This window comes from Manis javanica, chromosome 1 (genome assembly GCF_040802235.1).
Source record: "Manis javanica isolate MJ-LG chromosome 1, MJ_LKY, whole genome shotgun sequence".
NCBI lineage: Eukaryota > Metazoa > Chordata > Mammalia > Pholidota > Manidae > Manis > Manis javanica.
This window is the reverse complement of record NC_133156.1, coordinates 234,449,495-234,737,852: the sequence shown is the minus strand read 5'-3', so window position 1 is coordinate 234,737,852 and position 288,358 is coordinate 234,449,495. Positions and strand designations below refer to the sequence as shown.

The 288,358-nt window shown below is 40.8% G+C and overlaps 3 protein-coding genes and 4 long non-coding RNA genes across 23 annotated transcripts in view; 3 read left to right on the top strand and 4 right to left on the bottom strand.

Moving 5' to 3' along the window:
• Positions 1 to 1,645, bottom strand: part of LOC140850500 (uncharacterized) — a 6,639-nt gene extending 4,994 nt beyond the window's left edge. Inside the window, exons 1-2 of the long non-coding RNA XR_012133415.1 lie at positions 1,390 to 1,645; positions 1,085 to 1,227 (exon numbers count right to left, since the gene is read on the bottom strand). This is a non-coding gene — a long non-coding RNA (uncharacterized lncRNA). The remainder of the gene's footprint in view (positions 1 to 1,084; positions 1,228 to 1,389) is intronic.
• Positions 1,646 to 37,634: 35,989 nt separating this feature from the next.
• On the bottom strand, positions 37,635 to 41,845 carry LOC140850492 (uncharacterized). The gene is made up of 3 exons (XR_012133405.1): positions 41,342 to 41,845; positions 40,307 to 40,433; positions 37,635 to 39,083 (listed from the first exon to the last, which is right to left on the bottom strand). It is a non-coding gene; the product is annotated as an uncharacterized lncRNA (long non-coding RNA).
• A 25,733-nt stretch (positions 41,846 to 67,578) lies between these two features.
• On the top strand, positions 67,579 to 72,529 carry CIMIP5 (ciliary microtubule inner protein 5). 4 transcript variants are annotated; one of them, XR_012122702.1, is made up of 4 exons: positions 67,579 to 68,396; positions 69,694 to 69,733; positions 69,943 to 70,051; positions 71,836 to 71,948. XR_012122702.1 is itself a non-coding variant. In XM_017679504.3 (4 exons), the coding sequence occupies exons 1-3, from the start codon at positions 67,654 to 67,656 to the stop codon at positions 72,025 to 72,027; spliced, it is 897 nt and encodes a 298-aa protein (XP_017534993.3). In that variant the 5' UTR covers positions 67,579 to 67,653; the 3' UTR covers positions 72,028 to 72,051; positions 72,408 to 72,529. The 4 variants fall into 4 exon arrangements, 2 of the variants coding, with proteins under 2 accessions (XP_017534993.3, XP_017534990.3); XR_012122703.1 differs by lacking the exon at positions 71,836 to 71,948 and adding an exon at positions 71,090 to 71,493; XM_017679504.3 differs by lacking the exon at positions 69,943 to 70,051 and adding an exon at positions 72,408 to 72,529 and having other exon boundaries at positions 71,914 to 72,051.
• Positions 72,530 to 77,234: 4,705 nt separating this feature from the next.
• On the top strand, positions 77,235 to 90,610 carry SLC66A3 (solute carrier family 66 member 3). Of its 5 annotated transcripts, XM_037026554.2 has the most exons (7): positions 77,652 to 77,912; positions 80,623 to 80,705; positions 80,783 to 80,852; positions 83,272 to 83,329; positions 85,725 to 85,845; positions 87,815 to 87,856; positions 89,276 to 90,610. In XM_037026554.2, the coding sequence occupies exons 1-7, from the start codon at positions 77,770 to 77,772 to the stop codon at positions 89,365 to 89,367; spliced, it is 609 nt and encodes a 202-aa protein (XP_036882449.2). In that variant the 5' UTR covers positions 77,652 to 77,769; the 3' UTR covers positions 89,368 to 90,610. The 5 variants fall into 5 exon arrangements, with proteins under 5 accessions (XP_073072662.1, XP_073072645.1, XP_036882452.2 ...); XM_073216544.1 differs by lacking the exons at positions 77,652 to 77,912; positions 80,783 to 80,852; positions 83,272 to 83,329 and adding exons at positions 77,247 to 77,520; positions 80,079 to 80,330; XM_037026557.2 differs by lacking the exons at positions 77,652 to 77,912; positions 80,783 to 80,852; positions 83,272 to 83,329 and adding an exon at positions 77,257 to 77,520.
• On the bottom strand, positions 88,623 to 259,808 carry ROCK2 (Rho associated coiled-coil containing protein kinase 2). Of its 10 annotated transcripts, none has more exons than XR_012122700.1 (36): positions 259,179 to 259,807; positions 190,307 to 190,388; positions 189,172 to 189,272; positions 157,574 to 157,711; positions 146,915 to 147,175; positions 138,833 to 138,977; positions 135,971 to 136,109; positions 133,815 to 133,906; positions 132,889 to 133,048; positions 131,267 to 131,327; positions 130,644 to 130,655; positions 129,236 to 129,315; positions 129,042 to 129,090; positions 128,562 to 128,697; positions 128,337 to 128,428; positions 127,856 to 128,102; positions 127,379 to 127,485; positions 124,897 to 125,056; positions 116,750 to 116,910; positions 116,196 to 116,380; positions 111,624 to 111,693; positions 110,800 to 110,903; positions 110,460 to 110,646; positions 108,489 to 108,582; positions 108,303 to 108,397; positions 107,317 to 107,496; positions 106,960 to 107,128; positions 106,437 to 106,613; positions 104,728 to 104,798; positions 103,666 to 103,754; positions 103,166 to 103,244; positions 101,907 to 102,168; positions 101,610 to 101,823; positions 100,046 to 100,107; positions 94,594 to 94,628; positions 88,623 to 88,879 (listed from the first exon to the last, which is right to left on the bottom strand). XR_012122700.1 is itself a non-coding variant. In XM_073216509.1 (36 exons), exons 1-34 carry the CDS (start codon positions 259,317 to 259,319, stop codon positions 95,866 to 95,868), a joined length of 4,428 nt encoding a protein of 1,475 aa, XP_073072610.1. In that variant the 5' UTR covers positions 259,320 to 259,808; the 3' UTR covers positions 88,623 to 88,879; positions 94,594 to 94,628; positions 95,853 to 95,865. The 10 variants fall into 10 exon arrangements, 7 of the variants coding, with proteins under 7 accessions (XP_073072610.1, XP_073072637.1, XP_073072605.1 ...); XM_073216509.1 differs by lacking the exon at positions 100,046 to 100,107 and adding an exon at positions 95,853 to 95,953 and having other exon boundaries at positions 259,179 to 259,808; XR_012122701.1 differs by lacking the exons at positions 88,623 to 88,879; positions 100,046 to 100,107 and adding exons at positions 95,853 to 95,953; positions 100,647 to 100,822 and having other exon boundaries at positions 91,222 to 94,628.
• A 4,946-nt stretch (positions 259,809 to 264,754) lies between these two features.
• Positions 264,755 to 267,466, bottom strand: LOC140850490 (uncharacterized). The gene is made up of 3 exons (XR_012133399.1): positions 267,239 to 267,466; positions 265,124 to 265,209; positions 264,755 to 264,832 (listed from the first exon to the last, which is right to left on the bottom strand). It is a non-coding gene; the product is annotated as an uncharacterized lncRNA (long non-coding RNA).
• A 12,861-nt stretch (positions 267,467 to 280,327) lies between these two features.
• On the top strand, positions 280,328 to 285,078 carry LOC140850484 (uncharacterized). The gene is made up of 3 exons (XR_012133393.1): positions 280,328 to 280,475; positions 283,263 to 283,289; positions 283,542 to 285,078. It is a non-coding gene; the product is annotated as an uncharacterized lncRNA (long non-coding RNA).
• The last annotated feature ends 3,280 nt before the right edge of the window (positions 285,079 to 288,358 follow it).

Sequence of the window (288,358 nt, the reverse complement as noted above, 5' to 3'; positions counted from 1 at the left end):
GCCCCGTTCATATACCTTCACATTTCAAGAGGCCAAGTTTTGAAGAGAACAGCTGCTTTACTTTTTAATATCCCAGAATGTTTGGATATATGAGAGAAAGAGTTAGAAAGGGAGAGAGAGACAGACAGGAAAAATATGTATTCACATGCGGTTAGAAGAGTTAAACAATCAAGAATGACAGTAAAAAAATCCCATGTTCCCATCCCTCCCTGTCACCAAGTCCTGGCCCCCAGGGATCTGTGAATTCCTCTGCTTTGTACTTGGACTCCTGCCTTCTAGACAAACTCTCTGCTCACACTATCTCTTACCTCTGCTATCTGCTTTTCAGAATTTTCTTAGTCCTACAATAGTTTTGTTTAGTTATTTTAATGTGCTTAGCTCTAAATATATATGGAAACCTCTCTCTTGTTCCAGCTACTATATGCAGTGCTTCTTAATTTTCTGTTATATAAGATGAAGGTCAAACCTCTCCCAGACCCTGACACACCCCCTCTCCAAGGTCTCCAAATCCCAGTTTGGCCAGCTCCACCATTACTTTTAACTTACTGGGACTTCTAATATTAATGTTTTGTTCTGTATCTAAAATTAACTCCTGAGTTAACAACCTCATCACTTATAGGTTAATTCTAAAAATGAATGTCAATCGAATTTATAGTATTATATTATACAAATATAATTTTCAGTGCAGTCATGTGATTGATCCATACAGAAGAAGACAGGATTCCATGTCATTAGGAGCTTCCTGCAAACAGGGGGGTGACACCTCTGGGAACCTGCATCCTGGGATCCTCCCCCCTCCCACACTTCGGGTCACTGTCACCTTATTCTTTGTGGCCACCGCCACTGTCTTCTGAAAGGAATCAAGGAGGCTTACAATATGGGTTGAATCAGATACTTAAAATGATTAGTATGCCACAGCACCAAAAAAAAAAAAAGTTAATAAATTGATCAATGATCTTTAATTACTAAAAAAAAACAAGCCATAGGATTCAATAAAATCTATCTTTATAGGGAAAAAAAAAAACAAAAAAAAAAAAACAAAGCCACAGCAGCCAACTGCAATCGGTTTGTTCCATATTAATACCTGAAATCAACTGGATCCAAAGCCTCCATCACGGTGCTGGGATGTCTGCGTTGTCAGGCACAAATGCTGGGTATGAGTTTGTGTTGTCAGGTGACTTGCCCTGCAGAGCATTTCCTGCCACATTCTGGCAGGAGATTCCTGAGCTGTTGATGCAAAACAGGCCATAAAATGTTCATTTTATTTTTCTAATTTTAATTCATCTAATTAATAAAAGTTGACGACTGTCCTGTACACAGCCTGGAATTTGTAAAATGAAGCATGGAAGAATTTCTGTTTGTAAATGAGGATCCTTGTCTATAACTTACCCATGATCAAGAAGGAGAGCTTTCCAGGCACACAGATCAAGCGGATTCTCTTTTCTCATGCTAGATTGACTGCTCAGTGTCACGTCTTATTTTGGGTCACACATGGTTGAGCCATGATCCTTTTCCTTGTCCGGATTCACTCACAAATAACAGAAGCCATTGTAGCTAATGGAAGCAGAGAGTGGTTTAATATGTGGAATTCTAGGCTCACAAAATAGCCTGGAGGTTGGAGGACCAGGTTCAAGGCTGAGCTATTAGAAATGACCCTCAGAAGAATATGGCGAAGCTAGACCTTCAAGGAAGCTGCGCCAGGAAGCAGGGGAATCAGGGACAAGAGAACCAGAAAGCTACTTCCTCAACTCGTGGCCTCAGAGCCACACTGTCTTCCCTTCCCACTAGGGATCAGAGGCCATGCCTCAGGGGCCACGAGTTCTGTCTCCTGTGCAATCTATGCCAGCATGACAGATGCCCTGTGCCACAGAGTAGAGGTCAGACCCTGGGCCACCTGCTGCTCCCTGTTGCAGGCACATCAAGGCATCTCTGACCCACTGGCAGCAGAAACAGCAGAAACCAGCCTCTCTCAGACATCCATGCTGCGCCTGCTGGGCAGCAGCTTGGCCATGGGATGAGCCCAGGCTGTAAGGGAGCCTCAAATGTGGCCTGTAGCTCTCCTGCCTCCAGCACACAGTCAGGCAGTGGCTCCCAAATTTGAGCAGCATTGAAACCCTGGAGGGCTTGTCCCAGAGTTTTCTGATTCAGTAGATCTGGGGTGGGGCCGGAAAATGAGCATTTCTAACAATTTCCCAGGTGACACTGGTTTAGCTGGTCCAAGCGCCACCCTTTGAGAATAACTGCCTTCAAATGGACCACAAGGGGTTGAAATGGCCCTGGGTAGGCCAGTGTGCAGTGTCTGCCACAACATTCCTGCGCAGTTTTTTGTTTTTCTTGGGTTTCTAATTTTTGGTTGTTGAAAGAAAAATACATGTTTTGTTACCACATCATTAGGATCTTCCTCGTTCTTGATCAGAGAACTGGTTGATCAGACACTGTTTGGTTCCTGAAGTTATTCTTCTTCAATCTCTTACTTTCTTTCCTGCTTTCTGGGCTTGTTACATTATCCTGACGTTCACTTCCTGTCACACCTGAAGCAGTTCCAGTTTCCCAAACACGCTTTCTTTTTAATAGACTCCTTTCAAATTTTGCTTGAGTTTATCCTTCTGTAAGGGGGTAATCTGTGAGTCTGTGGCTGTGTGCATCTTTTTCTGCATATGAGATAAATATTTCTATTCCCTTCAAGTAGGGAAATATCTTTATTTTCCTTTAAGCTTCATGATAGTTTGGCTGGATATAGAATTCTGGTTTCAAAATGATTAAATAATTTTAAATTAAAGTTCAGACTGAGACCCAAAGAAAACAGAGACCAAATTACAAAGGGGAGGGGGATCAGACCATTGTGCGAGTTTCCTATTGCTGTTGTAATAAATTACCACAAATTTGTCAATCTGAGATGGAGGTTTCAGCTGGGCCGTGTTCCTTGTGAAGGTCCGGGGAGAATCCATGTCCTTGCCTTCCCAGCTTCTGAAGGGCACTTGCACTCCTTGGCTCATGGCTCCTTTTATCTTCAAAGCCAGCAATGACATCCCTCTGACCTCTCCTTCCTTCCTCGCATCTTCTCTGACCATCCAGCCTCCTTCTTTCTCTTATAAGGATTCCTGTGATTATATTGGGCCCACTTGGATAATCCAAGACCATCTCCCCATTTCAAGACCCTTAACTTGACCTACCTTCCAAGTCCCTTTTGCTGTGGGAGGTGACATACGCACAGTTCTGGGAATTGGGACATGGCCATCTTTGGTGGGTGCGTGGGTGGAGGCTGCATTATTCTGCCTACCATGATCACATACAGGACTTCAAAAGGGCATAGAAAAATATGGTTTTGTGGTAAGTCTTAAACCCCTCACCCATATGTACCCACAGTGAGAAAACAGAAAGGTCAGAGGTTGGAGACGGAGGAGACTAGGTATGGTGTTCTTGGTGTGATGGGAGTGCCCTTTCCACCTAAAGTAAGGAGTGAGAATAAACTCAGAGAGTTTGTCTTCTGCAATCTGGGGGACACAGTGACCCCCCACTTGAAAACCAAAAGGTCAAGAGGCTGACTGCTGTGACAGCAGAGCTGAGGATAACTGACATTGGATGGCCTTTGCCCTTGGAGGTTTGGGACGCAAAGTGTATGCCCACTGGGCCAGAGGGGGGCATGCCCAAGAGAGCACATGTGGGATCATCACCGGTCCTGCCCATGAGACCCTTTGTGGGGGTGGACAGAGGGCTTGGATCTGAGGGAGGTTGAGAGACCAGCAGGCTAAAGGCGTGCTCACCCTCCTCGAGGGAATTGCAGGTCAGAGATCCTAGTGGCAGCGTTTCCACAGAACTCACAGAAATGATCTCTAGGGAAAGACATATCTTTAAACTCCTGCCCAAACCAAACTAGAACCAGAACCGTCCACCCAGGTAAGACCTTCCTGACTTCTTGGGTCTTCTCCTCCCCACCCCAGCTCTGTCCTGGCAGGTGGGAAACTGTGATGGGCCAGAAGGAAGGAAGAGCCGAAGTGGGGATGGCGATGCAGAAAGAAGCGCTGGCGCCTCCTTCTCCCACCCAGGGGTCACCCATGCAGGCCTGAGCTAGCAAGGGGGGAGACTAGACAAAGGGGTTCCGGGGTCAAGACCTTTTATCCCTGAAAAAGACGAGAAAAACCACAGGATTTGCACTGAATTTCATTCAGAGACAAGAACAGGTGCAACCAAACCAAGAACCCTGCCAAATCAATCCGAGGGAAATGTGAGCCTCTGGTCACACCGGAGGAGCCCTGGTCGCTCAGTCTAATAGGACATCGGAGGCATCTTCCAGCATCTGGTGTTTTATGGTGAAATCTGATACCAATCTTGATTCTTATTCGTTTCTACATGTAAACATTTGAATGTTTTTAACCTTTGAACATTTTAAAGATCTTTCCTTTTTCTGTGATGCTCCAATTTCCACAAAGATGTATCTGGATACGGGTATTTTTGCAGAATGGTGTTAAAGAGCACAGCATACAGAATCTAAATGAGTAACAAAATGAGGAACCTGGTCCTGACTCTCAGGAAGAACTAATACATTCACACCTTCATCAGTACCTTTAAGGCGTCCTGTGTGCCCTCCGCTGATCCCACGCCCTGTCTCCCTCCCACTGGACACTCCCTGCCTCTGCCCCTATCCTAAATTTTCTGTTATCCTTCCCTATTCTTTATTGTTTTACTATGTGATGTTTCTGTACATTTTTAGATTTGCATGTCTTTGAACTTTATAAAAACGATGTCCTACTCTGTGTATGCTCCTGTGGCTGACATATTCTGCCCCAAACTGAACCAGATTCATTCTGATGGGTGCCTGCAGCTACAGTTTGTTCATTTTCACTGCAAATGGCATTCCACAGCATAAAAACACTACAATTGATTTATTTTTTTCTCTTGTCAATGGATGTTTGAATTTTCTGCAGAGATTATTTTTTTTTAGTAATCCATGTCACTCTGGATATTCTTGTGCATTTCCTGGTGCTCATGTATAAGGGTCTTTCTCTGAGATATACTTAGGAGTTGAAATGCTAGATTTTCAGGTTTGTGTATACTCAACATTTTTAACAGAGTCAATATTTTTTTCCCCAAATGATTGTACCATTTTTAGCCCTTTACTGGCTATAGAAAAGTTGTTCTACATCTGTGCTAACACTTTATCTTATCAGGCTTCAGTTTTTGGCAATCTTGGTGGTGGTGTTAAACGATACCCTCCAAGAGTTTGTTCACATTCCTTTATTTACTAATATGGCCGAGCTTCTTCTCACACCTTGCTGGCTATCTGTGTTTCTTCTTACAAGAAATACTTTTCTTTTGTACTTTTTGGTTTGGGTAGTTTCATTTTGTCTTATTAGAAATATTTATATATGATAGGTCTTTTGTCGGTTATGTGTTGAAAATACCTTCTGCCAGCATGGCTTATTTTTTTTATTTCTTTATAGTGTTTGGATGAACGATAGTCCTTTAATCCCACCAAATTTTTGGATCTTCTCCTTCAGGATTGGTTTAAGCAATCCCTCCATACCCTGAGACAACGAAGACAGACTCCTACATCATCTTCTCCAAGTTTTGACTTTGACCTGTAAGTCTTTAAACCCATTCGAAGTTGATTTTTGTAAAAGGGATGAAATTGATGTCTGGTTTCATTATTTGCCATATGGCAACCCAGTTACTCCAACTGCATTCGTGAAACAGTCTGTCTGGTTTCCACTGACCTCCAGGGCCGGTATCGTGTTCTCACATGTGCGAGACGTTTGAGAGCCTCTCCATTCTGTTCTCTCCCTTCTGTTTGTCCATTTCTGAGTCAACAGAAAACTGCCTTACTTACCATTGCCGCACGATAGGCTTCAAGACCCAGAAGGCACGCCTCCTCCCTCCCGGTGAGGTTTCCCTTCAGAGAGTTCTGGACTGTTTTTAGTCCATCATTCTTCCGTATAGATTTTAGAATAGTCTTGTTGGGTTTAATTAAAAATCCTATTGGAGTTTTAAAGTTAGAGTTATATTAAATCTATGTATCCATTTTGAGAGGATGAACATTTTCATGATTTTGAATCTATCAATGAACATGATGCAAATCTACATTTTCCTCAGTGTCACTCCATAAATTTCATTCTTTTCTCCATACAACTCATGCATATCTTTGTTAGATTTGTTTCTAGGTGGCTGGGTTTATTTTTGTTTTGTTTTGTTTTATAGCTATCATAAAAGGTGTTTTGTTTAAATGACATTTTGTATCTATCTGACGGTGCTGTATGGAAATACAATTTTTAATTCAAAAATTAATATGTTGCTGAACTTTCTTATTTATTCTAATTGTCTAACCTCTTGGTTTTTCTACCTAACAGTCAGTCAAATTATCTGTGAAAAAAGGACAGTTTGCTTTCTTCCTTTCCAATCTTCAAAACTTCCACTTCTAATTCATATTCCTCTGGCTAGAACTTCTTGTTACACGTTAAATTATATTGTGGGGTGGGTATCAATGGCCTTTTTCCTGGGTTTTACCAGCAATTACTTTAAGACTTCACCATTAAGTAAGATGATGCCTACAGGTTTTTGTGGAAATTTTTTATTAGGTTAAAGAATTTTCCTTCTAATTCTTATGTGCTGAGTTTTCTTTCCTTTGTAAAAAAGTAATACATGAATGTTAAAGTTTATCAAATGCTTTTAGTACATTTATTAAAATAACTATATTCTTTTACTCTGTTGATGCACTGGATTACATTAATAGAATCTTTGGGGGCAGGAGAAATTAAGTGGGGCTCAGTTAACAGTAATGTACCAATGTCAAATTCTTAGTTTTGACAAACAGATCGTGGTCATGTAAGATACTAAGGGGGAGAAACTGGGGAGTAGGGGTACACAGAATTCCCTGGACTATATCTCTGTAATTTTTCTGTAAATCCCCAAATTATTCCAAAATACATTTTAAAAAAAATAAAAAACAGGTATCTAAATCCTCAGCTCTGCACAGATCAACACACCTCTGTGCAGGTGTGCCCTGTAGGGAAGGAAAGTGCCCTGTAGGGAAACCCCAATATCACCCCTGCTTCCAAAGATGAGGGAACCAGAAAACCTGACGTTGTTCCTTGGCTTCTATTAAAAGAGTTGGAGCGGGGCTAGCAGCCTGGCCAGGCCTTGTTATCTGAGTCTTTCTGAGTCTTGTCTGCTCAACCAGGAAACAGACAGCTGCCCAGAAGCTGTGAGATTAGGTGTGACACTCACAGCACCCCCCCTGCAGATGCACCACCAGAGATTTCATCATCCCGATGGATAAACTCAGGGCAATTACCAGGATGTTTGCAGATAATGTTTCAACAGCGAGGGTGCAGAAGGGAGTCAAGAAATGATAGTAGTAGCTCACTGCTCAGCGAAGCCTAAAATTAAAGCCCTTCAGGAAATGGGCACTTCAGGCGAACTGGCAAGGAGGTGCCAATCACAAGGCTGAGCTACAGCAAGCAGGGCCTCTCAGGGCGGCTCCAGACCTGCAACAGGACAGGGGTGGCTCTGAAACACGTTGATGCCCTTAGTTACTACTTACTGGTCAGGGGTACTTTACATACATAACTGTACTCAGCCCTCCCCAAGCCTTGTGAAATGGGGTTCTCGATTCTCATCTTCCTTCTGAAGAGGAGGCGCAGGTCGGAAGGGCAGGGGGCATGCGTGGTGGGCCAGCTGGCTGGCGGCGGGGACAGGCCAGAGAAGAAGGCCCGCTGGACCCTCAACTCCCTTTGCTGACCAAGCTGCTACATGTGAGAAAGGCCCCCCACACCCTAACCTCCACCTGCTGGGAATGGGGGATGGAGGGTGACAGCGCCAAGTCCAGCTGTTTGGAAGGAGAAGGGGCTTTGTTATCCATGCACGGCGGGAAGTATTCCCACCTGAGGCAGGAAAGGCACCAGGGCCGGAGGACTGAGCCAGACCAGGGGCGTGTGTCCACGCTGAACCCTGACCCCAGAGACCAGGCAGGGCCTGCGGTCAAGACGGTGAGCGCTACGGGAAAGGCATGGGTGCTGCTAAGGAGTTAGTCCCCGAAGCAGAGGAGTCTCAGGAGCCGACACCGTGGGCTGATCTGTGTCCCTCCCAAACTCATATGTTGAAGCCCCAAATCCCAGTGTGACTGTATTTGAAGGTAGGGCTTTAATTAAAGTTACATGAGGTCATAAGGGTGGGATCCTGATTGGATGGGACTGGTGGCCTCATAAGAAGAGGAAAGGAGAGAGTTCTCTGTGTGTGGGGGCACCGGCAAGGCCATGTGAAGGCCCTGGAAGAAGATGGCCACTTGCTGGCCTGGTGGACGGTACCCACTAGGCACAGAATCAACCAGCTCCTTTATGTCAGACCTCCAGCCTCCAGAACTGTGAGAAGTGAATGGATGTTGGGTGAACCCCCAGTCTGTGCTGTTTTGTATGGCAGCCCGAGCTGACTAAGACAGGGATGGAGATGGAGAGTGCTGCCTGGATTCACACACCCCGTCCCCTGGGCTGCTGGCTGGGCAGCCAGGGAAAGCTTCCTGGAGGAGGAGAGCCTTGGCCGAGAGGGGCAGGGGGAGGCTTGGTGAGGAGCGCTCCCTGGAAAATGGTGGTGGCAAAGGCCAAGCCACCTTCTGAAAATAGGTGCTGGGAACCTGCCATGCTCTTTCCTGTGGTTCAAATGCCATGTCATGTCAAGGAGATTCATATATCCGCCTTAAAAAAGGAATCATCCAGGCATTTTAAAAACCTCTTAAAAATAGAAAATGAGAAACACGTGGCTGGAAAAGTAAAACTGTGAAACTGGTGTGCATAATGCTTTAAAACAGAAAAAGTTGGGGGTAAGATCTTGGGTCTCCCCTTCTTCCTGCCCCAAATCCACACACCGAAGGCACGTGCTCGCACCTGCTACAAAGAAAACCCACCCGGAGCACCACAGACTGCCCAGAAAGCCCATCTCCTCGTGTTTGGGACGCACCTATTGCTGGGGGGAGACGGCCATCAAAGAAGGGGCCTAAGAGAACAGCTGCATTTCCTACATTTTTCCCCAAAGTAACTACTCTCAGATCTGGTTGTACCGAGAGGGATACAGTCTGGTTTTGTAGGAGACATTCAGAGTTGTGACCAAGTACAGTCAAGAGGCCAAGGTCTGAGCAAAACCCGGAAGATACGTGGGATCCCTGAGCAAGGGAGGCTGGGGGTACCACCCCTGCCGCAGAGGATGATGCAGCCACAGCGGCCCTGCAGGGAGGGACGGTCCCCAGGAAGCAGGGTTCAAGCAAGCGTGAAAGGAGCAGAACAGCGAGAGCAATGGAGCCCGTCCATGCGGAGAGAGGACAGTCAGCAGCTGTGTGGGGCACTGATGAAGAACCAGCGGGCTGGCAGACAGAGGGCAGGCATCCGTGTGGACACATCGGAGCACTACATGCTGGACCTGGCACCAGCCCCATGGGACCTAGATGCTTCCCAGGGAGAAAGAGGAGACCCTAAATGGGCCAAAATTGTTTCTGCCACCCCAGGAGAATGGCCACATTAAATATAAATGATGAATAACAGGAAAAAAGGAAGCTTTTTATTTCATGAATACCATTATCTGCCAGGCTTCATTTCATGCAACAGATTTCCACTCTAAGTTCTGACTGTGAAAAGGAGTACATTTGGGAAGGACGGTGAGGTGGGTACTTGTCTCCTGCAGAATTGAGAATTGAGGCTAGAGTCAGAGAACCAGAAGCAAAGGGTAGAAATGTGCACACTGGGTGGGAGGGCCACTAGGGACATAGAGCCAAGGGCTCTGCAGGACGTCCAGACTTCCTCCTGGCTGCCTGGCGAGTGCCACCCTGTCATCGCCTGCCTGCATCACCCACTAGACCTTTGGGGGAGAGGCGGGGCTTGCTCACCTCCTCGCACTTGGCACAAAGTCAGACTGCATTAAATGAGTGACAGTGACTCTGCTTGGGGAGAGGGAAGAAACGGAGCCAAACAGCAGAAAACAGCACCACAACTGCTTCACAGGGGAGAGAAAAATCAAGCGAGTGCTTCTTGAATGCCATGTGCCATTGGTATTTAAATATGTTAATCCTTTAAATTCATGCAACCCCTCAAGGTAGAAACGTTACTTGCATTTTGTAGAGGAGGAAACACATCCAGTAGGTTAAGTCGTTTTCCCATAGTCACTCAGCTGGTAAATGGAGGAGAAATTATTTGAACCCAGCTAGGTCTTACTCTAAAACTTAGGCTTTTTTCACTAAATTGACTTCTGTGACAGCTGTAAATGAATGCCTGTGAGGTTGAAGAATCACATTTCCTGTTTGGAAAATCACATTCCCTTTTACAGGCTTTACTCGTGAAACGCATACTTTCTGAGCGCCTTCCTGTGTAAGGTGCCAGGGCTGCAGTGGTACAATGGACGAGGCAGAGCCCCTGCCGTCCACTCTTCTCATGCCCCAAATCAATCAACAAGTCTTAGAATTTGACATAAAAACTGTCAAATAGGATCCAGTTAAATTAGCATAAAAGTGATTTAGCAATTACCAAGCTGTCAAGTCACAGCAGAGGCCCAGGAATTTCAACAACTATCAAGACATCATTTAAAAATATTTAGTTCCACTTAGATCATTCCAGGTGGGGGATCAGATTGCTTCTTCTTGGCTAGAGGTGTTCTTTGGGGGAAAGTATTAAAAGTGTCAAAGATATTTTTTTTTCAACATAATGAGCAAACACATGGAGAGCTGTGTAGACGTGGTATATTCTTGAGCAATTGGGTTTTGTAACATTTGCTTAGTAACCTGGAAAAGTATTATTGATTCTTAATGTGTGGGTTCTAAGTTTTTCAGTGTGCATTAGAGATTTAGATGGAATAATGAAGCATTTTTACCTAGCCATCCAAAGACAATTACATTAAAAGTCCATCACTCTAAATTTCTGAGATAATTAGTAACATATGCTGTCTGTAGCTTTCAATTCCACAGGGCCTTCCCTTTTCACACTGAAGCTTCTGAAAAAGGACTCCAAGAGCAGGTAGTAACTGGTCCAGGTCTCCAAGGGCAGCACCTCTCTCTGAGAGTGCTCCCAGCATCCCCAATCTGAAGGCATGTTCCCAGCATCCCTCACTCTGAGGGTGCTTGCCTTGCCTAAGGGTTTCAGCCCCAGGCAAATTCATTATGGATTCAGTGAGACCAAGGAATAGCAATGGAATGTTCTTGGGATAAAAGGGTTTATACCTGGCTTTATTCTCCCAGCGGAAGGTCGTGCACTGGAATCATGTCCGCTTTGAGCAGCCTGCAGGTCGGTAATCCTCCTTCGTCTCTGCCTCCACCCAGAGCCCTGGGCAGAGTTCTATATAGTGACTCAGTCAATAATAGCTTATTGCCTACAGGTGTGGAAGCACAGCCTCGCGGTAGACCAATTCCATCAAGTAGTTCAGGGCCAGGTGAGGACCCAGGCCACAGGAACTTCCATTTTCCCCACAGTGCTCCTGGCACCCCTCCCTCTGGCAGGTGTTCTCAGCAGCCCTCTCTGAAGTCATGTTCCCAGTGTCCCTCTCTTTAAGGGTGTGCTTCCAGCATCCCTCTTGAATGAATGTTCCTCATCCCGTCTCTCTGACAGGTGTTCCTAGGGTCCCTCTTTCTGATAACATATTTGCAATTTCCATATAGGCCTGACATGGCCAGCCCCATACTGGTACTACCGTCTTCTAAAGGCAATCAACTTCCCAGATCAAAGGGTTTTTTCCAGTCCAACCCTGCCTCTGGTGTCCAGAAAAAATGACTGTGAAGACTGCAATGGCCAGTCCTCTATGAGGGGCTGTAGCAGGAAGGTGCAAGAGGTTCCAGGGAACAATACCAATGCAGAAAGAACTTGTCTTTGCAACAGACAATACCCCAAGCCACAGACAACCACCTCATGAAGCAGACATGATTATACCTACACCACAGGTGAGGACACTGAGGCATGGGCTGTCTAAGTAACCTGACCAGGTGTTAAAAGCAGCACTCAATCGTAATGACAGAAGATCTAAAAAGTGCTCAGATAAGAAAGCCCATCTCAAAAGGTTACCATAATATAACATTCTTGAAAGGGCAAAATTATAGAATAGAAAACAGACCAGTGGTTGCCAGGGGTCAAGGATGGGGCAGGGAGGTATGGCAGGAGGGAGGTGGGATTCATTATAAAAGGGCAGCAGGAGGGGCACTGTGGTGACAAACTATTCTGACTGTGGTATTGGAGGGGTGAACATACACGTGTGATAAAGTTGCATGGAAGTAAATAAACTCACATGCAAATGAGTACGAGTAAAAACCAAAGCTTCTGAATAAGATGCATGGATTGTATGTCAATATCCTGGCTGCGATTTTGTGCCCTAGTTCTGCAAGATGGGACTATAGGAGGAAAATGGGCAGAGGGAACATGAAATCTCTCTGTTATTTCTTAGAATAACTTGTAAATCTACAATTACTTCAAAATAAAAACTGCGATTTTAAAATAGAGTATTTGTAAAATATGTGCATGTAAAATACTATCAAATAGTCTTTTTGTGCATGTAAAATACTATCAAACAATACTATCAAATACAGTATTTATGTAAGAGGACACTGAATATGCTGTAATACAATGTATGTAATTTATTGTTTCAACTAATCTAGTGACTTTTATAAATTGTATTTTAAGGTTTATACATGCTGTGAACTTCAACTGAAAAGTAAAATAAGAATAATAATGAAAGTAAGTGCATTGTTAGCTTTAAAAATAAAGTGCTCAGAAATTTGAAAGGACAATTCTCTTCCTGCTGAAAGATTAAGACAGGTCATCTGACATTCACATCAGATGTTTGATGTTTGAGTTTGGTCTTGAAGGATAAGGTGTGTTTTGTCAGATAAGATGAAAAGGAGTTGTATTCCGTGTTGAAAGAAGAGGAGCAAAGTTCAGGCAATGCAGCACATGTACCGGAAGGTTGTGTCTTTGAGAACTATGTCCATCACACTTTGTTTTTCCTTTTAAGTTTTTTTTCTACTTCTTTAAAACTTGTGTATGTGTCTGTGGATAAAGCGAAGGTTCCTATGGCCAGGATTCTCACCTGGCCCTGGCCAGCTAGCGAGCTACACACGTGTGGGCAATGCATTGTTATTGATGCTATATAAAGAGCTCTGCCCAGTGCTCTGGGCAACATGGTGGCATGGCTGCAAGGCTGCAGGAGAGCAGAGACTGGAGTGCTGGCAGCACTAAGGACTGAGACGGCTGCAGGGGCCGAGAGGCCCAGAGGCAGAGACTGGCTTGCTGGATGCAGACTTGCTATGAATGGATGGGATTCTAGTGATTGACCTGCCACTGTGGTTATAAAGTTGGGTATGAACCCTTTCACCCCAAGAACATTCCACTGTCATTTCATTGGTCTCATTGAGTCCATAGTGAATTTGTCCAGGACTAAGACCCATTGGCAAGACAGTGTCCCCATATCCTTGTTTCCGCAGTGCCCTGCTCTCAGCTAGGGGTCAAGAAGGTCCTGTGGTGGTGGAAAGACCATGGGCTTGGCAACTGGAAGCTGAGCTCAAATCACTGTCCCCTCACTCATTAGCTAGATGTCATCAAACAAATCTCTGGACTCGGATTTCTTCTTTTGTAGGTTGGAGGTATTAACACCTGTGTAGAATTGTTACAAGCACCAAGTAGCATAGTATTATTCATCAAAGTGCTTTGTGAATTGCAAAGTGCTTAAGAGATGTGAATGGCTAATATTAACAATTCACCCTCAAGTGTACATAACTGATAATGGCTTCGTGTTCTGTTCTTTGAGCACAGTCACTTGTGGGAGAGAGGATGAGAGGCAGGTAAGAGAAGAGGCTTGGAAAAAGGCGGATGATGCAGATCCTGGATCTGCCACTGCCTTAAGAGGACCTGTGCAAGCTGTCTCGCCTTTTCCGGGCTGGAACAACAGAGGAGGTGTCTGGGAGAAGGAGTCAGGCAGTCCCGCCGTGCGGGATACCAGCGTCCCCTCTATCAAGCGCCTGCGCGCCTGCGCGGATTGCACATCGTGGGTACATGAAGTGTCGGTAGCTTAGGACCGGGAGCGCCAAGCTCGGCGCTGGCGCCCATGGGGTCTGAAGCTTCCCAGCTCCATCCGGCCCTCCCACTGTTCCTCCCCCCTGCTCGCTGCTTGCACTGTGACTCCCAAACTAGCCATCAAACCTGCTGCCGAGCACCTACTGCTGTAAGGCGAGGACGCGGAGCTTCTTCTTAAGTGAGAGGAGTAATCGCTCCGTTTAGTCACTCCAGTTCCAAAGCTACAGCTCTTCCACCCGGTCCTCACCTGGGCTTGAGTCACAGATCTCCACCTGCAAGTATTCAAGTGCTCACATCGGCATTTTGCAGTTTTCTCAGTTACCTCCGGGTTAACGAAGCTCACTCTCTAGCAGATTCTCCTAGAGGAGCTGATGGGTGGGGTGTTCCCTAAATTCTTGTATGTTGAAAACTGTTTTCCCTAAGCCTTGATGCTGAAGAATAGCTTGGCTAGAAAGAAAATCCTTGGCTTACTTTTTTTTTTATTATTCATTTTTTGAAGTGCTGCTTCATTGTGGCTTGGCTTTGTATGTTATTTTTGAAAAGTAGAATGCCAGTCTTATCTGTTTGCTTTCGTTTTCTTTGCCTGGAGGCCTTGAGGATCGTTTATCTTTTAAAATCTAATAGTGTTACTAGATAGGTCTTGGACTTGATGGCTCTGGGTTAGTTTTTCCAGGTACCCCCTGAGTCCTTTGAATTTGTACATTATGGATCGTTGGATTTTTTCTGGGAAATTTTCTCAGACTGTACTTTTAAGTATTAGCTCCACCTCATTTTAAAAGGAATTCATTTGCTGCCTGTCACTTCCACTACCTTCCCTCTTCCTGCTTACATTTATCTTTATCTCATTTTCTTTCTTTTGGTTATTTTTCTGCCTTTCTTCAATGTCTTTTATTAAATTTTCATTAGCGGATACTCTCCCTTGGGAATCTTATAACTTATCCTTTATTTCTGAAATCTTTTTGGGTTTTCTCGCACCTTTTTCCTGAACGCCATCAACTCTTTCTACATTTCTTTTACATCTCTCTTCTTAGTTTTTGAACTTCCTATTCAAAGTGATTTCTTTATATTCTCAAATGCACATTTGAGTATATTTAATTCCGTTTGCAGGGTTGTCTTACAGTTTTTCTGGGGGAAATTTTTCTCAGACACAAGGGTCTACACAGATAACGACGGGGCTCAATCCACACGGTTTGCCGTATCAGCTGATACGATGGGAGTTGTCTTCTGGTCTGGGGTGTTACAAACTGAATGGCTCTGTTGGTCATTTTTCATATTCCTTTTTGTGGTATCAGTGTGTTCTGTCAGACTCCTAGCTTAGTGGCACCCTATTCAGTCTGTGTAGTGAAGCCCAGACACTTGAATCTGATAAAGACAGTACAAAATATAGGGAAACCACAAACAGATATCACTAATGAAAACTGATGTGAACATGCAAATTAAAATATTAGCCAGGAGAATCGAACACCACACTAAGAAAATATTCAAGAAATGAACAAGTGGACTTTGTTCCAGTAACACAGTATTTATAACCCATGGGTCTACACAGGTTAATTACAGGGTTCAGTCCACAGGGGTTGCCAAGGTGTCATGAATAGAGTGGAAAATGAGCTTGTCGAATGAATGGGTGACTATGAATTATACACTCCAAGACCCACCCAGACAGGATGTAAAGCTTTTAGAAGAAGACATTTGTTAAAATTTAATTTAAGGAAATACATAATCAAAGCATATTTAAAGCAAGACTTTGACTCTTACTGGATAAGTTTCAAACCTCTTTGTGCCCCATATGAACATTGTCCGCTTCTCTGAACCAGTGTTCAGATACAGAGATGGTGGTGGTGTTTTCCCGCAAGAGCAGGGTCTGCCTGTCCTAAAGTGTGCTCCCCACAGCTGCTCTCCCCAGGCCCTGCCTTCTGTCCTGAGCCACATCCGTTTGTAGACTGAGCCCCCCCACTAGGTTTGGTCCATCCCCTGTCCCTCCTACCACCCCCTCTCAACCAGCTCACCCTGGTTTCAAACGGAAACAGCATTAGGAGGCAGAATACAGAGCCTAGAGGGTTAGATTCTACCTGGGCCCAGCTGACCCAGAAAGAGCACCCAAGACCTCAGACATACATCCGGGGCACAGGTGGACTCCCTCTACCCTCGGCAGTCCTGTATCAGGCAAGTTCTGCATCGGGCAAGCCTTCCCGAGTCCTGGTGATTGACTAGATGACAACAAAATCTTTTCAACCACTTTCTCATTCATTCAGAAAAAAGTGCTGAGCTCTGATAATGTGCCAGGTGCTGAGCTGGGTGCCAGTAGCCCAGGGCAGAACACACGGATGGGGTCGCTGCCTTCAGGGCTCTGACCGTCCATCCTGATGGACTCAGACATTAATCAAGTAATCACACAAACTCATTATGCAAACTGTGCTGAAGTCAGGGAAGGCAAAGGCCAGGATGGGCTCTATTCCGGCATGATGGTGTCACAGAAGGCTTCACAGGCCTGGGCCTGGCACATAATAAGTGCTCAATAACTGCATAATAAGTGCTCATAATAACTGCACTGAACATTTGTTCCCCCCGCCTGCCCTCCAATTGATAGGAAATCCTAGCCCCCAATATGATGGCATTAAGAAGGGGGCCTTTGAGGGCTCTACCCTCATGACTGGGATTAGTGTCCTTATAAAAGGGATCCAGAGAGCTCCCTCTACCCACTTTTCCACCAAGTGAGGGCACAGCAGGAAGATGGCCATCTATGAATCAGGGAACAGATTCTCACCAGGCACCAAATCTGCTGATGCCTGGATCTGGGACTTCCCAGCCTCCAGAAATGTTTGGAATAAATGTTTGTTGTTTAAGCCATACAGTCTCTGGTACTTTGTTATAGCAGCCCGAACTGAGCAAGATAGTAAACATGAAATAGATGGATGCTCAATCTGAGTCCTGCAGGATGAGTGGAGTTCACCAGGCAGGGGGCAGGGCAGGGAGAAGCCAAGGCTTCTGCAAAGGTCCTGAGGCATGAAGGAGAGTGGCCGTTTGAGCTAAGGAAGAAAGTGCAGCACGGCTGGTAGGCTCAGCAGGGGTACATGGGGCTGAGAAACGAGGGGAGGAAATCATCAGGGGCCACCAAACTCTCTTCTCATTTCCAGAACTGAGATTTGATTGTGAACCCTCTCAGTGCCCCTTGTTTGGATCAGGTCTAAGAAGATAAGTTTAATTCTTAAGGTACTGGGGCCGATAGAGAGATCAGTGAGACCCAGGCCTGCCCTCGAGGGTTCTGCCACCTTGTGAAACATGCCTTTCTTCAAAATGTACAGCAAGTAGAAAATTGCTGTGCAAAGGTACTGAGCATATTATTTACAGAGATAACCAACACCTACAGGAAAATTCATGATGTTTGAGCCCCCGCCCATACACACTTGCCATTATTTATGTGGTAGCATCCTTGACATAACGGCCTGGTCCTACACTTCTCAGGCCTGCTCAGTTTCTCAGGTCAGTGTTACCCCAAACTCCTGAATGGTCACTCATCAAAATTCCCGGGGAAGAATCTCATTAGGATTTAATCCAGGTCCAGATATTCTAGGCCACATACCTGCATTTATGCAGAAATACATAGAGGGGAGAAATCTCCCTTGTTGGAGAGGGGTGCAGGCAATGCTGGTAGACCCCTGGATAGCACAAGTAGGGCAGAGATCTAGAATCACCTACTGCAAGATCTGGGGGGACCCCAAAGACAGTGTTATTGAAACATTTCTTCCTACTGATAAAATACTGAGGCCCAGAGAAAGCAAAATGCCCTTTACAAGCTCACAGAGTTAGTGAAAGCAGAACCTAGAACATAGGTTTGGGACTCACAGTCCAGTGCTCCTCCACCACCCCAGCTCCTGGGACAGAGAGTGCAGGTATGCATGTAGATAATAACTTATCATGTTAGAGATCAGATCGCTGAGCTGACCCCTCTGGCTGTTTTGTGTTGTCATTAAGTACAGATTTCCCTTGCTCCTCTCTAAGTCAAAGATGTCACCAATCTGCAGAAGACCCCACCAGAATTTCCAAGGTCACTTTATGACATTACTACATGCATAAAGATCCAGGAAAAAGGGGTGTGGAGGGTTTGGAATAAAGTCATTTCCCTCTCTACTGATGAGGATGCTGTTAGTAGCAGGAAGAAAATACAGTATCTTACCTAATAAAACTTTCCAAGATAAAATGCGTCCAGGATTGGTTAAGCCAGTGACTCAGTAACATCTTCAAAGGTCCCAGTTCTTTCCACCTTCCCCCTGTGACACACTCAGCAGGTGGACTTATCTTTAGGCTAGCTCTCCTCATGGCTGCAAGATGGCTGCAGCTGTCTAGGCATCACATCCACACCGAAGAAGGGCCAGAAAAGGTTCTCACTGGCCAGAGCTGTTTCTTATACCCATACCTAACCTGACTATGGAAAAGGAAAATGAGACCTCAGTGCCTGGATCTGACCTTCCCTCAATTCCATGGTGGCAGAGTAAACATCTAGACAAAACCAGCCGAGAGATGGATTTGGAATGAGGACCCCGCTGCCAGCTTTCCTTTACTGGGTCCAAGCACTTCTCTCCCTGTACCATTTCATTTTTAGTCACTATAAGCAAGGAGTTTGAATGCCAACAGCACAGTCATTATAAAGGAATTTTGTCATACCAAGACAATAGGTGTGCCCTGTGGAGTTTATTATAATGGATTTAAATTTCATTTCATTTTGTTTGGTAGAGAAGTCATATTCAAAACTCACATTTTCCTTCCCCCCAGGAGCCTCCACTGTTCAGATTCATACCCCCAATAAGCACTCCTAAAAGCCTGTCAGACAATATAAATGAAAATGAGAACAAGAAAGGTTTCTGTGCTATTTGTCCTTAATATCCTGGGGCAGGACTTGGGTTTGTTTATTTGGAACAATACCGCAGCTTGCAAAGCCCATGAAAACACCCAGTGCTATAAAAACATCTAATAAATGCAACTCTTAAAAACAGAATTCTTATAGGAACTGTGTTTGCTATTCTGTATCTTAATAAAAACAATAACAAAAATAAATTAAGGTGCTATCTCTAACTTTAAAGCATCCAATGTTTTTAGTATCTATGCTACAATATAAGATGCTGTTTCACAGAAGTTGCAAACAACTGTTTATAAGAGCACTTTTTGTGTGTTAGAATACACATTATCCAAGGATGCTATGACCTCTCCTCCTGTTTATAAAGTGTCACCTTTAAGTTACTGATGAACACGCCTCACTGGTTCCCCTCCCCTTGTGATGATGTGCACAAGGGCCTAGGCGACCTCCCACCTGACCGCTCATCACCCATCCATCCCAGGCCCCCACCCCATGCACACACCTTGTCCTCAAGAATCCGATGTGGTTTCTCTGGACATGGCATGTGTTCCCCACCTCTGCTCCTGTGCATGTAAAATATGCTCCCCACCACCACTCCCTTCTTTGCCTGGATAATTTGGATTCGTCTTTGAAGCCCTCTTTCAAATCCTGCATCTTGGCTGCCCAGAACACCTCCCTAACTCCCACCCGCACTGCCCCCGTATGAGGACTCGGCGACTCCTCCGTGCCCTGATGACCCCTCATCACGCCTGCTGCTCTGGTAATGCCTGCTTTGCATAGGGGCGCTGCCCTGGGTCCCCCACAGGAGAGACGCTGCTTTGACCTTCCCCAACAGCTCCTCTCCTCATGGGCCAAGTCCAAGGAGCGTCCCCACCTGGAGAGCAAGCCCCTCCCGATTCTAGACCATGCTCTCAGAATGCCCACTCAGATGTTCTCAAAGCTGTCTGAGGTCCACATGGGGCCGGCAGTCATTGTGCAGCCGCCTTACCACATGAAACCCAGAACCGCTCAAGAACTCTAAAAGCAATTCGTGCCTTTCAGGTACACGCATCAAGAGAGAAGAGAGTGTGTTTCATTTAACGATTCATACCAGGTGGATGGACCGGGGGCATCTGCTTGTGCTTGTGCCCGTGCCCCGGCTCCGCACACGTTAGGGGCAGGTCTGGGCACAGCGCTCACATGGTGCTGGGAGTGGTTGCTCCCGGGAGCATTGGCAGTGTGGGTCACCCTCCAGACGTTGGGGGATTGCCTGGTGTGACCGTTACCTCAGAGCAGCCAGGTCCCCTTTCCCAGCGGATGCCGAAGCCCTGGGGAGCCTTGTCTTCAGCTTTTTACAGTGTTGATCAAGTACTACAAAAACTAGGTGTGAGCTCCAACCAGGTTAGTGTTCAATAGAAATTGTTTCTGCTTGAAATTCACTTCCTGGTAATAGTGATGCTTCAGTTTTTAAGATTTTATTTAATTTTGAGGAAAATTTATTCTTCGACGATAAATTTAAAGCAAGATTTTCTTGCAGCGCCCTGGTGGTGGGATAGGACCGGCTACCTTCCTAGCACTGACGCTGGGGTCGCACAGTTAGAGACCCTTCCGGTGGCCACGCATTTGTTAACTTCAAACACTCTGGCTTTGTGGCCCCCAAATGTTGATGCAGAGTGTGTAGAACCATAAAAATTGGTCTGCGGCAGACACAGGGATCCGTGTTGGCCAGGTTTTTATGTGTTTGGGGTTTTGTTTTAATCTCAGATGACTCCAAGGGACTTTGGGGGTGAGTGCACTGCTCCAAACCAGAGACAGGCACAGTCTCCAGCTCAGCAGACCCTTCTCTCATGCCACACACTGCACTGTTTGACTCCACATGAGATGTTTTGTTTTTAACCTTCCCAGCAGTCCTGCGAGATAGGAATGCCTGTTTTCCTCTCCACCATATGAGAAAACTGGGCTATGAAAAGGTTGGGTGATTCACTTAAGCTCACAGAGTAAGTTAATGGTGAACCTACGGCTTAATTAAAGACTTCTGGCTCTGAGCCCACGGGAGCACTGGCAAATGGCAGCCTTGAGAAATGACTTCAGCCCTCACGGTGTTAGCAAAAGGGCTGTGGCTCAGCTTACTCTTCAAAGATGTCAGTTGGTCAGGATAATTCCAAGCGGCTGCGCATTTTCCACATTTAAGAAAAGGTCTGGCAATAGCACTTAGAGATTCAAGTGGCTCCATCAGTGACCAAATCCGGTTGGCCAAGAGAGCCACAGCATTTCTAAAGATGTCGGCTTCTGAAGCAGTAACAGACCATTACTGGAAGGAGAGGCTCTCGTTCCATTAGCAATGCTGTTTAATGCAAGAGTGTAGAAAAGCCTTTAAAGCTTCAAGAGCAAACACATGTATTTTCTCTTTAACAAAAAGAAGTTCCCAAACAAATCTCTGCCCTTAGAACCGTCCTCAAGTGATGATTTTTGCCATTCGTTCCAGTCATAAATGCACCGGCTTGATTTCCCCAGCTCCTGCATGAATAGTGTCTGTTCAGAGACAACTTGAGAACCGAAATCTGCTTTTAGGGATTGCCACGGTCCATCCCCCAAACTGCCTCTCCTTTCGGCAGAAAGAACTGCTCTGCATTCCGAGCACAAGGCCCTCCCTTTCCTTCTTCTTGAAAATGAACTTTTTTCTTGGACCTCTTTTCTTCCTAGATACCTTGATTTCCTAGTCACCCTGATATTTCTGTGGAGCAAAGGGAAGGGTCACCATTATTCAATTGTAGCTCTGAACCTCTGGATATCTCTGGACCCCTCTCTTCCCCTGAAAGCAGACACTGCAATCCCTTCTCAGGTTTCCCTCCAGAGAGGATCTTTGCACAGATAAACATCTCTGGGCAGATACACAGTTACTATGCACAAATGTTTACAAGCTATGTAACGAGTCCTACACTATGCTTCTATTTTTTCACATGTCTATGTAAAGAGTATTTATTTATATATACTAATTTTTTTTTACACAGTCACATTCCTGAATTACCTGTAACAGGTAGACAGATTTTTTTGTTGGTTCTTTTTGGTTTTCCAGCTAAACAATGATACCATCTGACAATAATGTTGTACCTCTCCCATTCTAATGTGTGTGCCTCATTCCGTCTTCCCATCTAAACGGCATCGGCTTTTTTAACAATGCTAAATAATCGAGCTCAGTGAAATGCTCCTAAAAACAAAGCAAAAACTGAAGAAACCAAACAGCAGCAGACTCACAGAACCCAAGAATGGACTAACAGTTACCAAAGGGAAAGGGACTGGGGAGGAAGGGTGGGAAGGGAAGGAGAAGGGGAATAAGGGGCATTACGATTAGCACACATAACGTAGTGGGGAGGCACGGGGAAGGCAGTACAGCACAGAGAAGACAAGTAGTGACTCTACAGCATCTTACTATGCTGATGGACAGTGACTGTAATGGGGTGTGTGGGGGGGAACTTGTTAATGGGGGGGAATCTAGTAATCACAATGTTGCCCATGCAATTTTATATTAATGATAGCAAATTAAAAATTAAAAATTAAAAAAAAAGCAAGGTGGAGAAAAATATGTATGGTATGCTACCATTTATCTAAGAAAGGGGGCAATGTGTGTGTGTATGTTTTTTTGAAATAAAAGCATAAACAATAAAATATGAAAAATTGTGATTTATAGGAGGAGAGAAGGAATAGAGAGACTAGGGTTGGATGTCATCTTTCTTGAACATGTCTGTTTTATAGATTTGATATAAATATTTTACTTACTTTTAAACAATATTAAACTTTAAAAAGCAATCCTTTAAAGCCAAAAGCAAAATAAGACAAATGAATCTCACAGGGCTCCTGGGCGTGGCCCATCCCTGTCGGGAGGCGCTATTCCAAGCAACTTTAAGCGCAATAATTTGATTTTACCAGCATACTGGGATGTAACCTCCCAGTAAAAGAATCACCAAAAAAAAAAAAAAAAGAGGCTTAAATTGTTATTTGCTATTCATATTTTTGGTCATAGTTTTTGTAGCAATTTTTTTTTGTATTTTTATAGCATATATCTTGTAGCGTTATTCTGAAATGATCGTGCATGTTCTGTGGGGTAAAGAAAATAAGCAATTATGTGGGAGTCAGTGAAACTGGAATTTTTGCAGTGGGAGGAAGAACTAGAGTGTAAAATCAGTAAGCTTAGCCAAAACTGTGTAGGTCTATCATCTGCTAGTGCTGACCACAGAAAAGATTGGAAAGCAAGAACTAATCCACAAGCAATAAGCACTCCTAACACCCGATTGTGGCCATTAATACCATTTCCCATGAATGCCTGGGCCTGGGGTGCCCATGCTCACAGGGTCTCTGGGGGCACCATCTGGCTGCAACCTCCTAAGCAGAAAGTCCTCATTTGAAGCAGGTTCAAGGGGTAAACTCCCTCTCTGTTCTTTGCTCGGAACACTAAAAAAACATCCATGTTTCTTTTAGTGTTCCTAGTTTCTCAGAGGAATTTTATAAGTAGTACATGTTCTAGCTCTGGGAAATGTATAATTTATCTTCTAGAGACAAAATCTTACTACCTGCCACTTAGTGACAGCATATGGCACACTTCCTTCCTACAGGGAAAAGGAAAGTAAGTCATGAACTGAGTGTTGGGGGTCCTCAGTCCTATGAAGGGGGTCCCTGCCCTGGCCCTGCCCAGGGCAGAGCCTCCTATAACCACATTCTGGGCAACCAGCCCTCCTGCCTCCCCAGGGGCTAGAGTGATTGAGAAAGGAATCTTTTTCTGTTTTATCTTCTAAGAGTTTCTGTTGATTTATGAGAGCTACTGATATGTGCACTTTTTATGTGTATGGACATTCTAACAAATTCCCTTACTACATAGTTTTTTTTTGTATTTTTGTAGCATATATCTTCTAGCATTATTCAAATGATCATGCATGTTCTGTGGGGTAAAGAAAATAAGCAATTATGTGGGAGTCAGTGAAACTGGGATTTTTGGAGTGGGAGAAAGAACTATAGTGTAAAATCAACAAGCTTCCTGCGCCAGCAGCTTTTTAGCTGATTCTCTTGAGGAGTTTGTGTGTATCCACCCATTAGTAAATAATGATAATGTCATTTTCTCTTTGTCAGTGTTATTTATCTTAATCCTGTTTTCTGCTTTTCAACAATGACTACCATAGAGATTGCCTGAGTTATTTGGAATGATGAAAACAGCGCTGAGCAGCTAGGGGAGGATGGGTTTGGAGGGAGCAGTGAGGCAGGAGCCATCATTGTGCATGTGATATGTTGCTGGCCTGGGACAGGATGGAAATAGCTGACAACATTTGAGGTAAATTGTCTACAGCTCCTCTTCCTTCTCCCCATGCTGAATTATTCAGCCCTAAGCCAAGGCAGGTGTCTGTGTGGACCCTCTGTCCTCCACTGAAAAGGATGTCAGAGTCCAATATGGGAGGAAAGGGTATTATTTAAGTTCATGAGGAGCAGCCTGGCATGGGTGTCAGAACCCAAGAAGGTTAACAGGACATCTAGGAGAGAAGGTGGTCTGCTACAGCTGTTAGAGTCAGGGCAGAATAAGGGGGCACCCACCTGATAGGGTGTCAGAGCTCAAGGGAGCTCAGGAAGGCATCGTCATGGAAGGAGGGGCAGGAGGCAAGCCACCTTAATGGTTTGGAGCCTTACCAAGATGCAGAGGGGGTCTGTGTAGGCAAAGCCTGGGTGAGTGCCCAGCACGATGACGAGATCCCCCAGGTGAGGTCCCCTGGCCCAGCAGAGGGTGGCAGAGGTGGGCATCTGCTTAGGGCAGGAGGCAGAGCCAGTCATGGAGACTGGCTACAGACCCGACATTGATCTAATAAGTGAACACAAAAAGATAATAGGAAGAGGCTTCCCAGTGTCAAAGAAGTGACTTATGTATTTGGAAAGAAGGAAACTTAGAGCCGTATGGAATTAAAAGTATTTGTGTGAACCTGGGGTTTGGAGATAGATGACAGATAAATAGAAAGGTAGATGATAGCTAGAACAATGGGTGACAGGTAATGAATAGACATATTCTCTACTTCTGCCCACATAAGAGCCTGGGATCAGCAACACCCCAAAAGCAATGAGCACACCCAGCGTCTGGATTTTGGCTTTTAAATTTCATTCTCCAGAGAAAAGAACCCAAATTCTCTAGAGAAAAAACTGATTCCAGGGCTGGGATGGAAGATGTATAAAAGCAGCCAGCAGTCCCCACAGCAAAGGGATTCATGGTTTACCATGAGTAATCAATTGAAGATCGTGGTGACCACTAAAATTGCAGGGTTAGAAGAACACTGCTCTTACAGTTTTAAAGCAATTCACTTGATTAATTTAAAATTGATATTTTATTATTGTAATAAATCAAATAATATACAGAGAAAAAGGAATAAGCTCTCCCTAATGCCCCTGTTCCCACTACTACCTGCACCCCTGCCAATGGGGTGAAGCTATCATTTGACTCTATGCTTTCCCTTCTTCCTCTGTGTTCATACTGACTCATATGTGTATGTGGTTTTTGAGTCTGCATGTTGTTTTTTTAAAAAAAACTGGGGGGAGGCGGAGCCAAGATGGCGGCATGAGTAGAGCAGTGGAAATCTCCTCCCAAAAACACATAGAGCTATGAAAATATAACAAACAAAACTCTTATTAAAATAGAGACCAGAGACACAGGACAACATCCAGACCACATCCACACATGCAAGAACCCAGCACCTTGTGAAGGGGGTAAGATACAAGCCCCAGCCCGGCGGGACCCGAGCGCCCCTCCCCCCGGCTCCTGGTGGGAGGAAAGAAACCGGAGAGGTTTTTTTTTTCCTTTTTTTGGCGAGTGCTTTTTGGAAGCCTTAAAGGGACAGGGACCCCGGTGCTAGGGAGGCAGGGCAGCGGGACTGGTGAGTGGGTGCCTGGGACCGGTGCCTGAGGACAAAGACTATCCCATGTTTTTCCCTGCAGGACCGGAGGGCGGGTGCATGAGACCAGCGCCTGAGGACGGAGGAAATCGTGCTTTTTCCCCCTTTTTTTTTCTCTTCTTGGCGAGTGCTTTTTGGAAGCCTTAAAGGGACAGGGACCCTGGTGCTAGGGAGGCAGAGCAGCAGGACCGGTGAGCGGGTGCCTGGGACCAGCACCTGAGGACAAAGAATATTGCGCGTTTTTCCCTGCGGGACCGGTGGACGGGTGCCTGAGACCGGTGCCTGAGGACGGAGGAAATTGCGCGTTTTTCCCCCTTTTTTTCTCTCTCTCTTTTTGGCGAGTGCTTTTTGGAAGCCTTAAAGGGGCAGGGACCCCGGTGCTAGGGAGGCAGAGCAGAGGACCGGTGAGAGGGTGCCTGGGACCGGCGCCTGAAGACAAAGAATATCGCGCGTTTTTCCCTGCAAGACTGGTGGGCGGGTGCTTTTTGGAAGCCTTGAAAGGACAGGGACCCTGGTGCTAGGGAGGCAGGGAAGCAGGACCAGTGAGCTGGTGCCTGGGACCGGCGCCTGAGGGGAAAAAAAAAAATCGCGTGTTTTTTCCTTTTTTTTTTTTTTTTTCTGTTCCCTCTCTCATTGTTGCTGTTGTTGTTTTGGTTTGGAGAGTGCTTTTTGGAAGTCTTAAAGGGGCAGGACAGGACACTTAGACCAGAGGCAGGGAATCCGGGGATCTCTGGGCACTCTAACCCCCTGGGCAGCAGGGAGCACACAGGCCCCTTACAGAGATAAATAGCCTCCCGGCCGCTCCCCCTCCAACAGGGCTCCACCACTTTGGAGGAGCAGCCCCAGCCAGGCCACGCCCACAGCAACAGCGGAGATAAACTCCATAGCAAACGGGCAGGTAGCAGAAGCCCTGTCTGCACACAGCTGACAAGCATAAGCCACTAGAGGTCGCTATTCTCCCAGGAGAGAAAGGCCACAAACCAACAAGAAGGGAAGCTCTTCCAGCTGTCACTCGTACCAGGTCTGCAAACTATCTTTATCACCATGAAAAGGCAAAACTACAGGCAGACAAAGATCACAGAGACAACACCTGAGAAGGAGACAGACCTAACCAGTCCTCCTGAAAAAGAATTCAAAATAAAAATCATGAACATGCTGACAGAGATGCAGAGAAAAATGCAAGAGCAATGGGATGAGATGCAGAGAAAAATGCAAGAGCAATGGGATGAGGTCCGGAGGGAGATCACAGATGTCAGGAAGGAGATCACAGAGGTGAAACAATCCCTGGAAGGATTTATAAGCAGAATGGATAAGACACAAGAGGCCATTGAAGGAATAGAAGCCAGAGAACAGGAACGTATAGAAGCTGACAGAGAGAGAGATAAAAGGATCTCCAGGAATGAAACAACACTAAGAGAACTATGTGACCAAGCCAAAAGGAATAATATTCGTATTATAGGGGTACCAGAAGAAGAAGAAAGAGGAAAAGGGATAGAAAGTCTCTTTGAAGAAATAATTGCTGAAAACTTCCCCAAACTGGGGGAGGAAATAATCGAACAGACCATGGAATTACACAGAACCCCCAACAGAAAGGATCCAAGGAGGACAACACCAAGACACATAATAATTAAAATGGCAAGGATCAAGGACAAGGAAAGAGTTTTAAAGGCAGCTAGAGAGAAAAAGGTCACCTATAAAGGAAAACCCATCAGGCTAACATCAGACTTCTCGACAGAAACCCTACAGGCCAGAAGAGAATGCCATGATATACTTAATGCAATGAAACAGAAGGGCCTTGAACCAAGGATACTGTATCATTTAAATATGATGGTGGGATTAAACAATTCCCAGACAAGCAAAAGCTGAGGGATTTTGCTTCCCACAAACCACCTCTACAGGGCATCTTACAGGGACTGCTCTAGATGGGAGCACTCTTAAAAAGAGCACAGAACAAAACACACAACATATGAAGAATGGAGGAGGAGGAATAAGAAGGGAGAGAAGAAAAGAATCTCCAGACAGTGTATATAACAGCTCAATAAGCGAGCTAAGTTAGGCAGTAAGATACTAAAGAAGCTAACCTTGAACCTTTGGTAACCATGAATCTAAAGCCTGCAATGGCAATAAGTACATATCTCTCAATAGTCACCCTAAATGTAAATGGACTTAATGCACCAATCAAAAGACACAGAGTAATAGAATGGATAAAAAAGCAAGACCCATCTATATGCTGCTTACAAGAAACTCACCTTAAACCCAAAGACAAGCATAGACTAAAAGCCAAGGGATGGAAAAACATATTTCAGGCAAACAACAGTGAGAAGAAAGCAGGGGTTGCAGTACTAATATCAGACAAAATAGACTTCAAAACAAAGAAAGTAACAAGAGATAAAGAAGGACACTACATAATGATAAAGGGCTCAGTCCAACAAGAGGATATAACCATTCTAAATATATATGCACCCAACACAGGAGCACCAGCATATGTGAAATAAATACTAACAGAACTAAAGAGGGAAATAGATTGCAATGCATTCATTTTAGGAGACTTCAACACACCACTCACCCCAAAGGATAGATCCACCGGGCAGAAAATAAGTAAGGACACACAGGCACCGAACAACACACTAGAACAGATGGACCTAATAGACATCTACAGAACTCTACATCCAAAAGCAACAGGATATACATTCTTCTCAAGTGCACATGGAACATTCTCCAGAATAGACCACATACTAGCTCACAAGAAGAGCCTCAGTAAATTCCAAAATATTGAAATTCTACCAACCAATTTTTCAGACCACAAAGGTATAAAACTAGAAATAAATTCTACAAAGAAAACAAAAAGGCTCACAAACACATGGAGGCTTAACAACATGCTACTAAATAATCAATGGATCAATGAACAAATCAAAATAGAGATCAAGGAATATATAGAAACAAATGACAAAACAACACTAAGCCCCAACTTCTGTGGGACGCAGCGAAAGCAGTCTTAAGAGGAAAGTATATAGCAATCCAGGCACACTTGAAGAAGGAAGAAAAATCTCAAATGAATAGTCTAACATCACAATTATCAAAACTGGAAAAAGAAGAACAAATGAGGCCTAAAGTCAGCAGAAGGAGGGACATAATAAAGATCAGAGAAGAAATAAACAAAATTGAGAAGAATAAAACAATAGCAAAAATCAATGAAACCAAGAGCTGGTTCTTTGAGAGAATAAACAAAATAGATAAGCCTCTAGCCCAACTTATTAAGAGAAAAAGAGAATCAACACAAATCAACATAATCAGAAATGAGAATGGAAAAATCACGACAGACTCCACAGAAATACAAAGAATTATTAAAGACTACTATGAAAACCTATATGCCAACAAGCTGGAAAACCTAGAAGAAATGGACAACTTCCTAGAAAAATACAACCTCCCAAGACTGACCAAGGAAGAAACACAAAAGTTAAACAAACCAATTATGAGCAAAGAAATTGAAACAGTAATCAAAAAACTACCCAAGAACAAAACCCCGGGGCTGGACGGATTTACCTCGGAATTTTATCAGACACACAGAGAAGACATAATACCCATTTTCCTTAAAGTGTTTCAAAAAATAGAAGAAGAGGGAATACTCCCAAACTCATTCTATGAAGCCAACATCACCCTAATACCAAAACCAGGCAAAGACCCCACCAAAAAAAAGAAAATTACAGACCAATATCCCTGATGAATGTAGATGCAAAAATACTCAATAAAATATTAGCAAACAGAATTCAACAGTGTATCAAAAGGATCATACACCATGACCAAGTGGGATTCATCCCAGGGATGCAAGGATGGTACAACATTCGAAAATCCATCAACATCATCCACCACATCAACAAAAAGAAAGACAAAAACCACATGATCATCTCCATAGATGCTGAAAAAGCATTTGACAAAATTCAACATCCGTTCATGATAAAAACTCTCAGCAAAATGGGAATAGAGGGCAAGTACGTCAACATAATAAAGGCCATATATGATAAACCCACAGCCAGCATTATACTGAACAGCGAGAAGCTGAAAGCAATTCCTCTGAAATCGGGAACAAGACAGGGATGCCCACTCTCCCAACCGTTATTTAACATAGTACTGGAGGTCCTAGCCACGGCAATCAGACAAAACAAAGAAATACAAGGAATCCAGATTGGTAAACAAGAAGTTAAACTGTCAATATTTGCAGATGATATGATACTGTACATAAAAAACCCTAAAGACTCCACTCCAAAACTACTAGAACTGATATCAGAATACAGCAAAGTTGCAGGATACAAAATTAACACACAGAAATATGTAGCTTTCCTATACACTAACAATGAATCAATAGAAAGAGAAATCAGGAAAACAATTCCATTCACCATTGCATCAAAAAGAATAAAATACCTAGGAATAAACCTAACCAAAGAAGTGAAAGACTTATACTCTGAAAACTACAAGTCACTCTTAAGAGAAATTAAAGGGGACACTAATAAATGGAAACTCATCCCATGCTCATGGCTAGGAAGAATTAATATGGTCAAAATGGCCATCCTGCCCAAAGCAATTACAGATTTGATGCAATCCCTCTCAAATTACCAGCAACATTCTTCAATGAATTGGAACAAATAATTCAAAAATTCATATGGAAACACCAAAGACCCCGAATAGCCAAAGCAATCCTGAAAAAGAAGAATAAAGTAGGGGGGATCTCACTCCCCAACTTCAAGCTCTACTACAAAGCCATAGTAATCAAGACAATTTGGTACTGGCACAAGAACAGAGCCACAGACCAGTGGAACAGATTAGAGACTCCAGACATTAACCCAAACAAATATGGTCAATTAATATTTGATAAAGGAGCCATGGACATGCAATGGCAAAATGACAGTCTCTTCAACAGATGGTGCTGGCAAAACTGGACAGCTACATGTAGGAGAATGAAACTGGACCATTGTCTAACCCCATATACAAAGGTAAACTCAAAATGGATCAAAGACCTGAATGTAAGTCATGAAACCATTAAACTCTTGGAAAAAAACATAGGCAAAAACCTCTTAGACATTAACATGAGTGACCTCTTCTTGAACATATCTCCCCGGGCAAGGAAAACAACAGCAAAAATGAGCAAGTGGGACTACATTAAGCTGAAAAGCTTCTGTAGAGCGAAAGACACCATCAATAGAACAAAAAGGAACCCTACAGTATGGGAGAATATATTTGAAAATGACAGATCCGATAAAGGCTTGACGTCCAGAATATATAAAGAGCTCATATGCCTCAACAAACAAAAAACAAATAACCCAATTAAAAAATGGGCAGAGGAACTGAACAGACAGTTCTCTAAAAAAGAAATACAGATGGCCAAGAGACACATGAAAAGATGCTCCACATCGCTAATTATCAGAGAAATGCAAATTAAAACTACAATGAGGTATCACCTCACACCAGTAAGGATGGCTGCCATCCAAAAGACAAACAACAACAAATGTTGGCGAGGTTGTGGAGAAAGGGGAACCCTCCTACACTGCTGGTGGGAATGTAAATTAGTTCAACCATTGTGGAAAGCAGTTTGGAGGTTCATCAAAATGCTCAAAACAGACCTACCATTTGACCCAGGAATTCCACTCCTAGGAATTTACCCTAAGAATGCAGCAATCAAGTTTGAGAAAGACAGATGCACCCCTATGTTTATCGCAGCACTATTTACAATAGCCAAGAATTGGAAGCAACCTAAATGTCCATTGGTAGATGAATGGATAAAGAAGATGTGGTACATATACACAATGGAATACTACTCAGCCATAAGAAGTGGAAAAATTCAACCATTTGCAGCAACATGGATGGAGCTGGAGAGTATTATGCTCAGTGAAATAAGCCAAGCGGAGAAAGAGAAATACCAAATGATTTCACTCATCTGAGGAGTATAAGAACAAAGGAAAAACTGAAGGAACAAAACAGCAGCGGAATTACAGAACCCAAAAATGGACTAACAGGTACCAAAGGGAAAGGAACTGGGGAGGATGGGTGGGCAGGGAGGGATAAGGGGGGGGAAGAAGAAGGGGGCTATTAAGATTAGCATGCATGGAGGGGGAGGGAGAAAGGGGAGGGTGGGCTGCACAACACAGAGAGGACAAGTAGAGATTCTACAACATTTGCTAAGCTGATGGACAGTAACCGTAATGTGGTTGTTAGGGGGGACCTGATATAGGGGAGAGCATAATAAACATAGTATTCTTCATCTAAGTGTAGATTAAAGATTAAAAAAAAAAAAAAGAAAGAAAGAAAAGGGGGATTACTCCTTGATAGGATAAAACTATTGGTAAATCAAAGATCAACGCATGCTTTAAATATCCTTAATGTTGATCACTTAAAGGGTGTCAGATGATCAGCTATGGAGGTACTCTTTTCTGATAATATTCCTTTCTCTTAATAAAAAAAAATAAAATAAAATAAAGCAGTCCCTGTGTGCTGACCTCCAATGAGTTCTGCACAGTGGTATAGAGGGCATGTCAAAGTGTGGGCAAAGGGTCTGTTTGTTTTTATGCAGAAGATCAAGGCCTAGCTTGGATACCCAGAAAATGAACTAAGATACGATATGAGGAGGAGCTTCCGGCATCAGCACTCTCTGGAGGACTCGTGCCGGGGGATGATCATCAAAAAGCCTCCACAGGGATCTGGGCGATGCTGCGGTCGTGGCTGCGTCCACCCCACCATTTCCTGGACTTGCCGTAGGAATGAGGAGGGAGATGTCTAGGCTGGCATGTGCATACAGTGAGACAATGAATTTGACCGGATCTGTACTGTTGGAACTCAACCAGGAGTTGGGAGGGGTGCAAGGTGTAGCACTCCAAAATCTTATGACTATAGACTATGTACGGTTAAAAGGACATATGGGAGGTGAACAGATCCCAGAAATGGGCTGCTTTAATTTGTCTGATTTCTCTCAGACTGTTCAAGTACAGTTGGACAATATCCATCATATCATAGACAAATTTTCACAAATGCCTAGGGTGCCTAAATGGTTTTCTTGGCTTCACTGGAGATGGATGGTAATTATAGATTTGCTTTGTTTATGTCACCGTATTCCTATTATGTTAATATGTGTGTACAAATTAGTTAGTAGTTTAAAACCTATACATACTTAAGGTACTCTACAAGAAGATATGTCAAAGAAATAATCAATCCTCCCAAGTTTCCTTCCATATGCTACATCTATAGCTTTTCTTCTTCCTTCCTAATTACAACCCTTAAATAGAATTCTTGCCTCATATCGAAGTTACCGAGTATCATAATTCCTCCAGGTGGTAAAGATACCTCGAGACAAGTGCTGGGCATAGAAGCCACAGGGCATAAATCTGCAAAGAAGTAAAAAGCTAACCTTTTCAAACAATATGGCTTCTCTCTCACTTACCAACTTTACATTTCCCTGTATGGCCCCGGAAGATGACTGGTTAGCCAGAGACGGGTAAGATTCCTCAAGGGAGGAACAACCTAAGACAGGCACAGTCGCAGGGGGGCCATCAGGTGAGAATTTGGGGACCAATAGAGGTGAGGCTCAGAACCTCACCCCCCCCTGCTTTGAGAGAAATCTTCTGCGTCCGTGGATGTTTTATTGCCCTTGTCTAGCTCGGATTAGCACATAGTCTACAGGCACACACCTGATCATCTACAATTGCTCTCCTACAACACTCAACTATGTTTTCTACCTTTATCTTGCATCTACCTACCACTTCAGCATTTTATTAAAAATAATAATAATAATAATAATAATAAAGGGAGAAATGTGGGATCAACATATAAATCAAGTATAAAAATCAAACGAATATTCATATTTGACCTGATTGTTTATAGTTCATAATGCGTGATCAGAACCGAAAGTTTCTGTGATGAATGCCCTTGTACTGTTCACCATGTAAGAACTTATTCACTATGTAAGAATTCGTTCACCATGTAAGAACTTGTTCGTTATGCTTCAGAAGATTGGAGACTGATGAGAGTTAGGCTTGGGGTGAATTAATGATTGTACATTGAGCATTGACCCCCTATACTGAATTTTATTGTTGTTAACAACCATTTGATCAATAAATATGAGAAATGCCCTCTCAAAAAAAAAATATTACTATATTAATGATAAGATAGTAAGAGCAGATTTAGCATTATTATATGAAAGATTCAAAAGGACTGCAAGGCCTGGTGCCTGTGGATGCAGGAGGAAAGGTATAAACATGTAAAATTGTGGAATGAATGTTAAGAAAGAATAAGGTATTCCTATTGTATTCATAAGAATGATGAAGAATGTCAAAACTTATGGGTAATAGGAGTACCATCCCTAGACTTTAGATGTAAGCCTAAAGCCACATGTGTAGGATAAGATTTAATTAATAATATAATATTGCATTTAACAATCAAAAGACATATAGCTTGAATTTTATATAACCCGTTTAAACTTTCTGTAGCCTTAGACACATATCTTAAACTCTATGCTTAAAAGCAGACATTATGCTTAAAAGCAGACATAATAACCACATGCTGCCACATGCCATTTTCCTGTCTAGCACCTAGCTTGTAACCTGAATCTCTGGCCAAAAAGGTTAGAGAAAGTAAAACATTAAATGTTACAAGAAAGCTGTTCAAAGAAATGATAACATCTGTAATTTTGTATAATCCGGAATTATACAAAAACTGAAAGGAAAAAACATTGTACCATCCATGATTAAAGAAAATGTGTAACATCATGTAAACCTTAAAAAGATATAAAAATAAAAAGACCCTGCCGCTTGATGTCGGGAGATGTTTCAACCTTGAAAAAAAAAAAACTGGGTAATATCACATAATCTTGTTTAGAACTAGCTCTTCCCAGACTATCTCGGAGTCAACCATCCAGGTCAATGGGAACAAATCTAAGTTCTTTCTACAAGAGGTACAGTATCTCACAGCAACACAAACCATTGTTTGTCTAAACGTTCCATTTGAAGGGCTCTCAAAGAGTTCTAGTTTTTCACCATAAACATCATTTTACATTTAAAAAAAGAGTTAGGAAGACCCAAAAGAACTCAGGTTGGAAGTGGGCCCTGTGAGGAAATGTATTCAAATGTTTCATATCCTTAAGGAAGAACCACTCACTTAAGGGTCTGAAATCCATGGAAGGTTATATGTCAATAAATAGCTGTCCTCGTATCCCGAAGGAGAGAAGCAGGCCATTCTTTTTCAGCTGCAGAAAGCAAGCCTCCAGTCAAGGACAAACCCTCAATGATGGGACACCAGAACCGAGTCATGTGCAGGGGGGCCTGCTGTTGCCATTCGGCCATGTTCAGCCCCTTCCCACCAACACTCCTTCTCGAAAGGAGAAATAAAGGAGAAGCCAGGGCAGAGAAGAGCTCACACGGATGCACGCAGGTGATGAGGGTGCAATGACGTCACCACTGTGTTCTTCCTGCCAGAGAAGATGCGTGCTGCCGCTTGTTTTTATTCAAAGAGGCACCACTCTGGGCTGTTGTCCACGGTTGGCACACTCTCTTTTCTAACAAAGAGCTCAGCTGTTTTCCTCTTCCTTTCTCTCATTCTGACCCAGTGTAAAATTTAAGATGGCACAAATAAGGGTGATTGGGCACCCAGAAGGGTAGTTTTGAAGGTGGCAACATAGAATTTGGAGAGGATCCAGCCCTGGCATTGAAGAGCAGAAGTGGGTGGTCCCGCTCGGCCTCAAGCCGACCGAGGCCCCGTGGGGTCAGCCACCTGCTCAGGGCCTCAGCCTTCTCACTGGCGTGGGGCTGATCGCGGTCCGAGTCAGGACTCCCTGCGTGGTTGCTAAGGGGATGTGGGGAGAATGTCTGGTGGCTCCATCTCCCTTCTCCATGGGCCTGAGACGGAGTGGGCAGGGCAGGAGTGCAGCCAGAAGGGGAAAGGGCGTGCAGGCAGAGGAGAGGTTGCCTCCCAGAAGGTGAGCTCCAGGGGAGCACAGCAGCAGACAAGTCTCGGGCCTCGTACACCTGAAAATAAACTGGTCAGCTATTTCATCAGCAAAATGAGTTTATTCCGGAAAAGCATAGAATTGCAACTTGGGACAAGCCAGCCATAGCAAAACCATAGGCAAGTGAGGAGGACAAAGGAGAGGAAGCTGTTTTACAGAGAGGATGGAGAGGAGATGGCTGTTCTAAACCAAAACTCCGCTGGAGGAAACTGGGAGCTTCAAGAATCATGGCTTCTCATTGGCTGCGTTGTGACAGCCTCTCACCGGCTGGGCCGTTGCCAGGGGAGAAGGAAACCTCCCTCCTCCTTGTGGGGGAGTAAAGTAGCAGCTAAAGCAGTAGACTTGCAAGGTCGGCCCCTTCCTATTGGATCTGCAATTAGCCACCAGTGGTGGGCATGAGAAACCCCCTTTCTGGCTTCCCAATTTCTGTTTAAATGAGGTTTACTTTTATTAATTTTCACAGGCCAAGTTGGGAGGCAGAGAAAGGGGGAATTACTGAACAGAAAGCCTGAGCAGGTGGGGACAGGTAGTGGACAGGAGTGCCTAGAGCGGGCTGCCTGGTGCAGCTGGCCAAAGGCAAAAACACAAAGCCATGGGGTCACCCTGCCAGACTCCTTCACGGGGCCAGGGCACCGTACCCCACAGCCTGGGTGTGGCTGCTCAGGGACACAGCCCTGGGGCACACAGACAAGCTCTTGGCCTATGAGAAGCACCTCATCCAGAAATACCTACAGGTTGCCCCTGCCCAGCAGGCTTCACCAGTGTCTGTCCTGTAAGGAGCACAAAGCCTGGCCCCTTGCCCCAGGGTGGGCCAGCTGGGGTCCCATTCATACTCCAGAGCTCTGGTGGGATCAGGCCTGGTTTGGCTGGAGGATCTTCTCTGTCTGGCTATGCGTCCCTCCCTCCCTTTCGGTTCTCACCCAAGGGCACTCCCTCAAGAAGCCCTTCCTCGGACTCTGCTTCTAGGGGACTCAGCCAGAGGAAGCCGCGTTGGTCAGAAAGGATTGTGAACAACACAAACTGAAATATAAGTGAAAGCATTTCTATTTCCATCGAATCTGTGCAAGAAACAGCCATCTGAATAACCAGAACCAGGATCAAACAACTTCATGAAGTACACCAGCATGTGGAGGCATGCCTAGCAGTGACTGCCTCCACCAAGGCCACTACTGGCACCAAATGGCCAGCAGCCCTCAGCACAAGCTGGACAGCTGACCGATGCATGACTGCTCTAGGTCGTCAGACCCGCCTCACGTCACTGACTTACGTGTGTGGCAGAGATCACAGTTCCCTCCCTGTAGTCAGTGTCCTCTTCTTCCTTAGCTCCAGATCCCTAATTTTTAGCAGGGCACATTGCCACTAAGAATAAAGACTACCTTTCCCAACCTCCTTTGCAATGAGGTATGGCCATGGGACTGAGTTCTGGCCAGTGAGATATAAGCAGAAGTGTTGTGTTGGACTTTCTAGAGTGCTTCTTAAACAGTTGAGAGAACCCTTCTTCCCTTTCTCCTTTCTGCTGCTTTAACTGTGGACATAATGGCTGGAGCTCCAACAGCTCTTTTAGACTATGAGGTTGGCTTGAGATTTGGAAGTGACACACAGCAAAGCAGAAGACCGAAGGAATACCAGCGCCAGCGCTGGGTTACCTATTACCTACTGTCTTAGCCTGTTAGTACTGCTATAACAGAACACCACAGACTAAATGACTTATAAACAACAGAAATTTATTTCTCACAGTTCTGAAGGCTGGGGACTCCCAAGAATTATTGGGGGGTGCCCCCATGAATAATTCCTTCGAAGCTCCATGTGGCTCATGAAACCAGAGTCAAAGAGGAAGGAACAAAGAAGTCCACCACGTCTTCGGGGAAGTGGCGGCATAGAAGCCTGGCCTTCAGACCCAGGAGGGCGGCTGCTCCCCAGGTCCCTACAGGGACCAGGTCTGAGAGGCGGCCAATGCCACTGGGCAGCGCTGTCCGGGCCCCTCCCAACCCCAGCCTAGTGGTCTGTGCAGAGCACAATGGGACCTCACACAGCTGAAAAAGCCGTGGAACTTTGCGCATGCTACTGGCCTTCGAAACATGGTTAAGTGAAATAAGCAGACACAGAAGAAAAATACTGTATGATTGCACTTACCTGAGGTACTTAGAGAAGGCAAATTCAGAGACAGAATGTAGACTGGAGGGTGCAGGGCGCTGGGAGAAGCGGGGAGGAGAGTCATTGTTTAATGGGCACAGTTTGTATTAGAATGATAAAATGTTTTCAGTATAGATCATGATGGTTGTGCAACAATGTGAATGTATTTAATGCCATCAAGTCATGCACTTATAAATAGTTATATTGATAAATATGATGTTAGGTATATTTTACCACATACACACAAAACCATAACAGGCCAGGAATGGGCGCTTGGTCACCAGAAATGAGGAAAGGGGTGAGCAGGAAGGGAGGTTTGTGGGGTGTGGGGTCCCGGAGTGGGAAGGTCAGGTCCAGGCTCATCACACAGCAGGTGTGGCCAGGGTGTGCAGGAGACCTCGGGGAGCCACACCCTGGCTTTGCCGGTTACCAAACTGAGCCTCCTGGTGCTCTGAGCATATTCTCAGGAGCGCAGAGCTCACCCTGATGGAGGCATCCTCAGTGGATTAGGCAAATGAGCGGCCCCAGCCTGTTCCTCTGCCACCAGCAGGTGACAAATTGTTATTGTTAAGGAGGAAAGCGTGGCCTATTTGTCATTTTTGACACTAGAAATCCAGAAGGTCTTGCTGACGGCGGAGTTCCCTTCCTACAGGATGTGACAGGCCATTTCCGAGCCAGCGCTGCAATCTTTTATAGTCATTCAGTTTACATGAGGCAAGCACAGCCTGGGGGATTGGAGCAATAGGATTTTAACACTTAATTACTTTGCTTCTTCACTGACAAGACAGCTGCATGCAATGCAATTTGTCATTTCATTAGGCACTAAATATTGAAAACAGCAAACAAGCCAGAGTGTGCAATCATAGTTCCAGCCCAGGAGAGGCTCACAGAACCATGGCAAAGGGCAGGATGGCTGCTGGGCCACCATCTCCATCCCTCCCTTCTTCCTTGAAATCAGGTGAAACCAGGTGTTCATGTTGCATCAGCCACCACCATCATCTCCAGTCACAGGCACACTGCACTGGGCCATTCTGACAGCAGATTGTTGGTCCTTTATTATAAAGACAAGGAGCCATCTTTCTCAGGTCCCTGGCAGGAAACCCATTCAGAAGGCAGACTTGATTCCCTGCCTCCCTGTGGCAGGCCTGCGGCCATCTTCACCTGGGGCATGACTTTGTGATGCTCAGCATCTCCTGTAACACATGGAGGGCAGGACAGAGCTGAGTGCAGAGGGCCTGGGGTCCCGGGCATGGGGGCAGGGTGAGGTCGGTGCAGGTGAGGAAGCCCGGCTGGAAGGTGGCGGGACTGGAGGGGCGGTGGCAGGGGGCGGATGGCCATTCCAGAGCAGGGGAATGGTGCACAAAGCCAGGAGGACCAAGGCCTGGCAGGCGGACAGTGAGATGACTTGCTGACCAGGGCAGAGAGACTGCAGGGGGCCAGGCGCTGGGACCAAGTGGGCTGCTTGCACAGGGTCTTGAAGCTCTGCAGGGGTTGAGGACCAGGCCTGCCTGCAGAGGAAGCCTGCGGGACACCTCTCCAGACAGGTGGTCAGAGAAAGGGGTGAGTAAAAATGCACCCGCCACTCAGGGGCCCTTGCACTGTCATCGTTATGATCACCACTTAACACCCACTGGGTACCTGCCGTGTGCCAAGCACTGTGGTGAGGGCTCTGCAAGCACCCTCTCTCTCTCTCCCCCCTTCACTCACACACACTCCTATACTCAGCTCTGATCATTCTCTTGCAGATATTTGGGGTGACTGAGGAAGAAACAGCCTGATGGCCCCCGACAGGTTCCTGTGGGCTGAGGAAAGTGAGGCCAGCAAAGGGTAAGATCCGCCGGTAAACACCTGCTCTGACTGTGGGCTTGTCTGCCAAGGGAAGCAGGGAGCCTGCAGTCCACTCTCTGGGCAGCCTGGACAGGAGGAAAACAAGAACTGCCTGCACGACCCCCGCCTACGCTGTGCTGGGCGTGAATAGGTCATCCTGTCCAAGGCTGAAAGAGCCAGGAGATAGGAAACTTACCTCCAGGAGGTCAAGTCACCTGCCGAGGCTCCTCAGGCAATAAGTGCTGCAGTTGAAACTTGAACCCAAATATGTGCTTTTTTTCCTTATTCTACAGCTGCCTCCCTTAGCAGGGCCAGCAGAGCTTCTGTATAACCCATCCTCTTAGTCCTCAACCCACTGAGTGATAGATTATTTTCTAAGTCTTTTCGACTGTTCTCCTTCCACTCCCCCACCCAAGTCAGTTCACACATCGGTAGTGGTCACTTACACTCTAGTGTGAATTTAAGTCCGTATGCTACTCGCCCAGCGAGTAATTTGCATGTTGCACCTCTACTCAAATGGGGTTTGGCTTAGTCTGCTTGGGCTGCTGTAACAAACTTGGGACTTAAAAAACAAACATTTATTTCTCACAGTTATGGAGGCTGGATGTCCAAGGTCAGGTGGTCAGGACATTCAGGGATGTCCAAGCCAGGATGGTCAGGCTCTGGCGAGGTCTCTTCCTTGCTTGTAGATTGCTGCCTTCGTGCTAAGTCCTTACCTGGGATAAGAGAGAGGGCACTGTGGTCCCTTCCTCTTCTTATAGGGGACCTGATCCCATCATGAGGGTCCCACCCTCATGACCTTATCCAAATCTAACCACCTCCCACAGGCCCCAGCTCCTAATATATATCACTTAGGGAGTTAGGGCCTCAATTTATAAATATGGGTCACAAACATGCAGTCCATCATTGGAATGGAATTTGTTAGAGAAGCCCCAGGTGCAAACGAGGAGACAGAGGAACGCTTACACTGCCCTCTTCCACTCCCACCATCCAGACAGCCTGTTAGCCATTTCTAGTCTTTTTCATCCCATTGCCCATTTGTCTGAGCAATGATGTAAATTATTCACAGGATGATGAGTGCTCCCAGTATCCTTTGAAACCTGTTTTTCTTTTTTCACATTTTTTCTTTTACATAAACACACCTACATTTTTACAATTTACACTTAGGTGGGAACATACCAATCACAGCAATTGCACCGTTGTTTCATTGGCTTTTTTCTTTCCTTTTGGCCCCCTCCCCCCTTTTTTTCCCACAGCACTTCTTATCCTATTGGTTCTGTTTCTCTGGAAAACTAGGCCTAATACAGATTTGAAAACCCAGACTAATTTACACACGAAGCCCAAGTTAAGAATTTAGCATGTCCGCAGGTTCCTTCATGCCCATACAATCCTTTACAGACCAACAGATACATGATGGTTAGCACCTTTACTAAAGGCAAATTATAGATTTCTAAGAAAAGGGCTATAAAAATCCTACAAATTCTACCCCTGCTCCTTCCCTTCTTTCCAATCCCACTGTGTCTGTCCAGGCAAAGCCCCGGCCCCACACCCACGCCCCTTTCCACAGCCTCTCTTGGCTGCAGCCTCTTCACTCCCCAAAGCTCCCACCAAGCCCTTAACACACCTTCTCTGTGCTCCAAGGGAAATCTCTGTTCTTCAAACACCAAATCATACTGAATCATAACTGCTTTTGTAATGTTTTTTACAGCAAAATGTAAGTTTCACAAGGGTGGGAACCATGCTTCTGTCAGTCACCACGGTGAGTAACCACCTGGGACTTGGCTTATCTCATAGCAGGTGCTCCCTAAATCTTTGCTGAACTGAAACCTGACTGGGTTAGAATAACAGCTGTCTTGCAGGGGAGGAGACAAACTGCTGGGTCTGCGCAAGGGAGTCAGAGGCCAGGACAATGACTTCAATCTGGGAGCTTCAGCCGGGTTATTCAGTCCTCCCTGCACTTGGGGGCTGTGGAAGGGGGCCTCTACTTACCACTTAGAATGTCTACAGAAATGCTAAGTTCAATTTTAAGCCACTTTAAAGACATATGTAATTCACGACTTTCATTAGAGGCAGTATGGACATAAGGTTGCAAGTTTTTGCAAAACTAAATCTATGATTCAGTATCATATCAAGCAAGAATCTGGAAATCACTGACATGGGTATTTACTTGAAAGTACTAGAAATGGAAATGATTAGTCTATCACTAAAAAAGGCATCCAAGGCAGAACACGGTAGCCAAGCAGATACCCTTCTTTAATCCAAAACATCTTGCCCCCCAAGAAACAAGGGCTGACTGTTCATCAGGAGTGATTTACAGCCCTTGCTTATAAAACTCAGGTCCTGGAGTGCAACAGCGCTTAAAAGAGGTAGTCCCACTTTCTTGGACACCATGAGCCATAAAAAGATAAAACATGGAACGGCCTGGTAAGTAACCAAAGTCATCATTGCTTTCAGACTAAGGCAAAGGGCTGGAGAACAAGTGTAATATGTCTTTTAGGTTGGACAGGTATAACTCTTAGGAGAAAAACTTTTAAATAGACCAAAATGGTTACTGGGTATCTTCAAGGGAAAACTAGGCATTGTCTTATCCTGGATTCTCCCAACCTGTGGGGTTTATACCTTTCACTTTATTTATGCTTTTACAACTCTTTAAATTGCATCTAACACTACAATGCAAATGACTCTTGTCCATAGATGTGGCAATTAATTCTATCCAGTAGGACAATTGATTTCCTTCCTTCTCTTCCCAAGGTAAAAAGCAAGTTTGGGTCTATCTACAAGTTCTTTCTTAGCATTCTTTATTTACCATCTGTGTTTGCCTCTTGGAATTTTTCTTTGAACTATTGTAACATCTTATTGGTTCCCTCATTCATTAACTAGTTAAATAAAGTCCGTGACATATGCTCATTTTAGTCTAAAATGGTCATTATCATATCCTCTTTTGAACATATTAGGGAGGATTTGATATGAGTAACAGAAAACCCTGACTCTGTTGGCTTAAACAGGAGGGAAGATTTATGACCTGGCATAATAAGTACAGAGTCAGCGGCTCTAGATCGGCTGATCTGGGTTTTCCCCATCTTCCTGCTCTGCTCTGTGCGGACCATCATGTTGGTTTGGCTGCCTTTGTGTAACAAGACTGATGAACTTCTGGCACCTCCAGGAGATATGACAACATTCAGCAGAGCAGGGCAGGAAAAGCATGTGTTTCTGCACATTTCTTCTGAAGAGCAGGACTTGCACAGAAGCCCTAGGAGACATCCTCTCCCACAGCTCACTGGGAAGAACTGCATCACAGGCCCCTTCCTAACCCATGGCCGTGATGCGGTGGGAGCAGAGCGCTGACCTCTGAGGCCTGGGTCCGTGCAGCAAAGGCTGGGATTGTCTTCATCAAGTCCTACATCGGCTGGAAAGCCAAACAGACAGTATGGCTGTTTAGTAAGTCTGCTTCTACTCCGGCCCTACAGGACCCCACCCCCACCCCTACACACACCTGTGACGCAGGGTGTGGGACTGTCCCAGCTCCGGTGCCAGAGCTGAACCCCCTCTGACCTTCCCACGTGACATCCTGGGATTGGAAAGCCCAAGAGAGACCGAGCTCTCAGGTCCCTGGTTCTCTCCACTCTCACAAAAACCCAAACAGTGGCTCAAGCAAAATACTCTTTTCTTTTCCTTTTGTGAAGAATCCAGTGGCAGGCAGCCCGGCTGAGAGAGGGAGGGCCACCCACTCCACCCCACGACTGCCCACGATCAGTGCCTCGGCTGCCGACCCCGGAGCCTCCGGGTTGGTTAGCCTCCAGCCCTCGTCAAGGGACCTCCTGGCAGGATAGTTGTCGCAACTTAAGCATCTTGTTGTATTGTAAGTGGAAAAGGGAAGGAACAGATGACAAGTGGCATCTGCCAGCACAGTTAATTTTGGGAGTCCCACCCAAAACTTCTGCTTACAGGCCACATACAGCAGCACCCCATCTACAGATGAGTCTGCGAAGTGGCCTTTTTCAGCTGGGCCCGATACTGCCTCACCCACCTTATGCCCTGAAATAAATCTTCAAATATTAAGGAAGAAGGGGGAGAGGTTGGAAGGGGCGACCAGGAGTCTCTGCCACATACCACAGCTTCCTCCCCCTACATCCCAGCACCTGTGTCCTAGCTTCATACCCCAACCCTGCTCCACAGAGCAGAGGCTGGGCTGACCTCACCCCGCCTCCAGAGCCCCCTGCCAGGAGCCAGGGGCACACGGGCGCGCCTGAGTGAGGAGTCAAGGTCTAGCCCCTGGACACCCGGGAAATTCTCTCTCAGCCTCTCTTCTTGTCTGTCCCTGCCACCTCCCCTCCTCCACTTACTCTGGGAGAGTGAGGCCACCAAGATGGTGACACAGGTCGTTCCTGACTTTGCTCCCCCAAGAAGAACAACCAGCACAGAGAGAACAAGACAGCACAGAGGGAATCCTAGACCCGGGGCCAAGACTGAAGCGCCCCCTGCATCGCAGAGACCAAGCCCGCCTGCAGGAGGCTCAGGGAAGGGCCTGCCCGGGGCAGCAGTGCCTCCCCACGCCTGCGCAGCACCATGTTCCTCCAGGGGGAACGAGAACCCGACAGGGACAACCAGGCCCCCAGCATCGTGCAGGAGCCCCGCCTCTGACCCGGCACCTTGGGGGCCGCAGGGGGACCCTCAGGGCTTCCCAGGGAGGGTGACTGTGCCAGAGGAGCTGGCTGGCCGGCACTAACCAGCGCCGAGATCTCGGCAGGCAAGCTCGCACCTGCAGAGATCTCAACCGGCAGGTCTGCTCCTGCCTAGAACCAAGTCAGGGTGCGCCCTGACCAGGGAACTCGGCCAGGCGCCGATCGGCCCTACTCATATCTTCAAATGAGGAGTTTGCCAGCCCTTGAACCCCATTTGTCCCTTTACTCTGGCATGCAAACTGGCAGTTTCCGGTAAGACAGTCAATTCTGGAACCTCAACAGAAGGATGTGGGCTGCTGAACTGAAAGCACATGGCCACCAAAATACTGCTGCTGCTGACAGACACAGCTGGGGAGGCGCCCAGGGGTGTGGGCAAGAGAGAGCACAGATCTGGAATGACGGGGCGAGACTCGGGATCCCCGCTCTGTGCCCGAGGAAACGGTACGGACACCGTGGGAGAGCATGGATGGCGGTCACAGCAAAGAAGACTGGGCCCGTGACATGATCCTTGGAGCTTTTTCAGCAAAGTGAACTCAGACACAAAGAAAACAGCATTATCGAGTCCATTATTCTGATGGAGACAGGAATGGAAATAAATCTCAGAGAGATCCGCACTTCCTCAGTGTTTTTGCGTGTGTGACGCTTCATGCATTTCAGCATCTCAGACTCAGGCAGTCTTAAACACACCTCAGATTAAACACACCCCAATAAACTGTTCAAAGCACGTTTGACAAATTCAAGAGATCACCATCATGTTCTATCCATGAATAAATACTACATGAATAGCCTCTATGCCAATGTTGGCAGTCGTTAAAGCACTGCAATTTCTTTGATTGCTAAGCAAGATGGGGACTGAATATCTATTGAGCACCTACTGAGTTCCAGGCATGATGCCATGAATTTATATTTCTCATTGCATTTAATCCTTACAGCAACAGTAGGAAGCACATTTAAATTTATTTTTATTTTAACTGAGAAGGAAACAGACTCAGAAAGTTTGTAATTGTCCAAGTCATATGGCTGGCATGTGGTAGCATTTAAGCATAGGCGTGTGGAATTGTGACACTGGGTTCCTTCCACACCACCCACTGCCATTGCTGCAATATTTCCCGGCACCCTCTAGGAACTTTTCTGACTCCATCCATCTTTCAAAAACCCAGCCTGAGTTTTACAGAAGTGTATGTTAGCACCCATAGAAAAATGGTAGCCTTACATACTTACACACACTTCACTGATAGTCCCCTGAGATTCCTAAGATGTGATCATTTGTGGATGGGAGAAGTACAAGTGGGTTTTGGGTTATTACCTTTCCACTTGACTCAAAAATTTACTTAATTGGCAGTAATTGTGACAAGCAGCAATTTTCTCTACCTGCACACACGTCGCATCACATACTAACCTTAACTCAGATTCGTTTTCTGTATTTCCTTCAGGTTTCTTTCTACGCTTGTGGACCCCTTTGCAATAATTCTCTTAGTCCATTTAGGCTGCTATAAGCCAAATACCAGAGCCGGGGTGACTTATTAAACAGAAATCTATTTCTCAGAGTCCTGGAGGCTGGGAAGTCCAAGATGAAGGCCAGATTCCTGGTTCCCAGCCATGTGCTTTTCCCTGTGTGAGGAGCGTGCTGGAAGGAGCTGGCAGTTCTTTGGGTCTCTTTCTTTAAGGACACAAATCCTATTAATGAAAGCTCCACCCTCATGACCTAATCCCCTCCCAAAGCCCCAAGTCCCAACATCACCACACTGCAGTTTAGGGTTTCAAAATATGAATTAGGGGGTGCTGCAAACATTCAGTCTGCAGCAGTGATTAACGCCACCGGGCTTTTGAACCTTGTTTGCTGAATGTTTACTCTCATGTTTAAGTTGGATCTTCTTTTAATTCTAAAAATTTCCCCAAGTTATCTGAGATCTGTCATAATGTGCCTAAAGAACATTGTCTAAATGTATCAATGGCAATTTCAGTTCCTTTCCTCAGAGACCCTTTTCAAAACTCACTAATGAAGCTACAAAATGTTTACACCAATTTCAGTTAGCCTGCTTAAAATCCAGAACTTTGTGCAAGAAAGAGTGCTCAATGTTTAAGAAAAAAAGTGTAATTATCAAAGTAGATTGTCTTTCTCTCTGCAACTCGAAATTTACAATGAATGGAGAGGCATTTTGCCAGTGACAAACCCTAAAGGTGCCTTTCTTTTTCTCTTTTTTCTATTGCTCTACAGAGATTAATGGATTTCACAATCTTAAAAATACATCCTAGAACAAAATGGGCTCCAAAAAATGGGCTGGATGAACATAAACTATTACACTGATGGCCCTGCCATGTTCGTTTACTTCCCCCTTATTACCGCTCCTATTTGTTGCTAGATCATTGTAACTTGCCTTAGTCAGCACGTCTGGCATGTCTCCTACCATTACCCTCTGGCACGTGTCTTACCATTACCCTAGCAGTATTTTTTTTAAGCTGTCCAGGCATAGAAGAACTTCTCAGATGGATAATAAGGAAATTAGAAGCTTGTGTGTTTTCAGTAATGGTTTTTCAGATCTGTAGAAGTGTAAGGCAGCACCATAATAAATTCAACATTCCCAGGGTATCACTTCAACGATTACCAAACAAATGAATCCAGTTTACCACGGCACTCTTTGGAGGCGGATATATAAGAAGGACTCAGCTGCCCTGTTTCAAACCACTCAGAATCCCTGGTACAGGAGCACTAGGCGTGCCGGAGCAAAGAGAATGCTCGCTTTAGAAGGGAGCAAGAGAATTTGCAAATTCTGGCAAGTTCAATGTCAATATAGTATTTTATGTCCTTTTATGTCTGGCTTCTTTCACTTAGCATAATGTTCTCAACATCTACCCATGTTGCACCATTTTGCAGGATTTCTTTTTTTTTTTAAGGCTGAATAATATTCCCTTGTATGGGTGGATCACATTTTGTGTTTCTACTCATCTCTCAATGGACACTTGAATCCCATCCATGTTTCAGCCATCGCGGACAGTGCTGCTATAAACATGGGCGCGTATCCATGTAACAGGAAATTTTCACCCGTAGAAGGAAAGAACTACAGACACATGCTACAATATGGATGAACGTTGAAAATGTTATGCTAAGAGAAAGAGACCAAAACAAAAAGAAAGCCACATACTGTATGATCCCACGTACATGAAATGTTCAAAAGCACAGACACAAAGATGGGTGGTTGCTGGGGGCAGGCGGGGGGTAAGAATGGCGAATGATCACTGATTGGTACAGGGTCACTGTGCAGGGTGAAGAAAGTGCTCCCAAATTAGGAGGTGGAGATGGCAGCCCGACCTTATGAATGTATCCCAAACCACCGAACTATACATTAAAACAGGTGAATCTTATGGCCTATATGTCACAGCCCAACTCAAAAACACAAAAGTAGCATTTCTGCCTCCCTCAGCTCGACGCCTGCTTGCACAGGCTGGGGAGAGCTCTCTGCAAGGAGTGGAGCCCAGGGAAAACAGAATGGGGATGTGGCGAGCTGCAGACTGCAGGCAAACAAGGACACCCTGCCTTAAATCTGTGTGGCCAGGAGACAGGATCAAACATGAGAGGGGTCCAAGCAGGCAAGGTCAGGGGCCCAAGAGGCCAGTCTGGCTGTGAGGATGACACGCGGGCAGAGCTGCAGCGGGAGGAGGTGGATCGAGGGTCCTGACATGTGACCGACACTGCGCCACAGAGCTGACAACCCCATGCCTGGAGGAGGCCGGGAGGCTGTCCTGAGCCCGGGAAGGTGCACTCACACTGTACGCTGAGCGGATTCCTAAACTCTGAGAAATCAATGAAGTCCTGCTCGAAATGTACTTAGAAGAGCTGACTCCTTAAAGGGAATCATAGAATCAAAGAGATACATTATAATCAGAGCCGCCCAGTGATCTTCCTGTTGGGTAAAGCTGCGTTTAGTACAGGATTCATGGTGTACACGGTTCTTGCTGGCTTAGTCATTTGTAGGAACGAACACACTGAGCACTGGGCATCGTGTTTGCTCCTTGTCTCCTCCATACCCGGCACCAGAGGGGCAGACGTTTCAGACAGGCCCTGCCCTCCAAGAGCGCACGCCCAAGCGGGAATAGCCACCAGGCTGTGAGAAGCACCTGGCACGCTGAGGCTCATCTCCAAGCAGGGCTCCAGACCCACAGTGTCAGCATCACTGAGAGTTTGGCAGACATGCAGAGTCCCAAGGCCACCTGAGACCTGCTGAGTCAGAATCTGAAACTCGGCAAGATCCCCGCGCGGCTCCCAGGGATGCCAGAGTCAGAGCAGCGCTGGCCCACGCCACGAGGATCCTGTGGTTTAAAAACAAGCTTTCATTCCCCACTTATTCTAACAAATAGTGTTGTATTTCCACAAGCAGTGCTTCTGGGTGAAAAGCACACTAGTATGTGCACACGCACACGCACGCACATGCACGCCTTCACGGGTGAAAACCTAGCATCGGTTCTGCCCACTACAGTGAAGAGTGGATCTCAAATGAATAGCCATTCATGATGAATAGTTTGTGAAGACCTAATGTTTATTGAGTACTTATTAAGTGCCAGGTCCCGGGCTAGGGGCTTTCACACATGCTATTGCCCTTCATCCTCATACAAACCCTCTGAGCAGGGCCGGGAAATCTGTTGTACCAGATTTCGAAATGGGAGCAAATCTATGAATAAATAGTAGCACTTAGTGGTTCTACTGGCACACAGAGCAACTGAGGAAAGAAAATTCAATTAAACTAACAAGTGAATATCCTTCATAACTGAAATATTTCTTTTAAAACCCACCTATTTGGAATTTATCAATTGCATGTTGCAGCTGGAGCCACTGGCTGCAAACTTCCTCCAGCTCATAATTAGGGTACACGTAGCTGTTATTTCCCACGAGGCCAAGAAGTGACTTTTCTTCATTGTCTTCAGTGACTGAAGTGAATAAAGTTCAGCCTTATTTTCTCACCCAATGGATGAACTAACATTTACAAGGGTAATTTTTTCAGGTGCCCACACACCACCTCCCCAGTCCAAGAGCTGGGCAAAGCTGACGGAATAATCCAGAAACAGAAACCTATTCTCTCCAGCAGTTTCGTTAGCAAGCTGACTTTCAGATCGCAGTCCTTCTTGGTTACTGAGTCAGAGAAAGTGTCCCTGTCAGATGAACGTTCCTGGCATCAGCCAGTGCTCGGTGCTCATTGTGACAGCTGCCGAGGACCAGCCCTGTGCCAGGCACTGCAGTAAGTAAGCTTGTAAACCCCAGAACCTCCGTGAGGAATGTCAGGCATCAGGGCCCACCAAAACCACCTGTAGGGTCTCTTAAAATACAGATTGCCGGGCCCCACCCCAGACATGGCTGCCAGACTTAGCAAATGGAAATACAGGACACCCAGTTACATTTGAATTTCAGAGAAATCACAAATACTTTTAAAATAAATAACAAATATTAAAAAAATAAAAGTATGACCCAAATATTGCCTGGATAGTATTCATCATCTGTCTGGAATTCATATTCACCTGGATGTCTTGTAACTCATCCGGCAGCAGCACCCCAGGGGTTCTGAGCAGCAGGTCTGGGGTGGGGCTGGAGAATTTGCATTTCCAGTAAGTTCCCTGGAGATGTTGGTCTTGATGGCCACCCTTTGAGAAGCACTGAGGAAGGTAATGTTATTGCCTATTTCACAGGTGAGTAACACCGGGCACAAAGGGACTCCTCAGCTTGTCTGGGACCTCAGGGCCGTGACTGGGGCCCCGCAGCCAGGCTCTGGGCCTGCTCATGAGCCACCGCACTATGCCACCCCACAAAAAGCAATTGTTGGAAGAGGTGTGGCAGCCTCTCCTAGCTGGCTGCGTCCTTCCATGCTTGCCCTCTACATCTGTTCTCTACACAAAGCCAAAAGGCTTCTTTTAAAACTGAAGTTGAACCACATCCCTCCTCTGCTCAAAACCATGCAGTGCCTCCCATCTTCCTCAGAGTGAAATCCGCACCCCTGCCGTGGCCCCCAAGCTATCCGACCTGGCCCTGCCTGTCTCTCTTGTCTGATTTCCTTGCCACCTCCCTTGGGTCACTCCTCTCCAGGCACACTGGCCTTCTATCTGGTCTCCAGGCATGCTCCTGCCTCAGGGCCTTTGCACTCATTCCCCTGCTTGAACACTCTCTCTGCGCATCCCCATCGCTCCCTCATTTCACTCAGGCCTCTGCTGTGAGTCACTTCACCAGAATCTTCCCCGTCACCCTACCCAAGGCAGCACCCTCCCCCAGCCCTTTCCAGGCCTTGTCCTGACATGTTCCTTTACAACTCTTATCACTGACATTTTTCGTGTGCTATGTACTTTGGTATATTCCTGTTTGCTGTTTACCTTGTCTCCATTCACTGAAAAGGGAGCTCCACTAAAGCGAATCATTTGTATCATTCCCTGCCTAGAGCAGTGCCCAGACTAGAGTGGGTCCTGGAGAGAAGAACAGGGAGAGGACGGAAGGACTGTGGACATCTATCCCGGCCCAGCCCCGCAGGTCATCATTCTACCCACTGTTGCCAACAACGATGCCGACCAGTTACACAGAGTTAGATATTTTATACAAAATTATCATTCAAAGTTGCTGTCAGAAATGTCTGAAAAATATTCATTGTCATGTTAACTTGGCTTTGGGAAATAAACAGGGAATTGAGGTACATAGTGGCATACAGAGTACATCCCAGCCCCTTACAAACACTGTCCTGTCGGCATGGTACCGGTTACTCAGAACTTAATGTGTTAACACACATGGGCTGTTCCTAGCAGCAGTTCAACATTCAAGCAGAGGCCTAGAATTAAAACGTCTCTACTTTTCTTTAGCCAAATGGTAGTTCTAATTATAGCATTCAGACTGGCATGAATATTTATTTACGCATCCCTAGTCTTGGCCTATAATTAAGAGTTAGTGCATTCTACCTTGGAAAATGGGTGACAAAGTATTACCACGGGTTCTGGGGCTGTCTACGATTACAGCAGGGTGGCAGAGGAAGCTTGGGGTGTTACCCATCTCTATAATTATGCCATCGTATTACCTCTCGTGGGCACGGCCAGGACCATGGTGCGCACGCGGGAAATGAACCTGCTAGTCTAGATCCTGTGGGAAGAAAAAGCAGATCCATCTGTGGAAGCAGAGGGCAGAGCAGGTCCCAGTTCTGGGTCTCACCCTGCCCTAACTGTTGGGCGACCCCTGAGAAGCCATTTAGCATATGTTGAGGGGCTCCAGACACCTCCTTTGTTAGCCTTTATCTGGCCCCCTTCTACAGTAAACAGGTGCTCAACAAATATTTGTAAAATGAATTCATGTGAGTAAATGAATGAATAAATGGAAAGCACTCAGCCCCACCTGGAATTGCCATTGTGGACAGCGTGTCTCTTACTTACACACTCCACAGTGACGTTCTCCCTGCTACAGAGGTGTAGGATTGAAATCCAGCTGCATTTAAGGTCTAGCTTTGCCATTTCAGGCACATCACTAAATCTCTCTGAGCCTCAGCTTGCCTCCCTGTCAAGCGGGATGTCATATCGTTCACTTCACATGGCTGCCAGGGGAATTAAATGGGGTGATGCAGGTAGAGCAGATGGTATCAGTAGGTGCTCAGTGGATGGTGGGTCCCTGGATTCATCTGGTGTCCTCCCCTTCCTCCTCTGGCCAGTCAGTTGGTGAGCCCACTAAAAGCCATCAGAGGACAACCCCGAGCCTGGCCGGGACCCTTCTGCTCCTTCCGATCGCGCTGAGGGCCTACCAGCCTGGCCCTACTGACTGTCCTTGTTTCGCCCTCACAGTTGCCCACTGTCTCCAGGCCACAGCTCAGCCAGGAGCGGTGGCTCTCACTGGCCCAGTGCAGCCTTGTGTTTTGTCTCCCACAGCCTTTCTCCCACCTGCTCAGTGGCATACCTGCTCTCCGCAAGGGGGCTTCAAGCAGGAATCCAGAAAGCCTCCCGGCAGAAACTCAGGAGAAATTCTCCTGCCTCCAGGAAGGCCCAACAACGCCCAGAATCACGACTCCTGCTGCATTATTCACAACAGCCAAGACACCCAAACAGCCCAAGTGTATGTATGCTGAGGATGAACGGATAAGGAAACGGGCATCCAGACAATGGAGTGTCATCCACTGCAGAAGAAAGGAAGGAAACCCTGCCATCTGGGACAACATGGATGGACCTCGAGGGCATTATTAAGCGACACAGCCAGACAGAACAAACAGATACTGCGTGTATCACTAAGACATGGACTCTACAAAACCAAAACCGAACAAACATAAAACATCAAATCTGTAGAAGCAGAGAGCAGACTGGTGGGTATGGGGGTGGGGGAAATGGGGACATGCTGGTCACAGGGTACAAACTTGCAGTGATAAGATGACTAGGCTCTGGGGATGTAACGTACAGCCTGGTGACCAGAGCTAACAACATGGAGCATGTGCTTGCGGTGGGGACAGAGCTTTAATGCCATCAGCACCACCACAGCACCATGCAATCATGTGAGGGGAAGGACATGTTAACTGACCTCACCATGGTAAACATTTCACATCATACACACATATCATATCATTGCATTGTGCACCTTCAACCTGCACGATGTCATATGTCAATCTCATCTCAGTAAAGCTGGGGGAATCACATACTTCCCCTTTCCAAGGGATGAAGTGTTGCACCTGTGGAAAGCCCGCGGCCCACTGGTCTTCACAGGACCTCTTTCTGCTGGAGCATGTGTGTGTTGCTCTGTTTTTATGGTTTGACGCTGCCCTGTGGTAAGGACACTGCTGGCCAGCACCCCCAAGGCCACAGCCCCTAAGGACAGAGTTCCCTGTGGCCATGGTCTGACCAACCTGCCACACTGTGCTAGAAGCACAGGTGGGCATGAGGACCAGGGCAGAATGGCCAGAGCCCAGCTATCTACCCTCACGTCTGTCCTTTCCTAAGGTAACTTCAGACACACCTTAGGGAATGACATAAACGTGCCCTGCCGAGTGTGAAGGAAGTGTTTTCACTCAGACCATCCACTGTTGTGTAACTCCCACAACTTATGTTTCCAAACCAACAGAAAGCCCTCTGCTCTTTAAAGGAGTTGCTGAGATGAGATCTAAATGCTATTTTTTGTGGCAGCCTTTTTTCATATTCACGGGTATGGGGCATTAGGACTTCAGCACATCTTTTTGGAGGGACACAGCTGAACCCATAACATGCCCCCTTCTGGGGGAGCCTCCATCCTGTGGTAGGCCTGGCCCCTTGCTCCAGCCAAGACAACTAAGGGCTGCAGAGCTTCCTCGGGGTTAGCTGCAACCTCCAGCGTCGCAGCCCACTTGTCCCTCCCAGGGCGGGGCCGCCGGCTCCTCCCACGGACGTTGGTCTCAGGGCGCTGCCCCCACGCAGTTTCCTGACAGTCATTCTCTGCCCCCAGCTGAGCTTCCTAGAGACCAGCCTGCAGCAGGGACCCACTCTGTGGCCCACCCACTGGGCCCCCCTCACAGCCAAGAACTGAAAGAGCAGGCTTGTTCCAAGGATAATGAATGCCCTTGCCCTGGGCTGGCCACCTCCAGAACCCATTTTCGAGCGGATGTGGGCACATCCTCCTGCAACAGAGCAGCCCACCCCAGTGCGCTGATCCGGCATATAAACCTTGGCCTAGTGATTTTCAGTTATTCTCTGTTATTTATTCACTTCTTCATCCAAGAGAGATTTGGTGGGGCCCTGCTGCCCGCCAGGCTCCTGTTCCCAGGAAGGACACCCAGGCCCTCAGGATCGCAGCTCCCTGCCCGCAGGCAGCTCAAGCTCAGGAGGGGAGAAAGAGAGAAGCAGACCCTGCCACACAGACTGACACTGTGACAGAGGGGGTCCCAGGCTGCAGTGGGTGGGAGTCCAGAGAAGAGGGGGCCAACCTGGACTGCAAGGTGGGGGCAGGGGGGGCCAGGAAGACCCCTTGGTGACGGTGACAGCCCCGACCAGGCTTGTTTGGGGAAGACGACACTGCAGGCACTCCGACACACCGTGGGAATGACAGGCCGCTGGAGGGAAGGGAGGGCAGGAGCCCAATCAGGAAGGAGAGTGAAGTGCCAGCCAGGGGAGTGGGAGCCTGGCGCTGGGGTGGCTGCAGAGGGTGCTGAGTGCCACTGCGCAGGTTGGCGACAGGAGGGCTCACTAGGCGCGGTGTCAGGAGGTGGACAACTGGCACATGGAGAGTGATGAAGAGTTGGGGCCACGAAAGGAGACGAGCCCCCAAATCTGACCCAGCCTCTGAAGATGGTCCAGAAAGCAGCCGTTCATGTCCGACACTGTGAAGCCACCCTCAGGAACAGCAGGGAGATGAGAGCCCGGAGGACCACACTGCCACGGGGACCCTCTGACACACCACACGTCCTCAGCCAGAGCAGCTCCATCCTCGGACAGGGAAGGGAAATGCCTTGTCCGGCACGTGCCGCAGGTTGTCAGTCACTCTGCCTTACTCTGGGAATTCAGCAGCAGACCCGCACTCCCAGCTGGAATATTAAAAGAAATATTTTTGTGCTCAGAATGTCTCTGCTTTGCCAGAATTGTGTTGCACATTTGTAACTATTTTCTGGGCTCTTTGGAAGGCTAAGGAGTAAACCCAGAAGGAGAGTTTACAGGAGGACTGGGCAGCATCCTTGATTTATGCAGCAACAGCCAAGCTACGGCTGTGAATCTGTGGCTGCCTCCTGTCCTCACAACTCTACCATCTTCCTGGTTTAAGAGAAAAAGTGCCCGTGAGCCCGATGCTGAGGTACAAATGCTGGGGCAAATCCGCACAGTGCCTGCCCTGCCCCGCCGACAGCCCCTACACGAGGATGGGGTTCAGATCTCTCGGACCTGGGCCTCCCTGCTGTCCAGCCTCAGCTGTGCAATGTCACTGCAGCCGGAATTTTAACTCAGGGTTAGAAAGTCCCTGAGGTGCCATTTAGTCCAATCCCTCACCTCATTTTACAGATGAGAAAACCAAACCAGAAGAGGCAGTTACCTTGTATGTAGCAAGCAATAAAAATAAATATTGAATATTTTATATTTAATATATAAATAAATATTAAAAGATTGATGAGTGTGTAGATGAATGTAAAGAGAATAAATAATTAAATTCCACCAGCTGCAAAATTAGTTGGAGGCAGCTCTCCCCAGCCCTCCTCAAGCCACACTACAGCATCTGATGCCTCTGGTGACCGTGGGACTTGTGAAAGTGGCACGTGGCCTGGGATGGGAAGGAGTTCAGTAACTGTCAGTCCCTTACCCTGAACCCTATTCATCCCACATGGGGGGCTTATTTTTAAAATTAGCTCAGTCCTTAATCTTCTCTTGGTGACTTCACTGGCCTATTCGATGGAACTTTAACTCTGATCCATACCTTCTATACCAGACTTCCAGGACCATAGGAATTGCAATCTCCAGATAAGAGAGAGAGATGGTCAAAAAGTTTCTGGGCATTTTACATTTACATAACTAATTTTACATTTTCAGAACTAGGCAGTTCATAGCCCAGGAAAGTGAAAAAATTCAAAGCCTCATCACAGATCAAATGCAAGAACACACAAGAAATCAGGAGAAGAAGAAATGGGTCAGTAGACAAAAGATAGGAAAATGCCACCCAGTTTTCAAGAATGGGGACGAAAAGGATTCAAGCAAGACTGACAGATTTTAAGCAAAATTCCAGTATGGAATAATTTTAAATGACTAGTGAAAAAAGAGAGCTAATTGCTGGAAGCTGGTGCATGGTTGACTGATCTCTTTTCACTTTGATAAGGTCGTTAGGTGGACAGCCCTGGGGAAGGCATTTTAGCCAGAGAATTGTCTGCAACTTTCCACAACTTTTTATAAAAATAAGAATAGCAACAGTAACATCTAGAGCTGGACAAAGAGGTCTGGCAACTGGTGCCTTCACATGACAATAAGGGAGGCAAAGAGAGGGAGGAAATATGAAAGAAAAGTTAGGGAAAGATGAGAGGGACCAACATACATACACCTAATAGTTTCTGGAAGGAAAAACATACAGGAAACGAAGGAGAGCGATGTGTAATCTGATGATGAAGAATCCCCGACCCTGGGAGCAGTCTCAAGCAGGATCTCACATCTATACTCACCACAGGAAGTGACAGCAGACCAAAGACAAAGAGAAGGTTGGAAAAGCAACAAGAAAGAAAGAGCGGAACCCTTCAGAGCACTGAGTGTTAGAGGACAACTCACATCCCACAGCCACCAGAAACTAGAATACAATGGAATGCTACTTTCAAAATGCTAAGGAATGATTACCATCAGAATAGGACCATATACCTAGTGAAATCATCATTTGAGAGTGATGGAAAAAATAAAGATATTGACAGACAAATAGAAATGAATGAATTTACCAATAGATCTTCAGTAAAAGAAACTCTAAAGGGAATGTTTCCAAAAGAAGAAAATTGGACCCAAAAGGAAGGACTGAAATGTACAAAGAAAGTAGTAAATATGCCAGGAAAGCAGAACAAGAACTGACTAAGTAAGAGTTATAACTAATTTGAGGGAAAATAAAACTAAAGTTGAAGTAAAATATTGGGCAGAAAATAATGTAAAATGGGATGAGTGATTATAAGAAAGCATTCTAAAATTTTTGTATTTTATCCAAAATGTCTGGGAGAAGGATAGAAAAATTGCAGGACTTCAGAAACTGAGTTGAGTATGTACATTAGAATTTTAAGGACAACCACTAAAACAACATAGGCATTTTCAAAGAGCTGAAGACAAAGGGTTTTTTCAAAATAGCAAAGGAAATGGACATTTCAAAAAGCAGGTTAAAAGAAAGAATGAAATAAGATTGTAGAAAAAATGTTAAATATCAGTAATTATAATAAATATAAATGAACTAAACCTGCTAGAAAAGACAGAAGTTGTCAGACTGGAGTTTTTACTTAAAACAGCCTTACGCAATTTACAAAAGACACACCTAACACAGAAGAACTGATGTTTAAAATAAATGAATGGGGAAAGAAATAGGTAAATAGAAAGTCAAAAGCAAGTGTCGCTATGTTAACAGAAAACAAAAAACAAAACAAAATTGTGTGCTTCATAAGAGAGCAAATTCACTGCCTGAGGATGATGAACGCACCAGAAAGGTACGCAGTGTCAAGTCTGATACAGATACTAACACAGCCTCAAAATAACAGGGCCCTGTTATTTCATTCACAGAAAGAGAATTAAACACACACTGAAAAAGCAGCATTGTGAGGACTCAGGGAAGTAGTGAAAGGGAGTCATTAAAACAAAGTACAACCTAGAGTGGGGAGAGGGTCACATCTAGCGTGGGGAGCCATTGTTAAGGAGAAGCACACCCACTGTGTACTAGGGAAAGACACATCTAGATGCAGCATGGCTTCTGGAACCTTCTGGAACCTTCTGGACCACTCTGAGGTTAAGGATCCTTCAGAGGCTGCTGGAGCCTAAAGATCCCCTCCCCACCCCAAAACTCACACCTGCAGAGAATGTCACCAACAATATCAGGAGTTTCACCCCTGAGGCACGCCCTGCAATTCCAGGTCTCTGACAGAAAGGGATGAAGGTGAGGCACTGAGAAGCCGTATCATGGGAGGAATGTCTAGAGACTTGGGGGCTTGTCTGGGGAAAAGCGGACTCCTTGGAGGTCTGAGAGACTCCCAGTTACTTAAAGGGCCACCATGAGTCTTGTTCTCTGCAGTTCTGGAGGGCGGAAGTGAGGCCAGTGAGTGAAGCTCAGACCCTCTCTCAGACAGGCATTCTAATGTCCTGAGGCTGGAGCTCCGTGCAGTGCTAACGTCCCACAGAGGCAAGGTGGGGGTGCCACCCAGGGACCTCTGTCTCCTGAGCGATGCTGGACCCCAGGACCCCCCTTCCTGCCTCTCAGAATCCAGTGGTCACACAGGGAAAGATCACGTGGGGGGTGTTCCTGCCTCCTTCCTTCTGCACCTGTTTACAGAGCACGCACTGCACACCAGGCCCCGCTCTCGCTGGAGGTGCATCTGTGGCATTTTGCTCTCGTGAGGGAAACAGTGATGAAAGTAATCTGACAGTGAAAATGCCAAGAAGAAAACAGAGTGAGGAGCCAGAGAGCAGGATGGGGGCTCATTCTTAGGAGGTCATGAAACGGACGGATTTTGAGCTGAGACCTGAATAACGGGTAAGAGCTAAGCGCAGGTGACAGAGCTCCTGGTACAAGCACAGAGATGGGACACAGGCTGCCTGGCAGGGCTGGGGCCCAGCTGCAGCGGTAAGGCGGGCGGGCGGGAGGGGGGAGTTTTATTTCACTTTCTACTGGAAGGAATGATCATGTGTTGGCTTTAATGAGACCCTAGGCTCTGATGGCTAAGATCTGTGGCATCATTGAGAAAGCACAAATCAGCCCTGCTGGCAGCAAACTGAGATAAACAAGGTGAACAGCAGGACGCAGAGGAGGCCAACAGAGCAGAGGAACTAAGAAACCCAGGGAAGGGCGCGCTGCAGCTGCACAGATGACTAAGTCTCCCCCTTGAACGGCCCACGCCGGGCTACTCATGAGGCTTCTCTCCAAGACAGCCCTGGGTCCCTGGCAGGGGAAGCCGCTTCAGACCCAGCACTGGGGCATACAGGAATGTTCCGGGGGAGTGCCAGCTGGGGGGCTGCAATGTAATCACAACAATATTAGCCAGCGTTATTCTTGCCAGATGCCTGGCAGTTTGCTAAGAACTTTTCACAGAATCTGTGACACTTCATGTGGCCGTAACTCACGAGGTGACAGCTATTATCACCACCTTCTTCCCAGGAGTAGGACTGAGACAGACAGGAAAACTACAAAGTAGCGGCAGGGGGGTTAGACCAGGCCCACCCCACAGAGGAGCTGTTCTCAGTGCTATCCGCAAACCAGGGCCCTCGCAGGCCAGGCTGCTGTCAACATTTCGGGTGCTAGTGAGGGCATGAGCTAACACTCCCAAACAGTCTCACCCCTAAGTGCTTGCCCTTTGTTACCATATTTTACCACCTTTCTGCATAGAGAGTCACTAAATGAATTTCAGCCCTAATGCAAAATGCAAGAGGCATCCCATTCTAGTGCACATGTTCCCAGAAAATTTGCAAGATGCAAATGCAAACACATGCTCATTCCCCACAGGCACTAATCACTCCAGCGGGAGAGGGGCCCACAATTCAAACACACCATTAGAGGTGACAACCTGAAGCAAGCACCCTTCTTCCACTGTGCAACCATGACATTTTAAGAGACGTCCTCTGGGCCCCTCCTGATTTACAGATTCCCCACCAGTTTGTAGAGCCAATGTGTCTGAGGCAGCTGCTGGCCTTGGCAATAATCAAAACAAGGCTAATATTGGCAAAATAATAAGCAGGAAATTGTGATAGTTCCATCAGTAAACAAAATATTCTTCCACCCGATTTGGTTTTGCAGCCTTAAAGCTACCTCTCATTTTCCCCACCACTTGCTTCAAATATTACTTCCTCCTCCAAACACTGTCAGATATTTTTCTTTAACAAAACTTCCCTGCCTTCCTTGTTTAGAAAAGAACAGAAGATTCCCACTTGGAAAGGGAGCAAAGAATGGTGGGGAAAACACGGGCCCTGTGAGGATTTAAAGTGGGCTCATTCCCTAGCTGCACAGCTTTCCAGCTTTGAGAGAGCAGGCAAGCTCTCTGAGCCTGTTTCTTCGTCCATAGGTGAAGACAGATGAGACAACCGAGCAGTGCTGACACACAGGCCTAGAAGGGTTGTGTCCCCTGTGGCCAAGCAGGCTGCATCTGCCCTGGCCTCGCCACCTGCCAGGCCTGAGAACACAGACATCTAACCTCCTATCTATTTCCTGGATGAAATACCAAGGATGGGGGTTCCTTTGAGTCCTGTCCTCTTCCCCAGCCCCCAGCCCTAGTCCTCAGAAGTGACAGCTTACTGTGGCCCTCAGGCACCTGCGCCTCATGCTTCCAACTCACAGGGGTCAGGCACTCTGCCAGGAGGCCGCAGAGGCAGTGTGCAGACCCAGACACAGTGGCCGAGAGCCAGGTGGTCAGCTCCGTGCAGATCCCAGTCTGCGTTCCCCCTCCCCCACCTACCCTCTCAGGACTTTAGTCTCCTCATCTGTAAAATAGGGGCAATATGACCCATCCATATCAGTCAGGGTTCCCTAGAGAAACAGAAACAACAGGATGTATGGCTATAGATGGTAGAGATACAGATAATTTATGGCTATCTATAGAGAGTGAGATTCGTTATAAGCAATTGGCTGATGTGATTACAGAGGCTAGGAGCCCCGAGGTCCACAGCCGGCCAGCTGGACATCCAGGAGAGGCGATGCTCTAAGCTCTGGTCCCGAAGCCAGTAGGCTCAGACCCAAGAAGAGCCGACTTTTCCCTCAAGCGCAAAGGCAAGGAAAGACCACTGTGCCAGCTCGGCAGTCAAGCAGAAGAGCGTCCTCTTCCTCAGCCTCTTACTCAGCCCAGGTCTTCGGTTAACTGGATGGGCCTGTTGGGAGGGCCGTCCACTTTGCTCAGTCAGTTGATTAAATGCAAATCTCTCCCGGAGACACCCCAGGGCAGCTCAGAGTCCTGGGTGCCCTGTGACCCAGCCAGTGCACGTAAAACCCACCATCCTTGTAGGGTGAGCCGATGGTGTTCAGTCCTCGGAGGTGCACCCACAGTGCCCGCCAAGCACCCCCACCATCGCCAGAATAGTGGGAACGCGGGAACTTCTGGCCACCAGCATTGCCAAAATCAGGACGCGGTGGTGATCTGAATGAGCCTAAAGTGATTATCTTCTGTGAGTTGAAGAGGAATAAGGGGTGAGGGGAGGGACAGCTCCCTGGTCACATCAACGTGCCACCTCATCCAGGAAGCCCTGCCCCATGCCAGCCCGCCCGCCACTTCCCAAAGCCCTCTCCTGCCCCAGGCCTGGAGCATAGCGATCCCTGAGTCATGGTGTAAATTCCCACACAGCCCTATCCTGGCTCTAGGATCTAGGACACCCCATCCAGGCTGAGCGGCTCCCAGGGGGCACCCACATCGACCTGTTCATGCCACCCCACCCCACCCCACCACCGAGTGCTGACCATTCTCCCGTCCTTCCATGCAAGCTCCTGCCAGCTGCCCTAAGATGGAGAGCACCGTCTCACTGGCCCTTTACCAGTGGCCTCCAGGTGCCAGCTCTGGGTTGGGAGTGTCACCACCTGTGTGACTTGGTTTACTTCTCATGATGGATAGGTTATTCGGGCAGTCTGTTGCAGGGAGGGCACTAGTGCAGAAAATGCTTTTCTGTGCTTCATATGGGATAGTGAGGGCCTGGGAGTAGGTTTGTGAGAACCAAGATGATAAGCTACTCGCATGAGAAATGGGCAGGAATCAGGGGGTGGGTTGAGGGGGCAGGGACAGACCCTACAGAGAAAGGAGGCAGGTGGCCTTCCCTGGACTCAGATGTAGCACAGGAGGCCGGAGCAGGTGCGGTGAGGGAGACCTCAGGTGCTGTGCTCCCGAGGACCCAGTCACCTGGGAGGCTGGGTGGGACCCTGGGATCTGCCTCTTAGCAAGCTTCCAGTGTCAGGTTTGGGACCCACTGCCCCACTGACTGCTTCTGGAGGCGGGGGGGTCTCTCTGAAATGTGGCGGCCACTCCCTCCCAAAGGACACTGGAAGCAACCTGCTCCCAGGCTCTTCCATTCTTCCAAGTCCATGAGCCTTACAGGAAACCGAGGCAGGGCAGAGTCCATCTTTGCCCCAGGCTCTGTGAGTTCTTCTCTTGGGTGTGAGGATTTCCCAGAAACCCCAGGTCAGAGCTGGGGTTCACTCCACTGTGTGGCCTTGGGCAGCTCACGCACCCTCTCTGAGGCCCTCTTGCCCTGCCTGTCTGAAGGCAATATTATCTACCTCGTGAGCAGACGTGAGGGTTGAACAGCTTAACAAAAAAACGAGGTTCTGCTGCAGTCCTGCCTGCTTCTGGATTCTCAGGAAGGCTCTGGCCCCGCCCCTTTCCCCAGGTGTCTCCCTCCCCGAGCTTCAGGCGCCCACGGCCTCCCTGGCCCCGCAGCTCTTAGCAGACAGGTGCTCAAACCTTCAAGACGCCTGGCTTCTTTCCAGCAGCCCAGGATAACTGAAGGAGAGGTAACACCGGGGGATTCAAGCTGAAGAAATTTTACTTTGTTGGGATTTAGTCCTCTGTGGCTCCCCCTCCCCAGGCACTTGGCATCTGAGAACTGACCCTCCCTGGACAGGACCGCAGCCTCACTGGGCACAGACCACCTCAGCATCATGCACAGTGCACTTCAAAGCGTGCAGGGCCCCTCGAGTCCACCTTCTCACCCTGTCCTCACCAGCAGGGACAGGCCGCCGATACCACCCATTCTAGGGGGGAGGGAGGCAGGTGAAGGAGCCTGGGGTCACAGAGGGGTTGAGGCTGGAGCGAGGATGAGGGGCTGCCTGACACAAATCCCGCGCTCAGCACCTGGCCGGGTGCTCTCCACGGCCCAGGCCGACTGCCCTGGCTCCAGCACAGCCTGGGAGACGGCCCCTGCCACGGCCTCTGGGGTGGGGTGAGGCTGACGGGCCGGCTCCTGGGGGCACGGACCTGCATGGGTCGGTGGGAGCTGGCGAGCCACGGGGGTGCAGATGGGGCCTCAGAAGGTCACAGGCAGCACTGTTACAGTGTTCCATGTCCCCTCGACTCGGGGACAGCCCACATTCTCATACTCATTCATCCTGTGAGCCAGGAAGCCACAGCATCGGGCTGGAAGGGATCCCGGCACCGACAGACGTCTCCAGGCTAACACCTGTGAATACTGGTTCAGTTGAAGTACTGATATCCCTCCACACCAGCTGGTAAATGGCTTTCCCCAACCCCCATCCTCCCCTATGCCACCTCTCACCTCCACACACCTGCACAGCGGGCAGCCTCCAGTCCTTTCCAATTGGCAGGTGCTCCGGCCCTGCCCATTGGTAAACATTTTGAGTATCACCCCTGCCCTGTTCGGCTGTTAACTGAGGGCTCTTTGTGGGGCACCTGTTCCCGTAGGCCTGCTGCTGAGTGCCCTCGTGGACACCTTTTCTGGACATTACACTCATTTTCATAGTGCCTCAAACCTGAAGGAGAGGTAACAACGGAGGATTCGAGACCAATTGAAGGATGCAAAGCTACAGGCTGCCCCCTGCTGCCCTAAATGTGCATTGCAACCATCCCCGGTTGGACTTCCACTTTCTGCTAAAATGCATTCAGCTGTCCTTCAGCGGGAAGTTACAGAATAAAGGAAATAAAATGATGCCCAGAATTTCTTCCAATTCTTAAAATGCCCCCAACTTCCAGGAATCCAGAGCCTTCATAACATAAACTACTTAGCTTATATTTTGAATAGTCAAAGTAAAACTCTTTATGTGGGATGCTTTTCCTCCATAAATAATATTTTAAGAAGAGACCAGGAATGGCAGTCAGCAAGCAGGGCTTCTGATCTTGGCACCACATTTCCTGCCCATGTAATCACTGAGGGTCATAATTTTCCTGAGCCCCGAGGCCTGCACCCAAATCCAGATGTGATCAGCCTTCCCTTGCAAGGCTGTCATATTTCAAAGAGAAATGCAAGTGAGCATGCTCTCAAAGCTAACATGCTATGCAAGTACTATTTTTAATGTAATTTTCTATCAGGGAATATTTAAATTATTTCCCAGAGCCTAGATTGGTATTGGAAATGTAGAGTGCCTAGTTGCTGAAAATTATCAAGGATGCTCCTGGGGAAAATGGGGAGAAGTTGGGTGTTAGCTGAGTCGCACAGGGTGAGAGAGTTAATACAGCAGGACTGAGACTGCTGTGCTGAGGCAGGCCTGCTCCTGACACTGGCCCTTCCTTCACTGGAGTCTGGGAACTTAGATTTTGGGGGGCTTCCCTCACTGCCCTGCTCAGAACGGCTCTCTGTGCCGCAGCTGTTGGTGCTACAGTATTGCTGCTACTGAGCACTGCTTTCCTTCAGGAGTCTGGGCTCTGGGGCTGTGCTGTGCTGTGCAGAAGGTGCCTGCAGAAGCAGCTCCCCTACTGCTAAAAGCCCTGGGCACTGAGTCTTAAAGGAGCCTCTCTGGCCCTTCACACGAGTTTGCCACAACTCATTGCTGGGGAATCAGCTCATCCTGTGTGACTCCCCAGGATGAGGGCTCCGGAAGCAGGTGCCTGGCTTCCTCTGCACTTCCCTTCGCATGCCTATTCCCTTTGCTGGTTTCGCTTCGCTTCCTTTTGCCATAATAAACCAGAGCCATGAGCATCACCATAAGCAGTCCTGCAAGGCCTGCTCGTGAATCATCGACCTGGAGGTGGTCTCGGAGACCCCCCTACACCACACAGCAACCAGTTCTGGCCAGACTGGTAAAGCTGACGTGCTTGAGCTTTGCTGGGATCAACACTCCTGACGAAGAACCCAATGGAAAGAAACAGAGGTTCAAAGACATCCATCACAGCTAATGGTAAATCTGAAAAAAAAGCACATAAAATTCAGGCTAGGATGGAGAACAAGGGGAGGAGTTTTATTCCTACATAAATTACCTTTAATGTTGCAGTTTTAATAAACTAGGGAACTTTTGGGGGACTTGGTAGGAGCAGCTGGAAAGGTGTGAACGGTGGCCCTGAACCCTTCCCTTGACTTACACCTTTATAAAGCCTTCAAGGTGTGTGCCCAGTGGGAAGACGGGGTTGGTGTTAAGCCAAAACTTTTACCCAAGAAAGGGAGGTTTAGGGGAGAAGGGGGACGCCTAAAATTTGCAGACAAATATTTCCCCCATGGAGTCCCTGCCTTCCCAGAGCCCCACCTCTTCCTGAACCCCTTCTGTGCCCTCTCCTCTCCTGATCATTTCTGTTCCTTCTTGACACTTGCTCAGCTCTTTAAGCTGGCTCCGTGGGCTCCTCCCACCTTTCTGACTCCTCTGCCCTGCCCTGCAGTGGGCAGCTCCAGCTAAGGACCCCTCCTTTGCCAGCAGAGGCTAAAAGAAGTGGCTGTGGCCCTGGGGCAGCAAGGCCCAATCTGCCCCACCCCCAGATGCTACTCCCACCTGGCCTAGTGGGGCCACACCTGCTACTGCCCACAGGACCCTAGCTATAAAGTTCTACCAGAACTTACCTAAAGGTCCTTATTGGAGTTGAGAAAAACCCACTAAAAATACAGCTCCAGAAACACCACCCCGCCCCTCGTCCAGGGATTTTTGTCCTCTCCTGGAAAACTGTATATAAAGTTACTTCTCAAGATGTGGGGTGTGGAAGGGGCAATGACTTGCTCCAGGAGCCCTAGCAAGTCACTGGCAGAGGCGGGCCAGGAACCCGGGGTTCTGATTGCCCCTGGGATGTGTGGGGGCTCCTCCAGCCTGGCACTTAGTCAGACCCCCTTTTCCTCCAGAGTGAATCTAGATATGTTTCTAGATGTACTGGAAAGAGAATGTGTTCAACCCAGACTGGCAGGTGAGATCTTTTCCTCCTCAACATTTATTTTGAACATTTTCAAATAATAGAAAAGTTGAAAGAATGGTACAGCGAACACCCATATGCCCATAGTTAGACTCTACAATTAGCTTTCTATTGTATTTGTCACATAAACTAAGATAAATTTTAATTTTTGAAAACTAACCCCCATGGAAATATTTAGCCTCTGCAAACATCAGGCATGAGGTCATTCCGGACGCCCTGCTGGCCTTGATAGTCCTGTTCACTGTGTCTGGAGCCTGTGGCCAGGGGACTGGGCCCAGGGATCTGGGCAAACTGCAGTGCTGTTCCAGGCTGTCCCAAGCACCAGTCTGCAGTCAGCCTTACAGGTGGCCTCCCACACAGCAGGCGCTGCCCTCTGTAAATGCACCCATGGGGCCCCTTCCAGAGGCCGGAGGAGGTCAGAGCTGCCACTCCCTGGGCACAGCAGAGGCCCGTCCTGGCTGTGCTGGGGACACAGCACCTGGGAGAGAATGGGCCCTGGGGATGCCTCACAGTTCATCTCCACTAGGCAGACTTCAAGGTCACTGAATGCCAGCCTGTCTCCTCCCAGCTCAGGGGGCAGAACAGAGGAGAGAGGAGAGGCCAAGCCCTGGCCCCACTTTGAGACTGGTTGTCCCAGGAGGCCACACTCAGCCCCCCTCAGGCAAGTGCTGGTGGCTCTTTGGGGCCCCATGCCTCTCACCTGATCTCCTCCAGCCCAGTCCTCTGCCCGAGCCAGGTGTGGACTCCACCACCTTCTCTCACCTGGCCCATGGCAGTGGCCACCACCTGCTCTTGTCATTTCCAGATGCTTCTTTGCCCTGCAACACCCTGTGGCTTCAGGCCAGCAGTGTCGGCCCACTGTGTGCAGACTCCCCCGCGCAGCTCAGCGCAGCCCTGTGGCCTCCCCTCCCCTCCCCGTCCCTGCGTCCCCCCCAGCTTCGCCCCCTCAGGTACTGAGCTGTCTCTTGCATCCTGGCTTTTCCTCCTGGCAGACCCTTTTCACCTGTGAAGTCCTAGCTCCGTGGGACCCCTTTCACGAAAGCAGAATCGAGAGGAGGCGCCCAGGCAGGAGCACGATGCCAGCTCTGGTGCCTTGGCTGAGCTGGTCCCCAGGGCTGAACCCCGGGTGCCTCATGCCTGCCTGTGTAGCACGGTTTTGTCTGCCCTTGACTGTGTGTCTATTTCCCAGCTCTGCAGAGAGGGGAACACCATGCCCAGCTGGACCAGCTCACAGATAAGTTTCACGGAAAGAACCAGAATCTTCCAACACATACCGGGCACAACGAGAAGCCGAGGGATCCAGAAACATGGAGTGTGGGGGGCAGAAGCCATGAGGGGTGTCCGAGGAGGTCAGCTGAGAGAGGCCTGGGGCCACAGAGCGAACTCAGGCTGCTGAGTCAGAGCCAAGACTGGGCTGAAGGCCCAGAATGGGAACCCCCGCCCTCAGGGTCATGACCTCAAGGCCAGGCCTCAGTCCTGTAATTAAACGTGCTTGGTGAGGGCCTCAATTTCCTCATCTGTCCAATTGGGTTGGAAATCCCTGCCTTGAATGATTGGGAGGGGTCAGCAAGATAAAGACGGCACTTTGTGAACCCTCTGTGCAGATTGAACAGGTATTGACATTAACAGAACGGTACCCCTCATTTCCCGGAGCCCAGCACACGCTCGGAACCTCTTCCATGATCGGCAGAGACACGGGAGCCACATACCGCTGTCCGCTCTGGAGTCACAAAGCACCTTCCCACCCACTTCTCAGGTGAGCCTCACAGCATCCTTGACGGGGCAGAACAGGATTATTGCCCCTGCACAGGCCTGGAAAGGGCAGGGGTGGCCCCCAGCACATGGCAGTCTGGGAGGCTGGGCCCAAACCCCCTGGCCCATCGAGGAGCCCTGGTCTTTTCTTGCTGCCACGGAAGTCAGAACTTGGGTCCCTCCCTCCCCCATGCTGTTTGGAGGCCTCCAGCAGGGGCCTCAGGAGGCAGACCAGGGGGGCAGCTGAGCTGGGCATGGCTCAGTTCAGGGGCGCACTCTCCCCCACCCCGGGGCTTAGATCACACACACACACACACACACACATGCACACACACGGCCCGCCCCTTCCTGGGCACACTCGGGAGCTGCCCATCGCCAGAGCAACAGTCAACACAGACAGAAGCTCCAAACACAGCTGGGCTCAAATGCTCTCCTCAGCCTGCAGGGCCCCAGTGCCTGTCGGCCACTCTGGGCTCAGGGTCCAGAGGCGCAGTGAGGGAGACCCTGAAAGGCTGTCTTGGGGTCAGGAGGGGAGAGGACGTCCCGGGAGTGGTCCGCGCTCGGGCAGGAGCCTCTGTCTCCCTCTCTGTCTTACACACACACTTGCACGCATGGGAAGCCACCCCACCCCTGGGCTCCAGAAAACCACGCCAGCTGGATGTCAGCTGCCTTCAGACAGGCCGCCAGCCTCAGTCTCCTCCACTGCCCGGGGTGGCCCTGTGGTGGGCAGGGCCCTCGCTGGCGGTCGCCAGGGCCCCCGAGCCCTGGAAGCACAGCGGGATCAGCTGTGGGGAGAACTGCTGGAGGCCGAGAGGCGCAGCCAGCGGCGCTGGTGAGTGCCCCCCGCAACCTGCCCAGCCAGCCCCTCCTGGCCCAGGCCTAGGAACCATCTGGGGAAGAGAGGTGGGTGAGAGGGAGCCGGTTAGGCAAAGGGAGCAGTGCCCATGGGCGCAGGGCAGAGGCCAGGGCCCAGGAGGGAGCCCGCCCGGCCGTGGGCAGACGGGGGCCTGGAGAGCAGGGGAGGTAGGCAAGGGCCGGGTAAGGGGGCCAGTGCAGCCCCACCTCTTCACTCAGGGTCCCATCAGCCCTTCGGCATCATCTCTACTGCTGGAGGTCCAGGAGAGCCTGCAGGGCCGGCAGCAGTCAGGGAGAGACGCTGGCCTCTGACCCGGGAAAGGACTTCCCTTCACGCTTCCGTTCCAAAGGAGGGCAGAGGGGAGGTGGGTGCCTGCCTTCTGCAGGGAGCTGCTCACCAGGGCCTCTGAGGAGGCGACATTCCAACTGAGACCTGAAATAGGGGCCAAGAAAGTTTGGTGTGTTTTTTGCACAAAACAAAACAAAGACAGTCCATGTGTCTGAGGCCATCAGTGAGGGGATAGGAGCCACAGGAAGAAAAGTGGGGGTGAACCAACGGCCCACGCGCTTGTAGGAGTCTGGCTGGCTTTCCAAATGTCATGAGAGGCCATCAGGGTTCACATCCGTGCGATGGGCTTTAGCCAGAGATCCGTGGAAGAATTCCTGGAATGTTTGGCGGTAGAATTTGAAGAACTGCTGATGGACGGGAGTGTGAGAGTGTGCTTAGCTTGTGTGTGGGGCATGGGGGGTTGTTGGGGTATGTGGGTGGTGTGTGGGGGATTGTGTTTTGGGGTGTTTACAAAGATAGGGAGTCTGGTGTAGGGAAACTGAACAGCATCTGCGTATTTCTGAGAAAGCCCTGAGAACTGGTGAGGCTGAGCAGAGGTGGTCAGGGGTGAGGACGGGGGTGAGGGCGGAGAGCTCTCCAGCCTGGATAATTCATGGGAGGAGCCGCTAAGAGGTGAAAAGATGCTGAGATCTGGTTGAGTTTAAAATGCCTGAACTGCATCCAGATGGATGCACGCTGCTACATCCTCTGGTATAAGAGTTTCCACCCTTGGGAAAAGCAGTGATTATTGAAATGTTTGTTCATTTTATAGGACACACCATAAATACTTAGCTAATATGTGGCATCTGTTTCACTTAATAGTTTTGGTGCCTCCGTGATGGGCTAAGGGCACCAGTGGCCTTGACTCATTCACTTGATGTAGTGAAAGTACTTTGAATAAGCGTCACAGGAAGATCTTAGGCTGCCAACACGTCTTCCTTTCCAGGGCCGAGAACTGGAGTTTCCTGAAAGACTACGACCCCATGGTAAGGCAAAGCCTGCTCCCGCCCCGCACATCGTGCGGACATACTTGCTTACTCGGCGCATACGCGCCCAGGATGCTCTGCTGGATGCTGGGGGGAGAGGCAAGAAAATGCCTTCTTGTTCCAAGAAATTCGGGGTCTGGTGGGGAAGAAAATACGTATGGAGAGCACTTAGAAATTAAGCTTTCCCCATGTTTCGTGAATTTATTAAGATGAAACACCTGGAAGTGACGGGCATCTGCTGGTGAAAATTTCCCCCAGTGTGAGGATGTCAGCAGGGTGTAGCAGTGTGTCGTGTGCCCATATGCAGAATGGGTCCAGGTGAACATACTTTGTGAACTAATTCCCTGCCTCTAAAGTCACCACCTCCAATCCCATCCTCCACACTGCTACCAGAGTAATTTTCCCGAACTGCAAAACTGAGCCTATCTCTCTCCCGCTTAAAAGCTTTCAATAAATGTGCATTTTCAGGGTGCCTCAGATCGCTTCTAGGACCTGACCCTGCCTGCCTCCCCACCCTCCTTGCTCACCCCACACTGACATACATGCTCTCTTTTATCCATATCTTTGTGCCTGATGTTCCCGTGTCTGAAATGCTCTTCCCACCTTGTCAACCTGATGGACTCCTATTTATCCTTCAAGACCCCGCTCAAAGACCTCCATCTGAGAAGTCTCCTCTTCTTGAGCAAATGTGACCAGGTCACTCTGCTCTTTACTCACCTGCAAACCTAAACCTTTCCTCTGACATAGCAAGTAATAGTGCAGTGATCAATTTCCCCAGGCTCTGGGCTCCCCAAGGAAAGGACAGAGATGGTTTCCTTACTGCAGCCCACTCCCCAGCTGTGCTGCACCCCTCAATCAATATTTAACACTCAGTTCATGTTGGATGAACGAGAAAATAGGAGAATGGGTCTTGCTGTAGGAAGAATGGTCGGAGAACCAACCTGGAAAATGAACAGGGTAACAAGTCCGCCTAGGCAGTAGCCATACTGATGTGGACCTTTTGAGGTTTAGGGAAGGTTTAACATCTGCATCCTGGCCTTGTGGGCTTGCTGTCTGCCCTGGAATAGAAAATTTAGTTCACGAGACCTGAAATCCTACACTGAGCTCCTGGGGCGGCTTTCAGCCCACACGGGGTGCCCCTGCCAAGGGCTCTGTGTCAGCAATCTGACGCTGAGACCTGTATCGCACCCAGTGGGGCCACGTCGGCACGGACTTACCCAGGTGAAAGCCAGGATCCTATTACTTAACTGGTTCTGGCACTCCTCTTTGACACAGGGCAGCGCAGGAACCCTGAACAAGGGCAGGGAGGGCTCATCAGATTATGCTCAGTTCACACATTCACTCACTCCTCCTCAGTCACAGCCGTCACCGGACAGCACGCACACGAGTGTTCGCAGCAGCCCTCCTCATGAGCCCCCAAACCGGAAACAAACCCAAATGCTATCTATGGCCAAACAGAGCAACACTATGGCATATTCATGCGGGCCACACAGTGGATGCTGAGGGGCAAAGAGAGTGAACGAGCTACAAGCACACAGGGAAGCTGGGCGAATCATACGCATGTGTTCCTGACGGAAAGGAGCCAGACAAGGACCCCGCGCCATCAGGATAAAGTTCAAAACCAGACGAAACTCCCTGCTGGTGTTAGAGGCCAAGGCTGGTGGCCTTGGGGTGGAGACGGGTTAATGAGGCGAGGCGTGGGCTCCTGCTCTGTTTCCTGGTCCAGGTGCCGCTGAGCAGGCGGCTCCCCCGAGGGGGGGGGGGGGGCGGGGGGAGGTCTGTTGAGCTGCTCAGGTGTGACTGACGGGCCAGAAACCACACCCTACGGCTGTTCCCCCGTGTGCCCCCCTGAGGCAGCACCCTAGGTCCTGGGGACAGAGAGCAGAACAAGGCTCTGGCCCTCCTTGGTCACGGGAGGTCAGGCACCAGGTCAGCGGGTGGGAACATGCCCGGGGGAGGATCCCCAGGCCAGGAGGACAGCCTGCCTCCCCTCCAGTGCCCAGGGCCCAGCTCCCCACTGGGCGCGGTCCCCGCTGAGGGTCCTGGTGTGCAGGCCTCCCTGGGTCCACGCGGCTGGTGACGGAGCTGTGCCCCCTCCTCAGGGCCGCAGGAAGGAGCCCGTGCAGCTGCCAGAGTGTGTGTCCCGCTTCTCTGACACGGTCCCCAATTCCACGAACCAGGTTGTGGGCAGCAGGCTGGACACGGCCCTGGGGAAAACCCTCATCGACATGGACTTCTTCTTTGTGGAAGGAGCCCGGAAGAAGAAGCTGGAGGAGGAGCTGCAGCCCGTGTAGACGGCGCGGCTGCCGGCTGCCCAGGTGGGTGCTGGAGCCCCCACTTATCAGTGGGCTCACAGTCCCCAAGCCCTGCACAGCTTTTGCAAGGCTCCACTGGCACACCTGCACCTATGGGACTTGGGGAACTCCCCTCAGGCCATGGGACACCCCCGTGGTGGGGACACCCTCTGGGGGCCCCAGGAGAGGGAGCCCTGCATGTGTCAGGAACACTGATGATGCGGTTCAAACCCTGCTCCTGGCTCTGAGCAACTGTGCACCCTTGGGCAGGTTGTTCAGACCCTTTGTGCTTCCATTTCCCCATCTGCAATGTGGTGTATTGCTGTTCTAACAAATGACCACAAAGGGAGGCTTCAAACATCTGTGTGTTACCTGAACAGGTCCGGAGGCCAGAAAGCCAAAGGAGGTCTCACTGAAGTCCAGGTGTTGGCAGGACAGTGTTCCTTGCTGGAGACCGGAGGAGTCTGGTCCTCATCTTCTCCAGCTTTGAGAGGCGGCCGACATTCCTCGGGCCCCCGGGCCCCTTCATCTTCCAGGGCAGCATGAAGGCATCTCCCTCCTCCATCTTTAAAGGACCCTTGTGATTGAGGACATTGGCCCACCCTGGCTGTCTAGGATCATCTCTCCACCTCACAGTCCTTTACTTAATCACATCTGCAAAGTCCTGTTGCGTGTAAGGTCACACATGCAGGTCCCGGGGATTCGGTCACAGATGTCTCTGCCTGCCTCGTAGAGGAATGATAATTGCACCAGTTATGTACGGTTGTTGTGAGGATCAAAGGAGCTACCATGTGTAATCGTTTAGAGCAGTGACTGGGACTCAGAATGAGGACGTATTTTTGCAGAGGACGCCGCTCTCTCAGGAGGGACATCCCTGCCCTGACGCAGGTACCCAGGGCAGGCGTGGGTCCCTTGGCCAAGGCGCCGAGGGGCTCTGCTCTCCCATCAGTGTCTCCATCTCTCGCACTCCCTGTGTGATGGTCAGGGTGGTCAGCGACAGGCTGGGGCTGAGCAGGGAGGAGCCTGTCTCCAAGGAACCTGTGATCTGTTTCTGTCCCAGGTCCTCTGTGCGGCGAGTGGACAGGGAGGTTTTGGGGCCTGGGCTCTGGCGGCAGCAGGGCACCTGGCATCTACGTGACACCTACGTGGGCAGTGCTGGCCCAGGGACTGGCAGGAAAGGGACGCGTGCTAAGTGTTGGTCTCCTGCCCCACCCCAAGGGTCATGCTGGTAGCTCATAAAACTTTACGGAGGACAGTCTGGCCCTTGTTGCCAAGCAAAAATGGCAACGAAGGCTTCTTCCTGTTTGCTGGTTAAAAAACAATGGGTCAGTTCTCTTCTTCCTGGGCACAGAGCTAGGCTGGGTTTCCCCTGTGATGTAGGCACAGGTGGGTGACCAGGCTGCGGCCAGTGGGCCAGGAGCACAGTAGTGCTCCCCACCCCCAGGCCTGGCCACAGACCTCCTGTCCTCTTCTCTCCACCAGCGAGGACTTGCAGGGCAAGGGGGGACGGAGCACATGGGGAAGCAGTCAGGGACCAGAGGGGGTCCCGACTGAGACAGTGGAGCAGAGTTCTCCACAAGTCACACCGGCGCCAATGGGGGCCCGAGACAGACACTGCTGTGTTGAGGGAATTAACCGAACCCGAAGCAGCCACCTGCATTTCTGGCACGAAGCGTGTGCAGACAGGGGCAGTGCGTCCACACGGCACCAGCGACAGCAGAGGCTCCGAGTGCACACAAGCCTGAAGTACGAAGTGTAGTCAGCACTGAGCTGGGTCCTTGGTGGGACCCCAGCTGCAGCCTCCTGAAGAGACAGGAAATGGCCCCGGGAGCTGGCTGCTTTTTCTGACACCTGCTTAGGTTTTATTCTGCTTTTCAACTAAGCCTATGTCATCGTGATGCGTATAAACCCCTTTAATCCTCTCAGGAACCTTAGAGATGGGTATTATCATGCCCTACAGTTGAAGCAACTGAGGCACAAAGAGGTTAAATCACTTGCCCTATGTCACACAGCTGGAAGTGGAAAAGCTGCTTACTTCCAGAGACTATATGGCTCCTGAGATTATGCTCAAATATTATGCTTTATTGGACCCCTCCAATCCTCAGAAAATTAGGTCCCAAATATTGAGCAAATTACAGGGTTCTTCTGCTTAAAGAATCTGTGTCCTCGGGAAAGGAGAAACCAGTTTTTCCCAACTCCTGGATCCACCCCCACCAAGAGTAATTATTTCCTCCCAACAGAGCCCGCCTGAGGTCCCTACTAACCCTGGGCCCCTGCCTTGTGTGATGGATCAAACCGGGCCTGCTTGTGACCCAGCTGGGTAGAGGCGAGGGCACGCACCGTGGGCCACAGCCCTTCATACCTGGATCTGGAGGCAGTGGCACTCTTCTTCAGAGTCTAAGTTGGAAGCTTGGCTCCCTGTCCCTCCTGAGATCGTGTGCCTGGGCCAAAGTCAGTTGTCAGTACAGCCAGGGTCAAAATCACATCTCGGAGGCATCACAGGCAGGCCTACCCTTGGACTGGGTTGGTACAAAGACATCTGCTGATGGCTCCTTAAAGACTCGATCTATGTTTTTGACATGAGCATGGCCCATTTTATTTTTACCCCAAGAAAAATAAGTTATCTCCATTTGAGTGGGAGGGGGAAGCAGGAGGTATGCTGGGAACTCCCAGGGAGTAGGAGCGGTCAAGGTCAAACGTGCGTGCAGGAGGCCAAGCCCAAGCAGCCTGGAGGGAATCACCCAGAGCTCAGAGGCAGCCCACACCTCTGCCACGCTCCCTGCAGCCTTGGTCCTCGCTGCCGGCTCTTGGCCCTGCATCTGGACACCCCTTCTCCCCCAGGCCCAATGCTCTCCAGCAATTCCGTCTCCTTTCTGGCTGCTCCTGAGCACCGGGCGTCGGAGTGACAGAGCTCTCAGAGCTGACGGAAGTGCAACAGGAAACCAGGGCTGAGCTAGCACCAATTTCAGACAAAACTCCCACGGAACCTGCGGCAATGGCCTCAGTCTTTGACCTCCAGCCCTGACACAAAACACATCTGAGTGACTGCTCTTTGACTAGACTCATCCTGCGTGATTTCTGCTACCCTCAACCATCAGGAGTAACAGAAATGGCGCCTTCTGCCCAAAGCACCTGGGGCCTGGCGGGCAGTGCTGTGTGCTGAGGGTGTGACTGTGTGAAGCCCCTGGTCTTGCCTGTTGGCCAACAGTGAGCATGAGGGCAGCGGATGCCCAGGCAGTCAGGCTTCTCATGTGACCCAGCTCCTGCCAAGCAGAAGTGACCCTGGAGAAGGCAGAAGGCATAACCCCAGGACCCTCCTGGAAGCACAGAGACACAGCAGCTGGTCCTTCTGGGCCTGCTGGGCCAGTGCCGTGTGGGGTTCCCCAGCTCCAAGAGCAGGGCCACAGCTCCCCTCCTGGCAGATCTTCAGCCAGGCTCTGTGAGGTGTCCCACAGAGACCCCTCCTAACACTGGCTCCCCTGTCCTTCCAGTGATGGGGCACAGTGCCCAATGCCTCACAATAATAATGATGCTAACTGAAGAGGAAGGTTCTGTGGGTTGTGATGGAACACTCACTGGCAGAGAACTTCCACACCCCTCAGAGTTCCAGAACATTCTGCTGTCTCCTGGGACCCTGTCTGGGAGGCTCACCCAGGACTCACTTTGAGTTTCATAGAGAGCGACCTCCCAAGCATGCAGATCTGTGATCCAAAGAGCGATGTTGACTCTTTCATTCCCAAGGGCTGGGGTGAAAGTTGGGGGGCCCACTCTTGAGGCCACTTGATTTTTATAAGATGATGCAGCAGGCTCTTCAGTGCAGCCAGTTATATGGAAAACGCTCCTGAGCTGAGTCACGACGCCGTCTTTGTAGAGTAGCTGCCCTTTAAATTGGTTTCAGGGAATGGTATTTCAAACTGACTGTGGTCCATTATGCAGGTAGCAAGAATTTGGCCCAATCAGTACTTATGAAGGAGCCCCACCAGGCAACAGAGGCGTTTCCCTGGGTCCTCCGGCCAGTGCTTCCAGCTTAGTGTGTGCGCAATCCAGGGTTTTGTGAAAAGGAAGATTTTGGTTCAGCATGTGCATGTGTGATATATGTAATGTATACTGGTGTGTGTATATGTGACACACACATATATGAATATGTATATATGTATATGCACATGAGTGTGTGTGTGTGTATATAGGTATGAAAATAAATCAATAAATGTACATATAGGACAGAGCAGTGTCTCCCCAAATTCACATGTTGAAGCTCTAACCCCCAATGTGACTATATTTGGAGGTAGGGCCTTTAAAGAGGTAATTATGGTTAAATGAGTCACAATTACGGGGCCCCAATCCAATAGGGCTGATGTCCTTATAAGAAGAGGGAGAGCCACCAGGAATGTGTGCCCACAGAGAAAAGGCCACGTGAGGGCACAGGTTGAAGGCCACCGTCTATAAGCCAAGGAGAGTGGTCTCGTCAGAAACCAACCCTGCTGGCACTCTGGGCTTCTAGCTTCCAGAACTGGGTGAGAAAATAAATTTCTATTGTTTAAGGGGCCAGTGTGGTATTTTGTTAAAGCAGCCCAAGCAGATTAATACACACACACACACACACACACACACACACACACACACACACACACACACACACACACTCTCTCTCTCTCTCTCTCTCTCTCTCTCTCTCTCTCTCTCTCTCTCTCTCTAAAGGTTTCCTCCTGAACATCCTGTTCTCCTTTAGCCTTGAAGGGGAAGGCGTCATACCTTCCCGGCTTTTCCAGAGGAAGAGGACGGCGGCCCGGTGAGGGTTGGAGGAGCACAGGAGGGAGGACGAAGCAGCAGAAGGAAAGCCTCTACTGTCCGGCTGAGGGTCACAGCGCAGAACCTGCCGTTCTGAACGCTCGCACTGCACTGTTGTGTCTGCCTGCTTCGTAATCTGGATTTAGTACCTGTACGATTTGGGGAGCTTGGAAAATGCGCCCAACCCCTCATTTTGTGCCTCCTTTAAATTACTTTGTTTTAGCAACAGAAATCTGTTTTACCTCAAGAAAATAGTTCATTCTTCAGTGCTGAAGCGGGGTTAAGGCCCCAGCCCCCAGGAAGCGAGCTTCCGGCGTTGGCAAGGAGCACCCCGCTCAGCCGGGGGAGAGGGCAGGAAACGAGAGGACCCTGGCGTTCGGGCTTGTTTCCCCGTGTGCACAAGGAGGACGCGGGTAAACCAAGTTGGGTTGTTGAGGCCGTTATGTTTCAATCTCTGAAATGCTTAATGAGAAAAACAAACCAAGAAAAACACTTATAGGGATTGAAAAATCCCAACAATGTTCCATTGCCCCGCGAGGGGTGCCCTCCCAGGGTTTAGTCTGTACCCACCCAACCTGGACGAGAACGGGACTGTCTGTGCGTCTCCCGGCGACTCAGAACTGCACGCGTGGGTTCAACACAGGAAAGTGAATCAGCAGCGAGGGTCCAGGCTGCTCGGGCTGGGCGGCCCCAGCTTGGGACCAGGTCGGACCTGGGGCAGGGCAGGGCGGGGCGGCCTGAGATGGGGAGCCGACCCCGGCCGGCGGGCGGGACGCGTCCGGGGCGGGGACCCGGGCGGAGAGCGGACTCCGACAGGGCGGACCCCGGGGGCGGGCCCGGGCGGGGCGGGCCGGGAAGGCGGAAGGCCTCGGCCGGCGCGAAGGCCGACCGCTGCGTGGCTGCTCCGGCGCCGCTGTGGGATCCACCGGCCCCGCGACCCCAGCCCGCGGCGCCATGGCTTCGCAGCTGCTGTGGATCTGCAACTGGAGCACGCTGGGCGTGTGCGCGGCGCTCAAGCTGCCGCAGATCTCCTCCGTGCTGGCGGCGCGCAGCGCGCGGGGCATCAGCCTCCCGAGCTTGCTGCTGGAGCTGGCGGGGTAAGGCCGTGCGGCGGGCAGCCCTCTCCCCCCGGCCTCTGCGGCCTGAGGGGTCTGGGAGCCCCCGGAGAGCCCCGGCTCTCCCCACCGAGGGGCGGGGAGCCGAGCAGACTGCGCTGGGAGCGGCGCCCGCCTCCCCCGCGCTCTGCGGCTCCCCGAGCGTGTGTGGTTACGGAGTGACCGCGCACGCCCATTCTACAGATAAGGAAAGCGACCCCCAGAGACCCCCATCAGCCGGTTGGTGACACAACCCGCCATCCGGCTTCGAGGAGGCCCCCTGCACCTGCCGCTCTCGTGCACATCCGGCATGAGGCCGCCCCCGCCGTCACCGCCTCTCTCAGGGCTCGGTGTCCTCACCTGCAAGATGACGGCTTGGACTTGAATTCTCAGGACCCTCTGTCTTGAAAGCTGCGCGTTTGTGGGGTGGAGAGGTTGCTCAGCTAGGGGAGCTCTTTGTGGGGCGGGGGTGGTGCTTGAATCTGCGCAGGGAAAAGGGGCCGGGGTCGGACAGGCAGGGAGGAGCCAGGCTGCTCCAAGAGTGCGCTTATCCACTGGAAACCCCGAGTGGTGCCCCGACGCAGTATTTAAAGATCTAAACGCGGAAGGCAGAGTTGTATAACTTAGTAGGGAAGACTCGAATTCCTGGGAAAACAGAGGACACGGGAAACCGAGCGCCCCGCCAGCCGGGCCCCCGTTGTCACCGGCAGCTCCGAGGGCCGCTCCTCTGCAGAGGCACCGCCGGCAGGGGCAGCTCAGTTGGCTCACCCCGGGATCGGGGGTAGCAGGGAGCCGGGGTGAGGGCTGGGGGTGGGGGTAGTGTGAGACCTCGGCCGGGTGGGGTGGGGTGCTCCCGGGTGCGCGCAGCTGAGAAGCGTCGTCGGGAAGGCTCGCCCCTCCGTCCCCGGGGTGTGTGAGCCCCGCGGGCTGTGTCTGGCCCTGCGCAGTGGGGCCGCCCGCTGGATGGCGAGGTTTGAGAGTTAGGAACGGGCCCCGCCCCGGGATGAGGGAGGCCGACAGCTCCGGCAGCGGTGCTTGCTCGAGCTGGGGAGAGGATGAGTTGGCCGGGGCGGGGGTGTGGGGGGGTGCTGCGGAAGGCCGCGCAAAGGGGGCTGAGCTGGAAGGGGCCGCGCGCAGGGTGAGCGCAGGTGCCTGTAGAGTCGCGGCGCCCACCTCGTGCAACTTGTCGGCAGGCTGTGCCCGCGTCCGCTCACTCTAATAGCCCACCTTAGCAAAGCCAGCCCTCCGCAGGGCGGGGGAGGCGGCCTAGGGGTCCTGCAGGGGTCACAGTGCGGGCAGAGGCCGCCGGTCGGCCGGCCCCCTGCCCCCAGCGCCGCGGAGAGCCAGAGCCAGGTCCACGCCCTACTGCCGCCACCCTCTCCCGGAAGCCCCCTGGAAGTGGGCACGGCACCCTCCACTGGACTCCTATGCCTTCTGGGCCCACCTCGGGCAGTAGTTTATCACAGGGTTTCTCATGAGCTCGCTCTGTGTTGCCCCTGTGCCGTCTAAGCATCATCTCATGCACTCCTGACAGCCCGAGAGAACCGCTTTTCTCTCCAGACAGTAGGAACCTTAGGCCAGGGAGGTGAGCGCCTTGCCCAAGTTCACGCAGCGGCACCACTCCTGGCTGCCCACCCTCCCTGGGTCTTGCAGTTTTCTAGGCTCATCTACAATATTGTGGGTGGGGGAGGGGTTGGCGGGTACCTTACCCTGTTCCCCTTCTCCCTCCTCCAGCCTACTCTGGTGAGGGCCAGCCGGCTGGGGACGCTGGCCCCCCACCTCCCATCCATCCTGTGACCCTCCTCCCCGCAGCCCAGTTCAGCGGGGCCAGGAGCGGATGGGGCACGGCCCCTGGCCGCATCGGCACACGCCCTCCTAGCTTGGGCCAGGAGGGCTGTTAGGTCCGGATGAAGGGCGGGCACTCTGACCCACCCCTGGGAGGACCGGAGGTGCGGGGGCCTCACAGCCGGCGCGAGGAGACAGCGGGTGGTTCAGGTCTGAGCCGCTGACGGGCTGGGGTGTGTGCGCCGGGAAGCCAGGAAGCTTGGCCTCTTCTCCCGAGAAGGGTGGGATCCTGAGGTCTTTACCCACCCCCTGCCCCCATCCCCATCCTCTTCAGGGCTGGAATTTCCTTAAAGGAACTGAAGGTTGCTCTTCATGCCTTCCCAGCACTGCCCCCTCCTCAGCTGGGCGGCACTCCGGAAGGCCACCGGGATCGTCCGGGTGATGTCCTCCCTCCTCAGAGCCCGGGCTCGGCTCACTGCGGTGCCCAGACAGGCCCAGCCGTAGGAGCCCCGCCTCCGACCCCCGCCGGGGGTGGCACACAGCTCCTCGATGTCTCTGCTGGCTGTGCAGTTCTGGTGTGTGACCTTCCAAGGCGGCTGCTGGTGCCACTGCCTGAGACCCAGGCTTCAGGGGCAGGTGCACGTGGGTGCAGAAGCCCTTTCTCTTCTAATCCTGGTGGTGTGGTTTGTCCCCCAAAAAAGTCGTTTATAAGTGACCACCATAAGGGACTTGTATATATGTCCAGCCAGTACTGGTTGCTCCAAAAATCCTGGAGATAATTAGATGAACGTTGCATCCTTTTTGGTCTGAATCCCCTTCCTTGACGTTTGCACGCTCCAACGACAAGTTCCGGGCTTCACTGATGAGCCTGTGCTCCCGGGTGCTGGCCGGCCTCCCCGCTCTGTGCTCAGCGCGCTTCTCTCTGCAGGTTCCTGGTGTTCCTCCGGTACCAGTGTTACTATGAGTACCCGCTGCTCACCTACCTGGAGTTCCCCATTCTCATTGCACAAGGTAAGCAGGCCACCCCTCTGAGCCCTCTGCCCAAGGGCGGCCCTCGGCTTCCCTCACCCCGGGCCTTTCCCTTTCAGACATCATTCTCCTGCTGTGTGTCTTCCATTTCAACGGGAACGTGAAGCGGGCAGCTCCATACATAGCCCTGTATCCTTACAGCATCTACGAATCAGAGAGGGACTGGGTGCCCCTTGCTAATAGTATGCATCATCAAGAAGAGTCTTTTACCAGATATGTGGTCCTTTGTTAAACTTAAAAAGAAACCGAAATGCAAGACTCCGTGTGAGCAAATACATCTTCTCAACCCAGTGCACCCAGTGCAGTGCAGTCCCTGCCTGGTGGCCTCCCCTGAAAGACTAGGGCATCCCGGTGTGCCCACAGACCAAGCGGGACTGAGATTAGCACATCCCTGCTGAGCGTGCTCAGCTACAGAAGCACCCCTGCTAAAAGTGACATCCATCCACCTTGATTCTTGAACCAAAGGGAGACATTTCTTTCTTCCCCAAAGATGTCCCCAAAGTATAAACACAATGCCACTAACACCGCTGGCCAGTGGGCTTGCCGCCGCGGGGTGGGGGGTGGGGCGGGCCCCGGATGGCTTGTTCAGAGTGAAGACACCGGGCGGATCACAGTGGTCGTCAACACAGAGATAGCCCCACTTACCCGGCACCTTCTGTGAACCAGGGCAAGCTTTCATTTCAGTTCTCTTTGTAAAAACTGTTATTCTCTTGTTGAACTTCACACTCCTTAAAAGGCTAGGAAATTCTTTTGTGTGGCTGTTGGTTAATCCACCCACTCGTGTGAACTGATCTGAGCTGTTTACTTACACATTCTCAGGGTGGAGGAAAGAAGGACGCCAGAGGCCGCCTGCCCCAGTGCTGTGGGGATATGGGGCGTGGGAAGCAGCCGCAGCCCCACTACTTGGGCAGGCCTTGCACATGGGCCATGAACTCTCCGAGCTCTGTCTGTGAAATGGGATAGAATGCCTACCTTTTAGAGTAGTTGCAAGAACTGAAGTCCCAGGAGCCCAGGAGAAGATGAGCAAGTGGCCGAGTGCAGAGTCATCGTGGCTGTCACTAGAAGCCTGTCTGGGAACTTGTGGATTCAGTCCTGACCCTCTGCTGTTTGATTGAGTTATAAGCCCCCTGACTCAGGTTCCATCTAGAAAAAGAGGGATTGCATGGGTCTGCTTTCCTTCCCACATCCAGGTTAGTCCCAGCTGGTTACAGAGTGCTTGAGGGATGAAAAGCATTGTGTGATTCACTTTGTAAATAAAATGCAACAACTTATCTGCAGATGGTGAGGCTGTAGGTTAGGAAATGCTGGTGTTGGTGGCACCTCTGTGGCATCAGCCAGATGTTTCTGACTCGCTCCTGTCAGTTGTGATGTGGGAGAGCAAAAAAGTAGGGTGCCGTATTACCATTGAATTTTTCTTTTAGCAGAGTATTTCCTAAATATTGCACAGGACATTCTTCTATTAAAGAATTATTTGTTAATTCACCTGAATCTATAAGTGGGTGTCCTGTATTTTTATTTGCTAAATATGGCAACCCTACCAAAAAAGTCATCTCTAGGACTTCAGAAGCTGCTACTACTGGTCAAGTTTTATAAAATGTGTATTTGGAATGAATAGAGTGAGGTACAGTGGTACAAAAGTGGGTATAATTAATTTTGAAAATTGAATTAGGGAGTTCTAAAAACAAGCTTTCATCTACCTAGATTCAGGCTGCCTCTCTAATGTTGACCAGGTTGCTGGTATTTAGTTCTGACTTTGAGTACAGGGCTTATCTATATCAATCCTTCATTTAAATACTGTCATTAACTAGTGGGTTAGGTCCCTACAATGTGCCACAAGGCCTTGAGGAAGTAGAAAGGGCCAAGGTCCATTTAAATCCATACTAAAAGGTCCAGAGTAAGTCCACTTTGCAGATAAGCAAACCAAGGGCAAGAGAAGAAAAGTTACTTTCCCAAGGTCACAGCAGAGGCTCCTAGCTGTCCCCTCACTGACCTGGCCACCCCCTCTCCTGAGTTTGTCTCAGCTTCTCCAGCTGGGCTTTCTATTCTCGCAACATCGCTGAGCTTGATGAAAATCAAGTATCATTCCTCCTGTCCCCTAGCAGTGCTCACGCCAGCTGTAGCATTTTCACACCGTAGTGGGAAAGGGACAAATCAGTAAACAGTGTCATGTGACACTGGCTTTGCAGAACACACCTACTCTGTAATGTGGGACCTCTCTCTGAAGAGCTTTGACATTGCATTTGAGATGTCTGTAAGGTCAGGAATAGTTAAAATCATCCGCACTTTTCCCAACTCTAGGAAGAGTCCACAGACACAGGGCTTTTTGTAATTTCTTCCATAATCTGCTTCTGTTTTTTTGGGCTCCTAGCAGGTGTTCACTTAAACTGTTTTGGTCTTTTCCTAATCTGACAAGTTCTGGCAGAGCCATTCCCAAGCTGACTTACATGTGTAACCTCTGCGGTCTCGGTGTGTTTCCAGAAGTTCGGGGCTGGGGTGGGGAGGATGGGGTGTTGCTGACAGCCGAGCCACTCCCTTAGCACTTGGTAAGATTGGTGTCTTCGTGGTTTGTGCTCACCCTGCAGAAGTGGATCATAGATCTGGCCCTGGTAAGTAAATTACCCCTTGAAAAGAAAATGTGTGTAACAGCAGTCTGTCTGTCCCCCTTCTCCATGCCACCTGCCCTGCAAAGAACTTTATAGATCAAATGCTTAACCTGCTAACTTTTCAGCTGTACCAAAGGACCGTGGCATGAAAGTGAGTGCTATCCAAATAGCAAAAGACATCATTCTCACTTAAATGTATGGGTTTTTTTCCTTACTTCCTTTTTTGGGGGCCCATAGAGACTAGATTGGGGAAGTGGTCAGTAGCTGAATGCAGAACTGAGTGTAAGTTCAAGAGCTTCTTATCAGGTATGTAATTACATACTGGCCACCACATACTCCCTCTTTTTCTAACTTTGCCCACCAACATTTATCCCTCCTTGGAAAAGGCTTAGCTCTATACTTTTTTCTTTCCTTGGGTAAGGGCCAGAAATTCCCGAGCCGTGAGAAGAGGATTCTGATGGTGGGTCAGGAAGCGTGTGACCACAGATTTTCTCTCCAAGGTGGCAAAGTAAACGCCAACCAGTGGAAAAAGAGCTGACTGCGATTCACCAGGCACTGCCTACTACCCAAACTCATGACTTTTGCCCCTTCTGGGCACCCTCCCCAGTGTCTCGTCTGTGACCCTTTTTTGGAAAGTGGACTTAACTCCTAGTTACCTTTCAACCTTGTGATGTGCAGAGCAAATAAGCCGTATTGCCATAATAACAAGTAATTCTTTAGAATAACCATGTCCCCAACATTTCACAGGACATACTTACGCCAAAAAATTATTTGTTGCTGATCTGAAATTTACTTTTGTCTGGGTGTACTGTATTTTTATTTGCTAAATCTGGTAACCCTACAAAGAAGTCACCTCTCGGATCTCAGCAGCAGCAGCTGCTGCTGGTCGAATCGGTACGGTTCTGGTTAGTTGGGGTGCTGAGGCCATCGTGAGCCTCCCCCTGAGGAACTCCATCCCAGGACTCCGGGGTTCCAGGCTTATCAGGAATAGGGTGCAGGGTCAAAGGCTGCAGGGTTTTTGTCTCTTTCGTGTCCACCTTCTCAGTGAATGCTCTAGTCTAACCCACACTGATACTCCAATGGATCATAAAGTATAGCTTGTTTCCCTCACGAACCACAGCCTGCATGCCGGGCTCTGGGCTGTCGCTGTCCGCAATGTGTGTCCTGGTGCCTATCTGTAGTGGGCACTGGGGCCTCAGCGACAAGGTGGCTGGCTGAACGATCACAAAGCTGCAGAGAGAATGTTTGGGCCTCAGAGCTCACAAGGGGGCAGAAAACCCTAGGGTCATCTTGGGGAGGGGTGCTGTTTCAGTTCATGAAAAACTCACATTATTGGAGGTGTACAGGTCTGTCACTTTCAAAAGCAAGTGCCAGTTGAGATGGATGAAGCGTTTCCATGCAACTGGTAATTCACATACTCATATAGTTTATTCACAAAAAGATAGGCTTAAAGTACTTTAAAGTGATTCCTGGGACAGTCTAAGCTCCCTTCTTCTTTCCGGTCCTGTTCTGTGCTTTGGAAAAATCTAACAGTCTGCAGTTGAATGGGTATAATGAGATTGCCCAGGCCTTGATTATGCCCCCAAAGAAAACTCCTTCCTGATTCCAGAGATGGCATTTTCTCCCAGAAGCCAGATTGGGTGGAGAACTTAGCGGGCACTGTTAGGATAACCATTCAGCCAAGCCTACCACAGCGCAGGCTGTGCCCAGGGCACGTGTGAGCAGAGCCCTGCCTAAACCCCTGTGTGCAGACTTTCTGACCTCCAATTCCTGTGCCCCTTGGTCCTGACCCACTCCCACTGGCGGTGCCGCCCTGGGTCCGGTGGCCCTCAGAAGCTGTTTCCCCTGAGTCTGCCCCGCCTCAGTCACCCAGGTCACCTGAACTGCACAAGAGCCTTTTCGCTCACAGGCCTCCTGGCTGGCGGCTGGCGGGGCCCTGCACAGGGTGGAGGGCGCTGCAGAGCAGCGGACTAACTCGACAAGGCTTCTGACCTTGCAGGGCAGCAGAGGGCCTGAGTGCCTCAGCAAGGGACACAGGAGAATGGCCAAAGGTTCAGGGCTGAACCTCTGGGGGCTGCTTTGAGTTGTGGCTTTCCCCACACGCTGACACTGCACCTGTGTATTTCTCCCTTTTGGCAGGTGGGGGAGCTAGGCCTGACCAGGCAGTCATTCTTACTCTCAACCTCAAACTAGCTGCTGCCGTGCTATCTCTAACAGTGGAATCGGTGGGTTATAAACGTCTCACTGTTGCATTCTTTTTCACTAAACTTGGGTTTTGACCTTGTACGAATTGGTTATTACTTGACCTGAATATTTGGCTTCAAGGCGCTTTCACTATCTGGTGCTCTTTTGTTTTAACTGAGAGATTCTAACTTTCTTCTGTTGTGTGTGCAAACAGCATTTATGTACTTTCATCAGTGCGGCCAGTAAGTTCGCTCAGCTCCAGTACTTGTGGAGGACCGCGGACTCGGGAGCTGTGAGCGCACTGACGTGGAGCCTCGCTTCCTACACCTGTGCGGGTAAGAACTTGACCCTAGTGGCCGGGTGTCCTTTGTGGGCTTCAGGTGTCTATCCAGAAGTGTGCTAACTTGGAGTCCAGGTGTGAGTCCCTTGAGCTTTACTCCTTTGCAAATAGCTCTTCAGATAGACTCTCCTAGTGGATCCATATTTACAAGGCTGATGTAATAGACCACTCTCCATGCAAGATCCATATTCCAGTTGCTAAAAAAAGTGAAAGCTCCAAAATCTGGCCTAGTAAGTCTTCCTTGTTCTTTGAAAAAGCATCAAGAACTTGATTACACTGAACCCACTAACTTGTTTTGAAAATATGAACCTTTATGATGTAATGGATTGAGATGAAAATCACACATTGACTTTGAGAATGAATATAACTTATAATAGTGGAGTTTTCTGAAGCCATATTATTTGGTCTTAAGAATTCCCATTGTTCATTTGGGACTATCTAAAATACATATATGCCATATTAGGTAGAAACATTAAAAAAATTCAGAGCCAATCACATTAGATTTTCTAGTTTTAGGTATTAGAATTACACCTCTTCATGTTCCTTCTACATCTTAAGGGACCAATTTCTCCACTCAGGGTTGCTGGTAGGGGTCTTTATGTCCAAAGTTATTTAAAAGTGAGATTTCTTGTGTTTATTTTTAGCTTTAAAATGTTTAAGTGTTTTTGGGTAATATGATTTCTGGAATTGCTGATCAGATAAAATTTACTTATTAGCACCTTAATTTTATCTTCTGGTAATTTCATCCTTAAATGATGCTTATTAAATTTTCTTTTAGGAAATCTTAAGAACTTGTAACTGCAGGGACCGTGTATTACATTTCAATCTATTTTGCATGCTGTGCACATGAGTATTTGTTGAATGGATGATAAACTGAGATTTGTAATTTTATGGGAAACAATGTACATCTGGCTTCCCTTTTTGATAGACGAGTCAACAACTTCAGTACTGACTTAGAAATGAATGAAGTGTGCATTTGTAGCACTTACCCTAATTTCCTTCGGTCTCTACTGCCCAGTTCACTTTGGAACTGAGCACTACCATGTAGCATTTATTAAGCCTTTTTAAGAATTTGAGCATCCCTTAGCTACCTTCCTAAATGGATGGAGTCTTCTCTCCATCTACTTAAGACCCAACACTTCCATTTATTTGCTAATCAGGTATTCACATGTGTGTTTAAAGCCTTGGTATCAAAATTGGAAATGGAATATTTCCAATTTGGTCTCTGCCTTTGAGGGTTTAGTTTACTTGGAAGGGAAAATCAAAAAGCTACCATGCCAATACACACTAAGCGCAGTGTTAGGCAGAGGGAGCTTCCCATGGGCGGTTCGGGCAAGAGAGGCAGGCTTGTTTAAAGGGAGGGGTGCCCTCCAGCCGTCCGCACCTGCACTGTGTCAGCCCTACGGGTACCCTGGCTTCTTAAGAGTTTGCCAAGTGAAATGCTATACGAGAAAAATTGAACTGAACAGTACTAGTTAGACCCTGGGAAACTTTGCCTTCTGGGCCTGGGTTTTATCAGTATAATATCTATAAAACAAAGAGGTAGAGTTGAGTGATTTAAAAACATTGTTGTTTTACATTTAATTGTTGTAGTGGGAGACTTACTTCAAATGAAACCTTACCAGAAGCTCCATACGGAAATGAGATTTTCACAAGTTGCTTTTTGGGGTGGCGGACTTGTGACTTGTGGGTAGGCCTGTCAGTGGAAGGGGCCCTGCCCTCACTGGGCAGCACTGAAATACCTTCTAGGAAGAAGTTCATTTATGAGCAGCTTCAAAACCCCTGGGCTAGGTAGGCCGCATGGCTGGATTTCAGATGTTTTATGAGATGCAGAACAATTTAGTATCCTCTACTACCAAAATCTTTCAAGAACGGCCGGCATATATTCCTATATTTAACATGGAGAGACATTAGCTAAGTACTGTCTGAGAAGTTGACATTTATTGCTGAATTTTTTCTTACAGCAAGAATAGTAACGACTTTAATGACCACCAGTGATCTTACAAGTAAGCAAAATATTTTTGTGCTCACTTCCCTCTGAATTTTATGCCATTTGTGTCCTTCATCTGTAAGTTGTCTTGCGGTTTAACAGATCAATTTGGCTCTACTGGGTTCTAAATTTAGAGGCCAGCAACAATACATTCCTGGTCTTCATCTATCACCATTCACTAGGAAGCATCTACTTCATGTAGTACCTGGGATGAAATATGCACAAGATAGTATATTCCTCTTTGTAGAGCTTCTACTCCAGTAGTGGGAATGGACAGTTATCACACAATTAACTACTGGAAAATATTGTGAAAGATTTTGAAAGAGTAGGACAGGATGGGCAACTAACAGGGAAAGAGGGGCTAGCTGGAGGAACTAAGATAAATTTGAGGAAGAGTGAGATTTGGAGGTGGCGAAGAGACTGCTGAAAGGAGCATAGGTATAAAGGTCATAAGCAGAGAGGAGGCGTGGCTTCACAGCAGAGAGTACCCATGGGGCTGGAGGGAGAGTGGGGAGTCAGTCTAATGAGAGGGGAGGCAGTGGCAGTGGCCAAAGTGGTCCAGAGCCTTAAAACTGCCCATAAGTGGTAGAGGGGCTTTTTTAAGTAGGGGAGTAACATAGTAATTTGACTCCATGTCTTGTTCTATTTTTTCAAGAAGAGATACTATGATGGAGAAAATACATGGGTAAACCTAAAAGGAATTTAGCAATTCCTTAGGCTGAATTTTCAACTCCCAAATCAAGCATGCACATTGGAAAATGATTAGAACAGGCAGTGTCACCTATTCTTTGAACACTCTGAGTATGTCCCTGGTGCACAGACCCTTTAAAATAAGCTGTTACTTGAGAAATAAACACTGCTACAGAACACTGGGATGCATTTATTAGTCCCTTCGCAGACTGTATCTCCGGCTCAAATACTCCCCGTCAGCTCTGCGAGAAGGATTAAGTGCTCTTTGGTCACAGCATCAACTTGGGTCAGGTGGGGAAAGGGAAAGGAAACAGGCCTGGGTCTTCTCTGTAATACTTGGAAGAATTCTCTGCATAGAAAGAAGAGTCGAACTGTAATTAAGCACAATAATCCTGCATATTAAAGATTAAGTTTAATAGATGGAGAATGTTCTGTGATTTGCCTTGTATCCAAGGTGACAGCTGATCCTTTAGCTAAACATAAATGTCTTAGAAGTTGTTCTACAACCACACAGATACATTTAATCTCCCAAGTCTTCTTTATCAGGAGAGTATCAACTTATTCTAAGCTACCTTTTCTGCTCCCAGATATGTATGGAACCAAAGTTGTTCAGAAGTTCTTGTGACGCAAAGTTCTAAGTTTCATTTTTAGGGGTGACGTTGTATTTAGGCCTCTACAGAGCAGTTGATTTTGTTTTATAACATGGTAACTTTAATAGGTACCTTTTCTTTTTGACTGATTTCAGTGCTTACACGTTTTGTGATTATGCTGGCTTTAAATATATGGATAACAGCTACAGTACTTCGCTACCGGGTGACTGCTGAAAAGGCTGAATGATGGATATATTACACCTATATACACAGTGGATTTCAAATAACTGGACCAAAGGGAAAAAAAGCTCATTACTAAATCATGGTCTTTAATAAATTTTGTTGTCTCAGAAACTTTGAAGCCAAAGGTATTTTAGACATGAAAGAGCCACTTAAACACTCGTTTAAAATGTCCATTTCCCTACCTCTCCATCCACTTCATTAGGCTAAGGTAGGGCTCAAGCACCTGCAGTTTTGAAGACTGATGATCGATGGAAGTCGTCCAAGAAGCCCATTTTGAGATGATCAAGTTCTCTCTAAAAAGCTAACTACATGTTTTTCAGTGTTTGGAATCAAAGTCATCCTTTCCACAGCATAAGTGAACATGGGGTGGGATTCTGCTTAAAGTCAGAAGTGGAACTGCATTGAACTACTAGGGTTCACTTTGTGGGACTGTTTAATTGTAACACAGAACAGGATGGCCTTTTTCTATCATAATACAGCATAATATAATCCTTAGGCTATAGCAAGGCTTTCCAGGCAAGCCAAAATGTAACTTGAGTTCCTTCACCAGAGCAGTCCTTTAACTTCATACTGTGCTTTTAATTCCTAACAAAAGGTACTTCTACCTGCAGTCTCTACTTACCATAAGGCAATGCCAGTGAACTTCCTGATTCAGGCATGCTGCCATTTAAAAAGGGCTACACCTACTCAAAAAAAACAGGTTTTGAAAATATAAGCAGTAAAAGGTATTATTGCTGGATTTTTGCCCAGTTTTTATGCATTTTATTTACTATACTATCATATTCTAAACATGTTTAGATGATTGTATACTGTATTTTCCTATAAAAGTTTATAAACCTTAACATTTAAAAACTTTCAACTTCTTATTGAATGGCATTGTTATACAAAGTAAATGAGGTTTACTAGAAAGGTTTTAGCTTCCTATGTAAAAATTTTCATATTTTGAACTCTGCTGAATCTTAAAACTGTCAGTTGTTTCAATGTGATTAGTTTTAAGTTATGTAAAGTAGTTTTTAAAATATCAACTGTGCTCAATCCTTTGAGAACTACTGCTTGGGACCAGCAGGAAAAGAAACATGGATCTAAAAATAAATAATAAATCATTCATTCTATAGTTTTAAAAATCATAGTTGTCATTTAAAAAAAACCCAAGTGAATCTTTTCATATGCAGTTATAAATGTAACTATTAGTAAAAATATAAATTATGTGAAGATTTTTAGTCCAATAAATATTTTCTTTAAGAACACTTTTTGTATTACTACTTCTCATTGCCTGAAGCAACTCCATTAAGAAAAAACTATCTTAGGTGAAGAGTTCTCCATTTTTTTCTCCTTGGGAGGGAAGGGAATAAACATTTAAGCTATGCCATATACTTTATCTACCGTATTTAATCCCACAACAATCCTGTATGTAAATAATTTCCATTTTACAATTAAGAACACTGAGGCTCAGAGTGAATAACCTGTCCCAGATCAGACAGCCAGTAGGTTTCCTAGAAAAGAGCCCACTGATTACCAAAGAAATGCTTTTTAGAAAACCACCTGTCAGCACATTACTCCTGACAAATAGCCAGCTGGCCGCTTTTCTTACCCTCCACACTCAAATGGGATTGTTAGGTCTACATGCTCCTCAAAACACTAAGTCAAACCAGAGACAGACTCCTAGTTGAAATTCTGTTTTGTAGTTTTCCAGGTTAGACTACATGCCAGGACCGAAGACTCACAAGTCTGAAACTTTAGCTAAGACCTGTTTGCTATGCCCATTCTTTGTGTCCATCTTCTGGGAAGGCAAGATTTTTTTTGTAAATTTTAGAAAGTTGCAGCATTCCACGATTATTTCACAGGAAAAGTATGAAAATGCTTATGTCTTAATTTATTTTATTTATTTTTTAATATAAAAAGCAGGCATAAGATACAATTACATTACTACAAAGATGCAACAAAATTTAAAAAAAATTAGGGGGGTTATGATTTTTGTTCAAAGGGGACAACTGACCAAATATTTATGATTATCTAAACCATGCAGTTCATAACTTATTACAATTCCTAACAAAACTCATTATTATAAGGGGAAGGGAATCAAGGAGAGGCCCCCCAAGCATAAGATTCAACACTGTCAGACAGTGCATATCTTCAAAGTGCTTTACAAATCAACCATGGTATCTTCACAACATAGGGAAACTGAAGCCTTATTCCAGGGAGGAGAGGTGAGTCAGTAGCAGTGTCAACATAGGCAGAGAAACTCAGAGGCGACTTGCTCTCATCAGATTTTAAACATGCTATTTAAAGCATGTTTCAATAAAGTAATATAGTGTCTTTAAGTTTCTCTATTTTATCACCAGAATCCTGTAAGAATAGGTTAACAGCAGCATAACTGTGGTTTGGCAACCTAGAGTATTCCTTCTTGAGGGTCTACAGACACACTGATACACAAGGAGATCCTTCAGAGCCAGATTCATCTAGCAGAGGTTAGTTTTAGAAAACACTAACCTTTATTTTAGATTTATTGGTGTAGATTTTTAAAAATTTTGCTTCAAGATAGCATGTTTTTTAAAAAAATGAATACATTTCAGGAATTCACCATACATATATTTTATTTTCAACAGTAATACCGGCACCAGTTTTCCTTCTACTTTTGCCTTGCTACCCCACTAACCAAAAGCAAACAACCCCACTAAGAAAATCTCGCTATTCATTATTTACTTCTTAGTTCTCAATAGGAGGTATTTATGGCTCTAGGAGAAATCAGGTGTGAGGAAATAAGCAACTTTCGGTCTTATATTTATCTTGGAAGTTTTGGAGCCTCAAGAAAAAGACGAGCTGATACAAAATTAGGTAGGTTGTGAAACCAAGCCAGTATCTTACTAATGACTGCTGCAAACAGGACACTTGGTGAAGGGCATGCACGCGTGTTAGGTACATGAAACCGGCAATGGGTGAAAAGCAAATTCTTACCCAAGGTCAGAATTTTTTATTAAGCACATTTCCATTAGTTGGACAAACAACCTTATACACCCTTATGTCAAACCATATAATGTGAAGAATCTCCATGGGAGAGATATTTTTCACCCCTTAAAATATCTTTTCCCCCCCAAAACTTCACATTAATTTTCCTTATATAGTTGCATCACACCATGATTCTCCATATTCTCTAATATATACAGCATTCAAAATTTAAACTTGCCATTTTTACTCAAATATTTCAATTACTCATGTGTAAACTTCAAATTATTTCACCTTAATAAAGTTTATTAAAAATATATATATATATATACTCTCCAATTCAGAATACTATGATAGAACCTCCCATAGTGTAACAAAATCTTTATATAAAATATTAATTCAGTCTCCTTTTAATAAGTCTAATGAATGGAAATATTTATTCTATATAAATTTTATATATTTTTCATTTTTTAATCTTACTTAAAAAAAAAAAAGCTGTGCCCCAAACCAGAACTGCAGAACATGTCCTGCGAGGGAAATGGCATGCAAATCTAGTCTCAGCCCAGGCAGCATGAAGGAGTGCAGGATGGGTAGTGTAAGAGCAACAAGATTCAGTTTCAGTCCACCAGTAGGCCCAAAGCCCCTCTTCAATTTCCACAATAGTATTTACAATTGGTAATCTAACTCTCTAAACATCTCTACACTGACTCTAAAGGGAATCAATGAAAAATGTCTACTTCCTTCATTGAAATACTAGATGATATATTTCAATATCATGCCAAACTCTGCATGTATGTGTGTACGAAGAGAGATTGATAAAAGACTATGTAATTTTTTTTTCACTTGCTGCTTATCATTGATGCATATTGTAGCAGTATAAAACATACATTTTTCTGGGATAATGAGAAATAGAGCAGGAATGATCCTACATAAACTGTAACTTTAATAGCATTTAAAAAATATAAATCAATGTAAGTTCCTTTGAGGCTACTCCTTCCCAGTCACCAGTTTTCTTAACCCAATACTGAAATATTGCTATACACAGTTGTGTATTTAAGGGATTACATTTAAATATTTAAAAATATATCTACAGGATGTCTTAGGTCTTCTTCTACTTGACATATTTTTTGAACTTTGAGTCTGAAAATGTAAAAATAATCACAAATGTCTTTATCAGAAATAAAAACACACCTAGAGTAGCCAGCAAATTCAAAACAAAGAAAATGTTTCATAGTCACACACTAATACTGAGGTCTGTATAAAGGGTTGGATGAATAATAGATATACATACAAGATATATTAGTTCCAATACTATCCATTATTGTTTCTATCACCAATACTTTAAAAAAATGCTGTTATACAATCAAAATAGGCTGACATTGATAACCATTATGTGTAAAAATAGTGTACTATTTTTCTTCTGCAAAGCAAATTTGCATTCTAAGAGCTGGTAAACACTTGTTCTTTTTTTAAAAATATAGTAAAGGATTGAGACTTTGAAAAAAATTAAATTAAGGCATTCAAAATGGATAAAGTTGCCTATCATAAAGCATTAGGAAACTGACAATTAACTTCAAACTTTTTGTTATAGTAACTGCTTAAACAGGAGCATGCAGCTTCCCTCAAGTACACAAATGAGTGATATAAACTCCAATATTATGGCTTTATACAAGTGCATAGTTACAACTGCAGTAAGTAATGATATCTGATTAATGTGTATAAAAAAAATAAAGTGGGAAATTAAAAAAACCCTCTTGCAGTATTACAGTACTATGTGTGTATTTGTTAATGGTCATTTCTTAAAGATGTAGTCTGTATCACTGTAGTGGAATCCATTCCGAGATTTGTCTGCTAAATATGCTGGTGATATCTCTCTGTTGAAGCTGAAAAGATGATTTTTTGAAGTTTAATTCTTTTCAATCCTTTTGTGCAGTGTAGTGTGAGTGACTGCCAAAGAGAGCTTTATGGAACAAGTTTAAAGGAGCTGCATATGATATTCTTACTCTATTAACCAGTCACTGTTGGTTCAACTTGTTGCTCCAAAGGAGCCCAGAAAAATCTCTTCGAAGATTTATAATTTATATTGCAGGAATAAAGGGAACATATATATACACGTATATATATATATACACACATATATATATACACATACATATATATGCGTGTGTGTGTATATATATGTATGTATGTATGGGTGAGTTTATCAGTCACTCAGAAAAATACAGCTTTTTAATAAATTTTGGGCCATCATATTTCAGTCTTGTTTTAACTGGGAGAACATGATCACCTTGAATAATGACTGCATTCACAGAAGGCAGTTAGCTGGAAAACAAGGAAAAATGAAGTTAGTTAATACAGTGAAATAATTTAAGAAATTAAATTTTTTGAGAAGGCATTCCATTTATGTCAACTATATAGTCTTCCAACTATGATACTTTTAACACCTAACACAAAACATGTTCACTGTATTACTCTTGTTATGTTTAGGTACATGCAATTATATTCTTATATTTCCCATATTGGCTACAAACATGACACTCAAGTTTAATATGGTTAACTAGCTATCAGGGTTAGAAAATACATCACTGAATAACTCATGAGAATCTAGATATGACTTGGGGATTAACTGTAGCTGTCTCATGTAGCTGAAAGAACAGTGGGCTTATGGACCAGGACCATTTGACTCTTAGACACATTTTTAAAAACTGTAAAATGGGAACAAACACCCTGTTGTAGTAAATATATACAAAATACTCTGCAAATCCTGGTTATAAACAGATCTCAATGTTACATGATTTAAGTCTATGTTTTGCAACATGCTTACTTGTGTTAAGATATCACTTCTCTTAAATCCATTCCATGTAAAAGGTCTGACTCATGGGGTTCAAATTTCATTCAAATCTCCTTTAGCTACTTTTAACCAAACTATTTTGCACTTTCTAAAAGCACAAGAACTTTCACAGCATATCACTGGTAGTCCTCAGCAAGAGTTAACATTGAATTTTCAAAAAGCAAACATTTCACAGCATTACAAAGCAAGCCAAATCAGAAACAGCTATTTCACAGCATTTACTAAACTGACAGTCCATGGTTTGAATTCTTGCAGGTAGAAAGAAGGAAAGAGGAGGGAAGGATGGAGGAACGGAGGGAGGAAGGAATCCAATGTTATGTTCACAAACTGATAAAGTTGTAAGAAGTTGAAAAGATTGTAAATTTTACTTCTCTTAATACGGTTTCTTTGTAATAAACAGGAAGTACCAGAATTAGTTCCTTTTGTTATTTCTGCATGTTTCAGCCAAGATAAAAAATGGTAACTCTAATTGTATTCAAAATATAGCCAATTAAGAATGTGAACATAGCACTTGACTCTTAAACTTAACATGGAAATTTCTGTTAGAAACTTTTCTGTAAACTACTTTTCAAATATATGCTATTAAAAACAACTTAATAAAACTTCAAAGCTAGTCAAATCATGAAAACCCAAGTGCAAATCACATGCACTACTTGGAAGTACTAAAGAAACTCATTTTTCATTTTCTGATTTACCCCATTTATTTCTTCAGAAATCAAATACATCGTCATCATCATCACCACCATCAACATCATCAAATGACCAATCCCAGTCTTTAAATGTCAAATCAAGCAATCTGCAATAGGAGGTTGGCAAATTTATACTCTAACACTCTTTAGAAATGGCAGTTTAATATGCGATGATCTAGAAATCACACTTTGAATGTGCCGTAAGCATAAGCTTTCCCTTCATGAATAACATGATTAAAATTAAGATGGAAGCATACAGGGAAATCTTTATTTATCAATGCACTATAATCACATTGACCAGGTATGCTCTCCAAAATAACAGGGAACTGAGGACAGAGATAATATTTGGGGGTAAGATACCATCTCTCTACCCGGCCCAGATGAAGATGTAACCATCCTAATGGCCAGTTTGATTTGAGAACTAGTAATGCTCAAAATTGGTCAACATTCCCTTCACAAAAGTGCCCAGTTTCTTAGCTCACATTTTCCCAGAATAGTACCATAAACCCTAGTTTAAAAGGGGAGTAATATTAAGAACACAGCTTTCTCCATCTAAGCAGGATCCTACTTGCTCAATGGGTCATCAACATTTATGCTTTCCATGAAAAACAGACAAGGGAAAAACTGTAAGTATATCAAGAGCATTAGCAAGTTATCTTGGCTAAATAAACTGGACTTAGAGCAGGGGAATATGTAGTCTTTTTCTTTTCAACACAATCCAATAAACTATTATTGCAGTCATTTTTATTTTAAAAAATAAGAGTAACTTTTTCATTGTTTATACTGTGACGTTCATGAATCAACTTGAACCAAGGAACTTATGTGGTTTCCAAAGTTTCACCTGTGGCTTCAACTTTAAACTTAAAGTTGGTTCTTGAACTTTAGTGAGTATGATTTACCCAATGCTATTTGTAATGCATATTCCCAGACCTTATCCCAAGAGACTCTGATAAACTTGGCATGAAGAGGGGTGGAGAGTATTTGTATTTTTAAATTAAAAAAGAAAACCCAACTGAGATGATTTCTAATGTAGCTGGTTGACTGAAAATCAGAGTAGGTTTATGCATGATTACTTAAATTTAAAAGTAAACAAACCAACTCACATTATTTCAAAATGTGCTGAATGCAGAACAATGTGAAAACACACAACCGTAGATATAACTATGTATTCACTTAACACATACCACAGCCTATTATCTATTAACTTTTCTAGGCTTACATATAAAGTAACTTTTATCTGTGGTTTCAACTTTACTGCTTGGGAGATTGAGATCTGTAGGCCTTCCTGGGTGTCCAAGCCCAGTTCTAGTATGCTTTATTAAAAAATCTGCATTTCACACCCTTTCAAAACTTTTGAATTGTGTACAAAGTACATGCTGTATCACAATCTTCAAATTGCAAAACTCTAACCCCGGGGCTCTTAGTGCAATGCATGATGAAATGTCCCTTAAAACCTCTCCCTCAGCCCCTGTCAATCATCTAATTCTTGCCATTTCAACTTCAGTCTTTCTTTAGCTTGGTTTCTTCTCTGCATTTTCACCATCAGTATTTTAGTTCAGGATCTCATTAAGTCAAAACATACCAATCTCTTGTGGAACTTCTATTTATAGAACAAAATAAAAAACCCTATAGTGTACACAGTCCTTTTCAGTGTGGCTCAAAGTATTCTCTCCAGTGTAATCTCCTACACTCACTATCATTACCATCTCCTCACCCAACATAACAAAAACAAGTATTTCTGACAGCTTGGTACCTCTGCATGTAACACTTTGTCTAGAATTGGCCTTTCCTTTTTTCTTTGCCTGGAAAATTATTGATTCTCCATTTTTTAGATCTTCTTGATGCCTTTAGGCACAATTCTCCATGCTTTCCTTTGTTTCCCCTAAAAACTCATTCATGCCTGTATGACAAACATTTCAAATAGTACTGTAAGCATCCGTGTGATTGTCTTATCTCTTCCATTTGATTCATTAATGGCTATATACTTTAGTCTATGAAACTTACTGCCAAAAACTGCTTTAGAAGGGTGTGTTTAATTCTGAGTTCTTCAAGCAGTACATGAGAATTCCCATTCTTTACATCTTGCCAATACAAGTTTCTTAATCCTTACCAGTTTCTTAGGTGAAAACTGTTTTATATTGTATTTGTAATTTTATTTTCTTTGCTTAATAATCAGGTTGACCATTTTTTCTTAGTTATGGTAACGCCTGCATCTTCCTCACTACTTTTTATATTAGAAGAGGCACACTTGTTTTCCTTAACGATTCATGTAAGAATGCTGTATACAAAGATACTAACCCACCTGTCTTACATATATATAATTTACAGGCTTTAACTTTTGGTTTAACTTTTCCAATCCAGTATCAGATACATATTCACGTATTTTCCTCTAGTTTACTTATGGATTTATTTTTGATATTTCAAGTTGTACATACTTTTTATTTTTTCCCAAATGATTAGTCTGTTGTTAACTTTCTAATATTTAGAAGTGGAAAAGAATAAAGATAAGGTAATAAGGACATGGTTCCCCTTACTCTTAAGTTTTAATTGTGTTGGCAATGCTTTATTTCTTATAATGGGATAAATGAGCATTTACTGTATTTCTGCTCTATACTTTTCTGTGTAGCTTAAATACTATATTAAAAAAATCTTTAAAAGAACAATAATAAAGAAGAAATGCCCTCAGCAGAGACCAGTGTTTTGAGTCTTACATTGTAATAAACTGGAATCTCTCCAAACTGTCTTCATCAAAAGTAGGCATTTTATTCACAAATTTTCTACTTTTCCAGCATAGTATTTTAATTCAAAATTACCAAGAAACCATTCCTTTACAATAGCACTTCTACACATTATGTTTTATAAACTGTCAATCAATTCATTGCTACTTGTATCCCTGTGAGGCAGTGGAGTATTACAGTTTTACAGAATACACAGGGCTTAGAACTAGACTATCTGGATCTGAACTTATGACCCGCTACCTATCATCTATGGGACTTTGGGCGCACAGTGTTTCCGTGCTTTCATCTCCTCACCTGTTAAATGGAGACATTAAGAGCTAAATAAATCACAGGCTGGTTATGAGGACACTAAATTAGTATAGGTAAAGCTCTCAGAAGAATACCTGGCATACATTATGACCTTGAAGGTGTTATTTTATATAATAATAATAGCTAACACTTATTATCTATTACTTTAAAACACTCATGACAGAAAAAGGAAGTGCAGTTAAGAGAGTTAGAAGCACAATCAAAACCAGGAATGTCACAGAAGCTGAAGGAAAAAAATGTAATGGTGCAGTTATTAACAAAGACAGACACTGAGGTTAAAAAAGAAAAATAGCTAGATATTAAATTACTGCTGATATATACCAGAAATTCTGTTCCTAAGGTTTTCTTGGATGATCCTGTAACAGCTCTATCCATTTGTCTATAGGAATATGTTATACATAAGCAGAATATTAAAGGCCATCTAGCTAATGCTTGACTCTCCTCTAAAACCATGCTACCCAATGTTAGATGGCTGCATATGACAGATTGAGGAGGCTGCTTCTTAACAGTTTTGCCAAGCAGTAGCTAGATCAGGTAAAACCTGTGATGACAGGGCACTCGCTATTCCAGAGCAAGCCAATTTTTCCAATTTTTGAAATCTTTGATTGTCTGATAGTTTCCCTTGCTAAGTTAAAGATATGCCTCTGTACTTGGTTCTTGTTCTAATCCATCTTTGAAGGAAAAGTACTTTAAATCTGTCTTGCTATTTATGATCCCCCATCCTTTCAAATCATTTCTTCAGAAAACTAATATCCTTAGTTCCATCACTCAACGTGTATAACACTTTTGAATGACCTACACTACTACCTCAGTTATTTTCTTCTGCATATTCTCCAATTTATGTATGCCACTCTTGAAGTGATATCCAAAATGGAATGCATACTGTAGGGTGATCCATGTAAGACAGACACATATACAATTTTTTGAATTAATGAAACAGTAGAGGCACACATGTTAAAAACAATGGAAATATGCTGCAGAGGCATAATAAAATATAAAATTATCTTTTAAATGTGCCCATCTTTATGTTTAAAATTTCAAAGAGTATATTAAACGATTTTCACAAAAACACCCTATACATTTTACAGTCAGTTTCTATATTAGTTTTATCTACATGCACAGTTGTGAGAGAAAGAAATCCCTATTACTTACTGTTGCTATGCAAAATGTGTTAAAAAAATCAATGAAGAATGATGCGAAGGGCAGGGCCAGAACTAAAACAAAACAAAAAGTAACAAAAAATCAAAAGTAAATGTGCTTTCCAATAGACAATTATGCTGAGCTGGGGGGACAAAGGAGCAAGGAAAGTACTTCTAAATCAGCGAACATGAAAAATGTCACATAATTCAAAATATGCCTAACTTGGTCTATAAACCAATTCTTGGTCATAAACTAATTATATGTGTTATCATATGTAGTGAAAACAGCAACTTGCCAAAAGCACAAAAGAATAAACCCTATCAAAAGGACTAGAGTTTCTATAGTCCTGCATCTAAAATTATTTGCCCCTCTACTCCAAGGAGTATTTTAAACATCAAATGAGAGAATATATAGGAAGTTAAATGAGAACAGAATATGTACAGAAGCAGCATTTGTGCTTTAATAGTTCTACAATATTAATAGAAATATAATTTTTAGATGTTTTGCACATGGCACACAGAATGACCTTCAGTGTCTCTGAATTCTTTGAGTTTTTTTCAGCTTAATTATTATCGTATAATCACTAACTATATAATATTTAGTTTTATCATACCTCACAGAAAAAGTCAACTTTTTCACTGCTGAGACACCAATTCTACCTTTTTCATTCTAAATTATTTCCTTGAGATATTAGTTTCAAGAAAAGTTTCATATAAGATGTTTGTGGTTAGAATGAAAAGATTTCTGATAATACAGCCAATGCACATCATTATTCATATACTGAAGGTCCTGTGTTAGGGAACAAAAAGGATACCTGAGATTAGATACCTGATCTCAGTATATACTTTATCCTTTAGCTAATGAAATCTTCATTTCAATGAGCAACAATATTTATAAATGCTATAGCAGCTAGTACGCCAATAAATGGTTATTCTGAATCAATAATTAGATTATAATGTAGCCATATGAAAATGGCTTCATCAAAACATTTTTGTGCATTCACAATCATCTCTAAACTTACTCCATATTCCCAACTCCACCTTAATTACAAGGAATGCCCATTTTTCCCATTAGCTAATATCTGCACTTTCAAAGCTGATCTATATTGCTCTTTAAACCTGAGAAGTTATCTTAAACTTACAGATGTGATTTTAAGACTTAAGATTTTAGTCCTGCCTCCCAAGTCATCTAATATAAAATAAGTTTAAGAGGTTTGCAATATTAAACACAATGTGTATACCTAACACTTTAGGTCTATGTGTGCACCCTGTCTACTAAATCACTAGTGAATGTGCTTATAAAATCCTGACATATTATGATTATATACATAAATATAACAAAAATGAGCCCTTCATATGTTTTTGGTTTAATATATGTGTATGATTTATTAACTAAACTTATAGTACATTCATCCAAATCAATGAATGATACACACTAACATAGTTTCAAACATTTGGTATACATGGTTCATTCTAAGCAAAGGAAAACCGTAATTAGAAAAAACTTAGTTTAAATATAAATAGGAAAACTAAATTTTAAAAAACACTTTAATTTTTACCACATTTTTACTTATTACCTTGGCTTGTTTGGGGCAAGCTGTCGACTTGGCCGTCTAATTGACTGGTTTTGTTGTATCTTCATTGAAGTTCTAGGAGATGACCGTGCAAAAGGGTCTGGAGCTGGAGGCTTTTTTGGTATCTTTTTCACCAACCGAGTAACCCATTTTTGCTGCTCTTCTGTAGAATTTGCTAATAACAACAGATTCTTTGCCGTTGAAATATCATAATACACTGTAAAGAAATGTTTGTAAAAAATTAATGTGTTTAAAATGATCCAAACATAAATAATATTGATAGAGAAAATAACTATTTACCTTTGCAAGGTGCTATAATCTCCTCCTTTTTGTCCATATGATCTTTATGACATTTAATATGGCAGCGACGGCACTCTAAAGCAGGGGGAGGTTTAAACATATGCCACAATGGCTTCATACAAGCCTCACAGTTGGTTGGGAAATGATAGAGAGTAGGAATAAATTCATGTCCCTTGTGGCAAATATAATTTGACTTTTCCCCCACTGGCTCCACTGGAAATTCCTGTTCCTTCTTACTTTCTCCTTCATTGGCATACAGAATCTAGACACCAAAAAGAAAAATGAATGATTCCCAAACACACGTTATTTTTATGTAGAAACAATTCTTATTATAGTGTAAAAAGAAGCCTAGATTATTCAATGAGAAGAAAATGCATTTGACATTCAAACATTCTGTCCAATCAAGAACTCGTATGAGAAAAGCCATGAGACAATCACTTAGGTTCTCATTTCAAAACAATCAATCCTGTTTGAATGGTGGCTAGAGCTCCTTAGTTTCTCCGTGATATCTTACTATGTTTTAGCAGTCTTATCAGAACAGGCCAGCAAGAGGTAAATTTCCACTTGATGGATGTTATAAAGTTTTTCTAGAAGGGAGTATTCAAAACATCACCTGAAGAGATGTGGCAAATATATGAATTGATGCTTTATGATTCTCAGAAACAGACATCTGAGTGGTAATTGAAAACATAGCTTTAACTGAAAAATATGTATTTGGAGAGTTAAGGGAGAAAGAACAAGAAGTAAGGATGTGTGACAGACTCCAAATAACATTGTACACATCTGCAAAACAAGCTGCCAATTCCCCCTACAGTATACCAAGCACAACAGCTTTTACATAGAAGGAACTCAGTAACTAATTACTGGTTTGACTCATTTTTGACTAAAATGGTAGTAAAGGGAAAACTTGAATTCACTTTAAATTGGAAGTAAAAGGGCTACTGGGTGCACAATTTAACTTCACAAGCAATTTTTTACCCCACTTTTTAAAGAGCTGAGCATAAAACCAAAAACAGGAAAAAGTTTATGCTTAAAAACTGTCATACCCAACCTTGAACAAAAGAATAGGAATGAAAATATACCCAAACAGAATAAACAAGAAAGTCACCAAAGAAGGAACCACCTTTAAACAGGACTAAAATTTAAAGATAATCTGAAGGCCAAATAAAAAAAATTTGATATGACATACTGAGAACTTCTAAGGGTAAAACAAAACAAAACCAACCAACAAAGCAGTAACAATATAAAACAATGTTTACCTGGAATATCCTCGGAATTTCTTTAGCATCTGCTCTATAAACATCTGTCTGTGTAACTGGTCGGACATGAAATAGCTTGCTATAAAATATTTTTAATAAAGGAATAAAATATTACCAAAGGTTCAAATTACATTAGTTATCCTATAGTTATGTCAGAGGCTAAAACTGACAAGTTTGACGCCTTTTAGGTCTGAGAATACCTTACTTGATGAATTCAATCATTCCTTGAGACTGAGAAATTTCCAGTAAGTCAGAAATTTTCTCATTAGTTTCAGAAAGCAACATATTAAAGACCCATTAAATAAAGGTGTTTTGGTTAACTCTATATATATTCCAGACTTGCATTTGCATGAAGCAAACATTAGGTAACAACAGTATTATACTACAGGAGTGTGTATATATATATCTATACACTATATGACTAATAAGTTGCACTAACAAAAAAGGTATCTTACACTTTAAATGATGAAGCTTCTAAATATTCTAATAAAAATACTTACTCTATATCTAAAACCATGTAAGGATTAGATTGTTCTTTATCTTGTTCACTGTCATAGAAAAGAATCTTCTTACTGCTTACAACCACATACTGTGAAAAAAAGAAGGGAAGGAACTCAATAATGACTAAAGTTAATATGTATCTCTTAATTTCCTTGAAAATAAAGTCTATACTAGCAAGAAAAATCATATGAAATACCAAAGTTAAATAACTAAAAAGTTCTTACTATATCTTTAGAAAAGTCCTCCTTAAAATGATAATAAATTTTATTTGTATATGTTTTAAATAAGCAAACTGTGAGGAAATGATTCAAATCATTTTTGGACTGATTTAGCTTCAAGATATCAATAAGTATAGGTATTGCTATGATTTAAATGTTTTATGTTCTCCCCAAATTACTATGTTAAATCCTCACACCTAATAAGATGGTGTTAAGAGGGGCCTTTGGAAGGTAGGTAGGTCATGAGAGCAGAGCCTTCCTGAGTGGGATCAGTGCCTTCATATAAGGAGTTCCAGAGAGATTCCCAGCCCCTTCCATTATGTGAGAACACAGTAAGCATCTTCAACCTGGAAAAGGGCCTCACCAGAATTCAACCTTACTGGCACCCTACGACTTGGACTTGCAGCCTCCACAACGTGAGAAATTAATTTGTTGTTATTCATAAGCTACCCAGTCTGTACTATTTTGTTATAGCAGCCTGAATGGACTAAGACATTTATTAAAACTGAGCACACCACTAATAATTATAGGAGCAGAAGGAAAGAAATAAATGAGTATTAATGTCATACCCAAAGCTGTTTTCCCACTAAAACTGCTAAAGTAGCAAAGTCAACAGGTGTCTCTTTTCCCAACATTAAAACCTGACTTACTAACATGTTAATAATAAAAGGTTTTTTTAAAAAAACAAAGATACAAATAATCTCATCATTCTAAATCAGAAAGTACAAACAAGTTTTATGTGTCTAAAGTTCTAGCTATATATGTCTTACAACTATACAAGTGAAATGGCTACAGCTAAACCAAAAGCAAAAGAGAAGAACCCTATTAAAAAATACCAATTACCTTTTTAACCCATCCAAATTTCTTAGTATTGTTTCGTACAGGCAATGAAAGCCATCCCTCTAGTCTTGATTCTATAAATAAGCAACAGATATATGGATAAATGTAACAATTCTGTTAATGAGGAATTTAATAAAATTCTAATATAAAGGTCACAAAACAAATAAAATGTACCCATTAGAATTTATCATTACACATATCTAGGATATAATAATGCATGATAAGTATAAGCAAGTTACACAATCCAAAACAAAACCCAGATTAACATCACAATGGAAATATATGTTCTATAACTTATAAAAGTCAAATACCCTGTGTTAAATTCATGCATTTGCAAAGTTCAGCAGATAAGTTGCAAATAGGAAAAGCAGATCTCTGCTGCTTCACTGGTACATCTCTAAAAGGCCAACTATAAATACAGTACACATCTTCTTTGAAAAGAAAGCATTTAAAATGAATAACTACATGTTCAGAGAGAATGGACTTTTAGAATGGCTATAATAAAATGAAACGAAATTGTGTAAATTACAGGTCAAATTTGGTTAATGAGTAGCAGTACAAATATGCAAAAAAAATTTAAGTTCCAAAATAGCAAAATCAATAAAATTCTAGTTCAATGAAGAAAGCTTAGTGTATATATCCTTGGAATCTGTTCTAATGGCACTTGATCAGTATCTTTTATTGAAATAATTAAATGAAGTAAGCACATTTGGAGGTTACTCTAATAATAAAAGTAGCTATCACTTATTAAACACCTGTTTCTGAACTGTGCTACATGCTCCACCTGTTTTCTTTCATCCTCACAACCCCACAAGAAGGTCGCAAAGGGCTGTGTCTGACTCCAGCACATATAACCCTTTCTCATCTCACATCAACAACCTTCCAGATTCTACGAACAGAAACTGCCATTAAAAGCAGTCCATGTACTACTCAACTGTCTGGACATGATCCTACACCAGTTTAAGGGACTCAATCAGATGACCTCTAACAACATGGGTAAGACCAAGATAATGTTATTGCTAAGATCTAAAACGCCAATACAATTAGCACATAAGCTACATTATATACTGACATATACCTTGGAAATGTGACAATGTGAGTAACAACAGCTCTTTTACTTTCAATTCAATTCATCAGAGACTAAAATTTACCTTCAACTGCTCATATACTAATTTCCTGTGGCATTTATATTAAACATTTTTTATGTGTACTTGTACTAACTTTGTGTTAAACACAATTTTGGGTTTTCCATCTGGTTTCTTCACTGAAACTCTGGTCCTCTCAGGGCAAGGATTAGGTCAAATTGTCTTATACTCTCTTTTCAGGCCTAACCCAATGTTGGCTACCTAAGTGCTCAGTGAAAACTTAACCACATCCTCTAAAACAGCCTACATGCTTTTTCTACACTATCACTCTTGACATGAAACTTGAGAATTCTTCTTAAGTTGAAAATGGTCAGTGAAGCTGTACATTCTTAAATTATATAAATTACTTTAAGTTGACAAAATAAATCTATCAACTGTAAAAGCAATGCAATGTGAAAATATCTTGAAAACAAATTCTTTGTTCATGCAGCAGTTTCTTCTGAATTGAGGCCAGAGCAACTTGTTAAAGTTAGTGAATATTAGTTAATGTTATAAAAATTTTTCAAAAGGGCTGATATTAAGGGTAGTGGGAAAAACTCCAAAGGTGAAAGATTTTCAGGGTATCACCTGTACCATTAGGTTCCGATGAAATAGGTAAGTTAGGCAAAGATTCTTCTTCTGAGTCAGAATCAGAGTCAAGAAGCATATGAGAACTGGAAGGCTTAGTGGCAATATTGAGAGAAGTAGAGGAACGTTGGTAGGTGAATGACATGGATTCCATAGTGTGTGACTGAGTGATATGAACTAAACACCCAAAATAAAAGGAAGTAAGAATGCAGAAAAAGTTAAGAAAATAAAATAAAAGTTTAAAGAGACCTACCTATAATATATAAAGAGCCAATTCAAGTAATTAAGCATGAGGAATTTCTTTTTGCATTTTTTAATGAAAAAAATTTGTCAAAAATCAGTAAATTGTTTAAAGTATCATTTGAATCTCCACTCTTAGGAGTAGGTTCTTCCTTAATGAAATGACAAGCATTTTTCCTCAAGAGTAAAGCCAGTCAGAGGGCTTTAAATAATCAGCTGATCGATATTTAAGACAAAAAGCTTTTAATGAAAATAAACATAAGAGCTGAAAACAAATCCATACCTGGAAACCCATCATCTGCCTCAGCATCCCCTGGTCCACTGCCTATACTGGAACTATCTAGACCGATATGCAAGGCTTGGAGCTGTGACCGCAGCTGTTCAATGTCACTGTCTTTACTGTCCAGTGTCATCTGCAGTTCAATTCGAATCTGGCTCTCTTCAGCTATTTGCTACAAGAAATTAAATTACATTAAATTAATTGAAAGCCATGGATCTCATGATTTTGATTTAGTTCAATAATAATTGTTAAGTAACAGACATATTCTATGACCAGTAAAATATATATATTCTACTTCTTAAAAAGAAAAAAATTCTACTTCTTAAAAAGAGGTCTTTAGAGTCCAAAAAACATTCTTACAGCCTGCATTTCATTCAGTTCTTTCTGATACTTGATCATCTGCTGGGTCAACTTTTCACGTTCAGATTTAAGCTCCATATGTAGCTTTCTATTCTCTTTCTCTTTTCTCCGCACGTCTGTGTCATTACCACGCTTGACAGGTTCTTTTCGATTCATGATCTCAGCCAACTTATTCACAGCCTTAAAATATACAAAATAAGTATATACATAAATAAATAATGTTTACAGTTTTTTGGTAACTCACCAATAGCAAATTATACAACCACTAAACCTCTCCTTTCCTATACACAGGGCCACAAAGAAACACTTTCTATGTTAAATAATGTACTTCTTCATTACTCATTATCCTTAATTATCCCTCATTACTCATCATCCTTTATGCTCTATCAGTTTTGCACTCTTATGTTTTCTGAGAACTATAATTTAAAATATTTATAGGTTTGATCTGATGTCACTTTCTATACAGAATTGAGTTTTTAATTCCAAGAGAGCATTTTACTAGGCAGATCTTTTATCCTCGAGGAAGAGAATGTTGAATTGGCATCACATTAATAAAATTTGTCCAACCACAGAAGAGAGCACCTAGGACCCACAAATATTCGTGCCATATATACAACCATGGAAGTTAGCAGCAGAATGGTCAATAATCACAGATGCCTTTTCAGATTAACTGACCTTTTACAGGCTGTCAGCAAAAATTCTCCAGTTTTTTAAAAGCAGGAAAACTTACCAGATTATAATAACAAATCAGGAGAGAATATGATAATATGATTCCATATAGAAAAATAATGAAAAACTTTATTGAATTGGACAATGTTAATCAAAACTAGCTTCTCCAACATGGCAAAAATCAGATAATTGTGACTATTTACAAATACTGATACATTCAATGACAGCTACTGCCAATCTGTAAGCTAGAAGTAAATGTAAAAGAGAGAATCTAGAAAAACTCAAAATCATTATTTATGGGAGTTCATTATACATACTTGAGTTTTGAGTGTCCTCTCTGTTAACAGCTGCTTCTCAAATTGTGCTTTAATAGCTGCTGCACTTATCTCCTCATCTTTCAACCTTGATAGCTCTGAAATAGGAAAAAGGTACAAAGCATATTGGTAATTATGGCAACTGACAAACATAAGGTATATTTAAAATAATTGTTTGTCAATACATACGCTCTTGGGCATCTTTCAATTTGTTATTTAATTCTTCTTTCTCATTTGCAAGATTGGCAACATCACTAGTTAGTGTCCTATTAGTTTCTTCTAGCTATAAAATGAAAGTAGAAAAGAAATAACATTCCAAGTTACAAAACTAGAGTAATAATTAAAAATGAAAATATCCTAGAATGTCGCTTTTCTAAGTACATCTGTCTCTACACTTTTGTGCTACCTTACCAAATTTCATCCTTGATGACATTTTGCTAACCATAGTAGACTTTACATGACGCCTAAGAAGCCAAAAAATTGTCCTTGTCTCCAAAATCCTTAGCAGTATTTTTAATGAGAAAAATATTTAATAAACTAACAAAAGCAAATACTGTAACATAACTCTGCAATCCATCATGCAGAATAAACAAATTTTAAAACTAGTATTTCTTTCAGAATGTTATTTTGAAAAACAAAACTTTACTACAGATGTTGATATCCTTCTATATTCTCTTCAAATCCTATTCCTATTTTCCTTTCCTGAAGGATATTTTATTGTGAATTACATGTCATCCTTCCCATCCAGGATTGTGTACTTTTATTAACAAACACATAAACAATACATAGTGTGGTTTTATGTGATTTTAAATTGTCCATAAATAGCATCATACCTTATTTATCTTTCTGTAATTGCTTTCACTCAACATTATATTAAGAATTAAATTGTTGATATATATGAAGAGCTAATTCATTTAAACTGATAAAGTAGCTCCATCTTCTACCACGTTTATTTATTCCTCTATGGTAAGACACTTGAATTTTTACTTTTACATTTATTTGAATTCCTGCATTTATGCAGCTGTGCATGAATTTCTCAAACATATTTATATTACCATGGACTTTCTTTGGATTATATGAATATTATAATTTACTAGAAGTTTCCATACTATTTATTATACTACACTATACCCTACTAAATTTCAATCCCCAGACTAGTAAATAAGAATGTCATTTTCCAGAGATCCTTTGAACACTTGAAATTAGTCAGAAATTGCATTTTGCCCATGTGCTGGATATGAAATGGCATTTCAAAGATAATTTATCTAGCCTTTTCTTAAAGAGTAGTTAGGTTAAATGCTTATATTTAAAATGTTCTCTTTTGGCCAATTTTTCTTTTGGATTGTTTAACTTTTTCTTATCTAACTGTAGTAGCTCCACATATATTCTAGATACTAATTTCTTCTTCCTGTCATTTATTATCTTCTGCTATAAGTAAGTTGTGGGCTCTGTTCTGGTAATTTAAATTCTTTTAAATTCTTTATTTTTCATATTTAGGTCAAGATAGCCAGATTTTTACTTTTTGGGTTTTTTTGTATGTGGTAAAACGATCTAAATTTTATTCCTATCTTAAAAATATAGTTATCCCAAAATCACGTATTAAATCTGTATCCTTTCCCATTAATTTTTATGTTACCACTTCCATCATATACCAAGTTCCTATATATACACAAATCTATCTGGGGCCTCTCTACTCATTTTCACTGAACAGAATTAAATATCTGTGTTCTAATAGCACACTTTTCGATTACTATATTATTTGTAATAGATCTGGATAACTGATAAGACAAACTATTTGATATTTTACTGCTCTTTGAAATTTGTATTGCAATTGTTTTTAACCTGCATACCACTGTCTTCATGGTAGTTTCATGATTCTTCTGAACTAAGCTTTGTTTAACAAGAAACAATGTCTTAAAACTTCCCTTTCATGTAAGTCCTCTAATTGAATTTATCAAACAGTGAAGCCATTATTAGTTTCTTTTCTGAGCTGCTCTCTGTCAAACAACAGAAATGCTGTAGTTAAGTGGATCAAAAATCTCATAGCCAGCATATACAATTTCTCTTTTAGATCTGTTATTACTTTCCTAGTGCTTCTAAGTAAGACTTATGACATAGTAATTTAATTATAATAAAAAAAGAACCAAGGATTTTACTTACAGATGCAATTGTAGCATCTTTTTCAGTGAGTTCCTGTTTATGTCTTGCCATCATCTCTTTGATCTCCAGCTCTTTCATGATTTTCTCTTTTTCCAAGTCAGAATATTGTTCTTCAGCAATTGAACGAGCCAGCTGTTCCGAATCTGCTTTGGTCAAGGTGATCTCTAGTTGAGCAGCCAAAGAGTCCCTAAATTTTAGATATATCATGTTCAACTTCCACTATGAGGTCAAAATTTTTATCTAATTTACTTCAACAAATTTTTATCTGTAGAATAGCAGGCAATGTTCTAAGGACACAGTATGTGGCTATGAACAAAAGAGACAAGGATCTTGTCCTTACCTTTCATCCTGTAATTCCTGTTTCTTCTGCTGTAATTCTTTACAAAGTTTGGTCTTTTCTTCACATTCTTCTTTAAGTTCCCTCACCTGTGTTTTATAAAGGGTCTAAATATAAAAATATAACAGAAACATTTATCATCATCATCATTAGGAATATTATTACCACCTTCAAAATCTAGAGAAAAAGTCAACTGAGCACATACAAATATGTTCATAACACTGAGTAATGTTAAACCCCAGAGCAAATTTAAAATTCACTGAGCTCTTCATTTTCTGATAATCAGTCAACTTAAAAAAATTCACCTAGTAATTCAGGAGCATGGTTTTCAACTGGGTATCATAGCTGGTATTTCTCATTAAGTGAAACAGATTAGAGTATGGAAAAGACGCAAAGAAAAATATTACCAATTTAGACAAGAAAATTTTGTTGGCCAAACTCAATGAAACAGAGGTAACAGTTACTACTTCATATTTTAAATCTGACCTCAAAAAAGTGTAAATGTTAAAATGACAATTTTATCTCTTTCATCAAGAAAACATTCTTCGCCAAAAAGTAATGCATTTAATCAACTTCCAAGGGTATGGTTATGTGCTTAGAACTGTTTTCTAATGAAAATAGATGTCTGGTACACTACAGACCTGTTATCTTGCCCACTTGCTCTTTTATGAGTAGTACAATATAAAACATCCCACCCAAAATCCTGTCTGGTGTTTGCTTTAAGAATGTATTCTAAAGACAAGAATCATTCTTCTTGTTTCACAGCAAAAAATATTTTTAAATTCTAAAAATACAACAATTTTCAAATTAATGTGTCTGGAACTTACTGAGAAATACTGTTCTGCTTCAAGTTGATCTTGGAGTTCTTTCATTTGCCCATCTGCATCCTGACGTTCTCTGTGGGGAAATTGAATCAAAGATTTAAATGACTTATACACATATTAAACCAGCAACTCTTGAAACGTGGTATGGGGAACCCCTGGGAGTCCCTGTGACCACTTCAGAGAATCCATGAGGTCAAATTATTTTCATAATACTTGGCATAATTGTAGGGTTTTTTGTTTTAGTTTTAAACTCATTCTCTCACTAGTATATATGGACTTGGATCTATATGACATATGATGATGCTATACTCCATCAGTTAATGAAATATCTGCTTGTATGTTCTTATGTTTTTAAGATTTTCTCAGTTTTAATTTTTAAAACAAAAAATGTCATTAGATAGGACTCACATAAACAAAAACTGGGGCTCTTGGTAATTAATAAGAGTATAAGGGTCCTAAGACCAAATAGTGTTATATGAAACCAATAACACAAAATTACATGTTCTCATACATGCACTGTGATCAGTCATTTATATCAACCAACTAGTAAAATAAAAGAGCACCTGTAAACCAATTATCTTAGGATGAGTGAAGAAATGACTGAGGGGAGCTAAGGAGTGTAGGTTTTTATATCTAAATGTGGATGCTAACTACACAGATTTGTACACTTTGTAAAAATTCATTGAGCTCTACAGTTTCCATCTATGTACTTTTTCTATATGAATGTTAACTTCTAATAAAGAAATAAAATTAAGTTAAAAAAATAACAAGCAAGCCTAAGAATCCATTTTAGGTGGAGAAAAATTACATTCTAGGCATAGAAAAAATCTGGAAGGATAAATACAAACTGCTAAGGTATGGCCCTTCAGCCTCTGGAGAAAAAAGAAGTTATCACTCAATGTTACTTATCTGTGTTATTTCTGTATTTTATTATGATGAGTGTACTGTTAAGATATGTTCTTTTTTCTCTGAGTCAAAAATGTAAACGATGCTTATTAATAATATATGAAAGGTCAAGTTTTAAAATTGTCTCATCATTACCAGTTAAGCCCATTTGTGTCAAGCCCCAGTGTAACTGCGATATCATGACCTTCTTAAAGAGCTGCTAGCATTCAGCTACATGTAACTCTGAAAACCTAACATTTACTAGGTATTTAAGAAAAGTATTTTTCAGAAAGTAACTACATAACATGCACATAGTTACAATTAAATAGAGAACAGCACAGAAGAGATTATAATGAAAGACAGCAGTCTCCTTATCCACATCTCCCTACCCACTAATCCTACTCCCTTATAGGAAATCACTTTGCTTCATTTCTGTGTTTTGTTCTTTTGGCAGTTACCTTCACATCTCGGCTTATTGCCTGATACAAATTTTAAATACTATTTACCAAATATTGCCACCTGTGAGAATTTAGCTCCTACTATCCCTTACCTCTTACTAGCTCCCAATATGGTAGCTGCACCACTGTCCTAAGTGACATAACCAAATCTCCATTTCATAGTGCATCTACTACCAATCACAACCTTCTCAGTTTGAGATGAGAACTGTAACACTTCCCTCCTTTCTTTTGTTTTTGAAATGTCCTAAAAACACATCTAAATGTTGGTCTTTTTCATTTATTTTTGCTGGGTCCTTTCAATCTAAAGACTTCTCTTTCAGCTATGGGAAATTCTTTTCTATTATTTCTTTAATCATTTCCTCCTCTTGGCTTCTCTGGAATCCTTATTTGTCTGATGCTAGAACTCCTAGAAGGTCTCTGTGTGTCATACCTATTTCTCTTGTTTTCCATGTCATTCCCCTTGCTCTATATTTTGCAAAATTTCTTAAGACTTTTTCTTCGACGCTTTCTAATAAATTTATACTGGCAATAATTTTTAATCTTCAAGGGTTCTTTTCTATTTTGACTTTCCTTTCTGCATTACACCTGGTTCTTGCTTAATAGAAGTAGTATCTCCTGGAATCTTTGATCTGTACTGATTATTACCAGTGAGGTTTTTTTGTTTGTCCTCTCTTTTTAAGTTCTTTTCTATTCCTGACATATATTTCACCTTGGGATGCTTTTTGCTTTCTTTTATCATAGTCTTTCTCTTTAGTATTGCAGGCATTTCTCAAATATCAATGATAGTTTATCTACAAAAGAGGAAACTTTAATCTCTATGCTTATGGAAGGGGTTTTCTAACTGGCAAACTTTAACTTAAGATGAACAGTCTTAAAAAGTCAGCATTAAGCAGGGGCACCCCTAACTGCCAGAATAAGAAAGGCTTTTCTATGAGCTGCTGACCCCATACTGCTGTTCTAATTATCCACAGCACGTGTGTGCAATTTCTTTAGAGGTGGTGAGAGTTATATGATCAGCAGATTGTTCCATTTATAGCATCACATCTTACTCCAGCCCTTCAAGATATCTGCTTTGAATAATGAAACATTTCTTTTTTCACTTATATCCCTCTTCATACATTCTCCTGCTGTGGCTTCCTTTGCTCTACTTCATGAGTCATAAGGTTTCTATCCACTTGTCACTACCTCATTAATTAAAGGAACTTCCTGTCCTCCAATTCATTGTAATTCTTGATGTGGGTTTATTCATTTAAAAAATTCCTTTATTAGAGTTTAACTGGCATCTTGGAAGGAAGAAAAGATGTTCAAATGAAAGCCTGTGCAGCACTTCATATGTAAATTCCCATCACATGGCTTTTTTTTTTTTACCTTATATTCCTATTATTTATGTCCCCATTTTACCTCCCCCTAAGGAATGATTTCTGATAAAATGCTAGCATGGTTCTTAAAGGTCAGAAGTGTACCTGATTCATTTTTGAATCCCCCACCAGTGACTACTGGTGCCTTACACAGAACAGATATGCATTCATGCAACATTTATTGAGGACATACTATGTGAAAGACATTACTCAGGAGCTAAGAGCACAATATAAACCAAGGATTCCTGCCATTCAATGAACTTACAATGCATTAGGTGGTTAAGATAGCAAATGTGGGTGTATTTGGGGAGGAGGGTTAGGAACTGAGGGATTAGTAAACAACAGATCTGTGTGCCCTCATAATGAAAATAAAAAGCATATATATGGAATGCCATAAATTTAGGCATAAACAAAGTATAATTAGAACAAGAGAAGAAACACAATCGAGATGTTTAACTAGCTCTTGCATTCATATAAACATTCTTATTAGAACAGACACAATGGAGAAAATCTGTTCAGTCAAGTGGACTTAAAACTATTCCCTAGAACCTAGAATTCATAGCTTATGCTCTTGACCAAAGCTGGGCCCATGACTTCCATTCCAGGACTGGGGGTACTTTCTCAACTTGGGATCCAGGAAAGTCAAATCAGGGTCTCTCCAAATAAATGATGCTATAGGATTTATCTCTAGAGTTTGTCCTTAAAGGATTAAGTTTTCTGATACATGGAAAATGCTAGCCTAAAATGAGAGAGAATAATAAAGCTAATTAATATACAGGAAAAAAAGCCAAACACCACACATAAAAACATGAAAAAGACAAAAATGTCTGAATATTGTTTAAGTTTCTAATTTCAACTTTTAAAAGTTGAAATCTCATGAGGTTTAAAAGTATAGACTTCACCCAGGCAACAGATCAGCAAAAAGAACAAAACCATTTTGACCATCCTTTCCTAGATAGCATCAATCCTAATGGCTTGTCACAGGTTTGTAAAAAGCAGACAATTAGCAATAAAAGGAGAACAGTCACAGTAGCAGTAGTAGTAACAGCAATAGTTGTAGTAGTAATAGTCCCTATGTTTTACTGGGAGCTAGGTGGTATGAATATATCATTGTTATCCTTTACAAGATCCCTAACAAAGAAGCTATTATTGCCCTCTTTCATAGGTGTGATAAAAGACAGATACATTAAATATTCTGCCCAATGTTGGTCAGCTAGTAAGTAGTGGAACTGGGATTCACACCTTGATCTCTCCGGTTCTGAAGCCTATATTCTTTCCATTCCACTGTACTGCCTCTCATCAAATAGCTGGGATCCAGTATGACACTTGGTCATGACCGGGAAGAAGTAATTATACTACTAATGACTGAATGAGACAAACTTTTACAGTATATTTATGTATACTTTAAAATTACTTTAACATGTTTTCTGTTTTCTAAGTAAATTAGAGTACCAGAGTATATCCTAAAAAATGATTTAGAAATTTATATAGTACTTGCTTAATTAAACATTTCCAAGTCCCAGAAACTAAAGGAACAAACAAGTCCCAGAAACTAAAGGCAATACACTTAAGAGACAGTTGTGTGGAAGAAATCTGAAGAGCATGGAGTGAAAAATCCAAGACATGTTCTTCTGCTCCAACACCAACACTCTATTAATGAATAATAATAAGGTTGGTGTAGTTAAAACTGTTGGGGAAGCAAATATAATCTTCCTGAAGAATAACAGTGGCACTAAACATATTATTTGTATAGGAAGAAAGAGAAAATATAGTCAAGAAAATAAAAGTCAAAAGCAAATCCTCAGATAAAACAAAACTAAGATAATTTACATGTGGATAGCAGTATTTATTAGTAAAACTTTGTCTGAACTTACTTTCGAAGTTCAGCATTCTGTTTTTCCAGGCTCATTTTCATTTCCATGAGATGATTGTTCTCTTGCTTTAACTGTTTTTCTGACATTTTTAGTGTGTTAACTTGCTGTGTTTGCATCTTCAGGTCATTTTGGGTAAGGCAGCGCTTCTGAGTTTCTTGCTCTATTTTTAATGTCAAGTTTCTAACCTAAAAAAATAAATTGAGTACTTAGTATATATATAAATTAATTTGATTTTCTTATCAATGAAACTGGCAACAAATATGATCATATAAAACAGACTTTTGACTTCAGGTAGCTAATTCATTTCACAATAAAGTATTTTTGTGGTTTTGATAATATCTTTAAAATAAAATATATTTTAAAGTAAAAATAAATTAAAAAATTTTTTAATTATCATTCATTTAGTCCATCATCCAAATTCAGTAAAATTAAATGTCTGAACATTATTTTACAAGAAAAAATTTTTAATTCTGAAAACATAATTGAACCTTTACAAATAAACATTTACTATTAATTAAAGTTTATCATTATTTATTAGTAAACTTCATGCTTACATCTTCATTTAGCACATCCTTCTGCTTCAGGAGTTCATTTATTTTCTGCTGGGACTGTTTGAGATCACAATCAAATATAGAGCATCTTTTTTCAGCTTCCAGCAACAGGTTTTCCACTTTCTGTTTTAAAGTCCTTTCCTCCAACAGCTTTTTCTCCATTTCTATTGCCACAAAAATAGACAATCATGAATTTACAAACAAAAGAATTACATCAAATACATGAGAGTACTAATAAAAATTACAGTAAATAATGCTACCTTAAAAATAGTTTTTTAATTCCCAGTATTTTTACCACTTCTCAATGTATTTGAAATACCAACCATTTTGAGATTAAAAATTAGGTTTTTCATGCGCAAGGTACAAAAATCTACTATGCCCTGCAGTATTATATCTATTCTAATGGAAGTAAAATAATTCTGCATTTACTTACAGTTCTAGCATACATCTTTTAAATAAAGACTTCACCTTTTAAATAATGATTTCTTTTAACTACCTGCTACTCTGTGCCTCCCAGTGTTATTATTCTTACCTTAAAACATTCCAGGAAGATTCTATGACTTTTATAGCTCCTTCCATATTAGCATATTACTATGCAGAGGATGAAAATTATGTGTTAAGGAGATGGTAAAGGGCATGACTCTGGAATCAAACTTCCTCAGTTTAAACTCTGGCTCTGACACTTTCTGATTATTTGAATGGACAAGGTAGTTAACCTCTCTGAAGTCCAGTTTCCTTCTCTAGAATGGTGATAATAGCACTTACTCTATTAATGATGTTATTAAGGCTTTGAGTCAATGTATATGTAGCACTTAAATGCAGCCTGACATATGGCAAGCACTTGATAATTGCTCACTATTTAAAGAGAATTCTTAATAACCTAAGAAAATGTTCACAACAGTCTTTAACAGAAAGAAAGCAAAATAGTACAGACAACTGAAGAAGTATATAAAAGACCATGCTGATTTAGGAGTCCGGGCAATTTTTATTTACTTCTTTATATTTTCCTGTATTTTTTAAATGATTTGAAAATTTTTAATTTGGTTTATTAAGAAAAGCAGGCACGTAATATCTAATAAAAACTAAATGTAGAGAAGGAGTCAAGATGGCAGCATGAGTAGAGCAGCGGAAATCTCCTCCCAAAACCGTATATATTTTTTTGAAAATACAACGAATACAACTATCCCTAAAAGAGAGACCAGAAGATACAGGACAACAGCCAGGCTACATCTACACCTGTGAGAACCCAGCACCTCACGAAGGGGGTAAGATACAAGCCGTGGCCCGGCAGGACCCGAGCACCCCTTGCCCCAGCTTCCGGTGGGAGGAGAGGAGTCAGAGTGGGGAGGGAGAGGGAGCCCAGGACTGCTAAATACCCAGCCCTAGCCATCCGCACCAGAGTGCAGACACACAGTGCGTGGTGTGCTGGATACTACGGAAACAGGACAGTAAGACCTGTGAGCGGGTCCCTGCAGCTGGTGCCCCTGGGACAAAAGAAAAGCAAGTGCATTTTGAAGGTCTTAAAGGGACAGGGGCCTCACAGCTGGACAGAAGCATCCCGGAGCACTGAGCCCAGCAGCTGGGAATCCCAGGGAACTCTGGGCGCCCTAACCCCCTGGACGACAGCACAGCTTGGAGGCCCCTCATGGAGATAAACAGCCTCCTGCCCATTCCCCCTCCAGCGTGGCCCTGCCATAGTGGAGCAGCAGCCTGAGGCCAGCCACACCCACAGCAGCCGTGCAGAGCTCAACAGCAGCCCAGGCCAGAATCAGAGACCCCGTCTGCACACAGCTGCCCAGCACAAGCCACTAGGGGTCGCTGTTCTCACAGGAGAGGAGGGCCACAAACTAGCAAGGGACATTCTCTCAGATGACACACGTGCCAACTCCCCACAACTACCTCTATCACCATGAAAAGGCAGAATTTGATCCAGACCAGACTAACAGAGACAACCCCTGAGAAGGAGCTTGGGGAGACAGACCTAACCAATCTTCCTGAAAAAGAATTCAAAATAATGGTCATAAGCATGTTGATGAAGATGCAGAGAAAAATGCAAGAGTTAACGGACAAAGTAGGGAGGGTCACTATAGAAATAAAATAATCTCTGGAAGGACTTAAAAGCAGAATGGACGAGATCCAAGAGGCCGTTAATGGAATAGAAACCAGAGAACAGGAACGCAGAGAAGCTGATGCAGAGAGAGATAAGAGAATCTCCAGAAATGAAACAATATTAAGAGAACTGTGTAACCAATCCAAAAGGAACAATATCTGCATTATAGGGGTACCAGAAGAAGAGAGAGAAAAAGGGATAGAAAGTGTATTTGAAGAAATAATTGCTGAAACTTCCCCAAACTGGGGGAGGAAATAGTCATTCAGACCAAGGAAGCAAACAGAACTCCCAACAGAATGGACCCAAGAAGGACAACACCAAGACACATAATAATTAAAATGGCAAAGATCAAGGACAAGGACAGTTTTAAAGGCAGCTAGACAGAGGAAAAGGGTCACCTACAAAGGAAAACCCATCAGGCTCTCATCAGACTTCACAACAGAAACCTTACAGGCCAGAAGAGAATGGCATGATATATTTAATGCAATGAAACAGAAGGGCCTAGTACCAAGGGTACTGTATCCAGCACGATTATCATTTAAATATGAAGGAGGGATTAAACAATTCCAAAACAAGCAAAAGTTGAGGGAATTTGCTCCCACAAAACACCACTACAGGGTATTTTAGAGGGACTGCTCTAGATGGAAGCACTCCTAAGGCTAACTAGATGTCACCAGAGAAAATAAAATCACAGCAAAGAAAGCAGACCAACCAAATACTAACTAAAGGTAAAAAATAAAATCAACTACCCACAAAAGCAGGCAAAGGAAACATATAAGAGCACAGAATAAAACACCCAACATATAAAGAATGGAGGAGGAGGAATAAGGAGGGAGAGAAATAAAGAATCATCAGACAGTGTTTATAATAGCCCAATAAGTGAGTTAAGTTAGACAGTAAGGTAGTAAAGAAGCTAACCTTGAACCTTTGGTAACCACAAATCTAAACCCTGCAATGGCAATAAGTACATATCTTTTAATAATCACCCTAAATGTAAATGGACTGAATGCACCAATCAAAAGACACAGAGTAATAGAACGGATAAAAAAGCAAGACCCATCTATATGCTGCTTACAAGAAACTCACCTTAAACCCAAAGACAAGCATAAACTAAAAGCCAAGGGATGGAAAAAGATATTTCATGCAAACAACAGGAAGAAAAAAGCAGGTGTTACAGTACTAGTATCAGACAAAATAGATTTCAAAACAAAGACAGTCACAAGAGATAAAGAAGGCCATTATATAATGATAAAGGGGCCAATCCAACAAGAGGATATAACCATTATAAATATATATGCACCCAATACAGGAGCACCGACATATGTGAAACAAATACTAACAGAATTAAAGGAGGAAATAGAATGCTATACATTCATTTTAGGAGACTTCAACACACCACTCACTCCAAAGGACAGATCCACCAGACAGAAAATAAGTAAGGACACAGAGGCACTGAACAACACACTAGAACAGATGGACCTAATAGACATCTATAGAAATCTACATCCAAAAGCAACAGGATACACATTCTTCTCAAGTGCACATGGAACATTCTCCAGAATAGACCACATACTAGGCCACAAAAAGAGCCTCAGTAAATTCAAAAAGACTGAAATTCTACCAACCAACTTTTCAGACCACAAAGGCATAAAACTAGAAATCAATTGTACAAAGGAAGCAAAAAGACTCACAAACACATGGAGGCTTAACAACATGCTCCCAAATAATCAATGGATCAACGACCAAATCAAAATAGCAATCAAGCAATATATGGAAACAAATGACAACACAAAGCCCCAACTTATGTGGGACGCAGCATAAGCAGTCTTAAGAGGAAGGTATATAGCAATACAGGCATATTTAAAGAAGGAGGAACAATCCCAAATGAATAGTCTAAAGTCACAATTATCAAAATTGTAAAAAGAAGAACAAATGAGGCCTAAAGTCAGCAGAAGGAGGGACATAATAAAGATCAGAGAAGAAATAAATAAAATTGAGAAGAATAAAACAATAGAAAAAAACCAATGAAACCAAGAGCTGGTTCTTTGAGAAAATAAACAAAATAGATAAGCCTCTAGCCAGACTTATTAAAAGAAAATCAATACACATCAACAGAATCAGAAACGAGAAAGAAAAAATCACGACGGACCCCACAGAAATACAAAGAATTATTAGAGACTACTATGAAAACCTATATGCTAACAAGCTAGAAAACCTAGAAGAAATGGACAATTTCCTAGGAAAACTCAACATTCCAAGACCAACCAAGGAAAAAACAGAAAATCTAAACAGACCAATTACCAGCAATGATATTGAAGCAGTAATCAAAAAACTACCCAAGAACAAAACCCCCGGGCCAGATGGATTTACCTCGCAATTTTATCAGACATACAGAGAAGACATAATACCCATTCTCCTTAAAGTTTTCCAAAAAAATAGAAGAGGAGGGAATACTCCCAAACTCAATCTATAAAGCCAACATCACCCTAACACCAAAACTAGGCAAAGACCCCACCAAAAAAGAAAATTACAGACCAATATCCCTGATGAACGTAGATGCAAAATTAGCAAACCGAATTCAAAAATACATCAAAAGGATCATACACCATAACCAAGTGGGATTCATCCCAGGGATGCAAGGATGGTACAACACTGGAAAATCCATCAACATCATCCACCACATCAACAAAAAGGACAAAAACCACATGATCATCTCCATAGACGCTGAAAAAGCATTCGACAAAATTCAACATCCATTCATGATAAAAACTCTCAACAAAATGAGTATAGAGGGCAAGTACCTCAACATAACAAAGGCCATATATGATAAGCCCACAGCCTACATCATACTGAACAGTGAGAAGCTGAAAGCTTTTCCTCTGAGATCGGGAACAAGACAGGGATGCCCGCTCTCCCACTGTTATTCAACATAGTACTGGAGGTCCTAGCCACGGCAATCAGACAAAACAAAGAAATACAAGGAATCCAGATTGGTAAAGAAGTCAAACTGTCACTATTTGCAGATGACATGATACTATATATAAAAAACCCTAAAGACTCCACTCCAAAACTACTAGAACTAATATCTGAATTCAGCAAAGTTGCAGGATACAAAAATAATACACAGAAATCTGTGGCTTTCCTGTACACTAACAATGAACTAATAGAAAGAGAAATCAGGAAAACAATTCCATTCACAATTGCATCAAAAGGAATAAAATACCGAGGAATAAACCTAACCAAGGAAGTGAAAGACCTATACCCTGAAAACTACAAGACACTCTTAAAAATTAAAAAGGACACTAACAAATGGAAACTCATCCCATGTTCTTAGCTAGGAAGAATTAATATCATCAAAATGGCCATCCTGCCCAAAGCAATATACAGATTCGATGCAATCCCTATCAGATTACCAACAGCATTCTTCAATGAACTGGAACAAATAGTTCAAAAATTCACATGGAAACATAAAAGATCCCGAATAGCCAAAGCAACCCTGAGAAGGAAGAATAAAGTAGGGGGGGGGGATCTCGCTCCCCAACTTCAAGCTCTACTTCAAAGCCACAGTAATCAAGACAATTTGGTACTGCACAAAAACAGACCCACAGACCAGTGGAACAGAATAGAGACTCCAGACATTAACCCAAACATATATGGTCAATTAATATATGATAAAGGAGCCATGCACATACATTGGGAAATGACTGTCTCTTCAACAGTTGGTGCTGGCAAAACTGGACAGCTACATGTAAGAGAATGAAACTGGATCACTGTCTAACCCAATACACAAAAGGAAATTCAAAATGGATCAAAGACCTGAATGTACGTCATGAAACCATAAAACTCTTAGAAAAAAACATAGGCAAAAATCTCTTAGACATAAACACTAGCAACTTCTTCATGAACATATCTCCCCAGGCAAGGGAAACAAAAGCAAAAATGAACAAGTGGGACTATATCATGCTAAAAAGCTTCTGTACAGCAAAGGACACCATCAATAGAACAAAAAGGTACCCTACAGTATGGGAGAATGCATTCATAAATGAAACATCCGATAAAGGGTTGACATCCAAAATATATAAAGAGCTCACGCACCTCAACAAACATAAAGTAAATGATCCAATAAAAAAATGGGCAAAGGAACTGAACAGTTCTCCAAAGAAGAAATTCAGATGGCCAACAGACACATGAAAAGATGCTCCACATCGCTAGTCATCAGAGAAATGCAAATTAAAACCACAATGAGATATCACCTCACACCAGTAAGGATTGCCACCATCCAAAAGACAAACAATGTTATGTTGGTGAGGTTGTGGAGAAAGGGGAACCCTCCTACACTGCTGGTGGGAATGTAAATTAGTTCAACCATTGTGGAAAGCAATATGGAGGTTCCTCAAAGAGCTCAAAATAGAAATACCATTTGACCTAGGAATTCCACTTCTAGGAATTTACCCTGAGAATGCAGTAGCCCAGTTTGAAAAAGACAGATGCACCCCTATGTTTCTTGCAGCACTATTTACAATAGCCAAGAAATGGAAGAAACCTAAGTGTCCATCAGTAGATGAATGGATAAAGAAGATGTGGTACATATACACAATGGAATATTATTCAGCCATAAGAAGAAAACAAATCCTACCATTTGCAACAACATGGATGGAGCTAGATGGTATTATGCTCAGTGAAATAAGCCAGGCGGAGAAAGACAAGTACCAAATGATTTCACTCATATGTGGAGTATAAGAACAAAGGAAAACTGAAGGAACAAAACAGCAGCAGACTCACAGAACCCAAGAATAGACTAACAGTTATCAAAGGGAAAGGGACTGGGGAGGATGGGTGGGAAGGGAGGGACAAGGGTGGGGAAAAAGAAAGGGGGCCTTACAATTAGTATGAATAATGGGGGAGGGGGATACGGGGAGAGCTGTGCAACACAGAGAAGACAAGTAGTGATTCTACAGCATCTTACTATGCTGATGGACAGTAACTGTAATGGGGTTTGTTAGGAGGACTTGGTGAAGGGGGGAGCCTAGTAAACATAATGTTCTTCATGTAATTGTAGATTAATGATACCAAAATTAAAAATTAAGTGTAATTCAAACTTTAAAAAAAAAGCAGGCAAAATTTGTCTAATCAAATGATTTCAATTTATATTTTAAGTATTACAGTTAAAGAACTGTCTTTGATATACTGTTTAGAAATCTGTTCAAAACCAGTTAAGTTCCTCTGCTCTTTTAAACTTAATGCTCACCATCTAGTAACATTTATTATAAAGTTACATTAGGTAAGAGTTTTCAGATTTTAATGAATTGTCTTCAAAAGTTGAAAAATGGCACTATTTTTCAAACACTAGCTAATAATAAATAGCATTTCTAGGTACCTTTCATGTATCATTGAACATAGTTTTCACAAAAAACTAATACTGTAATTGTCCTTTTACAGGAAACAAGACACAGAAAGTTTAAGCCATGGTCACAGGAAATAAGGCATATAAACTTTCTGTTACTAGGTCATGTAACTAGTAATTCATTGGTAGGCCATACTGCATGGCTTTGATCAAATCTATCTAGTTTCTTCATCATGCCAGAGTACAAAATATTCACTGAACTTATATTCCAGTTATGTCAGCTATTATTTTTAAATCATAGTATCTTGCATAACTGGTATGAATTTTATAAAACAAGCTGGTGAAATGTCAAACTTAATACTGCAGAAAGAGCACATCCCTCAAATCTGAGATCTATCTAGAAATTCACACTGTATATCTGTTACTGTTGATAAAACTGAAATATTAATTTCTCTGAAAAATTTGGTTGAACAATTTTGTGTTTGGGTCTAACTATCTTAGAAATGATTCTTGCCATAAAAGGGAAAAAAATATACACACACACATACACACACACGTAAAGTTTCCCTGATGGTCTTTCTCTTTTAGTTTCCAACATGTGGCAATAAAACACAAGTCTTTTTCAAAATCAGAGTTGAATACAGACTCAATTCTTAGTAAAATGCTGCTGGAAAACCCTCTTACAAAAATGTCTACCTTTCATGGCTTCTGATTTAGCTTCTTCAATGGATTCATAAATCTTATTTTTATCTGCCAGCCGTGCTTTTGTAGCCTTGTGTTCAGCTTCTTCTTGTTCCAAGCTCTGCTGCATAACTTTTAGTTGGTATGTCATATCTATTTCCATGTTGTTTTTTTCCTATTAAAGATTTAAAATGGCAGCTATCAACAAAAAAGACTGGCTCGTAATCTCAAAAACTTAGTTGTTTTTTATAGACTAAGAATGTTTAATATTTTCCTTCCCTTCTTCATTCAAACTTCTTATCACAGTAATCTACGTATCTACCTGCCCATTTCCCACTGTACACACACACCTCTCACACCTCAACCGTTTTGAGACCTGGACATCATTTGATCTCAATCAAAAGACCAACGGCATCTCAAACTAAACAGACACTTTTCAGTCTTCTTCTCATTTGAACTGTTTCCTTGAAACTACTTCTTTGACATACCTGACACGAAACGCATCTGGCATTCCCCATCCTGCTTCTCATCTTTTCTGTCAGCTGCCCCTTCAAAGCTGGTGTTCTCTGGGGGTAGCATTCTTTAGCCACCATGCTTCTCTTTCTATCATTATTTCTCAAACTTTCAAAATATACCTAACATTTTTGGCTGCTGTTCATCTAAAAAAACACATCTCAGTATCCTCTACCATTCACTCTATTTTCCACATAGACTTGTTTTAAATTGAGAATTGTTAACAATCATAAATAATAGTCAACCTATTTTCTGTATATCCTCTATTTTCTAAGTCCTTGTTTTCCACAGCTTGTATCATATATAAATATTTCTTTTGTTTTTCAAATAATATCTTTAATACCAAAAACAATCTTTTCAAGTGATATAATCCCCTAAAAGAATAATCTACTCAGCCCTGAAATACCACTTCTCTAAACAATTTCTTCCCTGAATGGGCCCTTCCATCCAGATAGTTTTAGCTACCTGCATGCTGATCACTCTCAAGTATTTCTAGTTTTCACTTCCATAGCTTATTGCTTATGTCTTGTAGACATCCTGATTCAGCTGATTCACAGACATCTTAAATTTAGGATTAAGATGGATTTATCACTGCTTCCTCTAAAAGAGCTATTTTTCCTTTATTCTTTATTAATTAATAACACCACTATATATCTTCTCATGAATTAGGAACGTGGGACTCATCTTTGAGTACTACTCACATGCCACATCCAATTAATCACTAAGTGCTGCCAAATATTTCTCAGATTCATCCCTATTTTCTATCCTTTCAGTCCCTGTAGCACTATCTGAATTGTCTCCATTATTTGAATTACTGAAAAAGACTGACAAATCTCCCTACCTCTTGTCTTTCCTCCTCAAATCTATTCTCCACATGGTACACAGTTGATCTTAAATGTACCTCTAATAAGATCATTCAATTTAAAGCCCTTTAGTGGCTAATTCATTACTTAGAGAAACTAAGTTTCTTAACAGAGTATTCAGAGTCTTAGATGACCTAGCTGATGCTTAGCCTGTAGCCTCACTCTGTCCACTGAATTCCTTATACTCTCATGTGAGGACCATATTCCAGATTGCAGGCCAGTTTTGGCCTGATGCCTATTTTGGTAAAATTTCACTGGACCACTGCCATTTCCATTTTTTACATACTGTAGCAGAGCTGCATAGTTGCAAAAGAGATCACATGGCTTGCAAAGCCTGAAATATTTACTGTCTTTCCCTTAGACAATTAAAATCTGTTGATCCCTACTTTATACTCTAGAAATACTGAACGGTTTCTACTTAAATAAACAAACATGCCTTTTTTATTTTCCATCCTCTGTGCTTTTGCTTATGCCATCATCCCCAATTCCAAATGTACCTTTATGCTATCATCCGACTCTGCACTGCCAAGTAAGGGTTCATCCTGTGCACCCCACATACCTTGTCTATACCTCTACCATTCTATGTACCACTCTGCAAAGAATTATCTGTGTGCTTTATATTACTTCAGGAATTACCCATTAGACTATGAGACTGTTAAAAACAAGGACTGCATCCTGATATTTCTACAACAGATGACACACTAAATATTAAAATGAATAAACAGTGAATGAAAATAACATACTAACTGCACAGAACCTAGAAATTATCCCTGGCTTACAGTATTTTTTTCAAGAAAACCTTCTAAATAAGTCATGACAATTTTATCATTTTTAAAACTTAAGTCTAAATTAAGAGTTTTCCTTGGATCCCTAGGGAGGGATCCTTATTGTGCACACTTCAGGAGAGTCTCTCCCTTCATAAGCGTCTAACATACTAAGGGCTGCTTGTGCCATAGTAAGCTTTAAAATATATCTATCCCTAATCTATACAATCAAGTCTAAATATAAGACTCTAAGCATGTGGAAATATTTCAGTTACTGATTTCTCTTTAGAGTAAGCTTTCTAATCTGAAACTCTACAGTCATTTTCTCAGACAAATGTAAAGCTTAACATGTTTTACCTTTTCCAAATCAGTAAATCTCTCCTGTAGCTGTCTCTTCTCCATCTCTACTTTTGCTAGTAAGATTTTGCCATTCTTTAAATCTTCTTCTAGGCCAGATACTCTACCTAGAATTACAACATTTTTAAAAACAGTAAATCTACTAAGCATGTATATTAAGAGTAAAAAACTTGAAAGTCACCTCATTGGGAGGTATTATTTATGAGCAGAAGTTTTATAATTGTTCGTACAGTGCTTTACAGTTAATTCAACTGGAACCCAATCTATCACCTTTCAGAGTTGGTTCAATACTTAAAACACTTCATACTAGCTTGTAAGTTGTTGATTCATAAAATTTTGTATCTATGTATTTCTAATACCCTGATTTACATAACAGAGCAATATATTCAGAAATAGACCACTCCATCATATTATCCATCACCTAATGTTATTTCCAAAATATGAAATCAAGATGAATTGAAGTGCAGTCTACAATACCTTGTAAATCATTAATTATCTCTGATCCATGGGTTCGGTCCCTTCTTTCAGATTCTAGAATGGACTGAAGATTGATAAATTCCTTTTCAAGTTTTAACTTGGCAGTCTCCAGCAGGCAATTTTTATCTTGCAGATCTCTGTTGTTTGATTCCAGCTGCTGAATCTGTTTTGAACTTTCTGCCTGGGTTTTTCTTAACCGGGCTGCAGTATCAGATTCTGTTCGCAGCAGAGCATTGGTTTCATCCAGCTGTTATTCAATTCATAAGTAAACAGTAACATACACACACAGATATACATATACAATGAAAATACTTCAATTTGTTACCCCATTATAAATCAAACAAAAAAGAAGCATTATCCTAATGATTTCCCTTTAAAATTAGAGGCAAAGGCCTTTTGTAACATTCTCAATTAAAACTAATGTTAATAGGTAGTCATAAATAAAATGTAATACCCTTATTACAAATTGGGATCTACCTACTTGTCTCTGGAGTTGATTCACTTTCTCAGTGGATATTTGAGAGTTCTGGTTTCTTTTTTTCAAATCTTCAAGTTGATCTTTCAAACTGTTAACTATGATAAAAAGCATTTCAGTGGCAAGATTCAACACAACACACAGACGCATACATACACACGCATTATTTCGTATATTACTACTTGGTAGAATTTTTTTCTCAGTAAGTTTTTAATATTCTACACCACAAACCATCATTTTCCAAATTCCGTTTCTTGTCTGCTTCATGATCAGCTTTCCGCTGGTATTCTGCATTTTTGTGCTGAAGAAGTGCCTTTTCTCTTTCTAATTGTCTTAATGCTGATTCCACATTTTTCCTTAAGGTAATCTGAAATAATGCTTGAAGTTATTATCAAAGTAAAGTATGTACAAAAACCAAATGAAACCATTTGTTATTTCAAGCAGATAAAAAAAGACCTTAAAACAAAACAAAAAAAGGCTCTGCTGTTTTGTTAAAGCTACATTTGCAATATTTTTAAAACAGCATTCTACTCAAATAATTAGAACCTATGTGCTTTGTTTACTAAAACAAAGTCCACTGATGCTGTAAGATTTTACAATATATCAAGATATGCATTAATATGTATTAATACATTAAGGGACTCTGTAGGTAAGTCAGGCATCAAAATTTTTTATGAACAAAAATGTCAGTGAAAGTGTAGATAACTTTACCTCTTCTTCTAGTTCCTTTGCTATTTTCTCTAGGCGAGTATTAACAGATCTAAAGAATTTCAAAAGGAACAGTAAATTCACAATAAAAAACATTTACCATAAATGTTCAAATAATCAGATAATTACTTTGTAGACTTTTTTTAGTGAAATGTTTAAACTTAAACTTTAAAATATTTAATTATCCATAAACATACCTGCACTTTTGCTCTAGTTCCTCCTTGGCTTGTATCTCAGTGCTGAGGTGTTCTTCTAATGTGTATAGTTTTTTCTGAATCTGTCAGAAAATAAGAAACTATAATTATTAAGTTTGGTTACATTTAAAAGATGAGAGGCTTAAAGAAAACTGATAAAACTTCTCTTTTCTTTCAACTTAATGTAATCTCGTCTATAATGGTACATACAATATTTGTACCTTCTTACTGTGACTTTTATTGACAGGAAAAACATCCTCCATTTCTTACTTTCTGTCAGAGTGCACATGTATATATGAACATACTATATAAACATATGAATGACAAGGTCTAATCTTGGTAGAATTCTCCTGTAACACAGTTTCTCATTCTTTATGAATACAGGATATCCTCTGATTATCCTCTACCATTCTTCTGCAGATTATTTGAAAATATTGTCACTACTTATGTTTATAAAATAAACACAAAAGGTCTATATCTGAAACACGTATTTGGAATATCTGACTCAACACTCCCAAAATATACTACTGTTCTTAAAAAGAAGAATATAAGCACATCTTAATATCTTTATACACAGTGCTGGGCATACTAGTACAGTGAAGAATTGTGATCAATAACTCTTTTGGATAAATGATAGCTAATTAATTACAAGTCATCTCCTTGCCATTCTTTCAATCTTCTTGTAGCCAGATATGTTGGTATTTAAACCAACTAAAATTATAGAAAGTATTAAATAATCCATCTTGGGAATGTTATTACCTTTATAAAAGATTTCCTTTAAGTTTTTTACTTTCTTTTGTGCCTTAGGTACAGGGGCAGGCTCTTTACAAGTGATGTCTCATAAATCCTAACAAAAACCCTAAGAAGATAGTAGTGTTCTATCTACTCAATAAAGAAACAGAAATCCAAAAAAGTAAAGAAATGGGCCAAGATAACATAGCTAATAAGTGGCAATGCCAAAAATCAAGCCAAGTCTATTAGATCCTAAGGCCAAGGTTCTTTCCTCGATTCTTTCTACTGGTTAGGTTCCCATGGTTTCTTAAGTATTTCATATATCTTAAGTAAAATTATAGTTTTCCCTAACAAAAATATAAAGGCCAATGAACTAGTTAAATTCAACTGCTTTTTGGCTGCTATTCGTTAGTATAATTTGATCACACTAGTTACCACATGCTAATCAGAAGTTCTTACTGCCAGTTATATATCCTTGATAAATAAAAATACAATTATATAATATATATTTTAAACAACAGATCCATAGGAGCCATAATAAAAGGGATACTTGGTAGAAAAAAGGTTGGGAACTTCTCTCTTGGGTAGATGTAGTACTCCAAACGCTAGGTGGAACATGGCTATATCACAACATTGCTACAGGGATGAGTTTTTCTCAAGTTTGCTGTGTTCAACATACCTCTTGACTTTCCTATTTAAAACAAAACACAGAACATTAATGTGCTTGTTAACGCTTTGCAAAATTCCTAAAACATAAATCAAACCAAGTTTATCCAACCCAACCTTTTTAGTTTTTGTTTAGAGAAAAAATGTTTAGCATCTTCACTTATGTTCATGTGTATATGTGTATGATTCAGCTTTGTATGCAGTTACAAATCGTTACAAAACACTATAACAGTTTGATAAAATTATCATTTATATGAATTCATCCCTAAATACTCAAATTTTGAATTCCTCCACTATTTCTATAACTTTATGTCTTATTATCTGTACTTTTTTATAGTACTAAGATAATAAAAGTTTCTAACTAGTATACTAGTTGTTTATAAACCTGTTCTATCACTTTTGCTACTAAAACTAAGCCGAGATCCATGTATAATTCATCTTTTTACTAGCTATTGTATCTTGCACAGTGATACTTGTCAAACAAATCAATCACTTAATGTTATGCTGAACTTTACTGCAACAAGGAATATGTCCAATGATTTAAAAAGTAGCATCAAATGAATTTTTAAGACACATGGATATTACTAAAATATTAGAACATGTGACTGGAATACAGTAGTAAAAATATATACATACTTCATTTTTCCTTGATTGCATTGAATCATTATCTCTACGAGATGGAGAGTCACCTAATAACCTAGAAGAAAAGACAGGAAATAAATTTTTTTTGTCCCTCTTCCCAGTCCCAGGAAATAAATTCTGTGTCAATTTATTCCATTTTTTAATACCAAGTTATTCTCAGAATTAAATTCCATCCACAAAGATTTCTCTTTTAATTTGCTTCAACATTTTAAACAAGGTAACATTTTCCCCTCTAGACATTATACCATTTTCAAGAATTTAAAATACCGAACTTTTCTTGTCTCTCTCTCTCTTATTAGATGCTCCGGCCTTTAAAAGACCAGTCTGGCCTTTGAGATTGGTCACTAAAAGGGACTACACTTTCCTTCTCTTCATCTCACTTTTGAGTTCCTAGACTATTTTATTCTTCTTTTCTAGAAACCTTCTAGGAGACATCTCCTTTTCAAAGATAATATCTCTTACCTCCAGGTGTTAATACATAAATCTTCACTTCTGTTTATCAATTATCTTTCTTAACTAGGTCCGTCCTTACTGTCTATAAACATGCTTCAATTTCTCCTGGCACTGACATCCTCATTTCAGCAAGCACTACAATGGTTTTTAGAACACCACTGTTAGTAGGGTGACCAGCTCATTCTGGTTTGTCTGGGATTTTCCTGGTTTTAGCATGAAAGGTCTAGGAAAACCACTAGTCCATGCAAACCATTATGACTGGTCACCCTGACCATTACATACATGGCAGTACCAAGTTTCTCAAATTTTAGAGATGTCTTTAATGCTTCACTCAACTATTTGACAGTTTCAGTGGCTCTTCACTGCTTGTCAAAGTCAGAAGTCCTTTAGCACAGCACATAACAATCACCTTCTGCATTATTCTTCTAAATTCCAACTCATTCTATTTCCTAATCATATGCCCAATACTCACTTCAGTCAACCAGGATTTAATGACCTTGTGCCAGGCCCTTTGCTACATGAAAGGATTACAGACAAAATCCCAGTCTCATCAAGTTCTCCAAGTGGTCCTAGTAGAGTAATCCATACCTATGTTTGAGCCTTACTGGACTCTATTAATCTGCTCCCAATGTATGCTTACATTCCAAACTTTTGCTTCCACTATTCATCTCCCCACAACTTTCACCTAACCTCCCCACATTTTCAGCCACTCAAAACTTGTAAGAAAGGTACTTTCTTATCTTTAGACTAGCTAAAATGTTACCTCTTCTCTGATTTCTCCCTAATTCACCCCAAAGAGATGTGACTTTTATTTTTCTTCCAAACTATTTCAGATTTTTTGGGTACCTTACTTAAAGGCAAGTATCACATTCTACCCTTTATTACGACTATATAATTTTCTTTTATCTCAGTTGACAAGGTCCTTCAAAAGCAGGTATTTGGTCTTACTCTATATCCTCATAAAAATATAGAACACGGCCTTACATTCACTCGTAAGTATCATATAACATTCAGAAATAATGAAATTAAATGGAAAATAATTGTCTTTTTGAAAAAACTCAAATTTAAAACAAACTAACACTTTATCTTCTATAATCCAGAAACTCAAAGACAACTCTTTATAGCTAAATTCTAAAAACAGTAAAAATTTACAAATCACATACAAATTTTCTCTATAGTAGGTAAATCCTATAAAAGGCAGCTGGTTTCCCACAAAAGCTTTAGGAATTGGGAAGGTTTCTACATCTCCTTTATCATCTTCAATGTCATCAAAATTGCTGCTGTCTATGTCACTGCTGAGTTCAGGTACTACAGGAGCCGCGGCTATTGAAGGAAAAGAAATGAATTATTTCATTTATAATAAAAAAACATAGAGACCACCCCTATTTTATGTTAACTACATATTATTAATGTATTAATACTAACATATTACATATTAACCATATGTATTATTATGATTTACTATAGGTAATTTCAGTAACAATTTTCTACTTATCATTTCAAATAATTAAAATGTTTTAAGTATTTTATTACTACATTAGACCAATTTTAAATACAGATAAATCAATTAAACAAGGAAAACAATATTATTTTAGGTATTAAAATTACAAGCAGCAGTAACTTGCACATACACTCTTTTGTCTTCAGTTTTACATTCTTGAAGTAGACATATTTCTACTCTTAAAATGAATTAATGTCAAGTATACATAAACTTAGAATGAATTACCATGCTTACCCTACTTTTCATCACAGTATTGTCTCCATAAGTAATTATGGCTTTATTAATTCAAAAACATTCAAATTAAAGGATTATATTTCCCCCATTCTGAAAATTACTGAGTTCCATAAAACTTGACAAGGTAAGAAATCTGTAACATTTATTATAAAAGTATTGGGAAATAGGCTGAGATATTGAAATAATATTAATTTAGTTATAAATACTGCCACAGAACAAATTTGAAATGAAACCTCTCAATTTAAAAATTAGTTAGCATTAAGGGTATCAAACATGCTCATTGATTCAAAAGAGGGATCAATTTATGAGATTTAAAATGCGACAAAATGGAAATATTTAAATTTATTGACTTACTCTCTCTTATGTTACCCCAATTCCACTGGTCATTCTTAAAGAAAGGATGTTGTTTGATTTCTTCTACCCCATTTCTCCCAAGTCGTACCTCCCTAAACAATGCAGAGATTTTATTATAAAAAGATCATGAAAAACAAAAATATTAACTCTTATCTCAACAAGGATCACAGATCGGCTTGAGGTATTTTTATTAAAAGTTTCAGCTTAAATTTTTCTCAAAAATAAGCAAACTCAATTGTATAGCATATGATCTCTCTAGAAAAACTGAGAAGACTGTAATTTATAGTAAATACCATGGACAGTGAAGTATGTTTCCATCTGTAGTTTGTGTTGAATGAAAGTATACATGAAGCTTTCAAATAAAAAAATTCACCTGTGAGTGCTAAAACCACATGACCAAATGAGATGAAAGTTTAACTTTGGGTACATAAACGAGTTATTCAAAACCTCTCTAATAATTAAAGAATATATTTAAAAATCTCCCCCTTCTTAAAAAAAACTCACATATCATTTGAAGCTACCCATATTTACTCTGATAAATTATATCTATATTTATATTAAAATTATCACTCTACCTCAAGAAATTTGTTACTATAATTTCGTTCTTTGACCGTTGGGGTCTTCAATGAGGACTGTATAGAAATAAAAAGTGTCTTTTTTTAATATGTTCTTGGAGCTATGCTTAAAGAAAAACCATAAACTTTTTAGAGGGAAGCACTCCTAGACATACTGATGGTATTAAATTTGTTTCAAAATATCTTTTCTCCACGTATAATCATTCCTTTAGACTGCAGTCCTCCCTGCCCCATAAATTTGCTAAAGCAAATCTTTACTGAATGGTACTCCTTTGATAAGATATGCTGTAGCCTGTTCCTCATTTTTATCTTTCAGTTCACATTATGGTCATCCCCATCAACCCTATCTGGTCCTTAAATCAAACATTATACAGGATTTGTTTTGAATTTATTTGTATGCATTGTTTGTTAATCATATAATTAACAAATCTTAAAATTCTGTTCAACAAATGATTGATGGACATATAAAAATGATTAACCCCTGTAATAAGGAAAAATAAAAATAAGTTTTCTTGCTTCAGATGGAAAAAGAAAAAAATTCATAATGTTCAGTTTGATAAGAATGAAGAAAACAATTCTTAATTCTTAAGAATGAAGAAACCCTGGTGTGACTTCTGGAGGAGGTCAATTTTTGCTCAATTTTAAAATGCATATCCCAGAATTCCACCTTTAAGATTTTATCCTATAAAAAGTATGCAAGATGTATGCATGTGCATAATCACTGCAGTACTGCTTCTAACAGCAGCAGTGTATGGGCTAACAATAGGTCTGCTGAGAAATCACAGCACTTTAGAACTAGAAATGCCCTAAGTTATCATCTAATCTGATCCCATTGTTTTATGGATGAGTGAAATTATTTCCCCAAAAAAGTAAAATAATTTCCCTAAGATCATAAAGCCAGTGAGTAAAGTTTGGACTATGGTGTAAGCACTCTCTAGTATGTTTTGGTCCTTTGACAGGATGACTGCTATCACAAATACAAAATGCAAAACCAGAAAAGAATTGGATAGATAGGTCAAGGAGCAAACTCCAAATAGCTTTCTAGCTTCTTTTTTTGAAGCAGGTTTTTACAATGTTGTTCATCTATTTTGTCTTAAGAAATACAGAGTTTCCAGGACAGACTTGCTCATATTCAAATGCAAGTAATAAAAGGTTGGGAAGGAGACGCTCCCAAGTCAAATACAAATAGTTTGCAGGATTATAACCTGTTCAGTACTTATCTGTGCAAAATGTTCTTCTCAAAAGCTATATTATCAGGAGTAATGTGGCTTAATCACCTTAAAGAATAAAATGTTTGAATAATACAAAAATTTTATTTCTCTCAAATACACTATTTTACCAACTTCATTTTTTTTTTAGACATGAAAGTTAAGGTTAGAGTTAGATTACAATTGGACTGCACACATAAAATGACAAGAGTAACCGAACACCAGGCTTAGCAGTAGGAAAAGGCTAACCCAGAATTAAATGCAATCTGGATGAAGAGAGAGATTGATTTCACATGTAAGAGTTAGATATACTTTCATTTCTACAAATTTAAAAGTTAAACAACTTTCTATAAAGAAATTTAATGTATATTACCTATCTGTTAAAAAGGCACATATGAGATTCTTCGCATGTTTAGAAATTTCTGCATCTTCAGGGAAACATAGTGAGTTTTTGTGATCCATAATTTTGCTGTATGTTCCTACAAGTGAATCTGCATAAAATGGAGTATCCCCTAAAATTCCAAGAAAGAAGACACCAAGTGTAATAGAGAATGCAAATTAAACATTTTTAATCTAGTATTTAATGTTAGTTCAAATTTGCTACATGTATGAAAGAACAGTCAGTCAGTCTATCTACTAAGAAACTCAGTCAAAACAAACAGGCACACACCAGAATACATTTAAAAGTTTAACCAATGAACCATCAACTCTTAAGAGCAATATAAAATCAATGTTAACTCTAGAATTTGTTGGCTTTTTTTTTTATAATGGGAAAGGAAGCAATTTACTAGATAATTAAAGAAAAACATTACTAAATGGGGCCAGCTCAGTCAGAGTCCTCTAATGCTTAAGCTGACTGACTTTGGAAATTAGTCTCTAGAGCTGTGTTACAGAATATAGTAGCCACTAGCCATATGAGGCAATTTAAAAGTTAAATAAATTAAAATTAAATAAAATGAAAAATTCAGTTCCCTAACACCCTAGCCACATTCTAAGTGCTTGATAAGGCCAATGCCTACTAGCATACTGGACAGTGCAGACAGAAGCCATTTTCATCATGACAGACTGGACAGTGCAGCTCTAGGAGTTAGAGCAGCCCTATTATTTTACATGTGAGGAAGTGAAGCCCAGATAAATGACATGTGACTTGCCTAAGAGGACATAGTTAAGAGTTGAAAATGGCAGAAATGGTCTCCAAAGCAGTGTTCCTGCTGAATAATGACTATGATACAGAGGCACTGAAGCAAGTGTAAACACAGAAAAGGCTGAAGACATAATTCTAGTCCATTCTCACCTAAAGCCACAAGGGTTGAAGGCCCTGCCAGTATGCCTCAACTACTTGTCACCTTAGTACAAACCAGACTTTACCAAATCAGCCAATCCAAATCTTCAAAAGAGGTTTTGGGTATCCAGGTTGTTTTTGTTTGTTTTCAAAGAGGGGCAAAGGAGAGCTTTGAATTCAAGATTTTTCCAGTGCCATTTTTAACTGCAGTACATAGAGTCCTGTATGAAGTTCAGTGCCAACCAACCACAGCAAGCACTGGAACAAGGCTCAGAATACTGCAAATCAGTGCCATCCGAACTCATTAAATTCAGCTCTCAGAATTGGAAACAGTAACAGGAATTTAAATGATCTCTTCTGATTAGCCATGTGACTTCCTCCAAGTATTTTATTTTCAAAATCTCTACAAGAGTCTAGGCAAATGATAGACTATATCCCACTTTCAAAAGATTGCAAGACACACTTAAGGCATTACCAGATGGGCCAGAGGTAGCAAGAATGGACAGCTACCTGGGGATATATTGTCTGTGCAGAGACCTACTAAAAAGACCAAGTCCCCAAAGTAGGTCATAATACTATGACATGTGACTGAGCATAGCAAGATCAATACTACTTACACAGGATGGTCATCAAGAGAAGGCAATTTATGCCACAAAAAAAAACCCATGACTAATATCACTTACATTTGGGAATTACCAAAATATTCTGATTTTTTTAAAAAACCAATAACCATAACTCAATTATCATATAGATTTTACAGGTTTTCCACTACCAATTTCTTTTTTTTTCTATTAAGGTATTATTTATATACACTCTTTTAAAGGTTTCACATAAAAAACAATGTGGTTACTACATTCACGCATATTATCGAGTCCCCCCCCATACCCCACTGCAGTTACTGTCCATCAGTGTTCCACTACCAATTTCTTCTAGGGTCATCTTCTAGAAAATAAATTCTCCAATTTCTAAAACTATTATTTTCAACTCTAAAGTTGTTTCTTATGTTATTAGCCTTATTATCACACTTGCCTCACAAAGCAGATTAAACTACATCTCCCCTCATCCCCAAGCCAGGTGATTTAGTCATTGGCTTCCTTAACTGTAAGATATTTTTGTGACCCTAGTACTTAGGAATGAGAAATCTTAAGGATGAAATCTATGATGGAAAGAAAAGTTTTGAAATACTTGAGACTTTCACATTGTAATTTGGTCAAAGTAAAACAAATTATTAAATTTGCCGCTGAGTTTTCTGAGACTGAAATATTATTATAAAATACATTTACCTTGATAGTCAAGTGGTTGATAACTGTATCATTTGTTTTACTGGAATTACAAACCAAATATATATACAAGTAATAAACAGATGAAATACACAAACCAAATGTATATATAAGTAATAAATAGATGAAATACAGTTCATAAAAATCAATTACATTCACATAATTACATAAACAAAATAAAGAGTACTTTCAGTTCTCTATATTATTGGAACAAATATTAATAGCCTTATATTTAAAATATTTACAACAAATACTATTGATCAAGAAAATCTTAGAATGGAGGAATATTGCAGCTATAAACTTGCTTCTTGTTCTAATATTTACTTAATACAAAAAGGTCTACTGTCCATCAGTGTTCCACTACCAATTTCTTCTAGGGTCATCTTCTAGAAAATAAATTCTCCAATCTCTAAAACTGTATTTTCAACTCTAAAGTTGTTTCTTATGTTCAATTCCTTTCATATTCCACTTAATTACTGTGCCAGTATGATGCTTGGCTGCCTCTGTTCAGTTAACAATGTTATATCAGATACTATTAATTCAGTTTTCAGATATTTCACTTCTTCCCTAGGACACAGGCAATTAATTTCCTTTTATTCTCAAATTCCTGACTTAAAACTAAAGTGTTATGAGATGGGTCTTGAAAAAAGAACAAATTAAAATATTTACTTACCTACTAGCATCTCAAAAAGGAAAACACCCACAGACCACCAATCACATTCTCGCCCATAGTAACCATCACCCCCTTGTGATTTCAGAACCTCAGGTGATATATAATCAGGTGTTCCAACTGCTGTATCACAATGTACCATGCCTGTCTGGATAAACAGGAGAGATAAGAAAACCAGATGTGCATAAAATGTGTGTAAACATACATAAATACACATAATTCATTTATTATTACAGATGCAGTGGCTATAAACTGCTCCCAACTGAAGTTCATTACTGCCATGGCTTTGGGGAAAAATGCATTATGAAATACATAAAAATGTCTCAATTATGGTATATGAGAGATCAGGTATAATTTTCCAACTCTAAAATACAGACGCCTTTATTACTGAAAAAAGAAAAAGGTAGTAAACTCCATGGGAATTGTATGCAAATCAACAATTTTGTTTCTTCTTATGCTACAAAGTAGTTAGAAGAGAAGTAATAAAATGTGATCTTAAGGTACCTGACCTGGGGAAACAAAAGTTTTGTTAGAGAAAGGAAGCTTTGATATTTCTAAAAGAAATGGCAGTGATTAAGATTACAAAGGGCCCAGCTTAGAGGATGAATAAAAAAATGGTTCTTATTATATTAAGAAAAAAATGGGGCAAATAGGTCAATGTTAAAATTAAAAGACCTTAATAGTTTGAAAGTTACACCTCCAAGTTGCATATTTAAAATATGGAATGTGGCAGTAAGACATATAGCAAAATGATAAACACACCCTTATCTGTGTTTAGTTTCAGTGAGTAATAAGAAATCTGATATCCCTATCTGATGTCTTTTTGATAAGGACAAGAGAATCATTGTAGATATATGCACGGGTGTGTACATTTTGTGGCATGTATGTGTGTATGTATGCTTGTATATGCGTGTATGTTATGAAATTAAATCATTATAATAATAGTGGTAAATAATACTCATTCACCTCTAGCTCTGTCCAAACTTGCAAAGATTTTATAAGTGAATTTAAATGCCCTTCATTTCCTTTACCTACCCATCAAAGGGTGCATCACCCACATTCTTCATAAGGAAGCTACACAAACTACCAAAATACAAAGTATCTGACCACCTTGGGAAAAGGAAGTTCAATGTAGTTTGTAAATATGATTTACGTAAATGTTTTCATTTAAGTGCAATAATATATATGTTAAACATGGGAAATTAATTTCAAAAGCAATTTTTTCATTCCTCAAATTAGCAACAATACTCAATGTTTTCATTTTCCTAAGTATATAGCGAATAGAGAATACAAGTCATTTTAGCTTGAATATAAATTAATAAAATAAAACTTTTCAAAATAATTGAATAAATTATGAGGGTAACACTTTGTATGGATTACTACTTAGGATTAAAAATGAAGAAGACAGTGCCTGACTTCAAAAGGCAGGGTATATAATTAATTTTTATCACGGACTATCTTACACTTTAAGACTTTTGTTAGAGAAAAAATTAATAGAGACTCATTAGGATAAACAAAATCTCTTCATTTTACACATACCCATAGAAATCAAACTTTAAAAAACATGAAATCTTGTGAGACATAGGAGCTAAAACCTGACTGGACACACACAAACAAATGCCATTAAAAGGAAAATTATTTAGCATTCAATGGTCCAGAGGAAGGAGAGGAAAGGGTAAGACACTAAAAAGAACTGGCATAAAGTTAGGCTATAAGGGATGGACAAGCTAGGCTTTAAAGGAGTGAGGGTGGTATGGTAGCTTAGACAGAAAAAAGAGCAATAAAAAAAGGATTAAGAATGACTTCATATAAACCATGTTCAAGAAATGCAGTTGAGTCCAAATCAGTTAAATGTGAGGTTTTACATGATGAGGACGGAAAAGGCAAGTTGGAGTTCAGTTTGAATAACCATTTGCAGAATAAATACTTCGGTAGGACTAAAGAATTTCTAGTAGGTAATCTACATGAATAGCACTCTGCTTTTGGAAAATTTAATATTCCAACCACATTTTTTGGCCAATATATTGGTGGTTAAATTTAAAAAAAAGCTTTTGAAGATACTTTAAAATTGTCTCACAGGTAGATTCTCAAACTATTTGAATACAGAATCTACATTTATGACAAGTCTGATCCTATTCTAAAGAACTACAGAAAGGACGAACAAACCAAAGAGACGAGTTTACCTACAAGGGGTGTATGGGAAAAAGGTGGCAAGAAAGAAGCATGGGATTGGGGTGGTAGGGATAAGGAGGAAGGGATCCCCTTCACTGAGCAAACAATTTGCACAATTATGACTCTTAAAATCAGAGGAATGTTCCACAATCCAAAAAATAAACAATTAAAATCACAGTGGATGTGGGGGAAACTGAACAGAATACAAACAGTAAAAAATGAACCTGTTTTATAAATTAATAACATAACTATGCCAATAGGGATAGGGAAGAACTGACCTAAGTAACTTTGGAAAACACTATCTTAAATGGATACTATAAGGCTAAACACACAAAGAAAAGCTGCACAAAATAATACATTCCAGTTAGTAGATCTGTTTGTCATAGGGGAAGGCACTGGCAATTCTGAAGTAATTTTTTTGTGTATACTAGGGTTGAACAAGTAAGTAAAAAAACTTAGATATTGAGAGTCAGGTTTCTCACTGTCCAAAAGAAATTACCAAAAAAAAGAAGTAGAATGAATCCTGTAGTATCTGACTAGAATCAGAAGTACTGGTGTGAACTCATGACTTTTGATATATTATATATAAAGGCAGGTAAGTATAGGACTAAATATGAACACATGTGCATGATAATTAGTACATACAGTATGTACAATACACATGTGTCTGCTGATGGGGACTAGAAATACTGACACTCTAGGAGCAGGAGAGTAAAACTTGTGTCCAAATAGTTATGTCTAAATACCATTCTTGAATAAAAGAAATCAGAGGTCCTTGGAGAAGTGGCTGATTCCATGGCTGGGGAAGAGAAAATACAAATCTTCAACAACTTTTAATGCCAAAGGAAAATGATCCAAAAAGGGGGCATATCAAAAGGACATAGGAGCCACACTAAGGAGCTTACACAAGATAAGCAAAGTTTGGACTGAGTTTCAAAGTACAAGAAGCAATTTGCCAAGTATACTGGATTAATAGCATATACAAAGGCCAGAAATCCTAAAATGGCATGGTACAAAAAGAGCTACATGTAATTTAAGACCTCTGAACCATAAGGTAAAAAAGGTCGAATGATAGAGAATGACGGTGGAAAAACAGGCACGGATCACATCATCTTAAGAGGCTTCATATGACAAGCTAAGTTGTTTGAACTTTATTCAGTAGGTGACAGCAATCTACAGAAGGGTTTTAAGGTAGAGAGCAACATAAACAGGTATGTATTTTCAAAAGCTTTTGCAAACATTCTATATCTGGTGTTTTATAATTGCCAAAATATCATAAATTGAAAAGATTTACTGAAAACATAAAATAGGTCAATCACAAATCTTGAGTTGGCCCACGAAACTATTCAAAATGCTTCCTGTAAAGGTGGAAAAGAAAAACTATAAATGGAATTCTTTATCATCAGAAGCATTAAAAGCCTCAGCTTGACTGCTACATAGGGAGGAGACTATTCAGTCCATTTTAGTAATTAAAAATGAACACTAGCACCAGGGGCCCCCTTCCTCAGAGAGGAATATTCCTTGCCTTGTAATATTTTTGGATAGTAGAAAATCCGTTCTATCTAAAAAACAGCCGAACTGATTAAGTTTTATTTCCATTCGCATTGTGCAGTGCCCACAGGCACACAAAGTGTCTATTATTCTGGTTATCCCCCCGTGGTACTAATTATCATTTTCATTAGGGCTTTGGCTACAAATCTGCAGAACTTTTGAATGGTCTGTCCCTATTGTTTCCATAAACCTGTCCTTTTAAATGTGTAATTTTTCAGAAAATTGGGTTTTCCAGAAACATTAGTAACACCTTCATTTTAAAAATTGGTATCACTTGCAGAAGGGTTAAAGACATTAATGACTTAACAACCAGCTTTTTGAAAAGTTATAGTCTCTATTTGATATACACTAGAATATTAAGGGATAAAATATTATATTATTTTCAGGTACGAAGGTAAATTGTGCCTTAAAGGGTGGTGAACATTGCTATGAAATTCATAGATAGGCAAAGAGGGAACTCAACTTGTCTATCAGTGCAAGTAATTTTAAATAGCAGTACTTCTGTCACTGAGACACATCTACATGTAAATATACCATACTGTCACTGTCACTCACATTGATATTTTTTTCAGAGAAAAAGAGTAATAGCATCCAAAAAATTGTGTAATACACAGTCCATCAATGGCAAAATTTAATGAGACACCATTATTCTTTATCATGATTTTAAACAAACCATTTTAGTCCTGTGAGCTATAATTTTATGGTTGTATTTTATTTTTGCTTTTATCTATGGCATAATGTTTTATATGAAGCCAGAGGAACTCAAAAATAATTCAAGCATTTGTCTATAGGCAAACTTTTCTTGTAAAGGGCCAAATAGTAAATATCTAAGGCTTTGTAGGCTACTAGGATCTCTACTGCATATCTTCTTTTTATAAACAATCTTTTAAAAATGAAAAAAACATGTTTAGCACAAGAGCTGTACAAAACCAAGTCACAGCCAGATTTGGCCCTGTGCTCTAGTTTGCTGATACCTTCTATAGATGTGTAGATGAATGAAAATGAAAACATGAAGGCTTCTTAGGGTTCTGAGACCATAACAATAATCAAACAGAGACAAGAAAGTGAGGAAACTATAACCTGGAATAACACTATTCACATTAACAACTGAACAAAATTATAAATTCTATGTACAATTTTTAATTAAGAACACATTTATTCTTCAATATTATATAACTTCTCATTATTAATATTACTTGAGGAATGGAGATTTGGTATAAAGCAAGCAACATTTTTAAAGCTCAGTACTTAAAAAAATATTTGACTACATCAAAATTTTCAGATTTTTGTTCAAAAACACAGATGGGTAACAGACTAGAAAATGGTATCAGCAATATCTGTGGTTTATAGATTATATAAGGAATCTCTGAACTTTAACAAGAAGCCATTTAAAAAGGCCAAAAGATACAACACAGATAATTCACAAGAAACAACTACAAATGCATGAAGAAAGGTTTGACATCATTATATATAAGTTAAGTGCCATTTTTAAAAAACACTACTTTCTATCAATGAAATTGGTAAGATTTAGAGAGTGAATAATAGGAAGGGTGCATGAAGATAGATGGAGAAAGGATCTCTAATGCACTACTAGCAAGAGGTTTTAACATTTGCAGCCCTTCTGGAGATCAGATGATACTTTATTTATGTAGCCTCTGACACAGCAGTCTTACTTCTAAGTTTAGATTTACAGGAAACCCTTGTCAGAATATACATGGGACACATATGCAGATGTTCAACATAGTACTTTGGCAGCAGGGAGCTGGATGTGACCCAATCCAACACAAGGGAAAATGGTAAGTAAAATGTACAGATAGATACTATGGAATACTAAGAAACAATGCGCTAATTTACATATATCAGGAATATGTATAAAACCATTTTGAGTGAAAAAAAAGTAAACAAAATGATATCCATACCATTATACTATTTATATATACAGATGCTATACTAGTAGTCTGCAAGAGTTTATGGTAAACACATTACAGTGGCTATGTATTAGGGAAAGACAATCAGACTGACACTAAAAGATGGAAAACATAATAAAATAAAAATAATATGGGGCCTTTGTGTAGAATAGTAATGACAATAAGCTGTGAACCAAGGAGTATAATTAACTCAACTACACATACCTGAATTGAAAAATGAACAAAAATTATATAAGTCTTATTTTATTTTGCCCTGTAGAGATAATTTAAGATATTTAAATAGTTGAATTAAGTATATACTCACATGCCTGCAAAATCATTTTATAAATATATATATATAATATATATACTATCTTATGTGTATATATGTAAAAGTATATATTATGTATAAATGTACTTACTATATTATGCCTTGTTCCTCACGTTCTCACACTCTACAAGTTACTTTCCTTAACTACTTTTACCCACCCTAAATATATGTGGTGTGATATTTCTCTGCATGCTTCCAAAGGTTTCTAGCTTAATTAAAATCAAAATACACTTAAAAAAGTACAGTATATAGATATAATTCATTATATACAACAGACATTAAATAAAAAGTTCAACATTCTATTAGAAAATTCATACTTAATTCTCATTAATGACAATTTTCACTGTTAACCATTTCATACTAGATTATGACAAACACCACAAGAGGGAGCTTTAGGTACAAACTCTTACTAAGCATTGATTAATGTATGCAGAACACAGAGTAACAGACTATGATAAAGACCATGAAAGATGGGGATGTTGAGTTTTAACTGGATAGGCAGGACATACAAACCTAAACCAACAAAAATGGCCAATTAAGTATAGCATAAATTCTATTTGACATAAAAAGAGTGATTAGTCAGATTAGGATTATCAGGAAGAACTTTCTAGCTGAGGTAAAATCTAAGCTGAGCACACCTATATTTATTGCAGCACCATTTACAACAGCCAAGAAATGAAAGCAGCCTAAGTGTCCATCAGCAGATGAATGGATAAAGATGTGGTACATATACACAATGGAGTATTATTCAGCCATAAGAAGAAAACAAATCCTACCATTTGCAACAACATGGATGGAGCTAGAGGGTATTATGCTCAGTGAAATAAGCCAGGTGGAGAAAGACAAATACCAAATGATTTCACTCATCTGTGGAGTATGAGAACAAAGGAAAAACTGAAGGAACAAAACAGCAGCAGACTCACAGAACCCAAGAATGGACTAACAGTTGCCAAAGGGAAAGGGACCGGGGCAGAGGAAGGGAGGGAGAAGGGGAATAAGGGGCATTACGATTAGCACACATAATGAAGCAGGGAGGTATGGGGAAGGCAGTATAGCACAGAGAAGACAAGTAGTGATTCAATAGCATCTTATTATGCTGATGGACAGTGACTGTAATGGGGTATGTGGGGACTTGATAATGGGGGGAATCTAGTAAGCATAATGTTGCTCATTAACTGTATATTAATGATACCAAACTTTAAAAAAATCTAAGCTGAGCTTGGAAGAATTGAATCACTGATGAAGGCAGAACCATTAATAAAAGTGAATGTCACACAGATGGCATGAGTAAGTTAAGAGGTAAAGAGAAGAGAAAATCTGCTTAATTCAAACTAAACATCAATGACAAGATAATAAGAAATAAGATTAGCTATATAAGCATACTGGGAAGTTATAAAAACCATAAAAAAGATGATATCCAGTTTGTGTCAATATACATTAACATTTAGAAAGTCTGATACATGCAAGTCACCCTTAGATCCAACAAGGGACTAGAATGGAAGTAAAACATGATCCCTCCCCATCAGGAATTACAGTATAAAGAGAAAAAGATGAGATACAATTTTTGCAACAAAAATAAATCAACATAATTAGCTATGAAGTTAATGCTATTAAATGTATTAATCATAATACAAATTGTTCAACAGTTAAAGCACCACAATAGATCATGTTCCCATATTTAGTCTATGTGGTTGATGCAGATGAGGTCATAAATTTCTGACCTTATCTCTTTTTTAAAGGAAAAATAGAGATAATAGGGTGAGGGGAAATATCCATGTACCTTAATTTATATTTGTGTCCTACTTCTTCACCTACATCATCATTCACATGAGTTAGTTTTGATTGGTAGCAAATGTTTGTCAATATTCTACAAGGAAGATAATTTTTTAAGTTATCTGAGTTATTTCTCTTGGATTCACAAAATCTAGTACTAATGAAGTGTTCTATAGTAAACAAATGATTAGTAAAGGAAATGTTTTGACTTGGCTATTTTATTACCTTGTTTTAGTCATTATACAGTTAGCAAAACTAAGTTTATCTCTGCTTAAAACTCTGAGGCCAGATTTCAAATGTTTTTTGTTTCTTAAAATCTAGCAATTTTTTTTTTACTTGCTTGTTACTTACTTCATCCATCTTCATACATGTGCCAAAATCTGCTAATTTCAGATGTCCATGCTTATCCAAGAGCATGTTGTCAGGCTTCACATCTCTGTGAATTAAACCCATGGAGTGTATGGCATCCAGAGCAAGAACAACTTCAGCAGTATAAAATTTGGCCCATTTTTCAGGTACATCATAGTTACTCATAAGGTTTACAAGGTCTCCACCAGGCATATACTCCATTACCATGTACAGATACTTATCATCTTGAAAGGCACAAAATAGCTGGAAAACAAAATGGGAAGGAAAAATTTTTTTAAAAAAAGGAAAAAGGAAAGGAAAGGAAAGAAAACGAAAGGAAAGGAAGGTACGGAGAAAGCCAAAACCATAAATAGAACAAAACCCAAAAACGGTTATATTACTGAAAAAAACAAATTATTTTATAACCAAAACAGAGTTGACACTATGAAATCTTAGATTTGGACATCTTTGATGGAAAAACAGTTATCAGCCAAAACTTTTATATGGGTGTTTTCTTCAGGCTTACTAACAAAATATGCATGAATGAATCACTTTCCCTCTTGGAAATTACAGGAATCTATTTAAATAGACATATTTTAAGAGAGAAAAGAATAAGAACGAGGAACATAAAAAGATGAAAGAATGACTGAACTCATAACTTTAATAAAAAACCAGATTTCTGAAAATGAAACAAATTATTGCATATAACTCATAAAAAAGAGTGTTGAGGAGGTAGAAGCAATTTAGCAAACCCTAAAAGACACCAGATTCAGTGGAAGAGGGAATAAGAGGGAATAAGCCCCATACCAATGCAAAGAGTAACCAGTAACATATTTGAACAGGGCCTCTGCTCTCTCCCCTTCCCCAGCATCTTGCTCAAAATAAGAGCAAATGGCAATGTTACCTGCACGTAAACTAAAGCAGCAGCACTGGGAGCAGAGAAATTTGTTAGTGATCCCCACAAGACACAGAGACACCACAAATTCAGAAGAAAAGGTATTTACATACCACCCAACAACACGTCCCACCTCACCCAGAAGCAAGCAATGCAAACAGGAAAAGTTTCCACAAACAAATTGGGAAAAGATAGAACAAAACCAAGAACTAACATTTGAGAAAAACCAACACCATGAAAAAGAGGCAAAGCAATTCAAGAAACATAAAATTAGTACTCAAGGAAATGTCTAATAGGACAAAGAACAGCTTTAAACATGTAAAAATCAATAGTCTCAAAATAGTTAACATGTCACATCAATTAAACAATATAGGCTAATATGAAAAAAAATCTTAAGTGTTACAATTAAATATATAACTGATGATAAGAGAAGAACAAATTATAGAGCTAAAAAATTGAGCAAAGGAACCTTCTCTGATTACACTGAAAAATTCAGAAATGAAAAATAGAGCACAGTTACCAGAGCTCCAACATGTATCTAAAAGCAGTCTGGAAGAGAGAACACAAACCAGATGAAAAGGAAGAAAAGGAAATAGTAAATAAAAATTTCTAGGAGTGAATAAAATTAAAAATAAAGTTAAAGAAAGATTGATAGCACTTCCAACTGCCTAGAGAGAAACTAAGACAGCCAGTGCTAAACTTTCAGAAATACAAGAGAGAAATCCTACAAGTTTCCAGAGAGAAAAGATATCTTATGCACAAAACCAGAAATCATACTGGCAACAAACTTCTCAGCCAACATACTGGATACAAGAAAACAAAGCTGTATCATCAGTTTTGAAGGAAAATGGTTTTGATCCTAGAACATGGCAGAGTAGTAAACAAATGAGATGGAAAAATATACCTATTATGCAAATCCTTAGAAATTTTATAATTAACAAACCATTTCTGAAAGAACTGCTCAAGGATATAATTTGACAAAATGAAGAATAAATCCAAGTAAGAGGATTGTGAGACATAAGAAAGAGAGGCGAACAAGTAATACAGAAAAGCTTATTAAATACAATTACTGACAGAAAATTAAATACACACTTGAGAATCACACCAAAATCAGCATATTTTTTAAATGGAAGATGGTGGGATGTAGGGAGGGAAGGGATGGAAAAGCTTTGTAAGGCTGGTTACCAAATTAGGAAAAATGTTTGTGTGTTTTTGTGTGTAGTGCTGTTTAACCCTAAATGATAAAAGATGTAAATAAATGCAAAGACACTGTATGTTCTTAGATTGAAAGACTTAATATTATAAAGATGGCAATTCTCATCAAACTGATCAACAGATTTAAAGCAAAATCTATCTAAATCCCAGCAGGTTTTTTCCAGAAACCAACAAATTAATCCTAAAATTTATATGGAATACAAAAGGACACAGAAGAGTCAAAACAATCTTGAAATGGAACAAGGTAGGGAGCCTTGTATTTCCCAATTTCAAAATTCACTATGAAACTACTATTATCAAGACACTACTTATAGCATAGGCCAGACATGTAGATCAATGGAACAGAACTGACAGTCCTGAAATAACCCTTATATGTTTATAGGTCAATAGATTATTTTTGTCCTACAAAGATGTCAGGGCAATTTAGTGGGTAAAGAATAGTCAACAAATGGTGCTTGAACAACTGGATATTCACAGGCAAAAAGATGAACATTTTCAGACCCTTACTTTACATCACACTAAAAAATTACTTGAAATAGCTCAAAGGGCTAAATTTAAGAGTTGAAACTATAAAAATTTAGGAAAAAACAAAGGAGAAAAGCCTTCACGACCTTGAATTAGACAAAGGTTTCTTATAACACCAAAAACACAATTGACAAAATAAAAAACTGACATATAAGGTTCCATTAAAAGAAAAATTTGCTGGCATTAGAAGACAACATTAATAAAATGAAAAGATAAACTGCAGTTTGGGAAGAAATACAAATGACATATATGATAAAGGGCTTATCTATAGACTATACAGAGAACTGCTACAACTCAATAATAAGGCAAATAACAAATTTTAAATGGCAAAAATTTTGAATGGACATTTCACCAAAGGAGATACATGAGCTGTCAGTAAGCACATGAAAAGATGCTCAATATTGTTAGTCATTAGGGAAATGCACTTAAAACCACAATGAAATACCACTTTACACCAACCAGAACGGCTATAATAAATAAAGACAAAATATCAAAGGTTGGGAAAAACGTGGAGAACTGGAACCTCGTATGTGTTGGTTGAGAATGTAAAATGGCACAACCACTTGGAGAAAGAGCTTGACAATTTCTTAAAAAGTTAAACAGGTTTACCTACCACACAACCAGGGATTCCACTCCCAGGTATCTACCCAAGAGAAATCAAGTATGTTCACAAAAGATGTGTATGCAAATGTTCACAGCACCATTATTGACTATTTGCAACAGCCCTGAAGTAGAAACACTATTTGTAAAAATCCCAACTGATAAATGGACAAACAAAATGAGTATATCCATACACTCTATGTCTAGCCCAACTGGGTGCAGTACAATACAATTCTGATGTTAAACACTTGGCTCCCAGAAGTTAAAAGCCCAGTCTTCCACAAGGTGGCCCTCATTTGTTAGACTTCATTCATTCTTTGGGAGTCCCCAGGCCATTTGCATTTCTGTCTGACCAAGCACAAATTAAGGAGTTCCTATGACTCCCTGAGGTTTAGATAATCCACTAGGATGACTCCTAGAACTCATAGAGTCACTATATTTATGATCACCATTTTATTATAAAGGACACACTTAAGGCGAGACCTCGGAGGAAAAAGAATTTTTCTGCCTCCTCCTGTGGAATCAGGTGCATCACCCTCCCATCACATCAATTTACTAGCCAGGAAGTAGGGTCTGACAGGCATTATGAATTAAATTGTTGGCCATGTGATTAAACTTAATCTCCAGTCCCTTTCCCTTCCCAGGAGGTCAAGCAACTCAAAGTCCCAATTTTCTGTTCATGTGCTTGTTCTCTCTGGACAATCACCCTCATTCCAAAGCTATCAAAAGAACCCCCTGGATTTGCCTCATTAACATAACAAAGATATTCGTATCACTCAGGAAATCCAAGAGCTTTTGAAACTGTGCTAGGAACTGGGGACAAAGACCAAAAAATATTTTTTATTATACCACACCAAACAATGGAACACTATTCAGCATTAAAAAGAAATGAATAAGCTACAATGTTCATGAACTTCAAAAACAGAATGTTAAGGGAAGAAAATCTAAAAGACAACATACTGTATAATTCCATTTATCTAAAATGCCCAAAAAAGGTGAATGTATAGAGACAGAAAGCACATTAATAGTTGCCCAGGGCTGGGAGAGAAATGGGAAATAACTGTAAATAGGTGAAAGGAAAGGAGCGACACATAGCAGCAATTCACCGGAGAATTCCGCTTTATTAGGGAAAGGTGCTGGGTTATATAGGAAGGGGCATGAATTGATTGAGGTGTCACTTCTACAGGGCTGGTGGCTGTTGGCTAGGTGCTGGGATTGGGAGGGGAGCGAGAGGTGATTGGGCTTCAGGTGGCACCGGCGGGAACCGAGGACCCTGAAGAGAAGCCGGAAGTTTGCCATCTTACTGGTGGGGGCCCTTCAATAGGTACAAGTGATCATTTGAGGATAGTGGAAATGTTTAAAATCTGATTGTAGTGATGGGTGCACAACTCTGTACATTTCCTAAAAATCACTTAATTGGACAAACTGATCTGCAAATAACTTAATAAAGTAATTTCATTTATAAGAGACAAAAATTAGAAATAAGTAAATAGTCATACATCTATACATACTGTGGGTATGATGGAGAATGCTTGCAGTAGGTACATACTTAATACTGGAAGGGCAATGGGGCATCAGGTCAACAACTTACTTGAAAATAGTTCAGAAAGATTTTCCTGTGCATGTTACCCCCAACTTTCCTGTAAGTTTGTGATTGTTCCAAATGCAAAAATTAGAAAGGGAAAAGTGACAGTTTGGGAAGATACTTGTAACACATATAGCCAGTAAAGAGCTCATATCCAAAATAAGTAAAAAGAACTCCTACCAGTTTCTTTAAGTTGACAGACAACCTAATGGGAAAATGGGCAAGAGATTTAAACAGGCATTACACAAAAAAGGATATTCAAATATGAAAAGGTATTAAATTTTGAGAAAAGTAAATTTAAACCACTTAAGATATCACTTTGCATGCACAAAACAACCAAAAATTTTAAAACTGACAAGACCGTTAGCAAGGATGTGAGACAAAGGAACTTCGAACTGAACTCTGATAACCCATTGGAAAACAGGCTGTCACCACCTACTAAGATTGATCGTTAAGTACCCAGAAATGCTACTTCTAGAAATATACTCAACAGAAATAAATACAAGAATATTTATGACAACACTGCTTGTAAAAAACATAATTTTGAAATCATATCAACAAAATGTGATATACACAAACAATGGAATAAAATACAGCATTTAAATTAATGAACTATAAGCAACCTGGATAATTCATACCAACATGTTGAGCAAAAAAGCTAGATACAAAAGTAGAGGTATTTAATGATTTCACTTATATGAAGTTCAGTAAACAGGAAAATTACAGTTTCTGCGTGTTTGTTTAGGTGGTAAACCATTAAGAAAAGCTAGGAAATGACTACCAACAAGGTCAGAAGAGTGGTTCTTTGTGGGGAACTCGTGGAGGTAGTGATTGAGAAAGAGCACAGAGGACTTCTGGAACACTGGCAATGTTTATTTTTTTATCTGGGTAGTGAATACATGACTGTTTGCTTTGTGATAAATTGTTCTACTGTTTATTTTATGTGCTTTTCTGTGTATGTCCCAAATAAGACCACTTTAAAAAAATATGGTAAAATTAAAGCGGAACTCATAAGGAAATTAATGACTTCAAATGTACTTAATAAGCATCTCTCCCTATTCTCTCATTATCCAATATTCAAACAGATATCTGTATCTGACAGTAAGAAAATAAGAACTGACAACAAAAGGCAAATAAAGAAAGTAGAAAAGAACAATATAAACCCAAAGAAAATAGAAACTATAGATTTTTTTTAAAGGCAGAAGATAACTATAAGAAAACCAAAAAAGGTATACTTTGAAAAAAAAAATTATACCCTATTCAATAGAAAAGTCAAAGACAGATATAGCCACCGCAAGTATAAACTAACTCAAGAAGTAAATAACCTGAATTAAGTCAATAATCACATGATCCAGTTGGGGAGGAGACAGGGAGGAAGGGAATGAGTACAGGGAGAGCATATACTGGCTATCTCTCAGAAGAGAGAAAAGATTGGGTAAGAGAACAAAAATATTTCAAGAATTCCTGTACTGTTTTAGTATTTCAAAATTAAAAGATTAAAACTAGCTATGGTAAATATTAAATTTGCTAAACGTATATTAAGATTGAAATCAAAGAAAGTTTCCAGAAGTCTTATTTGTTAGGCAAGCAAGAAAAGCCATTTTACCAATGGTGAATTAATTAAATTGTATTTGATTGCATCAGCCAAAGAAATGTGTCTAGAGAAAAATCAACTGCTTAAGACTGTTAGTCTTTCAGCAACAACTGTTAGTCAGAGAGTTGGGGACACTGGAAGTATTATCAGTAGTCAATTCAAAAACAAGGCAAATGATTTAGAGTGGTTTTTCTTGGCTTTTGATGAGTCAATAGATGTTACTGATACTTTGCAGTATTTCCTGTTTATTGGAGGAGTGAGGGCCACATTTGAAGTGAGTAAAGAATTAGCCTCTATGAACAGTCTGTACAGATCAACTACAGGCAAAAATATTTTCAAAGAAATTGAGAAAACATTAATTCAGTACAACTTGAAGTAGAATCTGGTAAGATGTGCTACAACAGATGGTCATAAAAATAAAGGCAGAGCAGAAAATGGCTTAGCTAGACAAATTCACAAAGTGAAAATGTATGCTGCTTAAAGTCTATGGTTATTCTTTATAATATTGATCAATAGGCCAGCTGTATAAATATATCTGGATCTCTCACATGTGAATAAACAAGTAGTGTTGATAGTGTCATTTGCCCTATTGACTTAACCATCATCATCAGTTCTGTAAATTTTTGTCAGAAATAGAATTTGAATATCCTTACTACACAGCAGTTCAAAGGCTTAGTTAGCAGTGGTAAAGTTTTACTGCAATTATTTGAGTTCAGAGCTGAGACTGAAAACTGACCAAGAACTATTATCCTTAACCACTATTCTGGAACATTCAATAGCTTTGGAAACTAGCTTTAGCTGCAGACTTGGTAATGTTTCCTAATTAACACAACTTAAAATGTCAAGGCAAAACAGCACTTACATGCAAAACTTATACTACAGTTCGATCGTTTTGATGATAACTTTATATACTTCCCATGCTATCAAATCCAAAACAAGTGAGATCTTCATTCCTACAAAAAATCTGCAGTGGATGTATTTCCTGAGAGCAAACTACAGTAGCACCATTTCAGCAGCACTTTTTGGACCTGATGTAAATGCAAAGAAAATATCCATATTTCAAAATCCACTTAAAATTTACAATTGAGGAGCTTCTATATAACCTTCGACTGGAAGTGATTAACCTGCAAGGATATGACATTACTAAGAAGTAAATATCTAGAGAAAAATATAACAATTCTATAAAAACCTTCCAGGTGATAAATATGCTCAAATCAAAATCATGCTTGAGGTCAACATCAGTAGTCATAAAAAATGCATTAGTATGTACCCTTTATATGATGTGTTGAAATGGTATTTTACCTCTGTAAGCTTTCTCTCAAAAACCCATAACCCTGGTCTAAATAAGAGAAAAACATCAGATAAATTCACTAGAAGAGCATACACATCCTATAATATAATTGGCAAGTAATCCTCAAAGCTGTAAAGGTCATCAAAAACAAGGAGAGTCTGAGAAACTGTCACAGCCTAAGAAGATGATAATTAAATGTAATAAACTATCCTGAATGGGATCCTGAAACAGAAAAGAACATTAGATAAAAACTAAGAACATCTGAATAAATTGTGGGCTTTAACTAACATACCAATAGTGGTTCATTCACTGTAACCAATGTACCTTCCTAAAGTTATGGTGTTAATCATAGGGGAACCTGTACATGGGATATATGAGAGCTCTCTACTACGCTCAATTTTCCTGTAAATTTACAACTGTTTTCAAAAATAAAGTCTGTTTTTTTTATTCATATACTGCTGGATAACAGTATTTGGAAGCACCTGGTTGTGTGAAAAGATATTTTCTAAGAAGATGAATATGTAAAATCTCAATACAGATTAGTAAGATGAATGGATCTAGGCACTGAGTACAAATAGCCAGTAAAATAACAGAGATAACTAGGCACTGGCCTCCACAAAACAGTACTCCTGAAGTTGTCCTGCCACCCCCACCAAATCACGCCTGATTGGATCAAGCCTCTGCCAAATTACCAACTTACAAAAATACAAATGAGAGAGGAACAAGTTAAAACTACACCACATGGATAAAATCAGCAAATTCCAGATTTCTTCAATAAATAAATTGCTGAGACAAGAGAAAAAGAAGGGAGAAATTCTAGATTGAGAGAATTAAAAGAAATACCTAAACTTAAATACTGAAAAAGCTAACAGTAAACTAAAGTGTCTAGGGATACACCTATTTGGGCATATGGAACTACATAGGAAAGCAAGGAAGTGGCTACCATAAAAGTAAAGACACCACAAAAACAGGCAACAAACATAGCAAACTGGACATACAAATGGCTTGAAAAAGTCCTCTCTACTAGCAAAGGAGTTTTTTAAATGTGCCAATATTCATCTATTGGATTAAAATCACACTAAGAATATATCTCTAATACAAATGGGTCAAAGATTTGTATTGTACCATAATTCATCTAAGAAAAATGAGGAGTTATTTCCAGTCAGAGTAAACTAATAAATTATGGCGGAGGTTGGGGGGCCTTCATGCAATTAAATATTGAACAGTCATTAAAAAATAAGGTCTGAGATTTGGAAAACTGAAATAATATACTGAAATTGATTACAGGCATATGCTATGACACACTTAGATCCCTAGAAGAAATGTGTTATGCACCAAAATTCATGTGAGCAAAAATTCATAGCATTATTCATAGTAGTCAAAAAGCAGAAACAACTTAAGTGTCCATTAACTGATGAATGAATAAAATGTGGGGTATAGCCACACAACAGAATATTTGGTCATAACAAGGAATGAAGTACTGATACATGCTGCTAACAACAAACATGGAAAACACATTAAGTGAAAGATGTTACCACAGACCACATACTGTATGATCCCATTTACGTATAACATCCAGAACAGGCAAATCCACAGACCCAGAAAGCAGATTAGTGGTAGCCAGCAGTTGGAGTCAGGGAGGATAGGGGAAAACTGCTAACTGGTTCACAGTTTCTATTTGAGATAATAAAAGTGTTCTAAAATTAGGTAGTAGTAATGAGGCACAAACTCTATAAATACACTGAAATCACTGAATAATAAAGTAAAAAAAAAAGGAAATAAGTCAGTCATTTTGATAAGCTTTCCCAAAAAGTTACACATTTCATACATATAAATATAATGGTGCATGGAAGGTCCTGTATCAGAGAGATAAATTAAAGCCAGGATTATCATCTCTTACTTTTTCAATTATACAACATTTCATTGCTGATTTGCTTCCACAAATTCACTATCTCAATGAACATTTCAAAAGGTCCACTTAGAATTAAAGAACAGACAGCAACTTATGAAATCATAAACTAGAAATGGCAATTAACCTGTTACTACAAGAGCAATTTAAGATAAAAGTGGAATTTATTACCATCATTCCCTAATAAAGTAAATTATCATGATATTTAATTAACAATAAAAATTTTAGTTTTAGCAGCACTGATCAGAATTTCTATTCACTAGCTACAGTAAAAGAATAAAGTGGAGGAGGACTGAGGCTCAATCAACATCATAAAAAAAGCAAAAGTAATGAGCTTTTAAATTGCATAATCATTGATGTGGAAAATTTTTTTACCTCCAAATTGCCTTCACAAGCAAAGAAAGTATCAAACTCCTGGATCACTTAAGCATTCTGAACATGCATTGGTATACACCTAATTTTACTCATGACACTTGTTCAAAAGTGTTTGCAGAATTAATTATTAGTATAAAAATATCTTTAGAGGAGCAAAGCTAGTGAGAGATAAAATGAAAAAGAGGCAAAACAGAAACATACATTCCTTACTTAACAGTCAAACAACTGGCTAAATTAGGAACCCCAATGCTTACATTATAGGTAATATATAAATTATACAAAATATAAATATACAGAATTAAAAATAATTTTTTGTAGTAAGTTTTTTTTCTTTTTAAGGTAGGCTGATTATTGTTCCTGTTTTATAAATCATGTGAAAGAGTAGGCAGGGAATAATGGTATACTGGTAGCCAATCCAGTTCTTTTTATAAAGGAATTAAAAAAGAAAGTTGTAAGTAGTACTTGCTTTTATGCACCAATTTAAGTACTACATGTCATTTAAGTACTACACTACATATTATTTAGGAATATTAAACAAGCATATAGAATCCAAATGTATTAAAACTAACTGCATTGTTACTATGTGAATGAGATACAGAACTTCAAGCATACAAAACCACAACCTATGAATAAACACTTATGAAAAGGGGAAATAAACTTTTTGTATGCTTACCTGAACCACCCAGGGACTGTTGGCAAAGGCCATAATATCTCTTTCTTCCCAGAAAAAAGCAGAATCTGATCTTTTTATCATTTCAAACTTACTAAGAAGCTTCATTGCATAAACTTTCTGTGATGCCTTATGTCGAACCTGTTGTTTTTTAAAACACAAAAATTATTAATACTTTAATTTTATGAGAGAAAGGTGAGCAACAGATCTTACTAAAATGTTATTAAAGACTTTGCTTACAGAACAAAATGAACCTTAACTAGAAAAAACATAACATTTCAGTGAAAGAAACTAAGGAGAAAATTCCAACAGCCTAAATATTTCAATGAAATACACAATACCTTTAAATGCCACAGTCAATATACAACTATCTCATTTGATCTAAATAAAGCTGAATTCCTGAAGTTTCATTTCTTCATGTTAATTAAGGTAACCAAGTTTAAGAATGAGACATTGTTAGATGAGAATCTTGTCAGATATGTACATGTATCCCTCACTACCTAAACATTAAGAACCTAACAAATTTAGATATCAAAGGTATTTCAAATTTTGTTAAGTCATCCTTATTTCTTGTTAGGTATCCTACTTAACAGGTTTTTTTTTTAAGGGAAAAACTATCAACACTGTGGTTATTTCATCAATTCATATCTTCCTCAACAAACTACAAATTTCAAAAGAACAGTGTCTGTTTCTGACCATCACTTTAATCCTAGAGTATAGCAGAGGAAATTCTCTACCATAGAGGCAGTATACAGTTAATGAATGATTATAATAGTTAACATTCACTGGATAATTAATAATAATTGCTAACATTTATACTTGGATAGCTAATATGATGTCCAAAACTGAACTACAAATCCTCACCTCTGAATCTATTCCTCCTACAGTGTTGCATTTCATCAAATGGCACCTTCATCTGTCCAGTTGCTCAAGCTAAAAACCTTTGGCTCCTCTCTTTCGCTCATATAGCTCATCAGACTCATCAGCAAAACATGTCAGTCCTACCTTCAAATAGTTTAAGAATCCAATCATTTCTAATTATCTCCACTGATACCACCCTGCTCTAACATCTGTTACTTCAATCACCTGCAATAGCCTCAACTAATTTTCCTGCTCTCATTCTCATCTTTGCACAGTGTGGCAATCCTTCTAGAACATAAACAATTTCCTAATAAAGGCTAATAATTGCATACCAAGGCCTGAAATAGGGAGCAGAGATTCAACCTTGTTAGTTAAATGCACTTGGGAAACAACATGTTCTTTTCACACATTTACATTTACCAAATATAAAACTAAGCCTGCACCAAGTTAGGGGCAATCAGTAACCAGACAGCTTCTTCTATAGAATGAAATCAACACTCATCAAAAACAAAATCCAAAGTCTCTATTACACATCCACAAGGACCAATATATAATATAAAAACTACTCACTAGGTAAAAAGGAACATGTGACTCATCATCAAGAAAAAAGCAGTCACTGTGAATGGGGATGTTGGGGGGACTTGGTGAAGGGGGAGCCTAGTAAACATAATGTCCTTCATGTAATTGTATATTAATGATACCAAAATAAATTAAGAAAAAAAAAGAAAAAAAGCAGTCAGGCAGAGAAAAGATGATAGAGTAGGAAGGCAAGGCAGAACCCTCTTCCCACAAACACATAAAGGAAGATACTACATCAAATACAACTAAACCTGAAAATGACCTGAAGACAGTAAAACAGATCACCTACACCTGGAGAAGAAAAGAAGACTACACAGAAAAGGGCAAAGTGGCAGAGCCACAATCTGGTGAGGCCCAAGTATGTCCCTCATCTCAGCCCACAGGAGAGAGGAAGAGGAAAAGACCAGGGAGGGGATAGGAGCAGAGGAATGCTACATACCCCTGGAGATCTGCTCCAGGAGCTTGAGTCCACATTACACTGGGTCCTGGTGATTAGTGGGACTGGATACCGGCGACAGGTGGAACACTGAGAGGCTGAGACCCTAGTCGCTTGTGGGGACAGGCACACTCCACCAGTCCTGAGACCCCAAGAAGAGGTGGCAGTTTCAAAGACTTGCCAGTGGCAGGAGGGGTGTCAGATGACTGAGGGTTGGATGGAACTCTCTCCCCAGGAGGAAGGGCACGTAGATGATTCCTCCCCAGCTCTCCCTCAGCCCAACAGGTCCGGAACTCTCAGGAGCTTCAGATGCTCCATCCCCCTTGCTGGTAACTCAGCCCCAAGGTGCCTCTGTGCATGCACTTTTGGAGAGCCAACCCACCTAGCAGCAGTGTCAGACTTTGCTACGTAGCAGGCAAAGGGAGACTTTCCCAGCTTTTTTGGCCATTCAGCCCATCTGGGGAAGTGACTGCAAGAGCCAGCAGCGAGAGCTCTTCCTCCCCAACAGTGTCCAAGCCTAGTACTGAGCATCCTGAGCATCCCACTCTATCCCAGACCCCAGAGCCATAAAGTGGCCCAGCCCATCCCATTAACCCTGCAGCCCCACCATCACTGTAGGGCAGGCAGAGGGTGGCCCTGTCCACAACAATATCAGCAGAGACCTCTGCTCTGATCACAAAGGGTGGCTGAGGCAATCTGCTGGGGCTGCAAGCTCAGACCACTACTGGTAGACAGAAGAGCAGCCCCTACCACTGTACACCAACAGCAACTGGGGCTCCTGCAAAGTAGAACCAGGTACTGGAGAGTAAAGAGTCTTGAGCTTCTGGGCACCACAGGATGCATCCTTCATATTACTCTCTAGGCCAGGAAACAAAACAGACCCATCTAGTACAAAGGAAGAAGAACAAAAACCCCAACAAAATGAGGAAGCAGAGGGATATGTCCAAAACAAAATTACAGAAAAAGACTCCAGAAAGAGGGCTAAATGGAGAGCACCAATCTTCTTGATAAAGATTTCAAAGTAAAATATCATAAATGCTAACTGATTTGCAGAGAACTATTAAAGATCTCAGGGAGAACTTCAACAAAGAGATAGAAGAGCTGAAGAATACAGTAACTGAAATGAAACATACAATGGAAGGAGAGGAGTGAAGAGTAGATTGCTGCAAGCAGAGGAGACAGTCAATGAGATGGAAATTATAGAGAACAGGAACACAACAAAGTAAGGAACAGAGAAAAAAGATCTCTAGGAATGAAAAATGATAAGAAAGCTACATGACCAATCTAAATGAAACAATATTTGCATAATAGGGGTACCAGAAGAAGGAGGAGAGAGAGAGAGACAAAGGGATAAAAAGTGTCTTTAAGGAAATCATTGTTGAAAACTTCCCCAAGCTGTGGAAGGAAGCAGACACTCAGGTCGTGGAAGCACAGAGAGCCACTAACAAAAGGAACCCCAGGAAGACAACACCATGACATATAAATTAAAATGGCAAAGATTAAGGATAAGGAGAGAGTACTGAAAGCAACCACAGACTGAAAAAAGATTACTTATAAAGGAAACCCCATCAGGTTCTCAGCAGACTTCTCAGCAGAAACTTTACAGGGCAGAAGGGAGTGGCATGAAATATTTAATGTACTGAAAGAGAAGGACCTTCAACCAAGAATCATTTACTTGGCAAGATTATCATTCAAAGTTGAAGCAGGGAATAAACAATTTCCAGATAAACAAAGGCTTAAAGAATTTGTAACATCTAAACCACCATTACAAGAAATGTTCCTATGACTAAATAGCTATCACCAGTGAAAATAAACAGTAAAGGTAGCAGACAAATTAATTACCAACCAAGTATGAAATTAAAAAAGAAGAAAATCAACTGTACATACAATCAGTCAAGAGATACACAAAAAGTGCAGATTATGACATCTAATACATAAAGTATGGAGGAGGAGGAGGAAGAAAAAAGTACTTCTAGACTGTGTTTGAATTAGATTGAAATAACACAAACAGCAACTTAATATAGACAGTTCTATGTAAGGAAGCTATCCCTGGACCTTTGGTAACCACAAAACTAAAGCCTACAATAAATACACAAAAAAATAGAAAAAGAGAAATCCAATCACAACACTAAAGAAAACCATCAAATAATGAGTATATCAGACAGAGGAAGAAAGGACAGAGAGGAGCTATATAAACAACCAGAAAACAATTAATAAAATGGCAGTAAGTACAAACCTACCAATAATTACCTTAAATGTAAATGGACTGAATGTACTAACCAAAAGACACAGAATGGCAGAATGGATAAAGAAACTAGACCCATTTATGATGCCTAAAAGAGACTCATTCAGACTCAAACACATAACACAGGCTAAAAGTGAAGGGATGGAAAAAGATACTTCATGCAAATAATAGGGAGAAAAATGTAGGAGCAGCAGTACTTTTATCAGACAAAATAGATTTCAAAACAAAGAAAGTAACAAGACAAAGAAGGATATGCATAATGATGATGGGGTCAGTCTAACGAGGATATAACCATTGTAATATCTATGCAACCACATAGGAGCACCTAAATATGTAAAACAAGTATTAACAGAATTAAAGGGAGAAATAGGTAACATACACATTTTAGGAGACTTTAACACATCACTCACATTAATAGGTCAACTAGACAGAAAACAAATAAGGAAAAAGGATATTGAACATACATTAGATCAAATGGACTTAACAGATCTACAGAATATTCCACTGAAAAGCAGTAGGATACACATTTTTCTCAAGTGTACATGGAATGTTCTCCAGAATAGATCACATACAAGGCCACAAAAAAAAAAGCTTTAATAAATTCAAAAAGATTGAAACTGTATCAAGCAGCTTCTCATACCACAATGGTATGAAACTAGAAATAAATTACACAAAGAAAACAAAAGAATCTACAAACACATGGAGGCTAAACAACATGCTTCTAAATAATCAATGGGTCAATGAACAAATTAAAACAGAAATCAAGCAACACATGGAGACAAATGAAAATAAAAACTCAACAGCCCCAACTCCGTGGGATACTGAGAAGGTAGGTCTAAGTGGGAAGTACATGGCAATACAGGCCTTCCTCAAGAAACAAGAACAATCCCAAATAGTCTAAACTCACAACTAAAGAAACTAGAAAAAGAACAAATGAAACCCAAAGTTAGTAGGAGGGACATAATAATGATCAGAACAGAAGTAAACAAAATAGAGAAGAATAAAACAATAGAAAAAATCAGTGAAACTAGAAGCTGGTTCTTTGAGAAAAATAAACAAAATAAATAAACACCTAGCAAGACTTAATCAAGAAAAAAGAGAGAATACACACATAAACAAAATCAGAAACGAAGAAGGAATTGTCACAACGGACACCACAGAAATACAAAGAATTATTAGAGAAGTCTATGAAAAATTATATGCCAATAAAATGGACAACCTAAAGAAATGGACAACTTTCCAGAAAAATACAACCTTCCAAGACTGACCCAGGAAGAAACAGAAAATCTGAAGAGACCAATTACCAACAATGAAATTGAACTGGTAATAGAAAAATTCCCAAAAACCAAATTCCAGGACCAAATGGCTTCACAGCTGAATTACATCAAACATTTAAAGAACAATTAATACCCACCCTTCTTAAAGTATTCCAAAAAGCAGAAGAGGAGGGAATACTTCCAAACTCGTTCTATGAGGCCAGCATCACTATAATACCAAAACCAGGCAAAGACACCACACAAAAAAAGAAAATTACAATATCCCTGATGAACATAGATGTAAAAATACTCAACAAAATATTGACAAACCAAATCCAAAAATGGATCAAAAAGATCATCCATCATGACCAAGTGGGATTTATCTCAGGAATGCAAGGATGGTACAAAATTTGTAAATCATTCAGTATCATATACCACATTAACAAAAAGAAAGATAAAATCCACATGATCATCTCAATAGATGCTGAAAAAAATATTTGACAAAATTCAATGTTCTTTCATGATAAAAACTTTCAGCAAAATGGGTTTAGAGGGTACATACCTCAACATAATAAAGACCATATACAAAAAAACCAACAGCCAACATCATATCTAATAGTAAAAAGCTTAAAGACTCCACCAGAAAACTATTAGAACTGATAGCTGGATTCAGCAAAGTTGCAAGATACACAATTAATACACAGATGTATTCCTATATACTAATGATGAACTAGTAGAAAGAGAAATCAGGAAAACAACTCCATTTACAAATGCATCAAAAATAATAAAATCCTAAAAATAAATCTAAGGAGGTGAAAGACCTGTACTCTGAAAACTGTAAGACACTCATTAGAGAAATTAAAGAGACCAATAAATGGAAATACATCCGGCACTCACGGACAGGAAGAATAAATATTGTCAAAATGGCCATCCTGCCTCAAGCAATCTTTAGATTCAGTGCAACCCTTATCAAAATACCAACAGTATTTTTCAATGAACTAGAACAAATAGTTCTAAAATTTATATGGAACCACAAAAAAAAACCCAAATAGCCAAAGCAATCCTGAGAATGAACAACAAAGCTGGGGAGATTATGCTCTTTAACTTCAAGCTCTACTACAAAGCTACAGTAATCAAAACAACTTGGTACTGGCACAAGAACAGATCCATAGACCAATGGAACAGACTAGAGAGCCCAGATATAAACCAAAGCATATATGGTCAATTAATCCATGATAAGGGAGCCATGGATATACAATGGGGAAATGATAGCCTCTTCAACAACTGGTGCTGGCAAAACTGGACAGCTACATGCAAGAGAATGAAACTGGATTACTACCTAACTCCATACACAAAAGCAAACTTGAAATGGATCAAAGACCTAAATGTAAGTCATGAAACCATAAAACTCTTAGATGAAAACACAGGCAAAAATCTCTTGAACAGAAGTATGAGCAGTTTTTTCCTGGACACCTCTCCTTGGGCAAGGGAAATAAAAGCAAAAATGAACAAACAGGACTACATCAAACTAAAAAAGCAGAACAAAAAGGCATCCCACAGTTATGGGAGAATATATTCATAAATGACTCATCTGATAAAGGGTTAACATCCAAAATATATAAAGAACTCATATACCTCAAGGCCCAAAAACCAAGTAACTCTATTAAAAAATGGGCAGAGGATCTGAACAGACATTTCTCCAAAGAAGAAATGCAAATGGCCAACAGGCACATGAAAAGATGCTCCACATTGCTAATTATCAAGGAAATGCAAATCAAAACCACAATGAGATATCACCTCACATCAGTTAGAATGGCCACTATCTAAAAGACAAGAAATAACAAATGTTGCTAAGGATGTGGAGAAATGGGAACCTTCCTACACTGTGGGGAATGTAATTTGGTGCAACCATTGCGGAAAGCAGTATGGAGGTTCTTCAAAAAACTAAAAACAGAAACGTAATTCAATCCAGTAATTTCACTTTCAGGAATCTACCCAAAGAAAACAAAATCCCTGTTTCAAAAATATATATGCACCCCTATGTTTATCACTGCATTATTTACAATAGCCAAGATATGGAAGCAACCTGTGTCCATCAATAGATGAATAGATAGAAGAAGTGGTAAATATACACATAATAGAATGTTATTCAGCCATAAGAAGAAAAGAAATCCTATCATCTGCAACAACATGGATGGATCTAAAGGGTATTACTCTCAGTGAAATAAGCCAAGTGGAGAAAGACAAATACCCTATGATTTCACTTATTTGTGGAATATAAAAACAAAGCAAATCAGAATGAACAAAACAGCAGTAGACTCATAGACACTGAGAAGAGACTAGTGACTTCCAAGGGGGAGGGGTTGGGATGGGTCGGGGAGAAAGGTGAGGGGGATAAAGGGGCACAATAATTCACAATCACAATATAAGTAGGTCATGGGGATGATAGTACAGCATGGGGAATGTAGTCAATGACTCTGTAACATCTATGTTGATAGATAGTAACTGCACTAGAGGGGGTGAGGATTTAATAATATGGGTAACTGCTGAACCACTGCATAGTACGTACATCTGAAACCAAATCCTGTCCACAACAAATCACATTTTAACTGATTATGTTAAGTAATCAAACGATCTCAAAGTGAATGCTCATTCCAGCAATATTGTTAAATGTTGTAAAAAAACATTTTTTTAACGTTAAAGAGGCTTCTATGGTACTCCCTCTTTTATATTTATGCTACTCTTTAAACCTTTGCTTATTCCAAGGACAGATTTTAAATGTTTCCTAATTTCATTAGAAAAAATCCATATAACATTAAGAGTCAGTCAATTTTACCATAACATTTATACTTGACTTAATCCATGACAAGAGTTTTAAGAATTCTTCTGTAAACAGCTGTGAACAGAAACTGGAAGGTATTTGTCAGTTGATAGAAAATAGTTAAATATTTATATATAGGTGTAATTTTTATATGTAAATTAAACAAAAAACAAAAAAGAAAAGGACATTAATTCGAACAATGAGATATTACACAACATAGGCATAAATGATTTTTAGAACATGAAAAAATGTTAATCATTTTAGTTTTGGTGATTACTTATGCAAAATCGTTTCCCTCACTGTGCTTCCAATGCACATAAAGTAATACAATATTATAATTAGTTGTGTATATATATGTGTCTGCTCCATAAGCTCCTTTAGAAACAGAATACAAACTTTTATTCGTGGGGCTGCCTAGTGGTTGGTACAATGATGAATTGTCCAATTCAACAAGATCTTATTTCTATCCACAGGAAATCTATAAGCTTTTAATAAATAAAGATCAGTTTGGCTAGAAGCTCTACTTAATGAGGACTGAATTTCATTTAAACTATTTGATAGGACACTTAACTGGCCATAATACAAGAGTCACGAACCACCAGCTTGCAGCCTTTGATCTGATCTACAGAACAAATATTAAGAGCCAGTAGTTGTATCCATGCCAAACTTCTACCTCATACCTTTAAAATTCATTAGCATTAATATTACAAAGTATTATAATAAAGCACTATTACTTTAGGAAAGCTGGTTTCTATTGATCTTCCTTCTGAGTATGTCTCTGAATGACTCTATTATAATCTCCCTCAACATCTTTGTACATTCACCTTTTTTCTCTAGCTGCTTCTCCTCTATTCAATATCGATGGATAAATGCTATCCCTATGTACAGAGTACTGCTTAAAAGCATGGATTAAAAGGTCCACAAACTTGGGGAAAAGTCCTAGCTATTTATAAACTACATGGCCAATTTACTTAACCCTTCTAAATTTCAGTGACTTCATCTACATAGGAAACTCACAGAACTGTTGCAAAGATAATGAATGAAATAATGAACATAAATATTTAGCACATAGAATATACTCAATGAGAATGTTAGCCAACTCCACCATAGACAAATGGAACTTAGTTCACTCTATTATATATGCTTTATATGAGTTTCCCCTACGTCACTAGTTTTTCGAATACCTGATGGACAAAAATGCTGTTCCTATTCTGAGTCTTTATTTGCCAGGAAGTGATTGTTATAATATTCATTTCTAATTTTAAAAGTGAAACAAGCACAAAAACATCCAATTGACTATATATATATATTGACCTACATTATGTATATACATTGTTTTTATCTTAGCTGATGGAGACCTGGGTAATTTTTTTTTTATATTTATTTGTATTCTCTACAGCTAATGTGTACCTCTGTAAAACAATTTTTATAAGTAGATGAAACATTCCTAAGTAGAGGAAAAATGGTTGGAAAGTCTCAAAATGGACCTAGATCTCCTAGAACATTTGTAGACAAACACTTTTGAAAATTATTGTAACCAAAATGCCCCATTTGAGGCTTTCAAATTTATTTTTATTATCAAAAATTAAAAGATTTTTAAATAAGAAGATCCAATGCATTTAAAAGACCTGAAACAGTTATTGTGCTGCTAAGATTTCCATTAACGATGTAAGAAAAGACTGTCCTCATACTTTCTGTCTGGTTTAGTTGTGGCAGCCAAGACTGAAAAGGGGAATACAGGAAATTACAGAAACATAGAGGCAGGGAGATAGTTTTTACAACTCAGAAATAACCTTGTAATTAGCAAAGAGCCTGTTATATTCCAAAGAAGGGATAAAAAACTTGAGTTTACATGACAAGTCTTAAAATAATTTCCCCTACACTCTTTTCTTCTGGTTGATCCACTTTAAAAGCTTAGTTTTAAAACCAATTAAACTAAAAGCAAGCCAGGGAGAAAAAAGAAAAGAACAAGATCTTCATCACACATCTGCCTGAGTCCTTCCTTTCAAAGCCTATATCCCTTCAGCAATTGGATCCCCAGAGAGCATCTGAGAGAGCCCAGGGATCAGAAAGGATCACAGTCAACTCACTCCAATGAAAACTTCCTACATTTCAGGTTCTGTGCTTTACAGGATATAAAATGACAAGAAAAATCCATCACAGATATGATCTGGCTGCCCATACACACATTGCTTACGAATGTCCATGATTAACTGACAAATGTCTACATAGTGAGGGTCCTCCCTTTCTCCCTACTGCTCTAAGGATATTCCTAAACTGTGTACATGACTAAGGAAGAAAATCTTCCAAGATATGAGCAAACTATTTTCAGATGAATAGCTATGAAGCCCTGATGGGAAGTCAATGGTACTTGAAGGACACAGTTCCCGCCCCCAAAAAATCTACAATGTAAAAGAAGAATTCAAAGAAATATATGTATAAACTATGGCACAAGTCATAAAATGGTAAATAAGATAAAATAATTATAATTAAAAGATACAGAGGAAAGATCACACTCAGATGAAGGATAAAAAGGAGAGTAAAAGGAATCAGGAAATTTTTCTTTTTTGTAATGAGCACTGACAGAGAGTGAAATATAACTAAAGAAACAGGTAAACCAAGAGTATGCTCTGAAGTAACTAGCCTGCCCAGAATTAACAGCATAATGGAAAATAAGGGTTAAAAAGACAAAATCCGTGTTGTCTTAAAAGCAGTGCTAGAAGGCAAGGATGAAGACCTCATGCTTCATTCAATAGGCAAGGGAGCCATCAATGCAAAGAAGAGATGAACCAAATATATTTTAAAAGGATCAATTTGGCAGTAGTTTGTATCAAAGCAGATCAGATCTATACCTCCCATTCTTTATATACATCAATATAGACAGGTGAGAAATAAAACAGAATGAAACAAAATGTTAGAAAACCACCACAGTAGATTCTACCATAACAACACTAGGAATGAGGGCAGGTGTGACACATAAAAATACAAGGATATAAACTGAGGGGGAAAATAAGTCTGCCAAACAGCCATGTGGGTCGAGCTGAGCTTAGATGGCATGAATCTGCAGATTTAATAAGCCTGGTCTTAGTATTTTGTCCATCAGCACTACCCAATCCAAAATTAACAGTATGTGTAGAAATGTTAGCAGAAGCAGAAAACAAAACACAACACAAAGTGGAGGGTTACACTCGACTGGGAATTAAAGGGTTTCTTGGATAAAGGTAATGGCAGTAAATACCTCAAAAAAGTAGAGAGAAGGCAGAAATATTAAGAACAGGACCTACTGAAAAATTAAATATTAAGAATGAGGGAGCACTTAGGTGAGTTCCTGCTGAAGATGGTGGCATGAGTAGACCAGTGGAAATCTCCTCCCAAAACCACATATATTTTTGAAAATACAACAAATACAACTCTTCCTAAAAGAGAGACCAGAAGACACAGGACAACAGCCAGACTACATCCACACCTGCGAGAACCCAGCGCCTCGCGAAGGGGGGAAGATACAAGCTGCAGCCCGGTGGACCTGAGCGCCCCTCACCCGAGCTCCGGGAGGGAGGAGAGGAGTCGGAGCGGGAAGGGAGAGGGAGCCCAGGACAGCTAAACACCCAGCCCCAGCCATCTTCACCGGAGCGCAGACACACACTGCGTGCATGGGTTGCTGGATACTAGGAAAACAGGACAGTAAGACCTGTGAGCGGGTCCCCATAGCCGGCGCCCCTGGGACAAAGAAAAGTGAGTGCTTTTAGAAAGCCTTGAAAGGACAGGGACCCCACAGCTGGATGGAAGCGTCCCGGGACACTCAGCCCAGCAGCTGGGAATCCCAGGGAACTCTGGGCACCCTAACCCCCTGGACAGCAGGGCAGCTGGGAGAACCCTCACGGAGATAAACAGCCTCCCAGCCGTTTCCCCTCTGACGCGGTTCCACCATATCAGAGTAGCAGCCTGAGGCAGGCCACGCCCACAGAAACCACAGAGCTAAACTCCATAGCGGCCAGGCAAGAATCAGAAACCCCGTCTGCACGCAGCTGGCCAGCAGAAGCTGCTAGAGGTCACTGTTCTCCCAGGAGAGGAAGGCCACAAACCAAGAAGGGACGTTCTCCCAACCATCACTTGAGCCAGCTCCGCAAACTATCTCTATCGCCATGAAAAGGCAAAAGAATTTGATACAGACCAAAATCACAACCCCTGAGAAGGAGACAGACATAACCAGTCTTTCTGAAAAGTAATTCAAACTAAAAATCATAAACATGCTGACGGAGCTGGAGAGAAATATACAAGAGCTAAGGAATGACGTGTAGAGGGAGATTACAGAAGTGAAACAATATCTGGAAGGATTTATAAGCAGCATGGATAAGATGCAATAGGCCATTGATGGAACAGAAACCAGAGAACAGGAACGCATAGAAGCTGATGCAGAGAGAGATAAAAGGATCTCCAGAAATAAGACAATATTAAGAGAACTGTGTGACCAATCCAAAAGGAACAATATCCGCATTATAGGGGTACCAGAAGAAGAAGAGAAAAAGGGATAGAAAGTGTCTTTGAAGAAATAATTGCTGAGAACTTCCCCAAACTGGGGGAGGAAATAGTTGCTCAGACTACAGAAGCACACAGAACTCCCAAGAGACAGGACCCAAAGAGGACAACACCAAGACACATAATAATTAAAATGGCAAAGATCAAGGACAAGGACAGTTTTAAAGGCAGCTAGAGAGAGAAATAAGGTCACCTACAAAAGAAAACCTATCAGGCTATCATCAGACTTCTCAACAGAAACCTTACAGGCCAGAAGAGAACGGCATGATATATTTAATGCAATGAAACAGAAGGGCCTAGTACCAAGGGTACTGTATCCAGCACGATTATCATTTAAATATGAAGGAGGGATTAAACAATTCACAGACAAGCAAAAGTTGAGGGAATTTGCCTCCCACAAAACACCACTACAGGGTATTTTAGAGGGACTGCTCTAGATGGGAGCACCCCTAAAAAGAGCACAGAACAGAACACCCAACATATGAAGAAAGGAGGAGGAGGAATAAGAAGGGAGAGAAATAATTATCAGACTGTGTTTATAATAGCTCAATAAGCAAGTTAAGTTAGACAGTAAGGTAGTAAAGAAGCTAACCTTGAACCTTTGGTAACCACAAATCTAAACCCTGCAATGGCAATAAGTACATATCTTTCAATAATCACCCTAAATGTAAATGGACTGAATGCACCAATCAAAAGACACAGAATAATAGAATGGATAAAAAAGCAAGACTCATCTATATGCTGCTTACAAGAGACTCACCTCAAACCCAAAGACATGCACAGACTAAAAGTCAAGGGATGGAAAAAGATGTTTCATGCAAACAACAGGGAAAAAAAAGCAGGTGTTGCAGTACAAGTATCAGACAAAATAGATTTCAAAACAAAGACACTCACAAGAGATAAAGAAGGCCATTATATAATGATAAAGGGGTCAATCCAACAAGAGGATATAACTATTATAAATATATATGCACCCAATACAGGAGCACCTACATATGTGAAACAAATACTAACAGAATTAAAGGAGGAAATAGAATGCTATGCATTCATTTTAGGAGACTTCAACACACCACTCACTCCAAAGGACAGATCCACCAGACAGAAAATAAGTAAGGACACAGAGGCACTGAACAACACACTAGAACAGATGGACCTAATAGACATCTATAGAAATCTACATCCAAAAGCAACAGGATACACATTCTTCTCAAGTGCACATGGAACATTCTCCAGAATAGACCACATACTAGGCTACAAAAAGAGCCTCAGTAAATTCCAAAAGACTGAAATCCTACCAACCAACTTTTCAGACAACAAAGGTATAAAACTAGAAATAAATTGTACAAAGAAAGCAAAAAGGCTCACAAACACATGGAGGCTTAACAACATGCTCCTAAATAATCAATGGATCAACGACCAAATTAAAAGGGAGATCCAGCAATATATGGAAACAAATGACAACAACAACACAAAGCCCCAACTTCTGTGGTATGCAGCAAAAGCAGTCTTAAGAGGAAAATATATAGCAGTCCAGGCATATTTAAAGGAGGAGGAACAATCCCAAATGAATAGTATAATGTCACAATTATCGAATAAAAAGAAGAACAAATGAGGCCTAAGGTTAGCAGACGGAGGGACATAATAAAGATCAGAGAACAAATAAATAAAATTGAGAAGAATAAAACAATAGACAAAATCAATGAAACCAAGAGCTAGTTCTTCAAGAAAATAAACAAAATAGATAAGCCTCTAGCCAGACTTATTAAGAGAAAAAGAGTCAACACACATCAACAGAATCAGAAACAAGAATGGAAAAATCACGACGGACCCCACAGAAATACAAAGAATTATTAGCGAATACTATGAAAACCTATATGCTAACAAGCTGGAAAACCTAGAAGAAATGGACAACTTCCTAGAAAAATAAAACCTTCCAAGACTGACCCAGAAAGAAACAGAAAATCTAAACAGACCAATTACCAGCAATTAAACTGAAGCGGTAATCAAAAAACTACCCAAGAAAAAAAACCCCAGACCAAATGGATTCACCTCGGAATTTTATCACACATACAGAGAAGACATGACACCCATTCTCCTTACTTAAAGTTTTCCAAAAAATAGAATAGGAGAGAATATTCCCAAACTCATTCTTTTTTTTTAAATTTTATTTTGGTATCATTAATCTACAATTAAATGAAGGACATTATGTTCACTAGGCTTCCCCCTTCACCAAGTACCCCCCACATACCCGTTCACAGTCACTGTCAATCAACATAGTATGACGCTGTAAAATCACTACTTGTCTTCTCTGTTGCATAGCCCTCCCTGTGGCTCCCCCACACTATACATGTTAATCGTAATGCCCCCTTTCTTTTTTCCCACCCTTATCCCTCCCTTCCCACCCATCCTCCCCAGTCCCTTTCCCTTCGGTAACTGTTAGTCCATTCTTGGGTTCTGTGCTTCTGCTGCTGTTTTGTTCCTTCAGTTTTCTTTTGTTCTTATTCTCCACATATGAGTGAAATCATTTGGTACTTGTCTTTCTCCACCTAGGTTATTTCACTGAGCATAATACCCTGTAGCTCCATTCATGTTGACTCCCAAACTCATTCTAAGAAGCCAACATCACCCTAATACCAAAACCAGGCAAAGACCCCATCAAAAAGGAAAACTACAAACCAGTATCCCTGATGACTGTAGATGCAAAAATACTCAACAAAATAATAGCAAACCGAATTCAAAAATACATCAAAAGGATCATACACCATGACCAAGTGGGATTCATCCCAGGGATGCAAGGACGGTACAACATTCGAAAATCCATCAACATCATCCACCACATCACAAAAAGAACAACAAAAACCACATGATCATCTCCATAGATGCTGAAAAAGCATTTGACAAAATTCAACATCTATTCATGATAAAAACTGTCAACAAAATGGGCATAGAGGGCAAGTACCTCAACATAATAAAGGCCATATATGATAAACCCACAGCAAACATCATATTGAACAGCGAGAGGCTGAAAGCTCTTCCTCTGAGATCAGGAACAAGACAGGGATGCCCACTCTCCTCACTGTTATTCAACATCGTACTGGAGGTCCTAGCCACGGCAATTAGACAAACAAAGAAATACAAGGAATCCAGATTGGTAAAGAAGAAGTCAAACTGTCACTATTTGCAGATGACATGATATTGTACATAAAAAAACCCTAAAGACTCCACTCCAAAACTACCAGAACTAATATCAGAAATCAGCAAAGTTGCAGGATACAAAATTAACACACAGAAATCTGTGGCTTTCCTATACACTAACAATGAACTAATAGAAAGAGAAATCAGGAAAACAATTCCATTCACAATTGCATCAAAAGGAATAAAATACCTAGGAATAAATATAACCAAGGAAGTGAAAGACCCTGAAAACTACAAGACACACAGGAGAAATTAAAGAGGACACTAACAAATGGAAACTCATCCCATGCTCCTGACTAGGAAGAATTAATTTTGTCAAAATGGCCATCCTGCCGAAAGCAATATACAGATTCGATGCAATCCCTATCAAATTACCAACAGCATTCTACAACGAACTGGAACAAATAGTTCAAAAATTCATATGGAAACACCAAAGACCCCGAATAGCCAAAGCAATCCTGAGAAGGAAGAATAAAGTGGGGGGATCTCACTCCCCAACTTCAAGCTCTACTACAAAGCCACAGTAATCAAGACAATTTGGTACTGGCACAAAGACCAGAGCCACAGACCAGTGGAACAAAACAGAGACTCTAAACATTAACCCAAACATATATGGCCAATTAATATACGATAAAGGAGCCATGCACATACAATGGGGAAATGACAGTCTCTTCAACAGATGGTGCTGGCAAAACTGGACCGCTACATGTAAGAGAATGAAACTGGATCACTGTCTAACCCCATACACAAAAGGAAATTCAAAATGGATCAAAGACCTGAATGTAATTCATGAAACCATAAAACTCTTAGAAAAAAACATAGGCAAAAATCTCTTAGACATAAACACGAGCAACTTCTTCATGGACATATCTCCCCGGGCAAGGGAAACAAAAGCAAAAATGAACAAGTGGGACTATATCAACCTAAAAAGCTTCTGTACAGCAAAGGACACCATCAACAGAACAAAAAGGTACCCTACAGTATGGGAGAATATACTCATAAATGACAGATCCAAAAAAAGGTTGACATCCAAATATATGAAGAGCTCACACACCTCAACAAACAAAAAGCAAATAATCCAATTAAAAAATGGGCAGAGGAGCTGAATAGACAGTTGTCTAAAGAAGAAATTCAGATGGCCAACAGACATATGAAAAGATGCTCCACATCACTTGTCATCAGAGAAATGCAAATTAAAACCACAATGAGATATCACCTCACACCAGTAAGGATCGCCACCATCCGGAAGACAAACAACAACAAATGCTGGTGAGGTTGTGGAGAAAGGGGAACCCTCCTACACTCATGGTGGGAATGTAAATTAGTTCAACCATTGTAGAAAGCAGTATGGAGGTTCCTCAAAAAGCTCAAAATAGAAATACCATTTGACCCAGGAATTCCACTTCTAGGAATTTACTCTAAGAATGTAGCACTCCAGTTTGAAAAATACAGATGCACCCCTATGATTATCACTGCACTATTTAGAATAGCCAAGATATGGAAGCACCCTAAAGGTCCATCAGTAGATGAATGGATAAAGAAGATGTGGTACATATACACAACGGAATATTACTCAGCCATAAGAAAAAAACAGATCCTACCATTTTCAACAACATGGATGGAGCTCTGTGAACTTTGGTATTATGCTCAGTGAAATAAGCCAAGCAGAGAAGGACAAGTACCAAATGATTTCACTCATATGTGGAGTATAAGAACAAAGGAAAACTGAAGGAACAAAACAGCAGCAGACTCACAGAACCCAAGAATGTACTAATAGTTACCAAAGGGAAAGGGACTGGGGAGGATGGGTCGGAAGGGAGGGACATGGGCGGGGAAAAAGAAAGGGGGCATTACGATCAGCATGTACAGTGTGGCGAGAGGCACGGGGAGGGCTGTGCAACACAGAGAAGACAATTAGTGATTTTACAGCATCTTACTACGCTGATGGACAGTGACTGTGAAGAGGTATGTGGGGGGGACTTGGTGAAGAGGGGAGCCTAATAAACATAATGATCTTCATGTAATTGTAGATAAATGATACCAAAATTTAAAAAAAAAAAGAATAAGGGAAAGAGAAATCAATAACTCTTAATTTTTTGGCTTGAGCAACTGGGCTGATACTGGGCCCACTTATTAAAATGAGGAAGAAAAGAAAAGGAACCAATTTGTGGAGGAAGAGACGTTAGGGAGGGAATCAAGCATTCTAATTTCACATGCTTCAGATGTCTATGACACATTTTAATGGAGATGTCATATAAACCACCATGAATTTTGAGTTTGGAAAACAAAATAGAAAATTCAAGCAGTAGCTATAAACTTGAGCCTTGACATCATATGGATTGCATTTAAAGTCACAGGAATGGGTGAGCTCACCTTGGGAGAGAATGCAGATCAAAGAAACAGGAGTCTAGCCTTTGGGAAGTACAACACTGAAAAGTAAGATGGAGAATGAACCACGAAGGAAACTAAGAAGAGCCAGTAACATAGGAAAAAGTCGTGTTTCAAGTAAGTAGAACTGAATACTGGTAAGAGTAAATAAGATAGGAATTAGTAAGATAGGAGTCAATCACCATGCAGCCAATAAAATTACATACCAAGTTTATACTTATCGCCATGGAAAAATGGTTATGACAATACAGCAAAAAATGGACTGTGGAGTCCTCAGCCTATGTTCCTATCTCAGTTCAACCTCTTAGTAGCTCTGTGAACTTTGGCAGGTGATTTACCCTATCTACATGAATTTCCCCATCTGAAAAATGGGCACAACAGTAATACTAACTACCCAGGACTCTTGAAAGATTGGTTACTACACCCAAGTTACTTAGAAGCCTGCCTGGCATGTTGTAATTGCTATAAAATTGTGTACTGTTTACTGTCGCCAAAAAAAATAGAAGTTACAAAACCATGTAGATAATATGATCCCTTAATATATACATATATGACACACATATATTATAGGTATCTTTAGAAATAGAACAGTTAGAAAACTACGTATCAATTGAATAAAAGTAGTTCTGTCTTAGTAATGGGACTACAAGTGATTTTAAAGTATAATTTTGGCTTATTTTTCTACTACAAACATATCTGTTATATAAATCAAATAATTTTTAATTTCAAAGGAGATTAGCATTGATGCAATTGGTATACTTGATAGAGAAAGGTTTCAACTTTCCTAGAATGAAAATAATTAGGATTAAAATATAAATACCCACTGAAAATAATTTGACCCTAGATTTGCAACAGTCCCCAAATGTTTCTAATCATCAAAGCACTAAAAAGATACCAATAGGTTAATTGCCTTTATGTTGGAAAATGGGAATAGAGAGAAGACATAATAAATGGAGATTTTCACATTTTAATGTACCTAACTCTAAGGAATTAAGACCTTTGGGAATGAGAATGCTTTCATATATTAATTTGTGTGGTTTTAGATAACCACCAGCTAAAATTTAATGTCATTTAACACTTTTCTTACGAAGAAAAGTAGAGTAGGCAGTACCATAAAACTAACTAAAGGTCCCCAAACTTCAAAATAGTAAGAAATAACTTCAAAAATAAAAATGCTGGGGGTGGAGCCAAGATGGCGGCGTGAGTAGAGCAGTGGAAATCTCCTCCCAAAAACACATAGAGCTATGAAAATATAACAAAGAAAAATCTTCCTAAAATAGAGACCACAGGACACAGGACAACATCCAGACCACATCCACACCTGCAAGAACCCAGCGCCTTGTGAAGGGGGGCTCCACCATTTTGGAGGAACAGCCCCAGCCAGGCCAAGCCCACAGCAACAGCGGAGATAAACCCCAAAGCAACTGGGCAGGAAGCAGAAGCCCTGTCTGCGCACAGCTGCCCAGCACAAGCCACTAGAGGTCGCTATTCTCCCAGGAAAAGGCTACAAACCAACAAGAAGGGAAGCTCTTCCAGTGGTCACTTGTACCAGCTCTGCAAACTATCTCTATCACCATGAAAAGGCAAAACTACAGGCAGACAAAGATCACAGAGACAACACCTGAGAAGGAGACAGACCTAACTAGTCCTCCTGAAAAAGAATTCAAAATAAAAATCATGAACATGCTGACAGAGATGCAGAAAAAAATGCAAGAGCAATGGGATGAGATGCAGAGAAAAATGCAAGAGCAGTGGGATGAAGTCCGGAAGGAGATCACAGATGTCAGGAAAGAGATCACAGAAGTGAAACAATCCCTGGAAGGATTTATAAGCAGAATGGATAAGATGCAAGAGGCCATTGAAGGAATAGAAGCCAGAGAACAGGAACGTATAGAAGCTGACATAGAGAGAGATAAAAGGATCTCCAGGAATGAAACAACACTAAGAGAAATATGTGACCAATACAAAAGGAAAAACATTCGTATTATAGGGATACCAGAAGAGGAAGAAAGAGGAAAAGGGATAGAAAGTGTCTTTGAAGAAATAATTGCTGAAAACTTCCCCAAACTGGGGGAGGAAATAATCGAACAGACCATGGAATTATACAGAACCCCCAACAGAAAGGATCCAAGGAGGAAAACACCAAGACACATAATAATTAAAATGGCAAGGATCAAGGACAAGGAAAGAGTTTTAAAGGCAGCTAGAGAGAAAAAGGTCACCTATAAAGGAAAACCAATCAGGCTAACATCAGACTTCTCAACAGAAACCCTACAGGCCAGAAGAGAATGGCATGATATACTTAATGCAATGAAACAGAAGGGCCTTGAACCAAGGATACTGTATCCAGCACGACTATCATTTAAATATGATGGTGGGATCAAACAATTCCCAGACAAGCAAAAGCTGAGGGAATTTGCTTCCCACAAACCACCTCTACAGGGCATCCTACAGGGACTGCTCTAGATGGGAGCACCCCTAAAAAGAGCACAGAACAAAACACACAACATATGAAGAATGGAGGAGGAGGAATAAGAAGGGAGAGAAGAAAAGACTCTCCAGACAGTGTATATAACAGCTCAATAAGTGAGCTAAGTTAGGCAGTAAGATACTAAAGAAGCTAACCTTGAACCTTTGGTAACCACGAATCTAAAGCCTGCAATGGCAATAAGTACATATCTTTCAATAGTCACCCTAAATGTAAATGGACTTAATGCACCAATCAAAAGACACAGAGTAATAGAATGGATAAAAAAGCAAGACCCATCTATATGCTGCTTACAAGAAACTCACCTTAAACCCAAAGATAAGCATAGACTAAAAGTCAAGGGATGGAAAAACATATTTCAGGCAAACAACAGTGAGAAGAAAGCAGGGGTTGCAGTACTAATATCAGACAAAATAGACTTCAAAACAAAGAAAGTAACAAGAGATAAAGAAGGCCACTACATAATGATAAAGGGCTCAGTCCAACAAGAGGATATAACCATTCTAAATATATATGCACCCAATACAGGAGCACCAGCATATGTGAAGCAAATACTAACAGAACTAAAGAGGGAAATAGACTGCAATGCATTCATTGTAGGAGACTTCAACACACCACTCACCCCAAAGGATAGATCCACCAGGCAGAAAATAAGTAAAGACACACAGGCACTGAACAACACACTAGAACAGATGGACCTAATAGACATCTATAGAACTCTACATCCAAAAGCAACAGGATATACATTCTTCTCAAGTGCACATGGAACATTCTCCAGAATAGACCACATACTAGCTCACAAAAAGAGCCTCAGTAAATTCCACAATATTGAAATTCTACCAACCAATTTTTCAGACCACAAAGGTATGAAAGTAGAAATAAATTCTACAAAGAAAACAAAAAGGCTCACAAACACATGGAGGCTTAACAACATGCTACTAAATAATCAATGGATCAATGAACAAATCAAAATAGAGATCAAGGAATATATAGAAACAAATGACAACAACAACACTAAGCCCCAACTTCTGTGGGATGCAGCGAAAGCAGTCTTAAGAGGAAAGTATATAGCAATCCAGGCACACTTGAAGAAGGAAGAACAATCCCAAATGAATAGTCTAACATCACAATTATTAAAACTGGAAAAAGAAGAACAAAGGAGGCCTAAAGTCAGCAGAAGGAGGGACATAATAAAGATCAGAGAAGAAATAAACAAAATTGAGAAGAATAAAACAATAGCAAAAATCAACGAAACCAAGAGCTGGTTCTTTGAGAAAATAAACAAAATAGATAAGCCTCTAGCCCAACTTATTAAGAGAAAAAGAGAGTCAACACAAATCAACATAATCAGAAATGAGAATGGAAAAATCACGACACACTCCACAGAAATACAAAGAATTATTAAAGACTACTATGAAAACCTATATGCCAACAAGCTGGAAAACCTAGAAGAAATGGACAACTTCCTAGAAAAATACAACCTCCCAAGACTGACCAAGGAAGAAACACAAAAGTTAAACAAACCAATTACAAGCAAAGAAATTGAAACAGTAATCAAAAAACTACCCAAGAACAAAACCCCGGGGCCGGACGGATTTACCTCGGAATTTTATCAGACACACAGAGAAGACATAATACCCATTCTCCTTAAAGTGTTCCACAAAATAGAAGAAGAGGGAATACTCCCAAACTCATTCTATGAAGCCAACATCACCCTAATACCAAAACCAGGAAAAGACCCCACCAAAAAAGAAAATTACAGACCAATATCCCTGATGAATGTAGATGCAAAAATACTCAATAAAATATTAGCAAACAGAATTCAACAGTATATCAAAAGGATCATACACCATGACCAAGTGGGGTTCATCCCAGGGATGCAAGGATGGTACAACATTCGAAAATCCATCAACATCATCCACCACATCAACAAAAAGAAAGACAAAAACCACATGATCATCTCCATAGATGCTGAAAAAGCATTTGACAAAATTCAACATCCATTCATGATAAAAACTCTCAGCAAAATGGGAATAGAGGGCAAGTACCTCAACATAATAAAGGCCATATATGATAAACCCACAGCCAGCATTATACTGAACAGCGAGAAGCTGAAAGCATTTCCACTGAGATCGGGAACCAGACAGGGATGCCCACTCTCCCCACTGTTATTTAACATAGTACTGGAGGTCCTAGCCACGGCAATCAGACAAAACAAAGAAATACAAGGAATCCAGATTGGTAAAGAAGAAGTTAAACTGTCACTATTTGCAGATGATATGATACTGTACATAAAAAACCCTAAAGACTCCACTCCAAAACTACTAGAACTGATATCGGAATACAACAAAGTTGCAGGATACAAAATCAACACACAGAAATCTGTAGCTTTCCTATACACTAACAACGAATCAATAGAAAGAGAAATCAGGAAAACAATTCCATTCACCATTGCATCAAAAAGAATAAAATACCTAGGAATAAACCTAACCAAGGAAGTGAAAGACTTATACTCTGAAAACTACAAGTCACTCTTAAGAGAAATTAAAGGGGACACTAATAAATGGAAACTCATCCCATGCTCATGGCTAGGAAGAATTAATATCGTCAAAATGGCCATCCTGCCGAAAGCAATATACAGATTTGATGCAATCCCTCTCAAATTACCAGCAACATTCTTCAATGAATTGGAACAAATAATTCAAAAATTCATATGGAAACACCAAAGACCCCGAATAGCCAAAGCAATCCTGAAAAAGAAGAATAAAGTAGGGGGGATCTCACTCCCCAACTTCAAGCTCTACTACAAAGCCATAGTAATCAAGACAATTTGGTACTGGCACAAGAACAGAGCCACAGACCAGTGGAACAGATTAGAGACCCCAGAAATTAACCCAAACATATATGGTCAATTAATATTTGATAAAGGAGCCATGGACATACAATGGCAAAATGGCAGTCTCTTCAACAGATGGTGCTGGCAAAACTGGACAGCTACATGTAGGAGAATGAAACTGGACCATTGTCTAACCCCATATACAAAGGTAAACTCAAAATGGATCAAAGACCTGAATGTAAGTCACGAAACCATTAAACTCTTGGAAAAAAACATAGGCAAAAACCTCTTAGACATAAACATGAGTGATCTCTTCTTGAACATATCTCCCCGGGCAAGGAAAACAACAGCAAAAATGAGCAAGTGGGACTACATTAAGCTGAAAAGCTTCTGTACAGCGAAAGACACCATCAATAGAATAAAAAGGAACCCTACAGTATGGGAGAATATATTTGAAAATGACAGATCTGATAAAGGCTTGACGTCCAGAATATATAAAGAGCTCACACGCCTCAACAAACAAAAAACAAATAACCCAATTAAAAAATGGGCAGAGGAACTGAACAGACAGTTCTCCAAAAAAGAAATACAGATGGCCAAGAGACACATGAAAAGATGCTCCACATCGCTAATTATCAGAGAAATGCAAATTAAAACTACAATGAGGTATCACCTCACACCAGTAAGGATAGCTGCCATCCAAAAGACAAACAACAACAAATGTTGGCGAGGCTGTGGAGAAAGGGGAACCCTCCTACACTGCTGGTGGGAATGTAAATTAGTTCAACCATTGTGGAAAGCAGTATGGAGGTGCATCAAAATGCTCAAAACAGACCTACCATTTGACCCAGGAATTCCACTCCTAGGAATTTACCCTAAGAACGCAGCAATCAAGTTTGAGAAAGACAGATGCACTCCTATGTTTATCGCAGCACTATTTACAATAGCCAAGAATTGGAAGCAACCTAAATGTCCATCTGTAGATGAATGGATAAAGAAGATGTGGTACATATACACAATGGAATACTACTCAGCCATAAGAAGTGGAAAAATCCAACCATTTGCAGCAACATGGATGGAGCTGGAGAGTATTATGCTCAGTGAAATAAGCCAAGCGGAGAAAGAGAAATACCAAATGATTTCACTCATCTGAGGAGTATAGGAACAAAGGAAAAACTGAAGGAACAAAACAGCAGCAGAATTACAGAACCCAAAAATGGACTAACAGGTACCAAAGGGAAAGGAACTGGGGAGGATGGGTGGGCAGGGAGGGATAAGGGGGGGGAAGAAGAAGGGGGGTATTAAGATTAGCATGCATGGGGGGGAGGGAGAAAGGGGAGGGTGGGCTGCACAACACAGAGAGGACAAGTAGTGACTCTACCACATTTTGCTAAGCTGATGGACAGTAACCGTAATGTGGTTGTTAGGGGGGACCTGATATAGGGGAGAGCGTAGTAAACATAGTATTCTTCAGGTAAGTGTAGATTAAAAATTTAAAAAAAAAAGAAAGAAAGAAAGAAAAGGGGGATTACTCCTTAACAGGATAAAACTATTGGTAAATCAAAGATCAACGCATGCTTTAAATATCCTTAATGTTGATCACTTAAAGGGTGTCAGATGATCAGCTATGGAGGTACTCTTTTCTGATAATATTCCTTTCTCTTAATTAAAAAAAAAAAAAAAAAAAAAGCAGTTACTGTGTGCTGACCTCCAATGAGTTCTGCACAGTGGTATAGAGGGCATGTCAAAGTGTAGGCAAAGGGTCTGTTTGTTTCTATGCAGAAGATCAAGGCCTAGCTTGGCTACCCAGAAAATGAACTAAGATACGATATGAGGAGAGCTTCTGGCATCAGCACTCTCTGGAGGACTCGTGCCGGGGGATGATCATCAAAAAGCCTCCACAGGGATCCGGACGATGCTGCGGTTGTGGCTGCATCCAGCCCACCGTCTCCTGGACTTGCCATAAGAATGAGGAGGGAGATGTCTAGGCTGGCATGTGCATACAGTGAGACAACGAATTTGACTGGATCTGTACTGTTGGAACTCAACCAGGAGTTGGGAGGGGTGCAAGTTGTAGCACCCCAAAATCTCATGACTATAGACTATCTATGGTTAAAAGAACATATGGGATGTGAACAGATCCCAGAAATGGGCTGCTTTAATTTGTCTGATGGTTCAAGTACAGTTGGAAAATATCCATCATATCATAGATAAATTTTCACAAATGCCTAGGGTGCCTAAATGGTTTTCTTGGCTTCACTGGAGATGGCTGGTAATTATAGATTTGCTTTGTTTATGTCACCGTATTCCTATTATGTTAATATGTGTGTGCAAATTAGTTAGTAGTTTAAAACCTATACATACTTAAGGTACTATACAAGAAGATATGTCAAAGAAATAATCAATCCTCCCAAGTTTCCTTCATATGCTACATCTATAGCTTTTCTTCTTCCTTCCTAATTACAACCCTTAAATAGAATTCGTGCCTCATATCGAATTTACCGAGTATCATAATTCCTCCAGGTGGTAAAGATACCTCGAGACAAGTGCTGGGCATAGAAGCCACAGGGCATAAATCTGCAAAGAAGTAAAAAGCTAACCTTTGCAAACAATATGGCTTCTCTCTCACTTACCAACTTTACATTTCCCTGTATGGCCCCGGAAGATGACTGGTTAGCCAGAGACGGGTAAGATTCCTCAAGGGAGGAACAACCTAAGACAGGCACAGTCGCAGGGGGGCCATCAGGTGAGAATTTGGGGATCAACAGAGGTGAGGCTCAGAACCTCACCCCCCCTGCTTTGAGAGATCTTCTGCATCCGTGGATGTCTTGCTGCCCTTGTCTAGCCTGGATTAATACTTAGTCCATAGGCACACACCTGATCATCTGATCATCTACATTTGCCTTCTTACAGCACTAAACTATGTTTTCTACCTTTATCTTGCATCTACCTACCACTTCAGCATTTTATTAAAAATAAAAATAATAATAATAATAGGAGAAATGTGGGATCAACATATAAATCAAGTACAAAAATCAAATGAATATTCATATTTGACCTGATGGTTTATAGGTCATATTGCATGATCAAAACCGAAAGTTTCTGTGATGAATGCCCTTGTACTGTTCACCATGTAAGAATTTATTCACTCTGTAAGAATTCGTTCACCATGTAAGAACTTGTTCATTATGCTTCAGAAGATTGGAGACTGACGAGAATTAGGCTTGAGATGGATTAATGATTGTACATTGAGCATTGACCCCCCTATACTGAATTTTATTGTTGTTAACAACCATTTGATCAATAAATATGAGAGATGCCCTCTCAAAAAAAAATAAAAAAAATTAAAAAAAATAAAAATGCTAAAAATATGTCCATTGGTATTAGAAAAATAAAATCCACGAAAACTTGTTTTTATACATCTCCCTCAAATAGTCATGTGTAAATAATAACTAACATATACACATTATGTTTAGGAAGGTTAATTTGTAACTCTATTTTCAGAACCTAGACCACAATTTCTTTCTGAGACTGTAGCAGTGGCTGGCTCAAAGGAAAAGCTCCATGAATGCAGATCCTTATCTAAGTGAATTACGTATTTAATGTACCATCAATGCTTATAATGGTACCTGACTTTCAATAAACATCTGCTAAATCAATTAAGCAAAGGAATATATGAAGAACAATGTACAAAATGAGGCTGTTAGGGTTGGTCCTAATCCAATCTGGTGGCCTCATCAGAAGAAGCCATTAGGACACACAGAGGCAGGCCAGATGTGTGCAACAGAGGAAAGATCATGTGAGGACAGAGAGAAGGTGGCCATCTACAAGCTAAGGAGAGAGGCCTCAAGAGAAATCAAAACTGCTGATACCTTGATCTTGAATATCTAGCCTCCAGAATTATAAGAAAATTAATTTTAATTGTTTAAACCTCCTATTCTGTGGGATCTTATTATGGTAACCCTAGTGAATCAACATACAAAAATGTATTTAAAAGAATAAGACTTTGTAGTATTTATTTAAAATTAAAAGTTAAATCAATAAATCCACAGAAACTGACAATGGTGACAACACTGAATATTTACTGAAGACCTACAATGTGTCAGGACCATGCTAAGCACCACATTTTTAAAACCTAATTTCATCTTCACAGAAAAATCTTACAAAGTCTAGTGTCACTCCAAAAAATTAAAGCTTTGTTAACAGGAAATCTATATACTGTAGGAGCAAAAGATAAGCAGCTGACTTTGACTCTTCTTACACAGTACCAGAGTACTTTATACAAAATTGTCCATTAAAAGTTAAACATTTATTACCTTAACTATAAAAACATGTTTCTTTAAACCAGTAAGTGGAATTAGTACTTTAGTCTTTAAAAGAGGTTTAACTGCTTTCTCAGGAAGCTCCAATTCTGGCCTACAAGTTATTACATAATGACAAAGTGTCAGGTGCTATTCTAGATGTTTTCCATATATTAGCTTTTCACATATTAATCACAAAGATTAAGTTAGGTAGTTGTCAAAGGTCTTAAGACTGATATTCAACTGAGAAGTGTGCTCCAGATTACATGTTCTTAATATACTATACAGAATCATATTATTTCCCATAAAAATAAGATATGATAAAAGACTCAAAAGAGCAGAATCCAAAAACAATAGTTTTATTAGATAAAACCATTCATGTCACAGATCTTTCATTATATAAAAACATATTAAACATATACCTCTTCTGGAAACAGGAAACAAAAATAACAAGCTAAACAGAGTTTGCTCTCCTGTAATAGAACTTCTCAATCTACAAGAAATGCCTTTTTCAGATGAAGAAATCTATGCCAGATAAGCTAAATGACTCAGCACTTTGCTGACTCATGACATTTCTACATGCTGTTCCCTCTGACTTTTGACTCCCACCCAAGCCCACTTCTTCGTGTGACTAACTCCTTTACCTCTTAACTCAAATGTCACTCTCTCACAGCAAGGCTTTCCCATCTCCCCAATCTGAATTAGGCACATTCTTCCATTATTCTCTCTCACAGCATTCAGATCTTTACCTTTATAGTACTTATCATAATCTGAAAATATTTACTTGTTTAAAGTAAAATTTTTCATCTCCTCCACAAAACTACTACTTTCAGAAAGACAGAGACTATGTTATTGTATCTTATAAAAAGGGTAGCACAGCTCCTGGAACATAACAGATCCTGATTAAATATTCCATTAATAGATGAATCAATGAATCACTTTGTGTCTGATAAAATTAACTGTTATTATTTACTGAGCACTTACTATATACCGGAACTGCTCCAAATGCTTTATATATAGTCTCACATTTAATTCTTACAGTATATAAATGTTTTTGTTATCTTCATTTAACAGATTAGAAAGTGAGGGAGATTAAATAATTTGAAGTCACAGCAAGACAGTAAGAGTAAGAATTCAACTGTAAGCCATCTGACTCTCACTCTTAAATACTATGGTAAAGCTGCCACAGCATACCAAAGTTACTTTTACAATGAGAATTCTCTTTGTAGAAATTGATTGGTGGGACCTATGTGGGAGTGTATTTTTAACTTGACCAGAAAAAGCATTACACAAGGAATAAAAAGTTCATTAACCATTATCAAACTTTCTTCAGATAGTCTCAGAGAACATAATCATAAAGATATCTCAAATGTGGGACACTCCCTACATGTGCACCTACCTAATTTATCTACCACATACTAATTAATTTTGAAAGGCTATGAAGAAGCACCTGGACTTTTCCTTTTCAATATCACCCTTTTTTTTAAAGAGTCCTTGCCTCAGGTGACAGAACAAAGAATTAACGCCAAAACAAACATGCCACAGGCTATTTGGTCAGTATTAAGGGAATATGAAAATATTTTTCATTTTTAAAAACATGTGACTTTGTTTCTGCATTTTTGTGGCCAAAATGAAATCCGCATGGAAAACTAACAACAAATAATAACATCCTTCTGTTACTATACATTTTCTTTTGTTTCCCTTTCCTTTAACACCATGAATTTTAACTACCAACTTAATCTAACACAGAACAATGACTACCCTTGCCACAAAAACAGGACAGGTCAAGGTCTGTCATATTTCCTTCCAAAAAATACAACTCCAAATTCCAGTCCCTCTTCCATAACTATACTGAATCATAAGTATGAGAAAACAATGCATCTGTTTCAAATATATGTAATATGAATCTATACATCAAATAGGTAATAATAATGGTTAACACTTAGCACTATAAACAGACTTATATATTTTGTTAATTCACTTAATCCCACAACAACCCCAATGACATAGGTATTATTACCTGTATTCTACAGGCTGGAACTCAAAAGACATTAAGAAACCTGCTTGTATTCACCACAATCTTGAGTTAGACCACGGCAGAGCTAGGATTCAACTACTTTATATTTTCCCTATCTTACAGGAACTTTCATAACTCAACTGTCATGTACTGTAATCTCTCACCCTCCCCACTACAGCATTCTACTAGCTGAAGCCTCACTACTTTCACTGATTAAAAACAAAACCTCATTACTTTCCAAGGCAGCCTGTTGCTCAAACCTACTCCAAATTAACTTCTTGATTCCTTCGACCCTACCTCAGATGGCATCATTTCAAGTCCCTGAGCATTCCTCCCTTGAGTACCCAACTCTATCAATGTGCCTTTTAAAACAGGGCAACAGGGCTTCCAGAATGAATTAAATATTCTAGGCATGGCCCAATCATCTTAAAATAAAGAAAACCTATCTCTTATCATCTTAAAAACTATATAAAGGCAGTCCAAAGTTTACTATTTTGGGCAACCATATCACCAATGACTTTTTGCCTGATTAACATTTAAGGAAAATTATTCTTTAATTAATAATTACTGATAAGCAATCTATTCCCTGAATTCATCACATACAAATACAGATCACTATTCTGGTTCAATTACACTTCTACCTAGCCAAAGACCTTCCCAATTTCTGGATTTTGGCTCATCACTTAAAACCATTCCCATCATTTCAGTTTTAACTCATTTGTAAAATTATTCAACATGCCACCACTGCCCCCATATAAGGCAATGATAAAATGTTTAATAGGAGAGGACAAAACCCTAAAACCTGTCCTTGGGGAATTTCTGTCCACCTTCATTAGCCTCCTTAGAATAAAGCTATTACATTAGTTATAAAGCTGTCTTTCCACATCCTTACTTGTTGTTACTCCATATCATCCCAAGTATGTCAGACCCTTTCAAATACCTTATTGGTGTATCTCACACCTACTGCACTACCCTGATCTACAAGTTCAATAAACCTATCAAAGAAAGAGGGAATGAAAGAGAAGAAAACAACAAAGGTTAGTCTGTCATGACTTGTTCTTAGAGAAACCCATGTTGACACACAGTGATCACTGCTCTTCTTGGTGTTCCATCAAGAAGAATAAAAACACTGTTGATGAAAAACAGAATTTGATTCTATAATTTAACTACAAGGACAAAAACAGATGGTTTTATACTTAGGTGGTAAAAATATGGATATTCTTACAGATTCTCCTTTAATAACATAAATGAAATAGTCACTGCAAACATTTATAATATTTCCAATTGGTGCCACAATGGCCTGCAAAGACAAATTTCATAATTACTTTCAGTTATTAAAATGTCTTTGTTGGGTTTCTCATATGTTTAAATGAATCTCAGTTCATTAACTGCGGGAATCCAAGTTAGCTGTATTCTGAATCTCAGTGTTTCAGGGCTGGAAGAGACCTGATGTTTGTAATACAACTGCCTTCTTTTGTAGATGAAGACACTGAGGCTCTCAAGAGATTGAATGACTTGCCCATAAAGCTGATTCTGACACAGGCATAGAAATTACATCTACTTAGGGACTACTGATAATGTTTCACAAAACCATGCTGTCAAAAAAAAAGTAACGGAAAGAACAACACAAATATTTTCTTACCAGTTGGACTTCACCAAAAGCACCTCTTCCAATAACTTTTACAACATCGTAGTCTTCTGCCTTCATCTGTAGACCTCTGATTTTTTTTACTATTTTCTCATCTATAATAAAAAGTTTACCATATTTGTAATAACAATCATCATATTAATGAGCAGTATTTTAATATAAAATAGACTTTGCGAAGAAATTTTTATTTCAAGACACTAGGATTAGTTTTCAGCTACATCTGTCAGCTTTTAAAGTTGCTGTTTAAAATCTAAGGTACACATTAACTTTTTACATCAAAGAATCGAAACTATGGCTTATTAACACATAAAAACAAACACTACTGACTACCAAAAAATAGCATTTAAGATACTCTGTTTCTGACTCTGCTGACTGGCTAACTAGATGACAGCTGAAACAGAGGTGACCCTAGCAAATCCTGGAGTGCATTCTCAATCACGGCAAAAAGCTGCTATGAAATTACCTGCAAGACTAAAATCTTAGCAATGAATTTTGGTAGCCTACTTTTTAGAAGAACAGTAATCAACTATTTGTAGATATGGTAACTAAAGACAAAGTTTTTTAATTAGGAAAATAACCCTGTCTCTGACAATTCCAAATTAAAGAGCTTAGTGTAGTGATATAAAGTATATACTAATTATTTTGAGAATTTTTTAATTCAATTTCATTTACTACTTCATTGTGACATCAATATGGCAAGTATCAAGAGTTACCACATATATGGCAATAATTGTCATCACATTATTTTTCATTAACTAGCCTAAAATGTCTATATTTACACCAACATAAAGCTCATTAAGTCTTCTGGGTGATGTAAAAGCAAAGTCTTAAAGTTATTAACATTAATTTAAGTCTTTTCTTGGAATTGCCATAAATAACCTACCCTGAAACCACTAGTCTTAAGAATTTGTACAAAATATTTAACTTTACCTAACTTCACATGCTGCAATTGCTTCTGTAAGTTTGCTTTGAAAACAAAGAATATTAGGATTTAAAGAAATCAAATGGCAAACTAAAAAATACTTATGTTAATAAGTTAGTAAGTTTATAGACTACAATAGAAATCAAACATAAATCTTTTACTGAAAGTATACTTATGTCATCAAATATTAAGTTTACACATACTTACATCTATTTAAGAAATTATCTATATTCTTATTTTTCCTCAAAGCAGGAAAATCCAAATCAAGAACCAAGGAATTTAAGCCATCCTGTTAAACAAAATATAAAAAGAAGAAAAAGAAAGTTAATAATTCCCAGGCATTAAAGACAAAAAAAGTCTTTAAATTTTATCATATATTGTTCTCACTGAAAAAATGTCAAACCACTTTGTTATAAAATTGCCCAATGGCTCCATATCCAACAGCTTTAACTGGTTTACTAACTTCTACCAGAAAATGTAAGGATTCACCCTATCATGTTATCCTTTGTTCTTTTAGCCAACAAAAAGAATGTAATTTTAAAATATGCATCCACTATTATTTTTGTAGTCAGATGTCTTTTCTCTCCTCAAATGCCCAGTAAAATTTCAAAAGCTTTTGACTTTAAGAAATACACCCAGACTAAGGAAGTTCCCATTCTTGCAACAAGCATTAATTTTGTGCCTAGTGCATACAAAGAACAGAAAATCTCAAAATAAGTAAGATACTATCCTTACCCTCAGAGAACTCAGCCTCAAAACTAAGTATCTCCTAAAAACATGAAAACAGTATGCTACACTGTTCAGATTTCTATATAAGTTTCTCCCTATGCACTAGGTAAAACCTCAACCCAGACGGGAGAATTCTTCACTCTGAGAAAGAATTTTCATGCAGGTCAGACAATGTAGGTAAGGAAGAATTCATTAAAGCAAGAGAGAATAGTAGTGAATGGCAGCAGACATGCAGGGAGGAGAGAACAAGAAGAGCAGAGGGAGTAAAGGGAAGCTCACTGAACTCCTGCTCGGCTTAAGGCAAAATCCCATGACAACTCCTAAAGCCAGCATCACCTGGCGTCCAGTGTCCACTTGAATCTGCACAGCATGGGATCTAAGCCCCTACCACCCGGGGATTTGGGGGAGCGCTGAGCACTGGAGTGAGTTTATGTTCGGAAAACTACTTCCCTACTGGTCTGAAACAAAACAGGGAGACAAAAGGATTGTGTTAAGACTAGAAAGCTGAATCAAATATCAAAATGACAAAGACATTTACCACCAGAGGTGGTGGTTGGAGAGTTCTTGTCTTTATCATGGAAAAGAGTTCAGGGACAAGTGCAATTGGCCTATGCAACAAGAAAATTTATTTGATGTATGACAATACACACTCAGACCAGAATGTGGGCAACCTCAGAGAGGGGGGCACACTTAAGGATTTAGGGTTGGGGCTTTATGGGGCCTTTTGGGTAGGGGTCAGCATAAGGCATGATGTATACAGCTTATTCATAATTTCTTTAAAGTTCTGTCTTGAGAATAGGGTTGTTTAAGTGACTGTGTTGGTCCAGATCTCGGCATTCTTAATCCACATAGGTTCATTTACACTTTGGAGGTCTCTCTCCTATCCTGGTTACAAAGTTACTTAATTGATTAAGGGGCTGGTAGGATTTTAAGTTAAAGAATAAGATGGGTCTTTTTCATAGGCTAAGTATGAAGGGTCCCCACCAGTAAGATGGCAAACTTTCAGCTTCTCTTCGGGGTCCTCAGTTCCCGCCGGCGCCACCTGAAGCCCAATCACCTCTCGCCCCCCTCCCAATCCCAGCACCTAGCCAACAGCCACCAGCCCCGTAGAAGTGACACCTCAATCAATTCATGCCCCCTCCTATATAACCCAGCACCTTTCCCTAATAAAGCGGAACTCTCAGGTGAATTGCTGCTATGTGTCGCTCCTTTCCTTTCATTGGTGCCAAAACCCGGGAGACGGGACACCCCAACTGGGCCCCGTCTTCCCCCGACACCAGCAGCAGCTTGCCCTCGTCCTCTTTTTCCGGCGCTGGCTCATCACACTCACCACTCCTCTCTGGCCTTTAGGTAAGTTTTCCCCCCGGAGTGGGCCACTCTTCCCCGAGCTATTGCAGTGCCATTGACCGTGATCGTCCGGCAAGGCCCTGACACTCGGGGATGAGGAGGGAACGCTCCCCGCCTCAGGCCTTCACGGCTGCGGCGGACCCTCAGGCCCCTCCTCCAAAAGCCATAAATCCCCGCCTCAAGCCTTTACGGCTGCGGCAGACGCTCAAACCCCTCCTCCGACAGTCATAAATCCCCGCCTCAGGCCTTCACGGCTGCGGCTGACTCTCAGGCACCCCCCTCCAACAGCCATAAACAAGGTGACTCCTTTGTGGATGAGAACGCTCCCTTTTCCCCCCCCTCCTCCTTCTGCTCCGTCCGCCGAAAATGCCTAGCGCTAGGTACCTCGTGACTCCGGCACTCTGCCTTCTTAGGGAAGTCTGGGTGACGACCCACACTTCCCAAGAAATTCCGACTCGTATACGAGTTCCCGCAGACCACCAAGGATCATCGGGGACGCCTTTTGTCTCCTTGTGATCTGCTTCCAGTCCGAGGATCTCCGTTCGTCTTCCCGTTTGTCTCCTTCTCTGTCCTTTAGCCATGGGAGCCTCCTCATCCCTCCCTGAAAGTTCACCTCTTGAATGCCTGCTTAAGCATCTGGCTACCCTCTCCCTGACGCCTGATATAAAACCAAAACTTCTCCGTAAATATTGCTCCCAAGATTGGCCGACATACCCCCCTAGACAATAACAAGCAATGGCCCGCAGGGGGAACTCTTGATCCTAACATCACTCGCGATCTTTTTAACTACTGCCAGCGCCTGAAAAAATGGAAGGAGATTCCCTATATCGAAGCTTTCTGCCTCCTCCTCTCCCCGCCCCCTCCCAAGTTCTCCTAGCCTGCAAGCCGCCGCTCCGCAGAAGCCTCCTGTTCACTCCCTTCCCCTTCTTCTCCTACAACAGCCCTTCTCCCTTCCTCCCCAACCATCTCCTCCCCCATCTCACCTCCTCCACCTTCATTCCCTGCAGATTAAGCCTGAGCCTTTCAGCCCCCCTTTAACTAGGTCCCAGGGGCCTCCTCCGTCTTTGCCCTCATCACCTGTTTCTCCCCTGATAGGGACCGCCTTTGTCTTCTCACATGTTTGTAGAGAGAATGGGAAAGCACCTCCCCCCATGTCTGAACGCAGCATGGGAAAGCACAAGCTAGAGAACAACCGGTGCAGTCCTTAGAAGTTATCTGTCCACAAAAACATATCTTGCCAAGACTCCTCACTCTGAAAATAGGGAGACCTTGAAGATGTGTAGAAACACCGCCCCTGCTTCTAGCTATGCCCTTCCCCCACTTGCCGATGTGGCAGGAATAGAAAACAACGCATTCCATAAGCAATTAACTGGAGCCCTGCTGTAGCTCAGTAGAGCATGGGACTCTTAACCTCAGAGTCATGAGTTCAAGCCCAACTAAAGCAGCAGAGGCAAGCAGCTGGGCTGCTAGCTGGCGACATGTGGGTCCGATTCTATCTTTCTTTATTTTCTTTGCCCCCCTTCTGCACTTCAGGACCTGCTCGACTAGGCACGGCTAGACCGCGTCACTCCCCCACAGACTGAGCCAGAACCCTTCAGTCGCCCTCAGACTCAGTCCCGAGAGCCTCCCAAAATTATCGCCCCCCCTCCGGGAGGTAGCAGGATCTGAAGGCATCGTGCGCGTTCACGTCCCTTTCTCCTTAAGAGATTTAGCCTAACTAGAGAAATGCCTAAGTTCCTTTTCCACTGATCCCATGACATACATCAGGGAGTTTCGATAGACCCTCCAGTCTTACAGCCTCACACATCATGACATTTTCATGCTCCTGGCCAATACTTTCCTCCCTGAAGAGCGTAGACGAGTTTAGGACTTCGCCCAAATGCAGGCTACTGAAACCCACAGGACTGACCCCACCTATCCCCCTAGCCCCACTGCTGTCCCCGAACAAGACCCACACTGAAATTATAACACCGCCATGAGTCTCCGCTCTCGAGATATTTTTGCCTCCTGCTTAATAGCAGGTCTGAAAAAGGGCAGCTTGTAAAGTAGTCAATTTTCAAAAGCTCCAAGACATAATTCAAAAGAGCGATGAAATCCCCTCTGAGTTCTTAGACAGACTCACTCAAGCCCTATTACAGTATACCAGCCTGGACCCAGAAACACCTGAAGGAAGACATGTCCTTATGACATACTTCCTAGCTCAAGGCTACCCCGACATTAAAGCTAAACTCAAAAAGTTAGAACAGGGCCCCGCTACCCCACAGACTGAGATCCTAACAGTGGCCTTTAAAGTCTTCCATAAGCGGGAGGAGGAGAAAGAATGCCGTAAACAAAAGGCTGATCAGGCCAATTTCCAGATGTTGGCCCAGCTGATAAAACCACAACCTGGGCGCCCCTCTACAAACAAGCCCCCCCAAGAGCTTGTTTCAAGTGCAGAAAAGAGGGACATTGGTCAAGGGCATGCCCCTCCCCCAGATCTCCTACCACCCCATGCCCCAGATGCCACAAAAAGGGCCACTGGGGGTCTGATTGCCCAACCACCCGAAGGGGAGGCTGGACGAACAACCCCCATCCTAAGCCCGCCGTAGTGGGGCTGGCAGAAGAAGATTGATGGGGCCCGGGGGCTTCTTGCCCGACCATTTCCATCACCAAACAGGAGCCCAGGGTTATTTTAACAGTAGACGGTCACCCCATCTCCTTCCTCCTAGATACAGGAGCCAACTTCTCAGTCTTGTGAGAATACCGGGGCCCTACCACACCAGCCATTACTCCTATAGTCAGAGTAGGAGGTAAACAGATTTTCCCATTAAACCCCCCACCCACCCTTTTATGCACAATCCAAGACAATCCCATACCTTTCTCCCACTCCTTCCTGGTTATGCCCCAGTGTCCCATCCCTTTACTAGGACGAGACATCCTTTCCCTCCTCCACGTTTCCATAACTATATCCACTCCCACAGCCCCCAGTACTCCCTTTCTGATGGCCCTCATAGCCGACGACCCCCCTCTACCCAATGAAAGCTCCGGTTCTGCCCTCATACACCCTGTAAATCCCAAAGTTTGGGACATTACAAGCCCCTCCGTGGCCCTATGTCCCCCTGCCTCTATCAAATTATGTGACCCCTCTCAGTATATCTGTCAGGCCCAATACCCCCTAACCACTTCAGCCCTCATAGGCCTCCAACCCATCATTCAAGCAGACCCACTCACTCCCCATTTAATACCCCCATATTAGCTGTTAAAAAAACCAACGGATCTTGCCGCCTTGTCCAAGACCGTCGCCCCATCAACATAGCCATTGTCCCTATCCATCCCTTAGTTCCAAATCCATACAGCCTCAGCATCCCACTTCTCAGTCCTAGATCTCAAAGACCCGTTCTTCTATCCCTCTAGACCCCTGCTCCCAAGATTTTTTCATCTTCACCTGGACGGACCCATACACAAGACATTCTGAACAACTCACCTGGACAGTTTTGCCACAAAGCTTCTGAGATAGTCCCCATATTTTTAGACAGGTCCTAGCTCAGGACCTCAAACAGTTTCATCACGATCACTCCAAGTCCACCTTATTATAATACATGGACAATCTTCTACTCTGCAGTCTCTCGTGAGAACAGTCTCAACTTGACACTGCCTCCCTACTTAACCTTCTAGCGTCCAGAAGTTACCGAGTATCCCCCGTCAAAGCTCAAATCTCTTCCCCTCCTGTCACTTACCTCAGATTCCTTCTATCTCAACAAAGAAAGTCCATTACCTTAGACAGAAAATGGCTCCTCTCTGACCTGCCCATTCCCAAAACCAACACAGAAATCCTTTCCTTTCTAAGCCTGGCTAGATATTTTAGACCATAAATCCCTAACTTCTCCCTGCTCCCTGTTGGCAAAACCCCTATACGACCTCAGCAAGAGCCCCCCTAAAAAACCTTTATCCTCCTCACCCCAACACTCCTTCATTAAGCTCCGTCAAGCCCTTGTGGAAGCCCCAGCTCTCCATCTTCCTGATTTGTCGAAGCCCTTCTCATTATACATTCATGAGAGGTCCAGTCAAGCTCTAGGAGTCCTAGGCCAATATTATGGCCCATCCTTTGCCCCTGTAGCTTATCTCTCCAAGCAATTAGACCCCACAGTTCGGGGATGGGCCCCCTGCCTACGGGCATTAGCCTCTGGGCAGCTCTTGCAGAAGGCAGCTCATAAACTGACATTCAGGGCGCCCCTTACCATTCTGTCCCCACATCACCTAAAAGATCTCTTAACCTACAAAAGTTTATAAACTCTCCCTCCCTCCAGACTCCTGACCTTATTGTCCTCTTTCCTCCAAAATCCCATTCACCCCCTTTGCCATCCATACCCAAATCATGACTTTTTCCTCCTTTACTGCTCTCTCGCTTTTTTTCCTCATTCCTATTGTCTTCCCCGCCACCCCAGCCTCCTTTGTATGGCGATTCAAAGTCAGACAGACTTACACACAGCATCAAACAAAAATTACCGCCCTCATTGCCACATCAGACTGCCCTCTGAAAAGCTGCTCCAAGCCTTTATACCTCCACTTTCCTCCCTCCACTGAAGTGTTCACTAGCAGCTACCCTTATTCTCCCTACCTCTGCTTCCTCTATGACCAAAAACAAGCCTATTGCAGGCGATGGCCAGATATCTACAGGAGATGTCCCTACTGGTCTTGCACCATTCACTACATAGGTAACTTCCAGTACCCGCAGTATTACTCCTCCAACCGTTTCATGAAATATCCCAACGGCTCATTCTCCTTATCAATCCCAGATCCCTGGGACTCTCGATGGGCTGCCAGAGTCACAGCCTCAGTTTACTACGGGGGGTCCTCGACCCCCACAGTACCCTTCATATCTCTCGAAAGTATGTTCCCTCTCATTCCCAGATCTCTCAAGTTGCATCAGATGGCAGACATTCCGAAAAAGTCATTATCCAAACTCTTGATGGTGCCTCTTCATCTTCTTGTCCCCGCCCCTCTTCCCATTTCTCCTACTCTTCATTACAGCTCATTCAGGACACCACCATCTTTCTCAACCACACCCTTAACACCACCAATTGTTTCTTGTGCGCATCACTACAGCGCCCACTGCTGGCCGCCATGCCCCTTAATATTTCCAACTACTCCTTCCATGCAGAAAGACAACCCCTCTGCCCCCTGGCAGACATACCCCTATGGGAACCAGAATACGCAGATAATCTCACCATCCACCACTGTGTAGGCCCAACTCCACCGCCCTCCAGCGCACTTCACTGCCTCTCTATCTACACCCCTACCTCCAGCTCTAAGACTTTTACGCAACCAGGACACTTCTTTTAGTGTAATAGCAGTCTTTTCAACTCACTGCCTCTCAACTCCGATACACCCTGCATTCTCGTCACCCTAATCCCACAGTTAACACTTTACAGCATGGCAGAATTCCTTGAGCTCCAACCTCCCTTGCCCTCGCGCACAAAAAGGGCTGCTTTCCTTCCCATCATGGTCAGTATCTCTTGGACCACCTCAGCCCTTGGGGCAGGGTTTTCGGGAGAAGCCTTGGGTCACTCTCTATAGGCAGTTAGAGATCTCAACGCCAAACTTGAGGGAGCCCTGACATCCACTGCCGATTCTCTAGCCTCTCTCCAAAGACAGGTCACTTCACTAGCTAAAGTCACCCTTCAAAACCGGCGGGCCCAAGATCTGCTTACAGCCGAGAAGGGCGGCACCTGCGTCTTCCTCTGGGAAGAGTGCTGCTATTACATCAACGAATCTGGCATTGTAGAAACTGACATTACCAAACTCACCGACCTTGCCTCCAGTCTCCACTCTGCTTCCAATTCCAACCCATTCTCGTCAATACTAACAAACCTCCTCCTCACCTGGCTCTGGCCCATTGCAGGCCCCATAATAATCATTCTTCTCGCCTGTCTCTTCTTACCCTGTATAATAAAGTTCATCAAATCCCAAGTCGGAAAAATCTCTAATCAAGCTTTCAACCAGCTTTTACTCAGGAACTACCAGCTTCTGGCCACAGAAGAGCCCTCACCCTCACGTGACCTCCTTACCACACGCTGAGATGGACCCCTCTCTCCACTGGAAACTGTTCCTGGAAACAATAGCCACAGACGCCTGGCTCCTGACACCCATATCCTCTTGGCCAACCTATGGTTACAGGGAACCTTCATTGATTTCCAAACCTGAAGAAGTCCACATCTACTCGTCCTTACTGCGGGGAGTCCTATCAACCCTTTCCTCCCAATCCTCAAGCCCTCACTCCCTTCTCCGCCCCTGTTCAGCAGGAAGCAGCCAGAGAGAAAGCAACGTCCACAAACCCATAGAGGAGAAAGGGGGGAATGAAGGGTCCCCACCAGTAAGATGGCAAACTTTCAGCTTCTCTTCGGGGTCCTCAGTTCCCGCCAGCGCCACCTGAAGCCCAATCACCTCTCGCCCCCCTCCCAATCCCAGCACCTAGCCAACAGCCACCAGCCCCGTAGAAGTGACACCTCAATCAATTCATGCCCCCTCCTATATAACCCAGCACCTTTCCCTAATAAAGCGGAACTCTCCGGTGAATTGCTGCTATGTGTCGCTCCTTTCCTTTCAAAGTAGATTTTACAATGTCATGACCCTTGTCCCATGTGCTTACCCTACCTCAAAGAAGTGTGAGACAAAAAAGCCCAAGGCCAAGTCCTGGGGTACACCAATATTAAGACATTGGGGCGAACAGGGAAGTAAGAAGGAACTAGAAAAGGAGGAGGAAAGTCAAGACTGCTGTGCTATCTTGGAAGCCAGGTGAAGAGCACAGCAAAAAGGGAAGAGTGATCCACAATGTCAATATGACTGGTAAGTCAAGTAATTCAAGACCGAGAATTTAATTTAGCAACTTGGAGGTCATCAACTACTTTTTTGAGGGCTATTTATATTATAAATTTGTTATTTCCAAATCACTGTTTGCCACCTTTTTAGTAGTTCCATTTTACTATAATTGCTTCACTTTTATTTAAAAACAGAACAAAAGCAAACCCTTCTTTAAGATGTTACTCTGAGTTCACATTCATAGACCCTAAATAATATCTAGCATTTAACTTGTCTGTAAATTATGTAATATACTGTACTTTACAGTCTATGTACCAAAGCCTCTAACTAAATTATACAGGTCAATACAGTATTTATTATTAATAATAGGAACTTTTCTTGACTATTCTGTGCTATATACTGTACAAAAGCATTTTACATGCAGTCAACATTTTAATCCTCATGACAATGTTAAAAACTAGGTACTATTACTATACCCACATCAGTAGGTATAGCAACTGAAGTATGGAGAGGTTAAAAAACTAGTCCAAGCCAACAGTTTAAGTGATAGAATTTTATGGTAGATTTATACTTTAAATATTACTGAACTTAATGTTAACAAAGTTATTCCTCTAATAGAACACTGAACAACATCCAGGTTTTTAAATTAAGACAACAAAAGAACAGGAAACATATTTCTGTTTATCTGCTGAGCAGATAAATGACCAAGAAATGTTATTTAAATGAATTTGTACATTTCCTCCTGTTATTACAACTCTAAATACACAAAACTAAAAGTAGTGGGACCAAACAAATCCATCATTAGCAAATAAATTCTTAAGTCACTCTTTCTGCATATAGAAAACTTGTTAGTCTTTGATATATTTGATATTATTTTACAGTACAGTTTGTCTTTCACCTCATAAAATATAATATTAACTCTTCTGCTATCCATTTATCAATTACCACCTGAATAAAACCTTAATGCTTATTTTAAAATATAGCTTTCTAAGTACATTAAGTTAAGACCTGTCAGGCAAAAAATGACAAAACTAAATTTATCCTTTAACAAAAAAGAATCTTTACTTAAAGAAAAAGTTACCTAGGAAAACAGGAAATAAGTCTTGGGTAAAAGTGTCTCACACACATACTTTATGAACATATAGTTTAATTTTTTAATAAACTTGAGCAGGTAATTTAATGAGGCATAGAACAGTTTTCCTCTTTGCTTATATAAATACATAAATATTCAGCTACCTACAGCTATATTAAAATCAGTTCTTAAAGCTCCCTAATGCCTCAAAACAATAAAGATGATACATTAATGAAGTAATTGGTGTCTAACAGAATAACATTCATCTTTAAAACTACCACCTAAAGGGTAGTTGTATCAAAAACTTGCTTAAAAGCTGAACTCTGAATTGTGGGGGAAAGGAAACCTCCTTGAACAATGAACAAAGTTCCCACAGATCTTAAGCCTTTTTTAAGTTCTCTGTATCTGAACAGGCTCCCAATTTCTAGCATCCTCATTTGTAAAACTGAATAATAATCTATTATATCATTTTGGGGAGCTGTTGTCACTTATAAAGTTGACTGTTTAAATATTTCTGCAAGGTATGGAGTAGGGTGAGGCACTTTCCTCAGGGCAGCATGGGTGTTATTCTGACTTTTTCTTTTGCCTCAAGCTCTAAAAGGGCTTGGCAAAAGTAAGACAGGGTCAGAATTATTAATTTCCCTTTTCTGCCTCACACACCAACATGGCTCAGTATGGCACTCTTCCAGATTGTTAGTTAAAATTTTGGTTTTTATATTCTGTTCATCAAATATTTTTGCATTTTTTCCCATACTGTGAGAAAATATTATTTATCTTGATTTTTTGGAATCCCCTTAAGTTTTGTGTCCAAAGCAAGTGCTTCACTAGCCTGACTCTAGCCCCAGTCATCGTCCTAAGAAGAAACCAAAATCTCTACAGTTGGATAGTCATTAACTAGTATATTTTAATTTTAGAAGAATTAATTAACATAATTAATATGTTCGACCAAACTTGATTTGGTCGAAGTTTTAGGAGAATTGGTCGAAAGAAGTGTAAAGTTGGTGAACAGTACTAATGGTGATGGTGCTGCTATGCTGACAAAGCATGCTTACAGAGTGCTTGCATACCAGACACAAACACCTAGTAACATCACATCATCTAATTCTTTTAATTTTTCAGACTGCAGGAATAGGTGTTATTATCATCATTTTTTAACTGAAGAAATTAAGCTTGGAGAACTTAATTTTCCAGAACTGCACAGCTAGGAAGTAGGTAGATAGGGACTAACCCAAAGCTACTTTAAGTAATTATTGGTATTTTTAGTATTTGAACTAGGTTCTACATTTTTTCTTCTAATATTAAGTCAATGGGAGATATGAACTAAAGTATTGTTCATAATGTATATTGTTCAGAGACATACATAAAATTAAGATCAAATTATACATTTGTATTACTGGACTTTGGTTTACAAAATAATAATTGGATCTTTTCCTCTAAAAACAAAGATTTTCCTCCTCAAGGAATCTAAAGTATTTTCTACTCCCTATAGAATAAAACAGAAAATCAGCACCTTCCCATTATAAAAGATCAGAGAAATTACAGTATCATCCTGTCTGAAACCTGTTCTTAATTCAACACTGGTATTTAATTGAAAAAATCACTGACAGAAAAATTAGAGTTGGCATTCTAATACTCACTAGAGACAAATCAGACTTTTAAAAAATGTTTTCCATATTTTTAACTCACAATATTAAATATCATAGGCAGACTTTGGGGCAAGAAAAAAAAGAGAAACCAAAAAACCAAGAAAACACTGCTCATTCAGGATATAATAAATTAAGAGACAAGGAAAACACACACGTGCCAAAAAATACTGGTTAAATTAGTTTTCCTGTTCTGTGCTCACAGTATATGGGAAAAGCAAATTAGTAAAATGATACTGTCAGGTAGAAAGGTGGACTTGAGCAGCTGGGGAAAGAGGAAGGTAAGTATAGGGAAAATGGTAATTTCATGGCCAGGATTCTCACATGATTATAGTATCACCCATCTATACTTCTAAACATGCGATGAGATAATATTTAGCCTGCTTCCTAGGTAAGGATGATCCTTATTTGTGTCCAAAGTGCTGGGAGGGAAGGGGTAATGTAGAGTCATACAACCTTATACTATGTATCCCATCTTTCAGGTAAAGAAAAATATGTTTCTTATAACTCTTAAAACCAATTCAGCAACTGTAAATGAGAAGTGGACAACCGCAAGGCTGAGTAAATCTGAGATGGAAGTAAAGTTATTTCATACACAAAACTATCCTTCCCTATTATTAGAATTTGATGTCATAGTTCTTTTTAATATTTTTTTATAACTACAGAGATTTAAATCCTTCATTTTATATCCCACCTAAAAACAATCCCTGGAAATATTCCAATACCACATTATGCTCACAGATACCCTCAAGTTTTTTAAATCGAATGGTATTCAAATCTAAACAATGAAGTTAAGGGACAACCACATACTATACAAACCAGGTTCACATGAAAATCAAGGGGCAAAAGCATATATGAACTCAACATTTATTGTGCACCTACTTTGTGGCAAAGAAAGTCACTTTCTCACTTAATTCTCATGAAAACCCCACTGGAAAAGGAATGTGGGAAATGGAGAGGTGTTTGCAGACAGAGCCATTTAGGTGTATAACAGAAACAGAAGTTCTAACCAGAAGCAGCTCCTTCTGCGGCCTGTATAACTACCAGAAACAGTGAAAGAACACTTTAGCAAAATGTAAATAGTTATTTGTTTTAAAAGTACATGTTCTTTCCTCTCCTAACTACATATGTTAACTATCCAGACTCAGTGACCCACCTATTTCTAATGAAAAAATAAAATATTCTTCTCAATAGAAACTACAGAAGCAAGATACACTTCATCCTTACCTAGGAAGCAATATTTTTTCTAAGCAATTTTTTTCATAATACTTTTTAGATTTAGAAAAAGTATTAAAATCTTTTAAGTATCTGTCCCATCTCTCTTCTGTATATGTACTCCTCTCTAAATAAAAGATGATTGAACAAGTCTTGATAAGGAAATCTAATCCACTATTGTTTGGTATTTTACATTTTGGTAGTCCATAATTTTTACTTGGCAGAGAAAAGCTAAAACAATTTGAAAACTAATAGTATAGGCAAATCTGAAGCTTCTAAAGTTGATTACCAGCTATTATTCTCCTCTACATATTGCTCAATTTCTGGCAATAACAGCACAACAAGGAAGAGCAAGAACTTTGTTCAATCTATTTATATACAGATTGGTGATTGGTTTAATAGAAAAAGAAATATTTTTAAACAGTCAACCTAAACCATCCTTAATTGGAACTCACAAATAGCCATATTTTCTCTTACACCTAAAGGGAAAAAGTAATGAAACCAAACATACCTGGACTTTATTCTGAGAATGATTCTCTAAGGCTGATATCTACGTCTACACAAGGAACCAATACCATATTTCCAAGTATCCATCATATATCTAATAGACCTCAGAAATCTTCCAAGTTTTATCTTAACGGGAATATATAAGATGATACACTGAGGCACAAGAAGAAAGTACTATAATTTTGCACATTGAACCTTAAAAAACTTAAAGTTTAATACAGGAGTTTTCAGCAACATCTCACTCTTGTTAGCTTTCATTGAACTGTGACACACTACAGTTTACATAAGTCTTATCATGGGTATTCTAGCCATTATTTAGTAGATTTTTAAAAAATTTCCTAGTAGAAAGATTGCCAAGCAGATTAAAAGCATTCATTTTGGGGTGCACACATAGGTCAAAGATTACCAAACTGCACAATTTAAATATGTACATTTTTGTACATAGATTATACCTCAATAAAGCTTTTTAAAAAATGAATGCAATGTGATAACCACAGACTTGAGATGATACCAAAACACAAGTAATACAAACAAAAAGAAAATGGCAGTTAACTCTTTACCTATTCCCTATATAAGCTCTTATAGGTAGCCCAAATTATGAGGCTAAAAACAATGGCAAGATAAGATCACCCCCACAAAATTAAAAATTATCTGATGCCTATTTGAAATATGGAATTGCATCCATAATAATTAATGATGTACAAACGTTCTGTTATAACCTGAATTTCTACAACACAAATTATCTCTCGTGTGATGGGAAGTAAGGGAATGATTCAAATATTAAGTAAAATATGTGATTTTTTTCCAGCTTGCTAATGTTTTCACATGAGAAAGCCTTAGCAATGTAAGATAAGACACTAAGGAAAAAAACATAAATCAATCAGAAATGCCTTCCCAAATACAAATAGTAGCTTTAAAATAACATTAGGCTATCTAGTGAAGTTACAAGTACAGATGAAAATTCTGAGAAGTCATTTCTCCTTTGTATTAAAAAAAGTTGATATAGAAGGCTATAGAAGTAAAGGACTTTATGGGGCTAAATCACAAAGAAAAAAGCTCAAGCCTCAGTTTACGGCTGCAGCTACTCAAATGTCTGAGATGCTAGGAAGAAATGCCAATACAAATTTAACTATGTTGATATTTTTACTTGAATTGAACACTAATTTTTGTTAGTGTTTTGGTTAAAAGCTGCACAGGTTTTGCAGTCTAATCCTGCCCTACTTTTTCCCATAGGCCATGATAATTATGGCACGTGATTTGTGCAGAATACAAAGCTTTTCAGGAATTCATATTTCATATTAGTGACTAAATTAATAAGCTAAAGTCACCACAATTAGCAAGATTTTAAAACCTAAACAACATGAAGATGAGTATGATGTTCTGTAGTTTTATTTGCCTAATGTTTAATGCCTGAGTTCTATCCAACACTTAACCTATTCTCATTAAATTTAATGATAAATGTTTGGAAGCTTCATTTTAGTTTTTGTTAGTTTCTTTACCATGACAAAAAGATCCCTTTAAAAAAATTCAGAAACCACTAGGAAACAAAGATTTTTCTTACTATGATATTTTTAAAGTGGCTGAAATATATGAAAAATATGGAGAAAAAGTACATTTTCTTACCAAGAACTATCTTTGAAAGACAAACAGAAAAAATAATTCAAAGTTTGAAGGAATGAATAACAAAATATACAGTAAGAGAGGTTTTCTATAAAATTGGAAATAAATACACACTTTCTGACCTGATCAGTTTAAAATATGGTTGTATACTGTTACAAAGAAGAAATAACTTAGAGATACAATGCATTCTCAGTAGTAAATTCTTTAATGAAAACAATATATTTAGGAAAGTCTTTCTACTAGTAACCACTGATACAGATGATACTTTAATTGAAGTACAGAACTGCCTCTGGAACTAAGTATATAGTACTACCTATGAAATTCATTCACTGCACCACTCAGAGAACAAATTTTTACAACTAAGAAATTAAATCCTTAAGAGCACAGAGTAGTACAATATTTCATCAATACTGTAAAATTTATAAAAATAAGACAAAGTATAACAGAATTTTTTTCAGTTCTTTGTAGTATGATGAAAATGACCATAAAAATTTTCGGTTTCACACAAAAGCTTTCTGAATTATCTTGTCACAATGAACTTTTAAAAGTTATTGAACTTATAGATGAATTATAATTTTTCTTCTATACAAAGACAAGTGCTCCAAATCTGTTGACCTTGCCTATGATAACAAGCACCTATTAATAAATAGTATGCTGGCAGATATTTTGGGGGGAAAAACTAATAAATTTTGTCTAAGTAATGATAATATCAAGTAAGAAAAGAAAATTTCCTTTTGTAAGAAATTCTTGCTATGGAGAAAGTATTTTTAAAAAGGATGTGTCTGGAAATATTTTCATCCATTAAGTGAATTTTACAGATAACATGCTTTGCATACTGATTGTTTTTTTCCCCCAAAATCTGTTTTAAAAACTTGAAAATATAATTTTCTGACCCAGTTAAAAATAAAGATGCTTAGCAGGTTTTAAATTCATTTGTTAAAACATAAAAATCCATTGTTTTGATTCATTTTAATATTTTGACATATGGGTACATGTACACAAATTATAAATAAAGAAACATCTATTAAAGGATATTCACAAAAATCTTTTACTGATAGGATACAAAATTAAAAGCTTGGTAATCACAAATTCATCAAATGTAAGGAATTTCTTCTCATATATCTTCCTTAAAGGTAAATTTTTTTATTTTCCAAGCACAGGATATATTCCCCCAAAACTGTTATGTAAATAAATATTTAGCCAGCATTTTTCTATCAGTACATGTACAAAAGTGAATTAGTCATTTTTTCATTCAAATCTTATCTATTCTATATCTAACAAGCAGTGCCATACTACATAATTCAGGTTCAGAAATCCTTTGTCTTTTACATCTGTATATTGTTTGTTGATACTCCCTTTAATGCCTCACAGTCACTCCCTTTTCCACCCCAATCCCTATTATATTTGCTCAGATTCTCATTATTTCTAACCTATTAACTAGTTTCCCTGCCTCTAATAACCCTCTGCTCCAATCCATCTCCATTCTACTACTGAATAGTTAATCTTCTTGAAATTTAAATCTATATGTTTCATGCACACTTTAAAATATTCAAAAGTTTAGAGAATAAAGTCTAAAACCATAAACTAGCATTCAAAATACTTTGCCAATTGGACCCATCTTACAATAACCTACAGTAGATTACTACAAACTACAATCTTACAGTCAACATATAAAAGATACACAAAAAACAGAGAAAGGAATCCAACCATAACACTAAAGAAAGTCACCATACACAAGGAAGAGAGCAAGACAACAAGGATCAGAGTAGAATAACAAAAACAACCAGAGAACACTGAAGAAAATGGCACTGAGTACAAACTTATCAATAATTACTTTAAATGTAAGTAGACTAAAAGCTCCAATCAAGACACAGATTAACTGAATGCATAAAAAAATAAGATCCATCTACATTCTGCCTACAAGAGACTCACTTTAGACCTAAAAATACACAGATTGAAACTGAAGGGATAGAAAACAATATTCCATGCAAATTTTTTTTAAAAAGATGGAGTAACAGTACTTGTATTAGACAGAATCGATTTTAATACAAAGACTGTAACACAAGACAACAAAGGACATTACTTAATGATCAGGGGCTCAATCCAGCACAAAGGAATAACAATTATAAATACGCACCCAAGAGAAGAGCCCTTATATATATATGTATGTATGTATATATAGTAAATATTAAGGAATATTTAATAAACATATTAACTTATATTAATATAAAGGGAGCAAATGATGTAGTACAATAATACTCGGGGACTTTAACACCCCATTCACATTAATGAATAGATCATGCAGACAGAAAATCAACAAGGAAGCAGTGGCTTTGAATAATACATTAGACCAATTGGACTTTATAACACATAAAAACAGAACATTACATCCCCAAACTGCAGAACACACGTTCTTTATAAGTGCACATAGAACATTCTCCAGGTTAGATCACATGTGAGACTTGAAAACAAGTATCAATAAATTTAAGAAGGCTGAAGTCATATCAAGCATCTTTTCTGACCACAGTGTGAAAGCAGAAATCAATTAAAGGAAAAAGACTAGAAAAAACACGAATATGTGGAGGCTAAACAATATGCTACTAAACTACCAATGGGTCAATGAAAAATCAAAGAGGCAATCAAAAAATATTAGAGTAATTAAAATAGAAACACAACAGTTCAAGTCTTTAGGATGCAGCAAAAACAGTAGTAAGAGGGAAGTTTACAGGAATACAGGCCTACATCAAGAAACAATATCCCAAATGAACAATCTAACCTTTACCTACAAGATTTAAAAGAACAAAGAGAGCCCAAAGCTAGAAGGAATGAAGATCAGAGTGAAAATAAATGAAACAGAGGCTAAAAAAATATGTAAAACATAAATGAAACTAAGCACCAGTAGTTTGAAAAAAACTTGACAAACCTTTACCTAGACTCAAGAGAAAAAGAGGATTCAAATAAAATCAGAAAAATTACAACCAACAACAGAAAAATAAAAATGATTATAAGAGATTATTATGACAAATTATGCCAATAAACTGGAAAACAGAAGAAATGCATAAGTTCCTAGAAACATGCAACCTTCCAAGACTGAACCTTAGAAAACATAAAAAAGCTGAATAGACCAATGACTGGTTACAAAATTAAACTGGTTCGATTTCAATAAACCCCCAACAAATAACTGTCCAGGACCAGATGGCTTCAGAGGAGAATTCTACCAAATATTTTTTAAAGAGTCAATACTCACCCCCCCTCAAACTATTCCAAATACTGCAGAGGAGAAAAGCTTCCAAATTTATTCTAAGAAGCCAGCATCACCCTGATACCAAAACCAGAAAAAGGCACTAGAGAAAAAGAAAACTACAGACGAATATCCCTGACGAACAGAGATGCAAAAATCCTCAACAAAATGTTACCGAAACAAATCTTTAAAATAACATTTTTAAAAGTGGTGCAGCTGAGAGGAGATTAAAAATGGTGGTGTGAGAGGTGAGACAGAGGCCTCCTCCCAAAACCACATATTAATATGAAAATATAGTTAATACAACTAAAGCTGAAAGAACAACAGGAAAGAAGGCTGTGCCAGACTGCATACACCTGAAGAAAAGAACACTCATGGAACAGGGTAGTGTACCAAAGCCATGATCTGGCAAAATCCAAGCCCTTCCCCCACCCTGGCTCACCGGCAGGAGGAAGAGAAATGGAGCAGTGACGGGGTGGAAACCTAGGATTGCTGAACACCCAGCACTGGAGATTTGCTCTGGGAGCACGAACCTACATTGCATGTGCTCTGGAGATTAGTGGGGTTGGAAAGCTAAGACAGGTGGAATACTTGGAGAGACTGAGATTCCAGCCATGTGTGGAAAACAGGGATCCACATCCAGCTACTCTGGGACAAAAGAAAGGTGGACAGTCTCAGAGACTTCCTAACAGCAAGAGGGCTGCTAAAGGGGCAAGGATTGCACACAGCTTGCTGCTCAGGAGAAAGGACAGTTGGACAAAATTGTCTGGGTGCACTCTGCCCAGCAAGTTGGGAACTTTCAGGAGCTTCAGGAGCTCCATTCCCATGAATGGCTACACAGCTCCAAGGCCACCTGCCATGATACACAGCCTGCTGCACCTTCCTCCCGTCCAGAACTGGCTCGCAAACCAGCAGCCCCTGCCCTGGCATCAGGCCAGCCAGAAGGAGGCCCCACCTATGACAACTACAAACACAAAGCACAGAGGGTTACACCTGTGAGCTTGGCCCACTGGTTCTGGCAGTGGAGACAGGCACAGCAGCCGGGAAGCAGAAAACATCTCTTTCCTTCCCCCAGGCTCTGGCGCAGCTCTCTGCGACCCCCAACACCACTCCAGGGGCTAAACAGCTCCAGGGAGCAGAGCTGCTGGGCACTAGAGGGCGCCACATACAACTATGAAACCTCAAAGGAACCTAGTTCAAACCAAAACCCCATAAACACCAGAAAAGGTACAAGTGAAACTGAACTCATCAATCTTGATGAAAGAAATTTCAAAAAAAATCAAAAACGTGATCATAGAGGTACACAAAAATATTCAAGAGCTCGGAGATGAATTCAAGACTGAGATTTAATCATTAAGGAATACAATATCTGAAATAAAACATACAATAGAGGGATTTAAAAGCAGATTATGTATAGTAGAGGAAATGGTAAATGGAATAGAAATTAGAAAAGAGGAATACAAAGAAGCTTAGGCACAGAGAGGAAAAAGCATCTCTCGGAATGAAAGAATATTGAGAGAACTCTGTGACCAATCTAAATGGAACAATATTCGCACTATAGGGGTACCAGAAGAAGAGAAAGAAAAAGGGATAGAAAGTGTCTTTGAGGAGGTAGTTGCTGAGAACTTCCCCAATCTGGGGAAAGAGATATTCTCTCAGGACATAGAGGCGCACAGATCTCACAACACAAGGGACCCAAGGAAGACAACACCAAGACATATAATAATTAAAATGGCAAAAGATGAAGGATAAGGACAGACTACTGAAAGCAGCCAGAGAGAGAAAAACGATCACATATAAAGGAAAGCCCATTAGGCTATTAATAGACTTCTCAGCAGAAACCTTACAGGCCAGAAGGGAGTGGCATGATGTATTTAATGCAATGAAGCAGAATGAAGCAAGAATACTCTACCCGGCAAGGTTCTCATTTAAATTTGAAGGAGGGATTAAACAATTTGCAGATAAGCAAAAGCTGACAGAATTTACCTCCCACAAACTGTATCTACAGTGTATTTTGGAGGGACTGCTATAGATGGAAGTGTTCATAAGGCTAAATTGCTGTCACTAGAGGAAATAAAATCACAGTAAAGTAGAACAATTAATTACTAAGCATATGCAAAATCAAATCAACTACCCTCAAAGTCAGTCAAGGGATAGACAGAATATGATACCTAATATACATAGAATAGAGGAGGGAAAAGAAAGGACCTTTAGATTGTTTTTGTAATAGCATACTGAGTTAAATTACACTGTTAGATAGTAAGGAAGTCACCCCTGAACCTTTGGTAACCACGAATCTAAAGTCGGCAATGGCAATAAGTATATAAGTATATACCTTTTGATAATCACCCTAAATGTAAATGGTCTGAATGCACCAATGAAAAGACAAAGAGTCACTGAATGGATTAAAAAACAGGACCCATCTATATGCTGCTTACAAGAGACTCACTTCAAACTCAAAGATATACACAAACTAAAAGAGAAGGGATGGAAAAACATATTTCATGCAACTAATAGGGAGAAAAAAGCAGGTGTTGTAGTATTTGTATCAGACAAAATACACTTCAAAACAAAGAAAGTCACAAGAGACAAACAAGGACAATACACAATGATAAAGGGGTCAGTCCAAGAAGAGGATATATAACCATTATAAATATCTATGCACTCAACACAGGAGCACCTACATATGTGAAACAAATACTAACAGAATAAAAGGGGGAAACAGAATGCAATGCATTCATTTTAGGAGACTTCAACACATCACTCATTCCAAAGGACAGATCAACCAGACAGAAAATAAACAGGGAGACAAAGGCACTGAACAGGACATTAGAACAGTTGGACCCAACAGGTATCTAAACAACACTCCACCCAAAAGCAGTAGGATATACATTCTTCTCAAGTGCACATAAAACATTTTCAAGAATAGATCACAGACCAGGCCACAAAAAGAGCCTCAGTAAAAGACTAAATTTGTACCAACCAGCTTCTAAGACCACAAAGGTATGAAAGTAGAAATAAATTACTCAAAGAAAATAAAAAATCCCACAAACAGATGGAGGCTTAACAACATGTTCCTAAATAATCAATGGATCAACAGCTACATAAAAATAGAGATTAAGCAATATATGGAGACAAATGACAACAATAATTCAACATCGTGAAATCTGTGGGACACAGCGAAGGCCGTGCTAAGAGGGAAGTACATTGCAATACAGGCCTACCTCAGGAAAGAAGAACAACCCTGTATGAACAGTCTAAACTCACAATTAATGAAACTAGAAAAAGAAGAACAAATTAGGCCCAAAGTCAGTAGAAGGAGGGACATAATAAAGATTAAAGCAGAAATAAACAGAATCAAGAAGAATAAAACAATAGAAAGAATCCATGAAAGCAGGGGATGGTTCTTTGAGAAAATAAATGAAATAGATAAATCCCTAGCCAGACTTACCAAGAAAAAAAGAGAGTCTACACACATAAACAGAATCAGAAATGAGAAAGGAAAAATGACTACAGACACCAAAGAAATACAAAGAAGTATTAGAGAATACTATGAAAAATTATATGCTAACAGACTGGATAGCCTAGAAGAAATGGACACCTTTCTAGAAAAATACAACCTTCCAAGGCTGACCAAGGAAGAAAACAGAAAATCTGAACACACCAATTCCCAGCAACAAAATTGAACTGGTAATCAAAAAACCACCTAAGAACAAAAACCCTGGACCAGATGGATTCACAGCTGAATTTCATCACATTTAGTGAAGACCTAAAATATCCATCCTCCTTAAAGTTCTCAAAAAAGTAGTTCTATGAGGCCAGCATCACTCAATACCAAAACCAGGCAAAGACACCACAAAAAAAGAAAATTACAGACCAATATCCCTGAAGAACATAGATGAAAAAAATACTCAACAAAATATTAGCAAACCGAATTCAAAATTATACCAAAAAGATCGTCCATCATGATCAAGTACGATTTATTCCAGGGATGCAAGGATGGTACAATATTCGAAAATCCATCAACATCATCCACCATATCAACAAAAAGAAGGACAAAGACCATATAACCATCTAGACAGATGCTGAAAAAGCATTCAACAACATTCAACATCCATTCATGATAAAAACTCTCAACAAAATGGGTATACAGGGCAAGTACCTCAACATAATAAAGGCCATATATGACAAACCCACAGCCAACATCATACTTAACAACAAGAAGCTGAAAGCTTTTCCTTTAAGATCAGGAACAACACAAGGATGCCCACTCTCCCAACTTTTATTCAACATAGTTTTGGAGGTCCTAGCTATGGCAATCAGACTACACAAAGAAATAAAAGGTATCCAGATTGGTAAGGAAGAAAACTGTCACTGTTTGCAGATGACATGACATTGTACACAAAATCCCTAAGGAATCCAATCCAAAACTACTAGATCTAATAATATCTGAATTCAGCAAAGTTACATGATACAAAATTAATACACAGAAATCCGTTGCAGTCCTATACACTAACAATGAACTAGCAGAAAGAGAAATCAGGAAAACAATTCCATTCACAATTGCATCAAAAAGAATAAAATACCTAGGAATAAACCTAACAAAGTGAAAGAACTATAGGCTAAAAACTACAAGACACTCATGAGAGAAATTAAAGAAGATACCAATAAATGGAAATACATCCCATGCTCATACATAGGAAGAATATTGTCAAAATGGCCATTCTGCCTAAAGCAATCTACAGATTCAATACAATCCCTATTAAAATACCAACAGCATTCTTCAATGAACTAGAGCAAATAGTTTTAAAATTCATATAGAACCACAAAGATCCCAAATAGCCAAAATAATCGTGAGAAGGAAGAATAAACCTGGGGGGATTATGCTCCCCAACTTCAAGCTCTACTACAAAGCCACAGTAATCGAGACAATGTGGTACCGACACAAGAACAGACCCATACACCAATGGAACACACTAGAGAGCCTAGATATAAACCCAACCACATATGGTCAATTAATATACGATAAAGGAGCCATGGACATACTGTGGGGAAATGGCAGCCTCTTAAACAACTGGTTTTGGCAAAACCGGACAGCTACATGCAAGAGAATGACTCTGGATTATTGTCTAACTCCATACACAAAAGTAAACTCGAAATGAATCAAAGACCTGAATATAAGTCACGAAATCATAAAAGTCTTAGAAGAAAACATAGGCAAAAATCTCTTGAATATAAACATGAGCAACTTTTTCCTGAACACATCTCCTCAGGCAAGGGAAACAAATGGAACTACATCAAGCTAAAAAGCTTCTGTTCAGCAAAGGACACTGTGGGTAAAATTGTAACAATTTCAGAGTATCTCGCTTGGCTTTAATACATCTGCCTATCAACAGGCATTCAGAGGTGGAGACAAGTATGGCTTTAGTGCATTTTCATCATTCCTCAGGGGTGGAGAGAAATTCATCTCCATATCAATGGGTAAACCTGGGCAATGGAGGACTTATCTGTACCCAAGAAGTGAGGGGTTTTGCTTCTGCTGGAGCAGGAAAGAGAGAAGGCCCCAAACTATAGTTTGTAAGCAATAAATGGATTTTAAACTTCATTTCTCCCTTTAACTGATTTGGGTTTTTAGAGGTATTTTGCCCCAGGATTTCCTCTCCCCCACCTTAGACACCATCAGGAGAACAAAAAGGCATCCTACAGTATGGGAGAATATATTTGTAAATGACGTATCCAACGAGGGGTTAACATCCAAAATATATAAAGAACTTGCACACCTCAACACCCAAAAAGCAAATAACCCAATTAAAAAATGGGCAGAAGATGTGAATAGACACTTTTCCAAAGAAGAAATTCAGTTGGCCAACAGGCACATGAAAAGATGCTCCACATCACTAATTATCAGGGAAATGCAAATCAAACGCACAGTGAGATATCACCTCACACCAGTTAGAATGGCCAACATCCAAAAGACAAGGAACAACAAATGCTGGCAAGGATGCACAGAAAGGGGAACCCTGCTGGTGGGAATGTAAATTAGTTCAACCATTGTGGAAAGCAATATGGAGGTTCCTCAAAAAACTAAAAATAAAAATACTATTTGACCCAGGAAGAAGAAACAAGAAAACAAGATTTCAAATTTAAAAAGACATGCACCCTTATGTTTATCGCAGCACTATTTACAGCAATTAAGATATGGAAGCAACCTAAGTGTCCATCTGTAGATGAATGGCTAAAGATGTGGTACATATACACAATGGAATATTATTCAGCCATAAGAAAGAAACAAATTCTACCATTTGCAACAACATGGATGGAGCTAGAGGGTATTATGCTCAGTGAAATAAGTCAGGCAGAGAAAGACAAGTACCAAATGATTTCCCTCATTTGTGGTGTATAATAATGAAGCAAAACTGAAGGAACAAAATAGCAGCAACTCACAGACTCTAGGGACTAGCAGTTACCAAGGGGGAGGGGTGGGGAAGGGCCACTGGGGATGGAGGGAGAAGGTGATTGAAGGGTATTATGATTAGTACACATGGTGTGTGTGTGGAGGTGGGGGGTCACAGGGAAGACAGTGTAGCACAGAGAAGACAAGTAGTGACTGTAGCATCTTACTACACTGATGGACAGTAACTTCAGTGGGGTAAGGGGGAGACTCAATAAAATGGGTGAATGTAGTAACCACATTGTTTTTCTTGTGAAACCTTCAAAAGAGTATGCATCAATGATACCTTAATAAAAAATAAAAATAAATAGTGGTGCAGTCACTAAGAAAAGCAATATGGAGGTTAGTTCAGAAAGACAAATACCATATGATTTCACTTATATACGGAATCTAAAAACAAAACAAATGAACAAACAATGAAACAGAAATAGACTCATAAACAGAGAACAGATGGTGGTTGCCATAGGGGAAGGAGTGGAGGGATAGGCAAAATTGGTGAAGGGGATAAAGTGGTACAAGCTTCCCATAATGAAGAAAAAAAAAAAAACTCTGTCTTTGGGTCCACCAACCTTCTCCAATCTTACTTTCCACTCTTCTACTACCCTTCATTCACATCTGCTCTACATTTGTACTGTCCAGTATAGAAACCACTAGGTATGTGTGACTTCTGAACACTTGAAATGTTGACAAGCCCAAATTGAGATACACAGTAAAACTAAATACTGGATTTCAAATAGTACCAAAATAAGAATGTAAAAATCTCAATAACTTAAAAATATTGATCAATGCTGGGTTAAAAATTAATTCCACCTTTCTATTTTTTAAAATGCGGTTACTCAAAAAATTTTAATTATATATGTAGCTTGTGTTATATCTGTTAAATATCGCTGAGACCAACTAAACTTTCACCTTCCACACTAATTTGTTGACCCTCCTAACTCTGCTCACATCAGTCTTTCGGCACAGAACATTCATCACTTACTTATTGTTTGCTGACGGGCAATCATGTACCGTAACTGAATATTAAGCATAAGAAAATGTTCTTCATGATTATCCCTACTTGTCAAATCTTATCTCTGACTCAAGCCCAGCTCAAATGTAGCTTATTTCCATGAAACCTTCTTGAAACCCCAGCAAAAATTTCCCATTTTCTGAATGTCTACACATTACATGTTCTTCAAGGAAGATGTCACTTCATACTGAAAAGAATTATACAACTTACCACATCTATTAGCTGCAAATCCCGGAAATGAAGAATTACTCAAATTCAATTTGATTCCTCTAATGTTTCTGTCATAATACCTTTCACAGTCTGCCCTCAAATATGAAATCAAGACATCAACAAAAGGACAGATGATACAACCATCTAAAATTAAATAAGGTACACTTACTGAAGCAAGAAAGTAGGTGTTTATGTTAGTATTATTTATCTAGATATGCATTCAGTTATTACCTTGAACCTCTTTCATGACCATTCCTTTTACCTTCTGGCTCTAGCTGAAACCTTGCCTTCCACTGATGACACTACTTACCCTACACTATAACCCTCTCAAATGGTGGAGCACCCAGGTTAAGTGTCTCTCTGGTCCTAGCGGTCACTCAACCACTCTTCTTCCTTCCTTCCTGCAATCTCTAAGCTTCAAAATACATTATCAGCCACCCCCACCTGTACTTTACGGTCATCTCTGACCCCATGGCTCATTAACCCTCAGCTTCTTAGACTTCAGTTCCTTACTCATTGTCATTTTAACGTTAATCCTGTCGTAATTCTTGGTGATATCATTATGCTCCTAGATATCATTATGCTCCTTAAATCATGGCACTCGCCCTGTGGTCTCCTTAACCTTATCATTACCAGCTTATCATTACTGCAACACCTCCATAATTTCAGTTTTAAAAACCCTGCTCATTGATCACCAACTCCTATCTCTCCAGCTCACTCTCCCTAATACCTCAGCTCCAACAAACTTGACTTAACAGGACTTTCAATCCAGATCTTGTCATTTTCCACTGTCCTTCATCCTCCCCACTCCCTACTACTCTTACTACAAGTACTCCAGGGCTAATCCTAACTTCAGAAAAACATACAAATCATGCTCACGAGGCTCTTAGCTGAAAAGCAATCCTAGACTATTTCTCTGGTCCATTCTCTTTCCCACTGTACTGGGTGATTTCACCCTTTCTTATCTCTCCCCAGACCTCAAAACTCTCTCCCAACCTCATTCTTAGCAAAGGTTCTGACCTCACTGAGAACTTGCACAAACTCTTAACACCAAATCTGTCCATATTCCTGCATCTTTACCCATATATTCTACTTTTTTCCCTGTTATTATAGTCCTAGTTACAACCAGTTTCTCTCTTATGCACTAAATCTCCCATCCCCTCTTGCCTACTAAAACACAATACTTAGAGCAATTCTCCTCTGTTCCCACACCACAGCCATCCTACTATCTCTTAGTCTCTCTTCAATCTTAGTACTTGATTACTGCCCTTGACATAGAAACATAATGTTAGTACTCTAAATAAAATCCCTTGACTCCACTACCTACATACTATCATCCCATTTCTCCCTTCTTTTTGTAGGGAAAGTTCCTGGAAGAGGTATCTATACTACCTGTCTTGAGCTTTTCTCCTGTTCTCTTTAGAACTCACTCCAGTCAGCTCCCCACCCCAACCCCAACCACAACCACCAGGACCACCACAACCACACTATCTAAATTATTCTTCTCCATCTTATCATTAACCTCCACATGCTTATCCAATCGTCACATCTCAGGTTCTCAAGGTTATCACTACCTAAACCAAGCCTTGGCAATTGGTAGTTGCTAAATCAGTATTTATTAAACAACTAAATGTACACAAAGACCTTGGAACACAAAGGATTTAAGATACAATTACAAAATAAGTTGACTTTCTCAATCACAGCAAGGCAATACTACTGTTATAAAAGAATTCCACTGTTAATCTGATACCTCTGGGATATCATGTCAACAAATATGTCTGTAGAATAAATGAGTGAGCTAATGTCACTGCTCTAAGGAGCTTAGTGAGTAAACCTATTTCCATTACAAAGCAAAGGTACACCGCTGCACCCAGCTAATACAGCAAGAAAATATCTATCAATAGCATGTGGTAAGCACAGTATAAACAATTCAAATACTGACAGACAAGAATTAACTGCATTAGACTTGACTGAAAAATACAGATATATTGGGAAAGCAGGTTCCCACCACCAGGGGAAAAAACTAAGTCAATAGCGCTAACCAAAGGATATATATATACATACATCTGAGGTCTCTTAATTTTGTATTACCACATTTCCTTGAAAAACTACTAAGACTATACAGAAGCTAACCTCAATTATCTCAATTCATTTATACAGTATTATAAAACATAAAGAATAGTTTGCATTTAAGAAAAAAGTATAATCCAAAAATCTGCAAAATGATCTTATGATTTCTACACATGAAATAGTTAAATCAGTAGTATCTCAGTTTCAAAATTATTTTTTTCTCATATGCTACCATGTAATATAGCTGACATTCCTTTCTTGCATAATTGTCACCAAAATCAGAGACAACATTACCTCAAAGAAACTCCTACATAACAAACATATCTGAATCTAATCCAAAGCTAATACTTCTGAATATGAAACATACACAAAACTCTATGTATGTGTACATATATATGTATTAATAAACATGGTTTGATAATCATTAATTGAGGTACACACATGATCCTCATTCAACTTACAACCTATTCTTTGATAGAGAATTGCTCTAAGTATTGTGTTTTAGTAGGCAAGAGGGGATGGGAGATTTAGTGCATAAGAGAGAAACTGGTTGTAACTAGGACTATAATAACAGGGAAAAAAGTAGAATATATGGGTAAATAAATTCAGACTGATAAATCAAATTCTAATTTCCAGTAGAAATAGTATTACAAATTAGGGTTCTACACCTGGAGGCCTATTTTAGTCCCTCTACCCACCAATTGCCAAAGGAAAAAAAAATCACAAAAATAAAAGAGAATATAAAGCACAAAAATGTAGTTTAACATTCCTAAGTGTGAAACCAATCATTTAATATAAAAGCTATGTCAAAAATTTGAGAGATTTTATGAATGGGCTGAAGTAACTATGCAAAATAAAAGACAAACTAAGATAGCCTAAAAATACTTTCTCTTCCTGACAAATCTCCCTGTAACGAGTACTAGTGTGTTTTATTTCTTCTTCTAATTCAGTCTACTATGGCAATCTGATCCCAAAATTTGGTGAATTTTTTTTTAACAGAAGTAGTGTGAATACTGACATATATCATTTGGTGTTACCATTGACTACAACCTTCAAAAGGTCCTAAATAAAAGTTTGACCATTACTGTAATCTTACTTGCAATTAAGAAGAAAACAAATAGGTTAAAGTTGGAGGTGGGGTCAAAGGTCAAACAATTTTAAGTGGAAGATTCCTGTACTTAGTCAGATGGTTCAGATTTCATAAAAGATGCCACCAACATTACTGTGGCATCTGCAATACTGTGAGAAATCTGAGGAAACACAGTCACTGACTCAAATTCCAAATTTTTTTTCTTAAGGTATCATTGATATATACACTCTTATGAAGGTTTCACATGAGCAACATTGTGGCTACTACACTCACCCATACTATCAAGTACTGCTCCACACCCCACTGCAGTCACTGTCATCAGCACAGCAAGATGTCAGAGTCACCACTTGTCCTCCCAGTGCTACACTGTCTTCCCTGGGATGCCCCACACACCATGTGTGCCAATTATAATGCCCCTCAATCCCCTGCTCCCTCCCTACCCACCGACTCTTCCCCACTCCTGTTTGGTAACCGCTAGTCCTTTCTTGGAGTCTGTGAGTCCGCTGCTGGTTTGTTCCTTCAGTTATGCTTTGTTGTTACATTCTACAAATGAGGGAAATTATTTGGTATCTGGCTTTCTCCACCTGGCTTATTTCACTGAGCATGATACCATCTAGCTCCATCAAATACTGTTGCAAATGGTAGGATTTGTTTTCTTTTTATAGCTGAATAATATTCCACAGTGTATATGTACCACTTCTTCTTTATCCATTCATCTCCTGATGGACACTTAGGTTGCTTCCATATCTTGGCTGTTGTAAATAGTGCTGTGATAAACATAGGGGTGTATATGTCTTTTTGAATCTGGGATCTTGTTTTCTTTGGGTAAATTTCCAGGAGTGAAATTCTGGGTCAAATGGTATTTCTATTTTGAGATTTTGAGGAACCTCCATACTGCTTTCCACAATGGTTGAATTAATTTACATTCCCACCTGCAGTATAAGAGGGTTCCCCTTTCTCCGCATCCTCGCCAGCATTTGTTGTTCCTTGTCTTCTGGATGTTGGCCATCCTAACTGGTGTGAGGTGATATCTCATTGTGGTTTTTATTTGCATTTCCCTGATAATGTGGAGCATCTTTTCAATGTGCCTGTTAGCCATCTGGATTTCTTCTTTGGTGATAGGGTTATTTGTTTTTTGGGTATTGAGGCATGTGAGTTCCTTATGTATTTTGGATGTCAACCCCTTGTTGGATATGTTGTTTACGATAGATTCTCCCATACAGAAGGATGCCTTTTTGTTCTTCTGATGGTGTCCTTTGCTGAACAGAAGCTTTTTAGTTTGATGTAGTCCCACTTGTTCATTTTTGCTTTTGTTTCCCTGCCCAAGGAGTTGTGTTCAGGAAAAAGTTGCTCATGTTTATATTCAAGAGATTTTTGCCTACGTTTTCTTCTAAAATTTTTATGGTTTCATGACTTCCATTCAGGTCTTTGATCCATTTCAAATTTTGTGTATGGGGTTAGACAATAATCCAGTTTCATTCTCTTACATGTAGCTGTCCAGTTTTACCAACACCAATTGTTGAAGAGGCTCTCATTTCCCCATTGTATGTCCATGGCTCCTTTGTCATTTATTAATTGACCATATATGTTTGGGTTTACATCTGGGCTATCTGTTCCATTGATCTATGGGTCTGTTCATGTGTCAATACCAAATTGTCTTATTACTGTGGTTTTGTAGTAGAGCTTGAAGTCGGGGGGCATAATACCTCCTGCTTTATTCTTCCTTCTCAGGATTGCTTTGGCTGTTTGGGGTTTTTGGTAGTTCCATATGAATCGTAGAACTATCTGTTCTAGTTCGTTGAATAATGCTCTTAGTATTTTGATAGGGACTGCACTGAATCTGTAAATTGCTTTAGGCAGAATGGCCATTTTGACAATATGAATTCTTCTTATTCATGAGCATAGGATATATTTCCATTTATTGGTGTCTTCTTTAATTTCTCTCATTTGAGTGCCTTATAGTTTTCAGGGTATAGGTCTTCATTTCCTTCGTTAGGTTTATTCCTAGGTATTTTATTCTTTTTGAGGCAACTATGAGTGGAATTGTTTTCCTGATTTCTCTTTCTGCTAGTTTATTGTTAGTAAGATAAATTCTGAATTTTAAAAGGCAAAAAACCAGGTTATATAAAGATCATCTTATTACAAGCATGATTACCACCAAATACTCCTTTTTTTATTATTCTTGAGAATACAAAACAGTCATATAAATGATACACACTCATTCTCATTTTACTCTCATTCTTGTGACATAGCAAAATTCCACCTCTATGAGACAGACCTATTTGTCTGAAGAGTCCAAATCTATTCAGGACAAGGAGCCCACTCTGTCCCATGTCTTTCAATAATATAGATATTTAGATCTCTAATTTGCTCCTCCAACTGTCAACTGGCTCTGAATTCAGCATGAGAATAACTGATATGCATAAAAACCCTAAAATTTCAGTATCTGGTATAATTAACTGAGTCTCTTAAAAAAGAAACAAGCAATTTGTTGACAATGTAACAGGTAGATCTGTAATCCCACCAGTGAAAATAAAATGGTAGGAGGTGGGGGACAGGAAGAGGACCACAAAAAGTGAGCTTGCAGTTGATCACAAAGCTGCAGCTCAGAAGTTGAAAGGCTGATGAAAACTCCCAGCACACTCATAGGGTTTGAACACAGAAATCAGAACTTTGGACTCACAAAGAAGGAAAAGCTCAGGCTTTCAACTAAGGACACTGAAGGGCTACACCCTAGGAATAAATAAAGAAACAGAAATAGAACAACCCTGAAGAGACTGAAAATCTGCTTCTATCTTTAATACTGAATAGATCATGGTCATCTGCCTCAATCCTAACTGACTGACAGAAGAAAACATAAATCCTTTCTGAAGAAAGGTAACATGACCTAATTATCTAAGCAGTTTTTCACATACATTGTTCAGCAGCCAATTAAACATTTAGCAGGCACACCATAAGATAAGATTAAAATACCATAAAGCCAAGGGAAATGAAAAAAAAACCAGACCCACAGGAGATTCAGAAATTTAACAGAAACTTCAAAATCACTGCTATTAATATGTTCAAGATGGAGAATTTCAGTAGAGAACTTGAAATTTTATCAAATAATCGAATGAAAATTCAAAAACTTAAAAATAAGTGAAATTCAAATGCCTAGGGTGCCTGAATGGTTTTCTTGGCTTCACTGGAGATGGCTGGTAATTATAGATTTGCTTTGTTTATGTCACCGTATTCCTATTATGTTAATATGTGTGCGCAAGTTAGTGAGTAGTTTAAAACCTATACATACTTAAGGTACTCTACAAGAAGATATGTCAAAGAAATAATCAATCCTCCCATGTTTTCTTCCATATGCTACCTCTATAGCTTTTCTTCTTCCTTCCTAATTACAACCCTTAAATAGAATTCGTGCCTTATATCGAATTTACCGAGTATCATAATTCCTCCAGGTGGTAAAGATACCTCGAGACAAGTGCTGGGCATAGAAGCCACAGGGCATAAATCTGCAAAGAAGTAAAAAGCTAACCTTTTCAAAGAATATTGCTTCTCTCTCACTTACCAACTTTACATTTCCCTGTATGGCCCCGGAAGATGACTGGTTAGCCAGAGACGGGTAAGATTCCTCAAGGGAGGAACAACCTAAGACAGGCACAGTCGCAGGGGGGCCATCAGGTGAGAAATCCGGGAACAACAGTGGTGAAGCTTAGAACCTCACCCCCACCCCTGTTTTGAGAGAAAGTTTCTGCATCCGTGGATGTTTTATTGCCCTTGTCTAGCTCGGATTAGCACACAGTCTACAGGCACACACCTGATCATCTACAATTGCTCTCTTACAACACTAAACTATGTTTTCTAACTTTATCTTGCATCTACCTACCACTTCAGCATTTTATTAAAAATAAAAATAATAATAATAATAAAGGGAGAAATGTGGGATCCACATATAAATCAAGTATAAAAATCAAACGAATATTCATATTTGACCTGATTGTTTATAGTTCATAATGTGTGATCAAAACCGAAAGTTTCTGTGATGAATGCCCTTGTATTGTTCACCATGTAAGAACTTATTCACTATGGAAGAATTCGTTCACCATGTAAGAACTTGTTTGTTATGCTTCAGAAGATTGGAGACTGAAGAGAATTAGGCTTGAGATGGATTAATGATTGTGCATTGAGCATTGACCCCCCCTATACAGAATTTTATTGTTGTTAAGAACCATTTGATCAATAAATATGAGAGATGCCCTCTCAAAAAAAAAAAAAAGCTTTGATTTTTGAGAGATAAACATACCATTTTTTTTTTTTTTGGAGACTGAGAAAAATTAGCTAGTTTTTCACTTTTTTAAAAAGTAAAAAAGTATCCTATACATATATACTTAATTCTTTATTCCATCTGGAATTTATTCAATGGACTAGACGACCCAGAAAAAAATTAAAAATAGTTTTGGATATTATGTACTCTTATCTAATTTCTGATTTCACGAGGCATGCTGCCAGCATTTGACCATTAAATATAATGACAGTTCATTTACCTTAGTTTTTATGTCATGTTGTCAATTTTATTTCATTTTTAATATGCTCATTTTTTTTTGCTTTTAATTATGATGAGGTGTTACATTTTATGGACCTATTTTTCAATTTACTTTTAAAATTTGCTGTAGATATGATGCATTGTATTATAGATTTCCTATTTTTCAACTACCCTTGTCTGGAAGAGTATGTTTGATTGTAGTAAATTTTTCTTCCCTTGATTTAAAAAAAAAAAAAAAGTGAAATTAAGAATTCAACAGACTAGACACAACTATGCCTGTCAGATAATTATCTAAATAGTTTGCAACATTTTTCTATTAATGTTTGAGGTTAGATGGTAAATTCATCTAAGCTCTTTACATTAAAAATATTAAGTTATGTGCCTTTTTTGCATATTTGATTTTTCTCAGTTTGTTATCTTTTAACTCTCTTTTAGTTCCATTCACTTTAAGCAAATAAAAACTACAATTTTTTCTTTATGATTGCTTTCCTATCAATGATGTTTAAATCAGACAGGTATTTGCATAGCTTCATTTTGTTTACTGTTTTTGAGTTTGCTTTTATCCCCTCTATTTGGATTATTTTGGTGCATGTTATAAAGTGAGAAAATAACCTGATTTTTTCCCTCAAATATTTAACCAACTTCTTAAAACCATTTTAAAGGAAGTTTTTCATTATAATCATAAACATGTATTTTGCTTCTTATTGTAAAAATAAGTAACATATAGCACTAACAGAAAACAAATTCTAGCCTTTTCCTAGAACCTGCATGCATAAACATACAAATATGTATTTATAAGAATATTCTTTGATACCTAGATGTAAGTTCATTAAAGACTCAGAAGTCCTGTTATAGGAGTAATGGATAGTACATCCAATGGAATACTGTACAGCTATTAAGAAGAATAAAGTAGATGAAAGTGTTTTAATACAGAAATATGAAGCGTGTATTGAATGAGTAAGATATATTATGATGTAAAAAACGGACAGGAAAAACTATCCAAACAATCAATAATTTGCATTTCAGAATAATAATGTTCTCCTCATAGTCCAATGCAGCAATTAAAAACCTCACAAATGTTTTTCCATTTCCTGCTCTCTCTATACCAATTTTGGTTGACATATATGCTTTGTCTACATGTCCTAAAAGGAAATGATTCAGACTTTGCGTATACTTTGAGTTACTATGTTAGTTACTATTATTTACTGAAGCACAGTACTGTTAAGTACATTTAAAATTATCATAAAAATGGTTTAGGACTACATTTGTAGCAGCAATATAATTTTCAAGGTATAACATTTATTTCATGAATAAATAACATCTCATATCCTTCACATTGTATATACTATCAAATCCAGTAAATTTAGAAAATGCAATATTAACTATACTTTTCATTAATTATGTTTTTCATGGTTCCTTGTATTGTTGACATCAATTTATGAAAGTTATAAAGCCATATCATAATTAAATTTGGCCAGTGTCCCAGCACTCTTGATTCACTGTTTTGTGTTTGCCACTACAGATGTTCTTCAAATAACTAAACTATATTGTGGCATGTGATAAAGCCAGGGCAAATATGATGCTTAAGTATGGATGTCCCTGAAAAATTATTCATCTCCTTAAATGCCAAAAAAAAAAAAAACTTTCTTCTATGAAAAGGACTGTAAAAGAAAGGGAGAAAAGTATATTACAAATGAGACTAGACTGTAGTCCTTAAAGGCAAGGATTATGTCCCCAAAACTGAATCATTCTTTCATTAAAATTTCATGTACAATCTCATCCACAGGCAAAACCTATGAAAATGGACAATCTAATTATCTAAATTCAACTCATCAAACATTAATGAGTAACTATATGCTAGACATAGTGCTATAAATTGAGAATATAAATATAACTAAAATAATTTTATATCCTAATTGCAAAAAAAAAATCTAAAGTAATCAAGACATGGTCCTCAAACTTAAGTGGCTTTTACTCTAGTAGAAGACAAAAACTAAAAAGCAAATAATACTATACAAGGTGAAAATTCTGTTAAAAGGACTACATTCAAATTACAAACATACCCTTGTAGTCAGTGTTACAAAACAGAGCACCATTACACAGAACACAATGCTCAGCAACACTGGAATGATTAATCAAATTATGATGTAAACAACTTAATACTGTGGTGTATCTGTTTACAAGTTTAAGAAAAAAACTAAGAATATCATAGAGAAATCCTTATGCTACCATATTAAAGACAAAACTGAATATGAAGTACATTCCCAGGTTTTAAAAAATTGATGATAAATTAGGAAAATTAGAAAAGTAGCCACACAACAGTGAAAGTAATTATCTCTGGGTGATTAGAAGTTCTTATTTTTCACTCTTTACATTTTCCAATTTTATATAATCATACACACACACACACACACACACACACACACACACACACACACACACAAAACATAGTAACTCCTATAATCGGGAATGTAATAAAAAATGACTAATAAAGAGATATTCATATTTTCTCATAAGCCATTTAACAAAGAGCAAAGTCTTATTTATCTATTAACTGGTCAACACTGTATAATGATCTCTGAGAATTTCATCAAAATGTAGACTAGACTAGTAAGGAAGGCTTGACAGAGATGAAAGACCTCATTTTCCTTTTCCTAAACAACCTCTACTAGAAATTTAAACCAATAATTACATTATTAAATGATACATATCTAAAATAATTGTACCAGGTACCTTCTTCAAGTCACAATCTGATTAGCTGAATTTCAAAACTTCAACAGATGTTCTGTATCTGTGCTGTCCAATATGGTAGCTCCTAGACATGTGACTATTGATCACTTAAATTAAGGCTAGTGCAACTGAGGCACTGAACTTATTTTAATTAACTCAGCCACAAGTAGCTCATGGCTACCATATTAGGCAGAGGCATATCTGGATACATTCTATGACAGCTTTCTTAAAACTACTTAATACTACTATATCCAACTAGTAGCATTCAAACTGGAAAAGTTGAAAAAGGAGGTTACTGTAAAAAGCGAAAAAGGAAAAACAAATACCACATATATCCAATATAGGAGGCTGGTGGAGGGGGAAGCAATGGCTAGCTCTTCAAACCCAAGAAAATTCAGAACTTATACAACATTTTATATACAGTTAACTCTTGAACAACACCAGAGGTTAAGGGTGGCAACTTCTTGCCATCCTGCACAGTTGAAAATCTGTTATAATTTCTGATGGCCCAAAAACTTAACCAGTAGTCAACTGTTGACTAGAAGCCTTACCAGTAACATAGTCAATTAACACATATTTTGTATGTTATATGTGTTACACACTGTATTCTTATAATAAAGTAAGCTAGAGAAAAGAAAATGTTTTTCCAAATTGTTACAATTCCTCAAAGAATTTTCCAATATATTTGTTGAAAACAATCTACATCTAAGTAGACCTATTCAATCTTGTGTTGCTCAAGGATTAACTACATAATATTACCAATTTTAAATGATTTTCCTTGTTAAATTTATACCCACATTTTGTCAATTATTAATACAGAGAAGACAAGTAATGACTGTAGCATCTTACTACACTGACACACAGTGACTGCAATGGAGTATCAGGGGGGACTTTATAATATGGGTGAATGACTACAGTAACCACAACGTTGTTCATGTAAAACCTTCAAAAGATTGCATATTAATGATATCTTTTAAAAAATCATGCCAGATTTATAAAATAATAAAAATAGCATTAAGAAATTCTACAGCATAGGAACACGTGTGACCATGTTCTTCCACAGTAGTTACTTTCTTGTACTCCAGAAAAGGAAGGACTCAACAAACTAAAAGGTTACCCAAACAGGCACTTACTCCCAATAGTTCTGGCATCCATCCCTTCCACCAGTGAATTTCTCTTTCAGGTATGTAATCAGTCTTCATTTCACTTAAGAGATAACAGGTAAAACAGGTTCTAGAACATGTAGTCTTCAAAAGTATTTTTCCATAACAGATTATAAAAGTTAAATTTATTTAAGTAAATGTTTTATGTGATCCTGTATTTCAGATAATTATTGTGTTTGTCCTGTGACTGCTATTGCATCATTAAAGAATAGTAAGAGTAGGCTAAAACAAAATAAAACAACCAAAATTTATCAAAATTCTCAAACTTAGAATACACTAGAAGAGACAAACCGTTTTTCTCAGATCTTAAGTTCAGTGATTTAAAGCTAACCATACTAAAAATTAAACCTTTAATTGATGAAGAACACTAACATAATTAGAAGACTTAATTTAAGCAAAGGCGAGGTTGAGGCCAGGCCTTCAGAATAACCATCATCTACAGTTAGAAACCTTAAGGTTTTATTACCTCTACTCTAGGGCTTATGTAGGTTTTCAACTTTGCCGACTCAGGAACTTGTCATTCTTCATCAATAAACAAAATAAGTAAATGGCCTGAAACGATTTTGTCACTTGGGCAGGGGCACACCCCACCCCATGTAAAAGAGATTAATTCAGGAGCAGATTTAAAATAAAGGCATTAGAAAAGGCATAGCTTAGTGAAAAAGGTATGTGATTTGGAGCCAGACAGACTTGAAATGGAATAAGAACTCTACCACTACTACCAAGTCACATAACTTCCTTCTCTAAGCCTCAATAGCATTAGTGAACAGAGATAATCATACAACTTTGAAGGACTGCTGTGAAAAAGACATGAAGGAAATACAGTGTCTGTAAGACACAAGGCACATACATAAAAGGAACTGTAATAAATTAAAAAACACTGAACAAGCCCTGGAAATGACAGAAGGTCAAAAATAGTAGCCAGAATGTGAAACATTATAATTCAAGGGGCTTGAGGTAGATTATTCAAGAGTTTTGCTTCAGTAGCATGGAAAATTTACCCCTAGATTAACCACTGTTCTCTACCTGTAATAACAAAGGAAGACACAAAAGGATCAAACTGTTTTCAAGAAATACAACCACATCCTAAAACAAAGTTCAAGACCATTTATAGTAGTACAAAAATATCTAGCACCCAAAAAAGTAAAACCAGTAATATCTACAACCAATAACAACTTGCCATGTAAGTCAAGAAGCAGGAAAATTTAACAGATATGTAGAAAAAAGTCAACTGAACAGTTATGATAATGTTCAAAAAGCTACAGGATATAAAAAGAAATGTAGTACTGACAGTTGCTTCAACACAGATGAACCTTGAAAATATTTTAAGTGAAGTAAGCCATACATAAAAAGGCAAATATTTTATGATTCCACTTATATGAAGTATCTCAACTGGACAAATATATAGAGACAAAATATAATAGAGATTTCCATGGACTGGTGGTATGGGATGAGGGGGAATTATTTCTGTCTAATGGTTACAGAGTTTGCTTTATTTTGATGAAAAGGTTTTAAAAATGACTGTGATGATGGTAGCACATACTGTGAACATACCTAGTGCTACTGAATTGACAACTGGAAGAGGTTAGAATGGTAAGGTCATGTTATATATATCTTACCACCATAAATAAAAGAGAGGTTCAGAAAACACTTAAAATGTTAAGATATATAATACATACAGGACACAAATAAAAAAATCTAGAGAAAAAAAATACCATGTGTGAGATGAAATATATACTGGATGGTACTAACAGGAGACCAGAAATTGTAAAAGAAAAGACAAGGGAACTTGAAGACACAGCAATAGAAATTATCCATCATAAAACAAAGTAGGGAGAAAAGACAAAAAAAAAAAAAACAAAAGAAAAGAAAAATGAAAAACAGACTATCATATCAGTAAATTACGGGCCAACAGGAAGCAACCTAATATACATGTAATTAGAGTCACCAGAGAGGGGGAAAAAGAGAGAAGAGATAAAAATATGTGAAGAAATAAGGGCTCAAAATTCTCTGTATCTGATGAAAACTAAAAACTGTACAGATCACGAAGCTCAACCAAAGCCAAAAACAAGAAACAAAGAGAACAACAGCAAGGCATATCATAACCAAATTGATTAAAAAAACAAAAACAAAAACCACATTAGGAACAAAGGAATAATGCAAGGCAGAAGACAGTGAGCAACATTCCTATAGCGCCAAAAGAAAACCAGAAACTATTAACCTAGAGTACTATAAGTAAAAATACCTTTCTCAAACTAAGCTTTCACTAAATAAAAATGAATACAAATTAACCAAAATTTGTGGGCGGCAACAAAAGCAGTATTTAAAGAAAAATTTATACTTATAAATGCAAATTTAGGAAAAGAAAAGATCTGAATTCAGTAACTTAAGATTCCTCAGAAAAACAAGAGAAAGGAGAGCAATTTAAGTCTAGAAGGAGAAGAAAATAAAAATTGGGGAAGAACTTCACACTCATTAGGATAACTATTAAAAAAAACATAAAATAACAAGTGTTGATGAGGATATGGAGAAACTGGAACACTTGTACTCTGGTGCTAGGAATGTAAAATGGTGCAGCCACAGTTCACTATGCAGGAACAGTATAGTGGTTCCTCAAAAAATTAAAAATACAATTATTATGTATCTAGCAATCCCACCACCTCTGGGTAGACACCAAAAAGAATAGAAAGCATGGTCTCCAAGAGATACCTGTTCACCAATGTTCATAGCAGCATTATTGACAATAGCCAAAAGGTCAAAGCAACCAAAGTGTCCATTTATTAATGAATGAATAAACAAAATGGTAAATACATACAATGGGATATTATTCAGGCTTGAAAAAAAATAAATTCTAACCTACGCTATCATATGGATGAACCCTAAGGGTATTATGCTAAGTGAAAAACACCGTCACAAAAAAACAAATACTGTACGGTTCTACTTATATAAAATACCTAGAGTAGTCAAATTCAGAGGCAGTGGTTGCTAGGGCCTAGGGGAAGGAAGGAATGCAGAATTATTTTTTTTAATGGGTATGGAGTTTCAGTTTTGCAAGGTAAAAAGGGCCTTGGATCTTGCAAATCAAGTGTTTGCACTTGTTTTGTGTTTAAACACTAAGGAACTGTACATTTAGAAATGGTTAAGATGGTAAACTGTATGTTTTTTAACCACCATAATAAGCAAACATACATGATATTTGTTGAAGGTTTACAACATTCCTGTCACTATGTGCTTTAGATGACTAGTTTAGTTTATTTAAACTTAACAACTTCATAAAGGAAGTACTATTATCTCCCATTTTACAGAGAGGAAGCTGATAGGTTCAAAGCACAACTCATAAGGTGACACAGTAAAGACAAGAAATAAACCCCAATGACTCCAGAGCCTGAGTCCTTAAATACTATATAATATTACCTTTGTTAAATGGTTATTACTATTATGAATGTAGTGTTATCAAAAGAAATGTTCATAATAAATATGGGAAGGGTTCCTGCCTAAAGCAGTTCATGTGTTTTGATAATACAGCATGATACTTTTAAATGTAAGATTCCATATATACAGTGGAACAGTTCCATGTTTACATTCCAAACAATATTAAGCATTTCACTGTATGTTGGTTGTTACGCAACAATACCTCTATGATACATACCACCAATGTTTTTTTAATTGTCAAATATAAAGAACAACCCTTGGTGGTCCTATAAAATTTTACACACATATACATACACAAGAATATGACTAGGTATTTTGATTTGTTGTAATCCAATGCCACTATTTTTTAACAATTTTCAACAATCCTTTCTTGAAATTTTTCATTTAATATTCTAAATAATTATACAGCACCAACTAATTTCAAATGCAGAACAGTTACACAGTTGTTCAACAGTTTTACCCAAATGTCCTAATACAATGATGAAAATGACATAGATCAAAAAAATTTTTTCAGTAAGGTTAAAACATGTGTCTCTCTCTTTTTATTTAAAAAAAATCTATGGGAGTTTTTAAATTTCCCTTACTGAAAAACTTATGACCTGAACAAGATCTTATTTTTCATTCAGAGATACAAAGAAATACAGCCATTCCAAAGGCCTACACAAGTTCAGCCTTAACCAATTAAGGCAAAGGAAGACTGTCCTCCCTATTTCTCAGTCTGTTACAATCCTACTGTGTGATACGCACTGCAGCCTAACCAAAGAATCTGGAGCCACACTGCATAATTCCAGATCCATTACTTATAGGTAGTGTAGCCTTGGACAAGTTATTTAACCTCTACTTCCTTGTTTCCTCATCAGTAAGATTAATAATATAACATCTGTTTCTTTTTTTTTTTTATTAAGGTATCATTGATAAACACTCTCATGAAGGTTTCACAAGAAAAACAATGTGGTTATTACATTCACCCTTATTACCAAGTGCCCCCCATACCCCACTGCAGTCACCGTCCATCAGTGTAGTAAGATGCCACAGCGTCACTACTTACTTGTGTTCTCTGAGCTACACTATAACATTTATTTCACAGGGTCGTAGGGAGGACCAAATGAGTTAATGCACATAAAACTGCCCGAGACAACAGGTATGCTGCTTTTCTTATTATCATCCTTGTTGTCACTGACCTCATCATCTTTCAACAAGAACATCAAGGCCCTCTTCTTCAGAAACTTTCCTCCTATTTCCAAAGACTGGTGGCTGCTACCTTTTCTTGACTCATGGTGTTCATGCCTGCTCATATAGCAAGTAAGGCACTATTTTATACTATTGTATTTACTGCTCTTCAATTCATCATTTAATTTTCTATTTGACAATAACCTTTACCTTCCCAAATAAACTATAACTTCTAAGAAATACCTGGACTGTACCTGAAACATTATGTTACATATATAGTAGAAAGAAAAAAAACTTTTATTATTATGGGCTACCACAATTGTGAAGAGCTCCTTTTCCCTTTCCTCAGCTATGCATTCCATTTCCTCCCTAACTTGGTCAAATGGTCAGTGAACAATATCTATAGTAACACTAATAGGTTTTAAAGATGTAATTTCCTAACTATCATTACCTCAGCTTCTCCCTAATTTTGCTATCCAAACATAACTAAAAGATAAGCTTCCATCAGCTCCTTTATTTTAAAAGATATCATTACCATTTCATTTGTATCCCAGCCAGACCTGAGGATATCTCAATTTAAATGCACCATTTACCTACCCTGCAGTCTAACAGCAAACAGGTCTGAGAGGAAGTATAACGGCAGCTCTTCTTATAGTAATCTTTTGCAATAACTGGGAGATAATGCGGTTCATCACCAGCAGTGAAAAAAGTCAATGCCAATAAAAAGGACAGCACTCAGAATACAGCTTCACTATCTTAAGATTTAATTAATTATCTAATGATCCTTTTTTATTTGTAGGTCTTTTAAGGGTTTGTGTGGAACATCTGAATATGCTTATATGTGGAACTCTGAAAATTAGTAAGTCTTAAGATAATGAAAGAGTTAAGTGATAAGAATTAGGGTTGGAGAATTCAGCAGATAATAATGCTGTAAGAAATAATTAGCATTTTTAACTTTTCCCTGAATGAATGGGAATTAGTCATTTAAGGACTTAAAATTTAGGAATAACATGACTAGATTTGCATTTTATAGTAAGTATTTTGGGTGGAAAGTAGAAAATGGATAGGCTAGAAAAGCTGGAAGAAAGAACATCAGGGAAGAGGATGTTGTAATAGCTAGAAAAAAGTGATGATATCTAGAAGTAGGAAAGCAACAAGAAGATGGGAGAGAAATTAGTTTTTTAAGAGGCAAAACTGACGGGATCTGGGGAATGACCGAATGTGGTCAGTGATGACAGCTGCCCAGATTTATAACTTGATTAAAGATAGATGGATAATGGAAACTATCACTGAATCTATGATCACAGAAAATGAAGGAGATTTGAGAGCAAAAGGGGAAAAAGAATGCTGCAGATACGTTGATTTTGAACCATCTGTGAGATATCCAAAGTGGAGATCCCTATTATGTAGCTGGATATGCAGCCTGAAGCTGAGGCAAGCTTTCAAAAGGAAAAATGAAGTCATCAAACACAAATGATAAAGTCCTGGAAACAGAAGATTAAGAAGAAGGCAATTAACCTGTTAAAAAAATAAGTAAGGTTCCCATTTAGCCAGAGGAAGAGGAGGCAGAAAAGGAGTCTGAGGAGAAAGTGCTGCAGATGCTCTGAGTACTGTCAAAGAAGCCAAGAGAGAACAGCAATTCGAGAAGTGTCAAATACTTCTGAACATTCAAAAAAATGACAGTTTTAGCAGCACAGATGTCAGCATGATCTTAAGAGTGTTAGTGAGTGAGTGATGGGAGAGGACAGATGATAGCATACTGAGGAGTAAAAAGCAAGACATTAGAAATTTGGAGTTTTGATTGCTGATGAGGGAAGGGGGCAGAAGCTAGAAAGAACTGAGTTTCTTTATAGGGGTAATAAGATTATTTCGTTTGTTTTATGTGAGACATTCAAGCAAGATCAGAAAGAATCAGAATTAAGAGAAGGATTAAAGAGTTAAGCAGCAGGGAGAGAATGAGAGTCAAAGCACAGTTGGAGAATAAGCCTAAAACAGAATGATGGACACACCTCATCCACAGAAACAGAACGAAAAGGAGGAACAAATGTACAGAGGATATAAACTGGTGAGTCAAGTAACAGGAAACTTAAGGGATCTCCTTTTGATGGCTTCTATTTTCTCAAGAAGTAGGAAGACCATCTGCGGAGAATACTTTGTTTCTCAAGTTTAAAGAAAGATAACAATGTTTCACATAGCCCCTGTGGACAATGAAAGAATGCCCTGCAGCGTCAGCTCTTGCAGGGACCCACGACGGACCCTGAATATATAATACCACTGATCTGGGTAGTTGTGAGTTTTCTCCTTTGGAGCTCAACAAGAATCTTTTGTGTAGGTCAAAGAGACAAACTGCGTCAAAATCTAGGTTCTGCCAGATGCATATGACAGAAAATCAACAGGGAAAGGAAACTGAGAATTCTGGCAAGAGGTCTGGAGTGATGGACCATGGATTCTTGCCTGCTTACCAAAGGATCATTTGGTGAAGAGGGTGTCAAGGAACTGCAGATCTCGAATGTGCCAATGAATAAATAAGTTCAGGAAGAGGATAAGAAATTTGTGTCAGTAGCAGGATGTTAAAATTAATTATCTCAAAAGAAAAGCTGATTTCAGGTAATGGTGAGGTCCAGAGTTGCTTCATGGGAGTAAGTGAATTAAGTGAAGATAAAGACCACTTACGATGAGGAAACTGTGAAGCCAGGGTCCTGGGTACTCTGTTTACATGAACATTGAATTCACCTGAAATGGTGGTACAACCAGAAACCTATGGCTTCAGTGAGCAAGAGGAGAAATATACCCAACTACACGAGACTCAGCAACAGGAATTTTAACAAGAATAACAGAGGCACTGCCATGCAACGTCAGAAGGAAACCCCTCCGACCTTTTCCTACACTGAGATAGGAAAAGAGCGAAAAAGATACAAATTCTACTAGAGAAGGCTTTCCTTCTAGAGAAAGACAGGTGATATTTAAAGCTAAAAATAACATTCAGTAAAAATCTAAAGATGCAAGTGATTGTTGTTAGCCTTAGAACTCAAGTGAGAAATGTTTGAAAAGAGGAAACAGGCAGGGGAGCAAGACTGAGAATAGATGTGTATAAGGGTTTTTACATCTTGGACAGGAAAGGCAACAATGAAATGAGATTTGGTGGGGTCACTTCATAGGAAGGTGGCTAGGAGGACAGGTTTCTCTGCAAGGAAAGACATCAGTCCTCTCAGGAATCAGCCAGTGCCTGGAAAAACTGTAATTAGAGAAGTCTGTTTCTAGTGTGTGAGAACACTCGCACCTCTTTGAAGGAACAAATGAAGTCTGGATGAATTTCGCTGGCTTAAGGCCACATGCTAAGACCATCAGCAAAAGCCCCATTCGTTAGGCTTGGTCTGTAAAAACTGAGAGAAGCTCACCATCTATCTCAGACTGTAGAAATCAACATTAGTTTCTGATGAGGAGTAACCTCCAGTGTGGAGCTCTGCTGTTTTACAACACCTCGTAGGTGATAAAATAAAACCATCAACTGAGTCAAGTAAGACATTCCTCCTTTAGACTTGGATCTCTCATTTGTAAAATGAAGGGGTTAAACAAACCATTACCATTAGGAGTCAACTCTCTCCCTTTCCCTAAAAAGGAGGAGGCAGTAAATCTCATGTAAAGACTCCAGTTGGAGATCAGACTAACCATTCTATAAAGCTCCCCTAAAAAACATACTAAGTGCTACAGTCTCTGTGCTAGATACTGGGAATAGATATAAAGATGAATACTACATAACTACATGAGGTGATGAAATGTTAACCAAAATTATTATGATAATCATTTTGTAATACATGTAGGTCATTATGTCCATTATATCTCAATAAACTGAAAGAAATAAATCTTCAAAGCATTTATGCCCCACTGCCCTAAAAACTAGGAGGTTTTGGTCCCCATGGTGCCAAAAGAGTCAGTGACTATTTTCCCTATCACCATTTATTATATGTGAGCATCAAAATTACATATCTCTAGGTTAGTAAATCTCTGCAGATGGTATTTCTCATAGAACAGTAAAATATAATAACATTTCTATACTGAAAGTTTAATTATGTGTATTTTACCATAATACAATTTTTTTTCATTTCTATTCAGTGTATGTTGTCTGAGTCTCCCTTCAGAAAGCTCACCAAATTAAATTTCCTTCAGTGATAAGAAAAAGAAAAGCTCTGATCTGTTTCCCACAGAGCTCTAAAAGAAGATACAGAATATTTTGACCCTTGCTTTTACAGAAATCTGGCATCTCTCCATTTGCCAGCCTTACCCACACATACAAGGCTGTGTACCAAAGAGATACCAAGTATTTGTTTTTGATATTTTCAGTGAGGACAAGAAGCAACACCTATAATGTTTCTCAAACTTTGACCTACAGATTACCTGCATCAGAATCATCTTAGATGCTTGTTTAAATGCAAATTTCTGCCAATCTAAATCAGAAGACCATTTCCACCAAGCATCCGAGGTGTGATTTTGGCTTCTATCAGATAATTCTGACTTTTTGGCTTCACCCAACCTTTGGTAGCCAGAAAAGTAAGGGAAGGAAAAAAATAGGTATTCCCTTTTCTCAGATGCATTTTAGACTAATCACACCTCTATCAATCTTTGATACAACAAACTATAACTTATTAAATAATACATTATTTCAAAAAGCTGAAACATTTCTCAAAATCATACTAATGTTTAGACATTTATTAATTTAAATTTTTTTGCAAGAGTTTCAACATACAAAAACACATTTTACTAGATCTTGCAGGCCTCGGAGCTCATGACAACTGTGCTAGTGTACTTTGCTTTTAGAAAACTAAATATTAACTACTAGCATAAAAATTTAAATTAATCTTGAATATATTAGAGCATCTTAAATATTAAATATTTAAAAAATTATTTCCTAAATCTTTCCTTTGCTGCTCAGAAAATCCCACGTGTGGTTTTCTTTAATAAAAACTCAGTAACAAAAGTATAAAATCTAAACTAAAGCTAAAGGAAAACTTCAAATTTCAACAAATATACTGTTAGTATGACATTTAAAGGAATCATACTGAAATACAAGACAAAACAGTAAGGTCACCATCCTGATACATGAGGCAGCTATTTCCATATCTGAAAAGAACACTGTATGTTAAAGTCCAAAACTTTACACAGAATATAATCCCACAAGTCAATATCCAATGCCACCTGTGAACAAGAGGCAACATTTCTCTCTGTACATTAAGTTCAGATAGGTACTCAAAGTATATGCCAAAAGCCACGTATAATATAGTGTTTAAAACACCAATAGTTAGCCACCTTCACAGAAATCGAGTTTCTAAATTAATACTAAGAGCTGTTTCCTAATCTTTAAAGAACAGAAAAGTATAAAGATAAATGTTACACCGAGATGAGAAATAATTTTTAAGCTTGTCAACATGCTCAAAAAAATCAAAATAAAAAGATGAGCACAGAGCAGAATGGAGAAATGTTCAAAGGCCATACATTTAAGTCAAAATACTTCAATTTGATCTGCAGCTTAGAAATAACCCAACTAGTAGAGACTCCACTGCATTGTAAGGAAAGGCCTACACAGCTCAACAAGGAGCATTTATTACTTGGAAGCAAAAGGTACTACAGCGTTTTTTTTTTTTTAATGCTTTGTCCTCTCAGGTAGAAACACTAGTCAGTAGGATAATTCCACCTATAAAGGGCTCTGTTATGTAGTTATTTGTATTCTATTTTTAAACATTGGAATTGGCCTCCAGTATACTAAATGAAGCCCCTCTTACTAGACCACATTCATGGTACATTAGTAAAAATAAAAAGAACAAACAAGCACATGAAACAGTACTCAGCATCATTTGTCATTTGTAAAATGCACTACATAGCTATAATCACCATAACAGACAATACCAAGTATTCTCTGAGGATGGGGAGAAACTGGAACACTGCTGGTGGGAACATGAAATGGTGCAACCACTATGGAAAACAATTTGTCAGTTTCTTAAAAGCTGAGCATGAATTTACCACACCCAGCAAACCCATTCCCTGACATCTAGCCAAGAAAAATAAAAACATATGTACATACATATAGTGAATTAGTAAACAAAATTTGGTATACTTATGGAATAGAACATTATTCAGAAATTAAAAAGAACAAAATATTGATATATGCTACAACATAGATGAACCTCAAAAACATTAGCTAAGTGAAGGAAGCCAGAACAAATGGCTGCATATTGTATGATTCTACTTATATGTCATTAAGAAAAAATAAAAATTTATACAGACAAAATAGATGAGTGGTTGACTGGGGCTGGGAGCAAGGACTGACTGTAAACATGTTCAAGGGAATTTGGGGGGTTAATGAAAATTGACTGTGATGACAGCTGCACAAATTTACTGAAAATCTCTACAAATTTACTAAAAGTTAGTATAACATATACTTACATTGGGTGAATTCTATGGTATGTAAATTACACCTCAATGAAAAGAACCAGAGAAGAAGAGATTAAAGATGGCAGTGTGAGAGGTGAGACAGGCCTCCTCCTAAAACCACATGTAATATGAAAATACAATTAATACAACTAATCCTGAAGGAGCAACAGGAAAGAAGGATGCGCCAGAGTGCAAACACCTGGAGAAATGAACAGACCTCACAGAACAGGGTAACATACCAAAGCCATGATCTGGCAGGATACCAGCCCTTTCCCCACCGCAGCTCACCAATCGGAGGAAGAGAAACGGAGCACAGAGGGAGTGGAGGCCTGGGACTGCTGAACACCTAGCCCTGGAGATGTACTCTGGGAAAACAAACCTACATTGCACGGTGCTCTGGTGATTAGTGGGGTTGGAAAGCTAAGACAGGCGGAACACCTAGAGAGACTGAGACTCCAGCCATGTGTGGAAAACAGGGATCCATATCCAGCTGCTCTGGGACAAAAAAAAGGTGGACAGTCAGAGAGACTTCCTAACAGCGAGATGGCTGATAAAGGGGCAAGGATTGCACAGAGCTTATGGCTCAGGAGAAAGGACAGGTAGACAAAATTGTCCAGGCACACTCTGCCCAGCAGGTTGGGAACTTTCAAGAGCTTCAGGTGCTCCATCCTCCTGGTTGGATATGCAGCTCTAAGGCACCCCACCGTGATACACAGCCTGCTGCACCTTTCCCCCAGCCAGCCCGCACCTGGCTCACAAACGGGCAGCCCCTGCCCTGGCATCAAGCAAGCCAGAGGGAAGCCCCACTGATGGCAGCTACAAAGACAAAGCATAAAGGCTTACACCTATGAGCTCGGCCCACTGGTTCTGGCTGTGGAGACAGGCATAGGAGCTGGGAAGCAGGAAACAGCTTATTCCTTGCCCCAGGCACCAACACCGCTCCCCTGCAACACCCGACATCACTCTGGGGGCTGAGCAGCTCCAGAGAGTAGAGCTTCTGAGCACTAGAGAGTGCCATATACAAATATGAAACCTCAAAGGAACCTGACGCAAACCAAAATCCAACAAACACCAAAAAAAAAGTCAAGTGAAACCAAACTCATCAATATTCTGGAGATTTCAAAATAAAGATCATAAACATGCTCATGGACATACAGAAAAATATTCAAGAACTCAGGAACGAATTCCGGTCAGGGATCCATTCATTACAGAATACAATGGAGGATTTTCAAAGCAGACTGGATATGGTGGAGGAGAAGATAAAAGAAATAGAAATTAGAGAAGGGGAATACAAAGAACCTGAGGCACAGAAAGAAAAAAGGATCTCTAGGAATGAAAGAATATTGAGAGAACTGTATGACCAATCCAAATGGAACAATATTTGTATAATAGGGGTACCAGAAGAAGACAGAGAAAAAGGGATAGAAAGTGTCTTTGGAGGTAACTGCTTAGAACTTCCCCAATCTGGGGAAGGAGATATTCTCTCAGGCCATGGAGGTACACAGATCTCCCAACACAAGGGACCCAAGGAAGATAACACCAAAACATGTAATAATTAAAATAGCAAAGAGATCAAAGATAAGGACAGACTATTAAAGGCAGCCAGAGAGAGAAAAAAGATCACATACAAAGGAAAACCCATCAGACTATCATAAGCTTCTCAGCAGAAACCTTACAGGCCAGAAGAGAGTGGCATGATCTATTTAATGCAATGAAGCAAAAGGGCCTCGAACCAAGAATACTCTAACCAGAAAGACTGCCACTTAAATATGAAGGAGAAATTAAACATTTCCAGATAAGAAAAAGCTAAGAGAATTTACCTCCCACAAACGATCTCTACAGTGTATTTTGGAGGGACTGCTATACAAGGAAGTGTTTCTAAGGCTAAATAGCTGTCACCAACATATACATTCAAGTGCACACGGAATATTTTCAAGAATAGATCACATACTACACCACAAAAAGAGCCTCAGTAAATTCAAAAAGAATGAAATTGTACCAACCAGCTTCTCAGACAACAAAGGTTTAAAACTAGAAATAAGTCAAACCAAGAAAACGAAAAATCCCACAAACACATGGAGGCTTAACAACATGCTCCTAAATAACCAATGGATCAATGACCAAATAAAAACAGAGATCAAGCAAAATATGGACACAAATGACAACAATTACACCACAGAATCTGTGGGACACAGTGAAGGCCATGCTAAGAGGGAAGTACATTGCAATACAGGCCTACCTCAGGAAAAAAGAACAATCTCATATAAAGAGTCTAAACTCACTGTTAACAAAACTAGAAAAAGAAACAAATGAGGCCCAAAGTCAGCAGAAGGAGAGACATAATAAAGATTAGAGCAGAAATAAATAGAATCAAGAAGAATAAAAACAATAGAAAGAATCAATGAAAGCAGGGGATGGTTCTTTGAGAAAATAAATGAAATAGATAAATCCCTAGCCAGACTTATCAAGAAAAAAAGAGAGTCTACACACATAAACAGAATCAGAAATGAGAAAGGAAAAATGACTACAGACACCAAAGAAATACAAAGAAGTATTAGAGAATACTATGAAAAATTATATGCTAACAGACTGGATAGCCTAGAAGAAATAGACACCTTTCTAGAAAAATACAACCTTCCAAGGCTGACCAAGGAAGAAAACAGAAAATCTGAACACACCAATTCCCAGCAACAAAATTGAACTGGTAATCAAAAAACCACCTAAGAACAAAAACCCTGGACCAGATGGATTCACAGCTGAATTTCATCACATTTAGTGAATACCTAAAATATCCATCCTCCTTAAAGTTCTCAAAAAAGTAGAAGAAGAGGGAATACTTCCAAACTCATTCTATGAGGCCAGCATCACTCTAATACCAAAACCAGGCAAAGACACCACAAAAAAAGAAAATTACAGACCAATATCCCTGAAGAACATAGATGAAAAAATACTCAACAAAAAATTAGCAAACCAAATTCAAAAATATACCAAAAAGATCATCCATCATGATCAAGTACGATTTATTCCAGGGATGCAAGGATGGTACAATATTCGAAAATCCATCAACATCATCCACCACATCAACAAAAAGAGGACAAAAACCACATAACCATCTTGACAGATGCTGAAAAAGCATTCAACAACATTCAACATCCATTCATGATAAAAACTCTCAACAAAATGGGTATAGAGGGCAAGTATCTCAACATAATAGACCATATATGACAAACCCACAGCCAACATCATACTTAACAGCAAGAATTTGAAAGCCTTTTGTTTAAAATTGGAAGCAAGACAAGGATGCCCACTCTCTCCTCTTTTACTCAACATAGTACTGGAGGTCCTCACCTGGCAATCAGACTACACAAAGAAATAAAAGACATCCAGATTGGTAAGGAAGAAGTTCAACTGTCACTGTTTGCAGATAACATGATATTATACACAAAAAACCCTAAAGAATCCAACCCCAAACTACTAGATCTAATATCTGAATTCGGTAAAGTTACAGCATACAAAATTAATACACAGAAATCTGTTGCATTTCTATACACTAATGATGAATTAGAAGAAAGAGAAATCAGGAAAACAATTCCATTCACAGCTGCATCAAAAAGAATAAAATACCTAGGAATAAACCCAATTAAGGAAGTAAAAGACCTATACTCTGAAAATTACAAGACACTGATAAGAGAAATTAAAGAAGATACCAATAAATGGAAACACATCCCGTGCTCACGGCTAGGAAGAATTAATATTGTCACAATGGCCATACTGCCTAAAGCAAACTACAGATACAATGCAATTCCGATGAAAATACCAACAGCATTCTTCAACGAACTAGCGCAAATTGTTTAAAATTCATATGGAACCACAAAAACCCCAAATAGACAAAGCAATCCTGATGAGGAAGAATAAAGCTGGGGGGAATACGGTCCCCAACTTCAAGCTCTCCTACAAAGCCACATTAATCAAGATAATTGGTACTGGCACAAGAACATAACAACAGACCAATGGAACAGACTAGAGAGCCCAGATATAAACTCAACCATATATGGTCAATTAATATACGATAAAGGAGCCATGGACATACAATGGGGAAATGACAGCCTCTTCAACAACTGGTGTTGGCAAAACTGGACAGCTACATGCAAGAGAATGAAACTGGATTATTGTCTAACCCCATAGACAAAAGTAAATTCAAAACAGATGAAAAACCTGAATGTAAGTCATGAAACCATAAAACCCTTAGAAAACAACATAGGCAAAAATCTCCTGAATATAAACATGAGCAACTTCTTCCTGAATGCGTCTCCTCCAGCAAGGGAAACAAAAGCAAAAATGAACACATGCGAATGACATCAAACTAAAAAGTTTCTGTACAGCAAAGGACATCATCAACAGAACAAAAAGGCATCCTACAGTATGGGAGAATATATTTGTAAATGATACATCTGACAAGGGGATAACATCCAAAATATATCAAGAACTCACACGCCTCAACACCCAAAAAGTAAGTAACCCAATTAAAAAATGGGTGAAGGATGTGAATAGACACTTCTCCAAAGAAATTCAGATGGCCAACAGACACACGAAAAGATGCTCCACATCACTAATTATCAGAGAAATGTAAATAAAAACCACAATGAGGGGAAAGGATTAAAGATGGCACGTGAGAGGAGAGAGGGCTTCCTCCTAAAACTGGATACAATTAGAAAATATAGTTGGCGCAACAAATCCTGAGAGAGCAACAGGAAAGAGGATGGTGCCAGACTGCATACACCTGGAGAAAAGAGCAGACCTCACCAAACGGGGTAACGTATCAGAGCTGTGGCTTGGTGGGACCCAAGCCCTTCCCCCACCGCAGCTCACCAGCAGGAGGAAGAGAAACTGAGCAGAGAGGGAGTGAAATGCTTCGGACTGCTGAATATCTAGTTTCAGAGATCTGCGCTGGAGCACAAACCTACATTTCATGGTGCTTTCATCATACTCTTCTGATTACAGGGTTGGAAAGCTGGGACAGGTGGAGTTCCTGGGGAGACTTGGATTCCAGCCGCTTGTGGAAAGCAGGGATCCATATTCGGCTGCCCTGGGACAAAAGTTTACATCTGTGTGCTCAGGCCGTGGAGACAGGTACAGTAGGCGGGAAGCGGGGAACAGCTATTTCCTTCCCCCAGGCACCAATACCATACCCCTGTGACCCCCGACATTGCTTCAGGGGCAGAGCAGCTCCAGAATAAAGCTTCTGGACACTAGAGGGCGCCATATACAAATATGAAACGCCAAAGAAACCTGGTCCAGAGTAAAATTATTAATACAACTCCCAAGAAAGATTTAAATGATATGGACCTCGTGACTCTTCCTGAAAGGGAGTTCAAAATAAAAATCATCAACACGCTAATGGAGGTACAGAAAGACATTCAAGAACTCAGGAATGAATTCAGGTCGGAGATCCAATCGTTGAAGAACACGATGGAGGGTATTAAAAGTAGGCTGGAAACAGAGGAGGAGATGGTAAATGAAACAGAAACTAGAGAAGAGGAATACAAAGAAGCTGAGGCACAGAGAGAAAAACGGATCTCTAAGAATGAAAGAATATTGAGAGAACTGTGTGACCAATCCAACCGGAACAATATTTGCATTATAGGGATACCAGAAGAAGAAGAGACAGAAAGGGATAGAAAGTGTCTGTGAGGACGTAGTTGCTGAAAACTTCCCCAATCTGGCGAAGGAGATAGTCTCTCAGGCCATGGAGATCCACAGATCTCCCAACACAAGGGACCCAAGGAAGACAACAGCAAGACACATAGTAATTAAAATGGGAAAGATCAAGAATAAGGACAGACTTTTAAAAGCAGCCAGAGACAGAAATAAGATCACATACAAAGGAAAGCCCATCAGGCTAACATCAGACTTCTCCGCAGAAACCTTACAGGCCAGAAGGGAGTGGCATGATGTATTTAATGCCATGAAGCAGAAGGTCCTGGAAACAAGATTACTTTATCCAGCAAGATTATCATTTAAATTTGATGGAGGGATTAAACAATTTCCAGATAAGCAAAAGCTGAGAGAATTTACCTCCCACAAACCACCTCTACAGTCTATTTTGGAGGGACTGCTATAGATGGAAGTGTCCATAAGGTTCAAAAACTGTCACCAGAGGAAATAAAACCGCAGTAAAGCAAGTAGAACAGCTAATTACTAAGCAAATGTAAAATAAAATTAACTGTCCCCGAAGTCAATACAGGGATAGACAAAAAGTACAGAATATGATGCCTAATATATAAAGAATGGAGGAGAAACAGAAAAGAACCTTTAGATTGTGTTTGTAACAGCATACTAAGTGAGTTAAGTTAGACTCTTAGATAGTAAGGAAATTAACCTTGAACCTTTGGTAACTACGAATCTAAAGCCTACATACTTATCGATAATCACCCTAAATGTAAATGGACTGAATGCACCAATCAAAAGACATAGAGTCACTGAATGGATAAAAAAACAAGACCCATCTATATACTGCTTACAAGAGACTCACCTCAAACCCATGCACAGACTAAAAGTCAAGAGATGGAAAAAGATATTTCATGCTAACAACAGGGAAAAAAAAGCTGGTGTTGCAGTACTAGTATCAGACAAAATAGACTTCAAAACATAGATAGTAACAAGAGATAAAGGACATTACATAATGATAAAGGGCTCAGTACAACAAGAGGATATAACCATTATAAATATATATATGTACCCAACACAGGAGCACCAGCATATGTGAAACAAATACAAACAGAACTAAAGGAGGAAATAGAATGCAATGCATTCATTCTGTGAGACTTCCACACACCACTCACTCCAAAGGACAGATCCACCAGACAGAAAATAAGTAAGGACACAGAGGCACTGAACAACACACTAGAACAGATGGACCTAATAGACATCTATAGAACTCTACACCCAAAAGCAACAGGATACACATTCTTCTCAAGTGCACATGGAACATTCTCCAGAATAGACCACATACTAGGCCACAAAAAGAGCCTCAGTAAATTCAAAAAGATTGAAATTCTATCAACCAACTTTTCAGACCAAAGGTATGAAACTAGAACTAAATTGTACAAAGAAAGCAAAAAGGCTCACAAACACATGGAGGCTTAACAACATTCTCCTAAATAATCAATGGATCAATGAACAAATTAAAATAGAGATCAAACAATATATGGAAACAAATGACAAGAACAACACAAAGCCCAACTTCTGTGGGATGCAGCGAAAGCAGTCTTAAGAGGAAAGTATATAGCAATCCAGGCATATTTAAAGAAGGAAGAACAAACCCAAATGAATAGTCTAACGTCACAATTACCAAATTGGAAAAAGAAGAACAAATGAGGCCTAAAGTCAGCAGAAGGAGGGACATAATAAAGATCAGAGAAGAAATAAATAAAATTGAGAAAAATAAAACAATAGAAAAAACCAATGAAACCAAGAGCTGGTTCTTTGAGAAAATAAACAAAATAGATAAGCCTGTAGTCAGACTTACTAAGAGAAAAAGAGAATCAACACACATCAACAGAATCAGAAACGAGAAAGGAAACATCACAACGGACCCCACAGAAATACAAAGAATTATTAGAGACTACTATGAAAACCTCTATGCTAACAAACTGGAAACCTAGAAGAAATGGACAACTTCCTAGAAAAATACAACCTTCCAAGACTGACCAAGGAAGAAACACAAAATCTAAACAAACCAATTACAAGCAAAGAAATTGAAGCGGTGATCAAAAAACTACCCAAGAACAAAACCCCCGGACCAGATGGATTTACCTTGCAATTTTATCAGACATACAGATAAGATATAATACCCATTCTCCTTAAAGTTTGCCAAAAAATAGAAGAGATGGGAATACTCCCAAACTCATTCTATGAAGCCAACATCACCCTAATACCAAAACCAGGCAAAAACTCCACCAAAAAAGAAAATTACAGACCAATATGCCTGATGAACGTAGATGCAAAAATACTCAACTAAATATTAGCAAACCGAATTCAAAAATACATCAAAAGGATCATACACCATAACCAAGTGGGATTCATCCCAGGGATGCAAGGACGGAACAACATTCGAAAATCCATCAACATCATCCACTACATCAACAAAAAGAAGGACAAAAACCACATGATCATCTCCATAGATGCTGAAAAAGCATTTGACAAAATTCAACATCCATTCATGATAAAAACTCAAGAAAATGGGTATAGAGGGCAAGTACCTCAACATAATAAAGGCCATATATGATAAACCCACAGCCAACATCATACTGAACAGTGAGAAGCTGAAAGCTTTTCCTCTGAGATTGGGAACAAGACAGGGATGCCCACTCTCCCCACTGTTATTCAACATAGTACTGGAGGTGCTAGCCACGGCAATTAGACAAAACAAAGAAATACAAGGAATCCAGATTGGTAAAGAAGAAGTTAAATTGTCACTACTTGCAGATGACATGATATTGTACATTAAAAAAAAACCTTAAAGACTCCACTCCAAAACTACTAGAACTAATATCAGAATACAGCAAAGTTGCAGAATACAAAATTAACACACAGAAATCTGTGGCTTTCCTTACACTAACAATGAACTAATAGAAACAGAAATCAGGAAAACAATTCCATTCACAATTGCACCAAAAAGAATAAAATGCTTAGGAATAAACCTAACCAAGGAAGTGAAAGACCTGTACCCTGAAAACTACAAGACACTCAAGAGAAATTAAAGAGGTCACTAACAAATGGAAACTCATCCCATGCTCCTGGCTGGGAAGAATTAATATCGTCAAAATGGCCATCCTGCCCAAAGCAATATACAGATTCGATGCAATCCCTATCAAATACCAACAGCATTCTGCAACGAACTGGAACAAATAGTTCAAAAATTCATATAGAAACACCAAAGACCCCAAATAGCCAAAGCAATCCTGAGAAGAAAGAATAAAGTGGGGGGGATCTTGCTCCCCAACTTCAAGCTCTACTACAAAGCCACAGTAATCAAGACAGTTTGGTACTGGCACAAGAACAGACCCACAGACCAGTGGAACAGAATAGAGACTCCAGACATTAACCCAAACATATATGGTCAATTAATATATGATAAAGGAGCCATGCACATACATTGGGAAATGACTGTCTCTTCAACAGTTGGTGCTGGCAAAACTGGACAGCTAGGGTGATGTAAGAGAATGAAACTGGATCACTGTCTAACCCCATACACAAAAGGAAATTCAAAATGGATCAAAGACCTAAATGTACGTCATGAAACCATAAAACTCTTAGAAAAAAACATAGGCAAAAATCTCTTAGACATAAACACGAGCAACTTCTTAATGGACATATCTCCCCGGGCAAGGGAAACAAAAGCAAAAATGAACAAGTGGGACTACATCAAGCTGAAAAGCTTCTGTACAGCAAAGGACACCATCAATAGAACAAAAAGGTACCCTACAGTATGGGAGAATATATTCATAAATGACAGATCCGATAAAGGGTTGACATCCAAAATACATAAAGAGCTCACGCACCTCAACAAACAAAAAGCAAAGGATCCAATTAAAAAATGGGCAGAGGAGCTGAACAGACAGTTCTCCAAAGAAGAAATTCAGATGGCCAACAGACACATGAAAAGACGCTCCACATTGCTAGTCATCAGAGAAATGCAAATTAAAACCACAATGAGATATCACCTCACACCAGTAAGGATCGCCACCATCCAAAAGACAAAAACAAATGTTGGCGAGGTTGTGGAGAAAGGGGAACCCTCCTACACTCATGATGGGAATGTAAATTAGTTCAACCATTGTAGAAAGCAGTATGGAGGTTCCTCAAAAAGCTCAAAATAAAAATACCAATTGACCCAGGAATTCCACTTCTAGGAATTTACCCTAAGAATGCAGCAGCCCAGTTTGAAAAAGACAGATGCACCCATATGTTTATTGCAGCACTATTTACAATAGCCAAGAAATGGAAGCAACCTAAGTGTCCATCAGTAGATGAATGGATAAAGAAGATGTGGTACATATACACAACGGAATATTATTCAGCCATAAGAAGAAAACAAATCCTACCATTTGCAACAACATGGATGGAGTTAGAGGGTATTATGCTCAGTGAAATAAGCCAGGTGGAAAAAGACAAGTACCAAATAATTTCACTCATATGTGGAGTATAAGAACAAAGAAAAACAGAAGGAACAAAACAACAGCAGAATCACAGAACCCAAGAATGGACTAACAGTTAACCAAAGGGAAAGAGACCGGGGAGGATGGGTGGGAAGGGAGGGATAAGGGCAGGGAAAAAGAAAGGGGGCCTTAAGATTAGCATGTATATTGTGGTGGGGGGGCATTGGGAGGGCTGTGCAACACAGAGAAGACAAGTAGTGATTCTACAGCATCTTACTACGCTGATGGACAGTGACTGTGACGGGGTTTGTGAGGGGAACTTGGTGAAGGGGGTAGTCTAGTAAACATAATGTTCTTCATGTAATTGTAGATTAATGATAACAAAATGAATAAAAAAATCAAATCAAATCAAATCAAATAAAAATTAGCAGCAAAACCAGGTGAAAAAAAGAAAAACCAAATGAGAAATCATCTCACACCAGTTAGGATGGCCAGCATCAAAAAGACTAAGAACAACAAATGATGGCAAATGAAGCAGAGAAAGGGGCACCCTCCTACACTGCCGGTGGGAATGTAAATTAGTTCAACCACTGTGGAAAGCAATATGGAGGTTCCTCAAAAAACTAAAAATAGAAATACCATTTGACCTGGGAATTCCACTCCTAGGAATTTACCCAAAGAATACAAGTTCTCAGTTTCAAAAAGACATATGCACCCCTATGTTTACTGCAGCACTATTTACAATAGCCAAGATACGGAAGCAACCTAAGTGTCCGTCAGGATAAAGAAGATGTGGTACACATACACAATGGGATACTATTCAGCCACAAGAAAGAAACAAATCCTACCATCTGCAACAACATGGATGCAGCTGGAGGATTTCAAGCTCAGTGAAATAAGCCAGGCAGAGAAAGACAAGTGCCAAATTATTTCCCCCATTTGTGGAGTATGGCAATCAAACAAAACTGAAGGAACAAAATAGCAGCAGACTCAGAGACTCCATAAAGGAACTAGTGGTTACCAAAGGGGAAGGGTGTGGGAGGGAGGGAGAAGGGGATTGAAGGGTAGTATGTTTAATACACATGGTGTTGGGGGGTCACAGGGAAGACGGTGTAGCACAGTAAAGGCAAATAGTGACTCTGTGGCATCTTACTACACTGATGGACAGTGACTGCAATGGGGTATGGGGGGGATTCGCTAATATGGGTGAATGTAGTAAGCACATTGTTTTTTCATGTGAAACCTTCATAAGAGTGTATATCAATAATACCTTAATAAAAAAAGTCAAAGAAAAAAACTAGCAAATCTAGTAAACATATGTTCAACACCTGCTAACTACTTTAAACTACCAGACTTATTTCACTTCCAATTCTAAGAGCAAGTAAGAGTTTGAAACATGTCAATTCCATTATATCTGCAAGCTATATTTATTCATTCTACCAACAATTATCAAGGATTTACTAGAAGCAACATACTGTGTATTTCTCTCCTTTGTCTCTTAACTGAGCGTCACCAATAGATGTAAAAGAAATACTATTATAATTCTAATTCCCCTCTTTAATTATTTTAAATATGATGCCAGGGGAACAATAAAAATTAAGCATTGGGCTTATTAGACAAAGAAGAAATAGAATATTACAAACAATAAACATTTAAAAGGTAAATAAAAATGCTAGAAATCAGAATGATTGATAATATCTGAAATTTTTTCAAACGTCATTAGGAGTGACTTGTAGTAACTCTGATTCCTGATCAAAATCTCTCAAGCCGTTTAACTTTTTAAATTTTGGTTACAAATTCTTCTCTAACTGCCAATATGGCATTTTAAAGAATTTCCCCCATGAATACATGAAGCATTTCATCTGCTTTTACATATAAGCGTCACCTGCTATGTAAGAATGAACTGAATATGTTTATCCAGAAGTTAGGGGGTAGGGAAAACAGATGACACATGATAAATGATGAAGATTGTTCAGCCCAGACAAGGTATCTTTACTCCACCTAAACAACTGAACAAAATTAGCTTAAATCCTTTCTAAGACAAACTATTTCAGAAAATCCAGAAAATACCCAAATCACAATTCACTCTTTCTGCTCAACCTCTAAAAAATTCTACCACCAAACCCATCCTCTATGCATATACAGATGTTTACTTATCTTCCTCCCTATAGTTAAGAAATCAGTGATAGGAATCCATATCAAAATGTTTATTTGAGGAATAATTTAATAACTCTTCAAGCAGGGATATATTTCTACAGGCTATCGCTCCTGTTACTTAAAAAGGAATTATTTGTTGGTTCATTCAACAAACACTTAGAGGACACAAAATAGGAAGATAACAAAGATCCACGTCCTAAAGGAACTTGTATTCTGTCCATTAAATAAACCCAAACACAAAGAAATATATAAGACAACACTTATATATTAAGCATTCTTCATCACAATTATCTAGGTAATTAAGACAATCCCAACCCTGGTCTGCTCTATCACAATCTTACTAAAAAGAATCACTGAAGGAGGCTGTGCTATTTGTTTCTACCACATAAAAAACCCCAATAACTGGAATTAGCTCTTAGCATCTATAATCTCACGAAAATAAAGAAAATTTCTATTAATTGCTCTTAACTAAAACCAGCTGTAAAGTCTTTTAGAGAATAAAGGAAATTAGACACTGATACTAAGTGATTAGCTGTTAAAAAAAATCATAAAGCACTTCAGATACCCAAACATTCCATACCTTTTCCAAAGTGAAGCAACAAACCATAAAATCATTCTTGGACTTAGAAACATTCCCCAAAAGATTATCAACAATGGGCCAAAAATGAATCTCAGTATTTCCTTGTCTCACACACACACACAGACACACACACACACACACACAGACACACACACACACACACACACACACACACACACACACACACACACACACACACACACACACACACACACACAGGGAGAAGGAAAGGGAGAGGGGGAGAAATGCTAAGTATTGTGGCCCAAATACATTCCAAAAAGATAAGTGAGGATCATTCTGGCACAGACAATTGCAGACTTTACAACTGTATCTCTAAAATTTAATCATACTTTAAAAGGAAAAAAAAAGGACAGATGAGGGGAAAGGAGAATGACTAAGCCAAGGATAAAGTGAGGAAAGACAGCTTTAGTACAGTCTCAAATGCCACCACAATTTCGCATCGATTTAAATATTAAGATCCATATAATAAGCTAACCTACAATGGAAAATGTTATTTTGTGCTTTTTTTCCAAAAGCTATTATAGGTAGCTGAGTCATCCACATTCTCTTCAGCAGTAACCCTTATCACTAACAGCTTATATATGTATTTTCTGAATGTCAGAACAGAAAAGGATTTTAAGTATAGATAAAGAGAAGTGTTTCCATGTTTTCCATGAAGAAAATTAAGAGGTCCCAATGAAGACCAAATCTATAGTCATTATCCTCTCTCTTCCCTGAAGCACATTCCCCATATAGAAAGTTATATGACAAGAGATATAACTAGAGGCTCCCAATTAATATTTTGCGAACCCTAATACTTAAGACAAATCTGATTAAAAAATCTTTATATCCCTACTTCATACTTCCCATCAGAATTCCAAATAGAATACGAGTAACATTAAAATAAAACTATTAGAGTACTAAAAGAAAATTTAGGTATATTTGATCATAATCTTGGCAATGGAGAATATCCTAAACTGATATCTAAGCTAGAAATTAGTCTACAGTGAGAAGACTGATAAATTTGACTACATAAAAGCTTCTCTTATTCATGAAGTATAAAAAATGACAAAGCACATAATAGTGTAATTTTACCTTTTCTGTACTTTTAATTTTTTCAGACATACATTATACCACAATGTTAAATAGTGGTTATCTTGATGTGAGGAAGACTATATAAGTCGCTTGCATTATACCTTTCTTTATTCCCTAAATTTTCTACAATAAAAACATTATTTTTATAATTTAGAAAATGACAAATCTTTCGTCACTTCAAAAAATAAAATTTATGTTTCCCTGTCTCAATCATGGTTGTCTGCCCATTTCCTTTAGGTAAAGATATAAAGATTTTTTTTTAAGAATTTTGAGTAGAGCATGGGTTGAACAACAGAACCAAGACTAAAGATCCGATGTACTTACTTACTAAGGTGGGAGAAATGAAAAAACTCCACCAATCAGTAAACTGTCAACAAAGGTGCCAAGACAATCCAATATGAAAAGATAAATTTTTTTTTAATTGGTGCTGGTAACTATAGTTAACATTTCTGTATTGTGTACTTGAAAGCTGCCAAGAGAGTAAATCTTAAATATTCTCACATAACAACAACATGGTAATATATGAGGTGAATGAACCAACCTTACTGTGGGAAACATTTGGCAATATACGCATTTATCAACTGTATACTTTAAACTTATACAATATCATATGTTAATTATCTTTCAATAAAGCTAGAAAAAAATGGTGCTGGACAATCTGGATAATTGGATATGGGAAATATGGGGGGAAAAAATGACCCTTGATCAACTCACACCACACATTGAAATTGGCATAACATGTACCCGAGACCCAAACATAAAAGTTAAAATTATAAAGCTTCTAGAAGAGAGGAAATGAGTCCATCTTTGAGAAATGGGCATAGGCAATGTTTTCTTAGGCAGAAAAAACAATTAACAACAAAAAAATTTTACTGAAAAAAACAGGTAAGCCAGACTGAGAGAAAACATTTATAAAACATATATTTGACAAAGAACTAGTATTTAGGACGGACAAAGAACTGTACAACTCAATTTAAAAAATGAAGAAATAAACAACCCATTTTTTTAGTGGGCTCAAAATTTGACCAGATGTGTCACCAAAAAAATATACACAAATGGCCAGTAAATACATGTAAAATCACAATGAGAGACCACCACCCACCCACGGAATGGCTAAAATTTTAGACTCATTGGGTAAAAACTATAACTTTCAGATGTTGCTGTGGGGGTGTAAAATGGTATGACCATTTTGGAAACAGATCTGGCAGTTTTTAAAAACTAAACATACATCAAACCTATGACCTAGCAATTCCACTACTAGGTATTTATCCAAGAGAAATTAAAATAGGTCCTCACAAAGACTTATAATACAAGATTGTTCACAGTAAGCTTTATTAAGAGCCAAAGTACATAATAAATAAATGAAAAAACTGAAAACAGTCCATAGGAGACAGCTAACAGACTGTAGTTTATACATACAACCTGATACTACTACTCAGCAATAAAAAAAGGAACTGCTGATACACACAATAACATGGATAAATCTGAAAAACTATCTGAGCTAAAGAAGCCAGATACAAAAGAGTACATACTATTTAGCATTCCCTTTACATGAAGTTCTAGAGGAGACAAGAGTAATCTTTAGTACCAAAAAAAAAAAAATTTAAGTAATTGACTCTAAGGGAATGCGGTTTGGAATTAGCTGAAAAGGCTTATGAGGGAGGTTTCTGGATTGGTAGTAATGTCCTATATCTTGATAATAATTTACATTACACAGATGTGTACATTTGTCCATACTCATCAATGGCATACTTAAGATTTGTGCATTTCACTGTATGTAAACTTAATCTTTAAAAAAACTAAATACTGAATTCTACTTAATGCATGCTGAATTGTTTAAAGGAGAAGTGAATCAGTATCTGCAACTTTAAGTGAATCAAAAGAAACTAAAATGTATTGATAGGTGGATAAAGGAATGAATAGATGTAATAAAGCAAATATAGCAAACCATTTGTCAATTCTTTCAACTTTACTATACGTTGAAGTTTCCCATACTAAAATGCTGGGGGAAATTTAAACTCTACCCATTACCTTGTTATGTTGAACTCAGCATATCTTAAAAGCCAATAATTCTATTCCTAGATATATACCATAGCCTACAGAAATTTCACATGAATGAAACTTCAGGAACATTCCCAGCAACTTCCATAGTACTAAAAAAATTGAAAAACAATCTAAATATTCAACAAGTAGATTGGAGCAATGTATTATGGTGGTGTGAAAATGAATAACCACAATGTGGATGTGGGTGAAATCTTAGATCGACTTGACTGAAAAAAGCAAGTCACAAAAGTATACAAGTGTTTTAAATTTCATGAAGTTAAAAAAAAAAAGAAGAACAAACATTGCTTAGGGATACATACAAATGTGGTAATCTATGAAATAAAGCAAAGGAATAATAAAAACATTTTCAGGGTAGTACATGGGAGAGGATGTGGGAGTCTGAATCAAACCATAGCAGTTGCACACAGGGAGCTTCTAAAGGCTAGTAGGGTTCTACTCACTAACTTGACTGGTGATTTCATGAATGTTTTTTATGCCTCATAATTCTTACTTGCTTACTATATTCTCTTAATATTTAGAGTATTTCAGAATTCAAAATGGGAAAAGAGGGCTATCTGATCAGGACTAAACCAAAACAACAACTCAGGCTTCAAGATAATTAACCACTATTTCAATTATTAAACTATTTAAGCTGTATATAAGCCTACATTTCCTTACTTAGTCAACACTTGGGACAAAAATGTGTCTGAATTTGGAATTTTTTGGATTTTAGGGTGGTACTAAAGTACATATACCATATCCAATATATTCCTGAAGACCCTCCAGTGAGTCTGAGGTAGTACCCTGAAATCAAAATAAAACACATGAATATTTCTCCAAGGAAAGCTATCACTATTTACACCAAAAGAAATGAACTGACTTACAAATATTCTATTACCAGATCAGGTCAGATGTTACCATCAAATAAGTTTTATCAAATACTTGGTTTTCAGAGCTCTTTATATACATCAGAACTGTGGGTAAGGGACTACAGACCTGCATTTTCAAGTAAGTTCACCTTTACCTAAGTAAGTTTATACATGACTTTTTAAACCTCTCTAGTTTATTCATTCATTTTCTTTAAAGAGTTCCTGACACCAAAACACAAGTTTTAAAGTAATCCCATTTATGCTATAAATGACCAACCTTTATTTCACAAAAGAAAAATACATATAAAACAATTTTTCAATTTTTATTCTAATTCACTTTTACATATCTAATTTTCTCACTTATTACACAGTGAAGGAAAAACACACAATTTTATTTTAATTAGGTAAATAGCCAGCACCAAGCTTAAAGTCTAAGCACTGTGGTAAGAAATATTTTCATACAGTTCACAAGTATAATGAAATAAATCAAACAAAGCCTTTTGTATTTTAAGTCACTGAAAATTGTAAATAAAATTTTAATCACCTTTCCCCATCAACACCAGTCTTGAGTAACAGCTTACCCACGCCTGAATCCCACAGGTTATTATAATCTTTTTTTCTTAAGTAAAACAAACCAAAACCCAAAAGCACAGACCTTTAGAAACACACCTCTCCAGAGTAAGACTAAGGCATTATGCTTTTCACTAGAATAACTGGGTAAGCTGTATGAGAGGCTCAGTCTTGATAACAAACAAGGATATTTACCCGAAATTTTCAGTGTGAAAGAACACCATTGAAGAAAGACCTTCTTCTCCGAAAGAAAAAGTATTACAGAAGCAAATGTCTCTCAACTCTGTTTTGAAACAATGCCAAGCTGCTCACAATCTACAATCACAGAAGGGATATATACTCTTCAGAATAATTTAAGGACCAACATAAAGGAAAAGGCCTCTGCAAAGAATGAAAGACAATTCTTTACACTGACAGTCTTGGGATCCAGCTCTCTCTGCTTGATGACAGCTGACATTTTCTGATGGCAAATTCAGATGATAATGATACTTATTCAGCATCATACAGTGAGAAATAGTTGCCAGTAAAAACCACTTTCCTTTTCAAAGGAAACTTAAAGCAATAAACTAAACATATGCTAAATGCACACAGAAGTACGCTAAATTTAATGAGCGCTACTGTGAACCAAGCACTGAGCTAAGCACTTTGCATGCTACCTCATGTAAAATGTTTTCCTACAAATAGCTTTACCTTCTTCTAGGCCTAGGCCTATTGAATAATTATACAGTAATTTCTTTATCTCACTTACATCATCTTAAGCAGTATACAATTTTAAATGGTACTTTCTGAGCTCCTGAATGAAATAACTAAGATTCATAGCTGTGTTTTATTGGACTATAATATCACTTTAAGTTTTCTGTTAAAGAAAAAATATTTGTTTTCTATAGTAAAACTGAAAGAAATACCATAAGCATTAAAACAATGATCAACTGCAACATGCAGGCTGAATGTTCAGTTTCAAATCTTTAAAGTGATCCCAGCCACTATTTCATCAGTATGTCAGGAAGTATGTTTTTTATAACACTATCTTAAAAATTAATTCATGGAGTTTCTATTTGGAAAGATGAAAAAGTTCTGGAGACAGATAGTGATGACATAACAAAAATGACAATGTAATTAATGCCACTGAAGTGTACACTTTAAAAAAAAGTTAAAATGGTAAATTTCATCATGTATGTTACCACAATAAAAGAAGTTGAGTTTACAATTTCATGTAATAAAATAGGCATAATTTAAAACAGCTCCTCAATTAGAACAGAAGCACCAGTAAACCTGCTCCAAAGAAAAGAGTAAAGAGACAATTTTGGCCTGGTACGATTCCCTGCAACTCAGAACCGTAATAAAAACAGCAATAATAAAGTCTGTCCAGTCAGCAGCATCTGATGTCAACTCTCATACCAGTAACATGTCACCTTAATAAAAGCATAAAAGTATCCTGGCTGTATTAGGCACTCAATAAATTAATGGACCAAACTGTTTACTGAGCATGTGTAATGTTTCATTTTTAAAAAGTCTTCATTTTAATAATTTAGAAAATACTGTAATAAACCGAATTTTATTTTAATTTAACAGAATTATCGTCATATTACATGTATAAAGAGTTTAGGCTCAAGCTCTGAATGACCCTAATAATTATGACTAACATCAGTAAAGATCAAAGAGATGAAAGTGATGTGTAAAAAATTTCTATCTGGGATTGAGTATGAATCTGATGAATACTTGAGATTTGCTGTACTATTTTTAACTGAACTTTCTGGCCATAGGTCAAAGTCTTGCTAGCAAAATACCAAAGTGAAAATGCTGGGAGTGAAGCCCAGAGTCTTGGCTTTGGCCTAGGCAAAGCTATGCCCTTCATGCAAACCAATCCTACCCGCTATCCCCAAATAAAGACTCCTACTAAAGACTGACCGAGGTGTCACATTCCCATGAGAAACACACCAACAACACACTAGTAAAAAACCAGTAAAAGAAAACGTTAAACATGTCTGAAAGAATACAGTACATGACTACATTCTGCGCCCTGAACAGAAAGATGCACTCTAGTCAATTCCTGCATTTTGGCCAAACAACACTGAGTCACTACACAAATGAATCCAGAAACCTCAAAGGATAACCAACGGCTTCTAAGAAAAGTCAGGCTCTGGAAAGGGAAGACAGTTTTCTCACCATACAGTCACTAGGTTTTTCTCCAAACAGGTTTCTCCCAAATATGAACGCAACTTCTAATAGAGAATATTTAAAAGATCCAAGGATCACCCACCCGAATTCTGGTCCTCCAGTACATCTTTTTCCCTTTCTTCTCCTAGCCAGGGTAAAAATACACACCCTTTTTCCCATAAACGCGTCTCTACTACACACTAACCAATCTTGTGAAGAAATACAATCGCCTATCCTAACAAAAATAAGGAAACATTCTACAGTAAACTTCTAATCTGTAAAACATGCTCTTTTCTTAATTAAGAACCAACCAGCAGACTTTACCTGGCTATTAATTTGGATTTCAAAGGTCATCTTAGGAAAGGGATACAATGAAAACGAGAAGATTTATCCCATTCTACAATTCAGGTTGATTCTTTAGCTCTGGCTAAATAATCTCGGGAAATTGAATTTACAGAAATCAAAATGCACCAAATTGCAGCTATAACTACTCAAAGACAACTGAAAACAGGAAAACTTTAGCTATGTGTTTCAAGATTTCAGCCTAATGGAAAGAGTGAGGGCAGTTCTTTGTCATGTACCCCCGGTGGGTCCTCCCCGTAGGAACAGCATCAGCTTTCTCCCTCGCCTGGACCCACGTCCCCCGCAGCATGACACTCTTTCAAATTGACTCGTTTAATTATGAAGGGCAGCAAATGCGCCCTCCTACCTCCCCAAACCGAGAGGACAGGCGGGAAGAGAAGTGGTATTTCCAGCCAATGCTCCAAAATACAGGCAGCCGGGGATGACGCCAGCTCCGGGAGGTGTCAGGGAAGAATCAAAGGTGGGTCTCTACTCCTGGAACTCAGGTCACAAAAGTGTCGGTCTCCGACCTGCGCCTCGACTGCCGGAGGCTGGGCAAGACCTCCCCACGACGGATGCAAACCACACAGGGGGACTCGGGGTACAAGCCTTTAGCGCGGGGGGCTCCGGGGCTCCGGCCACTTACCAGCAAGCTCTCCACGTTGATGGGCGAGCGAGGGTCTCGGATCAGCGCCTCCAGCTTCCTCTGGCGGCTCGAGCCCGCCCCGTCCCCCGGCACGGCCTCGGGCGCGCCGGGCATTTTCCCCGTCGGCGGGGGCCGGCTCATGCCGCTGCCGCCCGGCCCGCACTCCCGCTCCCCGCGCTCCGGCCCGGCCGCCTCGGGGCCTAGCGCCGCCCCCGAACCGCCGGCTCCGGGCGGGGCTCCGCCCGGGCCCACCGCCCGCCTCTAGCCCCGCTGCGGGTCTCAACGCAGGTCCGGGGCCTGGGGCTGTCCAAGGGGCCGGCCGGCCCCGCCGGGAGCGGCGAGGAACAGACGGCGTCCCCGCCCCTCAGTCAGATTCGCGCCGCCCGGTCCACCAGTCCGCCGCGAGCTCCCTCCGGACTGTGAGGGCGGGAGCTGGGAAGCGGCGCCGCCACCGCCGGGCCCGCACCGCCCCGCCCTCTGCGGCTCCGGGGGGCTGAAGCCCAGGCTCGGACACCTACGGCCGCCGCCCGCCGTGCCCCATGACCGCCGCCGGCCGCCGAGTCCCACCAGCCCGCTCCCCTCACGCACACCCGCGCGGCGCCGTCTCCGGCCGCGCGCAGCCGCTACCCACAAGCCCCTCGGGCCGCGGCCGTCGGCGCGCGCCCCCGCTCGCCCCGCCCCGCGCGCGCCCCCGCCCCCTCCCGCCGGCCTCCGCCTCCCCTCGCCCCTTCTCCTCCATTTTTTCGTTTCCTCCTGTGTGCTCCGCGTCGCATTTCTCCTTTTTTATCCTCCTTCCTTCCCCGCCTCCGCCCCCTCCTTGAGTTCTCAGAGGGTAAACGGCCGGGCGCGCGGTCACCGCCTCACTTGACCCGCCGAGCTCCAGCTGGAAGACGGGCGAGCGCGCCCGGGGCTCGGGCGAGCTCCCGGCTCGGCTCCCCGCCGCCCGCGCCCCCATCCCCGCCCCTGCCCTGGCAGACGACCCCCGGACTCGGAGGCCGGCCTCCCGCCCCCACCGCCGGATCCCGAGCCGCCGCGCCCGGGGGGAGGGGAGACGGGCCGGACCCCGCCGCCCGCTGACTCAGCGCGCAGCTATGCGGGCCTTGCATCACCCGCGCAAATAATAGCGACCTCCAGTCGCTGCTCTCGCCTGCAGAGCCCTGAGCTTGCACGAGGCCCGCGTGGGCTACGCAGATTTTAGTGGAAAGGCTGGGAAGGTATGCAATGGAAGTCGGAAACCCTGGAATCCTGGTCCCGGGGCAGGAGGGCCAGGAAGAAATGTTTCCGCCCCCAGGGCAGAAGTCCTGAAATTCCGAAAACCTTTCTGCGCGTCCCTAACAGTCCTGTCCCAGACTGGGCTTAAACACCACTCATGAAGAGAACAAACGGGCGATAGAAAAATGCTTTCCATCCCAAGACCTTCTTGAGGTCCTCGCCTTTTGGGGGACGGAAGAGGGGCGATTATAGGGGCTGCTCCTCCACATTCCTGCCCTCTCGCGGCCCATGCCATTGGTCAGATGCACCCAGAGCGCAATCTGAAAAATATGTGCCAAGAGCTATAAAACTGTTCATTGAGCCCCTTTGACCCAGTAAAGCCATTTAAGGAAGTGCATTTCTAAGGAAATGATCCAAGAGGGGGGTAGGGGGTAGAACTTGCATAAAGATGTTTATAGCAGGGCTGTTCAGAATGTTCATAATGACCAAAACCTGGGAGTGGACCCAATTGTCCAACAGTCGGGGAATGATCCAAACAAGCTTTGTCACAACAGAAAAAATCCTGGCAGGTGTGCAGAATTCACATCAAGCACATGAGATTTTGGCAAGTACATAAAAAGATGTTTGGCAAATAAGTTTAAATGAAACAACAAATACAAAATAATATGCACACACTATTTAAAACTGTAAAGCTAGCAGCTTTAAGAATTGGATGAGACTGCAGTCGTTTTTAAGTGGGATTTTTTTTTCTGTGAAGATGCTTAAGAAAACATTAAAATTTCAAAAATTGAAAAACTATGCTAAGACAGATGGACCACTTCAAAGAAAACTACAGTCTGATATCCATTAAGTTGTAAAAATCTCAAGAACCTTTCTCACTGGCATGTCAGCGATAAGCCCACAGATAGGCAACTGAGTTCTAAAGCACTAACCTTGTAAAAGTAGTATTGTAATCAGTAAGTTTAATCACATCTTTCGTTTCGTGGTAAAGCCACCCTCACTTAGGCTTAAGCAGGAAGAAGCCCTGGAGGATCCAATAGCTTTTTCCATTCAGGTTCTAACACTGACTCCTGGTGAGAAGGTAAGTCCTTTAAGTCTGTATGTTGAGTGACTCATTCATAGCTCCTCAGACAGCACCGAGAGGACAGAGGGAACTAGACTCCTGTTTATGCCTCGGAGCAGAATTATGAGATAACCCACGATTAAGGATCCTTTTCCCTGACGACAGTATAATATGCAAGGAAAAAGGAGCACCAGGTAGTTGTCAGGTTCTAAATTAATTTTCAGTGACTGGCTATATATTTTTATGGAGCCTGATAGGCTAACAGGAAGCCATGATCCCAAATACTGGACATGGAAACCTTAATTTAGAAAGAAAAAGGTGATGATCAACAAGGTACAGATCGTATGCACATTATACATATGTTCATTTACATAGGCTAGAAAAAACCATAGGATATAAAATTTTTACCCAAGACCTGCAACACTGTCTACATGGAAGAAAAAAAGGACTTATCTCTTGATATGAGTTAAGTATTTTGGGGCAAGTGGGGAAGTCAACGCAACAATTCTTGTTTCACCAAAGAAACGCACAGATGTATCTTACAAAAGTTCAAACAAACCAGAAATATAGAGAACATACCTTGAAAAATTAAGTCTTCCAAATTTCCCTACGTACACATTCTCTTATCATTCAAGGCCTTTATATATTCTCATACATATGTATTTGTATATACACATATGTATCTTTTTTCCACATATATGGCATTATACCATATCATAGTGTTTTGCAACTTGATTTTTCCCCCTTTTTAATAATCTTAGAAATGCCTCCATGCCTGTACAGAGATCTACTCATTCCTTGAACTTATACACTATATTCCATAATATAAATGTATCACACCTTCATTTACTGTCTAGAGAGAGCAGATTCCGCAGACAAATTGCCTGGGTTACAGTCCCGCCACTTCTGCACCCCAGCTGCCTGTGTCTCATTTTCCTTATACTGTTTGTTATAAAGTGCTTCAACAGTGCTGACGCACAATAAGTGGTAGTATTTTCTCACTGTCGCAAACATTGTCACAGTTGACAGCCTTTTAGGTCTGCCTTCCTTTGGACATTTTTAAATAGTATATATGTCTAAAAGTGAAATTGTATCAAAGAGTAGGTAGATAGGCAGTACTGCCAGACTGTCTTTAAAAACACTACACCAGTTCACATTCTCACCATCAGTAGAAGAAATTGCCAATTTCCTTTTACTTTTGTCAATATTAAATATTATAAATCTTTTTAATTTTTGCAATTTGATAGGCAAACAAAATGGCGTCTTGTTTTAATTTGCATTCCCTCAATACTACCAGAGATTAGTATTTTGTATTTCTGTTTCTTCTGAAATTACCATTTACATGTTTGGTCCATTGGATTTACCTTTTTCTTACTGATTTATAGGTGCTCTTTATGCATGATGGATATTCCGCCTTGTTATAATACAATGTTAAAATATGTGTTATAGCGTTCCAACATTTTCTTCCAGCCTCTTCCTTGTATTTCAGCTTTGTTTTCGATATCCTTTGTCACACAAAAGCTTTTCTCTTTTATGAAGTCAAATCTACCAATATTTTCCTTTACTACTTCTGGACTTTGAGTCTGGATTGGGAGAGATTTTAAACCTAGTCTTTAGGGCACAGAGAAGACTGAAATTGCAATAGGTGGTAGGGAAATGGCAGTTTCCTAATAATATGAAACTTATTTCATCCCAATGAGCCATAGTAGAGGGTCTCCCTGTGCTTGCCTTTCTCAGAGGGCTCCCTGCTGCTCCGCGACTATCCCGATTTGGCTCCTTCCTTTTTAACACTGTCCCTGATGTGTCCTGAGTACAAGTAGAACAGGTGGGCACTTGAACACAACTCAATACCAGGGGAGAGTAATAGAGAAATAAACACAGAGGATAGAGGGCACTTAAACATCTTGGCTAATCAGTGTATAACGGCTTTTATTCTACCATTACTAGTTTGATCTGCACGGTTTAGGACCTCCATCCCATATGAGTCTCATATGAAGTTTCTCTCCTGTCTCATCATTTGCAGGCCATTTTAAATGGTTGGTGTCAGTTTAGCATCTACTACCCAGCATCCTCGCTCTGGTCTACCTGAGACCCATCTGCTCCGTCCCAGTTTTGAATCTGAGGAATCTTCCTCTTCCCTAAGGATTAATCCACCCTTTCAATGCACCCTTACCCTCTCCACCCAGAAGTGGGGCTATGAAGGACCAATTTTTTGTCTTTCTATGTGGCAATTGCAATTGTTTAATGGTAATTAAAATTACATGTAAGGGCTTACTCTGTGCTTTATAAAAATTACCTTACTTCACAAAGCAGCCTTTCACTAATGATGATATTACAATGCCCATTTTCCAGATGATATAATGGGGACTCAGATAGATGATAATGGAATGAATAAGTAAATTAATGAATGGATGGGTGGATGAAAACACTGAGCTCTAAATGGTCTGGGCATCACCAAAACACAGAACAACTTTTCCCATCTTGCTTCAATTCATATTGCAAAACAACTCAAGCCGGCATTACAGCAAGATGCTTCTGCCCTACATAAGCCAGGATTCAATAACAGAATAAAGGAATGAGCTCTCAATACAAAGTTGTCATTATTTTTGTAAACTCCTCTACTATAAAGGATACAGGGTTTAATGGTTTATAAAATAGAGTTTCGACCTCAGTTTCATTCATGTTCTGGTAATAACTCCCAGCATGAATGAGAAAATTGCCGTACCCCTGTGTGAGTCAGTTTCCTCATACACCAAACAGAAATAATGAACCTTGGTTGTCATTAAGTCTCCTTAAGATCTTCAGATGAAAGACATTGGATGTGTCCAAGACAAATTATTCAGCAGAATGCTATGAAAAATTCTCAGAGGAGAAAGAGCTAGTCGTGTCTCCTAAGTGCAGTTGGAAGTAAACGGTGAGTCACTCCAAGAACATATACATATGTATGTTTGAGAAGAGTGGTCCCAGGAAATACCTGCGATCCTGGAAAGCTCAGCTTTGATTCTGGTCCTGCCAGTTTGGCAGGACACTCTGATGTCATATCTGGCAATCTCATTTTCACCATTAGTGAGATAGGATTGGCCCAAGGATGCTTTATGTGATTTTCCCACTCAAAAACCTTCTTTGGATCCTCTGTGATTATGCACTAGTCTGGAATCCAGGGTTTTGTTCAAGGTGCCCACAGCCTCCCTTTGCAGACTTTTCTTCCACTGTTTCTCTGCTTTTTCTCCAACTCAGCATACTCTTCTCTTCTTAAACCAGTTCCCACCCATGTGGAGTGCCATCCAGCCTTCCTTCCCTTCTCCACCCATCAAGCTTCTAACCATCCTCCTTCTTCTGCTTGAATGAAAGGCTTGACTCGTCCTGAGTTCTGGGTCCCCTGTAGCATTTTTGAAAAACAGTATCTTTATTTTTCTTTCTGTATGTTTAACAGACCCACAAGATTGGTCCTGTTACATGTCCAAAGTAAATTAGTGATTTCCCATCATTTCCCATCCACTACATGAAGACTGCCTTCCTATTATTCCACTCTCCAAATAGTTTGGTCTGGCAAACTCAAGACCGCATAGGAATCCTTGTTCACAGAGACCATGACATCCCCACTTCCGAGCTCTGCTGGTGTCACCCACCTCCCCTGTTCTCTCCCCGTGGTGCTCCCATCTCTACCCACCGTGCAGGGCGTTCTCCTTCCAGTCCAGTGTCCTATGTCCTGCTTTCCCTCTCAGTTCACCTGGAGCATTGTGCTGTTTCTTGGACCTGTACAAAAGGGAATGCGTATGGATTTTTCCTACATAGAGTTTGCAATCCAGAAATGGTGATTGAATAGATGCTCAGTGTTTGTTTAATGACCAAATAATCGGATGAATGTATACATGAAGAAACACAAATAACTAATTCAAGAAAGGTTAGGGCCTGAAGAAACTCACGGATACTGTGCTGAGGGAACTCAAAGGGCCCTGGAGCGAGAGATACCTTCTAGCAAGGGAATCACGAAAAGGAGGTGGCATGTGACGTGGGTCATTAAGACTCAGTAGGGTTTGGAAACCGACAGAGAACAACAATCCTCCCAGCAAAACAAGGACCAGTGTGGCAAAGTATGAAGCAAGTAGAAGGAAAACTAAGTAATGACCAGAGAGTAGGTGCACTCAGGGTCGGAAAGAGACAAGGAAGAGAGGGAGGAGGCTGAAGCCAAGTCAGGGAAGGCCGAGCCTCAGTACTAGTATGCTGTGCGGGGGGCCACGACCGTCCCCCAGGACTCGGTGTAATGGCTGGTACTGGAGAGGGCACTGTCCTCTGATTCTGTTGCCTGTGGGTGGGGGGCGCGAGGGGACCTCTCAGCAGTTTATGGGCATGATGAGGTGGGACTTGGGACTCAGCAGCAGTACGGTGCAGCTGAGTGGCAGGAAGCCAGTTTGGGAGACATTTTCGTAATCTCCAGGCCACCAGTTGTCACAGTTGTCATTAGGTGGTTTATCATCTTGACTAATTAAAAACTTGCAAAACACGCAGAGAAGAAAACTGTAGTTAAAGTGGTTGATCCTTAGACTACGGGGATAACATTAGTTTCCATAAAAGCCCGCCTCCTTGTGAAATGAGGAACCACTTTAAACTTCCTGGCCTTTCCATAGCTTGGTTTGCCCTGGTGATGCTCCACTTGCTGCTTCGGCCTCTACATGAAGTCAGTGTCTTTGGAAGTGATCACAGGAGACAAGCCCATTGGAGGTCAGAGCTGTGTGGACAGTGCCCACGTCTTTGGACAGGCCGTGAGTGGTACAGAGGAGGCACATTTGAAGTAGAGTGCAGAAAGCTCATTCCAGGCCAGCTCTGTCCCTTCTAGCTGTGTGGCTTCAGGCAAGTTAATTCACCTCTCTGAGCCTCAGTTTCTCTCATGGGGTTTTTGTGGGGAACAAGTAAGAGAAGGCTCGTAGAGCAGTCGGCACATTGGACAGGTGGTCTGTACAGGCTGGTTCCTTCTCACCTGTCAGAAGCTGACAGGATTCCAGGCATTGTCTGTTTCTTTCATTATTCATTCAACAGAGAGATTCATGGGCTGCTAACACAGTAGTAAACATCAGAGAAATAATCCCTGTGGGCCTTTATTAGGCTTATGATCTAACAGAGGGGACAAATATGACACAAGTAATGATACCAATAAATAATTACAAATGTGGTAGGTGCCAAAGAGGAAAACTACAAGATGTTAAGGGAATGATAACCAGAGACCTAGTCCTGATGGGGACCAGGGAAAGTTCATGAGAAAGTGATAATTTTGACGGAATCTAAAACATTGAATAAGAAATGGGAAAAACGGGGGGCCAGTGAGAAGAGGGATGAAGTCAACGTCAAGAAGAGCCTTTTTTCATGTTTACAAATGAGGACATTCTGTAACAGACTCGCAGCTCAGCCCCCTGCCCTGTGGTTTGTTAGGAGTGACAGCCCTCCAGGGGCCCCAGCTGGCAAAGGGGAAGCACTTCTTCCAGAGGCTGCAGCTGAGCCTCATCAGCCAGCAGTTCTCGTCTACCTGTTCCCAACACTGCATATTTGAAGGGTTCTTGTGGCCATTCATCTAAGTAGTTTTTATCATAGTTCTTGGAGGCAGGTGAACCTAAAAACCCCTGCTCAGGGAGATCCTTGCTCTGACCGCCACTGGAGAGAGGGCCCATTTTTCTCCTTTATCTGAAGCAGCAGAACCCAGTGGGGGGAATAGAAGGTAGACACAGGAGTCCTGGGTTCAGGCTTCAGTGCCACCACTTACAGGTTGTGTGATTTGGGGCAAGTCCCTTACCCTGGCCGAACTCCACTTCCTCTTCTGTAAATGCTAATCTGCACCGGTTGATTCCAGGGTTAAAACAACACTGTATGTGAGAGGGTAACACAAATATGACTCCTGGCACATGTCCTGAGCCTTTTCTTTTCTCCTGTGGTCCCCAGCTTGTGTCCTGGCCAAAGAAAAGGATAAAAAGGAACATGTCGAGGATGGCCTCCAGGTTTCATTAGGCATCACCAGTGAAGTAATGAGATCGACAACTACATCTAAATGCTGTACATTTATTTTAAGGTAGATAAAAATGGATGCATTAAACACACACACAGACACACACACACACACACACAAGCAAGTGATAGGGTAGTCCTTTGTGATTCCTTTTCATTTTCCAGTGAATGGGGAAATACATATATATATATATATCCTATCTCTATCTCTCTATCTCTATCTCTATCTCTATCTCTATCTCTATCTCTATCTCTATCTCTATATCTATATCTATATCTATATCTATATCTATATCTATATCTATATCTATATCTATATCTATATCTATATCTATATCTATATCTATATCTATATCTATATCTATATATCTGTATCTATGTATCGTAGTAGCCACCAGAAGACAAATGCCAGTGACCATGGTCTTCAAATCTTTCTATTTCTTGTTGATGTTCTCCCTGAGAGTGTTTGAACAGGGCTGGGCTGTTTACACAGAATCATTGTTTGCTGTAGCCCAGCAGGACCCATAAGGGAAAGCAGTCAAACCTCAGCATATCACTCCACCAGCCCAGGGCAGAGAAGGTGTGAGCCGCAAGTCTGGAGGAAGGGGGCGAGCTCCGCTTTCATCTGCTCCACCACAGGCCTCACAGAAGTGGCGCTGAGCATTTGCAGCCAGACTGGAGAGCTGAGAGCGGGAGGAGCACAGCAGAGTGGAGACTCTGAAAGCTGGACACCAGCATCAGTAACTCTCTGTTGTCAGAAATGGCGTGAATTCCAAGAGCATCAGAGGCATCAACCCTCAAATAGAATTCATTCTCATCCTTAGAACATGGTGAGCATATGAACACTCCCTTCTGGCGCCTCAAAAAATGAAAGCAAGCCCTGAGGGCTCACTCTGAGGCAGCAGCCTTTAGTGCAATTCACAGTGGTCCTGAGTGGGGCTCTTTATTCATCAGGAAAATGGGTGGCATGCTGCTCTGTGGCCACCCTGCTCTGTGACCCAGGGGCTAACCTCTACAGAACACCTTTCCTGGGCTCCCTTGCTGTCTGTCTGCTGGCTGGGCTCAGCCAAAGGAACTTCCTGAAAAGAGATTGGGAGAGAGGACAGGGATCCTTACCCCTCCGCTCTGGCTCATCTTCCAGCTGCAGTTCCACGCCCCACGCCTACAGCTCCCCACCAGCTGAATTCCAGCCTCACTGGGCTGCAGGGCATGGGGTCCTCCCCTTGCCCTTGCGGCCCTAGCTTCTCATTGTTGTTGATATCTGGGTGCCTCCTCAATATGCCTTGTTTTCCTTTAATCCAGTTTATACCTCTGAAAAGAGTTCTTTCATGGAAACCAGCTGAATCAATTCTATTTCCTATTGAGACTCAGTTCATTCAGTAAATTAGAGCAAGTCATGGAGCTTCTCAGCGTGTCAGGTTCTTCCACTGTGAAAGAGAAATAATAACAATACTTAGTATCTAGGACCATGCTTGAACATGGGTCCTCAATAAATGTTGGGTACTGGTTGGATGGATGGATGAGTGGATAGATGGGTGGGTAGTTGGGTGGAGAAATGGGTGGGTGGTTTAGTGGATGGATTGATGGATGAGTGGACAGAAGGATGGATGGTTGGGTGGAAAGATGAATGGATAGATGGATGAATAACTGTGATAATTAATGACAAGATATTAATGCATTAGGTATGAAAATACTAGTTACTATAATACTTATTAAGTGGCAGCTGAGTGTAATAGGTAGTATTGGCTATCTTGATAACATAAAATGGGCACATGTCAAGAATCAGGAAAACTGAGTCCAAGTTTTTCCATTTGTTAATTGTTGTGATCAAAGGCAAATTATTTTCCCATTCTGTGCTTCTATTTCCTCTCCTGTAGAACAAAAGAGTTGGAGTTAACAACCTCTAAGGAGCTATTTCTCTCGGACATTCTATGAAGTACTAAGCATTCCAAAGAAACGCACAACAATTTGAATTGAAGAAGTTAGAGAAGTGCTTGTGGCAGAGGCGGGGACTTGGCTCACACAGTAAGAACTATAACAGCAGAAGGACTTCCCAGTGAGCAGAGACTGGAAGAGATTAAGTGGGGGAGAGGTCAGTCAATTCTGGTGATCAAGAATAAACATCTGGCTGGAACAGAAGTTGCCCGTGGGGGTTTAGGGAGCCTTGGAGATCGGGCTGAGGAACTAACACTGCAAAAGGGAAGAATTTGACTTCCTCAGGGCCCCAGAAGCCAGTGGAGAACTGGGATTCTAGTTGCCTCCGCTCAACTCTCTGAATGGCCCTCAGGGTCTCTGTTTTCATCTCCTAATGGCAACTGTCTTCTCCCTTTTGTGATTCCTTTCTCTGAAGGTCACTTGTCAAATTAAAGGTGAGGGAAAATTTATTGGGTGAGGAAACCATTTGGTGAGGGATATTTTTGGCACTGTTCAGATCTTGGCAAAGGATTTTCTCCTGTCATTATCCCACTTGCATTCTGAAACTTGTTAGTTTGCAGGAAAGTCAAAGACAAGATAATCAAAAGAAAGTGATTTTTAAAAATGTTCTGCAAAAATATAAACTCAGAAAAAAAGTTTTTTTAACAAGCCTTAAGAAAGATTGTTACCCTGAAGGATCCTAGGCATTACATCAAAACACTGAAAAGTTAGATCAACAATAAGAATAAAGTGAAAAATTTCTATAAGATACATGGAGTTATTTGAAAATGTGACCTAGTTGTGTGGGTTTAGGCATGTCCTTCGTTGTCTGGCCTCAATTTCCCCATATGTCAAATATGGAATTAGACCCAATGGTGGACTCTAGGGGCCTCTCCTGCCTGGGTAGGGCCTGCAGCTCCGATTAATTGCTCTCTTTCCCTCTGCTGGGAGCAGTATTCCTGGGAGAGCACAAGAGAATTTGCACCACTTTAGTTTCGGCTGGCCTCACCTCTGTCCCCTGTGTGGCCTCTTCAGGGGCTAGAGCTGGAGAGACAAGGCAGCTGCACAGCTCTGGCACTTTGTGTGGCTTTGACCAGAGAGGAAAAGAAGTCAGCACCAGCCTGCAGGCAAGATGGGCCTCTGTGAAGGGGGTCATCTAGATGTAAGCCAGCCTTACCACTGCTGAGGACAGGACTGGTCACCTCTGGGGGATGCTCACCAGGGTGGCCCAGTGTCCACACCACACAGGGCTCACATGGCCATCATTACAAAATGCTCCTCTGTTCTTGATGGTATTCTCCAGCCCAAAAACGTTGGCACATCCCTTTATTGAGCTGCAGCTGGATTCAGTAGCTAACTGGGTGTTACAGAATTAGAGAAAAAGAAAAAAACAGAAAAAACAAATTTGGGGCCATTAAGAACAAAAACATAGCCCGCTGAACTTCAGAGGGCTTAACCTCTGGGGACATTACTGCACTGTGGTGCAGCACTGATAGTCATGGAGATGCCCAAATGTTTGAGAAAACTAGTATTACTACCTGGCACATCCTCTTAAAAGACAGTGAAGTGTATATAAGCTGTCTGAGAAAATTCCTTTTTAAAATTATAAGAGTTTGTTCAAAAGGTTAATATTTCCCCAAAGATAATACTTCCCCAAAGTCTGCTCTCTGTTCTCAGGTCTTTGCTCAGAAGTTGCCTTCCTGAACACCTTGATTTAACTGCAGCCCCGCTCACCCCTGGAGTGTCCTTAGGACCTTTCTCTTACCATAGTTTTCTTCATATCGACTATCACTGAATAGAACACTTAGTGTGCAGTTATTATCTTTCTATCCCACCCCAAAAGAATGTAAACTCTAGGTTGAGGGTTTGTATCTGTTTTGTTCACTGCCGTATCATGGGGGAAGTATGCATCTAACACCTAGAAGACGTTCATTCTTTATTGAATGAAAGCATGAATGAATAGATTTAGTTATTGGGAATACACACATACATTTTTTAAGTTATTCTGTGGAAACACTGGTTAAATGCAGAATAACGCAATTTTAAACATAAGGCACATTAATTTATTGGCAAATATATAGTATATATTAAATATGTGTATATGTGTGTGTATGTATATAGCATATATATAACATGTATATAAACACTGTGCATTAGAAATTTGCTTATTTTGCTCACACTCACACTTCAGTGTGCCCTAAAATACCAAGCAGTCCACATGCAGTGTCATGGACATGCTTGAGACACACACGCACACCCCATTCTGGTTCCTCCTGTAGCCTTCCTTAGATCTTGTCAGTTCTCCTTTGAACTGCTCTACGTCTTTTTCAGAAAATTCTTAGAAGTAGGAGTCATTGTATTGATTAGAAATGCCAGTGTTTCCCATGTGTGAGCCTAGAATCAATATTTAACCACCATCTACTGTGATGGTCGAGGCAGATACTGTATCCTGGAAACCTTGCATGCTAGCCCTGAGTCCATCATTTAAGAGCTGAATGACCTTGGCAAGTTACTTAACCACAAATACCAGGTTCACAGTTTGTTTTTTTTAATAGGATTTTTTAAACTATAAAGTGCTATATAATTTTAAGGAATCATCATTATTTTGTTAAGAAGTGAAAAGTGCATTACATATTACCAGAAATAGAGGTGATGTCAGATCCTGATGACTAATAACCCTTGAAATGCTTGGGTATCAATCTCAATGTCTAGGCCAACTTCACTAATATATAATTGGCTCTGTGAGCTTCACATTTAGGACCTCAATTTTATCACGTACAAAAGAGGATTCTACCTCATTGCAGTGTGCTGGGATAATTTGTCTGACTCAGATCACAACTGACAGGTTCTGTAGGTCTGCAGCAGTAAACAGGGATTCCAATCAGTCTTGCAGACTTAGCTGATAGTTCTCTACGAATGAAACTGTAAACTTTCTTCATTCATGTATTCACTCATTCATCCATTCATTCACTCATTCATTCATTTATTCAGCAAATACTCAGCACTGATTATGTGGCAGAGGCTGTACTACATCTTGGAGATACCAAATGGAAGAAGACATAGTGCCAGTACCATCGATGCTCCAAGTCGAGTCGGAGAGCCAGTTTTATAAACACGTTATTGTTGTTCATGTTAAGAGGCATGAGGAGAAAAGAGCAGGGTACAGGGGACCACAGGGCAAGGCCCGACTTACTCTGGGGGAGACAGACAGCTTTATACAGAGAATCTTTTCAATGGGACCTTGAGGTTGGTGGGAGTTAGCCAGGCAAGGGTGGGAGAAAGGCATGTCATAAAGTAAGGAAGGAATGTGGAAAGGCCCTGGAGCATTTCACTTGGGCAGTTTAATGAGCATTTATTTTACATGTATCTATTGTGTGTTAGGCACGGTAGAAGGAAAGGAAAACATTCTTGGGGAATCGAAAGCATGCAGGATAGAGCTGGTGAGGATTAGATGGTAAAGTGCTTGGACACCATGCTTAGGACAAACTCGTGGTATTGCTGAATGCAAACAAAAGTATAGGACATGATCCTTTTGTGTAAAATTATGACCTTCACCATTCTGACATTCAACAGGTATTAATAAGAAAACTACATAAAAAATGCTGGGGATGTAATAAGTAGGACAGAATCACTGTCTAAGCAAAACTTACCAATACAGTATAATAGCTAAAATTACAGGAGGACTTAATCAAATCTGGGAGGAGTGATGGGCAAAGAAGGACCTCTCAGGGGAAGTCATATTTCAAGCTGAATAGAAGCTAAGTAGGTGACTGTAAAAGGAAATGTGTCAAGCAGAAGCAGAAGCATATGCAAAGGCCTGGAGATCCAAGGAAGAAGCTGGAAGATGCTGTAGCTGCAGCTGAACACACAGGAGGGATGTGCTCAAAGGCCTGAGTGCTCAAGGCCTGGAGTCTATGGTCCAGAGTTTGGGTTTCACCCCAAGCGAAACTATTGGTAGGTTTTAAGCAAGGAGTGACAAGATGCAATTTGTATTTTGATACGTATGTCTACATCCATGTAATTGACCTTTCCCTCTTTACCAGAATGGTACACAAAATAAAGTCACTCATCCTTAATATTCAGGTCTTAATGCCCAGGAGCCCCCACCCACCCAGGTTAGAAAAAAGTCTCTTACCTCCAAGAATCTCTTCCCCAAATATTTTTTGTAAGTATTTGTCTGTGAATCGGTCCTTACAGGCATATCTTTGCTGCCACCTGCTAAAGAGCATGAACTTGGCTGTGTCTTTTTACTGCCCCCTCTCCGTGGACAGCTGCCTCCAGGGTAGCCTCACTGCAGTCACTAGCAGGGGCTCTGTGTCTTCTCTGAACAGGGATGGTCTGGGCAGCTAGAGGAAATGCCAGGGTCCCTTCTGCAGCCAGGCATGCATCGTCAGGACCCTGATCGCTGCCACGTGGTGGCCCATGCAGGCCTGCTATTTCACCTCAGGGTCTCTTCAAGAGAAAAGGGAGGATTATCTAGCCCATGTCACTTTCCCATGAGGTGACCTACAGCAACTAGGACAGCCCTTGTGGGTCAGCCCCTTCTGTGCACATAAGCAGACAGCCATTTATCAATAGGTGTGACCAAGTTATGGCATGTCAGGGGCAGCTCTGAGGTCAGTTACGTGCTTTGTCCAGAAACAGTGCTCCTCCCTGACCTCCAGGTTGGAACACAGCCCTGCCATCGAAACGGGCATTCCTAATTTCTTTCCCTGCTGTCCAGGGGAAACAGCTCTTGTAGAGGACAGAGGTCACTTGTCACTACTGCTCATGTCAATGGGCTGACTGCTTGCAAGTGGTCAGGGCTGCTCACTCCCAGCACAAGAGCCACTCTGAGCCTCCCACGCAGATCCTGGGCCTGTCCCCTTTCTCTTAGCCTAAGACCAGCCTTCTTTCCTGTCTAGGATTATCCACTTTTCAGGGTGACAGTGGCAACATCTGTTTCCGTCAGGGATGTGGTGTTCCCCACAAAGCTCTACAGACTGACGTCAGCACATTTTGCAAGCTGTGAGGTATATAGCATATATGAGCAGGTATATATGCATAAGGAATTGTCCTGAGAGCTGTTTCCCCAAATGTTAACAGCAGTATTTCTGGGTCTCAATGATTTTTACAAACTTCACTGTATATTAGTATGAAATTCGAGTTTTTTCATAATGACTATGCATCATAGTTTCTGGAAAAATATTGAGGCTTCAGAATCAGATAGCCTTTGGAAAATCAGATGATCAGTTTCCTAATCTATAAAATGAGAAAAATAGTATTTTACAGGATTGTTGAGAAAAAGTCAATGTTATTTTTATTTTTCTAATATTTTCATTACTTAAAACTAACAGATAATTTTATGTAAATACATAAACATGATTAATTTTATGTAAATCCATAAACATGAAAGGCTTTTTGGTCACTTGTGAAAAATAGATCATATTATACACTATTTTATGCATCCTGCTTCTCTCACCAATACTTTATGAATCATCATCTAGTAAAGCTCTGATTTTAATGGTTGCATAATATTTCATGATTTGGAAACAGCATTCTTTATTCATCTGTTCCCATGTGTATCGATACTTACTTTGTTTCTGGTTTTTGCCACTATGAATAATGTTGCAACACACGCACGCACGCACACACGCATGCACACATGCCTTTGTTGCATAGATTATTTTATTTCTTTACAAGAGATTCTCAGGAATGGGATTTCTGGGGGAAATGGCTATAGCCAGTCAACCATATTTCTGATGGTTGCTGAGTACTTAGTAAGTACCTGTTACACAGCAACTGCTCAATAAAATGATATCAGCTCTTATTGTTATTATTAGCTGAGGAGTTATATTTTGGAAAAATTTAGTTATGCATTGGATGTCCATTTAGATAAACTGTGTTTGCTTTAAAGACATGGGTCATCTGTGATAACTGAACTAACAACTGTCCTCTCTTTGTTGATACAAAGTCAAAAGGAAACGGGACTTCACGGGAAAACTAAAATAGACATGAAAGTTTACCTCTCATTTCCTCCTTGCCGTTTCAAATCCATTTCCTCAGTGAGGCAGGAATTCAGAAACCAAAGCCTTTGCTGCTGTAATTGGAGATTCTTGTTCTGTATTTTTTTTCAAGTTGTTATCAGCTTATTTGTATATCTGATTTGAAAATCAAAAAGAGGGCTCATGAAAGCATTTTCCGTGCTGTAAAAAAGGACCTAATGCGTAGCCTTTGAGTGAGATGAATGAATGGATTCCTGTGTCTGCAGCTTCGCGCCTGCCCTCCCAGGGCAGAAGCTCAAGGGGAGAAGAAGGCAGTTTCTGGTCTGAAGGCTCTTGTTACATTCTGCTTCTCTCAACGACAACGGAAGTTACGCCTTGTGAGGAGAGGGCAGCGCACACAATGCAGACTGCTGGACTCTGGACACGAGGGCTTCTAAGCCGTTTGACCAAAACATCAACGCATGACCAATTTCCAACTCCAGACGGAAATGGAATCTTGCAAGTTGGCCACAGGCCAGGGGCTGGTCCCTGGGCACTGCCTGTGCCAGAATGTGAGAGAAATTCTGGGAGGGGAAGGCGCTCACGCAGTTTTAATGACATGGGCAATAGTTACCTCCGTTGTCTACTGCGTTATTCCCTTCTTGTCTGGACACCAGTGAGTGAAGGGGAACTGGGGGGCTGGGTGGGTGTCCTCCAGATTCTGAGACTCCAAATTGGGCTAAGCCCCTAGGCCCCAGGTCCACAGCAGCGCAAGGGAGCCGAAGGCTCACTAGCCGCTCTCAGCCGTCGCCCCTGCTCCTCCTCCTGCCCTCTCCTGCCTGGTCTGCATTTTAGTGAGTGCCTGACTTCTGGGCTCTCTGCCTGTTACACACATTTGAGTCCATGATAACTCCTTTGACAGAATGCTGCTCTCCTGGTTCGAGCCTCATTACCCACTGATTCAGTTTGTGTTATATGATGTGGATTTTCTCGCTGTGACCCAACTCCAGGTCAAAGCTCCGGGCATCCTCTCCGGCTCAGGCTGCCCCTTGGAAGGAAATTAGGCGTCACAGTTCAGACCTGGACGGCGGAGGAGCTGATTTGCACTTCAAGGCCAATTGATTTTCCTAGCCTGTTCTATGTCCATTATGCCTTGGATAATGTCTTTAAAAAGCTCTAGGGCTTGTCTTTATTTATGGACCATCTACTGTGTGCCAGGCCAGTTCTAAATCAACGTTGTTGGGAGACAAGAATGGTGAGGCTATGAAGCATTTGGCTGAATCCCTGTCTTCAAGGAGCTCCTCAAGGCACCCATGTGCTCAGAAGGGAAATGTCTCAATTTAAAGTTTGCTGGGATGCTGACCAATTGCAGGGGAAGGAGTAAGTGGCGTAGGAGTTCAGAGGAGGGGACAGATCTAGGGACTGAGGCAGAAAGTGCATATGGACCAGGGGGGCAGAGGGGGGTGGCAGGAAGAAGGGAGGTGGAAGTTACTAAGCACCTGCTTTGTGCCAGCATTAGTGTAAGAGCTCTGGCTGGTTATCTGTCTTAATTCCCAAGATTGGGAGTAGAAGTGAGGGGAGGGAAGAGGGCATTTCCAGGAGCAAGTGGTGCAATTAACATTAATGCATACTAATGATGTTAATGACAGCATGGTCCTAGTGACTGAATCTATCCGCGTTGGATGTTTGTATAAACAAAACATGCTTCTCTGTCAGGGTAGGAACAGCCATGATCTGCATGTATTAAATAGGTAAGGAGCAAGTTTAACTGGCTTACTCCACAGTCGTGATGAATTCTTTGAGCACCTGCGAGGCTTCGGGGACTATGTAAATTATGACATGGGGAGAGATGATTGTGGGTCCAGGGATTTGCTGAGGGCCTTTGCCTCATTTTGCAGCCAGATGCTCAATGGTTTCAAGAGGAGAAAGATTATGGGTACTTTTATGGCCTTATTGAAAAGTCCCACCCACAATGTCATCTCTTGTGTCACATCTAGAAAAAAGAGTGCTGAATAATGACAGAGGAGAGAATTAAAAAACAGACAATGAATGTTTAAGTCCCTAATACTGGCATTTATTCTTGTAGTTTGTTCAACAAGTGCTTTCTTGAATTCCTCGGAGGCACTAGGACAATGGTGGTGAACAAAATAGATAGGGTTCTGGCTCCTGTGTTTACTGTCTAGTTGGAGAACTAGACATTTAAAAAGGCAACACACAAAAAAGGATTGCAGTCATTATGTAAAAGACTCAGGTGCTATGTGAGAGAAGGAGCCTGGGAGGCCTCTCTGAGGAGGTGACATTTAAGATGAGGTCATATGAGAGGATGCAAGCAGGCAGAGAATGGGATTAAAGGCATGTGTTCCTAGGCTGGCCGCATAGCCCATCTGAACTCATGCAACAGTGAGTCAACAATGGAGATAACAAGGATGCCTCAGCCCAGATTGTCATGGAGATTATTTAATGTATATGTCACCTGGCCAGTGCCTGTGTATACTGGAGGCACTGAGCAAATGTTTGCTGAATCTGATCCCAAAGTCCCTCCCAGCCCTAGCAGTCCAGTTTCTGAGTTCCAGGTTTCTCTCTGACTTTGACCCCAGGGAGCCCCACCCTCACTGTAGGGGCTGGATGTGGCGTCTCTGGCTACCTGCACAAGCAGAGAAGAGCTGGGAGGGGGCACTTCATAGACCACAGCAGTGCCTTCCCTGCGATGCACTGGGGGGCCTGGGGTCTGCTCCCTCAGTCAGCAGAGGGCCACACTCTGCTTCTCTCTGGGAAGAAAACTGTCAGTTCTTTCCCACCTGCCACACTAATGACAATAACCATCATCCTCAACTACAGACAGTGGATAACTGGAAATCCTTAAGCAGCACAAATTGTTGCTCTGCTGTGCTGTAGTTACAAAGGACATGCACATCCCTCAGCTATCAACTGGCTATGGCATGTAACTGGCAAATGCCAAACCATGCTATTTCACAGATGCACCTGAAACTCCAGGAGGGAATGGAACATGCCAAGGATCACGCAGATGATCAGTGGCCTAGACCTAGGTCTCCTGCCACCATTTCAGCCACCGTGGCACATTGTCTCCAGGGTGAGGCCATGGGCGGAGAGGTGTGTGCGTGTACTCTGCTCTGCTTTCAAGTGCAGGCACCTCTATGGCACTGAGCTAGGCCCCATGGGGACAATGGGTTCTTCGATGGTGGCTTTTTAAGGCCTGGAATGGCAGAGAGTTGTCACAGAGAAATGAGGGTGTCTCCAACCACTGCTGAAGGCTGACCCCGAACCTGAGCATCCTGGGTCTGCATGGGGGGTCAGCCCAGTGGCAATGCGGCTAACCTTTGGAGCATAACCTGATATGCTGCTGTCCAGGGTTTCCAGGCCTCGGTCTGCTGAGGGGACAGCCGAAGGGAAGGCTCAGCCTCTTCTTCCATCAGGCCAAAGTTTCAATGCAAGACACAAAATACCGCTATCACTGAACCTGCCCTGGGAGAAGCTATCCCTTCAGTATTCCTGGCTTTCATCCTTGGGGCCTTTCCCACTCACCTCCTCCATTCCTGGCTGGGTGCGGAGTGACTGTAAGCCCCAGGGGGAAGCTCCCTAAAATGCCCAGCCTTCCGCCCAGGACACTCCTCAGGACGAGGACCTGCTCCTGCTGGATCCGGCCGGTGGGCCCCAGAGTCGGTCCTCATAGCTGAGGCTGCCGTACGCCCACTCCCACGTTCAAGCCGAGGGTCTCGGGCCTAGCAAGTGCTGTTCTCTGTGCAGCGTCCTGCCCCTGCTGGCTAGTCCCACTCCAACTCGGCTTTGGATCCCAGCTGGGCTACCCCTTCCCCAGCATCTTTCCCTAACCTCCTCTGTGCTCACGGAGTATTTTGCCCTGACTCCAAGCACCCCAGAGACTTTCATAATTAGCTTTTCTTTGTCCACATGCATCCGGGACTGTCTTTTGGGCTCCTTGCCCAGGCTTGGCACATGGTAGGTCCTCGCAGTACTTAATGAATGAATGAGAGAGGTCTTACCTTCCACACGTCAGCCACATACCACCCAGAACTCCGCGGTCCCTGCTGGCCTGGCATTGAGTCTGCCTGATTGGAATCACAGCCTCGGCAGCTCTGCCCTCTGACCCTTCCCCTGGAATTCTACTGTCCCTGGGCTGCCCACTTCATCCGTGCCTTTGACATTAAACTGGAACACGATCTGCTTTTCTAGGTTTCTGCTTCCTGTCTGTCTGTCACCCAGCTGGTCAACAACACGATGCCAGAGGGGGCATTTTGGAAGCACAGTGCAAGGGGATACATGCCAAGACAGGGTTAGGGTGGCAGCACGAGGCCCAGCTGCTGGTGGGTTACCCCATGGGGATTTGCTGACGGCCACCTACATGCACACTTTGGGGATTTCAAAGATGAAAAAATCAGTCCTTGCCCTCCAAGAGTTTAACCTGAGTGTCTGGGGGTAAAAGGTAGAACCAATACAAAGAGCAATTCAAGAATGAATAGCAGTGATAGACTGTGCCATTTGTTGAGCACCTATTATGTGTGGGGCACTTAAGAGTCACTACCTTTCATTTGTATAATGACCTGGCAACTTGTGAATTAGTACCATTTTACAAACTACAAAATTGAGATAAGTGTGCTGCCTTAAATGTTAGAGAGTAGAATCTTCTGGGGTCGGGATTTGAAACAAGATCTTATTGAGGAATGAGCCCATTTTATTCCTTACCATGACACCACTTTGGGGGGGTCTCAACTTAAGAACACTTGTGTGCTTTTTCTCCCAGCCCTGAATTCTTGAGTCATCTTCCTTTCTTGGCCCCTCAAAGAGCAGAGCCGGTAGGATGGGGCCCCCAGTGATGTCTGTCAGCTTTCTGGGCTGCTGAGAACACCTGTGTCTAATTTAGGTGGTGACTCAGAAGTCCCATTCCAGAAATAGGCAATGCATGCCCACACAGGCTGTGGCCCCTTCTTCGACCTCGTAACAACTGACCCAAACTTCCGACCCTGTTTTCTATGATTGAAAAGGAGTGAAGCAGTGGCTCTGGGAACTGCTGTTTCCAACCTAAACTGCGTACCCAAATTATGTCAGAAGGGACAAATCAACATGGCGATTATTAAGTGAGAAACGAGCTGAAAAAGTCCAACGTATTAAGACATAGTAAGTGGAGGCTGTTGTGCATGTGTGTGTGTGTACGTGTGTGTGCATTAAGTTTGTCCACATCTGCAAAGGTTTCACCTTTACATTCTCAAACCAAAAGAGATGATGTCAAGGTGCCAGTCAGTTGGGAACTTGACAAACGCCCACTCGAGGGTGAGGCCCTAGAAGCAAGGACTTTTCTCTTTGACAACTTGCTGCCTGCCTCCCTAGCTTTAGAATTGTCAAAGTTCCATTTTTCCATAGAGTAAATAAGTCTACAGTTAGGAGCAGGTCTTGATTCTTGGTGTACTTGGATAGTATATCAAGATTCTGTTTATTTGTTGGGAAATGATTCTGTTTAAAACGAATACCAGCCACCTCCCGCAGACCTTTGGGCACTCAGACATCAGTGGAGACCACTCAGAATGACACACTGCCGCAAAAGTCCACCATCTTAAAGGAGAGGAAATGCAGCATCGGGCTGCAAACCGGCCTGTGTGGAAGGGCAGGCCCCACCCTTGCCCTCGGTTCTCTCTCTCTGTGAGCCCGGGGAGTCCCTCTCATCCCCTGGGATGACCAGTGAGCCCCGAGGTCTTCCTGAGGCACGTGTCTTTCTCATGAAAAGCCTCCTTTAGCACACGGCTCAGTGCTTCCCTGAGGTCTCTCCATGGCATTTCCGGAATGTCCTTCCCCAGGTCTGCTGTTCTTTCTCCTTCTCTTGAAGGCAGGGAAATGAAGAGGCCTCTTTATGCCCGTCTGGGCTTCTGCAGAGCACATCTCATTGCTGAGTATTTAAGAGTGTTATTGTTTCAGACACAACCTGTGAATTGCCTGGCACCTCTCCAGGGGAGTAGATGTGTGGAGTTGGCACCACCTCACACTTGACTCAGGGCTGGGGCTGCCTCCCAGCCAGGAACGTGTGGGTGTGTGGAGCTGCCTTTCCCTGGTGCCGCCCCAGCAGAGCTGCAGAGCTCCCTGCTTCTCTCCCCCACTCAAGACACTGAGGAGCCCACCCGCTGGCTTTGAAGGGTCAGCGCCAGCTGGCCATGGTGACTTCCCTAACAAGAAGCCTCCAGACAGTCCCTTAGAGTTAACCGAGGGCTTGTGTATGCAACTCATTTTCTCCAAGAGGCTGGGGTTATGGTCCATGTTTTAAAACCGAGCAATAGCTCCAACACATCCATTTTTATAAGATATACCAGACCATTTTGGACAAGCATTGGGGTGTCCGCCTCCCCACTTTCCTGTACTTTGAGAGCTAACCCCACCCACAGCCCTGTTTAGGCAAGGTGACCTTGTCTCCCATATACCTTAGTTAATTGGACTAGAAATGAACAAAGGATCAAGGAGGGCCAGTCAGATATTTGTTCTTGAAGTTTCGATTCTTTATTCACAAAGGCTCCTCAGCCTCTGCTGGGCGCTTGAATGAGAGGCGCAGCGATGCCAGGCTTGGGAGGCTGTGCTTGCTGCACACAAACAGCACAAGGAGCGGTGGCAGCTCGTGCACGGAGTGACCACTGAGAGTGCCACGCGGTCACCCCCAGGAGCCCAGAGAGACAGTTCTGACAGCTTCCCTGTGTCTAGTTTCAGTCCCCCTTGAGGCCCTTGGGCTCCCTGAAAAAGCCCCTTATCTTTTTGTAACAGAATGTTCTATTAGGGCTTAAATTTAAGTAACACAATGACCTATTAGAATTTTCAAAAAATTTTTCTAATGGGAAAATCTACCAGCTACTGTCTGGAGAGACAAAGACGAAAAGTCAAGTGTCTTGAGTGACCACACTTACACAGTGAACAGCAGGCAATGCGTGGGGAGTGACTGGCCAAGGAAAATGTGAGAGCTCAGAGCAGGGAATGGGGCTGAAGAGTGACCCCTCACATCAGCCATCCTCAGGGGCTCCCTGCCTCTCAGGCCCCCCTCCTTCCCCAGCCTGTCTCCCCACTAACCCGCATACGACTTCCTCAGGTGATCAGATCACTTGAGGAGAAGGGCATAAATCTTGCATTTCCTTGCAATGCCAGCTGTGGCTAGCTGAGTATTATAGGATATTCACTTTAAAGAATATATTCTTTTAAACCTTTAGAAAAATTAAAGTCTAGTCTTTCAGACCCGAGACACCAATTGCTGGCAAGTCACTCTGAGGAGTTCCTCCCTTCAGCTTCAGGTCAGGCCTCGCCTTGTCCAGGGGCCTCTTCTCACCCCACAGGTTGACTCCTGCCACAGGGTCCCTTGGCAGAAGATGCTCAGTACTATTTACTGAATGTGCCATTGCTGCCCATGCTTAGAATGGTGAGAAAAAGAGCATTTAAGGAAATGAGAACCTTTGGTAAGGTATGAAGCCTTGGCCCATTGAAATCCACACTCACTTTCTGATTAGGAGTTGCTTCGCCACCAACTTCCCTGCACAGCTCTGTCTTCCCCTCCTTTGCTGCTGGGTCGCAAACACTCATGACCCGTTAACCATGCTCAGTGCTCGAAGCCACCCGGAAAGGGCTGTTGCAGTCCTGGGAGCATCCCGAGTGGGGTGTTTGATGTGTCACGCATTGAAATGCTCCCCACCCCCAGCACTTTTATTATTAGTTTGCCTATTAAGCAGACAGAATCCATCAAAGATTAGTACATGGCCGGAGTTTCTGGGTCAAGTGATAAAGCACAAATATTTCCCTTTCCAAGACTCTCTGAATTCTGTGTAATACTTCTGGGGCTATCACTCTTCTACTCACAAAAATAAACCCAGGCTAACTCAGCTTTTCTTTCTCCCTTTGCTTTTCTGAGCCTTGTGGTGTCTGAAACATCCATGTTTGTTGTAGCAGCTCCTGGTGACATTGTCTGCTCTGGTAAGTGGTCCCTTCTCCCAAATGGTGCCGCAGCTTCTGGGACCTTTCCTCTCAGCACTCTGACGAGCGGGAGTCTGGGAGGGCCTGCACTCTGGCTGGTACTCTGAGGCCCTAGGCTGGTGTCTTCTTAAAAGTGCAACAAGAATGGGTTTGAAAGCGAGACTGAGCTTCTGTGCCTTAGCTCAGCTGGGCTGCTATAAAAAAAACATCATAGACTGGGGCACTTAACCAACAAACATTTATTTCTCACAGTTTTGGAGGCTGAGAAGTCCAAGATCAAGGCCCTGGAAGGGCCCACCTCCTGGCACGTAGACAGCTGTCTTCTCACCGTGTCTCCACATGGCAGAAGGAGCAGGGGTCTCTTGCAAGGGCACGAATCCTGTTCCTGAGGGCTCCACCTTCATGACCTGATCTCCTCCCAAAGGCCCCACCCCCAATGTCATCGCACTGTGCATTAGGTTTTCAACATATGAATTGGGGGGGACACAAACATTCAGTCTGTAGCACCCCATAAGCCCCATAATAAGCCTACAACCCTAGGCAAGGTAGTTTATGTCTCTGAACCCCAGGTTTCTGACTTTATTTGGTTGAGATGAGGAACAAATGAGATAATTTATAAAAGTGCTTGGCTCAGATCTGGCCCTTAATAAGTGATAATTCATTATAATTAGCCTCCTTGCCCAGGCAAGGGAAGAAGTGGGTCTTGCCTGCTCTTGCAGCCTGCTACCTTCCACCCACAGAAGCCTCTGTCCTCCATCTCTCCCCGCTCAGCGCTGGGCAGAAAGTTCACCCCACATCCTTCTCTGTGCCTACTTCTGGAGCTCGGTTCACTGAGTCACTCACTCAGTCCCTCGTTCCATCAGCACGACATGGGTATATATTGTGCCCAGGCTGCACTAGGCCACAGGGAATGTAAAGATAAGTAAGACATGGCCCCTGCCGTCAAGAACACAAATCTTTACAAGACACGTGTGACCCTAACACATTTGTGTACAATGTGAGTACAGAATGCTCCAGGCTGGAGGGAGAGAGGCCTGACGTCCACCAGAAGCTTCTGGAAAGGCTTCCTGTGGGGAAAGCATAGCTGTCAAGCTCCCCAGAGCTGTGGGGTTACCTCACTCACAACCAGCTTGTAAACATTTATAGCTGTTTTAACTGTGCCAGCAGCTCTCGTGAAGATGGACCTCAGAGACAGGGAAGAATGACTCTGGGCCGGAAGAACTCCCTGTCAAAGGTGTGGAGGGGTCCCAAAGCTGTGAGAGTTTGAGGAATGGCCAGTAGTCCCATGCACCCGCGGTAACAAAGAGTGTGAGGTAAAGTGGAACCGGAGCCCCCAAAGGGCCTGGGCCAGAGCTCTGCGCCGCTGCTTTAATGCGGGGCCTTCGGGGCCTCGGCTTCCTGCCCCTGCCCCTTGCTGCAGTGGAACTGGTCAGGGGCCATTAGAACAAGGGACTCCACACACCATCACAGAATTACTTTAAAAAAAGGAACTGAGGGGCTGACAGGGTTGTCAACATTTTGTTTTGCTTGAAAGAGCAATAAACCAATTTCCAGAGCCATCATTTCATAAAATAAATGGTATTTGTACAACAGAAAAGTGAATGAATTTAGTTTCTTCAAAAAACTCACTACATCATCCTTATTCTTATTGTGCATCAGACCCAAAAAGCATTTTTGGAAGACCACCCCTGTGCCGCTATTTGCTCAGCTCCGACATGTGCTGACCCTGCACTTGCAGCTGGATTCCAAGGAGCTTTCCAGACCAGTGCTGTGAAGGGACATACCTAGGAATAAACTGTCAGAGCCGCAGGGCGACTGGTGGCCCAAGAGAAGTCCAGTGATATACTGGGGGCCTCAGTTTCCCCATATGTATGCATGGGACCACATATCCTCTAAGAGGTCTTTTGGCTTTGACATTTTAGAACCTAGAAATCCTAAAAGCTGGTTAAAATAAAGGGTATTTTTATTTTAAAATAAAAGGGGTCCTGAGTTTGGATCTAAATTTCCTGGAAGCTAACATGAAGGGAGGAACATGCTGAGATTGGTAATTTTCTGTTTCTGACAGAAGAATGTACATAAATTGATTTGCAAGAGCCCATTTTCCTAGAATGAAGCTCCTACTAGTACTTCCTCTGAGTGTCCCTGTAAAGAGAGACGCTGGGTTACGGACAGGACTGTGGCTCCCACCACACTATTACACAAGAGCCACGGATGCTGCTCAAACAGATGATGCTTGTAGGGCAGTTCCAAAAAGGCAGAGGTCACCCGGAACATCATAACTCAAGGAAGGCATTTCTGCCTTTGATGTCCCTGTGTTCTTCGGACAAGTACAGGAAGAACCCAATGAAAATATTGCTTCGCCTACATCTAGAGCCACAGTGAGGCTCTCAGTGGAGCTTTGCTGAGGGTCCCAGTGTCTCCATTTATAGCCTGTGGATGGCTGATTTTTATTTTAAGAAGACACACACATATACATAAGCATGGACTTATTTTGTGTATGTGTTTTTTTAGTATAAAAATAGTACAAGTGTTCATTATAGAAAAATTTTAAATGCAGAACTGCATGACAAAAAGAAAATACCAGTAACAGTAATTCAGAAAGAAAGCCTTGATTAGATCTTGCTATATGTCCCTCTATACATTTATCTTCATGTGATATATCGATATATATGTATATGAATGTCACCCTAGGGCCATTCTTTGTATCTTTTTTTTTCTCTTAAGTTTTTTCATCTAACAAGAATTTTTTAAAGTACATGATGTAGAATACTAGTTTTGCAGGATTGTAATAAGTATTCCATGAAGAGAGAGAATTGTAGTCAAATAAATTTGGGAAATGCTGAGTCATTTTTTTCTTCTTCTAGGGCTTTATGTTCTAATATTATCATACCTTCCCAAAACAAGGATATGGGTGCAATATTTAATTCTGGAACATTATATAGAACTAATGCTCTGAGAGACACACTTAGGTAAATGGAACTTAACATATAATGATATATCTTTTAATAACTATTACTATTAAATATCTTTCAAGTGTATGATTTTTTAATGACTACAAACTCTACCAGTTTTACTCCTAGTGTATGACTATTCTGAAGTGCTGGAAGTGGAACCAGTGGGCCAAAAGGAATAAGCCTTTGAAGACTTTTAATACATATTGCCAAATTGCCCTGCAAGGAGATTGCATTAAGTTAGCACAGAGTTGCTTAAGAGCCTAACTAATTCATAGTTTTCACCAGTGCTGGGTACCATGATTATTTTTTAAAATATCAATTTGAAAAGCAAAAAAAGATACCTTGATTTCTAAAAAATCTTATTTTTTATTTGCTTTTTTATAATGTGTGGCAGACAGAATAACAACCCTCAAAGATACCCACATCTGAATCATCAGTACCTGTGAATATGCTACCTTACACGGAAAAAAGTACTTTGCAGGTGTAATTAAGTTTAGATCTTGAGATGGGAAGACCATGCTGGATTACTTGGGTGGGTCGTAAGTGTGACCACAAGGGTCCTTATAACAAAAAGCCAGGAATGTCAGAGCCAGAGACAGTAGTAGGAGATGTGACGGTAGAAGTAAGAGGTAGAGAAACAGGGGAGGGATCGCAAGCCAAGAAATACAGATGACTTCTAGAAGCTGGAAAAAACGAGGAAACATATTCTCCCCTCAGAGCCTTCAGAAGGAAACAGTCCTTCTAACACCTTGATTTTGGCCCAATGAGACTGATTTTGGAACAGTAAGAGAATAAATTTGCACTGTTTTAGACCAGTAAGTTCGTTTATGGTAATTTGTTAAAGCAACAATAAGAAATTAGTATACCAGAGTTTCCAAAATAAATAAAGAACTCCCACAAATCAATAAGAAAATGAACAACCATTAGAAATATGAACAGGAGACCAGAAGAGACCCTTCAAAAAAAGATATGCAATTGTTCATTAAGCATATCACTTAACGATGATTCCTTCATCAATGATTAGGTGATTCACTTCATCAGTTATTAGGGCTATGCAAATTAAAACCACACTCCCCAAAATGACTAAAAATTTAAAATCTGGTAATACAAGGTATTGACAAGGTGTACACCAATAGGAGTTTTCATCCACTCTTGGTGGGAGCAGGAACAGATATAATCACTCCGAAAAACAGTTTGGCTTTATCAACTAAAGTTGAAGGCAAGCATACCTAACAACCCACAGTTTTACTCCTAAGCATGTCTCCACCAGAAAGGTGTGCTCCCCAAGAACAGGACAGAATATTCACAGCAGCATCACTTATAAGTTCTCGCAAACCAGAAGCAACTCAAAATTCTGTCCATGGTAAATAGGTAAGGGTACCAATGGCATTCCCATACGGTGGAGTACCAGCCAATAGGCGAACAAAAGAACTGCGGCTAATGCAACAGCACATGAATTCTCTCAAGCACAATAGGCGGAGGAAGAAAGCAGACACAAAAGAACACATATTTTAGATTCTTTTTATCAAAAGCCTTTTCAAAACAGGCACAACAGAGAAGTAACCAATGATAGAATCAGGGTAAGTATTTACATTTGGGGAGGAGGACGGAGAAAGAACATGGCAACCATCTAGGGTTCTGGTAATGTTCCATTTCTTGACCTGCGTGCTGGATATTGACAAGCATACATTTATTTTGTGCCTTTTTCTGTATGTAGATTACACTTCACAGTAAAACATTTAAAACCTTGATGGATGTTTTAAAAAATGTACAGATTATTGCAGTTAATTCATGATGGTTCAGTTTTTATTTTTTAGCTGAGTGTTTTACACTCAGTGTTCATTTACACCAAGTAGCCAGTGCATAAAATCACTCATGTCCTTTTAGAACCATCCGGGACATCAGCTCTTATTTGAATGAACAGAAAAAGAGGTTGATGGCTCTTCTTTGAAAAGAGTGCCCTGCTGTATGCATACCATAGCCCCCTGTTGGCTATTGATGGTTAAAACCTTTGAAATTTATGCAGTAAAGCAACATGACTTTATCTTTGGTATTCCAATGCTTCTGAAAATTATTTGACCAGGCAACGCTTTTTTGATGTAGAATCCCATATAT

Bases quoted from the DNA above. Each gene is read 5' to 3' on its own strand.
- CIMIP5 (XM_017679501.3), top strand. From the start codon at position 67,654: ATGGCAGTCTGGGAGGCTGGGCCCAAACCCCCTGGCCCATCGAGGAGC. The intron at 68,397-69,693 runs GTGAGTGCCCCC...CTTCCTTTCCAG, and splicing joins AGGCGCAGCCAGCGGCGCTG to GGCCGAGAACTGGAGTTTCC. The intron at 69,734-71,835 runs GTAAGGCAAAGC...CCCCCTCCTCAG, and splicing joins TGAAAGACTACGACCCCATG to GGCCGCAGGAAGGAGCCCGT.
- SLC66A3 (XM_073216544.1), top strand. From the start codon at position 77,334: ATGTTCCATTGCCCCGCGAGGGGTGCCCTCCCAGGGTTTAGTCTGTAC. The intron at 80,331-80,622 runs GTGCACGTGGGT...TTCTCTCTGCAG, and splicing joins GACCCAGGCTTCAGGGGCAG to GTTCCTGGTGTTCCTCCGGT. The intron at 80,706-85,724 runs GTAAGCAGGCCA...GTGTGCAAACAG, and splicing joins CCCCATTCTCATTGCACAAG to CATTTATGTACTTTCATCAG.
- ROCK2 (XM_073216509.1), bottom strand. From the start codon at position 259,319: ATGAGCCGGCCCCCGCCGACGGGGAAAATGCCCGGCGCGCCCGAGGCC. The intron at 147,176-157,573 runs GTAAGCATACAA...TTTGTTTTCCAG, and splicing joins ACAGTCCCTGGGTGGTTCAG to CTATTTTGTGCCTTTCAAGA. The intron at 110,904-111,623 runs GTAAGTTCCAGA...TTTTATATTTAG, and splicing joins AAGCAGAACAGTATTTCTCA to ACCCTTTATAAAACACAGGT.